Source organism: Chanodichthys erythropterus, chromosome 21, assembly GCF_024489055.1.
Source record: "Chanodichthys erythropterus isolate Z2021 chromosome 21, ASM2448905v1, whole genome shotgun sequence".
In the NCBI taxonomy this organism is placed as follows: Eukaryota; Metazoa; Chordata; class Actinopteri; order Cypriniformes; family Xenocyprididae; genus Chanodichthys; species Chanodichthys erythropterus.
Genome location: NC_090241.1, coordinates 20,963,371 through 21,251,728, shown reverse-complemented (window position 1 = coordinate 21,251,728; position 288,358 = coordinate 20,963,371). Strand labels below are relative to the sequence as shown.

At 36.4% G+C, this 288,358-nt stretch overlaps 6 protein-coding genes across 8 annotated transcripts; 5 read left to right on the top strand and 1 right to left on the bottom strand.

The window, feature by feature from the left end:
* Positions 1 to 75,754: 75,754 nt before the first annotated feature.
* foxd3 (forkhead box D3) lies at positions 75,755 to 77,479 on the top strand. Its single transcript, XM_067373871.1, has one exon. The coding sequence runs from the start codon at positions 75,977 to 75,979 to the stop codon at positions 77,090 to 77,092; it is 1,116 nt and encodes a 371-aa protein (XP_067229972.1). The 5' UTR covers positions 75,755 to 75,976; the 3' UTR covers positions 77,093 to 77,479.
* A 3,728-nt stretch (positions 77,480 to 81,207) lies between these two features.
* Positions 81,208 to 96,517, top strand: alg6 (ALG6 alpha-1,3-glucosyltransferase). The gene is made up of 14 exons (XM_067373508.1): positions 81,208 to 81,383; positions 81,598 to 81,682; positions 81,846 to 81,935; positions 82,160 to 82,248; positions 85,009 to 85,091; positions 85,199 to 85,267; positions 85,389 to 85,570; positions 87,135 to 87,270; positions 90,233 to 90,318; positions 91,837 to 91,921; positions 92,010 to 92,080; positions 93,534 to 93,602; positions 95,192 to 95,387; positions 95,939 to 96,517. The coding sequence occupies exons 1-14, from the start codon at positions 81,302 to 81,304 to the stop codon at positions 96,134 to 96,136; spliced, it is 1,521 nt and encodes a 506-aa protein (XP_067229609.1). The 5' UTR covers positions 81,208 to 81,301; the 3' UTR covers positions 96,137 to 96,517.
* A 924-nt stretch (positions 96,518 to 97,441) lies between these two features.
* itgb3bp (integrin subunit beta 3 binding protein) lies at positions 97,442 to 111,486 on the bottom strand. The gene is made up of 10 exons (XM_067373971.1): positions 111,410 to 111,486; positions 108,840 to 108,876; positions 108,553 to 108,625; positions 108,185 to 108,254; positions 106,846 to 106,924; positions 105,954 to 106,041; positions 105,723 to 105,779; positions 100,793 to 100,841; positions 99,458 to 99,564; positions 97,442 to 98,279 (listed from the first exon to the last, which is right to left on the bottom strand). The coding sequence occupies exons 1-10, from the start codon at positions 111,412 to 111,414 to the stop codon at positions 98,158 to 98,160; spliced, it is 687 nt and encodes a 228-aa protein (XP_067230072.1). The 5' UTR covers positions 111,415 to 111,486; the 3' UTR covers positions 97,442 to 98,157.
* A 291-nt stretch (positions 111,487 to 111,777) lies between these two features.
* Positions 111,778 to 125,315, top strand: efcab7 (EF-hand calcium binding domain 7). 3 transcript variants are annotated; one of them, XM_067373968.1, is made up of 13 exons: positions 111,778 to 112,008; positions 112,343 to 112,554; positions 112,704 to 112,790; positions 113,362 to 113,557; positions 115,444 to 115,565; positions 118,095 to 118,236; positions 118,362 to 118,471; positions 120,903 to 121,063; positions 121,249 to 121,382; positions 121,861 to 122,009; positions 122,843 to 123,052; positions 124,735 to 124,842; positions 125,045 to 125,315. In XM_067373968.1, the coding sequence occupies exons 1-13, from the start codon at positions 111,900 to 111,902 to the stop codon at positions 125,123 to 125,125; spliced, it is 1,821 nt and encodes a 606-aa protein (XP_067230069.1). In that variant the 5' UTR covers positions 111,778 to 111,899; the 3' UTR covers positions 125,126 to 125,315. The 3 variants fall into 3 exon arrangements, with proteins under 3 accessions (XP_067230069.1, XP_067230068.1, XP_067230070.1); XM_067373967.1 differs by having other exon boundaries at positions 113,350 to 113,557; XM_067373969.1 differs by lacking the exon at positions 111,778 to 112,008 and having other exon boundaries at positions 112,456 to 112,554; positions 112,677 to 112,790; positions 113,350 to 113,557.
* A 4,500-nt stretch (positions 125,316 to 129,815) lies between these two features.
* Positions 129,816 to 140,893, top strand: pgm1 (phosphoglucomutase 1). Its single transcript, XM_067373970.1, has 11 exons — positions 129,816 to 130,121; positions 131,462 to 131,624; positions 132,967 to 133,110; positions 133,191 to 133,316; positions 135,496 to 135,686; positions 136,248 to 136,402; positions 136,549 to 136,664; positions 137,209 to 137,344; positions 137,462 to 137,645; positions 139,935 to 140,069; positions 140,585 to 140,893. The coding sequence occupies exons 1-11, from the start codon at positions 129,876 to 129,878 to the stop codon at positions 140,672 to 140,674; spliced, it is 1,686 nt and encodes a 561-aa protein (XP_067230071.1). The 5' UTR covers positions 129,816 to 129,875; the 3' UTR covers positions 140,675 to 140,893.
* A 9,258-nt stretch (positions 140,894 to 150,151) lies between these two features.
* On the top strand, positions 150,152 to 284,720 carry ror1 (receptor tyrosine kinase-like orphan receptor 1). The gene is made up of 9 exons (XM_067374106.1): positions 150,152 to 150,374; positions 249,431 to 249,502; positions 255,807 to 256,094; positions 257,592 to 257,628; positions 277,624 to 277,751; positions 278,432 to 278,749; positions 278,833 to 279,078; positions 280,816 to 281,024; positions 283,281 to 284,720. Exons 1-9 carry the CDS (start codon positions 150,293 to 150,295, stop codon positions 284,718 to 284,720), a joined length of 2,820 nt encoding a protein of 939 aa, XP_067230207.1. The 5' UTR covers positions 150,152 to 150,292.
* Positions 284,721 to 288,358: the final 3,638 nt, after the last annotated feature.

Sequence of the window (288,358 nt, the reverse complement as noted above, 5' to 3'; positions counted from 1 at the left end):
AACAGCATCACATATTGGGATTACATATTCCCAAGCATCGTTTCCCAGCTTTCCCAACTGCAGGATCTGGCAATGCATTCTGGCAGCAGGGCCAGTGGCAGCACCTCTGGCAAAGTCAGTTTTATGTGCTGTTGGTATTAACTGCGTTACTTACCCTGTTGTGAAGCATGTCGCCGTGTGCGTGTGCGTGTTTGTCTATGCACTAGTGGGGAAGAGGTCTGAGCGTCCCATGTCTCACTAACTGTTTCCATAACCTTGGGACTGACTAAAGTCTACAATGGCCGAGAGTGAAGCCTGGCAAGCAGACTGTGATTGAAAATTGCTTTATTGCTTTATATGCGATTCCCCATTCAGTTGCCAATCCATTTTATTTATGGTGTGGCAGGCCGTGGTACACCTGCTTAGAGCTAGTGGAGATTACTTTTGGAAAAAAAGAGAGAGAGACAGCCAATCTCGAGGGGCCATTAGCCTGACAGGTTCTCTCTCTCTTTTTCTCACCCCCTCCCAACCTCACTCTCTCACCTGTCCTTTCTCTCTCTCTTTCTCGCGGCTTTTCGTCCATTTTTCCTGTCATAGGCCGCATCTCCCCAGAAGCTGAGAGCACTACTGTACTAATGTTACTCCAGGCTGAGGGTGGACATAAGCTGTGGGTCAGCTGCTTGTGACATTCTTCATCATGAGCTGGTAGCTGCTGAAAGGTGTTCTGTCTTCAGGTGCATTCTGAACGGCAGGACTTGAAGACATGACAAATGAAAGTGGTGGGAAAGAGGGTTTGGGGTTTAGGTACAGTATTGGGAGTATTTGAAGGGAGCATGGGTGAAAATAGGGACACTACATGTAGAAACACATTTCAGATGAAAAAGAAGAGAATGACTGATTTCACATTTTATCGGTTAAATCAGTACATTTAGTTTAGAACATTTTCAGCTCTAAAAAATGAAAATAACGTTTGCTTAAATACAGTGTTGGGAACTTGATGCAGTGTTACTCTTAAAACAAATGAATAATATAATATGTTACTTTCATAAGAGTAACATTCCCCAACACTGTACATGCTCTGTAGTGTTTTCTTGTATTGCATGATTGTAAAAATCAGGCAGAACAAAGTAAAACAAAGCCTAAATAAATAAAATACTTACATTGTTGTTCTGGGTAATTTCCAGAATATTTTAATATATTTTTAATTGGTAACACTTTCCAATAAGATTATACATTAACATTAATTAATGCAATAACATGAAATAATGAACAACACTTATTTTTAATTTTCTACCGATACTTTTTTAGCATTTCAGTTATAAATGAACAGTATAAAGATCAAATAAGATCAAGAAGCAAAGTCAAAATCAGGTATATATTATGAACAATTATAAATTAAAAATATTTTTCTTCATTTCTTCATTCAAACTTTTTTCCCTTTGTCAAATCAACTTAGATAATTAATGTGGTTCAGATAACATAATATTTTGATTCATTTCTGTTGATTAAACCAATCTCCTTCATTGCATTAACTCAAATTTTTAATTTCAATGAACACAAAATTTTAAGGTAACAGGTTGCTTACTTTTTTAAGTTAAACCAACAATTTAACTTAAGTTGCACAAGCAGTATATTTGTACATTAACACTAATCTAAGCTAATAAATGCTGTATAGTTGTGAATTTATTGTAATGTTAGCATTAGAATCAGGTATCATGAACAAATTGAACTTGATCATAAAGTGTTACAATTGTGTTAGCATTTAATTCACCAGTCTGTAAAAAATATGTCCCAATATACTGTGCTAAATTTTCCAGATTGTTTTTTCATATGTTTTGGTCAATTATTAATTATATTGTGTTGTATTTTAGATTTAAGGGAAAATGTCCGTAAAGTCACTGGATAATGTCCTGGCAGAAAATTACCTTTTCTTTTTTCTTTTTCTTTTTCCCCTCTTTGCTCGTATCTGATTCACTGTATAGATTTTCCTATCTTGCACTTTGCAACCAACATAAAAATATCACATACTCCTAAATGGTCCAATTTTCTATAACATGCAGTTTTCCGATATATACACAAACTCCTGCCTGATCCCTGTGTTCAGATATCTCTGACCTCACACCTCTGCTTCATCTCCATGGCTCTTTTTCCTTCTACACACTGCTCTTCTTCGCACACACACACAAACAGGAATATCTGCCTCTCATACATATTTGTTTCCTTTTTAGAGATTCACAATGGGTGTTCTCTAATAACAAATCATTTCTTTTTGTCTAGCTTTAATCTGGCCTTGCCTGACAAGCACCATCCTTTTCGGTGAAGGGTAAGACCACTTAGAGAAAGGCCAATAAGCTCTAGCACAGTGCAGCCTGACGCGGGTGATTTGTCAGACCCCCGCCGCAGCGCTGGTCACCCCAATGGATTTATCTCAAGGTAAATGGAGACACTGCAGACCAAGGACCAGGGACCTTTGATTAAGGCCCCTTTTTTGTTGTGTTGATAGATGTTGCTTGTGTTTATCTATTTGAAATGCCACTAAATCTGCGAGTCCAATGGAGAAAAAGAGTGCTTTGCAGTTGGGGCCAGAGTGATTTATGCCAAAGCTATGCAGAGCAATATAGAGACCGGGGGGCCGGCGGTCCGATAGCGTTTAGGCTTGCTGTGGAGGGGGATGAAAAGGTGAAAAAAGGGGCGAATCTCATGCATTTCTTCCACTCTTCTTCACCACCACGCCAGAAGAATAACAAACGCAGGCGAGACGGGATGAAAATGTTTCAGGGAGAGGGAGAAAAGATGTCATTGGAAAGATCTGGGATGCATGGTGAAATTTCTCTTGGGCCGCAGAGCATTGAAGGTGAGGAGCAATATCAGGGGGAGGCAATCACCTCGAGAGTGAAGCCCTCACCCTGCTCTCCTCCAGCACCTCTATTTTCTCCATCTCTACATCCCTCTTTCAATTTAGATTCCCTCCACCTGCTCCCAGTCGCACCTTTCTTGAATGTGCTTTTAACAATCATTCCATCCCTAAGCCCTTCATTCCTCTATTTGTCAATTTATGAATAATAAAATAAACTTTGAAGCCTATGTGATCAGCTCTCTCCTATGTCTCTAACAATATCATCTCAACATTTTTAACAGATTTCCCATAATCTCTAATAGTGGTGTGGTCACTGCTTAACCAGAACATCCAGGGATGGGATTTCACATCTAATGACCTCTCAGTTATTACCTGCAGTATGCAACAGATTGCAGTAAATGGCAAATGAAAACAGAACCACTGATTATGTGTAGAATTTCAAACAAAAGTGTCACGAGAGACGACGTTAAACTACCTCATGTTTCAAAACACATAACATTACAATAATAATGAACATAACTTAAAGAGCACTGACCTGTACCACCTGACTGCTGCAGATTCATTTCGGTTGCGGTGCTGGGTGAATGCTATCTGTCTAAGGGGTCATTGACACAGAATGCGTTTTTCCATTCCAATGCCCTTTTTCTATTGTTTTTCTATGTAAACACGCTAGTACGTCTTGCGTCTTTTGCAGTGTCTCGGCCATGACACGGCGTTCTAAAAATGTGGCGCTCAAGTTAAAATCAGTTCAACTTTTAAAAACTGCGTCTCGAGATCTTGCACCACCAGACCAAATGCAGTGATTGGACTAACATTTTATGGTTCTACACGTTCCACAGACGATATATATAATTATAAATACATTTAGACCACTTGACTTAGCATAACCAAAAAAAACTTGTTCTTTTGGAACAAATCACCTACCCTGCCTTTAAAGGGTTAGTACAGCTAGAAATGAAAATGCTGTCATTAATTACACACCCTCATGTTGTTCCAAACATGTAAGACCTTCGTTCATTTTCAAAACACAAATGAAGATATTTTGGATTAAATCCGAAAGGTATATGATTCATCCATAGACAGCAATTTAACCACTACTTTCAAGGTCCAGAAAGGTACTAAAGACATGTTTAAAATAGTTCACGTGACTGCAGTGGTTCAACCTTAAAGGGTTAGTTCACCCAAAAATGAAAATTATGTCATTAATGACTCACCCTCATGTCGTTCCAAACCCATAAGCCCTCCGTTCATCTTCGGAACACAGATATTTTAGATTTAGTCCGAGAGCTTTCTGTCCCTCCATTGAAAGTGTATGTACGGTATACTGTCCATGTCCAGAAAGGTAATAAAAACATAATCAAAGTAGTCCATGTGACATCAATGGGTTAGTTAGAAGTTTTTGAAGCATCGAAAATATATTTTGGTCCAAAAATAACAAAAACTACGATTTTATTCAGCATTGTCTTCTCTTCCGGGTCTGTTGTCAATCCGGGTTCACGACTCCGCAGTGACGCTGCTGACGTGTTATCCGGTGCGCCCAAGCTTCGTTTACAGTCTGAGGGAGACGCACGCTGTGTTCAAGCTATTCTACATTATTTGTATTTTGGTATTGCTATATTTTTTTTAAATGGTGCGTAAGTGTGCATGTCACGGATGTACTAATCGCCAAAAACAACGACGTAAAAGTGCATTACCAACGCCGACAGATGAAAGGATTCAAATGGAATCAATTCAATGGAATCAATTCAATGGAAAGGATTCCGGAAGACAATACAATGCTGAATAAAGTCGTAGTTTTTGTTATTTTTGGACCAAAATGTATTTTCGATGCTTCAAGAACTTCTAACTAACCCACTGATGTCACATGGACTACTTTGATGATGTTTTTATTGCCTTTCTGGACATGGACAGTATACCGTACATACACTTTCAATGGAGGGACAGAAAGCTCTCGGACTAAATCTAAAATATCTTAAACTGTGTTCCAAAGATGAACGGAGGTCTTACAGGTTTGGAAAGACAGGGTGAGGGTGAGTCATTAGTGACATAATTTTAATTTTTGGGTGAACTAACCCTTTAATATTATGAAGCGACGAGAATACTTTTTTGTGTGCAAAAACAAAACAAAAATAACGACTTTATTCAACAATATTCTTTCTTCTGTGTCATTCTCTTACTCTGTTTACGTTCAGCGCTTCCAGGTTCTACATCAGAACGGCGGCTCAGTATTGGCCAACACTGTTCACATGAGCAGCAATACATATGCTTGTGATGCTGAGGCAGGACTCAATAATGAGTTGGCATTCTGACTATTTTAACGATGTATTTAGTACCTTTCTGAACCTTGAATGTGGTGGTTAAATTGCTGTCTACGGACGAGTCAGACACCTCTCGGATTTCATCAAAAATATCTTAATTTGTGTTCTGAAGATTAACAAAGGTCTTACAGGTGTGGAACTACATGAGGGTGAGTAATTAATGACAGAAATTTCATTTTGGGGTCAACTAACCGTTTAATAAAGGGACTCACAAAAAGAAAAATTACAACATATGCATAATGTAGATTTAGAATCATTATATACTAATTAACTCCACCATTTTTATGAAAACACTTTACAATAAGGTTACGTTTATTTACATTAAATAATATACATTAAGTATAATCAAATTTCCCTATGGGACAAGAAAGTATACCTTACCTTATAAACTAACAATTTTTACAGCATTTATTAAGTTTAGAAAAATTAACTATTCTACACTTAATTTATAAAGCTTAAAATGTTAAACATAATGCTGTTCATTGTTAATTCATGATACCTAATGCATTACCATTAATGAATTAAAACGTATAATTACACTTTGAAGAATTTTAAAGAGATTCTGTATGTCATCGAGAAGACTTTATGTATGACAGCCATTTCAGAAGCAGAAAATAATAAATAATCAATCCTTTATTTTAAAGGAAATGTAAAAATCTGCTGCAAGTCAAAATAACACAGCAAAGTTTAAGATTTAGCCATTTCTCACAAATAATCATGCCAGTGAGCATGTTTGTATTTAATCCCACGCATACATAACATTAGCATAACACCGGAATGTCCCCTTGCCCTTTCCCCCTTCCCCACACTTAAACTAAACCAAACTTGAATCTCATCACCCCCAGTGTCAGGCCTTGGCCCCGCCTGAAGGTAAGAGAACCCTGGTAAGCAAAGAACTGAGGGATTATACATCAGGAAAATACTGTGGGGCATATATCAATGCCAGCCGGACACACCCACTGAAATGAATTGGGTCAAATGAGAGCAGTGCGTTAGGGCCGGGCCCACTGACAGTTACTAATGCGCTGACCATCGTGGGTAATAGGAGTGTACAAATGGCGAGAGGTTTGTAAACTTTGCCTGCTTTTCCAGGCCCGGGGTGTCTAGCTGGCTGCAAACGCTGACTAAATCAACGTGTTCCAATGCATACAGACACAAGTCTAGGAATCCATAGTGACTGTGAAAGAGCGCCTTCTAGAAGCTTCAGCAGTGAAAAAGACGGCAGCGGAATGGACAAAAGTGGGTGGACTAAGAAGAGAGCGAGTTAACAGCTTCCCACACTTACCGTGAGCTCAACTTTTTTTTACGAGCACGAACACGGGGGAAAGTGTTTTAACAAGCATCAAGGCTGACTGTGCACACATTCACACTAAAACCCATAAACACGTTGCACACTCCCACAGCGAACGTTAATAAACTCATGCAGTCTTAAAGGGTTGCATTTCAATCCCAGGAATATTTATAAATGTCTCACTGACACAAAGGAATATTTTCACACAAATATGAATATTCTGCAATAATTTACTCATTCTCAAGTCAGTTCAAACCAATGCGTCTTACCTTCTTCTGTGAAACACATAAAGAGGACTTTGAGAGATTGTACTGGTACCGCTATTTTCCATGCAGTTACAATGAACATGAACTGAAGCTTTCAAGCTTCAAAAAGCATCATAATAGTGTCCGTCCAACTCATGAGCAGTGTTCCAAGTGAGGAAAAGACTGAAATTTAAGTTGATATTCAAAATTTGTGATCTTTCCAGTGAGCTATTCGAAATGAATTGAACTCAAGAACCAGTCCAATTCATAAATGAATCATTCAGATTGGTTTGATGAACTGGATCAAACAATTTATTGAAAAGGTTCAAATTATAAGAATGATTCATTCACGAATCACATGTTTCTTCTATTATGAATTCTAACGAACACAGCAATTCATAAATTAACCATTCAGATTGGTTTTATGAACTTGTTCAAACAATTAATTGAAAAGATTCAAATTAAAAGAATGATTCATTCACGAATCACATGTTTCTTCTATTATGAATTCTAACGAACACATCAATTCATAAATGAATCATTCAGATTGGATTTATAAACTTGTTCAAACAATTAATTGAAAAGATTCAAATTAAAAGAATGATTCATTCACAAATCACATGTTTCTTCTCTTATGAGTTCTAACGAACACATCAATTCATAAATGAATCATTCAGATTGGATTTATAAACTTGTTCAAACAATTAATTGAAAAGATTCAAATTAAAAGAATGATTCATTCACAAATCAAATGCTTCTTCTCTTATGAATTCTAACGAACTAAGCAATTCATAAATGAATCATTCAGATTCATTTTATGAACCAATTCAAACAATTAACTGAAAATATTCAAATTAAAAGAATGATTCATTTACGAATCACACATCTCTAGTTCTCTTATGAATTCTAATGAAAAGCAATGAGAGTCAGTCTAGATATCAACATGTTACATTTTGATCTGTTCCTCACACAAAACTTGTATGGTTCAGAAGACTTGGAATATAGTGCAAGAGTTATATGGACCACTTTTATGGTGCTTTTTTTAAGCTTGAATGTTCTAATTTTTTGTAAGTGCATGGGAAACGACATGAAAAATATGACAACTGAAACATGAGGATTGATTTAGAACATGAAGGTAAGAGAATAATGAACTAATACTTTCTTTTCTAGACAAAAGACAAAATCAGGGTCAGGGTGCTCACATATTTCAATACCAGACTGTAACAGCTTTGAAACAGCACCTCAGTTTGTGAAATAACTGTTAATATGTTCTTATGTGGCACGAGTTCGCTAAAGGACACTAACAAGTTATATGTGTCTTATGGCACCCTCCTTTCAAGATATCAACCAGAAAACATTAACACCATCCCGCCTGTAGTTGCTGCGCTCAAGGTTAGCACAGCCTCACACCTGTGTGACGCAGTTTACACTCTACACTCAGCCAGGCACAATAGACTAGCTGTGTCGGTGAACTTGTGCAGCAGGAAGCAGTCCTCCTCCGGCACTCAGCTATGTGCCAGTGTGGTGTGAGCTGAACTGCGGCTTGGCACAAAACGCAAAGCCCTAAAATGCAAAGCACAGCTCTAAAAGCACACAACACCTGCATCCCTTGGATTTCACACACATGGCCACACACGAAAACACATGCACATTCAGTCACTCCACCCCCTGCTAGTCCAGTGCTAGATTATGACACGTTATTAATTGCCACCATTATCCACAGCATCTTGGTTGTTAGCTGGGCTGCTCTCTAGGGGTGGGAGAGGAAGGCCTGGGGTAGTTGAGAGAGAGAGATGAAGGTGTAATGCGCCGTGCTGCCACAGATGCAACGCTCTGCCTGAAAGGTATTGTGAGATGGTGAATAATTGATCAGAAAACATTTTTCTTGGTCCTTTCCACCAAGCCACAAATCCTCCCTAAGCTCTCTTTAGAGAGGCTGGAGCACATAATCTACTCTAGTACACCAGCTAAACAGACTGAGAGGGGCTGAAAGAGATTCTATAGGATGGTATTGGGTAGGACTAGAAAGTAACAGAGGCACATTGTAATATAATACAATACAATACAATACAATACAATACAATACAATACAATACAATACAATACAATACAATACAATATAATATAATATAATATAATATAATATAATATAATATAATATAATATAATATAAATATAATATAATATAATATAATAATTATATTATATTATATTATATTATATTATATTATATATTATATTATATTATATATTTTATTATATATTATATTATATTATATTATATTATATTATTTGGAAGTTTCTTGCTCACCAAGGCTGCATTTATTTGATAAAAAAAATTGAAATAGAATTTGAATTGAATTTGATCCCAAACTTTTGAACAGTAGTGTAAATAGAAACATCTTATGTCATTTACATCTACTGTGCAGATTTAGTACATGCATGTTTCTTTGCAGATTTATTTTATTTTATTTTATTTTATTTTATTTTATTTTATTTTATTTTATTTTATTTTATTTTATTTTATTTTATTTTATTTTATTTTATTTTATTTTAATTTTTATTTTATACAGTCCAAAAGTTTGGAACCACTAAGATTTTTAATGTTTTTAAAAGAAGTTTCGTCTGCTCACCAAGGCTACATTTATTTCATTAAAAATACAGTAAAAACAGTAATATTGTGAAATATTATTACAATTTAAAATAACTGTTTTCTATTTGAAAATATTTCACAAAGTAATTTATTCCTGTGATGGCAAAGCTGAATTTTCAGCATCGTTACTCCAGTCTTCAGTGTCACATGATCCTTCAGAAATCATTCTAATATGCTGATCTGCTGCTCAAGAAACATTTAATGTGTACAATTGTACAAAATATTTGTGTACAATATTTTTTCAGGATTATTTGATTAATAGAAAGTTCAAAAGAACAGTGTTTATCAGTGACTTTTGTAACATTATAAATGTATTTACTGCCACTTTTGATTGATTTAATGCATCCTTGCTGAATAAAAGTATTCATTTCTTTAATTTCTTTATTTTAAAAAAATTAAAATTAAAATTCTTACTGACCCCAAACTTTTGAACAGTAGTGTATAATGCTACAGAAAATACATGCTTTGTATTTCAGATAAATGCTGTTCTTTCGAACTTTATATTCATCAAGGAATCCTGAAAAAAAAAGTACACAACTGTTTTCAACATTGAAAATAATCATAAATGTTTCTTGAGCAGCAAATCAGCATATTAGAATGATTTCTGAAGGATCATGTGACACTGAAGACTGGAGTAACGATGCTGAAAATTCAGCTTTGCATCACAGGAATAAATTACTTTGTCAAATATATTTAAATATTACACAGCTATTTTAAATTGTAATAATATTTCAGAATATTACTGTTTTTACTGTATTTTTAATTAAATAAATGTAGCCTTGGTGAGCAGACAAAACTTCTTTTAAAAACATTAAAAATCTTAGTGGTTCCAAACTATTGGACTGAACTGTATATTATATTATATTATATTATATTATATTATATTATATTATATTATATTATATTATATTATATTATATTATATTATATTATATTATATTATATTATATTATATTATATTATATTATATTATATTATATTATATTATATTATATTATATATACAGCAGTTGGGTTTGTCCATATTTGACCCAAACATGAGTTGAAACAACCCAGCATTTTTTAGAGTGAAGGTATTGATGACTCATCCTGCACTACACAGATTTTGGCCCAATCAAATGCTCTCTAGAAGTATTTCAAATCTATTTATGGTAATGATGTAAATAAAGCCTTTTGGGATGAGTCCTTCAAAATGTCTGTCCTAACGTAGTTTTAATAGAAAACATGTAAACAGGGGGGAAATTTGTTGAGCGATTTCAATGGGTCCTTGAAGTGATAGTTCACCCAAAAATGAAAATTATCGCATAATTTTGTTTTGTTTTGATCCATCCTCTGCGCGTCCGCATCCGTCATTATGCTGTGCGTCAGGTCAACTCTTCCGCGGCAAATCGACTTATGCATTCTGCGTACGGTCGTCCACTGGAAGCTAGTTATTTGAATTTATAAAGTTTTAAATATGGGTATTTTCTTACAAAAACACATCGCTTCGCTTCAGAGGACATTTATTAACCCCCTGGGGTCATATGGATTACTTTTTTTATGGATGGATGCATTATTTCTTACTTCAAAAGGCGCATTATAAACCTATGCAATTTTTGAGTGAGATATCCCTTTAACTAAACCCTTGATATTGTTTTTGTACTCCCCTTGGTAACAAATCTTTATTAGCCAATATCTTACATGCAGTGCATTGACGAATCATAAACAATCTCTATATAAGAGTAAGTGCAGCCATGTTGCCTGTTCATCTGACAACTAAAACTGTCTGAATAATATTTTAAGACAATATCCATGGTGTCACGCACACACATTCATAACATCTTAATTGTCGTGGTTGTGTCGATGCCCCCCTCACATCACAGATGGAGAGAGGGGGAGAGGAGAGAAACAGGGGAGGGAGAGGGGAAAGAGGGGAGGAGGGAAAAAAATTGATTGCAGCAGATTCGTTGAGAATCCAATTGTCAACAGCATCCTTCAAGCAACTCCCCCAACCCATTCATCTGAAACTGATAGAAAAATAGTTACCTGAACTGTCACACCAAACTCTACTGTTAATTTAAGGTAATTAGTGTCAGAGTGAATCTCAATACATCATGAGCGGGTTGGCAGACTCCATGATACCTCACCGGCAATCTGTTTCTCTTTACATCGGTCGGGTCGCATGTATGTTGCCGTGCTCTGCGTTTTAAGAAGATCTGCGCCTTCCCTCAGTCTCAGGATGGCATTGGCAGAGCTGCGTTAAATTTTAAAGTTATTTTGTTTTGTTTTGTAAACAGCTGTAGTATACAACACTGAGAAAACATTTCCCAGATGATAAGGAAACATTTTTTATCCAACAGCTCTTCAGATTTTTGAGTCAACTGTAATGCGCATGTATCCAAACATTAAGGCTCTTACAGCAACAAATAATGGCATTCAGGCTCAGAGACTCGTTTAAACACCCAGATGGACACGTTCAAAGGCTTTGAGTGCACACTGTGGCATCTTCAGTACACATGCAAGATGTGTTTGTTTCTTCAGGAATGAAAGGGAGGTCTGTTAGACGGTGTTTTAGCACCTATTCTCTCCTCTCTCCGAACTGCCTGTGATCTCCCTTCAGAGGATACCGCTCTCGTACACATAACACACACACACACACACACAATGTTGTTCATAACCACAAAGTGTCTGGCACAGCAGTAAACAATGTCAGTGATTATATTCTGGTCTTACATGCTGTACTTTTACGCATTAAAAATAAGCTACATTAAAATGCACTACACCTACATTATCATCATGTTCGTGGCAGTAATGGCCCACTGAGGTGTTGTATGCCAGCTGTTTAGGGCTGTGTCTGCTGCAGTGGAGAGTAAAGCCTGGCATTATGCCCTACTGAGCTGTTCAATCACCGCAATGCATTGGCAAGAGCTACATGCAGGGAAGCGATTGGCTGGTTAGTCATTGAGCCTACTGCAGTACAGCTGCCATGATGGGTTTTTCTTTAGAACATTTGTACAAAATAAATAAATAAAATAAAAAAAATTGCAATTTGTAGGAGATAACAGGACAGGTTGTCATGCAGGGCAATATATTAATATGGTTTCATATCAAATGTCCAATTGGCCAAATGTATTTTTTCTCCAACAGTGGTTTGCTGGTAGGTAAAAATGTCTTTGTTTTGCTTAACACAAAGGAAGATATTTGGAAGAATGTTTGTAACCAAGCAGATCTTGCCCCCCATTGACTACTATAGTAGGGGAAAAAAATACTATGGAAGTCCAAATATCTTATATTCCTTATATTCTTCCAAATATCTTCCTTTGTGTACAGCAGAACGTATACACACACATATATATACAGGGTTAAAGCAACTTGAGGGTGAGTAAATGACAGAATTTTCATTTTTGGGTGGACTATCTCTTTAAATTAGAATCATTTACATGTTTTGTACTCTACACTGAGATCCCAATCATCATATTTTTGATACATCTGTTGTATAACAAGTAAAACTCTAGCATATATTCAGGCAATGATCAATTATATTCTGAAGCTATATGTTAAGCTAGCGTCGCTTCACAAAATTGAGGTTAAACCACTAGAGGCTCACAGGGGGCCTCAGGTAACTTAAAAGTATTTAAATTAAAATGATTAATAATATACTAAAAATAATCTAACTCTAAATTAAAATGTTAAAAAGCACAATTAAGATGTGAAATGTGGGCCTTTGAGTCAAAACAGTTGAGAATCACTGCTACCCTTAAATTGAGTTTCAAAAATAAACTTACCCTCAGAAAAAGTCACTAAAGAAAAGAGTTTGTTAATAAGGCCTGGTTTCTCCCATATTTAATATGTTAAAAGGTACACGTGTGCATGGCAAAGGTGGCAGTAGAACAGGGCACAGAATGCCTGGCACCAGGCAAGAGAACGCCCTCTGCTGCCACTCAATGAACTGCTGTCAGTTTGTCCCCACACATAGCCCTGGGGACTCTTTAGTTTGTCTGCCTCTGGTTTCTGAATCCCATGACTGCAAATGGATTTGAGGCCCTGGGATAATTATGTTAACAAAAAAAAAAAAAAAACATTCACACACAGATCAGGGAATCATGTATGTATATGTTTGTGTGTCCTTATAAACACAGAATGTTGGAAAAACAATAAGTCTTATATAAGTAGTGGTAAACAACAGTAATCCACTTTCTTGTATCCATCATTGGAAATTCCTGGTACACCAAAATCACTACATGAGTGGACTCCACCAAATAATCACCCTTTATGTCAAACAAAGACTTTCAAAGGTCTTTGATTAGATGTGAAGGTTTTTTTAGCTGTACCGCCCCTGTAGTGTCCCTTCAAATAAAGTAGATCTTGTGGTACAACTATTTTCAGTACTATAACCTTAGTAAATATGTGGGGTAAGGCACAAAAGAGTGAAAGATATAACCTCTGTTTCGAAACATAGTGAGCTGCCTCACTGCCTACATAGTAAGCTGCCTTCTAAGTCATAGAACTTAACAAGTTATTGATTTAGAACAGTCCATATATGCAAAAACTCAAGTGCTGCAAAAATCATTTTGGAGACTTGTTTTGCAATTGATAAGGTTAGCATGTAAGCTAACAGCACAATACACTAATAAGCATAAAAATACACATCACCAACACATATTGGGAAACACAAAATTTTTAAATCACACAGAATGTTTGTATGGATGCTTTTTCAGTACTAAATTAAATATTTGTATTATAAATATTAATATATATTTAGTTTATATATAATCAACATTATCTTTCTTCGTCCACCATCTTGGATTTGTTAGTTTTTTCCGCACTGAGCTCATCACAGTGCATTCTGGGAAAGAATTTACTGCAATGCTGCCACAGAATGTATCTTAGCAAAATACTCTTGTGAGAAAAGGTGTACATTTTAGCATACTTCTAAAATAGATACTTACTACGAAAGTAAAAACTGAATGTAATGTATTTGTTATTTCTTAATTCTATTGTCTCTGAAATATGGTTAAAGTGTACTGCTAAATGTATTGACAAGGATATATATTTTAATTTCTACTGAAACTTGTATGCCATTCATTTCAATATATTTGTAATTACACATTTGTAGTGATGAAGTTGCAATTTAGTACATTTAAAATAAATTAACTGTAACCAATCAAATAACATACTCAACATCCCATCAAAATAAGTGTACTTCTTTAAAGCATGACAAAAGATTATTAAAACAATGATTCAAAATAAAGTAAAACCTTTAATTTGACATTATTACAAAAGTGCACTTTTTAAAAGTGTACTTAAGTGTATAAAGAAACAGTCATGAAAGTCGGGTCTACACTACAGTGCACCTATGACACCTTACAATTCAATGCTACCTCTGTAGGCAGCTCACTAAGTTTTAGAACAGAGCAAAAAGAGTGTTTTCATTATTACACATCACCATATCCTTTCTTCTTCAAAGTGGGTGTGTGAGAGATCGGCAATAACAGCTAAGAAAGAGTGAAAGCGCAAAAAAAAAAAAAAAATGAACAAGAATAAGTTAAAAGAGAAAAAGTAGAGTTGGAGGGAAGAGGATACTGTGAGAGGGAGGCTCAGGTAAAGGGTTGCTTAGGAACCGCTCCTTCTGAGACTCTCAGACTATCCGTCTCCAGCATCCTCCCTAGCGACCAGCGCCATGACAAAGCAGCCACGTGCAGCTATGGGCATTTATCACAGGCTGTGTGTGTAATGAGTACTCAGCAGTGGGGAAATTGGGCTGACCTCTGGGCCAAAGCTGTTAGCAGGGACTGGTAGTAAGGCCAGCAGGGTCATGGCATCCTTGTCCCACCCACTTAGTGGGCAGTTATCACAGAAGCATTTAGTTTACCATTGGACCCATATATCCTCAAGCCTTCTATCCAGAACTGCAATGTTTGTACCACTTTAGGTTGCCAAGAAAAATGTAATAACTTTGCTTGTACACTTGCTAGCAGAGGCATAAAAACAGAAATAAAAAGACACGGTCCTTATTGGGGATTGACTGAGATCTGCTCAATTTTCATGTATTTTCACATTAAACCAGCATCTGTTCACATATAAAATATGCCACTTGATATTTGGTTAGGCCTATCTAATTCAATGACATTCATGTGTTTTTAAATGTGTCCAAATACTTTCTAAGGGGGGCTTGAGTGGGATTAACTACTGTTATATACATTCAGACTAACCTATAGACCTTACGTGCCACAGAAACAAGTGGGCAGTCATCTTTAGAATATGTTTGAAGAGGATTTACTTATTGCAGAGTTAACTTAAGTTCTCTCATGAGCATTGTAATGTTTGAAGCGGATGTCATAACAAATGTCAGTAGTCTGGGAAGATTTTAAAACGATAAATCCATAAGATCTTACCCTCATGCTGTGGAAATACAAACCGGAAGACAGAACACAACGAGCACAGTGGTGAAAAGGGGCAGGGCTACATAAGGTGTATAGGGCTAAGGATATAATTACCATTATTTAACTCATCTAAATCTTCAACTAGTGTCTCTCCCGCTCTTCACAGTACAGAAAGAAAAAGAGACAATCAATACATAGGCAGATGGAGCACAGAAAAAAAGAGGCCATTTTCAGCCTAGGCTGGTCCCCAGAAAGTCATGAAATCAAAATTTGAACTTTAAAATTGATAAGGATTGATTTTACTGACAGCGGGATCATAACGTACGCCTCTTTAGAGACCATGGCAAAGGGCTAAAGATGCCGGCCATATAAAACACTGAACAGTAAATTAGACCATGGCCCGACAATTAGGTTTTTACTGTTTTAGGATATGGGAAATCTTTAGTGCTTCATCAGACAGGATTAGACATCATTAGACCTGGGGGGATCTGAAAAAGACGAATGCAAAAATAAACTTGTTTGGACAGATGGATTGGATGGAATTCTCAATAACCTTTACCATTTTTTTTTCCTTCTCTGCAAAAGCAAACGCCAAGCCATATTAAATGCCACCCAGAACATAAAATAAGAGGTAAAAATCACTGTATTGTACAGCTTCTGTTCCTTAAATAATAATTATTAGTATTATTTAATATATATTTATATATAATTAATTCTATTCTAAATAATTTCTTATAAATATTTCTAAATAATAATAAATTATTTAGAAATATACACAGAATACAAATTTCATATAAAATATGAATGTAAAAAATATAAAAATACAGATTTATTTTATTATTTGTTACTTAATGCATTAGCTAACGTGAACTAACAATAAGCCATTTATTTTATAGCATTTATTAATGTTTGTTCATATATACCTGTATAACTTTTGGTTTTGAAAAAAATTTATCAGTAACTGTTCAAATTAACACTAAGACTAATAAATACTATAGTATTGTATGCGTTGTTAGCTCATGTTAACTAATGAAACCTTGGTGTAAAGTGTGACCCATTTTTATCTTATTACATTTGGTGAAATACAATGTTGGATAATTAGACTATATTTTCTCATATGCTATGTGACAAAAAAAAAATATTCCCTGGCATATTTCAGAAGCATCAATGTTTACAATAAAATTATTAAGTTCCACCCTCTGCTACAAATATTAGCCCAAATTATAAACAACTTTGTCTTTGAAAAATTACTTCATCTTCTATGACAATGATGCATAGCTTTGAGAAAACCAGAAATAATAACTACTTCTATAATGACCAAAATATGATAATTCAGGTTGTTTTTAATTACAAAATAATGTTGTATCCAGGAGGGGATTATTCATAGACATCTAGGAGAGAATTAATGGTACTTTAATCCCATTGAGGAAAGAAGTTGAAAACATTATTGGGCGGACTGAACCAAGAGCTAATTCTTGTTAGGAAAAGTGATTAGTGAGTTTGAATGGGGAGGTCTTTACTAGAGCTAACATTGGAAGTACACATTGAGCTGCATGCTGGAGAACAGATGGCGTGTCATAAATTTTCACCCCGTTTTCTGACATGTATTAGCATTCGGCTAACAGCCACAGCTTGCCAGCCATTTAGGTAATGTTTCTATTTGAGTGCTTTGGAAAGAGTGATAAAGTGTGTTTGGCGCTCCTTTAACAATTCTGGTTCAAGTATGCAATCAGTAGAAACTGTGATTATGCAAATATTCAAAAGCTATTGGTGTCAAATTCGGAGAAATTAGAAAATAAAAAATACTTCCAAGCTGTATTTGCAATGATATGTTTTATTCTTTTTTGTTAAACTAGAAAAAAAAAGAAAAGAAAAAAAAACATTGTAAGTTTCACAGCATGTGATTTCAGAATGGCAGATGTGTGGGATTTATAAATGTTTAGGCTTGATGCTGCGCTAATTACTGAGATCATTAAAAACCAGTGACAGATGATTTTTAACATTTTCTTTCTCTTATATTTACTTTCATTCTTTAAAGTCCCCCTGAATTCAAAATTTTAGTTTTTTAGCTTTTAGTATGAATATGTTAGCCGTGATGTTATGAATAAGCTGGTGTGTTCCAAAACAATGTCAAACTTTGCATTTAGGATATAAGCATTCAAAACTTACAGTATCTCACTTCCGCTAAAATGGATCGTGGATTTGACATCACATCACACTTCAGCTTCTCATCAAATCTTCTGTCCAATCAAATGCTCTCTAGAATCTAAAGTCCCGCCCCCTCCTACACTATCAACAGACTCTGAAGATGTGGCTGAATTTGGTCTTTTATTCACACGTTTGCTAGTTTCTACATAGTGAATGGCACATAGTACACTATATAGAGAATAGGGAATGATTCAGACAGTGTAAATATGCTTTCCACGTTAGCATAACGTGAACCGCTGCAGCGCGAGCACTGTCTGCTCTGGCCCAGGAAAACGAGAGCACAGAGTGGATCATATCCGCGAGTCGGCTCAGATCACGAAAGGTGTCGGACACATTTAAATTCTGCACAGAATGCTATATTTTAAAGTGATAAAGAGGAGATTAGGAGGATAAACGGTTAGATATTAAAAGGAAACAGAGGTTTTACTGAGTTTAATGGTTCTGGCTGAGCTGTGATATAAACGAAACGCTATTGGCTATTTTAAAAAAGGGGAGGGCTGTTCGATATATCACCTTCCTGTTTCAGTTAAAATTACGTAAACACATTGAATAATGCTGCATGTTCCAAGACACTTCAGCGGGCCTTTAAATAAGTCTGAATTCTATCTGATGACTTTAACAGATTATACCAGTGGTTGCTTCTGGTTAATAATTGCAGGTTACATTAAGTACAAACAACAGTTGCCAGTTTTTAGCTGTTAATATTTTATAAGCACTTAAGCAGTGGTGCACTGTAACATTCAAAGCTCTCTGCTCAATCTGAAAAAATCCTAAATTCACTCAGGGGAGCAGAGAACGGTGTATAGCACAGTAAGGTATCCTCTCCGTGGAGGGAGGGAATGAGCAATACATGAAGACCAAAGCTTTTTTTAATGTCAGGGGAAGACGCTGCTTAGATTGATCTGATAGTACACCTTGTCTCAGAGTTAAATTTTCACCACCACCAATTTTCTCATTTCTTTGAAAGAGCAACTCCTATCCCCCTTTCCCATCACACTCTTTTCTTATCACGATATGTGAATGTTTTTAATAGTGGTCAAAGAAAGAGATCACACGTTCTAATGTGGGATGTAAGGGAAAGAAATAAGGAATACGGAAAACACAAATATTATACATAATATAATATTGTACACATGCAATCCTGTACACATGTACATCCTGTATAGTTATACAGGATGTACATGTGTACAAATATAGTTATAAATCTGAATAGATTTTCAGATTTACATCTATTCAGGTTGCACATTGATAAATTCAGAATTACATAATACATACATACACTACTGCTCAAAAGCTTGGGATCAGTAAGATTTTTAATGTTTTTAAAAAAAGTTTCGTCTGCTCACCAAGGGTGCATTTACTTAATTAAAAATACAGTAAAAACAGTAATATTGTGAAATATTATTACAATTTAACATGACTGTTTTCTATTTGAAAATATTTTAAAATGTAATTTATTCTTGTGTTGGCAAAGCTGAATTTTCAGCACCGTTAATCCAGTCTTCACTGTCACATGATCCTTCAGAAATCATTCTAATATGTCAGTTTTATTTGTGTACGATATTTTTTTTTTTCAGGATTATTTGATGAATAGAAAGTTCAAAAGAACAGTGTTTTTTCTGAAATCTAATCTTTTGTAACATTATAAATGTCTTTACTGTCACTTTTGATTGATTTAATGCATCCTTGCTGAATAAAAGTATTAATTTCTTTAATTTCTTTTCAAAAAAATAACAATTCTTACTGACCCCAAACTTTTGAACGGTAGTGTAAAATGTTACAAAAGCTTTGTATTTCAGATAAATGCTGTTCTTTTGAACTTTCTATTCATCAAGGAATCCTGAAAAGAAAAAAAGTACACAACTGTTTTCAACATTGAAAATAATCATAAATGTTTATTGAGCAGCAAATCAGCATATTAGAATGATTTCTGAAGGATCATGTGACACTGAAGACTGGAGTAATGATGCTGAAAATTCAGCTTTGCTAACACGAGAATAAATTACTTTGTAAAATTTATTCAAATAGAAAACAGTTATTTTAAATTGTAATAATTTTTCACAGTATTACGGTTTTTACTGTATTTTTAAATAAATAAATTAAGCCTTGGTGAGCAGACAAAACTTCTTTTAAAAACATTAAAAATCTTACCGATCCCAAACTTTTGAGCGGTAGTGTACATATTACATATTCATATTTAATGAATACGATTTTTGATAATATATTCACATTTGTATCCATATATTTAGACTAAACATATATAATATATAAACACACACACACACTTCCTAGTCATAATAAATAATAATGTGATTAAAAAGCACGCTAAAAATAATTAGGCTGTATTCAGGTAAATTGGGACAGTTTTTGCAATTGAGATGATTGGAAAAAAGGTCCAAGATATCGTGAATTAAATGTGAATTATTTGATGAAAAAAAACACAATTTTCATGTGACTTTTTCATAGTAAATTATCAACAAAGGCTTTATTTTTGTGTTTTAGTGATTTAAAATAAACAGTATACGCACACATAAACTGAAACTGTGCACACCTCACACTCACACTGATGCCACACACAGATTAGGTTGCCATGCAGGAGTGCTAGAGAAAGGGCAGCAGAAGCAGAATAGAGATGGTTTAATTACAGCTGATGTGAAGGGAACAGCTGAGGAAGCTCCTCTCAGCTCATATATGGCCGAGGGAGACAGGCATCTGCCAGCGCGGACTCTTTTACGACCACCAGTGAGTATGAGTATGTGCGTTAGAGAAAGGGAGAAAGTAGCTGACAGGTCAAATCTTCAGCTGTGCATGTGTATGCGTGTGTGTGGGCATGAGAGAGAGCGATTGAGAGGAACAAGAGAAGAGAGGTCTCTGCAACCCTGACCCTGGTTTCAGCACAACAGGAAAGGCTCTAATCTGGCTCACCTGCTTTCCCGAGTCTTTAGTTGTGGTCAGGGGCAGGCGAGCTGAGGTGTGAGGTGTGGAATACCCTACACCAGCACTTGCAAAAACACACATTAGTCCTGGCATGCCATGTTCACTAGCTTTTAAGCCTTCACTATGCAAACAGCTCACACTGAGAAGCTTAAATGGACACAAGTTCTACCCTTCTGTATAAACATATAGAGACTATATGAACTCACATAGACACAAAAGTGACAGCATCTATAGCTTTTCTTTTACATATTTGGCAGACACTACCTTCCAAAAACTAGTTTATTAAAGATATTAATATCATGCATTCCCTTGGAACTGAATCCACGACCTTAGTTTTACTAGTGTTATTCTTTGAATAATACTAATACTACAATGTAAAACTTAAGCTTGTCAGACTGTACGAGCATGACCCTCATGTCACACTGTGGGATCTCAGCCATCATTTATGTCAGACTGTACGACGGTCAAGACATGTTAAAAACCGACGTGCACGTGAGTTTTACATCATCAACCCACATAAGCTGCATTACACACGGGACTGAAATGGTGGCTAACAAAGATCACGGCTTGTCCTGAAAAACGAAGACAATTTCACGTTTGTCGTCGTAGAAGTCACACTCTAAAAAATGCTGGGTTAAAAACATCCAAAGTTGGGTTGAAAATGGACAAACCCAGCGATTGGGTTGTTTTAACCCAGCAGTTGGGTTAAATGTTTGCCCAACCTGCTGGGTAGTTTTACTTAACTCAACTATTGTTTAAAAATTACAGTATTGCTTACTTAAAATGAACCCAAAATATCTTGAAAATTAACATTTATTAATATGTTTAATAAATGAACATTTTAATTTCATTTTAGATTCATTTTAAGTTAGCCATATAGTCATTTTCAAACAATAGTTGGGTTAAATAAAACTACCCAGCAGGTTGGGCAAACATTTAACCCAACAGTTGGGTTAAAACAATCCAATCGCTGGGTTTGTCCATTTTCAACCCAACTTGGGTTGTTTTTAACCCAGCATTTTTTTAGAGTGTGCGCCGAATCTTCTGACACTGCCAGAATTTCGTCGGAGGTCAAATTTGATCGCGGCGGTCATTAATCAGCTGTCGGTGACTACAGATTTTAGCCTAGGATTACAGGAATCTTTTAGGATTCTCAAAATTTGTCTCAGATGACAAAACCATGGCCAAAATCGCACAGTGTGCACCCAGCTTTAGATAATTCATGTGGTTCAGATAACATACTATTTTGAGTTTATTTTGATCAAACCAATCGCAATCATTGTATTAACTCAAATTTTTAATTTCAATTAACTCAAAATTAAGGCAACCAGGTAACTTACTTTAAGTTAAACCAACACTACTATAATAACAACAACAACAATAATACTATTACAGCATTTATAATTCTAGGTTAATGTTCATTTCCACATCTACTAATATGAACTAAGCTATGCTAAAAATTAATACATTTATTCAGTAGAGACAGATTGCACTAATCAAAAGTAACAGTAAATACATTTATAATGTTACAAAAAATTATTTTACAAATAAATGCTGTTGTTAACTTCCTAAATATCCTGGGGGGGGGGGGCATCTTGGTTTCCACAAAAATATTAAGCAGCACAACTGTTTGAAAATTGATATTAAATGTTTCTTGAGCTGCAAATCAGCATATTAGAATGATTTCTGAAAGATCATGTGACACTGAAAACTGCTGAAAATGCAGCTTTGTCATCACAGGAATAAATTACATTTTAAAATATGTTAAAGCAGAAAAGGGCATTTTAAATTATCATATTTCTTAATATTACTGTTTTCACTGTTTTTTTGATAAAAAATAAGAGCCTTGTTGAGCATTAAAAAAATCTTACCTAAACTTTTGAACAGTAGTGCAAATGCTGTAAAAATCTTATTAATCTTATCTTATTGTGTTGACTGTTATCTTATGTTCCCAAAATATAATAAAAAATAATAACAGCAAAAACGGCGTACAGAAGAACTCAGAAGAATTTTCTATTGCTGCTGATTCATAAACAGCTAATTTATACCCTATAAAGGCACAACTAACATGACAAAAATAATGTGTGAAAGAAAATACTGCTGATGAATAAATGAGAAAAGAAATCAATAAATGTTCAATGTGACAATATCTTTTGGCAATAAGCCCCAGTGTGCAAAGCTCAGGGGACCCATGTCATACTGCAGCTATGAGCACTATGCGGATATGGAATATCTGACTAAACATGTGTGGATATCGATACTTTGGTATCTTTAGTAACGTCCCAGAGAGTACTCACATAACACTTAACCAATCATTAAGCTGACCCCAGTCATGTTTCATTTCTGTACGGCCCCATTGATGCCATGTCAAGACTGAGCTCAATATGTAAATATAAAAAATTACTACCTCTAGCTGTATATTATGTTTGATGATTTTATGGAATGATGTCATTGTCCCTTTATTGGATGCCCTCTCACATACACTAAACTTGTGTGTGCATCAAGTAACTGTTGAGTAGATTTACATCTCTTCTGACATGGCTCAAGGTGTAGGCCAAAAACAGGTTTAGTACAGGAATCCAGGACACAGCAATCTCCCATGTTCAGGCACTTTGATGCATCTGGGGTTACAGGGCAGCTGAATGTGGGGGAGTGTCAGATGAGCCAATGCGGCTGTTCTAATAGGATAAGTGGTCTAATACTACCTTGGGAGCTTTGCAAATTGTCTTAATCTGTTGTGTTCAACTACAATAAGAATAGCCTACCATCGCTCAGGTGGTCATTCTAAACCCCGGAGACTGAGAGCATCAGTTGACGATAGAAAAATACAGCAACTAATAAATCTAGCATAACAGCCTCAGCAACTCGAGCTGTGATATATGGGAGTTATTCATTTTGCAATTGCCATTTAGGAACTCCAGTGGGTCATTTGTACAACTTACTTTTAAACTTTAATACTACTAGAAGCACAAATGGAGGGAGAAAGGAGCTTTGGTCTTTGTCGAGATGAAACCAACACAGAGATCATTTATCTTTTCGGCAAGCTCTTATTTCTCCTCTCCAAAGATTGTCTCAAATAATCAATGCCACAAACTCTGTTGTGCTGTTTATATTTAACAGCCAACACACCCACCAGTTGCTGGGAAAATGTCAAACGTCTATCACTCGACTGAACTTGGAGTAGTAATTTGCCGTTAGGTTTTTTTTCTTCTAAGGTTTAAATATTCAGGGTTCTTTTATGTCCTGGATGGTAACAGATTAGATATGGCTGTGGCTCTTTAAAAATAACATCCCTGCACACTGAATGAAAAAAAACAAGTCTTGTTTGGCTTCAGAAAAATGCTACGGCCTTAAACAAATTCTCAAATTGAGTGTACAGAACCTCAAAACTACCTGTAGGGTGCTTATAGGCTACAAGGGCTTATAGGCTCATCTGTATTTACGTATGACATTCACCTAAAAATGTCAAAATAATTAGGCTCTTTTAACAAAACTTCATAAACCTACTAGTGTGTAGTCAAATTTAGCAAACAGTACCCAATCCCACCTGTAGGGTGCTTAAGCATTTAGCCACTTAGCTGTGTTTACTTATGACTCTGACCTAAAAGTGTTTAAAAAAAAAAGTTATAGACTTCAAAATAATTTCACAATTAGGGTATAAATTAATAGTTAATGTTAAATTTAGCCTCAAATCCACCTGAAGTGTGCTTGGCTAGCAGGCTAAGTGCTCAGAAGCTAGCTCTGTGATTATTTATGATATTGACCTAAAATGTAAAACAAAAACAAAAAATATGTTATGACCTTCTAAATGGCATCACAAACTTAGGGTATAAATTAATAGTTAGTGTTAAATTTAGCCTCAAAACCACCTGAAGTGTGCTTGGCTAGCAGGCTAAGTGCTCAAACGCTTCTTAGCTGTGTTTTATTAATGACATTGACCTAAAATGTAAAACAAAAACAAAAAAAAATGTTATGACCTTCTAAATAGCATCACAAACTTAGTGTATAAATGAATAGTTAGTGTTAAATAGTCAAGAATACATCAAAATCATCTGTAAAGAGTACTTAGCTAACAGGTTAGCGGTGTTTACTTATTACATTGACCTGTGGCTTCCAGTGAACCTTTAAGTGGGCAACTGAAACATAAATGTTATTCATCACATAAAGTATCCTAGAATTAACACTTTATAGACCATGTCTGCTATTCTCATTTACACTAGCTGCACTTCAACAGCAGGAGCAAAACAGACTGACAGTCAGACAGACAGATGGAGGCAACAGACGTGAGCTCCTGTCTAGAACCAAAGCGGCGCTGAAACCAGAGCCCTCGGCTTCTACTGCCTCGTCGGCCCGCTACCCATAAACTACAGCCTTTCGCATTTCAGGTTGCTGCCACTCATTTTCCCCACCGTCTCACTTAAGCAAGGGGAATATAATCTTCTAAAATGCAGTGGCTAGAATAATCAAGAAGACATATGCTGAAAATAAAGTGTGTATTTCGGGGCGTGGGAGGGGTAGGCATGTGTTTGGAGTCGCAGATGCCTGAGGACTTTACGGCCAGCTTGACTTGTTAGGAAAACTGGGTATATGCTTACACTTCCGTTGACATGACTGCGGTATCAGCGCACTGGCTTAAGTGTTGGACACCCTCTGAATGACCCTGTCAGGGTGTGCATGTTTACAGAGATGATCTGACAAACATTTGCCCAGTGCAACCCGACTGAGCGGATGGTAGTACAGTGTGTTTACAGCCACCACCATTCCGATGCCCTGACAAACCAAATTTAAAATCAAGGGAGTTATTAGATGGATACAGACAGGTCTGAAAAGGGAAACTGAAATTAGCAACATGCTTATATTACATGTCTGTGTTTACAAATATAGAGAATCTAGTTTGTGGTTCTTGCTAAGCTAAGCATAATAACTATTGCATATAGTAGCATTAGTTATTTGAATAAACACATGAAATCCAAAGATCTGATATTATTTTTCTTTTTTGGGGGGGCACATTTCAAATGGAAAACAAGCCACCCATTGTTATTATTGTTTACAAAAACTAAATGAAAGAAAAACATAACTGGGAAAAACTAAATAAAAAAGAACAGAGTATCTATTTACAATTTGTAAGTGCAAATAGCATCCTTTGTTGGCAAACGCTATTTACACTAGCTCCACCCACCAATGAAATTCAGCATCTTCAGTGGTGCAACAGTAGTGAGTAAGGCTCGCAGACCTGGCTTTTAATGCGATCACGCGGGTTCAAATTCGCCTTTTGCCGAGCTCGCATTCATTTTCAATAAAAATTAAAATAATGTCCTAAAAGTAGAAATAAAATGCGAATGAGTGTTAAATAATACAAACCCGATTCCAAAAAAGTTAGGACACTGTACAAATTGTGAATAAAAAAGGAATGCAATAATTTACAAATCTCATAAACTTATATTTTATTCACAATAGAATATAGATAACATATCAAATGTTGAAAGTGAGACATTTTGAAATGTCATGCCAAATATTGGCTCATTTTGGATTTCATGAGAGCTACACATTCCAAAAAAGTTGGGACAGGTAGCAATAAGAGGCCGGAAAAGTTAAATGTACATATAAAGAACAGCTGGAGGATCAATTTGCAACTTATTAGGTCAATTGGCAACATGATTGGGTATAAAAAGAGCCTCTCAGAGTGGTAGTGTCTCTCAGAAGTCAAGATGGGCAGAAGATCACCAATTCCCCCAATGCTGCAGCGAAAAATAGTGGAGCAATATCAGAAAGGAGTTTCTCAGAGAAAAATTGCAAAGAGTTTGAAGTTATCATCATCTACAGTGCATAATATCATCCAAAGATTCAGAGAATCTGGAGCAATCTCTGTGCGTAAGGGTCAAGGCCGGAAAACCATACTGGATGCCTGTGATCTTCGGGCCCTTAGACGGCACTGCATCACATACAGGACTGCTACTGTAATGGAAATAACAACATGGGCTCAGGAATACTTCCAGAAAACATTGACGTCGTCTCTTTCAGGGAAGACCTTGCATTTTCCAACATGACAATGCCAGACCACATACTGCATCAATTACAACATCATGGCTGCGTAGAAGAAGGATCCGGGTACTGAAATGGCCAGCCTGCAGTCCAGATCTTTCATCCAAAGAAAACATTTGGCGCATCATAAAGAGGAAGATGCGACAAAGAAGACCTAAGACAGTTGAGCAACTAGAAGCCTGTATTACACAAGAATGGGACAACATTCCTGTTCCTAAACTTGAGCAACTTGTCTCCTCAGTCCCCAGACGTTTGCAGACTGTTATAAAAAGAAGAGGGGATGCCACACAGTGGTAAACATGGCCTTGTCCCAACTTTTTTGAGATGTGTTGATGCCATGAAATTTAAATCAACTTATTTTCCCCATAAAATGATACATTTTCTCAGTTTAAACATTTGATATGTCATCTATGTTGTATTCTGAATAAAATATTGAAATTTGAAACTTCCACATCATTGCATTGTTTTTTATTCACAATTTGTACAGTGTCCCAACTTTTTTGAATTGGGTTTGTATTAAAAGTATTTATTAGGTAGGGTTAGGGGAAGCTGTATGGATGGTTATTATTCTCCCAATAAGGCAGCATCCATTTAATAATTTTAATAAATATAATCATTTATATTCTATGATATTTTTGCATCCTGTAAATGTACAAAAATACTGAGGTGCAAATAGTATCTGCCAATATAATGTATAGATAGCATCTAATTACTATTTACTCTTATTGCAAAGAACTGAAACTTTTACATGGTGTAAATATAATCTATCGCTATTTTCTTATTATATATAATATAATATAATATAATATAATATAATATAATATAATATAATATAGGCCACATATTAATCTTAGTTTTTGATATATGGCAATGTATAAATAGAAAACACATTGAAAATATTTTTATTATTTTTTTATTAATTTTATTTTTTTTTTTAAATTATTATTATTTAAGTTATTTTATTTACTTTATTTATTTTTATTCACTTGTGACAGAATCAGCATGATTCAATTCTCTCTTCTGCCGAAGGTTAAGAGATTGAAGAATATGAAGTATATAATGCATTTACACAGAAAGTAAAGAAAATATCTTACTATATTAGTGCAAGTGAAAGTTATTAAGTTAATTTATATAGTTGATATATCTAGGTATACAGAAATTTGAACATGTAAGCTCACATGTAGTCATTTTTTAAGCTTTATCTATTGATTCTAAAGTGTATTTATATTATTATCTGTATTTATATTTAATATATATACAGATAATAATTTAATAATAACTGTTAAACTAAAATTGCTCATGTGTAATGGATTTAGGGTATTATAGTTATATAAATATATAATATAAATCATATAAAATATTTATAATAAATAATCATCTCTACAAGCCAGACGATTTTGTGTATAAAAATCTGTTACTGTGTAGTGACTTTTAATTTGGAGCAAGAGAAACTGGGGGAGTGACTTTGTTGTGCCAGAGGTGTGTCACTTTGCTCACAGCTAATTGGTCCAATTTCAGTTTGCGATCTCTTAAACAGAACATAACCTCAGATGATGTTAGCCGTGGAGCGTAAGTCACTATGCCGATGAACAACGCTAAAAAACCAAACAACTTTCATGGTGCCTGAAACATACCTAGCTATCCACCTAAACTGGCTTCATGGTATATGCCCCAGTTTAAGCATTTTTTTTCCAGCAGAGATAGGATCACTTTTGAATAAGGCCTGATCACCCAGCAAACAACTTAGAACACCCTCGCAGCCCACCTAGCAACCTTACTGAACATACTAGCAACCGTATACGCTTAAATCATTCTGAACATCTAACAACTGCATAGCAACAGCCGGGCAACCAACCACAACACCACAGTATCATTGCGTCGAATTTTGCATGATCAAGAACCATGTGGTGATATAAATGTCTCTTATCTTAATCCTATTTGAATATGTTTTAAAATACATTTGAGCAAATAAACAGCTAAAACACTGCACGCTGCTATGAGTACCGCTATCGCCAATACACACACCACAGGTACTGTGCACACACACATATTTCTAAATGTCAAAACAAGAAAGTGTGAAGGACAAGATGAAGAAGATTAGTGTCTTTAAGGGCCTGAGGTTATCCTAATGATGTCATACATCAACCTTTGGAAAGGAACATAGAGTCAAAGTTGTCAATGCATGAATGCCACACCATTATCATCTCCCAGTTTTAATCATTGTTCCTGTCATGTAAGTAATCAACACCATAACTTGTACCCAGAGAGATCATTCACAGTTACTTGAGAGTAATACGTACACTTGCGCAAAGACCCTCATCTGGCTTTGTAGTGCGTGTGTGCCTTTTCAGTAGCACTGCTTTAAATGTTGTTGTGACAATGCTAAATGGCGCTTTTTATGAATGTGCTAAAACAACTTCCCCCAGTGTGGGCCGTGGCACCAAAGGCAATGATGGGTGAGAACTAACACTCCAGGACCACAAACAGTGTCAGAGGTCTTGTGATTTCCTGTGATCACCTCCCATCTGCCCCCGCCTGTTCCTCAGAGCAGGTCTCTCCACATGGAGCTGCGAGTTTCACCAGCTTCCCTAATTCTCTTCAATCTGGGGCACCAACCCCCTTTTCCAGGTCTCACCAGGCTAATAAGGTGATGATGCCCCCAGAACATCAGGGATGAGAGAAGAAGGGCAGTTCTCACCTTTGAAGGCATCACCTCTGCTCTTGTTATGCCTATGAGCAGCCAGTCTTATGGTTTCCTCCCTGAGTCTTGGTGAAGGTGGCAAGGTTGAGCTGTATATATGTAAAATACAGGAATAAATTACATTTTTAAATATATTAAAATAGAAAACAGTTATTTTAAATTGTAATAATATTGCACAATATTATTGTTTTTACTGTATTTTTGATGTATCGGTGGTGAGAATAAGATACTTCTTTCGCAAATTAAAATATACTGACCCCAAGCTTTTGAATGGTAGCATACTCAGTTCCTTTGTTTACGTTAATATTATATGATTGTGAGATGACAGCAAAAGTAAATTCACCACTTTGGAATTCTAAGGTTCTGCAGTCCCAGAGTGTACATAACATAAAACAAAACATCACATAATGTAAATAAGTTGTCAGAGTAAGAATATGTGAATAATTCCACATAAAGCCAGAGCTTTCCCTATCCACCTTTTTTTTTCCTCATTCTAAAAAAAAAAATCTGTAAACACAACATCATCTCAAGAAATATCTGCATACACACGAAACCACTGAAAATGACTCAAAACGATGTAGTATACATGCCAGACCAGTATGTGGTGCTGTAATTCTGCCACAGAGATACACTAAAAACAGAGAAGAAGAAGACTTGGAGCATGCGCATAAACCTTGCTCGTTGTATACAAACTTTAGTAAAGCTTAGAAATAAAGCTTTACTTTAGTAAAGCTAATAGGGTGATGACATTATCGTTTCACAAAATATACGGGTTGGCCGTACACACTCGTTTTCAGATTTATCTACTCTGGGACCCAGTTTAAAAAAAAAAATAGCGGTTTCAGGCTCCCAAAACGCTGTCTGGGCGAAATGCCGATACGATACAAAATTTTTATACAGCTAAATGTGTCTCCTTGTTGACAAGCTCTTAACTTTCCCTTTAATGACACAGACAACAGCAAGAATATTAGGCTGCTGTCACTTTAAGAAGGAAAGCACGGACCGAATAACTGACACACATCCGGTTTCTTTCTAAACTGTTCACTTATGACATAACCGAGAACACTTGCCGAGACAGATATTTTGACATAATTTTGTGTGTATGTGTCCGTTAAGGCGCAAGTAAACACGAAAGAGGAATTAACGTTAATTCTGTGTTCGAGCGTTGTCTGACACTCTCTCGCTCTCTCTGCGTGCTTTCGGGGGTGTGAGGCTGTGCGCACAGTTAAAAGCTCGCGAGTCCCCACTTTCGCCTCTTCTTCCGCTTTTAGAATCGTTTGAATGTGTTAACTGGCGAGACAACACACATCCAAATGATAAACTTTCACTCTATGTTTGTTAAATTTAGCAATTAATCCGTGAATCACATGCGTGCCGAACCGTTGGACCTTATCCGTACAGATCACGGATTAACTGCGATCCGTTGCACAGCTAATTATTAAAGGACACACTTCTCATCATGATTGCTATCTTACCAGAGATGGAGAAAAATCCTACTCTACTAAGTAAACGTGTCCCTCCCTGCGTTCCAATGTCCATACTACCCATCCTAAATAGTATGTGAGATTAAAATAAGTGTGTCCCAAAGCATAGTATGTTGAAAAGAGTATGCCAAAAGTCCCCGGATGGTCTACTATTTCCGGTAGATTTTCGAAGTGTGGATCCGTGCACACTATAAAGGCTAATATTGCCCACAACCCATTGCGCATTGGACGAGGATTCAGTTCAGAACTACAAACACGAGTAAAAAGTGTTAAAAAACTACAAAACATGGCGGATACGCGCGATCGACGCTGAGAGATTTGAGTGACTAATAATCATTTTAACCTGATAGAAAATATATATTTAATGTTACCCGTGTTATTTTTCATCTGCAAATACCAATGTGGACTTTTATAAAGATCCGAATGGCCATTAACTTTTAAATGCATCATTATGCATAAATATGAGGACAGTTCTCCACATGAAAGACCCGCGACTGCAGATCAACGTGCTGCATTTCTCTCCGATACGGCAGGAAATTAACTAAATGAAATGTGGAGGATGTAAGATGATTGACAGGCCAGTTTACGGTGACAGGATGCGACAGAGAGAATTTACGCGATTGTATGACGTGTTAGTATGTCCCAAAGCTTGTCTACTCTTTTGCTACACACTCAAAAGTAAGTACTTTTTGTTCACAGAAAGAGTACATACTTTTAGGGCGTAGTATAAGTAGGCGAATTGGAACGCAGCAATTGTGAACCGGTCCTCAAAAGCGCTTCCCTCCATGTTTTTATTTTTACCACGCATGCGCACCTGCGTACCACTTATGTGCACCCCTGCAAACGTCAAAACAGACATCAGTTTTTCATATTATACATAATCAGTCTTGTGAAGCTTAAACTCACTTTTAGCATTTAAAATATAATAATATTGGCCATTTAACAATTATAAGTCATAACATGCAAACAACTCAATATAGTATTGTTCCACCACTGTGGAGCCATTTACGTAACAGTTCTGGAAAGAGATTTTTTGCATTTTTATACATGGCTTTGGATAAAAGCATCTGCTAAATTAATAAATGTAAATGAGAACATGTGGCTTAAAAGTAAGTGTAGGAGGGTGCCTTGAAACCAATGTAGGTAGCCAAACTACAGGCAACCAGTGCACATCAGACTGTAGTAACAGCTCAGTGTCCTTGCTCCTGAAAATATATTCAGGTAAGTCCAATTTATGTCCATGTTCTTGTAACAACATGATCAAATGTGGCTTCATTAGGGATCTCATATTATTTTTGGATGTATGTCATAGATCCCGTTTATACATGGAATTAACATCTGCCTTTCGCGATTTGATCACAAGTTGTCAGCCAAGACACATGGTGGTATTAATATTCTGTGCCACTAAATAGGCCTACTGAGAATATTCTATGAAGTCTGTATATTTAGTTCGGTGGTTGATTGGCAGGTGGTCCTTTAATGCACAAAAAAGCTTTAGGTCTTATTAGATTAGACTACGATTACACTACAAATGCAAAGCAGTATTTCGACTACATGTGGTTTGAGTGACCGGATCACAAACATGTTGGATGTGTTGGGTGCCTGTTAATACCTGGTTTTACCAGGCCATATACAAGCCCAGCATATCTCAAAGTGTTTAGAATGTCAGATGACCTCTGCCCAAAGAACATACAGTCCTCAAACCCAACAACTCATCACACCTCACATTAAAAAGCTCCTTAAAATAAAACCTAACTGAAAAAGGACACTGAGTTATAGGCACAGCTGTAGGGAGACAAGAAGAAGAAAAACATGCAGCATTTCTAACAATAACACCACTATCTTAACATGACTGAGAAGACATTCACACCTAATGGATGCGGTTTCAGGTGTGGTGAAGAGTCGGACGTGATGAGGTCTAGGGTACTCCTGTGCTGTTTGGGTAACATGAGGGATAGACAGAGTCAGGTTGCACACTGTTAGCATTCCGAAGAAACGTCAAACACTGTGGACTAGCGGCTCATGCCTCCTCCTGTGAATCTATACATGTCCCACTGAAGTCAAGAATGGAGGGAAAAGGCATGCAAGTGTTTTTCCTGGGAGCTTGTATCAGCTCTTGGAAATGTAACCAAAGTATTTACACTCCTTGCAGGCTCCTCAATCTGTCCAGAGACACCATAGATCCTCAAGAGGACAAATGACTATCATCATACATTTACATGCAGTTATAATTGAGCTACAGCAGCTCAGACCAAGTTTACATGACACAATGCGTAATCTAATATTTAAAGGATTAATTAAAAGATACAAGTACCTCCTTTGTCTTTCACAGCATGTACACAATGGCGATGCCAAATGTGATCCGATTAACTTGCAAACAAGCTGGGCAAAGCCGAGCAATGTTGCTTTATTTAAAAAGCAGTGGCTGTGCATATTTCAGCACAGTGATCTCTTTGCTGATCACGTTAGTTGGCAGGTGTGCTTGTGCTATTGCTAAGCAGTTAACTAAAAGATTTGAGTTCATTTAAAGATTCTGATTTCAATGGTTTAATGCAATTTAATTAAGTTTCACCTACACAAAGTATTAAAGTGGAATTAGTTCAATTTAATATTATGTGACTCAAATGGAATAAGTTCACAGAACTCACAAATATTAGTTTTTAAACTTAAATGGTTTGAGTTACACTAAAGGGTTAGTGAAAATAATGTAATTTATTAGTCACCCTCAAGTCGTTCTTCAGCCATAAGACCTTTGTTCATCTTCGGAACACAAATTAAGATATTGTTGATGAAATCCGATGGCTCAGTGAGGCCTCTATTGAGAGCAAAGCCATTTAAACCCTCAAGTTCCATAAACGTACTAAAGACATATTTAAAACAGTTCATGTGAGTTCAGAAGTTCTATCTTAGTATTATAAAGCAACAAGAATACTTTCTGGTGCGCCAAAAAAAAAAAAAAGACTTTCAACAATATCTATGGGCTGATTTCAAAACACTGTTTCAGAGCTTTACGAATTGAATCAGTGAATTGGAGTGCCAAAGTCACGTGATTTCAGCAGTTTAGCCATTTGATAGGAGATCCGAATCACTAATTTGAAACAAAATATTCATAAAGCTCAGAAGCTTCATGAAGAAGTGTTTTGAAATCAGCCCATATAGATATTGTTGAAAAGTCGTTTTTTGTTTGTTTTTTTTTGGCGCACAAAAAGTATTCTTGTTGCTTTATAGAGGCCTCACTGAGCCATCGGATTTAATCAAAAATATCTTAATTTGTGTTCGGAAGATCAACGATGGTCTTATGGGTGAAGAACGACATGAGGGTGAGTAAGAAATGACATTATTTTCATTTTTGGGTGAACTAACCCTTTAACTCTTTGGGTTTTATAGTTATGAATTATTACTCTAGTCCAAATGAAATTGAACTTTTAAAGTGCATAATAACATACCTAGCGTTGAAGCAGTGAAATATTATATCATTTAGCACAGATTCCCAATCAGGTGAAGGGCATAATTTCTGCATAATTTCTGCACCCATAAGGCACCAATACTGGACCAAGAACAGAAATAAACTGAGGGCCTGAATACAAAGGAGATTGAGAGGAAGGGAAGGTGAACATAATCGGTAACCAAATGACTGAAACATAGGAAACAAAGGAAACAGGAACAAAAACACAGAAAACAAGGAAAAGCAAACTAAAAATCCCTGAATACAAATGTAAATCTAACAGCTGTTAGACATAACTAAATTAATTGATGTATTACATAAGGAATCCAATTATTTAAACACAAAGAGTTCACTTAAACACTATTTTTACAACTCGTCATGTCGACTAATTATTCCAGTGAAGTGAGGTTGTCTCTCAAATACAGAAAGGTAATGCCAAGACACCCCTCATTGCTACGTCTACAGCTGCGAGAAAATGGATTGAGGTACCAGTAACTAAAATGGATTGAAAAATATATCTGCTCTCAGTATAATGACTTTGTAGTCTCCACTGCTCTATTAGGACTCATCTGGGAGTAAGAATGATGGGGTGGCTGCTGAAGTTGCCAGCCTGTTAAGTCACTATAAAATTGTTGCGTCAGCACCTTGTGCATGTCTTTGCACTCTCAAACCCATTGGCAGTGCTATGATATGGATAGCTTCAGCTTCAAGTGTCGTGCTATGTCTCAGACTATCTTCTATAATCTCTTTAATTAGCTGTTAGCATTAGCATTACACTACACTCCTTTTTATATTCTGTATATCTACCAACACAGCTGTCTTAAACTGAATCCATAAGGGGTGGACCCATCAGATGGACAAAATTGGATGAAATATTGCAGGGTGAATGTAGCATGGGGGGATTGTGTTTAATTACAGTGTAGTGTTCTCTGCATACTGATGACCTGAGGAATGGCCTGAGCGTTTTTCACACACTAGTCTCCACTAATACTGTGCTGCACACATTATAGCTGTGAATATGATTATTAATCTAAAATATGTGCTTTCACAGCCACGAAATAGAATTGTTTGAGGGAGGAAATGTACATATTTCATTTATGAAGCAATGGAAAGTTTTCATCTTTTTACATTACTCTAACAACTGTCACAAAGTTCAATGTGTTGAACTGCAAATGAACAGTGAAACCGTTTTTCTTTTTTCAATCTTTTTCAGTCTTTAACCACAATATTCGTTGCAGGAAAGAAGACAGAAATTAATTTTAAAAAGAGGAAAAGGCCTCGAGAAGTAATTTTGATCATTTTAATGGCATGAATGAAAAGTAACATTTAGTCATTAATGTCAGGGGAGATATATATGAGACCTACATATATAATATATATATATTAGTATTAAAGAAGCCTATTAGTAATGAATCTCATCTTTCGGGGTCAGTGCCGATATAAGTAATAATCTTATGCTAATATATTCTGTGACAAAATCGTCTGATTCAAGCTTTCTGTTGAGTCGTTTTAATCTGCAGTCTATTTATAGACCTTCAGATCAGACATTTGGAACACATTCATTAAAATTCTGTTTAAAACTTAAGTACTTAACTTAACTTGGACTTCGCTGCAAAGCCAAAAGACAAAGTTGTGATGTCTATTTTAAAGAGTCGTGTATAGGTCATTATTCTGCAAAGTTTTAGGGTTTAATAAACATTTTGTTCGTTGTGTGGAGATTTGTTTTACTAAAGAGACCACATGAGGAGGTTTATTAATGAAATTTAATGGAAGAAAACGTCACATTCAATATGGCAGCTGGAAGGCATTATAAAGTCCTGCCTTTTGGTTAAGAGCCCATTTTTTTGTTTTACTAAGCATTATCCAGATTAGCCAAGTTAACTAAGTTCGACTATGGATAAACATTCTTTGTTTGAGGACATGTTTGTACTGATTAATGTGCTTAGTATGAGTTGGCTTCCAAGGCAACAAGGTCCACCTAAATGTACAGATAATTCTACTATAAAGTGCAATTCTAAATCAAATGGCAACAATAAACTCCAATAAACATTTACTCAATGTCTCTCTTCAAACTTTCTTCCAGCATGGAGAGGGAAACTCTGGAAGCAATGAGGACGGACACAAAGACATCACAAGGAACAGAGGGAGGGTGTCCTGGGTTAAAACAATGGTGACACCCACCTTAACAAACATGTGCCGTACCACAAACCGGCCTCCTCCACTCAAACAGTGTGCTTGCGAGCCCACTCGACAAATGACTGCCTCATAGGCCCTTTTGTTTTGCTAACTGGTAACTGTGGATGTGGAAAAAAGGAAAACTTGAGTAAACAAGCAGTGCTTACCATCTCAATAGAGCTGCATGGGTGTTCTTCATCACAACAGTCTGGGCCACAAGGCAAACTATGAGAATAGCATGGCCCGAACTCAACAGCAAACAGGCTTCAATTGTGTCTCTAAAACAGCCCACTGCATTTTGATTTCTGCTCTTTGTTTACGCACAGCAATAAAAAGGATTTGTCTCTGAGAATTTGAATCCATCTACAGCCACTGCTTCTGGTTTTCTTATCATTTTTTTGCTGTTTTTAAAGCTTTGCTTTGTTGTTATGTGAATTATTGTGAAGTATGGCAGCCCCACAAAGTACACTTGAACCACTTTTTTTATTTAAAAAAAAAAAAAAGCATAATTGTCACTGCACTAAAAATCAAAACAAGTGGCAATCATTGTACACAAAAAGCAAAAAATACAATACTTAAAGCTAAAATCTTTTCATAAAAGTTTGCTTGATAAATATTCTATAAATAATAATAAAAAAAATATTATTTATTTAATATAAAATATATATAGTTTGTTTGCAGCTACCACAAAATGTATATATTTTAAGCTTGGAGGGATAGTCTACACAAACATAAAAAATCTGTCAACATTTATTCAGAATGATTTAGTTCCAAACCTGTATTAATTTCTTTCTTCTGTGGAACATCAAACAACATTGCATCACAAGAACTTACACACACACACACACACACACACTGGGTGTTTCCATGTTTAATGGGGAAAGATATAATGATGTTTATACTGTGCAAACTATATATATTCTATCCTCTAACCTTTTTGTGCATTTTTACATTGAAAAAAACATCACTTAGTATGATTTATAAACTGTTTTCCTCATGAAGACCAAAACATGTCCCCACAAGGGCGAGGATTTTGGATTTTGTCATCTTTGTGGGGACATTTTGTCCACATAATGTAGGGTTTACCAGGACCACACACACACACAAAACACAAAGACATTTTTCAAAATGCATGCAGGTTTGATGGTGAGTAAATAGTGACAGAATTTTCACTTCAGTGAGCATAAGCATTTAATACAATTTAATCACTTTATCAAAATCATTGGCCATAAAGCTCATCAAATGGTGACTTCACCTCTAAAAGGTTGTGAAAATGTATCCATGCCCTTCCCATTCAGTTTCTGCAATATTTGATGGCACACTGGCCATTGTCTTGTCAGGCTGAGAACATTCTTTCTTTTATTAGTGTCTAGTTTTGTAACACTGCCAAATAACACTTGATTGCTCTTTAATTAAATATTAATGGCCGTCATTACATCTTCATTTATAATTAATGGCCGTTAACGACTGATATTGCACATTAATGTAATTAAACATTAGTAAAGCAGTAATGTAATTTCGCTTTCTCTAACGACTGGAGACTGGATGACTTTATACAGCAGAAGTGGCCAAAATAGTGGCTGCAGTGAGATGACTGAGGGTGGTATTAAAACCGCACTGGCTTCACAAAGGTCTGCTGGACATTAAGGCCTGATTTAAGAAGTTGTTTTAACCGCTTATTAAAATCGATATGTACAGTTTTGATTGTACTCATTACGTGAATTAATTGAGTTCAGAATGCACAGTCTATGAACATCCTACGTATTCATGTATCCAGACAAGTGATTCACAAAGCAGTTAAATGCAGTCCAACCTGCCCCTTCACCCCCAGATGTGTAGTTGAGACTATTTTGCACAGAGATGCTTTTGTGTGCTAGTGTGGGACCAAGAGACTGAACCCTAGGGCATCAGAGGAGAACTGGCATCAATAACTCTCTTTTTTCACCCTGAGGTGGCATCAACTTTAACCCTACATCTAAGGGTGTCAGTCTAGCATTAATCCGGCTGACTAAATTGTGGTTGTGCTAGTCAGCTCATTCCTTTCCTGCAGCTTTACCCTTTCGGGAATCATTCATTTTGAACAGTCTACATATTCTACATATTCTATAATCATAGCAGTGTTATGTAGTCCAAGGCTTTTGGTTTACCCTGAGAGATCAAAGCTGAGAAAGAACAAAACAGGAAAGCAATGAGCAAATATTTTCCGCAAGGTAATAAAAATGAAGTTTGCGCTAGAGCATTGGTAAGCACAGCACAGGCCCCGACCATTAAAACTCGATCACTTCTCTCTAGCACTGTGAAAACAAATATACACGATGAGCCTACAGGGCTGCTATCCTCTGATGGCACTATGACTTTCCCTAATTAAAGGATTCTAAAGCACACCAGGACACAAACAAAGGATGCTTTTTAAAAATCTCTCATCATGTTGTATCAACTGTTTGTGGGAAAAGGAGGGTAGATATAGAGGGATCTCAGACTATTTTCCTGCTCTTTGATTGAGACAGGATGAAGGTAGGAACGGTAAATCAAGACCGCACAGCTGCCATTGTTTGGTGAATTTTTAACTAGAAAATTAGATCCTTAAGGGCTCCCTTAGGTTTAGAGAAGGCCACAGCAGTGAAGCAGAGACTAAAACTATAGTATATTTTGCATGGTTCTTTTATCCTGCACAACCAAAATTCTCACATTCTGCCCTCAGTTTTGGAGGATTCCAATCATACGTTTGGCAAACTTAAAATGGGGAAAAAAACACAAAGCTACAATGATGTTTTACTTTCTTTTTTTTATACACTAAGAAAAGACCCAATGTACTGTGTTAATTTGAATGAAATGTCCCCATGGATTTTTCACAGGTGTTTTACCCAGATTTTATTTTAGGGTTTAAGGAAATTTCCATAAACTCAACAGATATTGTCCTTACCAGTACATTTTCAGTTTATATATGTTTGTGTGTGTATGTATAATATTATAATGTATCATATATTTTAACCCCCTAACATTCCACAACAAAACAAAAAGTAAAACTGACAACACTTCTATGGTTATTTTTATGTTGACAGTAAAAATCAGTTTTATTACAAAGCATTATAAACAAAGCAGCGCAGACATTTTCAATGGGAAATTTTTTTTTGTGTTTTGCAGAATATTACAAAGATTTTGAACGACATTTTGGGATGCAGGATAAAAGTCACTAGAGTGACCTTTCCAGAGATTGTTCCCACCTATTTAAAGGGTTAGTTCACCCAAAAATGAAAATTCTGTCATTTATTACTCACCCTCATGCCGTTCCACATCTGTAAGATCTTCGTTAATCTGCGGAACACAAATGAAGATATTTTTGTTGAAATCCGATGGCTCAGTGTGGCCTCCATAGTGAGCAATGACACTTCCTCTCACAAGATCCATTAATGTACTAAAAACATATTTAAATCAGTTCATGTGAGTACAGTTGTTCAATATTAATATTATAAAGCAACAAGAATATTTTTGGTGTGCCAAAAGAACAAAATAACAACTTATATAGAGATGGCCGATTTCTAAACACTGCTTCAGGAAGCTTCGGAGCGTTATGAATCAGCGTATCGAATCATGATTCGGATCGCGAGTCAAACCGCCAAACTACTGAAATCACGTGACTTTGGCGCTCCGAACCGCTGATTCGACACTCTGAACTAATCCTTTAAGGCCATAAAAGCATGTCACAATACCAAAACTTATCATATACCTGTTTCATTAAAGGGTTAGTTCACCCAAAAATGAAAATAATGTCATTTATTACTCACCCTCATGTCGTTGCTCACCTGAAAAACCTTCATTCATCTTTGGAACACAAATTAAGATTAAAAAAACCTCTCAGATTTCATCAAAAATATCTTTATTTGTTTTTTCAAAGATGAACAAAGGTCTTACGGGTTTGGAACAACATGAGGGTGAGTAATTAATGACATTATTTTCATTTTTGGGTAAATTTACCCTTTAATCTTTCTTATTCAGATTAAACAAAGTTTGATCTTCATAAGTCTGATTAACAATCCAACAAATTTTTGCATCATGTCAACAGACTTGTTTCCCCAAACATGTAATTAGTTTAGGTATGATGCCCACCTGTTTTGAAACAACTTTACGTTAGATCTGTGTGCTCTCTGATCGCATTAGCATAATACAGTAATGTTTCAACAAAAGTCCTTCTGTAAAGCCTACCTTGTGTACCACCACAGCTGCATCATTGTGACACATGTACTGAACTGTTTAATCTCTCTTTCAAAAGAACATTGTTTCTCTTAGTGCTTTTTTGATACACAGACTGAAATAATTAGATTTGAGCATTTATAAATTGAAATCACACTTTCAGTGTGACCAGTAATAAAAGCAATCGCCAATACATAATATTTTACTTTCATTAGATATTTACACTACCGCTCAAAAGTTCTGGATCGGTACGATTTTTAATGTTTTTAAAAGAAGTTTCGTCTGCTCACCAAGGGTACATTTAAACTTAATTAAAAAATACAGTAAAAACAGTAATATTGTGAAATATTATTACAATTTAAAATGACTGTTTTCTATTTCAGCATCATTAATCCAGTCTTCAGTGTCACATGATCCTTCAGAAATCATTCTAATATGTCAATTTGCTGCTCAAGAAACATTTATTGTTTACAATTGTACAAAATATTTGTGTACAATATTTTTTTCAGGACTCTTTGATGAATAGAAAGTTCAAAAGAACAGTGTTTATTTGAAATCTAATATTTTGTAACATTATAAATGTCTTTACTGTCACTTTTGGTTGATGAATAAAAGTATTAATTTCTTTAATTTCTTTTCAAAAAAATAAAATGATGCTGAAAATTCAGTGTAACGAGGTTAGTAGATATGGGAAGAAGGAGGCGGGAACCGGCGAACGTTCAAACAAACTTTAATGTAAAATAAACAAAGAACAAAACGAAAGTAATGCCGGCAGACCCTCACGGACGTCTGCCGGCCACACAAACATAATAAAACATAAAATAAAGTCCAGGCCTGGTCCTCTCTCGTCTTTCATTGTAGTCGCTCCTCCTTTTATGCCTCCGGAGCTCCTCCGTGAGAGACTCGAGGCCGGCACGCCTCGCGCCGTTCCCTCACGGCTCTCGCCCGCCCTGCTCGTCACATTCAGCTTTGCCAACACGAGAATAAATTACTTTGTAAAATATATTCATATAGAAAACAGCTATTTTAAATTGTAATAATTTTTCACAATATTACTGTTTTTACTAGCCTGGATGCCAGCCGAACTTAGCCCCGCCCACAACATTTTGAGGTCGGGGAGTTCAGTCTGGACTTGATCCGTAGAGGAGTAATTATGCCCGAACAGAAACTGTTCAGACCAATCACATTGTCAGGGCGATGATTGACAGATTATCACCAGAAACGTAATCAGTCACGTCACCAAAGAGCGCTTGGGGAGTTTGATTGACAAGCGATCTAACCAATCAGAACGCTGCATCCGCTATTTTGTCTGACAAAGCAGTCAGGAGTTAGAAGATTAACATCGGTGGAGTAAAACTTGAAAAATTGTGCATATTGACACAACATTGAAACAACATTCATTCATGTTTATTTGATGCTATCAATGGACTAGTAGGAAGAGATGATCGGTTAACGAGCCGCTTGAGCTGAGGCGCTACAGCAATCTGTCACGATCATGGTCACAACATATTAAAGAGCCACAAAACGGTGGTTTCGCTAAGAAGAGTTCTGTTGACAACTATGCATCGCTCAACATACGTCACTTACTCTGTAGCTCTGATTGGTTGTAGGTCTATCCAATTGAGGTCTTGATGATGAGGTTGAAATACGCCCCCATAATCAAAGCCCAATGGAGCAGTATCAGACTCATATTCTGACTAGAATTGAGTATGACCACGTCAGGCTATGTTTTTACTGTATTTTTAATTAAATAAATTAAGCCTTGGTGAGCAGACAAAACTTCTTTTAAAAACATTAAAAATCTTACCGATCCCAGACTTTTGAGCGGTAGTATATATAAAAAAACTCAGTTCATCAATGTTTTGCATACAGTTAATATTTGCGCAGAGACTGTATTCACAAATACTCATTAGCATGATTAACTAATTTCATAGAGCTGACCTTAAGTCATTAATATGCTGTGATCACAGGCCCTCTCAGCACTCGCACAACACTTAAAAATGTCTATACCTAGATGTCTAGACATGAGCGGAGCAATGCGACAAAAGAATTGAACCCATTAAAGTCAACGATGTTGTCTACACTGGATGCGGCATGGCAAGACGCGACATGACAAATTCCCAACAGTAAATTGCTGCCCCGTTTTGACATACTCCAAGCGATATCGCTGCTTCTGATATAAAGGACAAATGGATTTGCAATGGCTGCTTTACAGCCTCAAATTGTTGTGGCACAATGTGATGTGTGTTATATACTCAACAGTATAACCATAGCTCCACTAATTTGAGCAGCAATCAAAAATTGCTGATTTTTAGTACAACAGCACAGAAAATTGGGATTGCTCAAAGCAGGGTTACTCTCACCTAGGAGTATGGAGTAAGAGAAAGAAAATGTAAAAACAAGGTACAGAACACTTTGAGCAGGGAGGGGAAACTGCTTTTCCAGTCTATGCATTGCTTGGTCACATGCAACAGTCCTACTCCGGACTCGAAGTGGCATCTCCGGCATGGGAGGCAGGCACGCTAACAAGGAAACTAAAGATTGCAGTCACAAGCGTCTGTCGCTCTTAAGATCAGGGGAGTGATGTTTACCCGCACAGTTCTGACTAGCTGGCTTCCGATACACTCACTACCCTAAAACTCACTTCGGGTCACGGCACCAACATAACCCCTCTGGTTCTACTCGCCCCGCTCTGAGCAGGATTCAAAACCGGAATCTCCAGCATGTGAGGTGGGCACGCTAACAAGGATGCTAAAGACTACAGTCACTAGTGTGCCTCTTGAGATCAGGGGAGTGATGTTTACCTGCACAGCTCTTACTAGCTTGTCTCCGTTACACTCACCACCCTAAACCTTAGTCACATCTGGGTCACAGCACCAGTGTAACCACTCCAGTTCTACTCAACCCGGCCCAAGCAGGATTCGAACTGGCTACTCCGGCATGTGAGGTGGCTGTGCTAACAAGGATGCTAAAGACTGTCGTCACTACCGTCAGTCGCTAGTATGCCTCTTGAGACCAACTACTAGCTGGTCTCTCTTACACAAAGTTAATGTTTGGCTTCTTTTGGAACTAAAGCAAATTGACAGAAAAATAAATAAATACAAAATAAATAAATTAAATATAATATAAATAAATAAATATAATAGCTCTTTTTTAACCTTAAAAAAACCTGCCTAAAATGTCCGGGTTTTGGCTTTGATTTCCTTTTGACTTGCTTAGTACCGTACGTGTATTTGGATTGCCATGACTATTCTAGATTCTGACTTCACAAATTGGTAGAAATACTTTTGGTAACACTTTACAATATGTTTTATTAGTTAAACATTAATTAATGTATTAACTAACATGAACCAACCATGAGCAAAACATTTGTTACTGTATTTACTAATCTTCGTTAACATTATGAAAATACAGTTGTTCATTGTTTGTTCATTGTTTGTTCATGTTAGTCCAAAGTGTACCAAAGGGTTAGTTCAACCAAAAAATGAAAATTCTGTCATTTATTACGTACGCTCACGCCATTCCACACCCGTAAGACCTTCGTTAATCTTCAGAACACAAATTAAGATATTTTAGTTGAAATCCGATAGCTCCGTGAGGCCCCCATAGGGAGCAATGGACACTTCCTCTCTCAAGATCAATTAATGTACTAAAAACATATTTAAATCAGTTCATGTGACTACAGTGGTTCAATATTAATATTATAAAGCGCCAAGAATATTTTTGGAGCGCCAAAAATATAACGACTTATTTAGTGATTGCCGATTTCAAAACAAATGCTTCAGGAAGCATCAGAGCACAGATGAATCATTGTGTCGAATCTGCTGTTCGGAGCGCCAAAATCACATGATTTCAGCCGTTGGCAGTTTGACACGCGATCTGAATCATGATTCGATACACTGATTCATTTATGCTCCGATGCTTCATGAAGCAGTGTTTTGAAATCGGCCATCACTAAATAAGTCGTTATTTTGTTTTTTTGGCACACCAAAAATATTCTCGTCGCTTTATAATATTAATATTGAACCACTGTACTCACAAGAACTGATTTAAATATGTTTTTAGTACCTTTATGGATCTTGAGAGAGGAAGTGTCCATTGCTCCCTATGGAGGCCTCATGGAGACATCGGATTTCAACTAAAATATCTTAATTTGTGTTCTGAAGATTAACAAAGTTCTTACGGTTGTTTTCATTTTTGGGTGAACTATCCCTTTAAATAATGTTAACAAGATTTTAATAATGTATTAGTAAATCTTGAAATTAACATGAACAAAGATTAATAAATGCTGTATAAGTGCAGTTCATTATTAGTTCATGTTATCTAATGTTAACTAATGAACCTTATTGTACCTTCAGCAATGTACTTGTATTAAAGGGTTAGTTCACCCAAAAATGAAATTTCTGTCATTAAGTAGGCCTACTCACCTGCATGTCGTTCCAAACCCATCTTCAGAACACAAATTAAGATATTTTTGATGAAATCCAAGGCATTTTTTAAATTCCTCATAGAAAGCAACGTCCAGAAAGTAGTAAAGACATTGTTAATATAGTCAGCGTGACTGCAGAGGTTCAACCTCAATGTAATGAAGCGATGAGAATACTTTTTGTGCGCAAAAACAAAATAAAAATAACTTTATTCAACAAATTCATCTCTCCCCTGTATGTCACTCTCATTCGCTGTTTACATTCAGTGCTTCTATGTCAGAACGCCAACTTATTATTGGCCGGCTCCTGCGTCAGCATCACACTTATGTGCTCACATGAACACCAATACTGAGTCGGCGTTCTGACATAGAACCTGGAAGCTCTGAACATAAACAATGTATGAGAATGGCAGGGGAGAGATCATATTATCGTCGCTTCATAACATTAAGGTTGAACCACTGTAGTCACGTCGACTATTTTAACAGTGTCTTTACTACTTTTCTGGACCACGAATGACGGTAATCACATTGCTTTTCTTAAAATAACACTTAACTCTATTTCTGTTTTTTACCATTAAAAATAGGCCCCCCTACCTCACAGTCTTGTAGAAAACACCTGAGCACTGCTAAATTGAGTTTCACATTTAACTTTAAAACAGGCTTGTTTTGTTTCATATTTCAAGCAGCTGCTAACAGCCAATTAGAAACGAGACAAGGATGCCATTTGATAATTGGCAAGACAATTTATACAACATGCCATGCTAAAAAAAGATCATATTTACTAGTGGAGAACACTACATTTTAGGAGTCAGGAATTCATACTTGTGACACAAACAATTATCGTTGTTTATTTCCAAGAAGTGAATACATGTAATAAGTGTTTTTGTTATTATTATGTTGACTTAAAGGGAATATAATAAGACAGTAAATACATAATATATTGTTAGAGGAACAATACAATTAAGGTAGGGGAATGCAAAAATTTTTCTTAGTAGGTTATGGTCATTTATTATTATATTTATTTCATTACAGAGATGGTTACGGAAAAAATTCTAAACTTCTAAACAAAAGTTAACTTCCCAAAACTTCTAAAATTACATCAAACTTTTACTACCTATAGAAAAGATGAAAATAGCCTGTTTTACTTTTTGGGGAGTTTGTAGCTTTGTATTAAAAGTACTGCTCTTCATCAAAACAGGTTTTGGGGGGAAATTAAACCATTTTTCAGTCAAATACCACAAGGTGATACTTTTGGACTGAAAGACCAGTTGCATATATGTAGTCATATGAGCAGTTAATCAAATTGCTTGCCTATTTTCATAATCAATCCAAGCAAGCATCTATGTGAATCCTCATATGACCAATTCAATACTAATTTAGCAGAAATATTATTCACAGATGTATGGTGCATGTGACACTGTAAGGTTCTTTCCTCTGGAATGTAATTATTTTAAATGTGACCACAAACTTTGCCTTTTTGAAGACGACATGGCCAAGAGTACATGCGGTGCGTATGGCAGACAGTATAAGTAACATTTTTCACAACTTGATGGAGAGTGATTGAGGCTTCACACTTATGTGTTCAAGTATTTGTTTTATTCAATCAGAGGGTTGTTACTCTTGCTCTCTCTCACTCTCTCTCATTACATTGCATTTCAACTAATAAACTGCCAGCCAAGCAGCACAGCTATTTTTTCCAAAAAAAGCAAAGGCCTGGTGCATTTCTTCAGTGGTTGAATAAAGTCCTTACCCTCCATGGATTTGAGAGAGAAACAAACAAATAAGGGGGGGTTAAAGGGGGATTAAAGGGGGTTTAAAATGACTAAATGACTAGATATCTTTTCCAAATACAGTTCAGTCTGAAATTACTAAGACATAATGTAAGCAGCTGGAATTTGAGGTAATTGTAAATGCTTTGAGTGCTGAATTGGCATGAAGCAAATTTCGTTTCCTCTCTTTCTTAATTTTGAGTTACCAAAGATATGGGAAAAGACAAGAAACATTTACTCAAAACTTTAACAAAAAAAATCTTAGTTGAGCAGATGAGGAGGAATGCATTGTAAAAATATATATATTTATATTGAGTCACCAATATGTCTCAATACAAGTAATCACAACTAATTGCATATAAAATAAAAGTTTGTGTTTACATAATATATGTGTATATTTACTATGTATGTATATATATATATATATATATATATATATATATATATATATATATATATATATAAATACACACATATATTTAGAAAAAAAAATGTTATATTGATATTTTTATTTATATATATATATAATGTAAATTATATACATACAGGATATCAGGATATACATGTAAATATTTCTTAAATATCATTTAAATATCACATATATTCATTTATGTGGGTGAGGATAGCAAAATAAAGTAAACTGTGACATATTATACCCAAAAATTCTTCATACAATGGACCACCAGTAAAACAATTTGGAACCAAAAATTATTCAGACACTTTGACCTGACTAATTGAATTGTTATCTGACATAATTAAGATTTTTTCTGACAGAGTTTAACTCTGAGATCTTGTCATATTTTATTACCATTTTTTACTATAGAGAATATATGTATTTATATGTATTAATGAATGAAATGTTCAAGGTGTCTGAATAATTGCGTGCGTGCATGTGTGTGTGTGTGTGTGTGTGTGTGTGTGTGTGTGTGTGTGTGTGTGTGTGGGTGTGTGTTAACCAAATAAAATAATCTTGGATTAAGATGCACACAAGTTAATGCATTTAAACTCAATATCTCAAATTAAATGTGCAATTGCATTAGTGTCCGAACAAAAATACTTCCACAAAATAAAATCAAGGCAAAGAGTGCATCAATTATCCCTGTGGAAGTTAAAGCTGTGCATACAGAGATTCTCAATAAACCAGCATTCACCTTTCTGATCTGTCAGGACAAAGTCTCGATTTGCATCCCACTGATTAAACCATTAGTGGGCTGCAGATTTGCAATAACTCTGCTAATCTATTCAAACTTTCTTTAGCCTGTTGCAACTCCAAATGTCTGACAGCCCGTGCAAAGGCGTATGGTAAAACATACTTCATGAAACTCCACAAAGAATAAATTCTCCTCCGTAGCCTACAAAGCATTCCTAGTTACTCCGTTCAAGCCCAGCTGCTGAGAATAGAAAACACTGGATCTTTTGTGAGGTGACTCAAAGTGCGTGGGTACAAATATATCAGTCCTCAACGACAGAATTATCCCACTTTTCCCTCCTTTTTAAGGTACAATCTTGCCATCTTATTTGTTAGAACATCCTTTCCCGAGTTGCCATAACAAGAGCATAATGGGTATCATTGTCACATGAATTATGCTTGGACCTGTGAGTGGGTGGGTTGAACTCATAGAGGACAACACCATCGTGGTGTTTTTCTGTCCGTGACAAAGAGCTTCTTAATTGTGACCGAGTACGTTTCAGAACTGAGTCATGCCATTTTGTCTGCACTGTGCACCACAGACCTTTTGCCATTGTGTTTGTCCATTTTAATCAAATTCTAGGCGCGCTTATGGTTGCAACCGATGTGAATGATAAAAGAGTCCAAGCCAGAGATGAGGATGTGTCGTGAAGTCATGTTTTCCAGCACATAGAAGGCTGCTGTCTGATTTAGACCATCCTTTTGTCCACCCTTATTCAAATGGGGTTTAGTTTTAAAACGCGAGCCCATTCTGCATAAAAGACCGATAGAAATCTAAAAGGACAGAATATGTGACCAGAAAGGCTGGTCAATAAATGTCTTGTCCTAAAACCCAGGCAAGAATGTGGGAAATGGCCCAAGAGGCAAAAGTCTGCCAGACATATAGATACAGTTCAAATGTCTGAGGAAATGGAGATTATATTACATTCAACACATTTTTCTAAAGGCAAAATAGCCTGCAATGAATGTCTTTATGTATTATCTCTCTGTCCTTTAATCTTGCTGATCTTTTCAGACACTGAAGTCGAAATTAAGCATTTTCACAGCTTTACCTTGCACGGCACACATGCGGTCACATCATTACACACACACACAGCTCCACTACCTTATTAACACTGACATCTGATGCCACGACTGGGCAAACGAAGCTCAACAATTGATGTCAGAGCCTTACAAATTAAATAAATGGGGAAACGCTATGGTGTATTACACACACTAAGTCTCCTTAATGAACAGTCACACGTTGGTGCACAAAGCGTCCTGTGCCAGACAAATCAAACATGTTCTGGCTAGAAAACAGCCACGGAGCTGTGTGAGAGTCAGATCAATGAATAGATTACCTCTTATAGATTAAGCACAAATTGAAAAAGTGACAATTAAATAAAAATGCCAAATCTCAAGAACAAGCTAGATAAAAATTATTTCTACATTGGGATTATTTTAATAAAATATTAAATAAAGTTATATATTAAATGCATGCCAATTTTTGCTTCCCAATAAGGTTCAGTGGGTTAAGATAATAATAATTAAAAGTTTAGTTCTCCCAAAAATTAAAATTCTGTCATTAATTACTCACCCTTATCGTTCCACACCCGTACGACCTTCGTTCATCTTTACAATAGCAGTTCAGCTTGTTAATATTATTTAATGCATTACATATCATGAACTAACAATTAACAATACTTTTATTAATCTAGGTTATTGTTAATTTCTTTATACTAACACTTTGATTCATCTTAAAGTATTATGAGCAAACATTAAAGGGTTAGTTCACCCTAAAATGAAAATTCTGTTGTTTATTACTCACCCTCATGTTGTTCCACACCCGTAAGCCTCGTTTACTGAAATCACATGATTTTGACGCTCTGAACCACTGATTCGAAACAAAAGATTCGTAAAGCTTTGAAGCTTCATGAAGCAGTGTTTTGAAATCGCCCATCACAAGATATTGTTGAATAAAGTCATTATTTCGTTTTTTTAATTAGCGCACAAAAAGTATTCTAGTCACTTTATAATTTTAAGGTAACCACTGTAGTCACATGAACTCTTTTAAATATGTTTTTAGTACCTTTCTGGGCACTGAAAAAGGAAATGATCTTGCTGGCAATGCAGGCCTCAATGAGCCATCGGATTTTATCAAAAATATCTTAATTTGTGTTCTGAAGATGAACGAAGGTCTTACGGGTGTGGAACGACATGAGGGTGAGTAATTATTAATGACAGAATTTTCATTTTAGGGTGAACTAACCCTATAATGTTTGCTCATAATACATTAAGATTAATCAAAGTGTTAGCATATAAAGAAATTAACAATAACCTAGATTAATAAAATGTATTGTGAATTGTTAGTTCATGATACGTAATGCATTAAATAATGTTAACAAGCTGAAATGCTACTGTAAACCGTTGCAAATGCAAAGACACAGATGAATGTCATTTCCTGTTTAAGGTGTTTGTACATAGACAGCTTCCTCCTAAATTCATTTAGATATAATACAATACACTCGGATGCCATTTTTCTTTTCACTTCCTGCAGCCCTTTGGTCCATCGCCCAGCACCTTCAAGGTGTTCGGAATGAGGGGACATTATTTTCAGATCACTTTACAATCACTTATTTTGCTGTCGGAAAACGTGGCATAATAGGTGTGGATACTACGGGTTGGTTGAATGCATAACTGTAGCCAGACATCTCTTATTCTCCAAGGTGGGCTGAGCTCGGCTTTGAAAGACAGGAGAGGAGAGAGATGGAATATCTAAAAGGGGTTAAGTGCCGAGGTTACCCATCCACGGAGCATAAAATGAAGGCTCTCACTTTGATGGACACCAGAACCCGGATCCCTGATGTCCCAAAATATTAGGTTTCTCTTCTAATAATGTTGGAAATATTGCCTACTGTCATGATTAATCTGGCCGGGTGCTGGCGCTGATTGCAGGTGACACGGTCACAGCGCAGTGCCCGTGTTAGTTTCCACACACCGTCAGCTTCACTCCCAGTTCTGGACGAGCCAGCCTGCACAGTGATAGCAGCTCTCTGCTGGCTCTAATAGATTGTGACAGCCAAGAAGGAAACCTTTATTTTAATTCAAACAACAAAAGCCAAATAGCAAAACTTATGTACGTGCCTAACTTTTTCTTCCGCGCCTTTTCTTATCTTCCCCCAGACCGATTTCTCAAATGCTTTTTCTTATTTGGGTGAGAAAATCTCAGAGCCACATTATTCTCAGCATTAGCAGACACAAAATGCGGAGGTATTTGCAGATGTGGAGGACGGCGCAAAAACATTTGTTGAATCAAAGGCTTGAATTATTGCACAAAGTTCAGCAAGTTTCACATGGCACTTAGAAACACCATTGTCCCAGCCAGGAACAAGGAAGCCCATTCTTCAGAGGGGGTGAAAGACAACCTTGGCCATTCTCATAATCGAATCTGCAAGTCCCAGTGGACCATCGGGAATTCTTTGCATTGGCCATGGTCAGAATGCACTGTTTGGCCTAACAATGGCAACATTGATTTTAATGCTCAGAGAATTTTGGTTGAGCTGAGCAAACTGAGCGGGACCGAGGGGGAATACCGCTCCCTGTCATTCCCATGAGGGGCGAAGAGGGTCATATCTGTCTCTGCCGCACCCACACACCCCTTCTCTGTCCATCCGGCTATGATCTCATGCTGAAAGCTGTTCTCTCAAACAAACAAATGCAAATGCCCAGAAAATAGCGCCACTTCCTCCTTTTGCCCATTGCCCTCTTGCTATACCGCTATCGGGCCTGATATTATTTGCACAATCGTTCCTTGTTGACAGTGTATCGAGACTGAAACGGGAGTGTTTTGAGAACTGATGTTACATTGATGTCCGGTTGCCATGGGGCCACGGTTGCGGCATGAAGTCATGACCTTCCTGTTTGGCCACATAGTAACTTATTGAGTCGATACAAATTACCCTGATTCTTTATCTACCAATTTAGCTGCTGGTAGTGGGCAGGGGTCACATAGCCCCATTCATGGGACGGCTTTTGAAGTTACTGCTACCACTGTGAGACTTTAACGCTTACCCCCATGCGGTGGGATGGGAGGTGGGAGGTGGGGGAGATGTTCCCAGACAATGAACACCATTGCTTCCCGCCTTCAAAACACTTACTTCAAAAGGACCTCCCTCTGCCGATCCTGAGTTTGCTCTGGTCGCCGGCACTGGACGTGCTTTTCCCCGTGGATATAAATGTTTTATTAGAGGTGACACCTCAGGCTGCTCTTTCCGTGCTTCTGTGCGAACCCTCAGCCGGAGATGTGACAGGACTGAAGGGAGAACAGTCATGCAAAAAATATCAATTAGAAAAACACCAAACCGTTCATTGACACACTGTGAATCTGTCGCTCCTTGAATGAGCAACAAATATGTGAGGCAAGAGCATCTGGATGCCTAATTAAATCAGACCTCACATCAACACGACTCCGCAGCAACGACAAAAATTTTATCGGAGTATCCGCTCCAAATGTCAGTCCCAAGCTTTGGGATTTCATCTTTTGCCAAACTATAACTTGATTCATGTGGTATGTAATATTCAAGCGCACAGTCAGCAGAGAAAAATGTAATGATTTACAATAGGTATACATAATTGATTGCCAATCATTCTCCTAATCAGCCTTCAATGAGACCACTGTGCTGCCCCAAGAAGATGGATGTTAAAAGAAGCTTTTGAAAAACAGATGGTGGATCCCTAACAATAAGGTTTTTGCTTCCTTTTGAAAATGATCAACTTCCTGTGCAACACTGACAGATCATTATCAAACCTTAATGAAATGATGCTCTCTAATGAAATAACTAGTGACATACTAATGTATTAAAGTATAACAAGACATTTCCTTCCTTTTCAGTATGTCAAAAAAGAAATAAAACAACAACAGCAACATTTAAATAATATAAAAAAAACACAATTTATTGTTTATTCTCTTCAATAACAGGGACATTGTTTATTTTTCCCACTATTTCATTACCATTATTACCTTAATTTCTGTCCAACAAAACCAAATTTGTTGCAACTACAGTGTCCATACTATAATGAAGAGAAAATTAAATTACTCAATTCACATGATTGTTGTTGGTGTGGAACACCAGCATTGAAAGCGCTAATGAAATTTATATTGCGTAGTAGCAGATAAAAAGGAACAGTCCTAATGATTCATGGGCGCTTTCTCAAAAGATGAATGTGTTTCCTTACATTTGCCAACCTTAACTGCACAGATTTAATTTGTTGACAATTGATACTGATCACCTTCAAATGGCTTTTAATTGATATCGGTGCGGAAGCAGTGAACTTTAAATAGACGTTTCTAATTATTGGATTTAAAAAGTGGGGGCTTTTCGGGAAATGTTATGGCATTTGGAAAAGGATTCATGAGGCAATAAGGAGATGGCCACCCTGCAGCTAAATGACATTAAAGCCTGTTACTGCTTATACCTGAAGGGAGCAATGCCACCAGTCTCGGGAGGCGAGAGTGGGGTCCCACCTCAGGGCTGGTACTTATCTGGAGAATACATTACTTTATCCTGATAGCCAGATATTTCTGTGTCACTCATCTTGCAATTGAAATGTAGCTCATGTCTTTGCAGGAGTCAAAAGGAGGTTGAGCTGCTGCCGAAGACAAATGGCATCTGAATGAAAGGATTTACTGATAGGCATGTATGCCAATGTTTGCCATTTGCTCTTGTGCACCTGAGAGATGCCATTGAAAGGGATGAAACAATTAAGCAGCACCTGCAGTACTCAACTTTTATACATAACTTTAACCCCATATAGCCCACTTTTTTACATTTTAACACCATATAACCAGCTATATTATATTCACTGTTGTTTAGTCTAACCAAAGCCCCTACTGTATGCTGCCAAGCAACATGTAGACTAGCAACCTGCCTGGAACGCCATACAAACAGTAAAACATTCCAGTTGTGTTGTAATAAATATCAACCATCTCTGAACTGCTCGTCCAATCAAATTAGGAAGGCCTGATTGAACTTTTTTCCTATTTGACTAAAGACTTTTAGTCCATGCACAAGATGTAGTTTTTATGCATGTCCAAAAACTATGATGGAATGAGATTTATGACTAAATTACATTGGTTAGTTACTGTCATCATTAACTTCTGCTTAGTGTAAGCCAGACATTGCTCTCCAAGCCCTCCCACGCCAATGATCTCCCATTAGAGAGCTTAAATCTCATTACCTCATTCATCCAAGCACCAACATGCCTGCAGGGAGCTAGCAAACAGCCGTGACAGTGCTCAGACAGGTCCAGACGGTGTCCCACAAGGCTCTATCCTTGGTCCTGTGGCATTTTCAGCATGGAGCCCTGTAGGAGAAGAGCCAGACTGAATGGAAGGGACATGGGTGGTTATGTATGGTTAAAAGGGTTGGAAGAAGTTGGGGGCACTCCTGGGGTCTGGCAGACACGGTGTGAGAAGGGTCATAGTAGGCGATAATCTCAGAGGTCCAAACACTGAGACTACTGTGTCTTTGGTCTTGTTCCCTCAGGTGAGGTTAGGGGCTCTATATTTTGCTGGAGCAGCACTGGACTAAGGCTCCATGGAGAATGACTGGAGGAATGAACCTGGAGAGTTCAGAAGAGTGATAGGCACCCATGGGGATAGCAGTTCTCTAATCTTGTCAGATCTGATGAGACTTAAAGCATCACCCACAGAGACTTTTGAAGAGTATGTGTTCAACTACTAACATATTTATACTCCAAAATCATGTTTTCACATGAAATTTAAATAATAAAAAATAATTAAATGTTCACGTTATTAATTTTTCTTTAACTTAAAAAACATAATCCAGTACTGCCTTATTTTTTACCTTAGACAATAGTGAGTGTAAAGTCTGTCCAGCATGCTTCATTGGCTTATAATGGAGGATCAGTGTCAAAGCAGCCAACAAGATGATTACATGCCACCGAGGCACAGCCATTCTTTAGTATCGATCCACTTCAGCTGGGAAGACAGAGGATGTAAAAATTGAGCCAGGTGCAAGCTAGAGCCAGTGTGAAAAAGGAGTGATCCCATATGTGTTAATTTCGATATGCTCCAATACATATTGGGTATGAAACTTAACTCTGGCCTCCTTGCTGAAACAAAACATGCCTTTAAGATAACTCAAAGATAAAGGAATCCATTTATTTTTATATTGAAAAGGATGAATATAGTAAATCACTGGACAAATTACAAAGCGAATTCATCTTGGAGTTACACTTGGCACTTTCATCAGATCAGCTATACGATCAGTAAAAGTACATGAAGTGATCGAGATTAAATATCAGCATTATTACAATGAAGTATGAAGTCTTAAACCGATTTTGACATTCGTAAATTATTTCTTTAGTAGCAAGATTCCATTCACCAATATTAGTCAATAGCAACTGTGTGACATCAAGTCAATATGGGAAATGATCTGATTGATTTACTGTCTGAGTACTAGTACTTCCTCGCTGTAAACAACTGGAGCATAGACAGTGTGTATTAACCAGAACCAGCCTTTGCAAAGGGCCAATGCAAATATACTGCATGTTTCCCATGTTAATTGCAATCCCGCCAGCATAAACATTATTATACACTGTTGAATTGTACCATGTCTCAGAACAAAAAGTTTAGTGTCCATGTGAACCGACTCACTAGCTTTCACTGTTTATCATAAATCAATTATTTATGCCTATAGAGCTTCAAAATATTTATCTTTGTGTAGTTGAACCCTAGAGGAAAATAAATGATGTTTTTATCAAAGGCAACAAATGTTTAAACTGAGGTTTTGAAAGATGGGCTTCACTTTCCTGGGAGGTGTTGGTAGGCCTGTCACTGATTACTGTATGAATCATCAAACACAGACAGTCACACACTAATGTCTTACAGATACAGCTGAAAGGAAAACAAAGTTTGCACAAACCATCTTTGAATAAGGTCAACTAAGGGAAATTTTCATTTACAGACTGGAATAAACGCCTTAAGTGTTTGTTTGCAATGTTCTGCTAACTTTATGGTTGCTTGTGAGGAAAATATAAAAATCGCAAAAACTGCCAATGGTTAAATGTTTTCGTTTAGGTTGCATTGTTGCAGAACAATGACATAAATGGGATGTCTTCAGAAGTGAGTAGGCATTCATTCTACTGTCAAGGATGTGTCAATATGGACCTCTTTTGAAATAAAGCACATAAGCACTACTGATCATTATCATTATCTGCCGAGCCTTGAGCATTAAGTCCTCAAGAGGTGTTGTGTTATCCTCATCTGTTCAAGAGTGCAAGTTGGGCAAAAGAAATTAGACTCGGAAGGCCTCTCAAAAGCAGTTGTCATGATAATGAAGTGCTTGAGATTTTGCCATCAATCGAAATCCAGCACCAGGGATCACACACAGCATGTTAACACAAAGAAAAAAGAAATGGCAAAATGTCAACTGAAGAGAAAAATGTTTTAAGGAATAAAAAATTGTGTGTGTGTGTGTGTTTGTGTTTGTGTGTACACGTTATACTCATACACTGAGTTAATTATGTAAATGATACTACATTATTTTAATAAACGAATACAAAAATTCTCAAGTTGCAAAGTGAAAAGGTGCAAAGTACAGAATTTATTAAGACATTAAAAGACAAACGCAAATTGAATGGTTTTTACTATCCAAATGTAGTGTATAAAGAGCATTCATTTGCATTTTGCAACGCTATTAAAAAACATTAGGGAAACAAAACAGATTCAAACAAATGAATCAGCTTAGAAAAGCAATGGAAAATTGATCTAAGCAATGGAAGATTCGATTATGGGGGGGAAGCATATCCCAGTACATCTGTGTAAGTCAGTACGTGTGTATATATGTGTGTATGACCACCCCATGGCTCTGTTGTCCCAATGCTTAAATGAGCATGTCTCCTCTTTTTCCCCAGGATTTCAACTGTCCCTCCCCGACACAGTGTCTCGCCGGCTGACTGTTGCTCTATGTGACACATGTCCTTATGCTGGTTCACATGTCGACCATTAATAAACAAATGAGGGCTCGCCCAGGAGGTCGAGAAGCTCAGCTGGCCCATTTGTGACAGGACCAGGGGACAAGAGGACGAACCTGGGGAGGGGAGATGGGGGACGGCAGCATGTCTGTCATTCTCTCCTAACCTTGTCTTTGTCAGAAGCGGGAGAATCAGAACACGTGCACACATGCTCTCATCCCTCACTCCAAACCCTCAGCGGCTGATTAGTGTGAGTGACAAAGTGGAGCAGCGAGTCCACTCAGCTCTTCATAATAAATCTATCAGCAGGGTAATAGAATTCCATCAATCCCCCCTTCCACTCCTCCGCCCCGCGGGGTCAGTCCCTCGAGCACAGCAAAGGCCTCTCCCTTGGGACTATACAACTGTTATTATTCAATTACACTCTTTTCTTCCCAGTTAAAAGACCATGATATCATTATCACTTAATGAATATATATAATTGGATCTAGGGACGCTTGCCTTTCCAACTGATGAATAATGTTCACGATTCATTTTGGCCTGCTATGAGCCTCCTCTGAGCATCTATTACTCGACTTCTCGCTAAAAATGATGATGACAACGGGAATTTGGAATTAGCTTCAGTGTTCATTCAATGCTTAGTTAAACACAAAGGATAATAAAAATGGAATCTGAGGGTGAAAGCTCCGGGCTCACTGCCATCTCACAGGTTCACTGAAATGGTGTGACAGTGATGTCATTAAAAATTGAAAATGGAAGGACGCAGCATATATGGTTTTAGGCACATGCTATGCTAAATCTCTTTGTATTTTTATGCTGTTAAATTTTTTGTTTGCTGAGAAGCAAATGCAAAAAACACACACTTTTTCAAATGATTTTTGTCTTGTTTTCCAGTAAAAAAATATCTAAACATCCTAAAAACAATATATAAAGCAAATCTGTGAAGAAAAGATGTTTTTAGAAATTATTTTTCTTCTCAGTAGTTTTTCTCTTGTTTTAAGAAGCCACCTCTAAACTGTTTGATTTGGTTAAAAATAAAAACATTAATAATAATGTTTAAATAATATTAATAAAAATAATGGCAATTATATATATAATATAATTTATATATATAAATTTATCTGAAGATATTTTACTTATACAAAATTATGAAATAAATTTGTTTTAATCATTTATAAATTTTATTATAAATTAATATAAATATAAATAATATAAATATAAATATAAATTATTAAATAAATAGATTATTAAGATAATCTATTTATTTAATAATTTATATTTATTTATAAAAATGTATTTATATCATTTATAATATATGTGTGTGTGTGTGTGTGTGTGTGTGTGTGTGTGTGTGTGTGTGTGTGTGTGTGTGTGTGTGTGTGTGTGTGTGTGTGTGTGTGTGTGTGTGTGTGTGTGTGTGTGTGTGTGTGTGTGTGTGTGTGTGTGTGTGTGTGTGTGTGTGTGTGTGTGTGTGTGTGCGTGTGTGTGTGTGCGTGTGTTTGTGTGTAAGTGTAATTTATCTGAAGATGTTTTACTTACACAAAATAATGAAATACATTTGTTTTAATTTATAAATCGTATTATAAGTTATTATAAATAAATCTTAATAAATAAAATATTAAGTACATATAAGTACATATAAAAATAATTAATCTATTTAATCATTTATATTTATTTCTATTTATAACAAATTGTATGTATATATATATATATATATATATATATATATAGATTTATATTTATATAGATTTATCTGAATTATGAAATGTGTTATAATAATTTATTAATTATATTATAAATTATTATAAATTATTATTACAAATAAATATAAATTATGAAATAAATAGATTAATTCTTTTTAAATACTATTTATTTATTTTTTTGTTGTTGTATTGGTGTATGTGACATTAAAACAGTTGAATAGATTTCATTCATATTTCAGTCAGTGTAACAAATGAGTGTACATCAATGAGATTGTAGAATCTTTTTATCTGAATCAATTAAATACAAACAATTTAGACCATCGGAGTTCACTGAATATAACAGAGGCCTGTAAAAGGAATAATAATGATGGTAATAAGCATTACTGAAACATTGACTTAGCATTCACTCAGTTCATTTGTGAAGAAAAGGAGGAGGAAAAGTGACAGAGGAGAGACGAGGGACCTGGGAACAGAATAAAAGGGAGCGATTTGCCTCATAGCAGTAAAACGTTGCCCTCCCATTGGTAACCAAATGCAACAGTCCCTCCCCTCCACATTGTGCGGGGTAAACGTTGCGTAGAGAGGGTTTGTGCGGATTAGCAAGCTGACCAACATTATCAATCCTGGTTAAGGAGGTTCTGTTGACAGGGCAGGGAAACAAGGATCCAGCTGCTCCCAAAAGAGTCCATTGGGCCTCACTGAACCTTTACTTCACACGTACACACGCACGCCCATCCATACTGGCGCGACAAGGCCATCTCGTAGCCCCCCTCCCCCCATACATCACTCCAAATTAAATTTACATTAGGCCCTCCTCAATCAGGGGCCCGGCGGAAAAACCTGACATCATTAGACAGAGCGCGTGGCCGCCATCCATTACACCCCTATTATACACATGTCTTTGGATTTTAGCAAAGTTCATGCATACCTAAGTGCAAGTTTGTGTTAAAAATTAAAGACTCTTTTAGGAGGACAAAGGAGTTTCTGAACTGTTGACTTTGAGAGAGTCTTCATTACCCCACAGCCGACGGGTCAGCACCAAAGACCCGGTCTCATTCTCCTTTTTTTCTCCTTTCTTCCTTTCTTATTTTTCACTATCTAAGAAGGAGTCTGTGAATCTCTTTTTCACTCCTAATGCAGTGTGGAGCGAGAAGGTGAAAAGTGGCTCCCTAATAGACACATTTGTTTCCCCTAATTTCTCCATTAAACCATAACTGTGAAGCAGGATCTGATATCAGGTGGTGAGAAGACAGTGGGACAGGCACCTGAGTGAAGCGTTTTACTCTTTAATTGCTTCATTAGCATCAACACTATAATCCCCCTCTAATTTCCACTCTCATTTCTCACACTCATTTATTCCAGCTCCCTCTTCATCTCTGCAAGCCCCCCCCCCCATCCCACCCCCCCTAATCGCACAGCACCTATTTGCTTTCCAAGGTAATGATAACAATTCACCACTCAGTAATGTTTATTTCATAAGCTCTATTCCCCAGATAAACAAGAAGATGCCAAAAAACAGGCAAGCATACTAAAGCTCATTGCGTCAGACTCTAATTTTTCTCCCTAATTATGGTTTAATTACAGTTGTGTATGCTAATACGCTAAACATTTGTACAAAACATGCCCAGCTTCCACCTTTTCTTTTCAAGGTGCTGTGTGCAATAACGTTTCACTCCTGAGTTTGCATGATTTTGTTTCAGAGGTTAAGCATCACAACACAACACATTATTATTATTTTTATTATTATATAAATACTATTACTACTACTATTACTAATGTAATGTAATAATTATTATTAACCCATTTTTTTTTTTTTAAGTATAAAAGTACATAAGTATATCTCTGGTAATTTAAATTTAAATTTAAACTATACAGGGAGCCCTTACTTGCATATCACAATAATATTAAAGGTTACAATTAACAAACTATTAAATTCAGTTGTAAATTGCACATAAAGCAGTTTTTGCATTAACTTCTATATCTAATTATAAAATTATGTTTCTCTAATTCGTTTTTAAAATATAATAATTTACACAGTGGCTTTTCATAACTTGTTTCCATGACGGATTTATTTAAACATACATAAAATAATCAAGAAATCACTTAGTTGAACAAGCTGTGAACACTGAATGGCTTTTCTGAGGAAAATATAATGCTACATGACATTATTTACAAGCTGTTTATTGATCTTTCTGCGGTTGAAACTCCAATTGATCAATTACATGAGATATGATACCTTTCAGTAAGTTGCACTGTATCTTTCAACATACCTTCAGATGTTCATGTTCATTCTGTAACTTGTAAAGAGGAAGGGATGATTACATTCACCCACGCTCTGAGTTGCCGCTTGAACTGAGGCGCCTATAGAGCGATCTCATCAAAAATCATCGAAACGGCATTTTCTTGTTTGAATTTCATGATAAAATGGACAGAATTTGAAAGGTGACACTTTTTTCTTGTTGAAAGTAACAAAACACAGAGCTTATTGGTGGTTATTGCTGGTTAAAAGTGGTTAGGCTACAATGCATTACCATGAGTGCCCCCTTCTGGATTGGAGTGTAGATTGCCTGTGAACTAACGGTATTCGTTATATGACTGTATATGCACCGAACCGCGACGTCCATACCATGACTATTCAGGATGTATTCAAGTACCGTTACACCCCATATTATATATATATATATATATATATATATATATATATATATATATATATATATATATATATACATATGTACACACACACACACACACACACATATAAATGTATTAGGCAGGGTTTTTTTTACTGGAAACAAAACAATCATAATTAGGAAATTTGCAGTGAAGAGTTTTTGCCAGCTGTTTACTAGCAGGCAAATTGTCTTTTTACTCTTTTATATGGCAACTGTTTTCTTCAATGAAGAACACAGCGCAACACAAAGGAAGTCATTCGAATCACAATATTCTACTAACTATTTCCTGATAACTATAACTTACAAGAGTTAACAGCAGCTCTGTAGAGAGGTGACAGATATCTCTATAGGTCTTTGTGAGATCACACACCCACGCTGCACTTACTCACTCTCCTGCGGTCAATGACCCAGTGTGATGGTTCGAACCAAGATGCTCATCCACACATCCATGAACTGCATGCCACTGAACCATTAACATACAAATGGCCTCAACTTAACACGTGATTAAGATTCCAAATGCCATCAAATGTGAAAGAACTACCAACTAAAGAATAAATAACCTTAATGGGGACCTATAACATGCTGTCTGTAATTTCCTTCCTGAACCGCCTTGGTTGAAATGTCCAGAATTTTAATTTCTCATCACGCAACATATCTTCTCAAGAGGGCTGGGCAGGACTGAAAGATCTTTCCATTAAATACAACCCATTAATACTGCCATGTCCCATACAGTAAGGTAAAAGTGCAAAAAGTATAGTTTTATATTTAAAATTATATGAAAAAGTAATGAAACGTACTATATGGATAAGTATTTAAACTTATTTAGAACTTAAACGCAAAATAGACCTATAGTAGCTAATTAAAGGCAGTGTTTTAAATAACGTGCTATTAATAATAAGGAAGCAGCAGCTTATTCTCACCTGACCTAGTGTTTAGAAGCAGGAAGATATGGATTTCCCAATGCACATTACAAAAAGTAAACAATATTAACCCTTCTCACATAGCCATTACTGGGTCAAAATGACCCTAGTCACATCTCAGGAGTCAACGGGTACGTTTACACGACAACAATGTACTAAAGTCAGAAAAGTTTTTTCTTTGCATTTTTCGTGTACAGACGACAATGTTGTCAAAACAATCCCTGTTCACATGGATCCACAAAAATGACTAAAAATGCTGTATTATGCATGCCAGGCCAGTAGTTGGCGATGTCACTTTGTAAAGAAAAACGATAGACTGAACATGTAATACACATACGCACAAAGTCACCATTTTCACAGATTCGCTTTTTTTTAGTTTATACCGAGAGGATAACTGTATAGTTTTCAAAATCTTGCACTTTGAAAACTCAAAAGTTAGTGTTTTCAGGCCGTTGTTGTGTAAATGAATGTTTACAAGAAAATTTTTTTAGTTGAAAACGGTGTCATGTAAATGGCCCCGAAGTTTGCTGTTTACAGCAAGCTCCATATAATGACAAACGGTTGTCATATAGGCATGGGATAGATGATATAACTGGTCTCTTTTCATTTAGACTTGATAAACACCAGCTCAGAGTCACAAGAATTGTCTGTTTATGTGAATAAGCGATGACTGTTGTGTGGTGGATGGCTAATGACCACAAGTACAGACAGAACATGTACTGATTCATCTTCTGGGAAATAAATCTGAAGTAAGTAAAAAGGCTGTATATATTTGATTAAAAACACAGTCAAACAGTAGTATTATGAAAAACATAACTTTTTTAAATACAATTTTTATGTGATGATAAAGCTTCATTACTCCAGTCTTCAGTGTCACATGGCCTTTCAGAAATCTTTCTAACATGCCGATCTGGTGCTCAAGAAATCTCTCTTATTATCACAGATGAAAGTTGTTGTGTCTTCCTAATAAAGTGTGTAAACTGTGACATGTTTTAATGAGCCGAAAGTTAGAAGGAACAGTATCGAAATAGAAATATTTTGTATAATTGTCTTTATTTTTAATCAATTTAATGTGTCCTTACTGAATAAAATACATTTTCTTAATAATAATAATAATAATAAAACCACATACTAAAGTGTATATGGGTTAAAAATCAATCAAATATTACATATACAACATCACTGTTTCTTTGATTACATGCTTTATTTCCTACTCTTTTAATTAATCATTCCCGCCTTCTCTTTAGGCCTTAGGCTGGCTACAAGGGTCAAGTCAAGACAGGGTAAGAGAAAAGATCACCCTTACCATCATTTATTTTTATCTTTCTCAGATGTCACACACAACAGCTTCTCGAGAAGTAGCTACATGGATCAATATCTATTTAGTGACCTAACCCCTGTGTATGTGTATGTCAAAGCAGGCAATCTAAAGCTGTTTGAAGTATTTCATCTGGAACAGTCCTGCCCCCTGACCTGTCCAAAACACGGACCTCTCCGTCCTAAAGGCATGCTGCTGTCCAGCAATAAACAAGGCTGGGAAGTTGTTGCACACTTGTCACAATGTTGGTGGCAACTGCACCACCTCTGAATTGTCTGTCTCTTTTTCTACCAGGCTCTCACTCTCTCTCCATCTCTGCTTTCCAGAAAGCAACAGTAGCACAGGGGCATAAATACAAATAAAATTGGTCCAGTGGCCCAACTTGCCCCACATTAAGGGTAAGTTGAGCCATGTCAACTTGATATTTACATGAAGTAAAAACATAATAAATTATCATTATTATGGAAAATAAGACTTAAAGGTGATAGAGAGGATTTTTTCGTCGACTGAGAATCCAAAGACTGTTAGTGAGTTTTTGAAATGAGCGCATGCGTAAGAACAACCCCCCCACAGCTCATTTCAAAGGAATGCCTCCCAAAACTCATGCACAAGTATTGGAACACGAGTGTTTACCACCGGCATTCGCTGTATCGTGTTAGTGGATTCATTATGTCGGACTAAACGCAGGTGACTCATAATCTGCAGTTGTTACTCCTGTCTCCGGACAAAAACATTGCATGCGGCGCCTGTGGAGTGTAGAAAGTTACTGGAGCGCGCAGCCGGGCTCGTCTCTCACAAGGAACGTCATGGCAGTGATTGACAAGCCAGAGGGCCAATCGTTTACGCGTTGATCGCGCAAACGATTGGCTGATGTTTTTAAGGCCCTACCTCGTGCACAGATGATGTATATTATTATTATTCCTTTCAGTGCACCTAATAAATAGTCTTTTATCAGTTAGTAAAGACAGTTTCAAGTAATATTGCAAAAATGTATAAAACAAAACATCCTATTTAGCACATTTACAACTAGGCCTACATATTCAGTTTCAAATATTTTTTTTTTTTTTTGATATAGACCTATATTCTTATTTTCTTAAAGACCAAAAAAAAAATAAAAAATACAATAGGGGTCTACCTTCAACAAAAATAAGTTGATAAAACTATGAAAATGGTCTGCCTCAGTAAACTTAGCAGATGTCAGACCAAGTTGTTCTTTGTACATAGTTTTTACATCCATCCATCCATCCAAATAAATTTACTGGTGGGAAATGCTGAGATACAAAAACAAAGGAAAAAACATAACGACAAATACGTAATACCTCCACTGGCTTTATTGCTCTGACAGGAAAAGGTCTGAAAGAGTAAATAAGCAGACATCTACGCCAATCTTTCATTCAGCCGGCAGTCATCCATCCAGTGTGCACCTCTTAATCTGGTCCTGCTAGCACTGGGGAAACAAAGACCTTCACCAGATAAAACAAATGATCCCACTAGGAATGGGAAACAACTCACAGTCAACAGTTCCACTCTCAACACAAGTCAGTGCTTTACCATCTTTGTGTGATTGAGCCATGTGTGTCCATACAAAAATCACACATTGCACCACAAAACAAAGATAAACAGAGCTGGGGATAATAGCTCTGATTTAGAGATAAATAGTTCTGATTTTGCAGGACCCGAATGTAGTACGCAATTTGTGACCAAAGAAGAGTTGTAAATGCCATTAATTACTGTGGAGTCGCAAGAAATTTTGTCTGAAAGACTGATGCCAGCACAGGAAAAAAAGAACTTTTAACTATCCTCCTCCAAAAAGTAGGCACTGATAAAACAAAGACTAAACTATCATGCAATTTTAGCAACGTATACATGATTGTCAAGATGGGTGACACGTAGAGGTGTACTTGCAACATCTTGCAATAGCAACATTTTCTAGATACCAATTCTACTGGTGTAAAAAATAAAAAAAATAATCATCATTAGCAGTTTGCAATGACTAATATATCCCCAAGAGTAAAAGTGTTGCGTTGCGAACATAAAGTGAGTATATTTGGTTATTCATGTGGCTGGCCTGTTTTTTGTGCTCTGCATTATGCGCAAAAAAAAAAAAAAAGAAAGAAAAGAAAAATGCCCCCAGTTACTGAGATGCTGTGTTTTGGATATTTGTTGCCCAGAAGCTTGGCTAGTCATTTGTGGTAGTGACCTCTGTAACTTGTTCCCCTGATCTCATCCTAAATTTAATGTGAAACTAGAGCTCTATGTCAGCCCCATGTGAGGGTGAGTAAGGGGCCTGGAAATATCAAGCAAAGGGGTGCGGTCGCCTTCCATAGCAGAACACAAACATCGCTGACAGACCTGATATTTCTGTAATTAATATATTCAAAGTGTAAAACAGAGAGTATTCCAACTATATTCTCAGGTCAGATGAAGGAACGTGCCAATCAAAAGTCACAACACCAGTTTCCAAGAAAACATATAAACAAGATTGCTTTATAATTTAAAGAGCTCATTTGATCAGATTAGAATCACCAGTTCAGTTCAGCACTGTCTTCAGTTTCACATTTACACCTTTTTTTATCTGAGCAGTGGACGGAACTACTTCAGAACAGAAGCTAGGATACATTCTTGCATATCTAAATGAAAAATAAATGCTCAACCCATGAATAATGTGAGGTACAAGTAAACTGCGAAACCTCTCAGTGTAAAATCCAACTGATTATAAGGTTCATTGAGAGACAATGACACCTCTGTTGTTGTTTTTCACCCTGTTCGCACTCTTCTAATGACCTTGTGACTCTGTAATCCGTACAATAAACAAGTGTGCAATATTGCCTTCCTTTATTCACAGTTAAATGTTTTTCTAACAAATTTTTGGTAAATTATTCAATGGCATGTGAAGTCACCGAGTTTTGTTAATGTTAAATTATTATTATTTTAATAAATAGAAAATAATTACAAGATGTTGAACAGATAGTCTAAGGACTTTATGAGGTCACCAGAAATATGCATCAAGTGGCAAAAAAGTGGCACATATATCAAGAGAAGGCCATTTAACGATAATCCTAATAACTGCTTCCATTCTACACTTAAGTATGACAACATAGCACAACTATACCACCACTTTTTCTATAAGTCACTAAATTAAGTGGAACAAAACAGCATGACACAGCCAACAAAGCTCGAAATGTATGTAACTTCCTCAATATTATGCTTCACTAGCTTTCTTTGTGTGAGATATGCGTCCATATATGTATATGGATGAATGGCCCAGTGAGGAATTTAGCTGAGCGCTAAATGAAGTGACTTATGCCAGGCAAATTTAATATGTGGTTTTCACAGACTAAAGTGGCAGTAGAAGGGGGGTGCTACATTGTTGCCCTAAGGCAGGGTGATAAAGAAGAGCAACAGTGGGGAAAGAATGAAAGCTTTGTGTAGCTAAAATTAAAAAGCCTAAAAAGTGTAGCCTTAAAGAAAATTGCTAAACATCTTTTAGTTGACAGATATATATACACATAACACACCTGCTATACAGCATCATGACATATAGGAGAGACGGAGAAGCCGAAGATGAAATCACCTAAAAGATTTTGAAACTCCATTATGGGACACAAACTGTGATTAGTTTCAGTGGTGAACTCTTCTTGTACATCCCAAGCAACTTACCTGTGGGTGATACAGAAAAGTTGTGCTACAAAAAAATAAGCAGAGAATATGCACATACAAGAAGCTACTGTGCAAATAAATATGGCAATTTTTCCTTAAGGCCTAGATTTATCCATCCACACATGTATTGATTCGTCTTTTTGGGCCTTTCATAAAGATCAAGGCATCCAGGCGGTGAATCCTGGGTGCTGACGCCGGCACACAATTACTGCAGGCCTCACTGATTGCATTTACCAGATTAAGCACTTTGTAAACATTTGATAACATTCAAAGAAGGGGATCGGTTGTCCCAAATAGAATTACTGGCAGATGCAAGTCATCTGACAGGAATAGTTCTAATTTCTAGTATAGATTGTTTTCATGCAGAATTCTAACATGATAATTAAATCTGCTGTTCTAAGCCCCTTCTCAAGTCAAGTCACATGGTCCCATTAGTCATTTAGCAAGTCCTTTGCTGGGCTATTGAGAGCCGCAGGATTCCAGGGCAAGGTTCCTGACTGCCAAATGACAATTTGCCACCGCGCTTTGATGATTTTATTATGTGTTTAAATAATACAAATAGCCTGATTCCCTACAAGTTCCTGCACTTAATAGAAGACTGCTCAACTGGGAACAACATGAAGAACACCCAGCACATGGCCATTAGCAGCCATTCACAAAGTTACACCATAAAGTTTTTTCATACCAAGGCTTGAGAGTGGAACAAAGTTAGCTTTGAGAAACGATGCAGGATAATATAGAATCATGCACCCCGGAAATTCTTGTGAACATTTCTTTATTTATTTGTTTATGGTAACACTTTATTTTAGGGGTTTTTAACTAGTTGCTTATTAACATGCATATTAATAGAATATTGGCTATGTATTAGTATTTATTAAGCACATATTAATGCCTTATACTGCACAACCTTATTCTACATTCTTAATCCTACCCAATACCTAAACTTAACAACTAACTTACTATTAATAAGCAGTAATTTAGGAGTTTATTGAGGGAAAAGTCGTAGTTAGTTTATATGTGTTCCCTATACTAAAGTGTTACCTTATTTATTTTTCTGTTAAACTAGAACTAAAGACCTATACATTTACACTTCATTCTAAGGTTTCTACATTTTACATTTTATTTCCCATTTTGGCCAACAGATGGCACATAATAGTAAATCAGTCATGATCTGTGAGTGTGGTATTGCATGCAACATTAGTGAGCTGTTTCCATTCACCTAACAAAAAAATAAAACAAAACAGAAGTTTTAAAGTTTTTTTTTTTTTTTTTCTCAGGGATGCAGTTCTACAAAGAACAAAAGGTGGACAGTTTTCCTCAGGTTAGCAATGTATACAATGAGTTTTTCCTTTGGACTCCAATTCAATATTGACAGGGCTGAGAAAGATCCTCATGGATGACATCATCTGTTGGCTGAAAATCCATCTTATGATTTTGGACTTGTTGTTAATCGGGTGTGACATAGGCAATTAAAATTCCAAACAATGCAATTAACTTACAGGATTTATGTGTAAAGTTTAAAATACATGTTGTCATAGAAATATTATCCAGACCTCATTGCCAATTTTAGGGCTCATATAATGCACCTTATTAATAATTGTCTAAATTCAATGCATTATACATTATTCAGCAAATAACAGATCAATAGTTGTCAGCAAAAATGTGTTATATTGTACATCCTGTACACAGAAATATGTAGTACCACATTGGTGGTTCTTTGTTTATATTTACATTATACACTTCTAAATGGATGAATGGTTTAAAAAGTATATATAAAAAAGTAATATATCCACAAGATCATTAGCAGGTGCACTGTCTTGTGGATGACAGTTTCTCTGTAAAGGCAAAGTCGATCAACAGCTCTTGTACAGCACTCTATGAACATAATGTGATTGATTGACTGGAGAGCAAAATACAAACCTTTACATAGTTGAACCAAATATTTCTACGACACCAATTGAATATTCTATAAGTATTTATAGAAACATTCTAGCATGACGAATACTAAGATAATTACGTGAATGAATTACACAGCATGACACGTTGAGAAAATGTCGTCACGTCTTCAGACATTACGTTCAATATTTAGATATAAATGTCTAAAAACCGTTCAAATATACAGCATTAATTTCAGGGGTAATAAATAAATGAACAATATATGACAAACTTAAAGAACATCAGACCCTACGTCTTCTTTTGAAGGCAGACCCTTTGCAAAGCAGTCATAATTACATTCGCGGGGGACTTGTGATCTTTTTAATTATTCTGCTCTTCATTTCTGTCCCACCATTCAAAATGCTCGAAACCCCATCTTTATAACCCCAGAAGGCTATAAATTATCCAACTTTGAGATGAGGGCGACAAGCAGATCTCTTTCATTTGCTGGCAAGAGATGTGCAGGGGATAATTGAATGGACCGTTCTCTGGCGAGAAAAAAGAAAGTACACTTGTTATCTTGTGAACTCTCAACATATAAGATAGGAATCTAGTGAATGTCAGCATGAAAGATGGAATTAACAAGAGATCTTTTTATTGTTCTGGAAGGTCATTAGGCAGCCAATTGGGTAATTATGGAAATGCTCTGAATGTTTTCCCCCTTCCGTTACAGGATCTGAGACCCTTCAATCAGCCAATCTCGTGGGAAAGTTCAGCCATAACTGCAAGTGTACCAGCAAAATCAAATTAGCCAAAGATATTTCATTAGTATTTATAGCCGGAGGCATTTGTTGAAGAGAGAAGTTGTGAGACTCAAATGGAAGAATTATTATCTAATGACAAGGGTCATAGCCCACCTATAAGACATACACTTGAGTAGACTTAATGAATTGAAGCCATTGATTGCATCGACTCTGGACGTTTATTCGTGTTGGAAATACAGAGTTCAGTGAACAACATCATAATACACAACAACGCTGTGGTTTGCAGCAACTAATTTTAATAGCCCATCAGTCTGGATAGTAGCCTACAATTCACGATGTCATGCAGTATATGGAATTACTTTTTTTTTTTTTTTTTTTTTTGAGGAACATCAGGATGGAAACATTTGGCGTATAGTTCTTCAATAATATCTCCATACAGCCTATGGATATTAGGCCTTTTTTTATTTAGGCCCTGTTTATCTAATTTGTCAGCTGCATTTAAAAAAAAATAAACTAATGGAAATCTTAAGTTTTATTGCTACAATAAATTAAGTAAAATCAGTTATAATGCAGTTATAAGTTCGTTGCACATTTTAGACTAGGCTACTTGAATGCCAAAGAAAACAGACCCGACACTGAACAATGTGCCTAAACTATGACGTAAGAATGATTAATTTGACTAAAACTAGACTATAAATGGGAATAGGAAATAATTACAGTGAAACTTCAAAAAATATACAATTATAGCGAATTACTCACGCAAGACTGTAGAACTAGGGAGCTCCCAAGTTATCATTGTGAAACCACACTCCATAACTCAGTCATTTCACGTGGTGGCGGTGATTTTCTCAACTGGAGATTCTGACTGAATAACAAGCATTAAGGTAATTAGCTCTAAAGCAGCGATGGGTAAAGTGAGTTAAGCATCGCTACTAACTGATTGAGATCAGGGGTCACAAAGATAACACTTAGCCTATCCGACAACAAATTGATTTAATGTGTAGAGCAAGTTCACATTTATAGGCTACTGATTAAAAACTTAAGACCCCTCTAACAGTAAGATTATTTTTTGTTGCTTTTGAAATATTGACTAATTAACAAATAATAACATTTAAGCCGCCTGGCCTTATACCCTTAAAGAACACACCAGCTTCCATATTGGTATGCCGTTTATCTTCAAAATTTGTTGTCAATATGAAAAGATACAAGTAGGCTTAAATCGGATGGTGGTTTGGAAATATTTAGGGCTATACCTCGCGGTGAGAGCAGAACATGGTTTTCAGAAAGAAAGGACACAGCGAGATGTGAAAAAGAGGGATGTTGGACGAACTTGGGTTACGCAGGAAGTTCGTGGTATTAAAACAAAACCCAAATAACACCCTCTCGTCGTGCTAATGTGCTACTTCAGTCGTCATCTAAATAACAATGAAACGTACAAACCGAGTAACATCACACATGCTTAACTGCTTGCATTGGCATGTTAATCTGGCTGAAGGCGTCATTTTTGCACCTATCCTCGATATCATGGACCAAAACCACATCACACATAGCCTACAGCAATATTAAAATATAATTTTGTAAAATTAACTAAAGAATGTCATTCGTTTGTAAATGTTTAGTAAAAATTATAATGCATACATAATGCATTCTTTAAATGAAGCCTATAGGCTACTAATCTAAAACCATGCAAGTAGGTAAGGATGCAGTTTTATTCCAGTGATTCACCGTACTGATAAACAACTGGCTGTATTGTGTTTTTAACAGCAATTAATACCAGAATTCATTGTTTAGGTTTGAGGAAATGAGTTAAAAAAAATTGTCACGGTTATTTACGTGCAGCCAGATTAATTCTGCTTTCAGTTGGAGAAAGAGAAAAATAACACAAATTAATAAAAAAATAAAATAATAGAAAACAAAAATAATAGCTTCAGGACATTAGCGCAAACAAGCATTATTTATTACACATTTGAATTAAGATATTTGATAAAACTGTGTTTTGTATGGAAAACAATTTGTTGTTCAGAAAAATGCCTATTTAAATAAAGTAAATATTTTACATCACAAAAATAAAGCAATTTTTACACAGAAATGTCAACATTAATAATTCCATGTTCATTTTCAAATGCATAGCCGTGGTGAGAAATTGTTTTTCTGATGAATTCATTCAGCAATGAAAATGTATTTCTCATTTGTCCATTCGCTTTCATTGTTTTTAAAGTAGTGTTTTGACATGCCGTTGTCATACTGTTTTGTATACCTAAGGAATTATGTTATGTTCAACTGAATTTGCGAAAAACTGGTTTGGCTGTAATGGTGAGAGCCTGCAGTATGATACCACAAAGGAGACTGTTAAAAATGAGCTGGATCATATTGTTTGACAGAAAGTTGCAGGTTGATAGAGTGGATTCTTCAAGAGGGTGAAAATGGTGAATTCAGAGAGAAAAACGGAGATCCTGCCTTCTGGTGGGTATAGCCTTGGGGAATCACGGTGTCGACCGTAGAAAATCCAATTAAGGATTGCATTTAAATGAAAAGTCATTTTTTAACCAGAGTATGACGTGGACACTTCCCTTTCTAGATGAGAGGAGCAGTTTTCCTGCAAATGGCTCCTTTTTATTAAATCTGACATGCTGATAATGCGGAGTTGATGTAAAATAATTGGCACAATAACCGTAATTAAAAGCGCGCTAACAAAGCCATTAATTTATTACAGTTGTACAAGCTTGCCCCCAACTGTGCTTACATAATAAAATTAGCCTACTACTACTACTACTACTACTACTACCAGTTTTGTAAAAGATGAGCCACTCACAAAATACATTCGATTACAACGAGGTACAAAGTCTTTATTTGATTTAGTTTATTATTATTATTATTATTAGCCAATTATTAAAAATATACATTACACATGATCAAACAATGTATATTTGTGTGCATATACAGGCAACATCAAATCAAGTTTGTCAATTTACGAGTCATGATAAAATGCAAATAAAAGACAGTTTACAAAAATCATTTTGGTATTAAAAACATTATTGCCAAGAATTATTCTCTATTTTATTTAGTAAGATCTTGACATTCAATATATGTGTACAGATAAGTCCGTGCAGCATTAATAGGCCTATACCCTTCAAATATATAGCACTAATGCGAGGCATCCTCATAGTTCAAGTTCAGTTTTCATCTGGGTTACATCCTTTTCTGCACATCCCCTCTTCCCTGAATGGACACATTTCCCATTACGCCCTTCAATTTTCCCTTCTATCTCTTTTATTTCAGCGATTTAATTAGGCATAAATTCGATCCTGCTTTGCTATTTGTGAGCTATTTGTTTCTGACCTTGCTGGGTAATCACATTCAGCCACTGTATCCGCACCGTCACCTGCTATGCCTGCGTCTCCTAATAGGTTCATGCTGGAAAGAGTTAGCTTATTATTCTAAAAGGTTTTGTCGGGTTAAGCCGTGCATGTGTGCTTAAATGTACATTTCATTAACAAACTGCGAAGGTATAAAGCCGGATTTATGGAGCTTCAAAAGATCACAGAGAGGACGAATTTCATCTCCTTTTGGGCGATATCATCCACGATGTCTTTCAGTGCGCACTGACTCGAGATATATGGTCTTTTACATTTTAAGCCGCTGACAAAACACTTCATCATTCTGCAAAATACAGCGCTTAAAAAAAAAAAAAAAAAAAAAAAAAAAAAAAAAACTCAAGCGAACAACCGGCCAAAACATGCATTTATATAAGCCTAAACAATAGCCTAATCACAATTAACCTTGATCTACAGCAAGTGGGCTCCTACAATATTATTTAAAATATATACGAAACTAACATATGAAAAAACTATTAATCAATTGCGTAATGAGCAGAAGAACAATTTTCCAAAGAAAATATTGGCTTTAGGCAGCGTAAGATGGTGCCTTGACTTCATCCTCTAAGTAGCCCGTATTGATAAACGGGACATCACACGGGCCACTGTCTGTTTGCCTGAGCACTTCAATACCATTAATACCAACATGATTCAATTAATCTCATTCATTCACCATGCAAAAACAGCTTCAAAGATGTAGCACAAGCATGCGTTCCTCGGAGAATTGAAAGGATGGTAAGCAGGCTAAAGGTAAAGGTCGAGGTGAAAGGTGGTGGCCTATTTGCAGATTAAATGTCATCCAACAAAAACAAGCATACTGAAAAATATATAATAGCCACTATTTAATGAGCTCCCTAATGAATTTTATACAAATAAAAGGTTTTCTAAAAAATAATAACAATAATATTTATTTATTATTATTAATTATAATAATCATAATGATTGTTATGAACATAATTTTGAGAGCTATTAACAAATTAGGCTATTTTGAGAGCAGCGCTGCAAAACCTGCACCAAAAAACAGAGATAAGCGATTCGCTGAAGAAATATCGAGCTTTACTATTTATATTCTAACAGTTTCGTAGTTCTGACCATTAAGAAAAAAAAATGATACAGCCTTTTTTTGTAAGCTCTAATAGAATGGTTGTGAGAATAATTGATTCGAGCGTCAATTACATCAGGCTTTATTTTCATTACAGCAGGGGCAGATATTCCAAGCTGTAGATCGATAAGACGTTATATTACTTGTGGTTAAATAAGTGATGAATCTAACCAGAGAACATTTTTTCTGTGCATCGACAAAAAAAAAAAAAAAAAAAAGGTACAATCACATCAATGTTTAATCTCTCAAATATTAGGTTATAAGAAACAAGAGCATTCAAGTACAAACCACAGATAAGTAGCCTATAATTAAACCTCGCAGCTCCCGTGAAGCACAAGGACACTGAGAAACATTTTCTCACACGATCCAGGAAATGTTAAAAGAGTTTACATATTCCCTCTCCGCTTTCTTTTTCTTGGGAATATCCCACATGCGTCGCTCACCTGTGCGCGTGTGAATGGCTCCTATGCATTTACCCGCGCGCTCATTTCCTACTTAATTCATATGTTAACACGAGCAATGATGAGGGTCGTTAGCACCTCTACAACGATCTTTATTTAGAGATTTCCATTGTTTTTGTACTTATTTCACACGTAACAAAAATCAGTGGTGCCGTCTACAGAAACACTCAAGCGAAGATTATATTTAATTCTCCAATGACTACAAAATAGCCTAATTTTATTATAAAAGTACAATATTTTAAACTGTTCGTTTAACCATGCAGTATTCGAGCACACAAATAAATGACAAGAGATTCAATTAACTTAGCTGTAGACGTTTTCGTTCAGCAGCTTTCAATATAGGCTAATTGGCCTAAGAAAAGTTAAGTTTGCGTTTAGCGCGGGCGAGTGAATGCACGTCAGCTCTGGAGATGATTTCAATCATGCAGGCCGATTTTCTCCCCTCCGCCACCGCTAAATGGTCTATGACGGACGAACAGAGGCGATGTTACTGTTGTTCCCTTTGTTGACAAATCCATGAAACAACTTCGGCTCAGCGGTATAACAGCGCGACCTCTGACGTCGGCGGGTCACGTGACGCGGCTGATAGTATATCTTTAAGTGAAAAGTAATCTATCAGACAGTCTTTAAAGCCTGCTTTTCAAAGCGTGTGTCATCTTGACTCCTTGGTCCAAAACCACGCTTAAGTTTCCAGGACATACAGTGGAAAGGAGAGGAGGTGTAGCCTACAGAAAGAAGCCTTTGGACTGGAGAAATATTTTCTAAAGTTGAAGTTTTCCTGGCAGGCCGGGACTGACCTGCATTTATAGCCACTGGTCGTCATCTGATCTGACCGCTGCTCTTACCTTGGGTTGCTCCAGCAGTAAAGTGAGCGGTGATGACCCTGTCTGGAGGCACCAGTGCCAGCAACATGTCCGGTCAGACCGTACTCACAGCTGACGATGTGGATATCGACGTGGTCGGGGAGGGCGACGAGGGGATGGAGCGGGACAGTGACTGCGAGAGCCAATGCATGCAGGACCGGGGAGATGAGGTGGAGGAAATCGAGGTGAAGGAGCGTAGCGACAGCCCATGCGAGAGCGGCGGCGAAGGAGAGTCCAAGGGGGATGCTCAGGAGAGCTCCTCCGGTACCATGCAAAGCAAGCCCAAGAGCAGTCTGGTGAAGCCGCCCTACTCGTACATCGCCCTCATCACCATGGCCATCCTCCAGAGCCCGCAGAAGAAGTTGACGCTCAGTGGGATCTGCGAGTTTATTAGCAACCGCTTCCCTTACTACCGGGAGAAGTTCCCGGCCTGGCAAAACTCCATTCGCCATAACTTGTCCCTCAACGACTGCTTCGTCAAGATCCCACGGGAACCGGGCAACCCGGGCAAAGGCAACTACTGGACCCTCGACCCCCAGTCGGAAGATATGTTCGACAACGGCAGCTTTCTGAGGAGGAGAAAACGCTTCAAGAGACACCAGCCGGACATTCTCAGGGACCAGACCGCCCTCATGATGCAGAGTTTTGGGGCATATAGCATTGGGAATCCTTACGGACGCCACTATGGAATTCACCCGGCCGCCTACTCGCACCCTGCAGCCGCTCTGCAGTACCCGTACATTCCCCCGGTGGGTCCGATGCTCCCTCCGGCGGTGCCTCTCTTGCCCTCCGCAGAACTGAACAGAAAAGCTTTTAACTCTCAACTAAGTCCAAGTCTCCAGTTACAACTGAACAGCCTGAGCACCGCGTCAATTATCAAATCGGAGCCGTCCAGTCGACCATCGTTCAGCATAGAAAACATTATCGGGGTCTCCAGCAGCTCTACGAGCGCACAGACTTTCCTGCGGCCGCCCGTGACAGTGCAGTCCGCCTTACTGAGCGCACAGTCCCTGTCCTTAACCCGGACATCAGCCATCGCGCCAATTCTCAGCGTCCCGTCAAATATCATCTCTGGACAGTTTTTACCGACAGCGTCCACAGCAGCGGTATCTAAATGGCCTTCTCAATGATAATCAGACAATTTTTTTTAGACATATATTTTAAAGACGATACAGCACGAACTATAGGCAGCACTGGACAATTCGTCCGCCCCAATGTAGCCATGTAAAGACTTTTGAGAAAAAAGAAAATTCATAATCAAAAAGGAATGCTTTCAGTACAGGTAATGTTTGTAAATATTTGTACAAAGAAATTAATTTACATGTTTTTCTTTCCTATTTCATTTCGTTGTTTAAACTTGAGTGAGCCTTATTTTTTCCATATTTTGTTTTCATCCTGAAAGAAGTGATTTCAAGAATAATGTTTTTCCCTTTGTTTTCCAGTATGAAATATTAAACTGTTCTTATTGAAAGACTGAAAAAGTATGTTTATAAAATTTAAATATATGTAATCTATGTAGCAATATTGTGTTGTAAATCAACTTCATTTGTTAATAAATATGAAAACAATCCAACGCATCTCAGACACAATTGATTTTATTAAATCAAACAGATTTTTTTCTAAAATTACAGGAATGCAACGATGACACGTGCAAACAAGCAGCCTACAGAAACAAATGCAAACGTAGGCTATTATGGTTTTAATTTACATTAACAAGCAGTTTCGTCTTAAACTATAAGAAATATTAAAACAATAAATAATTCATTAATCATGAGTGTTTAGCCTCATATTAAGATAAATGAGCTTATTTTGAGAGTTAATTTGTGAATAACACATTTTGAAAGAGTCAATTCAGCAGTTCTTTTTAAAATTTAATAATAGGATATTTTCATTCAAAATGATAAAACCCCAGTACGAACATTTAATTTTATCTAACGGTGATATTGTGAATACAACAAACCAATAATTTCAAAAGAACAGCTTCTCAGTTTCTGGTTGCAAAAACCATTTCAAAAACCATTTCAAACGCTTTTCAGTTATAGCCGTCTAAACTTACTAAGATAATCTACATAAATAATATATTAACAGCTAGTAAAACCAGATTAATATTTACAAATTAAACTTAGCACACTTAATTTTACAATTTTGACCATGTAGGTAACAAAAATAGCAACATTCTTTCCAAATAAAAAGGTCAATAGCTGTCGAGAAACTGCCGTATCCGTTTACAAGTGAAAATGAAGGCGCCTAAAAATGTTTAGGAAGACGTTCCTATTAAAGCAACACTCTTTCACAGTTGTGTCTAGCTAATCAGTTCTACTCAAACAGCAAATGGTAGATGGTGTGTGGCGCACAAGAGTTAGGGCTATATTTAAGTGATACCCATGGGAAACGAAAAAGAGTCCTCTTCTTGAATTCACTTTCAGACCAAAGACGCTGCTGAGACTGACCCTCTGAAAGGCACTAACGGGGGGCCTATTCCACAACTGTCTCCTTATTCCTTAAAATGGGATAAATATTTGTAAGCACATTGTTCTGATGCCTTCCTGTCACAGTGGACTTTGACAGCACATTCCTACAGTAATTTATAGCTGGATTTAGTTGGTAAAATACATTCATATTAGGTCGTCGCTATATGTTTTCGTTCTCTTCTCTCAGGAACGGTTATGATATTTACTAGCTTATATTCAAAAGCTAACAGCTGTCTCAGCTAATTCAGCTAAACTTTATTAAAGAATTTATCAAAGTTCATATCGAAACCAAAAATTGGACATTAAAAATTACACATGCAAATTATATAGTATTTAAAAACATCCGAAACGACGTTTAGAAAAAAAAAATACACTGACAAGATCATTCAGGTCACTCTGGCCTATATGAAATAACTTAAACGATAGAAATTCTCCATAATTATAGCACATTAGATGATGATGATGAGGGTTATGTCTTTCGTGTAGCCTAGACAGCGTCTACAAGAATAAATTACATCAAATAAACGACTGGTCTGCTAATGGGAGCAAATATCTCGATGCATCCTCAGTAACCGTGGTGGTCATACCTCAAAATAGGCTACTTGTTTCTTTGCATCTGTTGCGGGGATAATGATCGCACACGTGGATCAGTTAGATGTTATTTGTTTTGGACTAGAGATACTGTGAAATTGTTCAGATTCAACGGGTTTTAATGAGGGATCTATTTCGAGGACGGCTGGTGGGAAAGAGTTGACTCTTTAACGAGTGCAAGGTTAACACATCCCGCTTTATGCAAAGAGTCGCGAGACATAGGCCTATTTTGTAATAGGCTATAAAAAATAAATGAATAAAAATATTCTGGATACAAAAAGGAGACGTTACGCTACATATTTATAAATTATGTATGCAAAATTATGCAAGGTTTTCAGCAATACTGGCTACCTTCAGACTTTTGCTTGCCCTACATTATTCATTTACGTTCGGTCACGTAACATTTTGTTAACAGACTTCAGACGTTTAAGAGCAACTGTTTTAAAACTTGCTATTTTTCTTGGCGTGTGAAACTCAAAGGAAAACCCCTTGCTGAGCATTTTGAAAGTGACAAGTGGTCGGACGCATTTCTGGGTAAACTAAACAACGCTTTGACCTTTGTGGATCCACCTGCTCTTCGCGCGACACAGGTGTAGAGTTCCCGTGTTCCCACCGCACTATCGGCCGTTCCATGTCTTATGTCATGTTCATGCTTTTATATTAGATGTTACACTTAGAATTATTTCTCTAACATATGCCTAATTCTCTATGAAAACATATTAAATCATCCAATTTGTATTGGTTGCGCATCGAAAAGCAGAACAGCTTCTTTCGCACGTTGTTTTGAGATGAACATTTTTTTCTATCCTTTGACAATAAGCATATAGATGTTTAAACATTTTAAGAAGAAAACGAATGATTAGGCTAAATGTAAAAAAAAGAAAGAAAGTCAGCAAGCAAAAAACAACATCCAGAATCACTATACAAAAGCCGCATGCAGGGCATTGCTTATAGGGGACACTGACAAGCCCAGGTATCTCCTGGAGCACATCGCCAACAGTAAATGTGGATACAGTGGTTACTAAATATTTAAAGGGTGCAGAGACGAAGCAGTAAATGACAAAGATGGCAAACAGCGACATTAACATGTCATTGAGTGGTATGTGACTAATAGGCTCCTTATACTGTAATGAAAGTGTCATTGCAAATCAGCACTTGTCCATGGTTATTATTTATAAATATTTGATGTCCCTACAAAGAAGCTGTCATATCCAGCAGCTCTAAAAGTGGATGAAATGCTAATGATTACACCACTGCTCAGATAAGAGTTGAGGAACTCAAGGGCCAATTATTGTAAAAAGAGAGAGCAACAGCCACAATTCAGAATTGACTTATTATTGACAACGTTGCAAATGCTCTCTGACCTAAATTCAAATGACATCTAGAGGTCCAGGTAGGTCTACCGACGCTAACGTTAAGCAACATGAAACGTTTGATGGGTCCAAGGAAACTAATAAGCAAATTGCTTTCCATTTTTATGAAGTTATATTGGCTCTGATTGTCTAAACTAACTTTATTTTTTGTAACGATATTAAAATGTTTAGTTACCAAGGAAACAAAGACAAGCAATGCTACATGGCGAGCATATTTTGAAATATATATATATATAAAAAAAACTATTTCAAACAACTGTTTGTTTCTTAAAGCGTTCTACATAAACGGAATAAATGTTTTAATAAACGTATAATAATAGTGTTTATTAATACATTTCGAATTGTTGTCATTTGTAAATGAAAAGCTTGTTAAGCCATAGATAGCTATTTAGCACACTGCCCTGTTATCTTGCCCAGTATTTGGGACATAGTTAAACAAACAGGGTTTTATTTTCTTTCTTAATTTCTTCATAATTTGATTCATAGTGTTCCTAAATAGGCACAGGGGAGTTCATTCAGCGTCTTTACCTGATGATGTTCCATAGTAAGTCAATTTGATCACCGTCTTTTTATTTAGGACATCTAAGGTAAGGCAGCTAAGTTAACATCTTTACTTACCGCACTTTACTACTGTTTTTGAGACAGAATGACGTATTACCACCAACATTTTCAGGATTTAATCAGTCCTTGGTTCAAATTTGCAAACCAGACATTAGGATACAGACCCGTTTAATCAATTCAACCTACGTGCTAATGTATGATGTCATCACGAGGCGCCACTCTGCTGATGTAATGTTTCAGGAAGTGAATCTCAGCCTATTCGAGAATTCGGCTCTGCAGGAAAGCATGAGCGATGTTACAGATTTATGATTTTTTAAATCAAACGTCCTGAAGGCTACCAGACATGGAGAACTGGAGCCTTATTTCTCTGTGCGTGTTGCTTGGTTTAACGTCGAGATGGGCGGTGTCTTTTCATTCATACTCAGGTTGGTTTTCAGTGAAGCACCGGTTTCTTTAGGATTGACACGTCAGTCAGTGTGTTCGGAACAGTTCATTCATCTCTAAATGAGCAAGATCAGCTTATGTAAAGTGACAATAAACATTGTTCATGAAGTAATGTTATATATGATGATGATAATTATACGTCATACATCTACGTTTTTGTTAATAAACCATACTATTCTGCATTTAATGCAACAGGTGCAGGTAAACCGCCAATGTTCGGGGACTATGAAGCACAGAGACACTGGCAAGAAGTGACTTACAATCTGCCTGTTCATGAATGGTTAGTCTTTCATTCCTCCTCCATGGCCAAGTATACCAACATTGGTGAAGCTCCCTCTATTTTTTTTTTATTTTTTGTAAAAGTTGAATGCCATAGTATTCCATTTATAAAGACAATGCCTTATGAGTGTGAGCTAATAGTTTTTATTTCTTTTCCAAACAAGGTACTTCAATACTACAAATAATGATTTGAACTACTGGGGGCTTGATTACCCTCCCCTGACAGCCTATCATAGTCTAGTGTGTGCATATGTGTAAGTGTTGTTTTACATGGTACATCATCCATAAAAAGATTTCTTTAACTTATCAGAGGTGTGTTTCCCGAAAGCATCTTTAGCCAACTATGGTCTTAAGTCCCATTGAACTCTATTGGTAACGATGGAACTTGCGACCATAGTTCCCTTTGGGAAACGCACCCAGATCAGTTGAACATGGCTTCATGATGGTGATTTTGATTTTTCTTTGTGTATTTTGATAGAGCAAAGCTGCTTAATCCTGAATGGGTGGAGTTGAATGCATCTAGAGGCTATGAAAGCCACACTCATAAGTTGTTCATGAGAGCCACAGGTAGGTATTGACATATATATATTTTAATTTAAATATTTTAAGTGGCAGTGACATTTTTATGTCTTAACTGAACTGAATTTGGTGCATAAAACCACGCATAAACAATATTTATATATATTGTTTTAAATTGTTTTTTTTTTTTTTCTGTTAAGCTGCTTAATAAAAAAATGGACAAAAGTATTGGGACACAACCAGGGTCGTCACCAGAACTTATAGACCCATTTGCAATATGCCAATTCTATTTCTAAACTTGAGTCACAAAAGCTTTTCAGTTCCACCAACAACAGAAGTGTACCAAAGACTTTGAGTGTACTCATCATTAAAATAGTCAGTGGGTCTCCGAGTGATAGTCATTCATAAATATAATTGTGTTTTAAGTTCTGTTTTTGTGTAATAATGCGATAAATATGAATTTCTTCATAGGCGGAGGGTGAAAAACTATTTAAAAACACATTTAAATAGATTCCTTAAAATAGTTTCAAGTTACGTGTCACTGCACAACACATCCCAGCATAAACGCTTCTGATACTGGCAAATCACTATTAATTTTAACTGAAAAGCAAACATACTGGATGCGGGGTTTGGCATGGCAGTTAGAGTTGGTTCACCCTCCACCTATTAAGAAATTCATATTTATCACATTATTACAGCTAAACAATAACAATATTTTCTTTTAGAGCTGCTGCCAAAACTACAGCCAAAACAAACTTTGTTGCATAATTTTACTGATATCACTGTAAAGCTGCTTTGAAACAATCTGTATTGTATAAGTGCTATATAAATAAAGGTGACTTGACTTAGTTCATCGCAATCTTACAAAGTTCTGTTATAATCACTGAAGCTGACTGTACAATGAATCTCTTATTTACATACTTGTTTGTACCTTGCAGAACTCATAATCCACTCGCTACTCAAAACGCCAACGTTTTTGTTCAGTGCTAACTTAAACACCTTTGATTGGCCAGAGCGCAAACACAGATACGCATTGAATCGTTTGCCAATATGCTATTATGGAGAAAACTGATCCAAGACCAGCCTTTATGGGCTGCTTTTCTCTCTTAAAGGGGTCCTTAGGGGTGATTATTTAACCTTGATTATGATTTAACTTTAGTTAGTGTGTAATGCTGATGTTAGAGCATAAACAATGTCTGCAAAGCTGCGATGCTCAGAGTTCAATGCAAAGGGAGATATTTTCTTTTACAGAAATCGCTTTTTAAGGACTAAAACACACAGCAAGCTTTAAACCTGGGTTGGTGACATCACAAACCCCAACATTTACATAAATCCTGCCCCCGAGAACATGCAACAAAGGAGGCAAGGCCATGTTGGGCTGCTTTAGAGAACAGGAAGAGTTGTTGTATTAGAGAGTTGTTGCCTTGCCGTCATTTTAAGCCGGACTGTTTCACAAACGAGGGTCAATTCAACGCTGGATTTGTAAAAAAGATTATCATGACGGCACATGCTAGTCGATGAGTTGAATCAACTCCACAGAAATTACATAAATTTATCTGCTAATCTTTCAGAAACATCCAGATGCATTCTAAAAATTGTAACGTCTTCCTGAGTCTCTCCGTCAGTGTCAGACTGCGATTTGAACAATGTAAGGCTGAGCACTGTTACTGACAATCGTCATTTTGGCTGTGTGAGATTCTCCAGCTTTGTTGTTGTTGAGCAACCAAAGTGTGAGCTGTCAAAGCTCCGCCCTCTTCTGGAAATTGGGCCGTGAGCAGCAGCTCATGTGATATTCCACGGTCAATTGTAAGTGGTATTATTATTTGAAAGTGGAAACATTTAGGAACGGCAACAACTCAGCCACGAAACGGAAGACCATTTAAAGTCACGGAGTGCTGAGGCGCATGGTGCGTAAATGTCGCCAACACTCTGCTGATTCCATAGCTGATGAGTTCCAAACTTCCACTGGTATTTATATTAGTGCAAAAAAACTGTGTGGCGGGAGCTTCATGGACTGGGTTTCCATGGCTGAGCAGCTGCATGCATGCCTCACATCACCAAGTACATTGTCAAGCATCGGATGGAGTGGTGTAAAGCACACTTCCACTGGACTCTGGAGTAGTGGAAACATTTTCTTTTGGAGTGACGAATCACGCTTCTCTGTTTGACAGTCTAATGGTCGAGTTTGGGTTTGGCGGATGCCAGGAGAACGCTACCTGTATGACTGCAGTGTGCCAACTGTAAAGTTTAATGGAGAAGGGATAATGGTATGGGGCTATTTTTAAGGGGTTGGGCTAGGCGCCTTCCAGTGAAGGGAAATCTTAATGCTTCAACACACGTAGACATTTTTGACAATGCAATGCTTCCAACTTTGTGGGAAAAGTTTGGGGAAAGCCCTTTTCTCTTCCAGCATGACTGTGCCAGAGTGCACAAAGCAAGGTCCATAAAGACATGGTTGGCTGAGATTGGTGTGTAAGAACTTGACTGGCCTGCACAAAGCCCAGAAAACATTCCAAAATCTGGTAAAAAGCCTTCCCAGAAAGAGTGAAAGCTGTTATAGCTATAAAGGGGGGACCAATTCCATATTAATGTCTATGTATTTAGAATGCAATGTCATTACAGTCCCTGTTGGTGTAATGGTCAGGTGTCCCAATACTTTGTCTGTATGTATATATATATCGCCATTCAAAGAGGATGGGGTTATTATTGCTTCTAACCTGCATTTGAATCTTGAATGTTAAAAAGCATGTTAATGATTACGGGGCATTGATCATGGCTTTGTATATTAACCTTCCTCATCTCCTGTAGTTCTTTTTGCAGATATTTTGATCTACATTCCAGCAGTTTTGGTTTATTGCTTCTACTTTTGTGATGGGTCCTCTAAACAAAAGGTAACTTAATTAATTCCCTTGAATTTGCAAATTGTTCAAAAATTTTGTAATTATTGAGATTAAATTATTGCTTTGATTTGGCCAAACTGTATCTTTTGTTCTCATAGGTTGCCACAGCTCTCTGCATCCTTCTATATCCAGGACTTGTACTGATTGACTATGGCCATTTTCAATATCCTTGCCCTAATTCTGCTATGGTATTTAATATTTATCTAATTTAATTTAATCTATTCACAAACATGTCAAGAATCCAGCAAAAACAGCACATGCATAGTCTTTAACTGCATATTCAGATATAACTGTGTGAGCCTGGGTCTGGCTCTATGGGGGATTCTGGGACTTGGTTTTGGCTGGGACCTGTTTGGTTCTTTGGCCTTCACCTTGGCTCTCAATTACAAGCAAATGGAATTATACCACTCACTGCCTTTCTTCTGCTACCTCCTGGGGAAGTGCATCAAACAGGGCTTGACTGGGCGAGGGTGAGTCTCTTGGATTGTTGCATAAACGCTGCAGTTTGTTGGTTAAATGTTGATCTCAATTATATGTTAAAATTGAGTATTTGTTTTTTAAGCAGACCTCAAAAGATTTCAAAAGGTACGAAACCTCAGTGTTAGGGCTGTCAAACGAGCAATCGCGATTAATCGCATACAAAATAAAAGTTTGAGTTTGTATAATATATGTGTGAGTAATGTGTCTAATTAATATGTATATATAAATACACACAAATGAATGTATATATTTAAGAGAAATATGTTATTTATATACAAAAATGTATTTATATATAATAGAAATTATATAAAAATATAAATAAATACATATACTTGTAAATATTTCTCAAATATGTACATGGATGTGTTTGTATTTATATATACATAATAATTACACACAGTAGACCCACATATATTAGGCAAACTTTTATTTTGTATGCGATTAATCGTGATTAATCGTTTGACAGCCCTACTCAGTGTAGTAAAAGTAGGCCTGTTAAGTTTTTTTTTTTTTTTTTTATCACAGTTGTATCTATGCCTATGTTCAATAGACACACAACAAAGTAAGATGTGTATATATATGTATCTATGTATGTGTGTGTGTATAATCAAAATAGGACCTAAATTAAAATTAAAGTCATTGGTTATCAAATACCAAGTTTTATAGCTGAACCCAAATCACTAAATCTCAGCAAGGATGAATTATTACTTACAAGTGAAAAGTTCCGTTAATGGAAAATTGCTCTCCATTAATTAATGAATCTGTTGACATTCCTATAATTACAAGTTTAGCTGTACAATCCAGCTGTAAGTGTCATAGCCCGACTGCCTGATTTATGCCAGCTAATAACAAATGCTTAATGTTCGTCATCTGGCACTTTCCCACTACAGGTGTAATTTTAAAATGATCTTTTATTATTCAATTTTACTTTTTAAGTATGCAGGTTACATGCATTTTTACATCAGTCCTCATCAGTCTCAGTGCACGTGCTCTGCTCTTTGCTGTCTTGCATTTGTTGATTTAGTAACAATGTACCAAGGGCATTTTGGAGGCAAATGCATTGGTGGATTAGTTTGCTTGGGAAAAGACATGTCCAGATGACTCTCTGGCCATGCCTGACCCTCCCTGCTATGTCTGTGCGTGCAACTGTATATCTACAGCTGAGAGGTGTCAGTGGTTACAGTATACAGCAAACTGAAAAACTGAGGGAATATTGTCTCTGCTCAAGTAGTCGAGAAACCTGATTTATGACTGATTTATGGTTTAATTATAGAAATTAGAAAAAAACTTATGTAATTAATGGCTAGTATTTTATTTTCACTTACAAATATTAAATTAATAGTATTCTTTGACAAGTATGTAAAAATCAAAAGTCCCAAGATTGGTTGTATTGGTCAGCAAATTGAGTTGATTTGTTAGAACAGACAATGTCATCCCTCGATAAAACAAAATGGCTTAATATTTTAATTTTTTTAAATTTATTTTAATTTTTTTTTTGTCTTTGGGACAAAAATATATTGTTGGGTTTTTACAGTGTATTTTGTGTGTACCCAGATTGTTTCTGTTGGCCAAGATTTCATTGACTGTGTTGGTGACCTTTGCCCTCTGCTGGATGCCCTTTTTGTCCGACCCCAAACAACCTCTACAAGTTCTTAATCGACTTTTTCCTGTTGATCGGGGTCTGTTTGAGGTAATTCACCTGCATCATCACAAAACATCAATCGTCAAACTCCGTCAAGTTCACCTAAATAGTTTCCTTTAAATTGATTTGATTCTCTTGAACCCGTGCTTGCATAACTGAATTACCTTTCTATTGGTGACATACATTGAAAAATAAATGTTTACTATTTGCTTACAATCACAGCAGTATTTACACAATTTGGTGTCAGGCTTTGAGCTTTACTTTAGGAAAACACAGTGGTAAAATGCATGTAAATCAGTCATATTTACTGCTTAAGGAGTGGGTTTTTCAACACATCATTACAGCATGATGCTTGTAATGCTTATTCGCTGTGTGCTAGCCTGTGTTAAAATTTCCAGTGCAGGGTTTGCTTGGAAATGCCCTTGAAATCCTTATCCACATGCATTACATTTTTCTCTGTATGCATGCATGAATGCATAAATACTCTATTGCCAGAATTCTATGTAGATACATACAGTAAACAGTCTTCAATCCTGGTTCTGTGATACTAATGCAAATGGAAGACTGACTTAATGTACATCTTGCCATTCAGATCTTTCTATATTCATAGATTACCCCAATAAGACCCCTTGTGTCTAGAGCAGGATTTATCCTTTAGATCTAATTAGTAAACAAGGGTCTCACATTGAGTTTATTGGAAAACCAGAGCTGTCTCCTGTTCGTTGTCTAAAGCCTGGTCTGATTCCTTTTGTAAGTCAATACTGAAATACATGATGTACACGTACTGCGGCTTGCTTTTGAAATGTTCCCAAAAACCCTGTTGTCAGAGTAGCTGTGTTGTGAGAAGTAATTGAAAATTCTACAGGGCTCAGGGCCCGGAATATATCATGCATTTGCCTGACATGAGGCTAACATAATACACAAGGTGTGAGTAATTCTAACCTAGAGCCTTGAGCATTTGTGACGGAGGAAGCGCTAAGCGAGTCTTGGCTGCTGCTATCATGTACTGTATACATTAGAGTACGGTAAAGCCAGGTGATGTTTAGTCGATAGCTAAATCGGTGCTGTTTGTCTGTAAGAAATGTACAATTGAAAAAGATTGAAATTGTTGTTTATCTAACCTTATGTTGTTCTAAACCTGCATCACTTTCTTTCTTCTGTGAAACACAATTTTTTTTTTGTCCATACAGTGAAAGTCAGTTTAGGACCCCATTGACTTTCATTGTATGGTCAAAAAACACATTCCAACCCTGTTTCACTTTTTTTCTTCTGTGAAACACAAAAGAAAATATTTAGAAAATTGTCTTCTTTTGTCGATACAATGAAAGTCAGTGGGGACCAAAACATTGGACCCAACTGACTTTCATTGTATGGACAAAGAAAATAAATACTGAGACATATTTCAAAGTGGCTCTCATTGGTTGGTCTCATCTTCAGCTGTAGTATCCACTCGTCTCCACACAGCTGTGAAAGACAGCAGCTGTGTTTTCGAGGACTGAGCATTATGGAGAGTTTCTCAGAAGCAGGGCTGCAACTTTCATAACATTTACTAACTCTGATTTTGCACAACTGCTAAAAGGCCACCAGTCTTTGAGGAATCACATGTCGGTACCCCAGCAGAAAGGTCAATGGGCACTCGTAACGGATCAGTTTCCTAAAGGGTGCAATCTGGTCTTCTGTGTGTGGCAAAACCGCAGTCTTAGCAGCCTGGGTGATGTTATTAATGTCCTTGGTATGCACCAACCCTGCGTCTATAAGTTTACAAATAAGTGCATAGCTTTTTTTGACATCACGGTTACTTGACGGGAAAATTAATGGGAGTGTAATACTTCACCCTTGCCCTTTGTACCAATGCCCCCCAAGAATGCCCACAGGAATTTTTATTGCGCTTTCAGTTGGGAAATGATTACGCTGAGTAATGCCACTTATGTGCTTTCTTTTCAAAAGCCACATACCATTTAAAGATACTTGCCTTATATGTCAGTGCTAATTTTGTAAGCATGATCATAAATTTGCAGTTATTTCAGAAGTTTATTTTCTTGAGCTACAACAATATAAAAAATGAACAAGAACAAAATTTTACATTTTAACCACTGATTTTATTACCTGAGTAAATTCATACACTGTATTTATGAAATCTCAGAACTGTCAAAGAAATTACTTATTATAGGTTTAATAGAGTTGTTATTGTTTAATATAACTAAAACTAAAAACTATTACAAATTATTTTCGGTAATTAAATATATAAATATTAGATGAACAATGATAATTAGAAACTTTTGCCATTGCAACTAACTGGAAAAAAAAAAAAAAGAAATAAATATATATTTTTTTTTCTTTTTTTTTTCTTTTTTATATATATATATATATATATATATATATATATATATATATATATATATATATATATATATATATATATATATATAATATCACATAATAAAATGACTGAAACTTAAACAAATTTTTATATTTTCAAACAATTTTTTTATATTTTAAATAAGTTAATTCAACAAAATAATATAAAAGTATATAAATAATACGCATAATATAGCTTGGGATATTTTTAAAAAAAAGCTCTAGTGCCCATTTATCTTATTGCTGCAGTATATTCATAATATTGTATTTTTAGCCACAGCAAGGTGCTAACAGTAAGTTAATAAAATACTGACTTTTTTTTAAATATAGATTTTAGGCGGCGTATTCAAATTTCAAAAGCAGTGATGTTTCTTTATATTGTCTATATTGTTGTGATTAATATTACCTAAATTTTAACTCAATATTTTACCCCAGTATTAGTTATTAACGCATAAAGTTAAATGTGAAATTTAGTTCAGTCCGGCCCTCGACTTAAATTGAGCTGGCGTCCTTGAATTCACACTAGTTTAAACAACTGTTCATAAAGAACTTGAAAACTGACCTAGCAGTCAGTGTATCATTCGTTCTCATTGTGTCATTCTCTCCGGAGAGCATTAGTTTAGTGACTTTGACAGCATGTGTTTGTTGACAGGATAAAGTGGCTAACACATGGTGCAGCTTGAATGTGCTGATAAAGATCAAGACCCTGCTGTCCAGAGAGACTCAGCTGTTCCTCAGGTAATCCTTCACCATCCATTTACACACAACCCTTTCTCCTTTTCCTTTGTCTCTTTATGTATCCTCCTAAAAATCTCTCTCAGTATATTCCCTCTTACCAAGTTTGTGAAACACATCTAATTATAATGGAGGGCACAGAAGGATTATGGGTAGTTAATGATATCAGAGAGATTTTGTGACACTGATATGTGGACACTAATCTGCAGGTGCAAGGGCTTGGTTAAGATTATTTCTTTGACTCTTTGCTTCAGAACCTTTAATGATTTGTTTGTCTCTTTGTTCAGTCTATATTTGTAGGGTCGGTAATTCATTTTCTCATGGGTTTGTTTTAAAGGGACAGTTCACGCAAAAATTAAAATTCTGTCATTTACTCACCCTCAAGTTGTTCCAAACCTGAATTAATTTCTTCTGATGAACACAAAAGAAGTTATTTTGAAGAATGTCGGTATCCCAACCAGTTGATGGAAACCCGTTGACTTCCATAGTTTCCTGTATCAACTGTTTGGTTACCCATATTCCTCAAAAGATCTTCTTTTGTGTTCAGCAGAAGAAAGAAATTCATGAGGTTTGGAACCACTTGAGGGTGAGTAAATGGTGACAGAATTTTCATTTTTGGTGAGCTATCCCTTTAAGCGCTTCATTAAAGGTACACTCAGGCATGTTTTCCTCATTAAAATTTGTTTTAGCTTAAATATGTTTAAAATCATGTACATTCATGTGAGATAAAGACTCCAGTTATACAAGTAGCCTAATAAAACCTGTTTTATTTTACACTGAGCTGGTCCGCTCATGGGGGCAGCCATTTTGAAATGACAGAACTAGCCAAATACTGTACACTTCATCTTGGCTATCCCACTATTATTGTGCACTTTTGTTTGAAAAATAAATGAATAATTACTGACTGGGATTAATGCTTTACTAGCAGGTGTAATGTTTGCAAGATGCTACATCCACACCACTAGGTGTCAGTATATAACAATTACTACATTGGCGAATGCTACACTGGTCAGCTCCGAGTTCACATTTAACAGGGCTGTGACATTCATATAGTTTTATAAGCAATTGTATGTAATTTTTTAAAACACGTCATAAGGAAACAAATTGCTAAGGTTAAACAAATGACAGTTGAGTAAGATAAACTTGCATTCCCTGTAAAGTTTATCTCACCTGTTACATATGCATCAGTGTGATGGACCAGATTCTTGTCCCACAAGGGTCATTCACCTCTAATAGGGTCATTTTCCTCCAAGAGAGTGATGATTGAGGGGTTAAAGTAATTCTGTGAGTGCTCGGCAGGCCATTTCTGAATCTCATGCATTTCCTGCATGCTGGGATCTTTCTTGTTGACTGTGAGGATGTATAAAAAGATCAGGCAGCCGCGTTCTCTAGTTCCATGGGATAGATTACGGGCTTTGGCAACAGGGGCTCTTGATCATATTTCTCCGCTCTGTTTGTGTGTATAGTAAATCTGTCATTAATTCATGGATGCATTCAATTATATATATTTTTTTCTTACAGTTTTGCTCTTACTCTGTTGTTCATCCTGCCTTCATCATTAAAATTGTTGTCCAAACCCACTCTATGGCAGTTCAAGCTTGCCTTGGTAAGTGGTGTCATCATTATGTTTGTCTTTGACCGTTCAACAACTTGTATTTTTGACCACTGACTCTCCTGGTCTACTTATACTATAGGTGAACTCCTCCCTGGCTTTTTTCCTCTTCTCCTTCCAAGTCCACGAGAAGTCCATCCTGCTAGCAGCCTTGTAAGCAGTGGGATATAATTCATACTACTTAATCCAGTTGCTGTGAACAGTACTTTTGCTCGACCCACTGTTATTAATAGACACACATGTTATGACAAAGCGAACACACAAAACAGTATCTAAAACTAACAATATGTTTAAAGGTGAAGTGGTCAGTTTCATAACTTTTAACTTTTAACAATAACTTTTTTTTTTTTTCTCGCTTTTGGTCTCAACAAAAGTTGCATGAGTTCCTGTAGGGGCCGGACTACTGTTTTTGTTAAGGGATACGGAAACGTTTGAAAACAATGATTATTGCAAATATTTTTGGTGGTTACTAGAAACTACTTGAGATACACTTTTCATCTTCCTACCTGATAAATGCCACTGTTTGGTAGTCTCTAAAGAAAAGCAGCCAATGGCAGTTTTCATGGGTAAAGTAACTCATTAAAAAAATGTGTAGATTTAATAAAATAGCCAAAACAGCCAAAATAAAGATAAAAATACATTTGCGATCATTTAAAAAACAACTTTGTAATAGGCATAGTCCAAAAAAGAGATAAAAAACATTTGCGACCATTTAGGAAACAACTTTGCATTTATATAATGACATAATAATTCATACAGCAATTTATTGCTGTCTAGGGGCCGTTAACAAATAACACATTTTTCTATTCCATCTTTTGCAGCACCTCGACATGAGCGCTGCGTTTTTATGACGCTGTGTCAAGTTAAAAGAATTTCAACTTTTATACACAGCACCGCTCAATGTCAGTTCCAAAACAGTTGACCAATCAGAAGAACTCAGAGGCGGGGCAAGCATTGTGAGGTTCTGTTTGCAGTAAAAAGTTGGCAGTTTTATTTGATGGCAACATGGCGGAGGAGGCCATAGCCAGTGAAATGTATTTTTTCCCTGTGTCAAAATTAGTATCTATCTATCTGTTTTCCCATTTCTATTATTTGCATTATTGCATCACGTCTCAAAAGTGCATCTCGAGAGAGCTTTTTAAAAAAAAAAAAAAAAAAAAAAAAAAAACATTCCTGAGCGTTTATAGACGGCCAATTCCTAGAAATTATAAACTTCACCTTCAAATTAGTGATTGTTTAGTTGTTTAGCAGTAGTTCCCCTTAGTATTCTGCAGTTTATTCTTGTATGTCATAAATCTAATATATTATGATATACAACATACTATATGTACATACACAGAAAGAGCAGCTTCAAGCAACACATTTTTTAGTTATGTAATATCTTGCATGTGTTAGTCAATCAGTAAGGCATGTTTTTGGATTAAGGGTCTCTATTGGGTGTTAGAAGATTGCTGACAGAGGAAGTGTAGTGCCTGGATCAGTGGGGAGAGATGATACTGATACTTAGTCCTTGCCCTCTCAACTATATAATTATAGCAATGCTATCATATAAACATATCAGTTATGTAGTAAATATAGTCTTAAAATTCAAATATGTGTTTTACAGGCCAGTTTGCCTTGTCGTCAACGAAATACCTCTGATTGCCATTTGGTTTCTGCTAACGTCAACTTTCAGGTAAGATACCGTGCAATATATGTTACTAAATTCAAGTCACTGTACTATAAATAAATTAATCCTCATGGTTAAGATGGAAACAAAATCAGCAAATGACTGTATAGTGCGAGGAAGAGTAGTAGCCGATAGGGGAGTCCCAGCTGTCCACACTAATTGTTGTGTGCGTGGTTTAGTGTAAGGATATCACTGGATTACATGACATAGCCCACATACCATTAAACTAAGACCCCTTTGTGTAAACACAACCCACCATTCTCTGGAATCACACTGCCCGCTTCCACAAAATGTTTTAATGCTGCATATTTCTGTTTTTTAGCAGAAGACATGATACTCTTTGTTATGGAAGATAATTAGATTATATTCTATGATAGAGTAATTGTTGCACTATTAGGGGAAATATCCACAAGAGCATACAGAGACAACACATTGCCACAGTTTTCTATACCCCAAACACACACCATTAATTTGCACACTTTCTACTCATTATGGCGAAATGTTGCGGCATCAAAATTCACAGCTTCTATTGTTTTTTTTTTTGCGTCATGACCTGTTCTGCTAACACAAAGATTGTTTTATTTTGTCAACATTTTCTCAATGCGAGTATTATTCATGATAAGATTGGTGAACAAGTTATTGTTTTTTAGCCAAATGCCTATGGAAACTGCTAAGATAGCTATAAGTTTACTTCCATGTCTAATATGCTCATAAAATGTTCGTTAACAAGTTTTTTCAGCTATAAGGAAGACCTGCCGAAAAATTTGCACAAGTTGATAATTAAACCATTTTAATTAAAACATACTGTTAACGAAAATGTTAAGAAAAATCTGGTTTTCCCAAAAGTTTTTTTTTGTGTGTATATATTTTATTTATTATTATTTATTATTCATCAGCTAAAATATTATTTTCCTCTTAAAATTAATTATTGGATATGCTATTATTGGACACTTTATATGTACTATTATTTGACACTTTTGTGGAATAAATTAATCATGGCTGACTGTGAATAATGCATTTCTACCAGTTTCTGGAAAGCCACTGTCCTGTAGAGTTTAGCTCCAAACCCAATTAGACACACCTGAACCAGTTAATCAAGGTCTTTAGACTCACTAGAAACTTCTAGGCAAGTGTGTTGGAGCTCAAATCTGCAGGATGTTGGCCCTCCAGGAGCAGGATTGGACAAATATTTGCCTGATTCTACATCCACACCACTAGGTGTCAGTATATGTACGAGTCGATTGCTACATCAGTCAGCTCAGAGTTCACCTTTAATGAGGTTTTAATAAACTAAAAAAAAAAACTGTAAAGATGCCACTTTAGTCAGAGTAAAATTGATTAAAATTAATGAATAATGCATGACAAAATATTGACCAAATTTAAAGTTTTTTTTAACACGGAGTGGGTCTCCTCATGGGGGCTGCCATTTTGAAATGACAGGACCAGCCAAATACAGTACACTTATCTTGATCAAAATAAAACTTAAATCCTGTAAAAATGAACACCAGCTGTATCATAAAAATACAGAGGGATAAATAATCCATTATTGTACACATTCTGAATTCCGTATGTTTTTAACTTTGTTTTCTCTCTAGCATGCTCCCCCTGCTGGTGAAGGACGGTTTGCTGTTGCCTTACGTGGTGACCTCATTGGCATTCCTCTTTCTGAGTTTGTATCTGCTCTCTGCTTTAGAGAGAAGTACAGATGAAGAGCTCAGGCTGGGCCTCTATCACAAACTCACTCAGCACTGTCTGCCTAAACTCAACCTCAGCCGGATCATTAAATGGAAAGTAAGTTAACGCTGACGTCACGGCCCGTTACCCCACACCACTGATGTTAATGAAATCGACGCTTATGAAGAAGTCAGTTAAGCGCACTAGGCCACTTGAACGGGCCATAACTTTCACATTAGCTTGACCCCATGCTCTTCTTAGTGCTTTTGAAGACTGAACGTTTCAACAGCTACTTGCGTGAATGTTCAAACCAGAAGGTGTGCTATTTGTGTAGCGTGAGTCATTAACACAGGTTTGCCTAGATATATTTATTTACACAAGAGACATAAATAAGGGGCTCTACGATGAAGGTAGAGTTTCATTGGGGGGTCGTGTTGCTCACACCAGCACTTCCACTGATCCTTCACTCCATCTGTCGTAAATAGACATGTTAATGTTTATACCTCGACTCGCCGTCCCAAAACGGGGTGGAAAATAAACATCAAGTTACAAGGATCTGTGTACTGCTGTTGTAGCATTTGACTAGGAGGACTAATGAACCTTTGTCATGATATATTGTTATAGGAAAGGAAATACTGTGTAAGTGTTGTTCACTTTGTCTTTTACAGTTCTGGTTTTCACTGGTGGCCATGGCTGCGTTGAGCTTTACGAGCGTGTGGTTGGAGCCTCCGGCTAAGTTGCCCGATCTGTTTCCGGTTCTGGTCTCCGTACTCTCCTTTCTGCACTTTCTGGGTTTCATCATATATTTCAACCTAGTCCAGTTGATGGAACCACAGAGGAAAAAGAGCCAGAAGAAAACCAACTGAAACACGTCTTCAAAGACATTGGTTGTCAAAAGAACTACGGCCAGAATGTTGGTGGAAAGAGAGGACAATCCCTATGGTTAGAATAGAACAGGATGGGAATAGTTTGGAAAAATTCAATTTCCTCCTAATGAAGTTTAGGGATCTTGCTTGAGAAGAGTAAATCAAATGAAAGGAGATACAGTTCTGCCAGACTTTCTCTCACTTGTATGATTTAGAGACAAATTCAGTTAGCGGGATATTGGTATTGTGTAAATGACCAGGCCATAATGTATCGTTTGTGCTGACATTATTTTTATTAGCATTTTTGATACATCATTAAATGTTTTGTACCAAATGAAATGAATGTCTCCAGAATTTTCAAATGACCCCAAAAAATATATTTTTAAAACTGCAGGTTTGTTGTACTTGTTTGTAGGGCTGCACAATTTGGCCTACATATTTGTGATTATATCGAAATATAACAAAAATTATTAATAATAATTATTATAAGTATTGTTGTTATTATTATTATTAAACATAAATCTATTCATCTGTAAAAATAAGAGTATTTAAGAAAAATAATTAATTTATTATTATATACAGTACTATTGTAAAATTACAATATTTATGAAACAAAGCACACATATTAAGTCACAGCTTTTCCGATTTGATAATCACACTAAGCCATATTAAAATTTCAGATTTATTTTAATTGACAAAAATGTTTATCATTCAATGAGTATGACTGATTAAAATATAATAATAATGAAAAATGTGCATAATTCTATAATTAAACCATTTTAATTAAAACATACCATTAGTGAAAACGTTAAGAAAAATCTGATGTGTATATGTGTATATGTGTATATGTTTATATATATATATATATATATATATATATATATATATATATATATATATATATATATATATATATATATATATATATATATATATATATATATATAACATATATATATATATATATAAAACATATACAATTATTTATTTATATATATATATATATATATACATACATACATACATACATGTGTGTGTATATAAAGCACATTTTCATCAGCTAAAATATTTTCTTCTAAAAATTAATAATTGTTATAATTATTAAATATAACTATAAAATAAATTATTTAAATCAATATTAATTTTATTTTTCAGTACAATTTCAAAAGTACAATATTAATATTTATGAAACAAAGCCAATTTATTAAATTAAGTCACAGCTTCTGATTAGATAATCATACTAAGCCATATCATATCAAAAATCATATATTCTGATTAATCATGCAGCCCTAAACAAAAGTTTGCATCAAATAAACAAACTTAAGAAAAAAAAGTATGAATTTTATTTATTTTTCAAGTAGTAAATATTTAAAGAAAATATCTTAATATTTTAAGAAAAATATTTATTAACAGTGGAATCATCTTGGCAGTGACTAAAGACGTGAGGCTAGTACTAAAGCTATGCATTAAAATGCTTCAACTTCATGAGCTGTAAAACAAAAATGATGGAAGCAGACATATCAGAACATAATGCTGTAAAGCTGAAATACCAAGGGGAAAAAAGTACAAGCAATCTTTTTCACCCCTCTTTGTTCGAGTTAATGACGGCCATTAAAAAAATCCATTACAACTATAAATGTTATCAGGTCACAAAGGGGCTAGTGTGTTACAGCCTGAGCAAGGTCTGGAGACACACATGCACACACACACACACACACACATAGAATGAGGAAAGAATGAACAGGTTTTGTTTTTACTGTCTTACACGATATACTGTAAAACAAACAGCAAGTCCCAATGCCAGGGTGCATGATACAATTTTAATAGACAGCGCTAATATTAAATAACCATATCTTGCTGTCGGCCATGCCGTGCTTGGTTACAGATCTTGAAACTCTTTTGAACTCAGTGACTTTAACAGCCCATGGCGAACAGACCAAATTGCTGAATTCTGAGATGCCATTCTTGTTCTTCTCAACCGTAGCAATGCAAAGTGTGTGACAAGTGTGTGTTTTGTTAGGTCAGCTTAAGCTTTTGTCCTTCAGACAGCCTCTAGAAGCGATAAAGAGAGAGTTACGTGATCCACCTTGAACGGTTACCAGCTGCCGCCCATGTCCTACATCGAGAAATGATCCCTCAGCGGCTGCCAAAATAAAGAGACAGATCAACAATGAATACTCTTACTTCCTGTATATCTGTGCGTGTGTGGTTTTTCAACACCTTTGTTGCTTTCTCAAATATATGTGTATGCATACATTTCTCTCCGCATCAGTCCTAATGGGACTGTATGCCAGCAGTAAGAACACTATTTTCACACAGACGCAGCACACCGTGTATTGTAGAATCAACATTTTGTCAGATTCACGGTGAAAGGGGGTGGGGGGGAGCCTTTCAGAGAATGGATTCAATGTAAATGTGTCTGAGATGGGATGGCAAGGTGTCGGCGGCGCTGTCTCATTTTGACTACGCCGGAAAGACTGACAGCCTCCTCAGACATCTCGGCGCTTTCAGACTGACAGGACATTCAGTGTACATCAAACACGCTGACAGTAAGCTGCAGCTCTGCCAAAGCGAGAACCGTTCCATTTGCAACTGCGCATAGTATTACATGGGGAAAAAAAGCATATTGTGTGTAAAAGTCTTTGTAAATCTCTGGCATATTAAATGAATATTTAAGACTAAGATTAAATAGATTGATAGAATTACACTACCGCTGTTTGGGGTCTGTAAGATTTTTTAGATGTTTTTGAAAGAAGTCTCTTATGTTCACTGAGGCTGCATTTATTTGATCGAAAATACAGAAAAAACTGTTATAATGTGAAATATTCAAGTTTAAAGTAACTTTTCTATTTTTAAATATTTTACATATTTCAGTATCCATTACTAGTGTCACCAGGCCCGGATTAACACAGTGTAGTGCCCTAGGGTGACCACATTTGAAGTCGCAATGCGACCACAAACTAAAGGGCACTTTCATTTTTGTGATTAAAGGTGCTAAAGAGGATGTTTTGTTTTATACATTTTTGCAATATTACTTGAAACTGTCTTTACTAACTGATAAAAGACTATTTATTAGGTGCACTGAAAGGAATAATATTAATATACATCATCTGTGCATGAGGTAGGGCCTTAAAAACATCAGCCAATCTTTGCGCGATCATCGCGTAAACGATTGGCTCTCTGGCTTGTCAATCACTGCCGTGACGTTCCTTGTGAGAGACGTGCGCAGCTGCGCGCTCCAGTAACTTTCCACACTCCACAGGCGCCACATGCAATGTTTTTGTCAGGAGACAGGAGTAACAACTGCAGATTATGAGTTACCTGCGGTGAGTCCGACATAATGAATCCACTCACACGACATGCCGGTGGTAAACACTCGTGTTCCAATACTCGTGCACAACTTTTGGGAGGCGTTCCCTTGAAATGAGCTGTGAAGGAGGGGGTTGTTGTTACGTATGCGCTCATTTCAAAAACTCAGTAACAGTCTTTGGTTTTATTATCTTAATCACTCGGTGCCCCCCTATTGGCTGGTGCCCCAGGGCACTCGTCCAATCCTGTCTATGGATAATCCGGCCCTGAGTGTCACAAGATCCCTCAGAAATTATTCTAATATGCTCATTTGGTGCTCAAGTAACATTTCTTACTATGACCAATGTTAAAAATAGTTGTGCTGCTTAATATTTTGGTGGAACATGTGGTACTTTTTTTCAGGATTACTTGAACACATTTTGAACGGTAGTGTGATTCATTTGAAATGAAAGCTGGAAATTTAAATAAAAATAGAAAAATAAATGTATTTTTATTAGTGCTGACAAATCAAATTGTCGTGATATATATATATATATATATATATAGATATCACAAGAGTAGCAGTGCGATGTGGCTGTATATCAGCATGGCTCTGATTCGGCTATAGTTGAATTATATCTCATGATTAACCACTATAAGACAAAGCAGCAAATCCATGAAGTGCTGGCCAAGATGAAGCTGTTCTCGGCGGGTACACGAGCACTGAGCGGCTGTTGACGGTCTGGAACTCGCATCTCCAAAAACGTCTAAACTAATTGTAAAATAGGCGCTATGATTAAATATGAGTCACATAGTTTAGGTCTAAACAACTACATTCCCGCCTAAAAAACTACAGTTCGTGGTACAAGTGTAGTATTTGTAAAAAATACAGTGGATTTGCTCAGCCGCCATGACAGTCACTTCAAGTGGATTGATACAAATGGTGAAAAGAGGTTGGAGTGCTGTTATCACACACACACATATTTATATATATATATATATATATATATATATATATATATATATATATATATATATATATATATATATATATATATATATATATATATATATATATATATACACACACACAAACTTTTGTTAGATGCGATTAATCAACACTAATTGTGGTTGCTAAAGTGTTCTGAGTGATTGTGAGCATGTTGCTAGGGGGTTTTGGGTAGTTGCTAGAGTGTTCAGGGTGGTTGCTAGGTTGGGTCAAGTCAAAACAGCCAACCCTACTCTATAAAAACACCACTTATTACCGTATAATTGTAGGATTACTCAGAATCTATGTAATATGACGAGTTTCAGAGAGTACAATGATAACCCAGGTTGGAAGAAAAAAAAAGAAAGAAAAAAACATACCTTAAGATTTTCTTGAGAAATTCATAAGAGCTGCCAGTCTGTTTCAACCCTGTAAAAGCAACATAGATTAATACACACTTTATCTAGCTTAAGAGACTAGATCATTTTGCGAATACATGAATGAATGTAACTTATCAGGCAAATCATACCATCAGTCCTAGATTTTGTAGACTGCTGCGGCTGTCACAGCCAGATGATCTAAATGCAAATGATCTGAAATGCCTTTGAAAGCAGGATGTGTGTGAACATAACTGGCATTCGTATTAGAGACCAAAACACAAGCTGAGAGTTGCTCAACTTCACCCTCCCCACCCAAAGCCCTCTAATATACAGCAGCCCTTTAATTGTGCTGGTGTTTTCCATCAAAAAGACTAAAATGTTCCCCAAACAGACCCCATTTATCCTTCAGCAGCCCAGGATTGATGTGGCATTAGCAGGGTCTGTGACCCCGTCCCAGCCAAGAACCAAAAACCTATTTGTTTTATTACATTTTAAGGAATTTTTAATACAGTCTATTAAGGCTGTCTTACAAATCTCCCACAGCTCGACCCCATCTGCGGCCTGATCAATTTTTATACTGCTGATCTGTCCCCTTCCTTCTCATTTTGTCATTGCAAAATTCATATTATATAGGATTTTCTTATGGAAAACTTGCCATAAAAATCCGTTACTATATCTGCTGATGTGTACGGAGGCCACCGCTTGAAGACGGAGAGGGCTTTGGTGAAGATAAAATTTGTTTCAGCGGTAAGCAGAACTGTTTAAATGTTATTTATTTTCATGCTCCAAAGAAAATATATTGTGAAGTGCAACATTGATTTAGAACATAACAATGTCTCTGTATGGGCGTAGAAAAGGTGGAGGCAGGGGCCGATTTATGAATCCTTTGCTCAGCTCCTTTAATTGAATTTTCCAAATCTCTCGCCACACAGAAATAATCAATACCCTCGGTCCAGGCGACAAACTTGCCTCAGAATTATTGCGCTCTCTCTTTTTCCATTTTGCGCTCATCAGCAACATGTAACGTGAGGCTCCGGACTTGGTAATGCCTGAATAAGCCAGAAAATTTATAGATGGTCTGATTGTTTAGGAGGGATGGCCACTCTAGAATGCTTGGGAAAAACTTTTGTCAGTTTTGCCATAAACATCTTGCTCGCGATTTGCCCTTTCACCCAAGGTTATGTTTTGGGAAGCCATTAGATGATTTCCGGGGGTTGGAAAGGGCTTCCGTTAGGGACATGGATTCAGTGGTTTGCCTGTCAAAGTTAAAATATCCTTGTGGATTTTCTCAGCTGTCTTGGCGGTATCACGCTGCCTGGTGCTCAGCTTGCTTTTACACGAGTAGTGTCATATCCTTGCCATCATATGTCATCCGCACCAGCTCCTGTATGGCTCAAGTGACACTGAGTGTTTGAGAACTCTAATAGCAATGATGTGTCTCTATGAAATCCAGGGTATTAATGATCTGGGCCAGGCTCTAATGGTGTCCCAAGAGAGTTTTCAAGAGTTTGAACTATCTTCAACTGCTTGCATAAAGTACAATGCATTTATTTACTGTAATTATCATTTAAGTATCATTTATTTAAAGCGTAATAATGTTGCTGCAAAAAATAGTTCTTCTGGCAAAAAACACAATTTAGGGAACTTCAATGAGGTCATTTCAAACTTTCAAATTTAAAACATTTCAAAATCCTACTAAAATGCAATGAGAAAAGAAAAACTTCACTGGAACGAAACATACTCTGATGTTCAGTTTGATAACTGAAACTGCTTACTGACACAGTCCCTATTTAGCAGTGTTTCAGTGAAAAAAATTGTTTCCATGAACAATCACAATCTTTTCCTGGAGACAAGTAATTAGATTTTGTCACACCAATCTAATTCACAAGTTTACAATTCCAACACAGATGAAGCCAGAAAAAGGCATTTCATAACACAAATGACAGGAAAATCATTGCCAAATTAAAATATGAATATAATATTATTATACTTTTATTAAACTGCCCCAATTATGGCATTTGAAAGGTTCCTATTTTTGTTTTGGGAGTCCCCAACGACAGGTTTACAAGCATGCAAGGTCAAAAAACTCTTCCATTGTCTTATAATATGCATTTATTTTACCTTATTTTCTCAACGACTCTCAAACGATTCAGTTAACGATTCATTTTTCCAAACCTTTCTTTTGCGTAACGCTAATCTGTGGTGATGGGTGTACATGGAGTACAGTATACAGTGCTTGCATCACTTACATTGTATTATAAAACTACTGACCCGTCCTTCACTAACAACCGGCTTACGAATCCCTCGTTGAACACATTTAGGTTGAAGAGGCAGTCGTCAGTAAAATGACGGGAACACCGCACAAGGGTCGGGCTATACTGCTGTGGTATCGTTGTAAAGATGAACTTTAACCACTGATTCTTCACGTATTGGCAGTGTTTGAGGGGTTTCAAGTTTTCCCTGGTGTCTGCATGTGCAATAAGTGGGCGGGCAATATGCTAATGTTTTGTTTTGACGTCACAACGAAACGGCTAAGGATTCGTTTTTACTAACAACTCGTTTAATTGACTCAGAGTTGACTCATTCTTTTGAGAGACAATAACTTTATATACGGTGCACTTTCAGATGAAAAAATTTGCAGGATGTTTTCATTCGTTTAGAGCTATGTTACACACTACATGAAAGGTAATTTTCAAAAATCCATATTAGGGCACTTTAATAATATAATATAATATAATATAATATAATATAATATAATATAATATAATATAATATAATATAATATAATATAATATAATATAATATAATATAATATAATATAATATAATATAATAATAGTGTTGGAAAAGCTTTTTTCAGCATCATTACTCCAGTCTTTAATGTCACATGATCCTTATGAAATCATTCTGATATGCTGATTTGGTGATTTCTTATTATCAATCTTGAAAACAGTTGTGCTGCTTAATAGTTTTGCGGAAACCGAGATGTTTTTAAGGATTCTTTGATGAATACAAAGTTCAAAACAACAGCATTTATTTATGTCTTTACTGTCACTTTTGAACAGTTTACTGCTTCCTTTCTGAAGAAATGTACTAATAAAAAAATAAAATCAGTCACACTTTAGATTAGGTCCCAATTCTCACTATTAACTAACTATTTACTACAACTTGTGCCTCACTAAATCCCTAATTAAAGGTGCCCTAGAATGTTTTTTCACAATATGTAATATAAGTCTAAGGTGTCCCCTGAATGTGTCTGTGAAGTTTCAGCTCAAAATACCCCAAAGATTTTTTTTAATTAATTTTTTTAACTGCCTATTTTGGGGCATCATTAACTATGCGCCGATTTAGGCTGCGGCCCCTTTAAAATCCTTGCGCACCCTGCCCCCGAGCTCGCGACTATAAAACAGTGCATAAACAAAGTTCACACAGCTAATATAACCCTCAAATGAATCTTTACAAAATGTTCGTCATGCATGTTATGTTGAGATTCGCCTGTTCTTCGGAGGTCTTTTAAACAAATGAGATTTACATAAGAAGGAGGAAACAATGGTGTTTGAGACTCACTGTATGTCATTTCCATGTACTGAACTCTTGTTATTCAACTATGCCAAGGTAAATTCAATTTACAATTATAGGGCACCTTTAATGCTTATTAATAGTTAGAAAGGTAGTTGTTAAGTTTAGGTATTGGGTAGGATTAAGGGATGCAGAATATGGTCATGCAGAATAAGGCATTAATATGTGATTTATAAATGCTAATAAACAGTCGATATCCAAGTAATATGCATGCTAATAAGCAACTAGTTAATAATGAGAATTGGACCCTAAACTAAAGTGTTACCAAAAAAAAAAAAATAATTTTACTAATAATGCCCCCAAACTTTTGAACATATATATGAATATAATATAATATAATATAATATAATATAATATAATATAATATAATATAATATAATATAATATAATATAATATAATATAATATAATATAATAATATGCACACAATCGAATGTTACACTCCTATGCAGCCTTAAATAACTCTTTGTTTATCGTCAGTATATGTTTTAATGTCTTATTTCAACAAATCTCTGTCTAGGGATGTAAATGTGAAAACACTCTTGTGCTGTTGTTGTTGTTGTTGTTGTCTACATTGATAAATTTCATGCTCCACCATGTGATCAAGATTGTGACATTCCTTTGGTGTCGAGCTACAAGCAACATATACGCAAGGGTCCTTGAGTGTGACTAATTAAAACAATTTCAGCCGACCTTATCTTAAAAACATGCTGAACTTCATCACAATCCAACCATTGAGTTGCAACAAATCACCATTGTGCGATTGAATCACAAGTGCAGCTTTGCTGGGGGCTGAATGTGTGCTTGAAATAATCTAATTAATTCTGTCCCATGAAGAGGAGTTCTGGCTTGTTTGTGTTAGGAAAATGAAATATTTTTCTTAGAAAAAGAGAACCTTTTATTTGTGCAGAGATCGAGACAAATGTCTATGAGCACGCCACATTGACAAACCAAATCTCATAAATGGCTATTCAAAGGTCCCATGTGACCAAGATCCAGAATTTCAGTGCTTGAAATCAATCATGACTCACATATAAGTGGAACACAAAATGTTTTCTTTCTCTTGCTCTTTTAGGCAAAGCAATGAAGTCACAATCATCATACAGTAATTTGAATCAATTCAATACGGGACGTAACTTATCCTTGTGTCAGAGTCTAACAAAGACTGTGCTGTGATGGGGAAACATTCAAGATTTGAAACATAACTAATTGTGTACTGGCTGCTATCTGATCAGACAGAATTACTAAGTTTGGATATCCACTTAAGATAAGTGTTATCGTTCATGCTTTTAAATGATAAATAAACTTTTGAATTCAATTCTAAACTTTCATTTGTTTCCCAAATTCACTCACCTTGAAAATGACCCTTGTTTGTGTCTGCTCCATGGGCACAAGATGCAATTTTAGCAGCTGGAAAGCAAAAAAAATCAGTTTAATGTTTCACATGAAGCAAGAATTTGTCACATAAAGCCTTAATAGCAAATAATCTGTTTAAGCAGCGTCTATAAAGTGACCTTGAGATGTGAGACATTTGCATTATGTGGTTTATGCATATACAGCAGAAAACTCAAAGAAAGGACTCACACAGATTCTCATGTCTTTTGAGTTCAGTTTGTAGATCAGCAGGACTGATCAGCAAGAGACTCCTCAGCTCACTACTGCCCTCTACTGGCTAAAGACAAACACATTAGTACAGCTTTCCTGTTAAAGGGTTAGTTCACCCAAAAATGAAATTTCTGTCATCAAGTACTCACATTTATGTTGTTCCAAGACCTTTGTTCATCTTCAGAACACAAATTCAGATATTTTTGATGATAGAAGTTTTTTTATCCCCCATAGAAAGCAACGTAATTATTAGTCATTTAAGGTCCAGAAAAGTAGTAAAGGTCCATGTGACTACAGTGGTTCAACCTTAATGTTATGAAGCGATGAGAACAACAAAACAAAAATAACGACTTTATTCAACAATCAGTTGAATAAAGTAATGACGGTAATCACGTTGCTGTCTATGGGGGTCAAAAAACCTCTTGGATTTCATCAAAAATATCTTAATTTGTGTTCCGAAGAGGAAAGAAGGTCTTACGGGTTTGGAACAACATGAGGGTGAGAAATTTCTTTTTTTGGTGAACTAACCCTTTAAAAAAAAGTGCAACCTCAATAAGATGCCTTATATGTAGTTGGCTACACACATCAAAATAAGCTTAATCTAGTCTAACTCTGTACCACATATTCAGGATTGAAGGACCAAATGCAATAATTTAGATAAAAATGCACATGGGTCGACCACTAATTTAAATATTGGCAGGTATGAAGCTCCTTAATGGTGGTTCAGACACCAATTTAGTCGTAGTTTAGTACTAGTAGTTTAGTCTAGTCTAGTCTAGTTTAGTCTAATTGGCCAGTCTATAAACAATCCTTCAGTGCATACACCACTACATGATACACTGTGGTCTTCTACTATATTCGATTTACATACCAATAATGTTTCCAGCTGTTGCCTGTATTTCATGAGATCTTTGAGAGACTTTTTCACCTTAGACCTGAGGAACAAAATTCTGGGGGAGGGGGGAAACAACAACAACAACAAAAAAAGTAAACAATTTAGTAACATTTTACAATAAGGATCAATATGTTAAAATTAGTTAACTACAGTTGTTAACTAACAATAAAAAATATTAATTTAAAAGCATATATTATATTATTTAATGGACCAGAGCTAACGAGTTAACTAACATTAACAAAGATTAATAAACACTATAACAAATGTTATGTATTGCTTGTTGTTAGTTAATGTCAGTTAATGCATTAACTAACGTTAACTAATGGGACCTTATTGTAAAGTGTAACCATTAATTTTTAATCCATTATTTATTAATCAGATTTTTTTTTTATTATTCTTGAATTGCTAATTAGGCATGGCAAAATTTTATATTAAATATATTACATTACATTATTAGATTCTTGCAGAATATGCTTGATAAGGACATAGGATATCATATTCATATTCCTTACTAAGTCTTTGAGACAAGCTGACTAAGAATAAGATATTCATATATTTTTAATACACATTTAAAAATATTAGGAGACATATTAAAGAGTTGGCAAAATCTTATACAAGGATCTTCGCCCAATCACTCTCAAGATCTCTTCTACATTTTGCACGAGAAGTTCTCTTGGGTTTGACTCACCAAATGAATACTTTCTTAAATGAATCATAAGCCCGCTCTCTTTATTGATGTTTTTATATATATTTAACTAGCTTCCTCTTAAATGACTGCACTATAAAATTCAAAACTAATGCTTGTCTTGATGGATCACACGGAGCTCTGTGTTAGTATGCGTTGGAGAGGAAATAGGTCTTTTCTTAAACTCTCCTTATCCAACTATTTTTAGTGCTATGTAAATCAACGAGGCTTTTGGCTGGTGATGAAACTCCCTCCATGTCCTGTCATTAAATTCTGATCAGTCATAATGGCTATCAGCCAACTGGGACAAAGGAAATATCCAGTAATGAGGAGAAATTTCTGTCTGTTCCACTGCTCCAGTTATACCAATGTTAGTAGCTTCATAAAAATAGACTTTGATGGCAATCTGGTTTTTGTCGAACATAACCAAATAAAAAGTTGAACACAGTAACTCGACAACAGCATTAAAACATTAACATTTTAAAGCATGGGCCATTATTTAAACATTATAAGTGTGTTTTTATTTTTACATTTTCCTTTTTTATTGTACTTTGTATTTAAATCTTTAATATTATTACTAAAATGATAGAAATCATCAACTTGTTTAAAAAGACATTTCTTCATCCTTACCTCTCAGCGTCTGTCATGGGCTCTTTTGTTTGAGGGGGATTCGTTTTCTTCCCACCTGCTCTGGAATTACCTGCTGATGAAGCACTAAATGTCAGCAATTTATCAAATCGGCATGAGCAAAGATATTATTAATGGCTACGCAGACAGCTAATCTAAATGCAATATCACTGGATTACAAGAGACCCCTACTGTACAGGATTTTGGAAACAACATGACACGAGCAGGGGATTGTTTATGGTGATGATTATCAAAAGCACATACATCTTACTCTGTTCCCAATAAAAATTAAAAACTAAAACTCCTGGGGAGCAAAATGTGATTTTTAAAGGACTAGGAGGACACAGTTGATGGACTGTGGGTTCTAGTACCTGCAGGTTTTGTCAATTGGGTTCCAGTCAAAGGCGAATAGTTCCTGTTTGGTGCATGCCTCTTAGCGGGGCTCTAAAATAAAAAGCATTTACATACTTCAAAAACGTCTGGGTATTTTTTTTATTGCACTTTTAAGAAATAAAATCTTATTCCTTTTCTTTTATAACTTATGATTAAGTCATAATGGGTTGAACTAATACACATCAAAATAATATGAAAAAGCCATTTCTGATCTGAAGTCAGTGGTAGAGAAGCTTGCTGATGTGTGCATGATAAAAGAACTCACGTTTTCTTTGTCTTCTAACTGAAGGGCTCTCTTCACACTGTATGGAAAATTAGTTACATTACTTAATGTTTTGTTCTTGCAGACAGTGGTTTTTACTAAGTATCTTGAATGAATCATGATTTTCTCTAGAACTGTAAAAACTCAAATCTATTTAAACTGATATTTTTATCCTATATATATATTATATATTATATATTTATATACACACATATATAGACACACAAATATATATATATATATATATATATATATATATATATATATATGGGCAATTCCACGCAAAGGTCATCTTTACTATGAAAAAAAAAAGTTTTAACCAAAAGAACAAAACCCTTTTTAAATTGTCCATTTAGGTCTGTAATATACTGTATTAATGTGCTCTAACAGAAATTTTAAGAAAATTGCCTTGTTTATCCACAATATATGTGGTAAGTAACAATGCTTAAATTAAATTTTCAACCAACCATATTTCATGCTTTCAAAAAAGGGATCAAAGACCCCATTTTTTAAACTTTAATTTTAGCAGTAAGCATTGTGTAGAAAGATGGATACATGCCTGAGAAATAAATACACTCATTTAGTCATAACAGCACTGCCTGATGAATTTATAAGGGCTAGAATAAAGAGGTCAGGACGCTTCAGTGCTCTGTCACGTCCGTAACGTTTTAATGATTAAGTTTATGTCATATAACAATTATAAATGCAAATAACTTGAAACTTTATATGCAAAGCTAAATTATGTTTATGCTTATTAGGATCAACAATTCATTTCACTACGTTGCTGTGAACAACCATAATAAGCGTTACGGACGTGACCGTTACGGACGCTTCATATTAAATCCTATGAGTTTGCTTCTTTATATTGCTATCATCTGTTTCAGGCTTACCATATCAGAACATACCCAATAATCGCAATACTCTTTGTGCTTTGTTAGTTTTAATATGAAAAAGGTTTAACTTTCAAATTCAGTCGATTTTATTATTTTTTTTTTTCAAAAATTAAACAATAGATGTCGCTCTTTAATAGCCTACGGCGTGTGACAGATTAGCTTCTGCAGCGCCTGTAAGCGGCGGATCAGGCGCACATGAATCGATCTTCTCTTCCTCTTGCCAGAGAACGAAATATGAACATCAAAAGGTAGGCCTATATGATACAGTACAACTTATAGAAGAGCATTGTGTCTCATAGGACACTTCCCTCGGGAATTGGGATGTCGCGTTACCTGTTGGTTAAAAATGAATAGCCTAGCCTATAATGATCACAATCCGCGCGATCAAACAAAATGAAAATAATACGATTGCAATAATTTTGACTTGAAATAAAGTTTGATCATTTTGACTCAAGACTCCGCTTTAAACTCTGAAAACTAGACGAAAAAAACCGTGTGGTCATTCATACACAAAACATAAAACTGACATGATTGCGATTGGCAATAGTGTCAATCGGTTCACCTGACTGTGGGGAAAACATGCGATTTTAAACTGCTTTATGATAAACATTAATATTTGTCAATGTATTTTAGCATGCAGTTCTGTAAGAAGGAAAATCATGGTCTCTAAATTGATTCTTGAACAACGCACATGCTTGTCAACATGAGAAATAGGTCTAATCTATAACCTTTTGCACTACAGAGTATAACGTTACATTTGTATAAAGTTTAGTAAAAAGTTGATCAATTGTGGAGTCTTACCATACTGGTATCCCAGATTTCAATATTTGGTGGTGTACATGCTTGCTTGAGGTCTCTGTGAAAGTTTTAAAGCAGTTTTAAACCAGTCTTCTGTGCCGCTTTCAGACCGGTCACATCCGTAACGGAAAACTGTCACATCCGTAACGTTGTTTTTTCCTCATTAATGCGAACACGAAAAATGAAATAAAATTATTATTTTATGCTCTGTGGAGAGCCAACCCTTCTTTATTCGGTGGGCAGTATTACTTTTGGTTTGCGCAATGTAATTCACAGAATTCTTAAAAAATATGTTGTCACCCAAAACTTAGTGACTTTTTTTGTCACGTCCGTAACGCTGTATATTTCCCTCATCTAAAAAATAAAACAGTTGAGTAGACTGACATTTTTCTAATGTCTGGACTCCTTTAGTAAGGGATTATGAATATATAAATAGACGGTTCAATATGTTGCTATTAAATGCATTCTTTGAGCATTTATATTTCAAGTTTTGACTCCAAATGTCACGTCCATAACGCTGGAATTGCCCATATATATATATATATATATATATATACATGTAAAAAATATATATATTTCTCAGTGTTTATCTTACGTGGAGACCAAAAAGTACCTCAAAACTACTACTATAGTTTCATGGACTGGTAAATGTTAGCTATATAGTAGTCTTAAAAGTATTACTACAAATCATGAATATGGTAATCATTTAATATTATTTTGGCAAGCATCCATGACAGCAAAATACCATGGTATTACCATCTTATATTATCACTGTACTTTTTCGTTAAGGTAGCATGAACACAATGCCACTGCAGTTAACATTATATAAACAGTGGTAATAATTCTGAAAAAAACGTGAGCCAAATTAATGGATAAACTTACGGCATTTTAAATATATAGTTCTTGAAGTCGATATCTCTTTCATGAAGTTATAAAACAGAATGGCGCTTATATTTGTAGTTTGGCGCGGTGCGGCAGTAATTTAGTTCCCCGGAAACACTCATCTGTGCTTGTTAAACTATTGGAGAGTGTTTAGATCTATTTTCCAGAGAATTCACACAGAATGACATGAGTTATAATATTGTTAGAGTAACGATAGGTTTCCCTGCCAAATGTATATCACAAATACTACTATAAAATGTCTAATTAATAAATATTGAATGAGAAGCATTGAAAGCAGTTGTTTCCCGTTATCTTTTTAAAACTGCGCACCGTTGAGAGGGTTTGTTTACACACGGCAGCCATGGCAATCAGACTCGATAGTGAACAACATCACCAACCATAAAATAGCCTACAGACTCACCTCTCTAGCTCACTGCTATTATTACAGTATGCTTTGATATTTCGGTTGCATACTGACAGTATTTTCAAAATGCAGCACTCAGAGGAAGAGAGGTTTTATATGACGTGCAGGGCTGCTTATCTCTCTGTGTTCAGATCCAGCCTGGTTAATATGACTTCAAAAGATCAGCTGTGCACAGGTGAGCATAATGCATCTCAACACCTTTATACCTGCACGATGATCTTTAATACAAAGGCTAAATATTATTGATAAGACCGATAAGTGGGTTACACCTTATAATTACTTCCTAATTCATTACTTAATTTATAATTCAAGAACAAACATTATATAATGTTGTAGATAATGTACATTTAAATAATATCATATAATATGTAATATAAAAATTAACACACTAGTAAAATATAAATATATTTTCTAATGACTTAGATCTAATGTCAGTACTAAATATTATCACTAGGTTAAAAGTCAGTGTACACAGTATAATGATGTCCATCTTTGCTGTTTTATCTCAGTTCTTCAGCAAGCAGGTAGAAATCCATCACAGAAAGCTTTAGACAAATATTGGCCCCCAGGAACCAAGAATCTGAATTTTGATGATTTTTGTGAGATACTTAAGAAGGAAAAACCAGCAGAACCAGATGAGCTTATGAGAATTTTCAAGAAATTTGATGTAAATTGTGATGGATATATATCACATGAAGAGCTCAGCAGGATCCTTACTTCAGTAAGTTTTAAATCAATTCTCTCTTCATAAACATTAGCTGTGTCCCAATTCAGAGGCTGCATCCTTCAAAGGATGAATTGGGACACCGCTTTATTGTGTGTTTGCTGTTGTAATCATTTTAGGTTTGTGTTTTGATTCGTTTGTTTTAGTCTGGTGAAAAAATGTCACCTAAGGAAGTGGACGAAATCTTTTCCTTAGCAGATGTCAACAAAGATGGAAAGTTAGACTACGCAGAGGTATGATCTCCAAGCATTGCACAGCAGTACACTTTTTATAAATAGACAAATTATAGTATAGTTGAGTTGAATTAGACAGGCTGGTCCAACTTTATATTAAATGTCTTTAACTACTATGTACTAACATTTGAATTAATCATTTGATACAATGCACTTGTTGTGTGCACATACATGTTTTTACCTTGTACTTATGTGTATATATATATATATATATATATAGAGAGAGAGAGAGAGAGAGAGAGAGAGAGAGAGAGAGAGAGAGACATTCTGCATGTAATTACATCTGTAATTGAAGGGTTAGTTCACCCAAAAATGAAATTTCCCGTAAGATTGTCTTTCATCTTCGGACGCAAATTAAGATATATTCAATGAAATGTGAGAGGTCTTTTGTTCTCACATAGAGAGCAACGAAATTACCACATTAAACCCATATTTAACCTCAACAGCAGCAAGTGTTTTGCAATACAACAAAAACACAATAAGCACATTGTACCTAACAGTTATTTTATATGTAAGTACATAGTAGTTAAAGACACCTAATATAAAGTGTGACCGCCAGACTGCTGTCCAGTTTTGCAGGCTTCTTGGGTCTACAGCAGAACAGTGTCAGACCGCAGCATTGGAGAAGCTCGAGACTGATGCCAAACTGAAGAGGCAGAACTTTGGAAACCAGTTGGAAAACTCTCCACAGAGCTTAGAGTCCCAACCTGAGCTTCCAGCTGCACAGACACAGTCTAGAACAGAGCTGGAAACAACACAGAGGAAAGGTATGATACAGGATCTACACAAAAGCACAAAATATAAAAACACTTGGTATATCAGGTTGGGATGGTTCGGCTCTTATTTACTGGTCAGACTGCACATGTGCATGCACACAAAAGCAAACAACAATTCTGTTTTCATTTTTCACAGTTAAGTCTATTATATAGTAACTAATGGTTAAGCTATTGATTTCCCTTCATGTGTGATGAGAAATGGATCCATTTGGATTTGTGCCATACATCATAATGTGAACTCAATAGAGGGTTTGCGTGGGGGAGGAACTTTTAAAGCCTTTTGATTAAGGCAATCATTTGTCATTATTACGAGTAAGTGCAGGACAAGTGAAGATTCAGCAGAGGATTTGCTTTTGCTTTGTGGTGTTCAACTTTAAAGTCACCATGAAATCAAAATTGACCATTTTTTGTTTTAATGATAGAATATTGCAGTATTATAAATGATTTAATTTATGTGCCCTTATAATCTTTAATCAAAATAACTTCCTCTCCCACTCTCAGTGACATCTCTTCTCTGATGATGTGTTTTTTGGCATGAGGGCGGGACAACATGTCTCTCACATGAGATCACAGCTATAGCAATCGACAACCATCCAATCAATTCCTGATGGGCAAAATCAAGTCCCTGCCTACATTTTTTTTCTTGTTTGAGGAGCCGTTTCAATTGGATATACAGGGGTTGATCAATGAGAGTTAAAAACTGGCAAATATAGTGTTGGAGGATTCACGGCTATATTTGCACTGCCTGGTGGCCAATCTTCACTGATTTTACATTCCATCAGTTAGAGCAGAGTGTGAAGGATGAATTAGCACAGTTGTACATAAAATATTGCAATCCACACAACATAATTGGAGACATATCAGAGTTCAAAAGAGGACAAATTGTTGGTGTGCGTCTTGCTGGCTCATCTGTGACCAGGACAGCAAGTGTTTGTGGTGTATTGAGAGCTATGGTATCCAGGGTAATGTAGGCATACCACCACGTAGGACGAGCCACATCCAACAAGAGTAATTGTTGATGCAAGAGGAAGCTGTATGAAAAGGAATTATGTGTACTAACCCGGATTATGTCCAAAAAACATAGAACCACAGCTGCCTAACTCACTGCAGAATTAAATGCACACTTTGACTCTCCAAAACTGTTAGTCAAGAGCTCCACAGAGTCAATATATATGGTTGGGTTGCTATAGCCAAACCTTTGGTCACTCGTACCAATGCCATATGTCAGTTTCATTGGTGCCAACAGTGGAAATCTTGGGCTGTGGACAATGAGAAACATGTATTGTTCTCTGATGAGTCCCACTTCACTGTCTTTCCCACATTTGTGGGAGTTATGGTGTGGAGAAGCCCCAAAGAGGCTTAACACCCGGACTGTTGTGTGCCCAGAGTGAAGCATGGGGTGGATCAGTGATGGTTTGGGCTGCGATATCATGGCATTCCCTACTGTGCTTGATGGACACGTCACTGACAAGCACTGCCAAACCATTCTGGAGGACCATGTGCACCTAATGGTTCAAACATTTGAGCCACTTTGGGGTATTTTGGAGGAGCAAATCAGAAAACATTTTCCTCCACCAGAATCTCATAGTGACCTGGCCACTGTTCTGGAAGAGGAATGGCTCAAATCCCCCTGGCCACTGTAAGGGACTTGTTTCTCTAGTTCACAAGATGAATTGATGGTGTATTGGCCCTACACCACACCATTATTGTGGTCTAAAACAAGGTGTTTCAGTTTCATTGTCCAACCCCTGTACATCACAAAAAGAAAGAAAAGACTATCGCAACTTCCATTTCATGCCAACTTTAATGTGATACAAATCATTGATTTAAAATGTGCAATTTTTAGGTTAATTTTTAGTTATGTTTGCATATGACAGACAGTCGCTCCTCATCCAGACCATCATCAGCTCGCAGTCGTCGGTCATCTTTATCCACGGCCATCACTATGGGCACTGGCAGCACTAAGAGTGGCAGACTGGCAGAGCCCAAATCTCTACAGGTACCAGCTGCATTTTGGGAATGTCACTTTCTTTTGGACTTCTTCCTTAAAGGGTTAGTTCACCCAAAAATGAAAATTCTGTCATTTATTACTTACCCTCATGCCGTTCCACACCCGTAAGTTAATCTTCGAAACACAAATTAAGATATTTTAGTTGAAATCCGATGGCTCCATGAGGCATCCACGGCCAGCAATGACATTTCCTCTCTAAAGATCCATAAAGGTACTAAAAACACATATAAATCAGTTCATGTGAGTACAGTGGTTGAATATTAATATTATAAAGTGACGAGAATATTTTTGGTGTGCCAAAAAAAAAAAAAAAAAACTTAAAACACTGCTTTTAAAACCGATTTTAAAACATTGCTTCAGGAAGCTTCAGAGCACAATGGATCAGCGTGTCGAGTCAGCTGTTCGGAGCGCCAAAGTCGCGTGATTTCAGCAGTTTGGCGGTTTGACACGCAATCCGAATCATGATTCGATACGCTGATTCATAACGCTCCGAAGCTTCATGAAACAGTGTTTTAAAATCGTCCATCACTATATAAGTCGTTATTTTGGGGTTTTTTTTGGCGCACAAAAAATATTCTCGTCACTTTATAATATTAATATTCAACCACTGTACAATGTTTTTAGTACCTTTATGGATCTTGAGAGAGGAAGTGTCCATTGCTCCCTATGCAGGCCTCAAGGAGCCATCGGATTAAACTAAAATATCTTAATTTGTGTTCCGAAGATTAACGAAGGTCTTACGGGTGTGGAATGGCATGAGGGTGAGTAATAAATGATTTAAGAATTTTAATTTTTAAAATCTCTCACAGTAGAAAAGAGGTAAAGTTTGGGATAAGGTTACACAATTTAAAATATTATTAAAATGTTTAATTATTAAACAACAGCTGTAAATAAGTGGGAGTGGCTGGCCTAAACTAATTAGTTTTAGTCAAGTAGTATCCCATTGGCTTAGCTTTCAGAAAGACTGAAATAGTATTTTTTTTTTTTTTTAAATGTACTCCAAAAGTATTTATTTACAATTTTGAAAAGTCATTTTTACGGTGTATATTAAACTGCTGAATAAAAAATGTTAAAATAAAAGAAACTTTTTTTTATTAATAAAATTAATGAAAAACTTTAAAATAGTTCATTAAAAAGACAACTTAATTTTAATAAAACAAGTATACTATTTTAAAATCAAATCAAATATACATTTTAGAATAAAATACAAAATAAAATAATTTTAAAATAAAATAATACAAATATTAATTAAAAAAAAGCTGACTAATAATGGAATGAGCAAATTTAAGAATAAATTGTTATATACACGTTATCCTGTTTTAGTCTATCATCAGCTTTAATTTTGCTTACAACCTAAACTTTGAGTAAACTCGAGTGCCTTACAGGCAGCTATACATTTGCTGTGTTTTTGTTGTATCGAAGCCTTTTGGTAGCAAATTTTCACCTGGTCGATATGAGCGCAGCTCTGCTATTGATCTCCTTCCCTTTGTTTGCACTCTTTTTGACTTTAACCTCAGCTGGTTTGCTTTACCACGAAAAAATAATGACCAAACTCATCAAAGCAAAGAGATTGGAAAAAACTAGATGCTCTTGGGTGAAGAAAGTTCTATCGCCTCAGTTCCAGCCTGTTGTATTACCTGAGCCAGGAGCTTGATAATTGGGTGTAGGGATTGGAAGGGGTCGGGTTGTGTATTTTTATGGTGGCTCGCGGTCTGTGTGCGAGACTTTAAATTACAGAGGTTTCTGGGAGGTGACAGGGCAGTGTATTAGTCCAGCCGAGTGACCCATCTCCTTGGGACACTACATCAGGGCCTTTTAAAGTAGACACTTGCCTCGGGCGCTTTTCTTCATTTTGATTCGGGGTGGACAAACCACCCAAGTGTTATGATTTGATCCTTAACACGTTTCACAACCCAGCATAAATTCTGAGAGGAAATTGCTTTTGTTGAAGAAGTGTCATTTCAGAACCATGTTTTTAGCACTCGGAAAAGAAGCATAAACCAATTCTAAACATTAAAAGGCCTCTGTGGCACCTGAGGACAAGGTTTATTTCCTAAAACTACTCTCTGATGGGTCCGAAAAGAGGCGGTTTGACTCCGATTTTTGATTACTTGATGATTTAGAGTATATTTGCTGTAACATTTTAGCTGGACCTAAACAACAGCATTTAAAAGAGCAAAAAGACTTGCTTTATACAAGGATTTATGTTTGGTTTTTTTAATTACATTATTAGTGCATATAATATGAATTTTGATGGTCTGCATTGAAATTGATCTTTCCGCACTATAGTAAAAAATCTTGGACTTTGTTTTGTTCCACCCAGGTCTTTGATTTGATGCCTTTGTTTTAGCAAAGATGTTACAATAGCGTCACCATGTGGTTGTATCTTCAACTTCATCCCAGAACATTTCTTGCTGGAATTGTGATTCTACAGTTGTTTAATGTTTGCTGTTTTTCTAATGATTTTTTTTTTTAATGCAGCATGGATTTTTACTGTGTTAACACTTATTCCACCAGGATTGGCATCATACTCTTATGAGAGGCTGTTTTTATCTGGAGGAAGATGGAACGATTGTTTCTCTCCAGTATCGCTTGCATGTCCCTGAGGCTACCGGTGTCTACCTGACCATACGGCCCCTCAATCTTAGCCCGATTCCTGGTAAATATATTGTAAATATATAGTGTTGAAGACCAAAGTTACTGAAGTTACAGATTCTGAGTTATTAAAAATACCTATAGTAAATAAGCAGATTTGTGGTTTTTGACTGTGTGTGTGTGTCACAGAGAAGCCTTCCCCGTGGATGTGTGTGGACACAGCTCTCTATGTGGTGACGGGGAACAAGACCAAAGAAGATTCAACTTTGGTTTGCTTTACTGAGTTAAGGGATAAGGAGGTCAGTAAATGCACTTTCCTATCTAAATATGATAGTATTGTATTATCACACTATAATATCTGCTTGTATTTAAAGTATTTTGACATATTATCAGCTGTAATATAAGAAGGTAATTCTATGACATGAGTGCCTCTTACAGTTTTATATTGTGGATTTTAATATTTTAAACACTCTATCAGACAAATAATGTGTGTAAGTGTTAATAAATTGTCCCATCTCAAGCTAAACTAATAAATATTAATGGATGTTCAGGTATAATTATGCCTTCTGAAAAGTAAGGGTTGAATTTAATGCTGTTATTTCTTGCAAATAATACTTTTTTTCAATGATCAGTTATTTAAAATCATGGTCACAGTATTGATATTTAATATTGTTCCTTTGACAAACATAACAAAAGAGCACTTAAACATGCCCAGCGTTCACTTTCTAAATGCATGGTGATGTTATTATGAGTTATGGCAACATTTGAAAAGGGAAAAAACATATTACATTGTCAGGGTTGACACATTACTAAAAGTTCATTATATCAGCTAACATCTGAAAATAAATGTAAAGAGAACAAACACAAAAGGCTAGATTTTATTTTCATATTATGTGAATATTTGTTAATACAGTTATATTTTAATATTGTTAATACCTCATAAATAAAGCAAAAAAATAGTTACTGGCTTTTTGTTGATTGTTTACAAAAATTCTATAAATTAACTATATTATATGTATGGACACAAATGTCATTTCATAGAATAACTGAAAAGTTATATATAGGACAATTATTATCTAATTTACAAAGAAATATATTAAAATTTTATATATATATATATATATATATATATATATATATATATATATATATATATATATATATATGAAGAGTTCAGATGCAAAAGCCTCTAAGTGCCATCTGAAAATTTCTTCTAGAATGATCATTTTTATCAAGCTTGTATGTTTATGTTCAGTTAATTCACTTTAATGGCTTTGAAAATTACCTATTTATTGACATTAAAGTGAAATTACTGAACCTAAGAAGAAAATTTCAGATGGCACTTAGAGGCTTTTGCATCTGAACTCTTCATATATATATATATATATATATACATATATATATATATATATATATATATATATATATATATATATATATATATATATATAAATATATATATATATATATATATATATATATATATATATATATATATATATATATATATATATATATATATATATATATATATATATATATATATATATATTTACAGTACAGTCCAAAAGTTTGGAACCACTAAGATTTTTAATGTTTTTAAAAGAAGTTTCGTCTGCTCACCAAGGCTACATTTATTTAATTAAAAATACAGTGAAAAAACAGTAATATTGTGAAATATTATTACAATTTAAAATAACGGTGTACTATTTAAATATATTTGACAAAGTAATTTATTCCTGTGATGCAAAGCTGAATTTTCAGCATCGTTACTCCAGTCTTCAGTGTCACATGATCCTTCAGAAATCATTCTAATATGCTGATTTGCTGCTCAAGAAACATTTATGATTATTTTCAATGTTGAAAACAGTTGTGTACTTTTTTTCAGGATTCCTTGATGAATAGAAAGTTCAAAAGAACAGCATTTATCTGAAATACAAAGCTTCTGTAGCATTATACACTACCGTTCAAAAGTTTGGGGTCAGTAAGAATTTTTATTTTTATTTTTTTGAAAAGAAATTAAAGAAATGAATACTTTTATTCAGCAAGGATGCATTAAATCAATCAAAAGTGGCAGTAAAGACATTTATAATGTTACAAAAGATTAGATTTCAGATAAACACTGTTCTTTTGAACTTTCTATTCATCAAATAATCCTGAAAAAAAATATTGTACACAAATATTTTGTACAATTGTACACATTAAATGTATCTTGAGCAGCAAATCAGCATATTAGAATGATTTTTTGAAGGATCATGTGACACTGAAGACTGGAGTAATGATGCTGAAAATTCAGCTTTGCCATCACAGGAATAAATTACTTTGTGAAATATATTCAAGTAGAAAACAGTTATTTTAAATTGTAATAATATTTCACAATATTACTGTTTTTACTGTATTTTTAATTAAATAAATGTAGCCTTTGTAAGCAGACGAAACTTCTTTTAAAAACATTAAAAATCTTAGTGGTTCCAAACTTTTGGACTGTACTGTATATATATATATATATAATATATATATATATATATATATATAATATATATATATATATAATATATATATATATATATATATATATATATATTATATAATATAATATATTGAATCAAAATACTACATTAAGAACTGCTTCAATATAAAGGTTGATATAAGATGCTGCCTCATTGGAATTGGAGTTATAACTTTGCACAACAGTAGGTAAGATGTATGTTGTGTGTGATTGATGAACAGAGGTTTGTGTGGAGGGGAGAGCTCAATGCCGGCTCATATCTGCTCATGCCCTTCACCACTGGCTGTAGATTGACGAAAAGTGCAAAGAAGACCACTACTAAAACTGCTCAGCTAGTCAACCGCACCCAGTCTGGAGAGCTGGAGCTAACCAAAGAGTTCAAGTTAGTCAATTCTTATTTTAAAAATTAACATATTTACAGTGAGTTTTAGATAGGGAACCCAATAAAAGTCTATTAAGTTTGTGTTTAATGCTAAATGTTGAATTACTGAATTTAGGTTATTGTATGTATCTGTGAGAATAATGTACAGTATGTGTGCAAAGATGCTATACTGTTTTGATCCACAGGGCGGCGTTGTCTGACATCTTTGAAGTGATCGATTTAGATGGCAGCGGCCTGCTGAGCCTAGAGGAGTACAACTTCTTTGAACAGAGAACCAGTGGAGAGAAATGTGATGAGGATGCCTGGGCCATCTGCAAAGGTTCTTAAAACACTTTAAAATGTAACCGTGAAATCAAAATTGACCATTCTTTTTTTTTTTTTTGGAATATTGCAGTATTTATTATAAATTATTTATCCATTCACATAATTTTTATTATATTATAAATCATGTGCCTGCGTAATCTTTAATCAGATAACTTTCTCTTGCAACGTCTTCTCTTCTCTGATGACATGTTTTTTGGTGCAAGGGCAGGACAACTTGTCAATCATATGCGATCACAGCAATAGCAAACCACAATGACAAAATCAAGTCCCACCCTACATTTTCCTGTTTCACTTGAATATGTCACAATAGGGAAGAAAAGACTGTCACAACTTCTGAATCATGCTACTTTTAATGTGATTTACATCATCCGCACTCAAATTGGTTGATGCAATTGAATCTTTATTGGCAAGTACATTTTTTTTTGGCTTCAAAATGTACAATCCAATAATATGCATTATTTGCTCTCCTATAGAGAACTTTGACACACAGAAAAATGAGTTAACTAGACAAGGATTCCTAGAGCTCAACCTGATGGAAGCGAATGATCGGGAGGGGGACCCCAGGGATTTGTGGCTTACCTTGGAGGCCATGGGCTACAACCGATGCTTTGAGATGGTGGAGGTACAAAGGTCTTTGAGCTTTACTCATAAGCAGTGGAAAGTTACTTTTAAAAGTAATGTTACAATATTGCATTACTCCCTAAAAAAGTAACTAATTGTGTTACTTAGTTACTTTTTATGGAAAGTAATGTGTAGTAAGTACGTTACTTTTGCCTTACTTTCTTTCACCTGGGCTGAGCTTGAATAAGTATGCATTTCACTGTTTTTATAAATTTTGAGGGATACTGAATCTGTTTTTGTGCATTGAGATGAGAACTAGAACTACAATCTGGAGATGAGAATCTAGAACTACAATAACCATCATGTTTACACACAACGCCTCTGCACATCTCAATTTCTCTCCACATGGGGACAGGAAAGCTGTCCTTCAATAAATGGGAAAACAAAGTGACTTGTATTACTTATTTGAAAAAGTAACTCAGATGTTTTGTTGTAAATTTAAAAGTAATCGATTACTAGTTACTTGAAAAAAGTAATCTGATTACATAACTCACATTTCTTGTAATGCATTACCAGAGATCGTAGTGAGATGAGAGGGTCTGTATCTCTTACCATTGGAGAGGGCGTAATGGCTAACTTAATCACGTGCGGCACCTCTCAGCCTATCGTGTCGCGTTCAAAACTCCTCCCTGCGTACTGTTAGCATTAGCCATTATGGTTATTTGGCTAAAGGTTGCAGGCTTGCCTTTCAGTGGCTTTGGTATTACCCCCAACACTGCTCATGAGAAAGTCTTGTAATTTCAAATAGTAAAAACTGCAAGGGTATAGAGAACATGTCCTGTGTAATTTACTCATAGCCACTTTACATTTTTATGTTTTTCTTTATCCCATCAGGCCTGTCCATTTGTTATTGAAGTCTACTGTGAGGATGTCAAGGCAACTCTTCAGGCAGTTCATTTGAATTCTGGGATCAAGATGTTGAATTCTGCTGTACAGAGGTCTGTCACATCAAAAGCAGAGGCTAGATCTCTGAAGGGTCACGAGAATGTCTTGGTTTATACGTACAAAGGAGAGAGCCGAATTTCATCAGTCATTGCCAACAAGGTAGGTTGATTATTGTTTTATGTCACTTGTGTTTTGTAGCCAAAGAAGTCTTTGGATTATTGAAAATCAATTCATGGCATCCATCTATCATTTAAAAAAGTCCTTTAAAAATGTCTGTGAAGGCCTCACATTTGTACATCTTGTACTTAACATTCACTGAGAATAGCACAAAGTAACTTTTGTTTGGAATACTTATAGAAAGGAGCACTGGCCATGAGTAGAATTTCAATGTCCTGATCTGCCATTATATAGACAAAGTCAGCTGAAAGACACTTTTAAAGACAGACCTTCACCAGGGAGAAGGGAATTAGATCTGCAAAAAAAACTTGAGATTTTGCCAGTTAGTGGAACTAATTATCTGAAATATACACTATCATTAAAAAGATTTTAATGCTAGTAATTTTTTAATGCTTTTAAAAGATGCTCACCAAGACTGCATTTATTTAAAGGTGCCCTAGATTCAAAAATTGAATTTACCTCAGCATAGTTAAATAACAAGAGTTCAGTACATGGAAATGACATACAGTGAGTCTCTAACACCATGGTTTCCTCCTTCTTATATAAATCTCATTTGTTTAAAAGACCTCCGAAGAACAGGCGAATCTCAACATAACACAAACTGTTACGAAACAGCCGGGATCATTAATATGTACGCCCCCAATATTTGCATATGCCAGCCCATGATCAAGGCATTACACAAGGGCAGCCAGTATTAACGTCTGGATGTGCACAGCTGAATCAACAGACTAGGTAAGCAAGCGAGAACAACAGTGAAAAATGGCAGATGGAGCAATAATAACTGACATGATTCATGATAACATGATATTTTTAGTGATATTTGTAAATTGTCTTTCTAAATGTTTCGTTAGCATGTTGCTAATGTACTGCTAAATGTGGTTAAAGTTACCATCGTTTATTACTGTATTCACGGAGACAAGAGCCGTCGCTATTTTCATTTTTAAACACTTGCAGTCTGTATAATTCATAAACACAACTTCATTCTTTATAAATCTCTCCAGCAGTGTAGCATTAGCTGTTAGCCACGGAGCACAGCCTTAAATTCATTCAGAATCAATGTAAACATCAAAATAAATACCATACTTATGTGATTAGATATGCTGCATGACGAACACTTTGTAAAGATCCATTTTGAGGGTTATATTAGCTGTTTGAACTTTTTTTATGTTTAAGGCAAGCGCGAGCTCTTGGGGCGTGGAGCACGAGAATTAAAGGGCCACACACCCTGAATCGGCTCATTTCTAATTATGCCCCAAAATAGGCAGTTAAAAAAATTAATTAAAAAATTTTTTTGAGCTGAAACTTCACAGACACATTCAGGGGACACCTTAGACTTATATTACATCTTTTTTAAAAAAAAGTTCTAGGGCACCTTTAATAAAAAACTGTAAAAACAAATATATTGTGTGAAATAATATTACAGTTGAAATTAACTTTCTATTTTAATGTATTTTAAAAAACAATTTATTCCTGTGATGCAAAGCTGAATTTTCAGTAGCCAATACTCCAGTCTTCAGTGTCACATAATCAATTTAATGCAACCCTGCTGAAAGAAAGTTCTAATTTCTTTCAAACACTAAATATTTACTGTCACCAAACCTTTGAATGTTAATGAATGATTTTGCCTGTTGTATTCTTGGTTTCCATCACTCTCGTTCCCATAGTCCAATCAGAAGGTGACGGTGCACATCAACAATGAACAAAGCAAGAACTGTGTGAGCAGTAGGGGCTTGAGTATGTTTGCTGTGGAGGTTCCTGCTAGGACTAAAATGGTGAGACACACAATTTCCACTCACAAATATAGGCCAGTTTCTTTTGTAGGTGCAGGATGGGGTGCATTTTATGCTCTATTTCCCATTCTCAATTAGAACTAATAAAAGAACCCCAACATGATTGAGGCTAGTTACAGTTGACAGACACTCAGATGTTCAGTTCTGCAGAAAACATTTGTGCTCTGTTTTGGTCTCTGTTCAGGTGTGTCAGCATGTCATGGCTTCAAATGATCAACAGGAGTGGACTTATAACTGCATTGAGAGCATCATACCAAGTTTGTAAATGCTGCAGTAACATTAGGAATTTATTATGAGATAGCAAATCATGTAGTGCTTGTAAAATAAATAACATAATTATGTTTGCTTGGTACAATTACCATTATAAGCATGTTTTATTATAGTTTCAAAAGTTATGTTTGTTTGTTTACTGTTTCAAATTATTATGTTTGTTTATGTTTGCATTATTAGTGTAGTCGGTGAGTTACATTCATGATGTTCATATTTTTTGTAAATAAAGCTAATTTATTTTACACACAATGATTTATTCTATTGTATAGACAGTTTTTTTGGATGGATTGATTTTTGAATTTTTTTTAAGTGAATTATGGTTTTTAAAGAAAACATTCTAGGATTTTTCTCCGTATAGTGGACTTCAATGTCTATGGTTTTGAAGTCCAAAGGTCAAAATTGCAGTTTACAAAGGGCTCTACACGATCCCAGATGAGGAATAAGGGTCTTATTCATTTGGTCATTTTCTTAAAAAAAAAAAAAAAAAAAAAAAATTATATACTCTTTAACCACAAATACTCATCTTGCACTAGCCCTGCGATACGCCACACATTACGTAATCACATTGGAAAGGTCGAGCGTGATGTGGGCAGAAGAGCTAGTGCAAGATGAGCATTTGTGGTTAAAAATTTATTTTTTTTAGAAAATGACCGATCGTTTCGCTAGACAAGACCCTTATTCCTCGGCTAGTATAGTTTAAAGCCCTTTGAAGCCACACTGAAACTGCAATTTGGACCTTCAACCCTTTAGTAGCCGTTGAAGTCCACTATATAGAGAAAAATCCTGGAATGTTTTCCTCAAAAACTTTAATTTCTTTTCAACTGAAGAAAGAAAGACATAAACATCTTGGAAGACATGGGGGTGAGTAAATTATCAGGAAATTTGAATTCTGATGTGAACTAATCCTTTAATTATATGATTCTATTTATTTATTTATTTTGTTTTGTTGCATATTTACCCCAGGCCTCATAATGGAAGGTAACATACCTCACTAATAGCATTACATATCATATCAGTTTGGGTTTCTTAAAAAAAAAAATTGGCAATTTAACAAATTAAGCAAAATAAATACACTAATTCAGTTTTTAAGCATTATCATGGCAGTTAAGCCAGTGGGCATAGTCCAGTTCTAGCAGTCTAACATACAATCCAAATTCCAGAGTGTTATACACACAAGTCTAAATTTTATCCGCCCTTGACCTTTAACACCACGTGTAGGTTTAAGCATCTATTTATAACTTTCAGTCAATTATTTTGCCCTTTGACTTTCACTACTGTAACTGTAGAACAAGACACTAAAGGTCACATGACGTGAGGAGTATTTAAACTGCATTCCTTTTCTCTCCATCTCCATCACCAACAAAGTACACTTCTCTTCAAACTTTGTATTCAGGGAGTATATATTATTTAGTATTGTTAGAGCTCAGAGATTTTTGTTTAAAAATCTTTTATATAAAAAGTGACAGCCACATCTGTTTCTGTTGCATCCAAGACACTAAAGTCAACTGTTTCAGCTTGACTTTTAACCTTTCTTTTTTTTTTTTTTTTTTAAGAAACATGCAATATCATGATAACTTGCAAACATTGCATCATTGCAAACTTTGTTCTGCTTTGAATGGATTCTGGGCGAAACTTGATGCAATAGACAAACAAAACTCTGACCTAGAGCTCCAGCTTTCCCAACATGCTCTTCATAGGGCCTCTACATTTTCTCCAACAAGACCATTTGGTACATAAGTGTATAAATAAAAGCATTTATAAAACGGTTAGTTCCTGTCTTTGATTCTGATTCTGTGTATCACTATTAGCAACCACTCTTAGCAACGTAAACTGTTTTCTTACTGTATTATGTAGAAGAATATTGTGAGAAACAGATAGATTGAACAAGCTTATTACCTGCATTCAGATTTAGCATTTTCCTTCAAGTCAAAACTATGTTCATAATAAAAAATCTGTTAAAATGTCTGCTGCAATATCTTGTCCTTTTAACAGTTAAGGTGTTTTCCGTGACTAACAGCGCTAGTCAAAGCATTTGTCAGTTGCGTCAGCCTCAGACGCCATGCCCATGGACCGTTGTCTGAACATCTGATGCATATGGCACACTTATCTGGAAACACTTAAGAAGTATCGAAGTCGTCATCTGGCTGGTTGAATTCTACAGGATGTCCAGGAGACGTGTGTGTTGCGTTCTTTAATGGTCCGCTTGGAAACCTATGCCGTGACGCCAAACCCCCTCGTAGAAGAAGAATGCCGTCATGTTTACAACTGTTACAACAAGTGCTTATCAGGATCAAATGAACGCTGAATTTTCAAAAGTATGTGAAGTTTGCACCTCTGTTGTTGCAGTAAACTTGCACAACATTCTTGAATTAATAATTTATAGATGCACGCCGGTCTGTAATTGTAGGGACATCGACTTTCATTTTCACACCCCTAAACATGAAGTAGAACAAAACAAACGGATTGGTTGCTTTACATGTGAGTCAAACATCTTCTTGGGCGGTCCTTAGTCAATGAAAGCTGCGATTGAGTCCAGACCTTCTGCCGTCCGTCTGGCTACGCGAGACTAGTTGCGTCTTGTTCCATGTTCACAACAATTCAGTCTTTTCAATTTAAAGTATTCGCTACTGAGTGACTCACTCATAAAGACAGTCTTTGCCGCCATCTAATGGCATAAAAATGTAACTTCTGCTGCTGTTTACAGTCATGGACTATTTTTTCCCGGTGAAAGGAAGGCTTTTAGTGATTTTACTTCATGAAAGTTGCATTGCTACATATTTTTTGGCTTTAATATTTGTATTGTGTGGTAACCGTTTTATAAAAGCAATAAGGTACGCGAGGCTAGTGCTGTATCATGAATAAGTCACGGCTTGTTAGGCACGGCTTTGCGCCGTATATACAGGTGCTGGTCATATAATTAGAATATCATCAAAAAGTTGATTTATTTCACTAATTCCATTCAAAAAGTGAAACTTGTATATTATATTCATTCATTACACACAGAGTGATATATTTCAAATGTTTATTTCTTTTAATTTTGATGATTATAACTGACAACTAAGCAAAATCCCAAATTCAGTATCTCAGAAAATTTGAATATTGTGAAAAAGTTCAATATTGAAGACACCTGGTGCCACACTCTAATCAGCTAATGGGGAAGACTGCTGAATTGACAGTTGTCCAAAAGACGACCATTGACACCTTGCACAAGGAGGGCAAGACACAAAAGGTCATTGCAAAAGAGGCTGGCTGTTCACAGAGCTCTGTGTCCAAGCACATTAATAGAGAGGCGAAGGGAAGGAAAAGATGTGGTAGAAAAAAGTGTACAAGCAATAGGGATAACCGCACCCTGGAGAGGATTGTGAAACAAAACCCATTCAAAAATGTGGGGGAGATTCACAAAGAGTGGACCGCAATTGGAGTCAGTGCTTCAAAAACCACTACGCACAGACGTATGCAAGACATGGGTTTCAGCTGTCGCATTCCTTGTGTCAAGCCACTCTTGAACAACAGACAGCATCAGAAGCGTCTCACCTGGGCTAAAGACAAAAAGGACTGGACTGTTGCTGAGTGGTCCAAAGTTATGTTCTCTGATGAATGTAAATTTTGCATTTCCTTTGGAAATCAGGGTCCCAGAGTCTGGAGGAAGAGAGGAGAGGCACACAATCCACGTTGCTTGAGGTCCAGTGTAAAGTTTCCACAGTTCCACAGGTTTGGGGTGCCATGTCATCTGCTGGTGTTGGTCCACTGTGTTTTCTGAGGTCCAAGGCCAACACAGCCGTATACCAGGAAGTTTTAGAACACTTCATGCTTCCTGCTGCTGACCAACTTTATGGAGATGCAGATTTCGTTTTCCAACAGGACTGTGTCACCTGCACACAGTGCCAAAGCTACCAGTACCTGGTTTAAGGACCAAGGTATCCCTGTTCTTAATTGGCCAGCAAACTCGCCTGACCTTAACCCCATAGAAAATCTATGGGGTATTATGAAGAGGAAGATGCGATATGCCAGACCCAACAATGCAGAAGAACTGATGGCCTCTATCAGAGCTACCTGGGCTCTCATAACACCTGAGCAGTGCCACAGACTGATCGACTCCATGCCACGCAGCATTGCTGCAGTCATTCAGGCAAAAGGATCCACAACTAAGTATTGAGTGCTGTACATGCTCATACTTTTCATGTTCATACTTTTCAGTTGGCCAAGATTTCTAAAAATCCTTTCTTTGTATTGGTCTTAAGTAATATTCTAATTTTCTGAGATACTGAATTTGGGATTTTCCTTAGTTGTCAGTTATAATCATCAAAATTAAAAGAAATAAACATTTGAAATATATCACTCTGTGTGTAATGAATGAATATAATATACAAGTTTCACTTTTAGAATGGAATTAGTGAAATAAATCAACTTTTTGATGGTATTCTAATTATATGCAGGCACCTGTATTGTGCTGACTTATAGTGCAGATCTAATAAAATGCTCAAATGTCTGATGAATCACCTAGCCTACATCCACTCTTTTTTCATATGATACAAGATTAATTTAGAGCATAAAACTGCATAATTTTATTACTGACATTCTGTACACCCAAGAATTATAGACATTATAAATTGTTAACTGTCCCTTTAAATGTGGGCGTGTCCGTCTGAGCGGTGAAAGGCCAATGTGTGAGTAGAGAGGCTACGTGGTGAACACACATCCCGCTGAGCACTCGGATAGTGATAGACACTGACCGCTGCTGCAACATGGTGAAAATTACGGTTATTAAGACCAAACCGTACACTGATCAAAAACCCGGAACTAGCGGTTTAAGAAAGAGGGTGACTGTATTCCAGCAGAATCAGCATTATGCGGAAAATTTTATCCAGAGTATCATTTCCACCATTGACCCTGCTCAGAGGCAGGAGGGCACCCTGGTAGTGGGAGGAGATGGACGATTCTTCATGAAAGACGCTATTCAGCTGATCATCCAGATTGCTGCAGCTAATGGGGTTAGTAATGGCCGAATTTGACGTGCAATTATAATGCAAAAGAAACGTGAAAACAAAGCCATTTCCTTAAATAGCAAGGGATGGCTTTGTCTAGTCATGACACGAGTTCATTGCAAACAAGGTAAGTTAACGTTAGTTCAATTTCAATTGTGCTATGCAATGCATGCCTTAAAAATTAGTTTACTGCATGGAATAAACGGTATGGTCACATTTTTGTGCATACTTAATCATAGTGTTTCCAAATAACATTGCATGCACATTTATAAAGGTTACATAAATAATACTTAAGGGAAATAATCTTAATTCTCCACACTGCGACGTTCAATTCGTGAACGACTCATTCATATGACTCGGATCTTTTTAATGTATCGGTAGAACCGTTTCACAAAGCCTTTCTGGGCCATTCATTGACAAATCGAACTGGGTTGCGTTTCTCAAAAGCATCGTAAGCCAAAGTAGATCGTAAAACCATTGGCACCAATGTTCTCTACGATCAGTTTAGCTGACGATGCTTTTGAGATTCGCAACCCTGAGCGATTCGTACACTAACTGAATCGGTGCGAGCGTTCCTCAAGAAAGAAACCCGTTCAACATTGTCATTCGTAATGAACCTTGACCGATTAACAGCCGTGTTAATTAAACATAATCGACAAAAACTTAATAATTTGCCTTGTGACTTCGGTTGTTTTATGCCAGGGACTACTGGAATACGTGTCTGACAAAAATATTCAAATTTTTTCCGGTTCTTTGAAACGAGCTGTTCAAAAGAACCGATTCAGACTTAATGTAACCGAACTCGTTGTTCTTTCAAGCTGGGGCTGTTTTGAGACACCTTTGACATTTCACGTACTGCCAAAAGCAGGAGCCGTTGCGTGGTGACGTCAAAATATCCTCTCTCATCATGTTGCAGAGCGAATTTAATTTAGAAAGTATAAAACTTGCAGCAGGATTTTGTAAGGTTGTGAGGATTTCTTTAACCTCAAGAGTTTTGCAGCAACGACCATGATGTGGAGGAGGCGTGCCTGCGGTCACGTCTCGAGTCTGCACACTTTCTGTTAGTGCTGTGTTGAGTAAAATATGTGCTGTATGACAGAACACAGTCATTACTTACATTTCTTTAAGTAGTATATCTTCATTCTTTATGCACTAGCCATGTTCTATTGGTTGCAATGCACTAGTGTTGTGTAACAGTCCTTAGCATATGTGCATCCTATGAGTCATAAGGTCACATCAATAAGTTTGCTGTGATGTAAACAACATTGTACTAGATGGCAAAGTCAGAGTGGTTCTTTAATATGGTTCAGAGTTCATGAAGTGCGTCTCTCATCCATGATTTGCAGATTGGCAGACTGGTCATTGGTCAGAATGGGATTATGTCAACACCTGCTGTTTCCTGTGTGATTCGTAAAATCAAAGCTGTCGGTGGGATCATCCTGACAGCCAGTCACAACCCTGGCGGCCCCAATGGAGACTTCGGCATAAAGTTCAACATATCTAGCGGAGGTTAGAGAGATTTTGATGGACGATGCCGTTCTCTTATACAGGCTGACCGATGGCCTATATACAGTAAAGACATATCATAATATGGATATCGCACTATTTAGTTATAAAGATATTAAAAACACATCCATAACAGTTGCTGAAATGAAAAATAAACAGATTTATACTTTAGATAGCAACTTCTTTCTATCTTGACCCCCAAAACAAAATTAGATAAGTTTTTAAATATATACAAATATATAAGGCTTGGTGACATATGTCAACCACTATTAAAGACTGCATTAAATCACTTAAATGTGCAATATGTAATATTTTTGCAGTAAAATATCCAAAAACCACTAGGCCAGTGTTATATATTTTGTTCACTTGAGTACTTACATTATCCCAAATGTTTCCAACTATTTGTAAATCGTGAGAAAATTGCAATTTTAACCAAGGCTCCGGAACATGTGAGGAGTCGCCTGTCAATTGCGTCATACCCGCGTTAACCTCGGTCTGCCTCCGTCTCTGGTTTTATTTTGTAGAAACCATGGAAACACCAAAGACACTTTAATATATTACACGTTTTAATAGACAAGGGAACAACTGTTTTGATATATTTATAGACAGAAAACTAATTGTTTTTGTTATATAGCTCAACACGTTTAGTCTTATTGTTTAAATCAATTTTCTTGATTTTTACCATGCTTTACCATGCCTCAGAGAAAAACACTATTTTGTCAAGTAGCTAACATAGCATAATCAGATGCAACTTTATTTTTAGAAACAGTAATACAGAATTTTCTTCATCATACAATACGTTTTAAAATGAAATGCATGCCATTGATCAACACAAGCCATCCAGCATTAAATATGATATTCTAAAATCTCACCGCAGCCGCCGAGCGAACACACAGAGTAATGTTATAACATCATATAACACTCTCAAATGTATCTAATATGATAAACAGAGCTGTGTTACCTCATACTCATGACCAGAAAAAGTGGAAGTGGCGCTGGCGACTGTGGCATAATAAAAGTTCCGCTGCTCGTGAGGTGTGTGTTGCGCAATTGCTCCAGCGGCCTCGTTCAGCTCCCACAACACTCGGTCCTGCTCTGCTTCATACTACAATAACATTAATAATCGCATCCATGAACATGATTTGCTCCCGATTCCTATCCGTATTTTTTTGCACCATCCGTTGAGATGGAGACCACATGTCCCAAGATTCCCCTCTCAAACTTGGGGTCATCAAGCTACGCCTTTGTTTTGAATAGGCTTCTAGCGACCTCTAGCGGACAAAATTATTACTTATTGTACCTTTAAACTTGCATTTAGTTGGTCTGTTGTTTTTTTTCCCTTCAGGTCCTGCACCAGAGGGCATCACAGATAAAATCTTTCAGATCAGCAAGAGCCTCCAGGAGTATCACATCTGCCCTGAGCTTAAGGTGGACCTCTCCAAAATCGGGAAGCAAACCTTTGAGGTTGACACGTTCAAGCCCTTTACTGGTACCATTTTAGAGTCTAACCTAATTTGTATAAAATTATTTTTCTGTTCATATTTGTTAATAATTGTGTATCTTTTGCAGTGGAAATTGTGGACTCAGTAGAATCCTATGCAGAGATGCTAAGAGATATCTTTGATTTTGCTGCTCTGAAGGAATTACTCTCAGGACCCAACCACATCAACATACGGCTCGATGCAATGCATGGAGGTAAGAATTATATTCCCCAGACAAAAATAAGGTTCATTTGGTGTTTTAGTAAACCATAACAAGTCCTCTGAAATGGTCCTCTGAAACTACAAAAATTATGTAATATATTAGTATTAGCAGTAAGCTAGTTTTCATTTGGGTATCTGAGACCAGTGCTTTCATATCTCTTGTATCACAACGTTGACGTGTTCTCTCTCGTTTCATTCAAATGCAGCTGGTCAGTTTCATTGCCAGAACAATTGTTTTGTATGAATTGTTTTACAATGCCACTGAAAAAACAAAGTGACACATTCCAGAGGAAAAAAAAAGGTAAAATTAAAAATAAAAAGGTGGAGGGAATCATGAATAGCCCCAGTACCAGTCAATTTTAGCATAGAACCATCTGGTGTTTCCTATACAGATGAAAATTAAGAAGAGAATGGCTTCATTCAAGAAAGATGAATGTTTTGGAATGGCCCAGACCTGAGCCCTTTTAAAATCTGTGAGAGATGCACAATAGATGTCTTCACAATTTAACTGATCTAGAACATTTTTGCAAAGAAGTGTGGGAAAATATTCCCAAGTCAAGATATGCCAAACTGATCCAAACAGACTGAGTGCTTTAATAAAGTCAAAGGGTGCTTCAATTAAAGGGATAGTTCACCTAAAAATGAAATTTCTTAGTTAGTCTAAGTTAGTCTGGCTGAAACTAATAACAAACGTGTAACCAATCAGCATTAGGGGGCGTATGATGGTCAAGGAGAGAGAACAAGCAAGAGGGAGATTTGAAAATAATCTGCATCATCTGCGTTTTATTTTTTGTGAAGCATTTTGTTGTGCGTCAGCTGTTATAAACAGGCATCCACTAGCATTGTTTGTGTAACAGTGGCCAGATAGTGAGAGTTTTGCAGTTAAACTATTACACACTGACACCCGCTAGAGAATGAGGTGTTTAGCGTCATTGGTAGTGCATTTTCCTCGCATGCCAGCAGCGATCAGGCCGGGGTTCGAGGCCGACTCGGAGCAAGGTGGTTAGTATTGGAGTGTGAGTTTTGGAGGCAGAGCAATGAAGAGAGGGGTAGGTTTGTTTGAGTTGATTTCAAATATCAACAATGTTCAACCATGAATTTCAGAAATCACATACAGCATCTTTAAGTACTCATCCTCATGTCATCCCAAATCCCTTAAGACCTTTGTTCATCTTCAGAACACAAATTAAGATATTTTTGATGAAATCCGAGGGTTTCTAAACCACACATAGGCAGCAACGACATTGCATCTTTTGAGGTCTAGAAAGGTAGTAAAGGCATCGTTAAAATAGTCAACATGACTGCAGTGGTTCAACCACAGTGTTATGACGCGACAAGAATACATTTTGTGCGCAAAAATAACTACTTTATTTAACAATTTGAGCTGTTGTCATATCCAGTTGACGTAGTAAACACAGTTCAGCGCTTCCAGGTTCTACATCCTAACGGCGACTCATTTTTGGCTGGCTCCTGCATCAGCATCCCATGCATGCATCATGCTGCTTACGTGTACAGTGTTGGCCAATACTGAGCCGGTGTTTGGACGTAAACACGGAAGCCTGCACTGAGTTCACTATGTCAAATGCATATGACAACAGTTCAAATTGTTAAATAAAGTTGTTGTTTTTGTGCGCAAAAAGTATTCTCATCACTTCATAACATTAAGATTGAACCACTGTAGTCGCATGGATTATTTTAACAATGTCTTTAATACCTTTTTGGACCTCAAAAGATGCAATGACGTTGCTGCCTATGTGTGGTTCAGATACCCTTGGATTTCATCAAAAATATCTTAATTTGTGTTCTGAAGATGAATGAAGATGACATGAGGGTGACTAAATAATGACAGAAAGCTGAAGCTTAGAGGTTTTTTTTTTTTTTTTTTTGAAATGTATCACTTTGGTTTTCAGTGGCATTTGTGGTTGTAATCTGATATGATTTATCTTATTTTTTTACATCACAGAAACTAACCGTTTTAACAGGAGTTTATATATATTTATATATATTAAATTTATATATATTTATCCTGATGTTTTATTTACAAGTTTTCATCTTCATTAGAATTTTGCTGATGGGCCATATTTTGGATTATAGTTCATATTTCATGCTCAAAGTCCCTGGAATGTTGTCCATAAACTGAAGACTGCCTCTCTATGTATTTTGTACACTAGTGGTGGGTCCTTATATAAAGAAGATAGTGTGTGAAGAGCTTGGTTCCCCAGCTAACTCTGCTGTTAACTGTGTCCCTTCTGAGGACTTTGGGGGACACCATCCTGACCCTAATTTAACATATGCTGCTGACCTTGTCGAAGCTATGAAGGGAGGTGAATATGACTTTGGAGCAGCGTTTGATGGTGATGGTGTAAGTTTATAACTAACATACCATATAAACTACCGTGCAAAAGTTTGGGGTCGGTAAGATTTTATAATGTTTTTAAAAGTCTCTTATCCTCACTAGGGCTGCATTTATTGATCAAAAATACAGTCATTTCAGTAATATTGTGAAATATTATTACAATTTAAAATAGCTGTTTTTTTTGTTGTTTTTTTAATTTTATTTATTACTGTGATGGCAAAGCTGAATTTTTAGCCTCCATTACTCCAGTCTTCGGTGTCACATGATCATTAGAAATCATTCTAATATGCTGATGCTCAAGAAACATTTACTTATTATTATCAATGCTGAAAACAGTTGTGCTGCTTAATATTCTTTTATACTTTGATGAATAGAAAGTAAAAAATCTAATTAAATCAAAAGAATAGTATTTGAAATGTAAATCTTTTGTAACATTATAAGTGTCTGTCAATTTTGATCAATTAAATGCATCCAAAGGTGTACATTTAATTACGCAGTTGAAATCAACTAGTAACTATTCTCAATTAAAACCTTGTCATATTTCCTCTCTTGCTGTTCTGTTTGCAGGATCGTAACATGGTTCTGGGTAAGCATGGATTCTTTGTAAACCCCTCAGACTCTGTGGCAGTCATCGGTGCCAACATTACTTCCATCCCTTATTTCCAGAAGACAGGCGTGAAGGGTCTGGCTCGCAGTATGCCCACCAGTGGGGCTTTAGACAAGTATAATCACATTTACATTTTGTTATTTAGCCTTATATTTCACCATCTCAGTTGGTGTATAACTTTTAACCCTTTAATCCTGCACAACACACTTCACAGTATTTCATAAACTTTGGAGAAATGTATTCTTTGGTTTTAACATACAGGGTGGCCAAAGCTTTGAAGATGCCACTTTATGAGAGCCCCACAGGCTGGAAATATTTTGGAAACTTGATGGATGCTGGCAAGTTATCCCTCTGTGGTGAAGAAAGCTTTGGTACTGGTAAGTAGCTATGAAACCATGCTGTTATCCAGTATAATAGAAGATTTTAACTAGCTAAGCTATATATATATATATTAAAAGTGTTTGCTAGTGTTATATAATTGTTTTTAAATTGTTAAAAAATTATACATTTTTATGAATTCTTAAAATTAATTTTATTAATGTTTTTCTTTTTCTTTTTTTACCCACTTAGGTCCACTTATAATGTTAACAAACTTCATATATTGTATATTTTTATATTTTTTTATATTGTATTATTTTAATTTATTATTGTAATCATAAACACACTGGTTTGTTGTGCAAATAGTTTTAACATTTACTGCACTTGTTACTCTTCTAATGTTTAACCTATAGCAGCTAAGGAATCAGATGTCTTGCACATTTACAGAAAATAACTTGTTTCTGCATCACAAAATAAGCTTGATTAAGTCATAATTTAATTTTTTATGACCACTTACAGTATGTTTTCATAGTAAATCAAGATCTTTTCTCTCAAAATATGAAAGAAAGCTTGATATCTTGATTTCTCTTGTTTATTTGGTAGGTTCTGATCATATCCGGGAGAAAGATGGTCTGTGGGCAGTGCTCTCATGGCTCTCAATCCTGGCCACTCGCAAACAGAGTGTAGAGGATATCATGAAAGAACACTGGCAGAGGTTTGGACGGAACTTCTTCACAAGGTAACTGCAAAAAAGTGACACTTGCATATGGACAATAGTTGAAATGTTGATCTCTGTAGCTTGACTGCCCTCTTCTGGTAGACTTGTTGTTTGATTTGTCCCAAATCTCTGTTTCAGGTACGACTATGAAGAGGTGGACTCTGATGCTGCGAATAAGATGATTGATCACTTGCAGACAACAATGTTCGATAAAGCCTTTGTAGGGCAGAAGTTCTCCTCGGGGGATAAAACATATGAAGTGGAGAAGGCTGATAACTTTGAGTACACAGACCCTGTTGATGGCAGTGTTTCAAAAGGACAGGTGAGTCAAGTGTACAAGAGACTCCAAAAATAATGATAAGAGCTGAAATGATTCATCTTATTGGATGTGACTACTGGTACTGAAGGCATAAATGATTAAAGGCACAATATGTAAGATTTTTGGATTAAAATATCCAAAAAACACTAGAACAATGTTATATATTTTGTTGACTTGTGTCCTTACATTATCCCAGATGTTTCCAAGAATGTTTAAATCCAGAGAAATAAGCAGTTTTAACCAGGACATGGACCGTGTCCATGCATCGCCTATCAGTGACATATCCACATTACCCTCGATTTCTGGTTTTATGTTGTAGAAACCATGGAAACACCAAAGATGTTTTAATATATTATGTGTTTTATTATACAGGTGAGCAAATGTTTAGATGGATACATTTATAGACAGAAAACTAATCATGTTATGTAGCTCAACACATTTAGTCTTATTGTTTAAATCTCATTTTCTTGCTTTACAGCGAGTACCATGTTTTACCACGTCTAATATCGATCTAGCTTACTGCATTGTGCATTAAGTGTCTCATAGCAGCCGACGAGCAAACAGACTGAGTAGAATTATAACAACTTTCAACACACAAATGCAACTAATATGATAAAACAGCTCTGCTTTACCCCACATACACATGACCGGAAGAAGCGCAAGCCGTGTGTCGCGCTTGTCTCTCATCATACAACAGCAATGTTAATACATTAGCTTATCCAAGAATATGATTTCTGCCCGAGCCCTGTCAAATTCTTCTCCGCTGGCTGTGAGGTGAAGACAACATCTCCCATGATTCCGCACTCAATCTCGGCGTCATAAAGCTACACCTTTGTTTTGAATAGGCGACCTCTAGTGGCGAAAAATTACATATTGTGCCATTTAAGTGATCACATGTTCAGTCCATCGCACAATAAGTTTTGTAATTAGCTCTCCTGCAGATTTCAGGTCAGCTTGATATTCTGATGTCTATAGAGTACCTCAGGGATGACGTGTTTTTGTATGCAAAACCCGGAAGTGAGTTAGCATTTTAGAACTTATGGTTCCATGACCCTAAAATCAATGGGTTTTTTGAATGGGTTTTTGCTAAATCGCCTGAAATAAGGTCTATGGTTAACAAAGCCTCTAAATATTTTCACGTTTTGATCTATGACATAAAACACACCAGTTATAAGCTGCTTGTGATTTTTTTTTTTAAACCTTTACTGTGTCTTAAAAATGGTGGTTGCTAACAAATTGCTAAAAGGAACTACTTCCTTTGGTGGTCATCATGACAAACAGGACATTTGAACAGGATTTCTCATGAAAAAGTAGATAAGTATTCATACACAGTGCAGATCATAATCAGCGAGCATGTTTTCTAAATAAAGTTTGAGGAAGCTTGGTGGTGGTGACGTTGATCTGCCACATGGTGTGCTGTAGTCTGTTTATAGCCTGCTGTTAGCCTTTATATCTGACGACTTTATTTAGGCTTCAAAATGTATAAATGTTGTGTTAACTTGTAAAGATTATCTTGACAGACAAAACGTGTAAGTGTCATAACCCTTTGTTAAACACGGAGCTTATTTTTTGCAATTTTCCAAAAGTCTATGGGAAAAATGCATATGCAATTCTTATTATGATCAATATTTATTATTTGAGAGCCATGCGAACACTGTTCACAGATCATCTTTCTCCCGGATATGATCAGAAACTACCAAAAAAAAAAGACAAGACTTTAAAGGGTTCACATGAGAAATCAAGCTTTCTTTCATATTTTGAAAGAAAAGAGTTTGATTTACTATGAAACCATACTGTAACTCTTCTAATATTTCTTTATTATAATCAATTGATTATTGATTGTTAATGATTGTTCAAAAGAACAGCGTTTATCTGAAACAGAAATATAAATATAAGTTTTTGAACAGTCAAGTTAGAAATTCACTACCCTTATTTGGAAACCAGCTGCTTTTCTACTTTCATATTAAAATATTTAATATATTTATATAATAAAAGTTTCTTTTATTTACCCCTTTATTGCAATTATGAATGCCTTATTGTACAATATAAATGTCAAATATTGAAATGGCATATTGATATTCTTGATTTCTCTGATTAAATTACTGATGATGACAGAATAGCCTCATCATGACCTTCATTTTGTTTGAAATATCTCATACATATACAGATCAAAAGAACAGTCTTGGAAATGTTTTGTCTAAACACCTTTCTCAATTTCATGGAATTTTTGCATACTTTCCAAAACACAGTATGCTGGCCATCATCCCCGTTTCCTGTCTTCATGATTTTTAGGGTTTGAGGATCATCTTCACTGATGGTTCGCGTATCATCTTCCGTCTCAGCGGGACAGGCAGTGCTGGGGCAACCATCAGGCTTTACATTGACAGCTATGAGAACGAATCCCAGAAAATCTATGAGGACCCACAGGTAAACTGATTGGTCAAAACTAAGTTGCCTTTTTTCCACACAATATTTGCTCTCTCAGCACAAATTACTTTCACACACAACGTTTTTTTTTTAATTAATTTTTATTTTCAAATTATTTGTACTTTTGATGACTTAAATCCATTGTAGCTTTAGCGTTAATGTAGTTTGACATGCTTATCCCAGCACATATGGTTGAAGATTCAATTCACTCAATTGTATCTGATCAAACTGGATCACAGGACTATTAGTCTGTCTTAAAGAATCAACCTCAGACATGCTTAGAATGGAGCTGAGATGACTTTTTAGTTCCAGCAGTCCTTTTCATCTTGAGTTTTGAGGCTTGAGTTACTGTAGAAGAATAGGACGTTCATATTTAATACAAACAAGGAAGCGCTAGATTCGCACCATCCGTTTTCATTTAGTATAATTCAAAGTACCTATTGTATTTCTCTCATTCTGTGGTTCCCTAATAGTGCACTTATAACATTTCCATCCCTCTTGACTGTTGTGAATAGGTCATGCTGGCTCCTCTGGTGGACATTGCCTTGAGGATCTCTCAGCTTCAGGAAAAGACGGGCCGCACTGCTCCCACTGTGATCACATAAATACCCTAAAGCCCATATTCACCTGATCCAGCCCAAAACTAGCCCTCACTGTTCTCAGCAATGCCTTACTTTATAATTATTGCCATCAGTTTCATACCACAGTCATTATGCATTCAGTGTGTCCTCTAGAAAGTGTCACATTTCCACATGTGCAATCAAAGATCTATATCCATTATAAATAGAGAGAGAGAGAGAGAGTATAAAATTAAGTCTATGAAATGAATGGCTTCTTGTGATTTTGTTCTTAAGGAAGTCATGCTTCTTTTTACACTTTGGTTTGTCTAAGGGAGTAAAGCGCTTAACTTTGTTCTGTGTCTGCTAGATCAATCATATTTAAATTCTAAAAACAACAGCTATATTTTATTCATATACACAGTTTGTCTTTCATTTGTGGCTGAAAGTAGTAACTGTTACACCCCAGTGTGTTATTAGTGGAAATAGAATCCTAAAGACGGGGAAACCTGCATCAAATATATCTCCATTTAAATTAGCACCACAAATAGCACAAGTGTCTTTCATCAGGGTTTGACATTCTAAATCTTCTGTAGAAGAGTCTTCTGTATAACCTAAATCTTTAGGGTTAATGGGATATTTCCAAACTAAAGACTTTCAAGGGATAGTTCTCCCAAAACTGAAAAATTTGTCATCAATTTTGTCCCTCAAGTTCTTTCAAACCTGTATGAATTTCTTTCTTCTGTTGAACACAAAAGAAGATATTTTGAAGAATGTCTGTAACCAAACAGTTGAAGGACCCCGTTGACTTCCATAGTATGGAGAAGAAAAAAAACGATGGTATTCAATGGGGTCCATCAACTGTTTGGTTACAGAAAGAGACCAGAATAATTAAAGGTTACATTTTCTTACTTCCATTGAAGCACATAAGTCTCTTTAGAACGTGGAAATCATACACATACACATTATATCTGAATATTACGGAGCCTCTAAAGGGACATGCCGAGAAAAAATATGTTAATGCTTTTGGGTTGTCTCAAATGTTTTCGGTTCACTCACAAAATGTTTGCGTTCCCCTGTGAAACTTTGCTTTCGCTGGCAAAACTTTTGAGCTCCTATTTTCTAGTGGGAATGCCAAAGCATTTTTTTTCTCCCATCCCATAATTGTTCCAGCACCATATCCTTTTAGGGGCTCTGTAGTATATAATTTAAGGGTGCCATCAAAAGTTTTTTAACAAGATGTAATATAAGTCTAAGGTGTCCCCTGAACGTGTCTGTGAAGTTGCAGCTCAAAATACCCCATAGATTTTTTTTAAATAAATTTTTTTAACTGCCTATTTTGAGGCATAATTAGAAATGCACCGATTCAGGCTGCACGGCCCCCTCCCGAGCTCTCAACTCTATCATTGCATAAAGTTCACACAGCTAATATAACCCTCAAAATGGATCTTTACAAAGTGTTCGTCATGCAGCATGTTTAATCACGTAAGTATGGTATTTATTTGGATGTTTCCATTTGACTCTGAATGAATTTGAGGCTGTGATCCGTGGCTAACAGCTAATGCTACACTGTTGGAGAGATTTATAAAGAATGAAGTTGTGTTTATGCATTATACAGACTGCAAGTGTTTAAAAATGAAAATAGCGACGGCTCTTGTCTCCGTGAATACAGTAAGAAACAATGGTAACTTTAACCACATTTAACAGTACATTAGCAACATGCTAACGAAACATTTAGAAAGACAATTAACAAATATCACTAAAAATATGATATCATGGATCATGTCAGTTATTATTGCTCCAGCTGCCATTTTTCGCTATTGTCCTTGCTTGCTTACCTAGTCTGATGATTCAGCTGTGCACATCCAGACATTAATACTGGCTGCCCTTGTGTAATGCCTCGATCATGAGCTGGCATATGCAAATATTGGGGGCATACACCCCGACTGTTTTACATAACAGTCGGTCTTATGTTGAGATTCACCTGTTCTTCGGAGGTCTTTTAAACAAATGAGATTTCTATAAGGAGGAAACAATGGAGTTTGAGAATCACTGTATGTCATTTCCATGTACTGAACTCTTGTTATTCAACTATGCCGAGGTAAATTCAATTTTCAATTCGATGGCACCTTTAAGTAGTAAAGTAAAAGGAAAAAAACAAATATAAATGTATAAAAAAAGGAGGGGAAAAAACAAGCAATTTCATTAGTGGTCTCAAATGTTTGGACCACTGTATATGCCTTCATGAACTGATATGCTGTCATCATAACTCCCAGTCAGTCTATTTGGTTTGAAATTTCCTTCAATTTAGGTAATATGGGACCTGGAAAATCAGGTGCACATACCTGAGAACAGAAACCTCTTTATTTTGAGAAATATATTTAAAAAAAAAAAAAATTGCTGCCAATTTGAAACCACAAACCTGCATACACACATACACCTATGATCAAAACATTTCTTCAGTCTTTGTCAGAAATTACCTCAACTTTATTACAACCCATTTATTAGTAGCTGTCAGGACGCCCATCAAACACCTGCTCTCAAATAGTTTTCCACTTGTGCTCTGGATGAATAAATGGGTGGGACGTTTTATTCAGAACAGGTTTCCACATTGTAGAAGCCCCCCGATGTTGACATAGCGAGATACAAAGAACGTCCTGCTCGGAAAGTAATGGTTTGCAGGTTTTATTTTCATTGGATGTCATTACATGAGGTAATGGCTGTAACAGTGTGTATTTAGCTGTCAGGTTATTATATTTTGAAGTTCTCTTTTAATCTCTTTATATTTCTACCTACAGCATCTTTATTTAATCTAGATCTAAAGCCCTAGAGAAGATCACTCGCAAAAATAATTTAACCATACATTTTAAAATGATTACTAAAGAGATCTTGTCAAATAAAAATTGCAACCAGTGCATACACCTTTTAAACTCCATGTAGTGAATTATTAAAGTATTCTGGAAATGTTAAAAGTTATTTTACTCCTATTAACATCTGTTTTGCTTTTATCTTTTCTATGGTAAATTATATAATATTTAAGATACTTTAAAGCTTACTTAAGTAATTGTACTTCACATTTTTAGAGATGTGGAACTAATAAATACCATTCAAAGGTTTGGTGTTGGTGAGACTTCTTTTGTTGTTTTCAAAAGAAGTCTCATATGCTCAGCAGGGCTGGATTTATTTAATCAAAAATAGAGTAAAAACAGCAATATGGTGAAATATTATTACAATTTAATATAACTGTTTTCTTGTTTAATATATTTTAAAATGTAATTCTGAATTTGCAGAATTTTCAGCATCATTACTCCAATCTTCAGTGTCATAGGATCCTTCAGAAATCATTATTTATTATTATCAATTTATCAAAAATTACAGAAAATGTAACTTTTTTTTGCTTCATCGGAATGGGATGACTTTTCATCGGACGCTTGGTGACTTTTGTCGCATTAGCTATTTTTTGTGAACACAAAAAAATCATGGACATGATTCGGACATGTTAAAGGGTCAAAGACACACACATATATATGAAATATAAACAATAATTCAGCCAAAAGCAGAAAAAAAATGAGCAGCAAGGAAGAGGTTACACAAGAGTACAAAACAGATACACACAATACACTATTATACACACAAATTAACTGGTGTGGCTGTAACAATATATTAAAACTGAGCCAAAATATTCAAATAAGCGGTTGAAATCAGGTCATACCCAGAAAAAGCATACCTGTTCATTTTTGTTACTTTTTTATTACATTTTGATGTTATGTGTAACAAAATGTCCTCTTCTGTGTTCAGGTTTGACTAGTAAAATCAATGCAAAAACTGACACTTCAAATCAAAATTAAAAAAAAAAAAAAAAATCTTACAAAACCCTAAATTTTGCACGTCAGTGAATATGTTCAGAAGAAGGATTTTTTTTAAACTGCATTTTTGTTTGTTTATTTGCATTTGTATATTTATTTGTAGCATATAACCTCATGTAACAGTTTTGCTTGCATCAAGTCTGGAGTAGCATATTTCCGTTGCTTGTTTTTCAACATGGGGGTCAGAAACAGTGAAACAGCAACTGGAAACCTGCAGAGAAAGAATCTGTTTGTTTTCAAAAGTTCACACAGTTCCCCATGCACAGTTTGCTCAATGAAAATAAACCTACATCAAGTTTTCATTCCAGTTATTTACTGGACAATACATGACAGATTAACCCAAGGAAACTTAAATATTCCAAAATATTAGTTCACACATTTTATCTCAGTTTGGCATGTCTGTCTTTTCTGCATTCTTTTCCTCTCTGTCATCCAGTGTGTGCTGCTGCTATGCTATGATATCAATTACCATGTAAATCTAATAACACAGAAGACAGAGAGCGAGAGATGACCTCTTGACCTAACAACAACAATGTATTGCTCCATATTGTATATTTTTTTGGGCCCAGGATAAAGCCTTATGGAATGTGTTGAGATGCAATCATTGTCAGCAGGTCATGTGGGCAAAGATCAGCATGATCGAGTCTAAGTAATCACTCCTAAAGCCAGGCAAAATAAATACAGCAACAGGGTCATGCTGGTACTCTCTTCGCATTTTTCAGTTTCCTTGTTGAACCACCTCACCCTACCCTTTCCCGAAACACACACACACACACACACACACACACACACACACACACACACACACACACACACACACACACACACACACACACACACACACACACACACACACACACACACACATGTTTGAATTACATATATGTCACTTGCTGTCTAATTCTTGCTGACCCTACTTCCATATGATCAAACATGAACCCTACAAAATAACTGCTATCAAAGACTGGAAAAACCTTAATGAGCGACCACCCACCCAAAGACTTCAAATGATCCTCTCTGTGCTCTATTGCTGTCATACTAAATGAGTTTTGTGAATATCACCTTGCCTTGCTGATCTTTGTGCCTTAGCGTGCTAGTAACACAAATCTAGTTGATGTCATTGGATGTTGGTATGCACATTGATTCTGTCATTTGATGGCTTATTTTGATCTAAATGTAAATGATCTAATAGACGTCATTTACAGACCTTCATGAGAATGAGGTCAATATCACAGCACATCTTGAACTCCACTCAAAAATGTCTCACCAGACAAACATCTGTTACCAGAAATGAAGTCACCAACAATGCCCTTATTTGGGTGGAATAAATGCATGACAATAAATGCATAATCTCTTTGAAAGTCTGTTTTTTTTTAAGTCTACAGATATTAATTTTGTAGGTGGATTAATGTCCTCAATAAAGAAAAAGACAATTAATATAGTTTTGAAAAAATTATACCAGTGGATCGTACAGAAGAGGATTAGGGCCAAGCAATAATAAAAAATTAAAACCATCTCGAGATTAAAGTTGTTAAATTTCGAGAAAAAAGTTGAGATAAAATGTTGAGAATAAACTCGTTAAATTACGAGAAAAAAACTAGTTAAATTTCGAGAAAAAAGTCATTAAATTACGAGAACAAATTCGTTAAATTATGAGAAAAAACTCGTTAAATTTCGAGAAAAAAGTCAAGATAAAATGTTGAGAATAAAGTCATAATTTGAGTTTATTCCCAACATTTCGACTTTTTCCTCAAAATTTAGTGAGTTTTTTTCTCGTAATTTAACGAGTTTATTCAACATTTTATCTCGACTTTTTTCTCAAAATTTAACGCCATTTTTCTCACAATTTAACGAATTTTTTCTCGAAATTTAATGAGTTTTTTTCTCGTAATTTAACAAGTTTATTCTCAACATTTTATCTCGACTTTTTTTCTCGAAATTTAACGAGTTTTTTTCTCGTAATTTAACGAGTTTATTCTCAACATTTTATTTCGACATTTTTCTCAAAATTTAACGAGTTTTTTCTCGAAATTTAACAACTTTAATCTTGAGATTGTTTTATTTTTTTATTATAGCTTGGCCCTAATCCTCTTCCGTAGGATCGTGTACACATCTCAATTACTATTTTTAAATTTTAAGGTAAAAGGGTAAAAAAAAAATAATTCATAAATATTAAGTTTTGGGGAGTCTCAAAGCATGACATTTTACAGCTAAAACTAACTAAACTTGCTTTGTCATAAAAATGATCTATTATTTTAATAGACTTATGAACACTGACAGTCATGAGGGACTGCTCTTCTCTATATGATATCCTTTTTTTCTCCTGCATATTTCTGCACCACATGACTTTAATTTGACAAAGTTTGAGATATTAAAAAGCATTGAAGCAGTTTGGGATTTTTTTTTTTAATGAATAACAAAAGATTATACCAAACTATCTATACCCATATCCATAAAAGGTTTTTTTCACAGCAATGCAATAAAAGAAACATTTTTGGTTCCCCAAAGAACCATATTTTTAGTATAGGACATTGATGGAACTATCAATGTCAGTTTATTTTAAGAGTGTACTAATTCTTTTCAAGAATTTCATTCTTTTTATGATGATTTTTGCACATTATGATATCAGGACAGTTGTATCACCCTGATTTTTTGGGGTTTATCCCCTCAGATAATATCAAAATTAATTTTAATTCAGAAATGAAAAACATACCCATTATAGAAGAGCTGTGTTAAAGCCATTGGATGCATGAATTGCATTTTTAAAATGTTTTTTTTAAATTAATTAATTAATAGATATAACAAATATATGAGCATCATGAATTTGAACCAGGTAATCCTAGGAAAAAAGAATATTACAAAGGGAAGACCACAAGTAACTTTAAATCAGTTTTTTGAGGGGGTAGTTCAGTAGGTAGCTCAGTAATGCTCATTTGTAATTCAAGTGGTTTTATTCCCATTAGCTACAAACCCTAGTAACTCAAGAGATTACTCCATTTAAGGTTCAGAACAGAAGGTCCATTCTAAAGAGATCCGCTGTGTGTGTGGAGAACGGCCAAGGGGATGGACCTTCAAAGTGGGCCGCATAACCCTCAATCCCCCTGCTCATTACAATTAGATGAGTTTCGATGTGCATGGTTGCAATTTTAATAATCTTATTTTACTTTGGGAAAATAAAACAGATAGACATCGGAAAGAAAAACAGCCCCATGTCAAAAATATTTCAGCTGCTTTGCTGCTCAGCAGATAATGGTTTCCAAATGTTTAATATTAGATGCAATCACACAGAAGAAAAGGTACCGATTTTCTTTTCTTTGAAAACTGAGCTCAGAGCTGAGCTGCTTGACTGTAGAGAAGAACAACAAAAAAAGCAAAATTTTTATGTTGCTTTATGAATCTTCACAGCTTATGCAATCACATGCTCATAGTAATGTGTTCAATTCTTAACATTAGTTTCCATTCCTTCATAATTCATTCCGCCAAAAACCTCTCATGAAAGCAGCAGGACACCCCTCCCTCCTCCATCCCCACCAATCAGGATCTCCTCCCAGCATGTGAGCTCATATTAGAGTCTGCAGGAGTGCAGTTTCTAACTGGGCTTTGATCGCAGCCTGCCGTTTGTGTGTGTCAGAGAGCTGACGTCACTGGAGGAAATGAGGGATGAACTCTGGGTCTGGAGAGTCAACCCAGCCCATCACTTCAAAAGGAGAAAGTCTTTCTCTTCTTGTCATCCACTGATATAACATAAATGAACAGAAACGGGTCAGGATGCAAGACCCTTGGCTTGTAAAATTGCTACCATTCGCTGTCTAGTCTCCACAGACCTGAAACAGCAGCACGTTGAGTCTGGATATTGGAGAGACAGGACTTTCAATCAAAGGTGATCAACTGACAGTTATGGACCTTAAAAAGTAAAAAGATAAGCCTACTGTAAACTGATATGAGCAATCATGTACCACAAAGCAAAATCCCCAGAGTTAAATCAACTTAGAGTACATATGGTTCCTCTCTAAATAGTGTTAGAGTAACACTGAAACAGAGTTAAATTCAGTTGTAGTTTTTGTGTTTCACTTTTCTTAAGTGATTCTGCTTGTTAACAGCAGGTGTTCATCACTAATGCTCAATCATCACTTAATTAATCGCTTAATTACCTCATTAACTTTAACTCTGCTTCAGTAGTGTTACTTTAACACTACATAGAGAGGGGCCATATATACTCTGCGCAGAGTTGATTTAACTCTGGGGATTTTGCTGTGCATACCTTATTTGACCGTTAAAAATTACCTTTGTTGAAAATGAAATTTGAGTCAGTCATATACTATGAATTCAACTTTTTATGATATGAACAACATGTTAAAAAGATATAATACCTTAGTTAATAATTTGATTTAAAACAGCCACTGCCAATGGAACAAATTATCTTTATTATAAGTTTTAGTTAAGTGTATACGCAGTCTGCGGCCCGAAGGGAGGGCATCAAAGCAGGAATGGAGGGGATGAGTCTGGTCTGAATATACTGCAGTTGCCCTTTTTTTCCATGAAATGTGAAAACAAATCCTGCAGTGTATTCTGTTTTTGGCCAGCTTCTTAATTACTTGTGTTAATTTATTTTTCTATTTCATTGTTAGTAATATTAGACCCAGATAATATTAATAAATTATTAAAATGTTATATTAAAAAGTATAAATATAAAATATGAATATGCTTAAATTTTATTTGTATTATTAGGAATTAATTTCATTACTAATTTATATATTTTTATTTATACAGCATTATAAAATATACTTCATTATAAGACCTGGAGTGCAGTTCCTTTGTTGGCCTTTGAATTGGTAAAGTATGTAGCTATCTTGTGGCTTTATTTATTTATTTTTATTAATTATTATAAGGGATTGTTGTCTGTTGCACACATGAGCAAATGCAACACAATTCTTAAACATTTTGCCACAACATGATTTAATTGTGCTCAAACCACTTAAAATTGTAAAATATAACTTAATTTGTTTATTTTGGACTGCAGAAATAAAACATCATGCTTTTCAAGGTACTAGAATGAGTAAATGCAGAAATTAAGTTATTTTATGTGCTTTCTGAAGATGAAAAGAGTAGTTGTTATTGTCCACTGTCATGAATGATTGCGAGTTTATTTTATACTTCAGTTTTGGGGGGGTTACTACAGAGACCAAGAATGAGACTAATGGTGTTTATGCTGAATATGCATTAAATTAGCTGCAAATATTGAAATAGTTTTCTTAAATAAGATTTTGTTGGCGCTGTTTTTCACAAATTAATTTTTAAAAAGTTACACCATGCTAACGTGCTGTTGCTAGCTGACTAGTTAGGCTAACTGAATGAGTTAATTCGGCACGGCAATTTTTTTAAATCAATTTTGTAAGCTTTCCACAGCAAAATAAAGGTCACTGTTAAATTTAATGTTAGGAAACTTAATTTCCAACAACAGTGTCCACGAAATGAGTTAAATTTATACCTAATGTTACTTTTTTTTTTAACAGTCCTACTTAAACAACAGGTGGCGCCAAACACACTGTTGTGTTGAGCAGCACATGTCCTCAGACTGACTGGAAAGTGGAAACTTCTTGAGAGGACTGAAGAAATTTCAAACTCCAAACAGGAGCGAGAGAAGGAGAGAGCAGAGCAGAGGACCATCCGCCTACAACATTACACCTCTGCGGACATCTGAGGCTCAGTAAAGTCCAGAAGAGCTCTGTCTTCTCCAGACACAACACTGACCTGTGAGAAGAACTTGCGGTGGATGTAAGAGCGCTCATAGGCAGAAGAAATGAGCAGAGGAACAGCGAAAGAGCCGCACGGATGCCAGCGCAACTTCACACTGATAATCGTGTTGCTCGTAGTCAACTGCGGTAGGCTATCAAACTCATACATTTAGCTACATTACTGTGTTCATAATCGACTTAAATAACATTTTAGTTAATTACATAGACACATCTGTAGAGTTTACAGTAAATAGCACTGAGCTGTCGAAAATATTTATGTTATTATTAGAAATCACTTCAGGAAACAGTGTCTCAAATTACAGTACGATGCCCATGTTAAAGTAAATTGTTTACAAGTAGGCCTACATGTTTATTTGTACTTGCATATGTACAGCAAATTGTGCTCTGTTATGTAAAATTACATTTTTATTGATATTTAAATGTTATTCATATGTCATTTTAGTCAAACTTCATGTAGGCCAACTAGTTAAGAGGTGTCATTTCATTCAGTAGTCTTCAGGGTGTTTTTGTTTACCTATTGACTTATGTTGCCAAAGGGCTATCTAAACAGTTTTTATGCCATTGGAATGACAACAGAGCTCTTCATGTGCACTGATTGAGAGAGTGACAAGTGTCTTAAGCTCTCAGCTGGAGTCTCTTTGTACAGCCTGAGCTGCTTCATTTGCCTTAGAATAGCACTTAGACATAAGATAGCATCCAATTATACTGAGCAAAGGACTTAAAAAAAGTTACATTAACTTCTATGAACTTTTCATTATTGTTGATACTTTTGAGTAATAATACCAAAGACTGTCTTGGATGTAGTTGTACATTTTTGCGTAACTCCTTATTTTTGAGTGTTTTGTGTCTGTGTTACATATATTGGATGCTTGACTGATTACTACAGTAGTCAAAACAATAACGGTATATAACAGCTACACAAAATGATATGTAGTTCATAAGCATACCCATAAATACGGCAACATGGATACTGTAAAATAAACTGACCTGATTTTGTTTAAGGTCATATTATAATAAAAACGACATTGTTGTTAATATTAATGAGTGTTAGATTTGCGAAAGCAGTATATTAAATAGTATTTTGAAGCTTAGTGATATGCATTAGTTTATCGGTACTATTTATTTACTATTATTACATAGATAATACAGTGACCATATTTTATAGATATACTGTTCAGGATTAATCCAAGGAAGGAAAAAAAAGAAAGAAAAAAATTAATTACAATGTGTCCACTATTTACGAACTGCTTCAAATTTACGTTAAATCTGTAGCTTATTCGAAGCACTAATCAGATGATGATGATTTAAAGCACGAATTACTGTACAACTAAGGTAATTTCAATTGAATTTATCAGCATGTATGACAAATTTTACTAACAAAACAACAACCTGCGAGTGAATCTAATAATATGTCTCGGTTACTTACCTTATTGTTATAGCGTGTCTTTAGTCGGTGACGTGCAAAGCTTTCTGTATTGAGTTGTCAGTAGGGAATCTTAACAGTTGCTCCTTATTTATAACTTAAAGCAGTGAGTGTTGTGGCTTGGACAGATTTTTTTTTTCTTCCAGATTCCTGCTTTGTTCGTTGTGTGCCATGATGTCTGTACTTTAGGATGGGTTCCATTTTATGTTTTGGCATACATTTAGTTTGACCTTTTAGCTGATGGATGAGATTTTTGTCAATATGTGGCTTACTTCACTTTGTCTATATAAATTCAGTAGTGTTTTCCCATCTGTTCTAGATAGTATCCATGAATATTTTGTCACAAAATGTAAACTTTTTCAGATGGAGTTTTATAGACACTATGCTACATATATCCAACTATGTCATATTTTTTTAGAGCGGTGGGCAAAATGGAAACAGACGGCTTCCGTGATCCAGTCTTTGGTTTTAATAATAGTTGGTCGATTATAAATCACTGGGGTGGAACAGACTGAATGTTGACACGAAAGCCATTTTACCTTCAAGAAAAGCCTACGAGGGAGGATTTGTGTTGTCGTAGTGAAACGCATTGGTTTAATCTGGTCTTCAAGTGTACAGTACAGTTACTCAAGCATCAAGGCTTCCGTCTTTAAAAAACCCTTCGTAGATGTTGAAGGAATGCCCGTCCGACCACATGTTCTAACTTTGTAAAACTGACGCAACCCTCGTGAACCATCCGTTTTTTGTTGGAAGGACTTTATAAATCTCTGTGTTGCTTGTGTATATTATATCACAGGTTGTAAACTTCTCTCTGCTCTTTCTGCAGAGTTATAAATCTTTATATCTGAGGTGTCAAACACAAGAAGTTACTGTGCATTTCATCTTTTATTACTAAATTCTGAATGTTGGCTGGATTAAAAAACTTGGCCTCTTGTATAATAAACAGAACGTGGGGAGAATTATATGGCCTACCAGCAGTTTTAACACTGATTAATTGCTCTCTGTTACCCTATGCTTTGTGCAAGTCTTCTGTCAGAGCTGGATGTTTAGGTTTTGGATGTGAGCTCGGACAAAGATCTGTGTATTTTCACTTGTCTTTTGTGATGGTGTGATACAAGCTCTTAGTCCGTGTCGCTCTGTTTGGGTTGTGGTAGAGCAGCTGGCAGAGTTTATAGCTGTTCAATTTCATTATTCAGCTTCACTGACATCAGAGTAATGTAGAACATCATTATAAACTGGCAATAGAAGTGTTTTTGCAGCCTGCTTTGTGAAACGTTGCATTGTTTTTTAACCTGTAATGTTGTAAAAATATCCTTCAAGCATGACCTGCTTTTAACTTCTAAAAATATTTTATTCATTTAAATTTCATTTTTTCAAATCTCGCTATCTTGATCAGAGTAATGTAGAATATCATTATAAACTAATTGGCAGGTTGCTATACTTCACTGTATGGTAATGGAAACATTTTCAACCTATTTTTTTTCAATTAAACATTTTCAATTATATTTATCTATAATGTTGGAAAAATAATGGCTTGTTCATTTATTTATAATTTTCATGGTGTTTACATGGCATGTTTTAAACATCTAAAAAATCTTATTTTATTATTTTTAATCATCTAAAATGGATGCCAACATCTGGCAACAATATCATATTTATTTTTGTCAGTATGTACATTGTAAAAAAGGTTTGTTGGTGTAATTATTAATTATCAATTAATTGTCATTTATCACTCACCCTCATGTCATTCTACACCAGTAAGACCTTTGTTCATCTTCGGAACACAAATTAAGATATTGTTGATGAAATCCGACGGCTCAGTGAGGCCTCTATAGCCAGATAATTAACACTTTCAGATGCCCAGAAAGCTACTAAAAACATATTTAAAACAGTTCATGTGAGTACAGTGGTTCAACCTTAATATTATAAAGTGACAAAAATACTTTTTGTGCACTAAAAAAACAACAAAATAACGACTTTTCAGCAATATCGATTTCAAAACACTGCTTCATGAAGCCTCGAAGCTTTACAAATCTTTTGTTTCGAATCAGTGGCTCGGATCACGTATCAAACTGCCAAAGTCACGTGAACTATTGAAATTTTGAAAACGCTTAATGTAACAAAGCCTTGTTTACTGAAATCACGTGACTTTGGCGCTCCAAACCACTGATTCGAAATAAAAGATTCGTAAAGCTTCGAAGCAGTGTTTGGAAATCGGCCATCAGGTATTGTTGAAAAGTCATTATTTTGTTTTGTTTTTGGCGCACAAAAAGTATTCTTTTCGCTTTATTATATTAAGGTTGAACCACTGTTGTCACACTGTTTTAAATATGTTTTTAGTACCTTTCTGGGCATCAATTATCTTGCTGGCAATAGAGTCCTCACTGAGCCATCGGGTTTCATCAAAAATATCTTAATTTGTGTTCCGAAGATGAACAAAGGTCTTACGAGTGTGGAACGACATGAGGGTGAGTAATAAATGACATAATTTTCATTTTTGGATGAACTAACCCTTTAAAAAATTAAGTTACCTGGTTGCCTTAATTTTGAGTTCATTGAAATTAAAAATTTGAGTTAATACTATTAAGGCGATTGGTTTAATCAACAAAAACTCAAAATATTATGTTATCTGAACCACATTAATTATCTAAGTTGATTTGACAAAAGAAAAAAAATGTGATAAATCATGAAAATAATTTTTTACAGTGTAGTAATATTTATCTTTATATAGACCTTATGTAGCCCCGCCCCTTTTCAGCGCTGTGCTCGTTGTCTTTTGACTTCCGGCTTGTATTTCCACAGCGATCTTATGTATTTATGAATGAACTGCTCATTTTAAAATCTTCCCGGTCTACTGACATTTGTTAAGACATCTGCTTTAAATATATCAATCCTCATGATAACTTTCATTAACTCTACAACACGTAAATCCACTTCACCAGCTAATTATTCTTCAACAGCGATGCCATAGAAATATACAGGGCTACCGCAAAAACGGAAGTTTAAAGACAATATTCTAAAGATGGCAGCGCACATGTTTCTCTGGAAAATAAGGTCTATAGCTTGTGGCAGCATATTGCATTTTGATAAGCCTTACCCTCCTTTCTCTTCATCTTTCTGGTCCATGGCCTGAAAAATGCTAATGGTAATATAAATCACAGGCCAAAAGGTCTGCAATGAATATAATAGGAAATGAGCTGCCACGATTATCTAAGAGATCAGACGTCTGCCAACACTTATCAAATAATTACTTTCCCTTGCCTGCCCAATGTAATGTGCCAGGATATGCTACATTTCACTTTTTAGAGGGCATGATGAAACATGGCTTTTTAATTTTAGCTGTAAATGTGTCGGAAAGTAAAGCTCTAAAGCCTGTTTACGTTGTATTAAGGACTCAACTAACCCTCAATGCATAAAGACTGGCAAATTTCTTGCCGCCCACAGTTGGGCCTTTGTACCTGCCATGCTCCCAGTGAGCTCATAAATACCTAACCTTTACTGCCTGTTCAGTCGAAGATTGATATTTGCTTTAAAAATGAAAATATATGTGCAAAGTATCAGTCATCTGGGAGATTTCTCTCTTTTCCTTCACACAGTGCTGGTCTTGACAGCGTCAGGTTTCTATCTCTGAGGAGAGCTTTGTACATTCATAATTCGGTCTTGCTGTCAGTCTTGGAACATTTTTTTTCACCTAAATAATGTGGCCTGGTAGTAAAAATCTGGCTCTGAAATTGCAGTAGTACACTGAGTGATGGAAGTGGGTGTTACTAAGCTTGGCTTGTTTTGAAAAGCATCTTTTAGGTGTTGAAAATGCTGCTATACTCATGTGCCCACATATTCAAGCCATTTGTAAAGGATTTTTTGGCATTGGCTTCACTATGGGGTTCCAGTCTAATCAAGCTTTTGTTGGATTTATTATTTATTTATTTATTTTTTGCTTGTCCCTAGCTGCACTGTACCTAGCACTGCTTTGACTTGAACGCTGAGATCCAAATGGCAGTTTTCACATAGCATGATAGACAGCTCAGACCTGGCAAGAGTTCTGATGTTCACCCATGCTGTTCTAAATGGAACGAGAAAGGCGTAATCAAATTAAAGTTTGACACTTTTTGGCATTCAAAATGTCCTACTTTTGCCTCACCCTCACATCACAGTATGAAATATTTCATTGCGGTTTTGTTCAGTTTTTTTTAATTTAATTTTATTTCAATTTTGATTAAACATTTCATTTTAAATCTGACTGGGTTCCTTTTTAAATCAATGATCTTTTCGAAGAGAACACCACCTGCATGGCCATCGGGTCTTCTTAGAGCAGAGGCGATCATTATGATCTGTAGAACCCGGAAATATTTAATCTGTATATGCAGAAATTATTTTACACAAGTGTTTTGTCCGACCTGAACAGACTGTGGTTTTTTGACTTTGCTGAAATGATTGAATGCTCCTTGCACTGTTTGTGGCCCAAGTGGGAGAAGAGTCAGGCTAACTACGTTTAAGTTCATGTGCAAATGCGAATGTCTGTGTTTATGTGTGTATGCACTCACTGGGAGTGTTAAAACTGTGCAATCCAGATATCAGGAAATTAAATTTTATGGGTTTTAGACACTGCACAATGTTAACATAACATTTCTCCATTGCTGCATTCAGTTCATAGGCCAAATGTTAATTTTGAATTTAATTAAATTATTCAAACATTCACCATCTATTTTTTTTTTTTTTTAATCCTGCTCTTTAGGAGATCAAATAAGCACTTTAAGTATGTTTTGATTCTTTGTTATTTAGTAATTATTGTAAGTAGCTAGAAAGGTAGATCCTGTAGGTAAGAAATGCTCAAGACTGTGATGATTAGCCCTGTTGAAGTGATTTAGGTTTTACAAGCAGACTTCAGCCGCAGTAATGCTCCACATGCTAAATAAAAAGAATTGGAAAGATCCTCATTCTCTTGTTTTGTAAGTCCCACTCTTTTCATAAACCTCCTATTTATTAAAAATTGTGTTAAAATAATATTATCTGCTGTCAGCAACTCTTGAGCATTTTAAATTGAGTCGTGTATGGATATACATAGTAAGGCCTCTCGCCTTTTACAGACCTTGCAGTCAAACAAAGAGATTTTAAACAACTGTTTGTTTGTTTAGGCTGTTTTTTGTATGCTTGTTGTCACTGCCAGTGGGTCAAAATTAAACACAAGTCACTGTTTGCTCTGTTGCTTCAGGACATAAGCCAAAAGACCATTAAATGTTGGTAGGCTTTGTTAGAGACCAGCAGAGAAAATCTGAGATGTTGAAATGAAGGATAGTTAACTCCATGATGTACACTGTATATTTACTAAAAGCAGATTAATATGGAAGAAAAGAAAAAAAAAAAAAAAACTACTTGAGAGGTTATGAAATGCATGATTTTTTAAATTACATTTTAATTATTATTATGTTTTTTAAAATAAATGGTGAATCATCTGTTGGTGAATCATGTAGTTATTTGGAGTAAGTATGTACTTCAATGTTATTTATTGCTATAACGTAATGTATTTGCATTATATACACAGACAGTGTTGAGGATATACACATTATTGCGTTAATACACAATACACAGTTTTGCATAATATATACAGTATTGCAAATAATAATAAAAAAGTTTTATTTTTGGCAGCATAGAAAAGTCTATTTTTTGCAGGAGAAGAAAGTTCAACACTAAAATAAAAAAGAAAGAAACACAAATGTGATGTTTAACTAAAGTAATTAAATACATAGGCCTAGATTTTGACCTAGATCAGGTTTGTGTAATATTCTAGGTTTGCTATTCACTGTTTCATTCATTCATTTTCATGAATACTGACTCTGTTTTTGTGCACTAAGATGAGTAAATGCATGCTCACATTTAGTCTAGAACAACAAAAATCATCATGTTGTTTACACACAACACCTTCGCACTTACTCCCGATTTCTCTCAACATGGGCAGAGGAGAGGTGTCAATCAATAAATGGGAAAACAAAGTAACTTGCGTTACTTATTTGAAAAACTGACTTGGATATTTTGTTGTAAATTTAAAAGTAATGTGTTAATTTACTAGATACTTAGTAATCTGATTATGTAATCTGCATTACTTGTAATGCATTACGCCAAAACTAGTTGCCTTCATGTTTACATAAATGCATACTATGTAGCACCAAAATATTCAATAAAAAGTCATATAAATCAATTGAAAACAGAAAAAAAAAATGCATTTTCTTTAAGGGAGACTGTTAGTCCTATGTTGGCTTTGTGAATTCGTTCATTCACTCCACATCTCTTTTTCCTTCGGTTCAGTTGTTGTCTCTTTCCTTCTTACTCATTTATGTAGGCAGCTAAGAGTCATTTAGCTCTCTTACTCTGTGGCAAAGCAGAAATGACTTACTCGACCACACCGACCATGGAATCCTGAAATAAAAAGCTTCATTTCCCTAATGCTTTGTGATTGGAAGCCAAACAGGCCACATAAGCCTATGAGACCTCTGCCCAGCTATGTGCACATAGAGGAAACACTACGGTATGTCTGCCTGTGCTGTCTTAACTGCTCTTAAAGATTGACCCCATAGATCTGTGTATCACCCTGAGCCAGTCTACTGGTACTGGTACTGGTACACACAAAAATCTTGATACTACACTAAAAAAGGCTGAAGAGATTATCCATCACCTCTGACTATTATTGTTTCCTATGTCATTTCCTCAACAATGACAAGCACTGACCAGTCTCCCACAAACTACAGGGCACTGTAGCTTACATATATTTTTCATGTTTATGAAATACAGCACCGCTCATGTGGCTCCACTGTTTGTTTGCCTGTGGCAGAGAGGAATCTCATCAAGGCTTACTTGGATGGAAATTTTATTCAGCAGGAATGTCTTCTCCGGTCCCAGTGGAATCGGCGGATCAAAATCTTAAATAGCATTGAGGGGAAAATTGAGTTTACCTGTTTGAACTAGCTCTTTCAGATTTCCAGGTTAACAGTTATTTCATTTCCTTTTGGATGTTATTCAACTACAGCACTACTTTAAAGCCTTTTTTCTATATTTAGGGGCAGAGCCCTGATGTCATGTTTCTCTGAGACATGCACATCATTCAGGCTAGGAGCTATATGCAACTTTATGCAAATGAAAATATATTATATTATATTATATTATATTATATTATATACAACAGTTCGTTCTGGTTCTCTAATCTGATCGGCTGAGAGGTCTTTCCAGCCATGCAGTATTTTACTAGTATCGCCACAGGAACCGTTTCACCGTTTGAATCACTCTGCTTTCAGCGTTCTCATAGCGAGTGTCATGGTGGACGAGCAAACCCACCATATTTTTATAGATACTACTGTTATTTTGTACCGGAATATAGTTTTAGGAGTTTTTACGTGAGAATGTAGTTTTTTAGACATCAGATATGTGATTTATATGTAAACATATAGCGCTTATTTGAAAATTTGTTTAGAGGCTTTCAGCCGTCACTGACCATTCAGCGCTCATGTACCCACAGAGAACAGCTTCATCTCAGCCAGGCCTTTTCATAGCTTTATTTACATTGAAGTTAAGTCCTGTACTTACTAGAGCGCTGCTTTTGATTGAACTGTTTGCTTGTGTTTATTTCCTATTTCCTATTTATTTACATGCATGCTGCTCTGTTGTGTAATTAAATGTGTAAAACGTCAGGAGGATCTGTGGCCTGGCATGAAATTTGGCTCCACTTTATGGGGTGAATGGGCCTATTACCAACATTTTGAGTTATTATTTCTGACATGCACCACTGGCCTGCCGATTTCAAATGAGAGGCACATTTATGTTTGACTGAACTGTTTGCTTGTGTTTTTCCTATTTTACTTCTAATGGCTGTTGTTGTTCCTTTAAATATTATTGTTCAATAAAAAATATTTTATATAAATAACATGCCATATTTTTTGGTATTGAGAAAGTCCGTTAGTGATTTCGACTTCATTTAAAGTTACATTAATACGCCATCAGATGGCGGCAAAAACTGTCTTTTATGAGTGAGTGAATCAGTCGCAAAGACTTTTATATTGAAATGGACAGAAACAAGGAAAAAAGGACGTTGTATTTACTTTAAACAACATCTTACCAGACACAACTGATAAAAGCATTGACTAGCGCTGTCATGGGAAATCCTCGTAAATGTTAAAAGGACAAGTACAAAGATTTCCTTAGTGGACATTCAAACTGATTTTGTGATTATGAATATAAGATTGACCTGATGAATATCAGCTAGATGGAGGTAATGTGCGCGCTTAGTCAATCTCTTTCTCATAATACTCTACATATTACAATGAGCTTCAATGAAGTGACTCAGCCTTCCTTCGTTGCAAGTTAGTGATGTTTTAGAATTAGTAATGAAGGCTTGGTCTCAACTGTTAAACTGTCAACGGATTTTAATCCGTTGCAGAAGGAAGTAGTTCCTCACAAAAGAGTTTTTTTTTATGTTTCTTCTAGTGGTGGGCCGTTAACGGCGTTAACGTGCTGCGTTAACGCGAGACTCTTATCGGGCGATAAAAAAAATATCGCCGTTAATCTCTTCTCAAAATTGGGTTGGGAGCTGGGTCTATTCTACGCAAGTTATGATGACTTTCACCTTGATATTTTAGCGCGGATGTATACCTAGCCGAACTGACCCTTCTCAAGACCCATCCGCCCCCCCTAGTTACTGTTGCTTTGGTCGACAAGCCGTGGTGCTGTCAGGCCCGTCACGTCACACAGTGATAAATGCATCACGGAGCAGAGGACACTGACAAGACAAAGCAGGTAACTTATGATATTTAACAAAGTCCCAGCTTTAAAACTGTGTAGTTTTTTTAAGAAATTCAAACAATAAAACCTGTTTTCTTTAATGTGTCGTGATCATGGTCGTGACAGATTGCTGTAGCGCCTCAGCTCAAGAGGCTCGTAAACTGATCATCTCTTACTACGAATCCATTTATAGCATCAAATAACCATGAATGAACCTGAGAATCAGTGTTGTTTCAAACGCGGAAAGATGTCAATATACAAAATATAATATACAAAAGTTTAACTCCACTGAGGTTAATCTTCTAACTCCTATCTGCTTTGTCGGACAAAATGGTGGATTACTTTTAGTCACTTGCTGTGTCCCAATTCGCCTACTTATAGTACGCCCTAAAATATGTACTCTTTCTGTGAACAAAAAGTACTTTTGAGTGTGTAGCAAGAGAGTAGACAAGCTTTGGGACATACTATCACGTCATACAATCGCGTCTTTGCTCTCTTTCGCATCCAGTCACCGTAAACTTCCCTGTCAATCATCTTACATCCTCCACATTTCATTTAGCTAATTTCCTACCGTATCGGAGAGAAATGCAGCACGTCGATCTGCAGTCGCGAGTCTTTCATGTGGAGAACTCTCCTCATATTAATGCATAAAGATGCATTTAAAACTTAATGGCCAATCAGATCTTTATAAAAGTCCACATTGGTATTTGATGATGAAAAATAACACGTATAACATTAAATAAATATTTTCTATCAGTTTGAACGGATTATTAGTCACTCAAACAACCTCTCAGCGTTGATCGTGCATATTCGTCATGTTTTGTAGTTTTTAACACGTTTTACTCGTGTTTGTAGTTCTGAACTGAATCCTCGTACAACGTGCAGTGGGTTGTGGGCAATATTAGCCTTTATAGTGTGCACGGATCCACACTTCGAAAATCTACCGGAAATAGTAGACCATCCGGGGACTTTTGGCATACTCTTTTCAACATACTATGCTTTGGCACACACTTATTTTAATCTCACATACTATTTAGGATGGATAGTATGGACATTGGGACGCAGGGACAATTTGGGTATCTCACATATTCTGAATGTCTTCGGCAGAATTCAAATGAGCCATTTTAATCTAGATTAATCTAGATTAATTTTGGAATTAATCTAGATTAATCTAGATTAAAAAAATTAATCTATGCCCACCTCTAGTTTCTTCTTTATTTACACACTTGTGCCATCAAACTGTTGTATAAACACAATATCACACTCATAGCCTTGCAATATGGTTGTATATCAGCACGATTACCTATGGCTGAATCGAAGCCGTGCTGATATAGAGCCATAACGCACAGCTACGAGTGTGATATTGCTTATATATTATATTATTCATAGTAATTTGTTAGTTATTAGTTTTATTGGGCTCCAACATCCCCACAACATTTAATCGGATAAGCAGTTTAGAGAACTGCTGGATTTTTTTTTTTTTTTTTTAATTATATGAATTCCTTTTATTTTATTTTATTTTATTTTTTTAATGGACGATGACAATATCTAGAGTGCAGAGTGGCTAATGACCATGTATAATAGTAAACCATGTATATTATTATATTACTGATAGTACCATGTATAATAATGTATAATAGAACTTGATAGCAAATTGGCAATCTAGCAAATATAGTAAAAACAAAATTAAAATAAAAATGTATTTTACATATTATATTTACATATTAAATTTACATATTATATTTATTATGTATTTACCCGTTAAATGTCGCTTATTAATGTTAGAAAAAAAAATTCATTATCCATTACTAAAATTACAAAAAATAATAATTCCACAGTGTTCGCTGTTTATCTCAAAATGGTCAAAATATGGTCTGATTAATTGGCCTGACTGACGTATCCGTGTCTAACTAATGCAGACTCTTACTTCAGCAAGTGAAGAAGGCAAAGTGGCAGGGTCAAAGACATGCAGAGAGAGGAAGCAGGAGTAAATGTGAGGACTTAATACCCTCATTGCTTTAGATATACAGCCCACTTGACTTCACAACAAAAGAGATTTACTGGACTAGGAAACTGGCAGATGAGTTATTCAACCAAACAGAGGAATGAGGTCAAGTAAAGGGGGCAGCGGTGTAAAGCAGAAGCTAGTAAAGAGTAGGCTTTCATTATTCCACTGATTTCACACCCGTACAAGTCAGTTCATGTTATTTGATTTAATCAAACATGTTTACTATTCTCAGTGCTTCTCCTTCCATATCCTTCCTACTTTTATTTTTATGGTACTGTATGAACACAAAATTAACTGTAATGAAAAGTTAGCACATAAAGTTCTACTGTAAGTATTTGTCAAAATCAACCTGTCTATGTGGAATATTGTGAGGTGTCGGATCATTCCACCAAGACTCAACACCCATGCAAACACTCCCGGGTATTTTGCACAAATATTCCATATTAAATGGACCTTAAGCTATTTATTGAAATTGCTGATAGCTATTAATTTACATGCATGCTGCTCTGTTGTGTAATTAAATGTGTAAAACTTCAGCAGGATCTGTGGCCTGGCATGAAATTTGGCTCCACTTTATGGGGTGAATGGGCCTATTACCGACATTTTGAGTTATTATTTCTGACATGCACCACTGGACTGCCGATTTCAAATGGGAGGCACATTTAGTTTGATTCATTACTGTTTTATAGCATGTCCAAACACTGAAGCTCGTAAGACAAGTCTATTGTTATTATTTGCCTTCAAAATGCCAGTCGGGAACATTTTTCCCCTGCTATTAATTGTATATCTTTTGATTTACAGTTTCTTCAACTGCAATTATGTATTGTATTGAAATAGGCTTCATTTGAGATTTTGTAGCTTTTTATGTATTTAAGAACACTTTGAATATAGCACACAAGTCATATAGACCACGTTTATGGGACTTTTTGTTTTGTCTGTAGTAGCGTGTGATGATACACTTAGCTCACAAGACGTGCTGATACACAATATTGGGTTCACGAGACAATATTTTAACACTATTTTTAAGAAGTCTTCAATGATGAAATATGTGAGTAAATGGACGATTATTTTGACTGTTAATCGAGTAATCAGATTTTTTTTTTGTGGTAATAAAAATAGACCCAACTGAACAGCCCTTAAAATTATTTTTTTATGTACTTATATAATAACAATGAGACAATAATAATTGGTTCAAATAAAGTATCAAAAGCAAGTAATCATGATTTTATTGAACAGCACTGTTAAAATATATAATGTAATATACATAATATAAACATAATCAACATATGTATGTTATGTATTATAACAAATGCCTGCAGAGGGTGATTGTTGTTGTTACACTTTACAGCATGATCAAATACTTGTTTAATTTTGACTAAACAACATTTAATACAAATGTCTACTTAAAGATTAAGATTTGGCCACTTCTTTACGATAGAAATGCCACAGCCACTGTAATGTTTTTGAACAAGAACATGTGGACATTAAAACATGCAAACTCAAAGCAAGGGTTTAAAATTTGATTTTGAAATCACGACAAACAACAATTTGTATATTTAGAAAAATATTGATGTATTCTCCTTTGTTAGCGTAGGTTTAAAAATGATTGTTACAAATCTTGTGAAATGGCGCATGTTGCGTTCCCGTTATAACAGTGCAACACTTCACTATGAAACACAAAGCACTTCACACTTTATATGCACATTATTGGAACAACAAACAAACAGCACTTTCAGAGACTGAGTTCCTGTGGAGCATTTGCTATGAACGGAGCTGCTGAATTATCATAGGCAGTAAAAGACAGAACAATGTAACGCAAGCACTGTAAGAGGTTTTGCTACTAACTCAACTGCAACATGCTGATATTGTAAGACATTTCACCTAAATGAGAAACATCGTCACGTTTAAATATTGTGACATATTGTGTCTTGTCATATTGTGTCTTGTCACTATGAACTGTCATTGTAAGGAAAAGATCAGCATGCCCACTTTTTAAGATTTCTTCTTTTGTTTTCCATAGAAATAGCTAAAATGTTCCTTTAATACCCTGGAACAATCATCATCTAATTTGTTATGGTAATGGATTATGAAGGTTTGCTGCCAACCTTATGTTCAGGTCACAGACTGAATTGAGTCATAGCACTTCAAGTGTTGCAATGAATCATTTTGCTGTAGAAGCTTTTGGATTGCTACTATTTTTGGGGCAAACATGTAAGAGTAAGAGCATATAAGAAGCAAGGAAGTTAGAAATCTTTTTTTCTCTTCCACCTATTGACTGAAAATATCTAGACAGAAGCTCCCTCAGGTTTGTGGAGAAATGAAAACACTATGCTCCAGTAGTGTATATTACACTTGAAGCAGGTCACTGAATCTTTCACCAAGATTATGACATTAATCCATCCTCAGAAGGCAATAAAATACCCTCTCAATTTTTACTGCTGTCAACACTTTGTGTCTGAGTCTATTATTTTATTTCCCTAAAAAAAAAAAAGCTCTAACCACGAATATGCTTGTAGTTTCTCTTTCTCTCCATTTTCTCTCCTCAAAGTGGAAGTTGCATGCACAACTCACACTGTTTCTCATCTTGAAGGTGGTCTTGGACGGACCCCAAGATCGCCTGGATGCTTAGTAATATGAAAGCAATTAGCAGCGGTTTCATGGTGTGCTGAGATGCGTGCAATAACAAAGTGACTATGAGTTGCTAGTGTCCAAGTTGGTGCGTGTAGTCAAGTTTTACCATCATTTAGGTGTGGGTAAACACCTTCGTCTACCACTAGGGATGAATTGCATATAATGTTTGGGGTCAGTAAGATTTTTTTAAAATACTTTTATTCAGCATAGATGCATTAAATTGATCAAAAGTGCCAGTAAAGAAATGTGTTATATAAAAGATTTTTATTTCAAATAAATGCTGTTCTTTTGAACATTCTATTCATCAAAGAATCTTGAAAATTGTATCACCGTTTCCATATAAAACTTTCATTTGAAAATTTTCAACTGAAGTCTAATCAGAAATGTTTCTTAAGCAGCAAATCAGCATATCAGAATGATTTCTGGAGGATCATGTGACACTGAAGACTGAAATAATGGTTGAAAAATATATTTACATGAAATATTTAAAGGCACAATATGTAAGATTTTTGGATTAAAATATCCAAAAACTGTTACAACAATGTTATATATTTTGTTGACTTGTGTACTTATATTATCCCAAATGTTTCTAAGAATGTTTAAATCCAGAGAAATAAGCTATTTTTAACCAGAACACGGATCGTGTCCGTGCGTCGCCTATCAATTAAATCATACCCACGTTACCCTCAGTTTCCAGTTTTATTTTGTAGAAACCATGGAAACACCAAAGACGCTTTAATGTATTATGTGTTTTATTAGACAGGTGAGCAACTGTTTGGATGGATACATTCATCAACAAAAAAATAATCATGTTATATAGCTCAACACAGCAAGTCTTATTGTTTAAATCTCGTTTTCTTGATTTACAGCAGTTACCATGTTTTACCATATCTAATATTGATCTAGCTTACTGCAGTGTGCAACAAGTGTCTCATAGTAGCCGCTGAGCGAACGTAGCACTATAACAACTTTCAACACACAAATGTATCTAATATGATAAAACAGTGCTGCTTTGCCCCAAATACGCTTGACCCAATAAAGCAGAATCAGCGACTGCAGCATAATAAAAGTTCCGCTGCTCTCGAGACGTGTCGTGCTCATCTCTCATTAGCAATCGCTCCTGCTCTACTTCATACTACATTAATGTTAATAATCTCATCCATGAACATGATTTCTGCCATCCTGATTCTTTTCCACTGGCTGTAGACATGAAGTCAACAACACATCCCATGATTCCACAAAATCAAGGCGTCATCAAGCCACGGCTTTGTTTTAAATAAGCGGCCTCTAGCTGCAAAAATTTACATATTGTGACTTTAAAGGTGTCATCGAATGAAAAATTGAATTTATCTTGGCATAGTCAAATAACAAGAGTTCAGTACATGGAAATGACATACAGTGAGTCTCAAACACCATTGTTTCCTCCTTATATAAATCTCATTTGTTTAAAAGACCTCTGGAAAACAGGCGAATCTCAACATAACACAAACTGTTACGCAACAGTCGGGATCATTAATATGTAAGCCCCCAATATTTGCATAAGCCAGCTCATGTTCAAGCCATTAGACAAGGGAAGGACGTCTGGATGTGCACAGCTGAATCATCAGACTAGGTAAGCAAGCAAGAACAATAGTGAAAAATGGCAGATGGAGCAATAATAACTGACATGATCCATGATAACATGATATTTTTAGTGATATTTGTAAATTGTCTTTCTAAATGTTTTGTTAGCATGTTGCTAATGTACTGTTAAATGTGGTTAAAGTTACCATCATTTATTACTGTATTCATGGAGACAAGAGCCGTCGCTATTTTCATTTTTAAACACTTGCAGTCTGTATAATTCATAAACACAACTTCATTCTTTATAAATCTCTCCAACAGTGTAGCATTAGCCCGTTAGCCACGGAGCACAGCCTTAAATTCATTCAGAATCAAATGAAAACATCCAAATAAATACTATACTGATAGGAATTGATGTATGCATGATGAACACTTTGTAAAGATCCATTTTGAGGGTTATATTAGCTGTGTGAACTTTGCATTTGCTGTTTAAGGCAGTTGAGAACTCGCGGGGGCGGGGGAGCGGGAGATTTAAAGGGGCCGCACTCTTAATCGATGCATACCGTATGTAATAATGGCTCAAAATAGGCAGTTAAAATAATTAATTTAAAAAAAAATCTATGGGGTATTTTGAGCGGAAACTTCACAGACACGTTCAGGGGACACCTTAGACTTATATTACATCTTTTGAAAAGGGGTTCTAGGGCACCTTTAATTATTATAACATTATTTTATTATGTAAGAAGAAAATACGAAAGACATGAAACCAGCACAGTGTAGAAGACAAATATACAGTAGAGTGCTCATTAAACACAAATATTTGACTACAGATTACTATGATTGACCAATTACAATAAAGCATTCTAGAAATGTACCTTCCTTTTCCACAAGAAAAAAATGTCAAAGCATTCTCTTCTGGTCTTTGAGTGCCTCAAACAGTCTGGAAAAAAATTAGGAAAATATTCCCAGATGTAATGTCACAAGGGCTTTACACCGGCCACTGCTGCCCCACAATTCCCTCCTAATTGATTGTCCATTTTCCTTTCCAGAGACCAGGCCAAAGGGGTTCTGTAAGCAAGTAAAAGTGTGTGGCACTCTGCCAGAGCTTGTCCACTCAGCTTTAACATCTGCATTTGGAAGTGTGGGTTTGAATACTGTTTTCCGCATCACTCAGCCCTCAGTCTCTGAGTGATACGAACATTAAGCATGATGCCGACAGTGCTTGGCATTTCTCAGCGTGTGTGATGTTGTTTTTCAGTTTAGATTTACACCTATATTGAAGCATTTTCCAAAACTAACAGGATGTAATAACACAGAAACAGAGACTAAGATAACAAGGCTGAAATTTCTGGCAAACGCAGCATGAGATGAGATATTTCTCAGAAGGTAAAGCCATTTTCACCTCTTCTTGAAGAAGCTAGGCCAAAAATAATCTATGTGAAGCATATATCACAGCTCTTTTGAGCCTTGAAGAAAGTATAAAAAAACTTGGAGAAAGCATAGAAAAAGTTTTGTTAGTTTTAAACTATCTGCTATCAGTTTGACTGAACTTGCTACACATGTCTGGAGAAGAAAAATGGAGTTGAAGGGGGAAATGTATCATCTGAAGGTCTTTTTAAAGCATTTGTTAAGCTTAAAGCTTTGATGTTATAAGCAAAGCATAACTAATAGAGCATGACAAATGTGTTCTTATCAGCATACTGATAACTTCATCTCTATCTTTTAATCTCGGTGCATATTTTTTAAAGAGAAGAAATATGATGAAATACAGATGTAGACATCAATTGCAAACTTGGAATGGAAACCAAAAGAACTGTTTTAGTGCTGTGGTCCTGTAATAGCAATAATCTTGATTAATTGGTGTTTGTTCCATAAGTGGTTGGAAATTAGTGACTACAGTGCAGTATTTTACAAAATGGTGCTCAAAAAATTCTGTAATCTTATTGGCTGATCGGAATGCTTCTGTTTCTTGGCTATGTTTCTTTTTTTACTTTTGGTGTGTTTGTCTCTCTCGGGCTCAGACAGCTTTTCACACATACACTTTTCCTTCTTTGTCTATTTCTGGACAGGAAATATGCACCTTATTTAATAAGTTTTGGAATATTCTTCTATCAAAGCAGAGATTACAGAGGAGATTTTAAAGGATTTAAAAATGGATTTAAATATCCATATTTAACAAGTTATAAAGTAAAATATCTAGCTTCCGCCAGACCGCCTTTCATATTCACTAGGGGTGTGACGAGATCTTGTCTCACGAGATCTCGCGAGACTAAAATGTGACGAGATTTCTCGTCAAGGCGAAAAGTAGTCTTGTGATATTGCCATGACAGAGTGGTTAGGATGATTGGGAAAGAATATGCCACCGCTACCTTTACATTATGCCTCTCCTGTCGTTTTTCTTTGTGCTTAAATAAAAAAACATTTAATTCAGTTGGATAACGGTCGCCAGCGCTCCATATTCACAGAGTATGCGCGATCGCTGAAAGTGAAAGTAAATAGGAGCGGGCTTTCAAACGCGATTTCAATACCCCACATTTTGAAAGCGGCTCCCTGATGAATGCAAATATCTCACAATATGTAAGCTATTTTAGGCTTGTTAGTGTAGTTGTAACCATCTCTTAGCTCTGTATCAAAGAAAAATTTTGGCTTATTTGCACTTTGAATATTGAGAGAAGTGCAACCATAATCACACTATTGTAAAGTGTTGCCATAAAAATGAATAACAGTTTTCTCTTAATCTTATTAAGCACAAACAGTAAGGTTTAATTTGTTAACATTAGTTAATGCACTTTGAACTATCATGAACTAACAATGGATGACTATTTTTATTAACTAACATAAACAAAGATTAATAAATACTGTAGCAAAGATATTGCTCATTGTTAGTTGATGTTGGTTAATACATTAATGTTAATAAATGAGACCTTATTGCAAAGTGCTAACATTTTTATTTATACTGTTTTTATTTCTATGATCAGTTTGTGGAAAGGAGTTCAGTTAGGAGGTCAAAAGTTGTAGAAGCTCATAAATCATGTACAGTAAGATCTGAAGAGACTGAAATCATACAGAAGAGAAGTCAGTCAGTTGAGTTTGTTGCAAAACCTTTTACAGTACTTGAGTATTGTTGTCTTTTACTGCATATGATAATTCATACTCAGAAAGTAGAACTGAAATTACATTTATTACAAGATGATTAGTTAAAACATTTCAAATACACCTGCAGAATATTTTTTCTAGTCATGTATTTCGCCATTGAGGATTTCTTAAAATAGTGTGTAAAAATCTTCTCGTCTCGTGAACTCAATCTCGAATCTCGCCCCTAGTCATCACACCCCTAGTATTCACCTTACGAAGGTGTAAAACGCCTTTCGCAGTTCAAAACGCTTACACTATATGTCTTCCGTATTTAAATTACAAAAAAAGCTTAATTGAAGTGATGTTAGTTATGTTTTTTTCATAAGTTGAATACGGCATAAGCGTTTCTGGATGCGTTAGGATATTTATTAATATAACTCCGATTGTGTTCATCAGAAAGAAGAAAGTCATATACATCTAGAACGGCTTTAGGGTGAGTAAAGCTTGGGGTAATTTTCATTTTAAGAACTTTTTGTTTTGCCCTCAGTCTGCAGTTGGCAGGATTGTACTTTTTCACACCAGCAGCACCATTTTACTCCAAATAATGAAATGGCCAGATGTTAGTACCACTCTTTTTGACTCCTGGTAGGTAGTTCAGTAGATTGAGAACTACCTACCTTTCACTGTTGTAAAAGAAATTTTCAATCACTTTGAGGCCATTTACACAGAACATGTTTTTGTGGTTAAAGACGCAAATCACAGTCTCAATGTCTAGTTTTTTTAAAGTTTAGGTTCTTTTGATTTGTGCATCATGTTTTTAGAACGGCGTGAGATGCTGCAAACAACAAAAGCAGCGTGGTCAAACACATACTTCTAACTCATGTTTGCATAGAAAAGCAATGAAAAAGCAGCACAATGGAATGGAAAAAATGGCCCTTTACTCACTCTCATATTGTGCAGTCCTGTATTATTTTCTTTCTTCAGTGAAACGCAAAAGGAGAAGTTTAGCAGAATAACTAAGCTGCTCTTTTCCATGTAAGGAAAGTAGATGGCAGTTTATACAGCTCATGTGTCATTCCAAATCTTCTGAAATTAATGAGTTTTGCGTGATAAATAGTCGAAATTTAAGTTCTTTTTTACATTTTACTTTTTTGTTGTTCTTCGAAGTATAAATCACTTTCATTGGGTTTTCATTTAGTTTAATGGGAGACAGACAATATGAGGTTGGAACGACAAAATGTACTTTTTCATTTTTAATTTCATTTTGTAAAATCTCAACAATTGAATTGAGATTTTTGGGTGATTAAAATAACTGTGAATAGTAATAGTTTTTAGCAGCTGTAACTAGAGGTCTGCATTCCTGTGAGACCCGATAAGATTTCTTGCTGTGCGGGATTAAATTTTGAATGAAAGGTGGATTGCGGTCGGTAACTATAGAGTGCATCAGGTGGGAGCGGGCAGTCTGACAATAACCCGGTCCCTCCCGAGATGCTTTGACATCCTTGCATCTGTGCTTGAATTTGAAGTGAACAAATCTTTCTGCAGTGGTGGTGTTCACACAGTCATCAGTTCCCTGTCCTGAGAAACCTGGCAAGATATGTTCTTTGCATTAGTGGTCTGCGCGAGTGCACCTTCAGAGAACATTCAACCTTTGTGATCGGATTTTGGAGGAGAGACGTTCTGAAACGGTCGTCAGTCAGCGTCATTCTGTTCTTGCGTGGATGGTGTTGACAGCATTATAGACAAATAACAAATCTTGTATATATGCAACATTTTATATTTGTTATCCCCAATCACTGTCTTTCTTTAGGGGAAGTTTAAACGCGAGATTCTGGAAGCGATCTTTAGTGGGACCTGTCGGGACAGGAAGAAAATCACTATATGCGGATAGCAGGTGAACACAGAGTGAATTTTAGGTGGGAGCAGGTTCGTGCGGAATAGAACCATTGCGGGAGCGGGACGAAAAAAACAGTCCCGTGCAGACCTCTAGCTGTAACCAGAGTTGGTTAATTTTATTTGGATTAAACAATCACTTGATAAACATGTAAGGCCTATTTTTAGACTATCAGTGTCCATAAAAAGTGGCAGCGGGGCCATGCTTCATTAGAGAAGTTCTGACTGCTGTTTCCTCTCAGTCAGAGGTTTGCTTCACACCTCACATGACAAGTATTTGAAAGGAAGCCACTTGATATTAGTACCAGATCGACATATTAAACGGCACACTGTACTAACTGCAGCGTTATGAATCCCTCTGGCTTCAGCCGTGGGATTCAATTATTCCACCGCTTCCATGTTTTCAAGGAAAGCAAACAGGGAGATTCGCAGAACATTGAAGGCAGCTGCAGCTCTCGAGTGAAAAAGGGCACAAAAGACCTGAGGGGGTGCTTCTGAAGGAAATGGAGGGAAAAAACAGGGTGATGGGGAACAAAACTACAGGAGGAGGTGGAAGATGTTTTATTAATGGTCATACATTAGAAAGGTAATAGAAATTATAAATTGCAGCAGTCCGTTGAAACCAAACCCTCTGCTTCAGGCTTGTACATTGCAAAATCCACTGGGTGCACTGCCTCGAAAGAGTATACTGCTTCAAGACAAGTAGCCACAACTAGAAATTAGTGTTTCCTGTGTAGACAAGAAGTTATAAAATGGAGAAAGGACAAGACATGAACTCGAATTCTTTATTGAAAGCAAGAAATGAATAAAAAGGAGGGCTGAGGCTGTCCTGCCCCCCCCCTGATCAGCCAGTGGTAAGTTTTGAAAAGAGGCATCCTGTTTTTCCATTTGCTAACATGAGAATAACTCTGAACTCTGCTGTGCTGCTTGATTGGCATGACGTGAATCTGCAGACCGTTCAAGAAAGGGTTTTTATGAGGGGGTGCTCTTCAAAGGATTCGTTCCCCCCATGTTGGTGGGACTTGAAGTCAAAGGCCCCCAGAGACAGCAGGGTGTCTGAAACCTCAAGGGAAAAAAGGGAAATACGATAGGCCTTTTCTGACACCTGTCTATCTCTTTGCGTACCTTAACTGTCATAAACGACTGATTTAAATGTTTTTTAGACTTATAAGTAAGTTCTTTGTGGGTTGGCTTCAAGCTTTTGCATTGTAGAAACACCATCTGTGTTTCCGCTTTAGTCGGGTAGACCCTTAAGTGTCGTTTTTTAGCAGATGAGGGATTTTTTTTTTCCCCCTGTTTGCTTTCTTGTTTTCCCATCCTTGAAATTAAGAGAAATCACTCACAAACAGAGCGTCAGACGAGAGATGGATATGCCTGCATGCAAGCTCAAGCTAAAAGTAAACTGAGTATGAAGAAAAGTTTGTCAAGAAAAAATATGAATGTTTGGTTGGCAAAAGCTTGTTTGAAAGTCTCTTGCTTTGATTTCAGATTCTAATTCAACTTCTGTTGGGGCGTGGCCAATTCAAATCAAATCCGCAAATTCTTCAGTTCTGAATTTTGCACAAACCTGTTTCTCAAAGGTATTTTGTATATGCAAACACATTTAGTCTAAACAATTTATTGTACACTACTGTTCAGTGGTTTGAGATCAGTAATTTTTTTTTAGAAGGAAATAAAAGGATTAGTTCACTTACGGAAAAAAAAACGGAATTGGCACAGCGTTCGTTCCGTAAGTTGAATAGGGAAGGCGTAGGACATATAGCGTTAGCTTTTTGAAGAATACGGAATGTTTTTTTTTTAAATGACCAATCGTTTCGTTAGATAAGACCCTTATTCCTCGTCTGGTATCGTTTAAAGCCCTTTGAAGCTGCACCGAAACTGTAATTTTGACCTTCAACCGTCTGGAGGCCATTGAAGTCCACTTCAATGAGAATAATCCTGGAATGTTTTCATCAAAAACCTTAATTGCTTTACGACTGAAGAAAGAAAGACATGAACATCTTGGATGACATGGGGGTGAGTAAATTATCAGGAAAATTTTATTTGAAAGTGAACTAATCCTTTAATACTTTTATTCAGCAAGGGCGCATTAAATTGATACAATTTGACAGTAAAGACTAGAGTTATCAAAAGTACCTACCTTACCGACTGAAATTTTAAAAATGTGGCACTTTGAGCGCTGTTGAGCGGATTTGTAAACGCCTCTGATTGGCCAGTATGTTCACTGGCTCATCTGATATGTTTGTGATTGGCTACAATGATCAATGCCCGGGAGGGTTTGAAAGCACACGGAAGTGATATTTGAAGCTAGCAAAATGTAGGCTGTATAACTAATGGTAATGAGTATGACACTAGAGATTGAGCTAGCCGCTGTAGCATTAGGGGCGGCGCTATGGTCTGTGGCTCTAGTGCGTCAACGACAGTTATATAGTGTTAGGGGCGGGGCCATGCTCGTGGGCTCCAGTGTGTCATCAAACCCCCGTTTTAGCTCCGCCCAAAAAATCCTGAACACAGAATTGGTGAAAAACTCTTTAACGCTCTAACTTCACAATTCAGTACTGGTTCACAGTTTTTGTAATGTGTTTCAGCAATACATTTGTAACATTTAGAATGTGTTTAGAAACAATTCTCAGAATTGACTTTATAGGGACTTTGACACATTTTAAACTCTTATCATTTTAGGGTTACTATTAAACATAAAAACCCTTATACAACACTTATAGGAATACTGAGATAAAAGAGAAAAAAATAAAACATACAAATACAACCATCTTTTGTTTTGTTGTGTTGATTAGCATGTTTTATTGCAGTGAACCATTTCAGTCGTCTATAGGGATCCATAGGAATATGATAAAATGATTTTCCCTTTGCTTTCCTCTGCCTGTTCTGGCATTCTGGTGCACAGCAGCTGTCCACCATGTTGAAATAGTAAGTTTAGTAAGGTCTAAACATGTCTGGTTTTAAACTATTGTTTGACCACTATCGATACCAATGCAACAGCCGTGCTAGCATTCTCCTGATGGCCTGCCAAAATGGCTGAGTTTAGATTGCATGACGTCAACCTCCGGAGCTCTATACCCCAAACTTTTTAATGGTATTGTTTTTCCTAATACAAATAGTGGAGTTTCCATTATAATGTAGTCGCCACAAGAAATATGTCATGGAGGAATGGCCGCACTGATAGGATCACTTGCCAGTCCTTGTCTCGTCTCTTGAATAGCGGAAAGAACTTGTCCCTGCAAAGGTGTGAGATAGGGGAGACTGCACTGACACTTAGCATACTTGACAAATGTAGTCCACAACATGCCGTACAAGTGCTCACGCAATCCTCAGCTCATCTGGCAGACGAGAGAAGATAGAAAAAACCTTTTCCAAAATAGAAACTTCTTGGGTTAGAATAGATGAACTGTGTTGAGAGAATTATGATTTGTAATATTTGGAAGCAAGGCAAGAAAATCACATTATTTTGTACTGGGTTACTCTTAGTTTTTTTTACATTAGACATACATTTTATACTAGTAAGCAATTATAAATCTTATATCGGCTGATTAAATATCAAGTATACGCCCATAGCAATAAATAATAAATCATTATACTGGCTTTTCACGTAATATTGTGAATCTCTTGACAACAGAATGTAGGTGGTTTCGGAGGAAGTAAGTGAATGAGAGAGAAATGATCATTACTCATAGTCCTGGCATGTTGACCATGTCATCAGAACATAGGTAACATTGGACTAAGAAAACAGAATGGAAAGACTAACCAGATCCTAGCAAACACAACCCAGACTCAAACGTCTGCAGCACTGTCTGTGTGTGTATGTGTGTATATGTGTGCACATTCATTTGCCTTTGTGTGTGGTCACATGCATGTGTATTTGTGTGTGTGTGCTTGAGTGAGAGACAACAGTGGTTCGTTGTCATTCATCTGTCAAACCAACAGGTTTTCACTCGAAAAACAGAAGCCTTAAAATCATTTTATCTATTGTTCTATGTATCCTATCATTCTATCTAATCTGCCACAGACTGAATGAATAAAATATTACTAATTTAATTTGACCATTAAGCTTTTTAAAACCCCTTTTAAACATTAAACTTTTAAACATCAACACACTCAAATGCTTGAATGAATTTAGCTTGAATGTTGATAAAGTGCCACGTGTGTCACGTGAATGGCCAATGGTAATATTATGTGCGAACCTGGATTAGGAGGATTTAGACTGTGTGTTGGATTGAGGTTTGCTCTGTTTAAATGACTTTTCCATTACAAGTACTTAAGCCAAGAATATCCTCTGTTTATGCTCCTTGGGAGGCTGGGTTTAAAAATTAAGTTGGCTGGCATTTACCTGGTGAAAATGACCTTTTTATGTAAACTATGAACTCATAAGACCGAACAAAGCCTTGTTCTTAAGCCACATACACACAGTGCTCAATTTATTAAGCAGTGAACATGGCCAAATGCTATAATACTCACCAATGACTCAAAAATGACTCCCCAAACCCCTCATTCTCAGACTCTGGGATTTTGTGCTCAAAAAGCCACTTTTCTACACCATGCATGGTAATATTGATATATTGTTGTTCCTTCTCTGGTAAATTGGAGTTAAAATGTATCTTCTGTCTCATGTAACATGGGCTTCTCATGCAGTCACAGTCTGTATCCCGCCTCAGTAAATCACGCCTGACGTGTGGCGTTCGGGTTCTGCTGGTTCACCCCGGCAAAGTCTGTACCCGCACATCCTGCGGGTCAACCTTCAGCTCACGTTGTAAATTCAGCTCGCCTCTTTCAAGAATAAAGCTCTGTGAAGCCTGGAGACATTTAGCTTGGCCATGAATACCGGCGTGCCGTGCACTGGAGAAGAAAGCCTGTGTTGAAACAGAGGGGCTAAATGCAACTGTAGACATGTGTTGAGGCAAAGACACTCGAGACAGAGGTGAGAAAAAGTGCATTACGCATGACTGAGTAACATTTGTTTTAAAAACTGTTTTTATTTGACACAAATATCTCCTGTGTCATCTGTGCGCTGTATTCAGGCTTTATTTGATTTTATTGGACCAGGTTCTGCATACAAAGTGCGTGCCTCTCGTGCTTGGAGCATCTCTGCTTCTTATACGGACCTTTTTACTATAATAGGCTTGAGCTAAGAGAACAGAAACACTGCTTACTATATGTTTGTGTATGTGTGTCTATTGTAATCAGATTTTGAGTTAAAATGACTGTGAGTTGAGTGGCTCTTTTCAAGTATAGGTGTTATAGATACCAAGAAAGTTGTTCCTCATGGTGGAGTTGTGCTGATTTTACAACAACCAAGTAAATTTTTTACACCTTTTTTTTTTTTGTAAGTTCATCATTCAAAGGGCAAAGGGCAGTGTGGGCAACCTGCGTGCCTACAGAATGTATTCAGTGATCAAGAAGTAGGTTCTTCATTGAATTAAGTACTTACAGCAGGAATTCAGATGTAGTTTTATGAACGTACTACTCTAAGGATGAAATTGCTGAAAAATGTGCCTACATTTTAGCTAAATCTTACAAAATATTTAATTTGCGTTCATGTGCACGCCACTGCACTGGAAAGAAATATCTTGAATGAGATCTCAGTCTCAGTAGTTTCTTCAAAATACCAATGAGAGAAAATGGAGATCAAAAGGAAATTTATCACATATGTCTAGTCTTTAGTATCTAACGGTATAATTCCACAAACTTTGCTCAACAAGATCTGCATATACAGCTATGGAAAAAATTAAGAGACCACTCCAAGTTCAGAAATCAATGTTAAGTGGTCTCTTAATTTTTTCCATAGCTGTATTTCTTCAAAAATATGAAATTGTGCCAAGTTATCCATATTAATTTTATAGCTATACTCAGTATACATTCACAGTACTTCTCCTAAGGAACTTTATGCATAAACTTTATACATAATATACCTGATTAACTCCATTAAGTCGCCTGAGATATAAAAGAGTAACATCTGAATATTACCGTTTCCCTCTATACAGTTTTCCTCATCTGCTCCTCTAGCTGTCAATGCATTCTAAACAGATTTTCAAAGTATCAGCTCTTATTTTTCATAAGTCTCGGGCCCCTTTGAAAAATATTTAGCTTTCCTGTCAACAATCGGCTTTGAAGGAGTCAGAGAAAAGGGCCTGCTGGAGTGGTTGATATTGTCAGCAAAGAAGCAGATTTAGTTTCTGTTAACACTGTCTAATTGTCTGCATACCCCTTACCCAGATTCCTCCGAGGACGGCCCAAGCACCATTGTCTCTTGTTGCCTTTGGGATCTCCTGATTTGAAACAAATCAAGCACATGAATGGAGGTTCTTGTTGTGGGTATAAGTGTGTAATGAGGAAAAAAATATGAGTTGACAGAGAAAATTTAGTAGGTGTCAGAACGTTATTTATATGCTGTATAGATGTGTGAATACACATTCTTTTTTCATTGTACAAAATCTTGAGACTAAATTCATCTGTACAGTCTCCAGGGCTGCTTTGTCTTCGTTTTGGCCTGTTCTGCGGCACCCTACCTGTGCTTGCCTTGTTACGTGGCTCCCCTCCTGTGAATGTCGATCTTGGAGCTTGAAGAGGGACAAAAGGAGTCTTTGGTTGGGTGGCTGGTGGGCAGGCTGGAGGTGGTGCCAGCTGTCTGTCAAAAGCCAGCGTGATGAATGCAGGTGGTGCCGATTCATAGATCAGACATTGGAGGGGGGTTGAAGGAGGACAGGAATAGTGATTGTTATCACTGGCCCTCATCTCCACCTTTTGTGTGATCTTCTCATGGCTGGTTATGTTTACTGAGAACCATGGCAGAGGGTGAATAAAGCTTAACATATGTTGGAAAGACTCAAAGTCTGATTCTCTCTCTCAGAATGAAAATTATTTACTCACCCTCTTGATTTTCAAAACCATATGACTTTTTGTCTTCCATGAGACATAAAAGGAAAGATTGTTGCTTTTTCCATGCAGTTGCAATGAATGGGAATTGAAGCTTTCAACCTTTTTAAAGAGACGAAAATAAAGTATCATAAAGTTGTCCAGACTTTTGTGCATCTTGTTGCTATTTACTGAAAATGTCTCCTATAACTTCTCTCCTAAATCTTTTCAATAAATGAGTTGACCTGTAGTTCATAACATGGGACTGAATAATTAGTTCATAAATTAGACTGATTTCTGCTCGTTAATTCCAATGAAGCTTATCAGTGAATAATGATTTGTTTTTCACTCAAAGCTGCCATATGACTTCTGAAGAAGTTGGAGTAGAAGTATGAAGTATGGACTACCTTTATGATACCTTTCATCCATTTTGAAGCTTTAGTCCCCATTCATTGTAATTGCATGGAAAAGATCAACAAGCACAATTGTCAGAATTTCATATTTTGTGTATTTATATTTCCAAGGGAGAACGAAAGTCTCACAGGTTTGGAACAACATTATAGACATGATTACAGAATTTTCATTTTTGGGTGAACTGTTCTTTGAAACCTTTCCTCATTCACTTTCAACAGAGTATTATATCAAAAGCCCTGACATTTCCCAACTCATCTTGGCCAGGATAAACAGAACCGCTGCAAACAGTTCTTCTCAGAGGGTTAGATCTACGGGTTTGGATTGTTAATATGAGATGGAATTCATTGTAGTCCATCAGATCCCAGCATTCTCTGAACGTTTCCTCTACTCAGATGTACGGACGAATAGAGACGAGGCCACAGGGTCATTTGTGTTTTTTCAGAATCTCATAAGTTTCTTGTCATTCAAAAAGAAGACTACAAGGAAATAGCAGTTGAGTAAATTTTCTTGCACTGGGTTCAGTGATACAGCCAGTGTTATTCATCACTGACCTCCAGTCTTACACCAGAGCATGCGCCTGCTGGCAGCTGTTGAGAGGAGATGGATGCGGTATGTTATTGATGGTGACGTTGGAGTTTTTCTTGCAGACGGAACCCCCTGCTCATGTCCATGTGTTTGCCCACTTCAGAGACACACCTTTGGGACCCAGACATGTGCCTGGATCTTTTAGGGTAACACCCAAAGCTTTGCGTTTTCTACACAAGCCACTGTGGCTAATGTTAACCTTCACCATGCCTAATAACATCATGCCGAGTGTCGTAAGGCTTTTAATAGAGACTCAGATGCAGAAAGGGGTGATTTGGATTACTGGAGAGAGGAGCATTGAGAACTGAATCCAGGTTAACATCTGCTTTCTAGAAAATGATTAATTATTCATTAGTGAACCCCAAACATTTTACAGGACTGTTACTCATTTGTTTAGTTAAAACGGTCATGGGGCCAGCTCCAAAACGTAGGCATTCTTAAGGGTGTGTTCAAACTTGTCATGTTTGGTTCGATTAAAACGAACCCTGGTGTGATTGCTCGGTTAGTGCGGTTCATTTGAACATATGTGAACGCTGCCATCCTAACCCTGGTGCGCACCAAACAAGTGGACCGAGACCGCTGAAAAGATAGGAACTCTGGTGCGGTTCGAATGATATATGAATGCAACACGGACCAAAGACATGTAACCGAACCAAAAACAGGAAGACAACCCTAAAATGGACAGAATCCTCACGCATGTCGGTTTCTCTCATCATAGACGCGAGTTTGCTCATCACAGGCATCAGACGTGCTTCTCCACGCAGCAGATCATTTGTGTGTATGACGGATGGATTCCCGCCGCTGTTTTGACTACTTTGCACATTTTATAAGCTCAAGAGTTTCCAGCAGGCCAAAATACCATCACATGCAGGCCACGCTCACACAACAAGCACATTTACCTCAGAAAACAGCATTGTTTTGGATGTTCGGTAAGTTCCGTCTCAAAATAGGCAATACGTCATAAAATCCGACCAATCATGTTGTGAATGTATCCCTATGCCTGAAGGTTCGGTATCTTTTGGTTTGTTGATAAAATTGCCAATCTGAACGCTAATCGGACCAGGACTAAATGTTTTTTTTCTTCTTTGGACCAAATGAACCAAATGAACCGAACTACAAGTGTGAACGCACCCTAAATCTTTCCTCTTTAGCGCTGTTTATCCCAATTCAGTCAAAAATGTAGGGATGCAAACAATGAAGACAACCGGTTATTACCAAAAAGCTAATTATTGTTATATATTGTTATAAATAACCAATAAATAACTGACATTGTAGATACTATTTTGTCTAAAAAAAAGAACAAATATAATATTAGAAAAATACCATAAACGGATGTTTCAAATAAAATGTATTATTTTTTTTAAAGTCATAGTTATAACCAGTGGATTTTAATGATAAATTTGGTATTATACCATATATATTGTGTATGGTCTCACACTGAATTATATAAATATTTTAGTTTACATGTGCTTTAACTATGGAAAAGTTTTGAAGGGTTAGTTCACCCAAAAATGAAAATTCTGTCATTAATTACTTATCATGTCATTCCACAACCATAAGACTTTCGTTCATCTTCAGAACACAAGTTATTTAATTTTTTTTTGAATGAAATTTTAGCGATTTCTGACTCTTCATTGACAGCTATGCAACTACTACTTTGACGCTTCAAAAAGTTCATAAAGAGATCAAAACTAATCCATATGAATTGAGCGGTTTAGTCCAAATTTTCTGAAGAGACTTGATCTCTTTATATGATAAACAGATTGAATTTAGGGTTTTATTCACATATAATCATTCATCAACTCACACATCAGTTGTCGTAAATGGAAGCTCAAGTATGTTTGCTTGACATGCAAGAACCAATGAGGTTCATGTGAACCAACCAATGAACAAAGTGGTAGTTGCATAGCTGTCACTGGAGGGACAGAAAGCTCTCAGATTTAATCAAAAAGATCTTTGTTTGTGTAAAACGAAAGATGAACGAAAGTCTTAGGGGTTTGGAATGACGTGGGTGTGTAATTGATGACAGAATTTTCGTTTCTGGGTGAACTAACCCTTTAACTTGTCTTGAATGAGCAGAAACAAGATCCTACAGTTAAATATTCAACATTGCCTGCTAAATATCCAGTACTGACTGATCAGTAATGTCATCCAAAAACAGATGTCATCACAATATATCGTGCATCTCTAGTAAAATGACTTGGGAAGTCTTTAAACTTGTCATTTGGGAAGTGTTAATTCCAAATCCCTCAGTTGAATTTGGAATGGCATTTATTATTAAGTGATTACACAGATGAAAAGATCATGTGCGTTCGGAGTATTAGAATAAATTCAAGACAAGCTAGCAAAGCACTGTTTTCACTCTCTTGCAAACACAAAGCTGTTGAGCGATTCTGTGCCATGTGAGAGACATTTCAGATGTTTATATAAGCAGTGAACAGGCCCAGCTGGTCACATCTGGATCTGTGGTGATGCTCAGTTAGAAAGAGAGAAGAAACAGCTCTGTTCTTCTGCACATCTTAAGCAGTACTCCCACAATAAACAGATCAATTGAAGAGAATAGCTCTTACACCTACAGGGAATTCACCCGTATCAGTGGTTCTTCCTCAAGGTTTCTGGTTCTCTGGCACTACAATTTGCCATGCATACAAGAGAAATTCTCTAACAAAACAAAGAAATTGAACATATGACACATTCTTTATTCTAGTGTGTGGCCTTCAAACCACTAACCCCAAATGTATGTTTCCATCTTAATTTATTTTTTTTTTTCTTTCACAAATCCATCCTTAGCTATACCAAAAGTTGGTCTACTTATCCAGTGCCCTTCTTTTTTCTCCCATGGTTCCACAGATTTTCCAGCTACTGACATGCTGCCAAGGCAGCCGCAGAAGACCATGCACACTCTAATGTCTTTCAGGCTCAGTAACATGATGCATCATCTACAACAAAACAAAACAGCCCTTCAGAAACGGAGGGGGTCACCTCCAGCTATGGCTGTATTGTTTTGGATGGATGAGATAGTGCCAAAGGCAAACATTTGAATCCTCAGTGTCCTCCTGAGAGCCGTTATGAGTTTCTCTGGTGCAATTTCTAAAAGCTTCAGTTTTGCATTGATTTCAGTGTCCAAATTATTTACATTTTATTTGACGTGATGCAGTATGTTTCAGCTCTGCACCTGGCATATGGTTTGCCAGCGAGGGGATGACATTGGCATTGTCTTTCGAAGGCAACAACTCTTTGGACTTCTTGAATTGTACGTATTTACAACAAGTATGTTTTTGATTATTGAGGAAAGTGTGTAATGTAAGCAATGATTTTCATTCACGTTCCTTCCAGTTATCTCCGGGTCTTCCTTTGTTCTTTCAGAATATTGTGGCGCGGTTTCAAAAAGTGCTTATGGTCTGATTGTCTGGACATGTAAGGAGCCACAGGATACATGTGGGCAACACATGAGCAAATGATGCGATGGTTCTATGAAATCAGGTCATATTAAATGACCGGGCTGCTTCGATCATCTGTGAAACTTTTACGGCTCTATATTAACCGTTCAAGCTGCTTGAGATTGTTTTTCAAAACAAGTATAATTGCCATCACAGCTTAATCGAATGCAGGCCAGATCAGAGGCTGAAACTGTAGGAGTGCACCTACTCTTCAGTGTGTGTGTGTGTGTGTGTGTGTGCGGCAGTAAGAGTAAAGCACAACCAGAACACTCTGAAACAACAAGTTCTAAGACACCATGAACCATTTCCCACCAGCGTTACAATTAAAAGCAGAGCTCATCAATGGAATCATCATGGTGAACTACTTTGCTGACTGAAGAAATGTGTTTTTATATCTGTGCTGGCTGTCAGGGCACAATGATTTGCCATGTTGAACAAGTTGTTAATGAAAGTGTTTTTTAAATAAAAATGTCACTCTGCAAAAAGAGACAATGCAAATAATGATAATAATAATAATTTTCCATTAGTTTTTTTCCAGTGAAAAAAAAAAAGTTAACCAAACAGTTGATGGGCCCCATTGACTTCAATAGCATTTTTCCCCCCATACTATGGAAGTCAATGGGGAAGTCAATCATCAACTGTGGAACAACCTGAAGGTGACAGAATTTTCATTTTTGGGTAGACTATCCTTTTAACACAATAAGACCAATTTGCCAATGCAGTAGGAAAATAATATTGTTTTAAGGATGTTTAGATCATTTTACTGGAAAAATACAAAAATTCTGATCATAAATAATACTTTTTTGCAGTGGATATTTTAAATATATCTGGAGAGTTCCACTTCAAAAACCACTAACAATCTGAAATCTTTTCTTTTAATTGAGCATTTTTTTACTAGGCTCCTATGTTTAGGTTTAGTAACTTTAATGGCAATGAAAAAGTTATTAGTCAGTTATTGAAATGACTTATTTTCATAAATGTCACTTTAGTCAATTCATTGGTATTTAACAAATTTGACTGTCGTTTGGTTAAAACTAGCTATGTCCATATGAGTTTTTTTGCGAAAACCTCTATGTCCACCTCTTTGGACAGCAAGACATAGTCAAACGTGCGTTTCTGTCAGTTTTTATAGGAACAAAAGTAACACTGTTTACTTGCTATTCACGAAATCCTGTCATTGCCACTGTAATGATGGACGAAACATAATAAAAAACTTGTTGCTCGGCAATTGAAAGCCGGCTCATACGCACACTGTCATTCATCTTGAAATCATACGATTCAATTTGCGTCTTCCGATTGGTTATTCTGAGGACTTTTTGCTGAGAAAGGGAAGTGGCGTTTAGCAGTTTCTGCAAACAAACCGGTATTTCTGAATGGGCTGATGCTGGGATTTAGCGGATTTGAAGCAAAATATTTGATGAATGTATACTATGTGCAGAGAGTGTTTGCTCTCGGGTTTAGCAGCTTTTGCATCTGAACTCTTCATCTTTTCTCATTTATTTTTTTTTTCTTGAATGTCTGAAGCCACTTTCTTCTTTCTCACTTTCTGATTTATCCATTAATTTGGCAAAAACTATCAAAGTGCAAGTACTTTAGTGTTGATATAGTATGAAATATATCTGGTCTGAGCTGCATTATCCATGAAAAGAAATTGTTAGCTCAGCCTGCTTCTAATGAAGAATAACTATTATCTGTCAATTTCAAGGCTTTTCCTGCATGTTATTTTAGAAAAAAACGAATGTCTGGACCAGATACACAGCAAACTGTGCTAAACAGCTTGACACAGAAGTGTTGAGAGGAAACAGATGCCTGACTTTAGCATGAAAAAGAAAAGAAAAAGCATGCTATTGTCAGTGAATAAGTCTTTGGGTGAATAAGTTGAGTGTATTAGGAAGTTTTGCAGTTGATTATAGGTAACTAGTCCCTTTCTTCAAGTTTATTTTACCAAATGGATTTAGCTATCCATGGCTGCCCAACCGTTCAGGGCTTGCACAACTACTAATTTTTCACTAGTCAGCTAGTCATGTATTAAAATAATTGACTAGTTGGTAAGTCAGGGTTTACCACTGGGAGTCATAACCCACCTTTCTGGCCAGCTCAGGAATATGTTGCATGCAGCTGAAGTGTTGGAAAATAAAACTTTGGAAATCTCTTTTGCCGGACACATGCTGCTTTTGTTGTCATGAATGGTTCAAATGTTCCATTATTTTATAGTTTATGTCAGCTGCTAGCCAAGGTTCTTTTGATTTATGTATGTTAGAGTGGTTCACAAGAATTTTGGATTGTATGTGAACACTCAAAGAAATCCAGACAGTCTTAGTTAGAAGTGTTTGTGGACACAACATCCTCCAGTTTGGCTGTTGACATTGTAATCCCAAATATATTTTGCCATTGCAGGATACCATTCTAAATTATGTTACACAAATACACTGGATGGAGGTTGTGTGGAGGGTTTGCGGACTGCTAGCCATATAGAGTAAACTGGCGTTTTTTTATGCCTTTCCCTCGCTAACTTAACTCAGTCTTATTGACTTGGATGTACGTCATTGATTACGTTGTATGAGTGCCCACTACTGGTGGAACTTTTGCAATGGCTGAATTGGAACGTCCTCGGCCCTTGATCACTTGTAAGCTGCTATGGAGTTGATTTATCATTTTCATTTTTTTTCCTTACAAAACGGTTTAATGCAGCATTCTATATGTATATAGGTGTGTTTGGGTTGTATTAGATATTTAAAAAAAATATATATATATATATATGTATATAAAGAGTTGTTTATGGTGGGGTAAATTAAACGCGATATGCAATGACGTCACAGTCGTGTTGCATTGTGGTATGTGGAGCTGCCTGAAGTGTACATATGAAGTAGACTCGCTCCCTCAGTCAAAATCAAGGGAGCAGGGGTCTGTCCATATAAACTTCCCTCGTCCACTTAACAAAGTGGAACACACTTCAAAATGGTGGCAGGGATTCCCCCGAGGGGAAGTGCTTAGGGAAGTTCGCGAGTGTGTGTCTAAAAGTGGAGTGAAACACAGCCACTGAAGTCATGTGATCCACTTGCCAACACAGACTCAAAGCATCAACTAGTGTAAAACCAGCATGTATCTGACTTGAGAAGAAAAGCTACACAATATGCAGTGATATGACTGGATTTCAGAGAGCATAACTTGAATATTTTTAACCAATGATGATATTTTGTTGTTGTAGTTTTTCAGTTCAATATTCCATTCTTTAAAACCAAGGTTTTTGTTAAAGTCCAATCTAAATGCTGCTGCCAAAGTTTCATCAGCTACCACGATTGTTCAAAAATTGCATCATTTATTTGAAAGAAAGAGGTTGATTTGAACCTGCCACAGTTGTTTAATAATCAGTAATGTTTTATTGTGTTTATTTTGTTTGTTGACATGATGTCCATCAGAGGCATTCATTGCTACTTTTCAATTCTTCTTAGACTTTGAAAACTTCTTTGACTTTTTCTGACGGCATTTTCTTGTCAGATTTTACTCAATGTTTTTACTCCAAAGAAAAAAAAATTACAAGAAAGGAATACTTTTCCAAACCAATTCTCAACAGACCATCGTAAGAGGGGGCGGAGCCTCATTCTTTTGACTGACGGCCTGAGCAAACAAATGAGAAACCAGAATGTTTGTATGGTCATTTGTGGGTTTAGCCCTCTATTTGCATGCCATTACCTGCTTCTGTCAACCCACAAAGTGTTCATTCATACTTTCACTCCTACATTGCATATGGGTGAAGAACACACACATGCACATAAGCACACATGCAAGTTTAGCGTGTAGATTGGAAACTAAACACACATTCAAGTTTAGCGTGTAGATTGGAAACTAAACACACATTCAAACGCATAAATAATCACTCACCATGATCTGTCTCAACATAAATAGAAAGACAGCTGCCAGGGGTGGTTAGAATTACCTCTGGAAATGACAGTTGTCAGGATGGTACTCTTGTTAGTAAATGTCGCAGTGTGCTGAAAGGAAGTTTCGGTTGATAAGTTGCTCTTGACACACGGACGTTTGCGTTCAGGAAGCCTTGTGGATTGACATTGTGGCAGAGAGAAAAAGTTAATGTACAGAAACACTTTTATATTTGTGTTTTATGAATCACTTGCCTCTGCTGAGTTGTAATATCAGCACTTAGCCAAGTATTGACGGTCCCATTGCTAATTAGCTAGCGTCAATGTGTTACATGACCACTAAAGAGACATTCATCAAACAGGGTGTGCAGATTTTCCAACAAGTTGATTTCTTGTGGAAAAAAATCCCTCTCCTGCACACTGTCATCGGTCCATCCATCAAACGGACAGTGTTGAAAAGCTCTGAAATGGTATTTTGTTTTGCAGCAGTTAAGCAAGACTGGACAGAGTGAAGGAACAGTATAATGTTGTATTGTGCTTGTGTGTTGAGTGAGTAGAGGAAGCCTTGTATATGATGAAAGAATGGAGTAGGAGATTTTCGGGAGTCCTTAGTGAGGATTGAAACAAGTTATTGCTACTGAGGATGAACTGCGTCTCACTGATAACATTGTTTATTTGCACATGCTGTCTGTGTCGTTTTAGCACCTGATTCACTGACGTTAGCGATTAACAGACAGTGATCCAGATATTGACCCCAGATTGGTTCCTTTTCGACTGCAAATAATTATAAACCAAACTATACAACAAACAAAAGACTTGAGATGCGTTCAGTGCTTACTTCCCTACTAAATAATATGCTAAAAATAGCACTGCCAAAAGGGAATTATGTTCAAATACTCAGTAGAGAAAGTCAGTCACCAATTGTTAAAGTCATTGCGCCACTGCAGCTACCTTTAGAAGCTCCGGTTGCTGTAGAAGACGAGATCTAAGACGAGCGCTTAGGACTGCACATGCGCATTCACTGGTCCAGCCTGAAACATTTATTTTTTTTTGTCATGATTTGAGCATTTCGAAACAATTTATGAGACAGTTGTTGTCAAATCTAATTGAATCTATTAAATCTAAATGTATTCTTACGTATACTACTCTAAACAATGTCTGAAACTTCTATTGTTAGCCCTTGTGTCTATTTGCCTTTTCACAATGAATCTTGTAAGTCTCACTTGTAAGTCGCTTTGGATAAAAGAGTCTGCATAATGAATAAATATAAATATAAATGTTTCAATATTTATACCACTTCTATTATTGATTGCTATCAGGATGTTAAGAGAGTTTTTACCAATATAACAAAAGTGTTTATGAAACAAATTGCCTACCCTACCTTTACAGGGACTACTGACACTATAGGTCATATGACAAAGCCAGCATGAACATTAAATTCATACTACACACATTCATACTATATAGAAAATACTTTTTTTAATGGTCACAAAGTAAGTTCTTCCTCAAATGTAGTTCCTTGTCAGAAAGTATGCGATTTTGGATGCAAAATAGAGGTTCGCTCATTGTGATGACAGCGAAAACTAACAGTGTGTGATTTTTAGAGTTAAAAGTTATAACCGTTAACTAAAGCTAAAATCATTACAAAAAATTTTGTTAACTTAAATAAAATAAAATATATTAAAAAATTATTTTATTTCAGCTAGTTGCCAAGAAAACATTTTTAATTTTTGTTTAGTTTAAGTTGAAGTAATAAATAACTAATACTATACACTAAAACTTAAAATAAACATATTTAAAAAACTAAACTTATTAAATGAAACAGAATAAAATTAATAAAAACTTTTACTTAAATTAAAAGGAAAACAGTAAAAAAATTAACAAAAACTATAAAAGTATTTCAATAATACTAAAATAACTGCAAAATATGCAGCAAACATTGTATGTAAAATCGCCCATATATTGTAAAACTTGATACTATATTGACTATTTAGGATTTTATTTTATCTTTTACAAAATGAAATTGCTGCCAGCATGGAAATTACAATAAGTATACCTAAAATGTACATGATTTAATTTCATACCTATGCAAGACGTGGTAGTGAAGGAGTAAAATGCGGGTTTTTGTACTGAAATATACCAAACAAACTGTTGGATGAATTTACCCCTTTAAAGTGTGAGTTTGTCTTTCTTATAAGATGCAGATCTGTATGGAAGGATGAGCTAATGGAACATAGGGCAGGGTTGAGCAACAGTTCCTTTGTGGTTTTTGTTCTTTCATGTGAGAATCCGAGACCCAATTAAACACTAATTATGTAAGTCAGGCTCTCAACCATGAAGTAATTCAGAAATGAAGACAGTCGCACCAGCATTCTGAGTTGCAATACAAGAAAGATGAAGACGAGACAAGGCAGATCGGGAGAAATGTGAAAAGGCAGAGGAAACAGATGGGTCATCTGATGGGTGTGTGAGTGCTGGGATGTTTAACAGTGGCTTTTTGTGGTCAATCTGAAATTCTCTGTGACCCTCTGGTGACCTGTCCTCCCCCTTTGTGTCACAGGTCACTTGAGGTGCGGGTTAATGAGTTGCTTCACAGTTCCCACAGTCCGACACCAGCATACCTTTCTCATTTCTATGAACTGCGTCTATCTAATCTCAGATAGAGACGTTAACATCCATCTCCAGTGATCCGATCACAGTTGGTTAGCCAAGATAGATTGCCATGTACACCTGGTAGTAGTATACATGTCAAATGCATCTACTTTGACAGCTAGAGATCAGATTTCAATAAGTGGAGAGTCTTATTTCAGGTCGACATACACTATCGTTCAGAAGTTTAGGGTCATTAAGATTTGTTTGAAATAAATTAATACTTTTATTCAACAATGATTCAATAAAACTGTTTTAAACACTAATAATAATAAGAAATGTGTGAGCCCTGAATCAGCATATTAGAATGATTTCTGAAAGATCTAAACACTGTAATGGCTGCTGAAAATTCAGCTTTGCCATCACAGATATAATTATAAATTATATAAAATATATTAAAATAGATAAGTTGTTTTAAATTGTAAGATTTCACAATACCGCTGTTTTTACTGTATTTTTGATCAAATAAATGTAGGCTTGGTGCACCTAAGAGACTTCTTTCAAAAACATAAAAAACTACACTTACTACATCAGAGTGTTGTTGCATTTTATAAAGCATGAAAAAGTAAAATGTATTAATTTTGGAAGCAATAGCGTGAAAACATTTTTATTTTAAATTCATCACAAACATGATGTTTCAAGCACAATTCACATTTTTATTTTGGTCAAGAACCTGAGCATCTGATGTGAACATTTTGGGCCCTGTTTGCAGCAGTGTTTACTTAGTAATTATTTAATGATTGGATCACTGAAAACAGATGTAAACAAGGTGTAAACATAGCTTTGGATTGGCCACAACAAGCACTCAAAATGTCTGTTGAAATATTATTTGCTTGCGAGACTGAGTGTAAACAGAGTTCTTCACTGTTAATCTGTCAATCACTCTGTTCTTGAATTTTGCCAGGGGCAGCACAATGATTAGCTCTGATTAGTCTTTGAGGAGGAGAAAAATGCATTTACACGGCAGGTCTATTTAAGAGCTGCAGATGTGATGGTAAGCTAATGCTCTGAGCTCTGCTTGTTTTGCAGAGGTCACTCTGGCATCAGTGTCAGGGGCTAAAATTGCCCCTCATGAATCCATTTGAGTGTCATTTACTTGATTATATCACTGGTTATTTGCACTTCACCAGACTCTACTTATACATGCATATGACCAAATAAAATGTTTGTGGTAAGGTTAAAATTTTCTTTTTGGAGGCAACAGTTTTTTGAACATGCAGAAACACACTGACATAACTGATCTACAATATATAGAAATCAGAGTCCTTCCTCTCAATGAAATCTGATCATAAGTGGTCACTGGAGACGCATCTGCTTTTGGCTGACCACTTATGATCAGATCGCCAAAGACTAATGTCAATACCAGGTTTGCACATGTCTGCTCATCACCTCAGCCAAGATTTGAACCCATTACTATTGGATTGTCAGTCCAGATGTTACATCAGTATCGCTTACAGCAAGCATCTAGTCTTCGGACATGATGTTATGCTGCTGCAGGCATCCTTTACGGATACATTTACATAGCACTGACTAGTTCTTCAGCCAAGCTAGAGCCAAGATACAAGATGAGGAGCAAATAAAAGTGTCTCATGTGAATTAGGAGAAGACGAATCTCTCTTGTCTTGATCAAACAGCTCAGATCTTCCTCTTCTGTTAATGTCTGCAGATAATTTCTTTGAAATATTTTTATAAGCTTTCATGTAAGCCGGAGATATCTCTGAGATATCCTTCATTTTTGTACTTCTGAATAACAAATCTCTGTCTCTTTCACACACTCTTTTCACGACATCTCTTATGAATACACTCCTCTTCAACTCCCACACACTCGCTCCCCTCTTTGCTTCACTTGAATGTTGAAGTTGTCAGAGACAAGTGGCTTATTCCTTTTAAAAAATATGCTTGTGTTGTATTTTAAGGGAGTATTATCATAAATGTGTAATCCAGACTTGCTCTGGTGAAGCTCACGCACTTAAACTTTATTAATCTTTATTTACACAATGGCAAGAAAATGTACAGGATGGAGACTAACAGGATGGAAATGTGGTGCTAAAGACATCTAGCATTAGTTTACTTTTCTTTTTTCTTTTTTTTTTTTAAATATTCACTATCTTTTGAATTTATTTTGAATGTTTTAAAGTGAGGGAAAAACAGCTAATACCGCAAAACATCACATAATTCTGGATTTTGTTAGTTAAATAGATATTATGAAAGTCTAACAGAATGAAAGAATGAAACAGAATGAAAAATAATACAAAATCAAGCCAAAGTAGTAAAATTATTTTAGATTCTTTCCCTAATATTCACTGAATTAGAAATTACTTTCTTTTATATTATATCTTTAAAATGTTTTATTACAATATATACTATAGAAACATAAAAATGTACTGCATAGTAGTTTGGACACACTGAATGAGAATTTGAGGGAGGAAAGAAAGGAGGGAGTGAGGGAAGGTGAGAGGTTGTGTAGCGGTAATGGAAGACCAGCATTTATCAGTCACTGAATCCCTGTTTTGGGAGGGCATGCCGCAGGACGGTTGGATAAACAGAGCAAGGCGAAGGCCAAAGTTCGATGAAACTGTGCATACACTGGAATAGAAGGGAGTGGGATGATGTGGGCATGTATTTTCTTCCTCACACCCTCGTCTTTCATTGTTTTCTCAGTCTGTCACTCTTCACTGTTCCTCCCAATTTCAGTCACTTCAGCCTTGGAATCCCTCATTCTGCTGTCTGTCCGGTTTGCCTTTTGGGTCGCACCCCATGCTGATTTGTCCTGCTATTTCTGTCTTTTTTAGTCTTCTAGTCAATCCAGGTCTAAAAGTGAGTATTTAAATCTATAGTTCACCCATAAATAAAGATTTGACGATTATTAATTCATGTTGTTCCAAATCCATGTTTTTTTTTTTTTTTCTGTTTTTTTTTTCTACACAACACAAAAGTAGACATTTTTAAGAATTGTGCTTGTTGCTCTTTGCCATGCAATTGCAATGAATGGGGACTGAGGCTTTTAAGCTTCAAAAAGAATGCAAAAGCACCAGGTAGTCTTCTAAAGTCATACAAAAGTGTTGTTTGAGGAAGAGATCTTAATATAAATTATTAGTCACTGATAATCTTACCTCCAGTGAGCTGTTTAGCATTTAGGTCATTGATTTGGTGAGATTCAGGCTGGTTTTGTGAATTGACATAAAAGAATGATTGATTAAGAAATCACACAATTTCTAATTCTGCATTATTTTTGAGGCTTAAAAGCATGAAAAAGAGCTAAAAACTAATTTTCACAATCCTCCTTTTGTGTTCCTCAGAAGAAACTTAAGTCATACAGGTTGGAAACAACATGAGGATGAGTAAATGATGACAGAATTTTCATTTTTAGGTGAAATATTTCCCTATGCCAAAATGTACTTTTTTTTTTTTTTTTTTTTTTTTTGCTGTGTATTTTCTTGTCTCATTTGTACATTTCCATAAAGGATTAAGACTAACAATCCAAATCCGCTTTAAATCATGTAGGAGTGAAGTAATAAGGCCGCACTTAAAAGAATATCGCGCATTGGCCTTTTTCAGGTTGAGTTGGCCATGTCTAATACAGCTTGTCTGTCCGCCCAGAGTAAAATTGGAAAGTCATACACGAATCAAAGCAAAGCATGTGGCTCTGTCATTGTGTAGATAATTGACATGGCTAAATGCTTGAAAACTATGCCAAATCGTAACAAAAACCTCTATAGAGAACTTTCACCATAAAGAAGGTTGTAACAAGCACAATTGCTTATATGCCGTGCCTGCCTTTAGATAGTCATCAGCTCTTTGAAAAAGTCGATTATTTTTGTGACACGTAGTCCATTTTAAGGTAATACAGTCCAGACTGAGTCGAGGCCATATGGCTGTGTCTGTGTGTGTTTGGAGAGAACTGCTCATTTATCACAACCATTTATCAGAGTCTGTTGAGTATTCCCTCGGAACGTTTTTACGCCATGGCCCCAATTTAAGGCCGCTTGGCTCTGCGTATTTGAATATGTGTTTGTGCATGTGTACGTGTGTGAGTGTGTAGAAGTAGTCAGGAGTGAAAGGTCTCCATGCTCTTTAGAGTTCATCACATTAGCCAGATTTCACTCGCACTTTTACTTGATTTTGTGGCAGGAGACTTGCACAATAATGTCAGTATATATGTGCTGGTTACATTAAAAAAATTACGTATTTCTTAAAATTAACCGGAAATCCCAGCTCTGTCTCCGACGTCATATGGTGGTGAATTGAGTTAGGCTTTCAAAATCATGTATTCCAGGTTGTGAGCATTGAGGAAAGTGGCATTGAATAGGAGATGGGGGGAATTTGTTTTGCAGACTGTAAAAAGTAGTTTAAGTTGATTTGGTTGACCAATCCAAAGTGCACAACCAGAAAATCTCACCATATTCTAGTATGTTTTTATTCTTGTGTTATAGTTAATATTATTCAGCTCACATGAATAAAGCCCAAGCCAACCAAGTCCTTTGAGAAGTCGTAAGAACTTCGAGATGACGATGCCAAAAAAAACTGTTCGACCCAAACCTATACATAACCACACCATAAAAATACATTTGTTCAGTTTACTTAATTCAATTGTGCAAACTCGTTGCCTTGTATTAAGTTAATCTTACTTAAAAATGAAAATTCTCTCATTTATTACTTACCCTCATGCTATTCCACACCCGTAAGACCTTCATTAATCTTCGGAACACAAATTAAGATATTTTAGTTGAAATCCGATGGCTCCGTGAGGCCTTCATAGACAGCAATGACACTTCCTCTCTCAAGATCCATAAAGGTACTAAAAACATATTTAAATCGGTTCATGTGAGTACAGTGGTTCAATATTAATATTATAAAGCGACGAGAATATTTTTGGTGCGCCAAAAAAAAAAAAAAGACTTATAAAGTGATGGCTGATTTCAAAACAATGCTTCAGGAAGCTTCAGAGCGTTATGAATCAGTGTATTGAATCTGCTGTTCTGAGTGGCAAAGTCACGTGATTTCAGCCGTTTGACACGCGATCTGAATCATGATTCGATACACTGATTAATAACACTCCAAAGTTTCCTGAAGCAGTGTTTTGAAATCGGCCATCACTAAATAAGTCGTTTTTTTTTGTTTTTTTTTGCCGCTCCAAAAATATTCTCGTCACTTTATAACATTATAAAGTTAAATGATTAAGGCTTCAAAAGCTTTTTAAATAGTCATCAATGATGCTCTTCACTGAGCGCTTGCATAGATACATTTACGAATCCGCTCAGTAGCGTTCAAAGCCTCACATTTTTAAAATTTCAGTATCGATTGGTACCAAAGTCAGTACTTTTGACAACTCTAGTAGGGAAGGATCATGATGGACAATTAGTCATCAAACAACAAACTAGCTGAATAGAAGGTTCTTAGGTATAGTAGGTATTGGATTGGGTTTTTAATGTTAGTTTACATTTAAACATTTGAAAATGCATTGTGTCCCATATGGTTGTGCTCTGTCTAGCTTTTTTGGACATAAGAATGTGAACATCCTCTAAGATACAGGGTTTGTGAACCTGAAACCAGCCTAATAAGTTAGAGGTTTCTTTCGAATGATCATTCAAGCGACCCATAAACTAGTAGATTCTAAAAATGGGTATTTTGCACATCGCTTATCAGTAGTGACAAAACTAACAAAGCCAAACCTGAGAGTGCAAAGAGAGACTGAAAGTAAGAACTTTCAGATCCGTCCTTTCCCATGCTAACTTCCTGCAGACTGTCCCAAGAGATGGATTGGTTTCCTGTGGAACCTTTCCCTCACTATTTGTCCCACCTGGGTCATGGTTTTGGGGTGGACTGGGGCAGGATTTTAGGTAAAGCCCCATTTGACAGCACTTGAGCAGCACAGCCTCCCTCTGTGGAAACTGCATCTCGCAGTCTCTTGTTCTTCCACTCACTCGCTTTTTGCACTGATCCATGAACTGCTCCTGACCCCGGTGTGCTTGTGATTAATGTCCCCGGCACAGTGTTTCATCCCCCCTCCGAAAGAAAACATGTGAGTTAGAGAGCCAAATGATGTTGGGACTTTTCGCGAGTTATAATGCTGAGAGAAAGTAATAGAGAAAGAGAAATTGAGGAATGTTTTCTTTTTAATCGTTCTGTGGGGCCTCAGACCTTCATTGGTGGCCATATTGATGTGGCATAACATGATGATGATGATGGGTCAGTTCATCTCGTCCATGCATGTCCTCAAACCATTTCTTAAACTATGTGGTCTTTGGTTCAGTAAAGCGAGACGGTTGCTCCAATCACAGTTGTGGTTCACCTCAGTAGCTTCCTATGAATTTCTCCAATCAAAGAAAATACTGTGACAAAGCACTGGTCAACCAATGGTTTTACTCTGAAAATTAGCATGGAGGTCAAGTAGCTGTGTTTACCCTGCTGAGTTAGGGTTTCTTGTAAGTCTTGCTGTTCTAAACAGTGGACATAGTGTGTTGCAAGCATTTGTTTTTCTTTTTTTGAAGCAATAAATCATGCAATTTTGTTATGGCATTTGTTACAACAGTTTAACTTAAATGCACAGAAGTACATATGGAGATTCAAACATGTGATACACAGCTTTCCTTGTTTGTATTTTTTTAGCCAAAGCTCTAATAGATAATGCTAATTTTATAGTGTAATTTCACAACAGAAATTCTGTGGAGTAGATCTGCACAAAGATTTTCAAACTGGGGTCCGGATATTCCTATTGCAAGGGATTGTCTGTAAAAAATAAATAAATAATAAAAAATGAGGGGGGGAAAAACAATTTATAAAATGTATTTTTAGGCTTTTAGGGTTCAAGTTAACACATGCTCTTAAAATATTAATGAATATTGGGTTTTTATACATTAAATATATATCTGCCTTTATATTTTAGGAAGAGGGTCCCTTCCAAAGGGGATGGTTTATATTATATTTGGGGTCCTAAAAAAACCCTTGACTTATACATGGTAAAAGGTGTTTATCGGAGCTGATGGTATTAAACTTTAATTGATAGTTGAAAGCTTGATCAAATACGTCTGATTATTAATAAACAAATATGGCGGAGCTTTCCAATTAGAACTCTACAGAATCTTCTGCAGATTTCCTGTGACCGCAGATTCCCATACGCCTGCTTATCAGTGGTGGATAAATGTATCAGAGCTTGAGTCATGGCTTGTGGCATATGTCTTTACATTGCAGATTCATAATGGAAGCTATATGCTGTTTGTCTTCCACATGAAAGCACTGTGAGACAGAGGCTGGACGTTGTTTGAAGAGGCCAGTGGGTGACCCGCCTCTTGACCTCTTCCGACCTCTTGACCTGCATGACCAGTGTCGGACTTCATAGGGACAGAACTTAGTAACCTGCTGAGGTGCCAGAGCAACTGGCCACAAGCCTTTGCTTTCTTGCAACCATTTGACCTTTGTTTGTGATTTTCCAGGCCTTTATGATGCTCAGAGATTGTCTTACACAGGCATGGATACACACACGCACACACACACAAATTCAGAGCCACATGAAAAATCTAAAGAAGGACCCACAGTGACACAGAATGAGAGGTACAAACTTCAAAGTGTGCTTGTTCATACACATGACAGGGTTCCCACGGTCCTGAAAGACCTAAAAATAACAGGGAATGTTAAAATTGTGATATCCTGGCCTGGAAAAGTCTTGGAATTTAATGGAATCTTTAAAGTCTTGGGAAAGTTAAGGAGATTAATGCAATGTTAAAAGTTTTAGAAAACCCATGAACATTATAAATGTACATTTTACTACAGCATTTGTGCTCTGCTTTAAAATATTTTATCAGTTAGATTCAAAAGTGTGAGCAAATAGTCCACTGAGCCACATTCATAAACTCAGGTCTTTTGGAAACATTTGTAGACTAATTCTACATTCACTTTAAAAGATTTCAATAACAAACAATATTATGCTTAGGTAATAATCTTAATATTACATGTAAATCTAACATGGAAATAAAACATAAATCTAACCTGGATGCTCAGTGCATGGCTAAAGCTTACTTAGGATGATTTTTAACCTGCACATAATCTTAGTTATCAGTATGCTTTTGTCAATATGGGAATCAGTTTGAGAGCATTCATAGTGTCCTATTTCAGTTTCACAGACTATAGCACAGATGGACTTTCTCAGCGTCTCATCCAAGTTTTATAGCTGCATGAACCAAATGCACATTGCTCTGTTAAACATTGCATTGTTAAACATTACAAAACACAATCATTAATTTAAAGACACAGGTAGTTCACCTAAATTATTTTTATTATTCATTCAACCTCACTTATTTCCAATCCTATATTTTTTTCCATTTTTCTCAATGAAAAACAACAGTTGATGTTAGGCAGAATGTCAAAGCTGCTCTTGATGTTAAGAAAAAGTAGATGGTGATTTATACATAACTAGGGGTGTGACGAGACACTTAGCTCACGAGACGAGATACGAGATTGGGTTCACTAGAACGAGACGAAATGAAATTTTTGCACAGTATTTTTAAGAAATCCTCAGTGACAAAATTCATGCCCGGAAAAATATACTACATTTTGAAATGTTTTAACTAATAATCTTATAATGAATATCATTTCATTTCAGTTCTACTTTCTGAGTATGAATTATCATATGCAGTAAAAGCTGTGTGTGACCTCCTAATTATACTCCTTTCCATAAATTGAACATAGAAATAAAACAGTATAAATAATAAAAATAAATAACACAGATTTTCTTAGTCTTATTAAGTGCAAACAATAAGTTCAAACATAATCAAAGTACTCTATCAATATTCAAAGTGCAAACAGAGACCAAAACAAAGGCCAGAGCTAAGAGGTGGTTACAACTACACAGCCCAGCCTAAGATAGGTTTGATATTGGGGAAAAAGGCTATTGTATGTAGCCTAATTCGCGTGCATTTGCGTTTTCAAATTCGCAATCGCACATACTCTGTGTATAGGGAGCGGCGGTGCTGATTGTGCATTCTACAAGATAAGATATTTATCAGATGCTTAGGCTCTGTTGCGCAATGAATCCTCCGCCATGGTCTTGTCAGTCATTTTGCTACACTCTCGTCATGTGATCAGTGAACTGTGATTCCTACTGCACTGTGTGCGACTCTGCAGCTCATGCTGGATGAGCAGAGCTGACATTTACAATAGTTTACAATTAAAGCGACAATTTTCTATTTACGGTATTTTTTTGTACTCGTGTTTCATCCTAGTATTATGTTGCTCACTTTCTGTATATAATATTATCTGGTGTATAATCAAATAAACAGCATGTGTTTTTCATGCTGCTGTGTGTGAAACATCTATAAAGAAGTTCAGGAACACTTGCTTGTTTTAATTGTGTACCCTGTAAAGAATATAGCATGCTGTGTGTTGCTCCATGCTGTTGTAAATTCTATTAATCAAAATTAATAATAGTAATTTTAAGAAAAATAACACACAATTATGATTTCTGCAGTCTTAGTGTGTGTTTTGTTGCGAACCTCTCTGATGTCTGCTGCAAAGACACATACTCAGCGTTCACCTGTCCCCATTGGCAGGAGGTGTTGCTGGGTGTTTATGATGTCTGCTTGATTAGAGGATAGGTTTACATTACCCGCACTGACATCCTGCTCAGGCCTGATAATGGAGCCAGTGTGCTGGAATCCCTGGCATGTTTTCAGTGCTGTGAAGAGAAAGGGCATCCTTTTATATCCAAACCCCCTCTCTGATCCATTCTTCTCTGTCCTGATGAGGTGATAAGAGCCAGAAGGGATATAAGGAACCTCTGTCAGAGCAGACAAGGGAGTGAGGAGGGTCTCTGTTCAGCTAGACAAGCTTACTTGACAGCAACTATCCCGGGGCAAGGCTATACACACATGTAGACAGATACACACGTGCATTCCAGTCTGACACTCTGTACTTATTGTCAGACCTTTTGACCTGCTTGTCAGACAATGGTGTCTTCCTTTAAAAAACGGTCATAATTCACACAATTAATCTCCTCTAAGGGTTGTGGTTCGACTTGATGTAGCCCTCCAAGCTGACGGAGTCCCCCAGAGGAGCACCTCTGGTTTTTATCTGCGGCAGGAAAGCCAACCGGAGCCTTTATTTCTTTTTCCCTGCAATGATCTCAACTCAACTATCCCTGATCTGTCCTCCATTTTACCTTTTTGTTTCGCAGAGGCCGTTTGAACATAAGCGAAGCGATGTGGGCATGTCTAACGATGCGTTTAAATGTATGCAAATCAGCAGCAATGCCATGTGCAGATGATTCTGCATTAAATTAAACTGAATTACATTTTGTTTTGTTTAATTTTGTTTTGTTTTGCCCTCCCTTTTACCGTTTTCTTCACAGAGGAGCTCAATGGTAATTCAGAGAACATTCTGAGTAAATTAGATAAAACCTGCTTTTATGGATTTGGATGACTTTTTTTTTTTTTTTTTTTGAGGGGACCAAGTTTCGTTTTTGTTGAATGAATTTACATCTGACTCGTAACAGCCTTCCTCAAACCACCATGACGTCAGCTGCTGTTTTTTTCTTTTAAGTCGATCAACATTCCCAGGCTGTTAAAGTTAGTTAGCGTGAAATTTGCTATTAACATCCCTACTGATACAGACAGGTCTAGAAATTGTTTGCTTATTTTATGCCTGATGTGTGCTGAAGGTATGTCTATCCTTTATCTGAACCTCACAGATTAGTTTGCAAGCCTTTATCTGCGGTGCTGTCATGTCCAATCCTCAGCATAGTCATGCTGCTCTTAGATTTTGTCTCGCTACATGCAACAACCTAATGTTTAAAATCAAGAACATCCAGGTAAACAAAACACCTAAAAACTAGGGATAAATGATTAGTTATTTTTGTTATTTTATCTTTGTTATTAAAAAAATAAGAACTACAAACAATAGGACAAATACAATAGGACAAATTCTTACTTGAAATAGCATTCAAGTAAGAAACAATACAGAAACTGAATGATCAAATGTAAATCTAAAACACTGCATAGTCTTCACATGAATTAAATATACATTGATTCATAATAAAGCTACAGAAGTTATTTGTTCAAGAGCAGTGAGGGAATTTCTCTTTATCTTTTGTTTCGCAGACAGCAGCTGGTTTACTGTATTAGCTGCTGTCCCTTTAAGACAGCGGTCTCAAACTCAATTCCTGGAGGGCCACAGCTCTGCAGAGTTTAGCTCCAACCAGCTCCAACTCACACCTGTTTGGAAGTTTCTAGTAATCCTGAAGACCTTGATTAGCTGGATCAGGTGTGTTTGATTAGGGTTGGAGCAAAACTGTGCAGAGCTGTGGCCCTCCAGGAATTGAGTAGGATCAAAGACCTAAGCTGCGTTCCATTCGACAGGGTCCCTACGCAGTGTTCACTGCTCCCTACTCCCTGAGCACGGTATATCAGTTGAAGTGGACTTCGCTGACAATAATCGTTCATTTGGAACGCCCTGCAAACGTCATCAAAGAAAGTCGACAGTGTCGCGGAGATTGATGACATAAATAAATAAATAGATATTTTAATTTACTTTCTAATTTAAAATCGACTCTTAACTGTAAGAGCTCTTAGCTGTAACTGTCATGCCATATGAAAATAAATTCTCATTTGGTTAACTGTATAAATGTATTCTTAATCCATGGTCTCATGCGCTTTCTTTTCCACGCACAGCCGCATAAACACTCCTGAGGTAACAAAATAAAATAAAATAAAATAAATGATAGAGCCTTAGCTGCTTTTCAACACTTTTACTTTGTCATGCCTATTCATACAATAAAATATACAAATGTAACACTCATCGCCATAACCATTCATACTTTCGTTCATATAAAATGTATAAATACTCAAAACCAGAGAGCCGTTAAACTCTTTCAACGGCTCTGCTTCGTCGTAGTTCTGAATGGTGACGTGGTGCGCAATGACAGTTGGGTAATTTTACCTCTCTACTTCCTGTGAAGTGATGTATCGATGTTCCCTTATTCCCTATACCGTTCGCAGTGCCCTTCGAATGGAACATGTTCGCTCCCTTCGGAATGGAATCTCACTTAAGATGGCGAAATACCGTGTGAAGTCCACTTCGCAGTCCACTTACGGTTGAATGGAACGCACCTCTATAGAACAACACAAAACGTGTCACTCGTATTGTTTTGAATGGGAGAAAGTGTAACGCGCAATATGGCGGAATAAGTCCCGCCTTCAAAATAAGAGCCAATGGCCGACTGGTAAAGTCATCGCGTAACTGCAGCGGCCGTCAGAAGCACTGGTTTCCTTAGAAACAGTCAGACGCGTGCCTCCGAAATGAGGCACAAGAGATGCGCATTTAGGTCTGCGCATGCGCATTAGCTTGATCCAGCCTAAAAAATAGTTTTTTTTGTCATGATTCGAGCGTTTGGAAAAAAAATTATGAGACAGTTGTTGTCAGATTTCATTGGTGATTTCAAATATGAAATTTAATCAGAAGCTTGGCAAACAGCTTTGGAGAATTTGATGTTTGCCCATTCAAAGAGATAGGAGCTGCATGGATGCCCAGGATGCCTGAGAGGCGTTTCAAAGATGGCCGCCGAGTGAAATGACTTGTCTTAAAGGGACTTTGGTAGGATCCACTGATCCTACTGAAATGCATCCGATTTCTTTCCCAACTGATAACGTTAACTTATGTCATAACCGACTGTGTTTACTCACATGAATACTCACCAAGACAGACATTATGACATAACAGTGTGTGTATTTGACCGTTCGAGTACAATAAAGCACGAAAGAACTGAAGGGATTGCACGCTGTCAGAGAGGCGGCTTGTGTACGCGCTTTGGTTGTGTGTCAGACAGCAGACGGTGCAAGACCACAAAGAGTTGTTTTCCGCAGTTAATAACTCTTTTAATGTCAATCAAATCATGTAAGTAACAGTCACGTGCCCAGTCTATTCACTACTAGATGCGTTGACCTAAATCGTTGACCTTTCACATCGTTTTGTAGTAGCCTATTAAAATCATTCATATATCGCATGCCATTGGGATATGCATATCGCGATATGTACATTTGCGATATTTCGATATTTTCGATATATTGTGCAGCCCTAATCCATATGATTTTCTTTCTTCTGCTCATTTCAATACAATGGAAGTATAGTGCCAGCCAAGCACAAAAACAGCCTTCTAAAATCATGCAATACATTTTTTTTAGAAGAATGGACCAAAATGTATTTTGTTATTTGCTGAGACTATTCCCTACAACATAAATCTCACTCATTATTGCATTGTACATGATATTTCCATTGATTTCCTTTTGTTTATATGAATGACAGTGTGAAGACCGTTTTAAGATGAATCACATCTATTCAGTGATGTTAAGTTTTTAATCGTTTGGACTACAGCAATGTTGGTCTGTTTAGGCAGTCTCATTGAAAATAGAAGTAAGTGGTAACACTCTGTTTGGGTAAATGAAGTGCCTCCTAGTAACAACCAAAGCATGTAAGTAAATAAAAGCTGATGGCCTAAAGCTACAGGCTGCCTTAAAACAACACGAGTTGTAATTGCAGCATGCTGCGAGCTCCACTGGTGCTTTTTGGTCTGATTCTGAGAGGAAGGAGGGTTTTCATACGGAAATTAGAGGGCTTAGCAGTGGCTGTTTGGTTTGTTTGAGTAAACCATTGCTTTTATTTCGAATGTTCTGTGGAGAATGAGTTTTATGTGGCCTACATGTAGAGTAGTCCTCAAAAGGAGCTACAGTCAAACTTGTGCCTTCTGTGGGAGGAAACAGGACTTGTCAAGCTATGGTTTGGGATATATTTCAGGAGAACGGAGAGAAGCAGCTAGCCTACCTGTTTCTGGAAGCACTGCTGAAACTTGCAGCAAATTGTCTTTTGTCTGAGTTCAGATAACACAAACACACACATAAACACTGATACACTGAATTTACAGTAAAGTAAAAAGTGCATTTACAGCAAAAACCTAGCAGCTGAAGAAATTCACAGTAAAAGTATGGTAACAATGTTTTCGCAATTATGGGATGTCAATTTAGTGACTATATATTTATATTTATGTATAGATTTAATGATAATATTCCAACTTATTTATAATATACTGTTTATTTCAGTGTGATGACAGATACTTCTGGGAACATCCTTTTTACATTGTTTTTTTTTTTTAAATAAAAAATAATTTAACAAAATTTGAATATAAAAATTAATACATATATTGCCTTATAATATACAATATATATCATTTAGACTTTTTAAAAATATAAATTACCTGTTTATATCACTTTAAATCTATTTTTGTTTTCACAATAATGTATACATTTATATTTTTAACTTTATAAATTAAATTATTAGTTAAATTTAACAAGGGATCTTTATGATTAAGGTTTTAAGATTTTAAATATGATGCAGAAAAATGAATAGCAAGTTTTGCATTGGAAAGGTATTATTTGAGGTAACAGAAACTCAGTGATTGGCTGGTTGCTCTCTGTGGCTCATCTCTGTATGTGACGCCATAATATCTGTCCTCGGTCCCTGGCTGATGAACTCATAGGTCTCTCTTCTATTAAATTAAATGAAGCGCTTTAGTTGTTTTTCTTTCGTCAAGAATTGGCGTGTGCAGAGGCAGCGGAACAAAGCCTCCGCTTTCCTATAGCGAACGTGGAGCCAGATCTACGCCATCCAAACTTGGCATAGAAACTTGGAGCCAATCTGTAAGCAATTTAGTGTAGCTCTGTGGAAGCAGTTTGCGAGAGACAGCGCGCGAGAGAGGGAGTTTTCTTATAAATAGTAATAGTGTGCGGCAGTCAGTAAGTACCGAATGGGTGTGCTTCAAATGAAAATGTGTTGAAAAAATCCTTAAAGGCAATCAAAAGCGAATACCAACAAAAGATTGAGTTAAATATTACAGTAATCATTTCCGGCAAGGTCTTTCTTTTCCAAATCAAATAAGAAAGGGGGGACTTGAGTTGCCTGTAAGTGTGCACACATGTCTATGTGTGGCTGAATGTGTTTTGTTAGTGTGTGTAAATGATTGCTCGCGTGACTGTCATGATTATGTCACCCTTATGCTCTCCAAATCTGTCAGTTCACCTCTGAGTTGTAAGTATTGACCTGCATGGACCAGACGGTGGGATCATATAACTGATATCATGTGACTGATTTTACGAGGCAGGTGGTGCTGGGTCGTGCTCTCTGTCTTTATTAGACCAAAGCAAACTCAAAGAGCCTTTTGTGCTGTGCCATCTCTTGACTGCAGTGGACCATGATAAAAATGTAAGAGACGTTTCCACCTTATGGATCTACAGTATTATTTTTTTATTTTTAGAAAAATAGACATTTTTGGTTCCGATGAGCAAAACGGCTTGTAAAATCCTACTGAGTAATGTTTTTTGAAAATGTGAAAATGCAGAACGTTTTTTGTGATGGGTAGGTTTAGGGGTAGGGGTAGAGTTAGGGGATAGAATATTCAGTTAATATGTCTATGGAATGTCCCCATAAAACATGAAAACTTAACTTGTGTGTGCGTGCATGCACGTTTTTTTTTTTTTCCGTTGACCTGCAGTTTTGTATAAGTTGTAATTGGATTGCATATTTATGCTATCGGTCTCCCCCAAGTAAGAATTTCATTGTACCTGGTACATTGTACTTTGTACATATGATAAATGCTTGAAATTGAACTTTATTTATTGATTTACAAGAAGAGGTAGTTAAAGTCTTGGTAATTTTGAACAAGCTCAAAAAGGAATTGCTAGAATTCATTTAATTGAATTTAATTCATTTAATCATTCATGGCAGATATAACATTTTAACACGTTAAATGTTTATCAGAGGAAAAAAATATAATAAAAGAGACACATTAAAAAGTTTAAAGCTATTATAAACTATCCTTTAAAACTGTAATGATTTCTATAAAAAAAATTTTTAAACAAAAACAAATAAAACATCTTATTGGATAGGAAACAGATAGTTAAGTTGTTCAATGTGGAAAAAATACCCCTATACATTTAGCATAAACTATCCTAGAGATGTTGCTTTACAGAATACATAATATATGACAGTTAATAAATGTTTTTAATATCTTTCTTTCTCTCTCTCCATCTTTGTCCCCCCTCTCTCCGCCTCATATTCCTGGATGGATGATTACCTTTTCAACCCTGTAGGTGAGTGTATATCTGCATTGCCTTCACAGTTATTATACAGCAGATGTTTCTTTTGGTCATTGCAGAAGTCTTTGCCTTTTTATAGACACTTAATTATGAGCAGATTGTAATAAGAATGCTCCGTAGAAAAAAAAAAGAAAAAAAGACTTGATGCAGTCCGCCTCTTTATACCTTTGAACTGTTGTACTGGGGTTGAAGTACACATGCATCAAACATAATGGATTATCTGGACCAAATGTACAATGTTTAAATCAGATCATCATTCACAAACTGTATTTTTGTACAGTAGATGTGAACAGCTACACTGTGTTACTAGTGGCATGCAGAGAGATTTAAATCAAGAGTGCAAGATGTTCTTTGTTTCTTGGATAAAAATAGGTCATGAAAATATTCTTATTAAAATTGCAGTTCGTAACAAGTACATAACCAGCCAGTGTTCAAAACTATCTCCTTACCTTAGCCCGATTCACAACGGTAAGCATGTAATAATGTTTTCTAATAAAATTGTTACTGGTGGGTTTTGGCAGGAGCCAAATGTAGAGCATGGAGCCATTCGTCTTTGCGTCATTACGTCATATCTGTTTACATAAAGAAGGAGTGCTAGTTAGTATGACAATATATGGCATATGAGGATGCTGCTGGTAGCGGGTCATATATAGCCTTTTCTCACAGCAACTGGAATAATTGAATTTATCATTTTGATGGCGGATTGTAATCCAGAAAGGTCCAAACAACAATCATCAGTGACAACTGTAGATTCACCCATAAACTTCAGACTTCAGACTGCAGACTGGCTACAGAAATTGAAATCTACAGGTAATGCTAATAGACAATAAATACACAGTCATGCAATGCTGATGTTGTTAACATTAACAATTTGAGAACAAAGTATAACAGTAATAATAATTTGCACGTTTTTTGTCGTGATTCGCGCTAAGCGATCTTTAGATTTAATCACCATTGGCAGAGCGATTTGTTGTAATGCTTTTTTTCTCAGTTGGTCAGAACAAAAGTGGCAGACATGTTACTTACTTGTTCAGATGACATTTTCCGGTGAACATTCTAATTTTGGTCATATTTCCATAGAATCTGTGATTCCGAAGTACAGTATCCACACCAGCAAACATTATATTCATCAGCGCTGAGGAGCCATGCCAATGCACAACCCATGTAATAATGATAATTCCGCAAATAACTGCAATTGCAGGTTTTAAACAGAGATGGCGACAAAGAGGCAAAACTTATGGACTGTAGCTTTAAATTGTTTTTTTCTTTCATTTTTTAACAAATGAAATCTTAATGCTTAGCCAATCACAAAGTGTCAATTGTCAAACTAAAGTCAGAAAGTCAAAGTAAATATCATGCTTATATGTTTGTTTCCTATTCATTTTATATGAGGTTTGCCATTTTTGCACCCATGTCACCAAAATTTGGGACTTTAGAAGTATAAGTACTGTTTTGTTTTGCTTTCTGTTCTGTTTTGTTTTGGCACCCTATCTGTAAAACATTTCTAATATTAATGGTGGCTTATTCTCAGGCAGAACTATCAGATGAGACCAAACAGATAATGATTCAAACTTGCAGTGAAAACCACTGACTCTCTTAAGTGTATTGTTCAGGAAGCTGGGCTGATTTCCAAAGGATGTGGTTAGATGATCTCTTGATTTTAAGCTTAACCTCTTGTGATGGCTATTGACAAAGAGGTGGGTGAGGTTTGGAGTGGAGATTGACTTTTGTATTTCCTCAAGGCACTGATGCATCATATAAATACAGATTATTGCACTAAATATCACTGTATAAGCAGAGTTCTGCATGAACTCCAAGCATTGGAATAAAGATCCCTCTTATGACTTGTTACTCTTTTAGATTGTCTGCTGAGAGTCTACCGCTGACTCACGGTTCGGTGCAGAGCCGCTTCACCTCTGATGTGAGATACAGCGTGCTGCATTTTCCATAGAGACATCCCCGAAGGGCAAAATCAAAAGCTTCCATTAGTAGTTAGAGTTCCCTGCTGTTCCCGTTTAAGGCCAACTCCAAAACCGGAGAGGAGAAATGACTGTCTAAATTCGCTTTGTGTTGGAAATCTGTACATCAAGAGCAGATAGTTTTCTTAAGGTTATTCATCCCTCATGTTCGACTCTTCCTCCCCTTTTGTAATCACTTCTTCAGATGTAATCAAAGTTTTTCCATCTGCTTCGCATCTAGGAAGCTTTTCTTAAAGCCTTGAAGAAGTGCTCATTAGCAAAGGCACTCATGATAATGTTTCTTACTGGGAGCCACCGAGTGTGTGAACACCTTTAAGTTTGAATAATGTAAATCTTTGGGGTTTTGCAGTGTTGTGTGTTGAACGTCTGTCCATTCAAAGATGAGATTGTACATGAATGGGGAATGTGAGGAACCGACAGGAAGCGTTTCTTTCTTTCTTACACCGTCTCACTATCACACTCATTTTTCTCACTTTCAAAACCTCAGATATATCAAATGACTAACACGTTGAAGCTGTGTGTTTAGCACAGTCCTCTGTCATGTCACCTCATGTTTGACTAATTGTGCTGCTACTTGCGTTACAGGACCTCCTTATCCTGTCACCTTGGCTGACATTGTTATTACGTCTCACTCTAATCCCCCTCACACACAGAGTGAGGTAATTTACTTTCAAATAAACCATTAGCTTCAAAGAAAAAGGATTTAATAATACATGAGTGTGGTCTTCTAAAATCTCTTTTATGTTCATACACATTTTGTAATATTTCAAGAGATTTAATAAAAATGAAAAAGAAACTTAAAAACAAGGTTTAAATGTAAGGTTAGTAAAACAAACCCTGGCTAAGGAAAGTGTCACTATTATTATTTCTCATTATTTGGGATTTAAACAAATTCTTAAAGGGATACCTTAGTTAACATTTAAAAAAAAATAAAAAATCTATAGTATACTTCAAATCTATTAAATCCATATATTTATTGACATACCACTTAAGACTTACTGATTTCTTAATATTACGCCTAAATGTGTTTTAATATCCCTATTAATAAGGATCGTATGATCTCTGTATAATATCAGTGTTTAAATGCAAGATATTCAAAGTGTACCTAAAGTATACTTGTAATAGTTCCGCTTCACCACAGTCAAATATACTTAGAAAGTAAATCTTTAGATGGACCTCAGCAATACTTCTGCACAATTAAAGTGCATTAAGTACAAAGTTGTTCCAATTCAGCTGACTTTACGTATACCAGTTTAGTATAACAAAAGTACAAAAGTACAGTATATATATATAGCTAACTCAAACATTAAAATTCTGTCATAATTTACTAAACCTCATGTCATCCCAAGCCTTTATGACTTTCTTTGTCATAATTTTTTTTTTGTCATAATATATATATTACTTTTTTTTTTTTTTTTGTGGTCTTCTTTTGTGTTCCACAAGAATAATTCATACAGGTTTGGAATGACATGAGGATGGGTAAATGATGACAGAATTTTCATTTTAGAATGAACTATCCCTTTAATTCTTAATAATGCACTGGATAATAACACACTAATTCTGCATTGTTTGCACTATTAATATGAATAATACCATAAACCACATAGTTTGTTGAAGAGAGATATGAGGTTGCATTTTTAATCAATATGTTTTGAATACATTTTGAACTATAATTGTAATTACCACTTTAGATTAGGTAACACATTCACTGTTATAATAATATTAGCATGCATATTACTAGCATATTGGCTGTTTATTAATACATACAAATCACATTAATGCATTATTCTGCACGACCATATTCTACATGCCTTAACCATATCCATACCTAAACATAACCACTGCAACAACAACCTTACTATCAGTAAGCAGTAAGCAGTAAGTGTAATTTTGTCATGACAACTCTCAGGATATTTGTATGATAATTGAGATTGGCATAATAGTGGATATGGCAATGTAAATGTATTCGGTCTCTGCTACGCTGCTGCTGCAGGGCAAGTACCGAGACTTGCTACTGCCAATACATTAATAGACATTGCTGTGAGCAGGTAAGACATGCTGCTGCTGCTGCTGCACATGTAACATACATGAATTAACCCCCGTAGCAGATCTATACAGGTGGAGCTGGGGAAGGAGGAGAGTTCTGAAAGTGCGCTACAGATTGCTAACAGCAAACAATACCAAGTATTTGAATGTTTGAGCAGCAAGCTTATTGGCCGCTGATGCAACAGCAACCAATCAGCTGTGCTGTGTAGATAATGATGAGATCGCTACCAAATGAGTTAAAGACCTATCAGCCTGCATCATCAGAGTTTCAAGACAGAACTAGGTAATTATGTGTCATAGTGCAATGGGATGTACTGTCAGACCCAATGATTAGTTGTGTACAGATGGACATGAGGTAATATTGTTATTGTCCTGGAATCAAGTGTCCGGTCCAGTCACAATGATTGCAAAGTTCTGTCTTCAGGGAACAAACTTATTGTATTCACCCATAATAAATGGTCTTTTCCTCCACATATTTTTGAAAAACTGCAGTCGCCTGTTGATTTCGAGGGCCATCATTTATGCCCTTGACGTATTTAATGTGTGCAAGCTGCAAACAACATCTAGGAGCAATTAATAATTGTAAGATTTTTTGTGAAAAGTGTGACAGGGCTGTAAAACATTATGTTTTGCATTGTATTTTGAGATTAAGTGGTACAGGTTTATTTTTGTTGCAGTACAGCCATGTAATTAAACGTTAGGGGAATCAGTTGTAAAACAAGTAAAAATTTGTTGAGTCTTGTGAAGTCGACTTGTGAGGGATCAAGGTAATGAGAGAGAAAAGAGCTGCCCTCAGGAGACAGGGACGAGGAAAGGCATGTGTGTGTGTGTGTGTGTGTGCGCGCGCACACAAGAAAAAGTTGGATGCTATTGTACAACACTCATACACTAGGAGACTGAAGAAAGATAAAAAAGCAGAACCTTCCAGTTGAAAGGAAAAACAAATGAAAGATAGAGAAGATAATGCAGGAATTCCACAAATCCCCAGTGATGAGTCAGGGAATGATATGTCTCAGCGGAGGCCCCAATAAATTCCTCCCTTGATTGGGAGCACAATGTGAGGCTTAGGTTGTGATGGCTGCCTGCAGGAATCTTGTCTTGCCTCATCCAACTCTCTCAGGACATTCCAGTTGATTGCGGAGTCAAGCTATGTCAGTTGTCACTCACTTGGATCTCTTCAGTAATCACAGTAGAGTTTGATTGGAATAATTGGACTGAATGGGCCTTGATTGGAAACATCTTGGGTGCTCTCAATTAAAGAGGCATTTTGAGTGTCCTTTTTGAAATTAGGATCCATCCCACACCTGAGGTGAAGCTTATAGCCAAAGCATACAGTTATGATGAGTTCCAGCATTTAATGATGATTTCTGTGTATTCTTTTTTTCAGTGTCAGTACATGTTCTCATGTCATCACCGAAGTTCTGTACATACTCTACAGGCTTTATGTAATTTCAGCTGTAGGCATGTTGTTTGAGGTTCCCACAGTCATGGAAAAACTTCCAGGTCTGACAAAATTATGTATACTAATGAAATCTAAGAAGTCAGGGAAATTTCTGTTGTGAATATACACTACTATATACACCCAAAAGTATATTTAATATTAAGCAGCACAGCTGATTTCAATACTGATAATAAGAATGTTTCTTGAGCACAAAATCAGCATTTTAGAATGATTTCTGAAAGATCATGTGACACTGAAGACTGGCCTAATGACTGCTGAAAATTCAGCCTTGCCTTCATGGGAACATTTTAAAATATATTACAATAGAAAACAGTTGTTCTTAATTGTAATAATATTTCACATTACTGTTTTTGCTATATTTAAGATCAGTGTTTCTCAACTGGTGGGTAGTGTAGTAAAAGAAACAACAAAAAGTGTCATTCTAAATGTTTTTTTGATGTGAGACTTTTATTTTGAAAGAAATGCATGAAAGCGCTTCTGTCAGATGTGGTTTAAGTAAGCGTGTCTGAGAAAAGCGTGTCGTCCTGATTCAGACTCCGCTGTCATATGAGATGTTGCCAGGCTATATGTCAGTGCCATTATTCTAACATTATTTTCATAACTTGTTAGACTCACCTCAACTCAAAAACGAACTTTCCTGTCCTGTCAGACGTTATACTCTGCTTGTAGCGCACACTGTTCAAATCCAGATGTGCGCACTGTATATCATTCACTACATATAAAGTCATGAATGTAAGTCATGAATTTAGCTGGGAAGGATTTGCATGCAGGTATGATGTTCATTGTATTCATCAGCATCAGTGTCCATATGTTTCATAACTGTTCATGTTAGTATTGTTTATGTACCATGGTAACCGTAGTTTCCATAACCTTAACCTAAAATACCACTTTATTTTCACTTTGTGCTATTTTCTATATTTTTGATGATTGTGTGGCTCATACTAACTTACTAATTTTACTGTAGGCTTTTATGAAAAATTAGTATGAATGGGGGTATACATTGTTTAAAGGGGACCTATAATGCCCCTTTTACAAGATGTGATATAAGTCTCTGGTGTCCCCAGAGTGTGTCTGTGCAGTTTCAGCTAAAAATACCCCACTGATCACTTATTATAGCTTGTCAAATTTGCTCCTATTTGGGTGAGAAGAACACGCCGTTTTTGTGTGTGTCCCTTTAAATGCATATGAGCTGCTGCTCCCAGCCTGCTTTCCAAAAGAGGGCGGAGCTTTAACAGCTTGCACTTCGGTTGCTCAACAACAAAGCTGGAGAATCTCACACAGACATTTATTGTAGTCCTTAAACAGTGAATTCTTTAAAAGAAAATGTTTCCCTTTGCATTGAACTTTGTGCGTCGTAACTTTGCAAATGTTGTTTAGTTAGTGTGTAATGTTGCTGTTAGAGAATAAAGTTAAAAAAGCAAAATCATAATCAACCACCCCTTTAAGTTTTGTTAGTAACATTCTTAAAATGTATGTGTATTTTAAGTAAAGTGTGATGGTACTTTGTCAACCTTTTTGAGAAATAAATTTGCTTGGTTCAAATTCCTAAAAATCCGTGTCGTGGCTTCATGACCATGCTAAAATGTGGGTCCCATGGCAAAACCAGTTGAGAACCACTGTTTTAAATCACATAAATGCTGCCTTGGTGAGCATAAGAGACTTTTTCTTTGAAAAACATTAAAAAATGTTACATACCCCAAACTTTTGAAAAATATGTGATATATATTGCTCTTTTGTAGAGCTTGTATAGAGTAAAATATGTTTGCAAGCCATAATGTTTTGAGAGCAACGTTTTGTTTTTTGTAAACATTTTTTGTTTTTTGAGAAATGGAAGATTAAAATCTGAAAATTGCTTATAACCCACAGTGATGACATCACTGTAATATTTGCAGACTAATTTGTGAATGGCCATGTCTTCCTTGTATAGCCCAAAACCTAAGCTTATTTTAAACTCTAACCCCATTTTTTTGCAGCCTTGCAAGCACTGGTATTTCCTTCAGGAAATGCGAATCTTGATTTCCGATTAAAGCACTTGGTTGAAGTACTTTGGCAAGATTTTTGAATCTGGGTGGCAGTCTCACCTATGTAACCTCTGGTTAGGCAGAGCTGTCAAAATAGACTCCACATGTACTGGTGGCAGATACGTATATGTGCAGAACACAAATTAGTCAGATGCCAATCAGTGCAACTGCCCCACAGGGCGGCACTATCTACAGCTGTTAACATATCATGTTTGACATTCAGCCACTACTCCACGCCCCTGGCCACCACACCCTCATGAGCAGACTGAGATTTATGGGAGCTTTGAGGCCCATGGACTGCAGTTTAGCTCTGATTCTGTACTCGTCATGCAAGAGGTTGTGATTACAGGCCAAGCTGGAACGGGTAGGCCTGAGTCAGCGCCATCTCGCCAGGAATCTATGCAAACCCACATGAACGTACATACGTACGCAGATGCATACTCCGATGTAAAAACCATCTTTCCAAACATGCACATAGATAAAGAAAGTCACTGTGACCTTAACCCTCTCTGTAAACACCCATTACGTTGTCAGATATACATGCAAAACCGTACAGTGAGGACCATACTCATATCAACCCCACACCCATAATTCATTCCTCAGAATTAGACACACACATACACACTCACTCACACCCATATCCTCACAGCCTGCTTTTGGCATGATCACTCTTTCCTTTCATGGATGCCAGCTAATCACAAAAGCGTGCCATAGAGGTGGAGAAAGTGTGCATGTGTGAGGGAGAAATGAAAGGGTTTCACCACATTTTTTTTTTTTTACAGTTATTTGTCTTGGTTTTTAGTAAAAATATCTAAACATGCTTATTACAAAATACATTTACTTGTTGTGCAAGCAAAATTCTTTAAGATAAAACTTGTTTTCAGAGAATCTTTATAGAATTACATTTATTATTCTTACACCACTGGCAAATAGTTTTATTTATTTAGTTTTCTTATTTTTAGTTTTTAATAGCTTGTTTTAAGTGTTTTCGAGAGGTTGTTTTGCTTGTTTTAAGTATACATCTAATATAATTTAGTTTAGCTTATAACAATAAAAAAAAATTTCCAATGGGTTAAGAAAAATATTTATATTAGTGTGTATATATATATATATACAGTTCAGTCCAAAAGTTTGGAATCACTAAGATTTTTAATGTTTTTAAAAGAAGTTTCGTCTGCTCACCAAGGCTACATTTATTGAATTAAAAAATACAGTAAAAAACAGTAATATTGTGAAATATTATTACAATTTTAAATAACTGTGTACTATTTAAATATATTTGACAAAGTAATTTATTCCTGTGATGCAAAGCTGAATTTTCAGCATCGTTACTCCAGTCTTCAGTGTCACATGATCCTTCAGAAATCATTCTAATATGCTGATTTGCTGCATTTTGAAAAGAAATTAAAGAAATGAATACTTTTATTCAGCAAGGATGCATTAAATCATTCAAAAGTGGCAGTAAAGACATTTATAATGTTACAAAAGATTAGATTTCAGATAAACACTGTTCTTTTGAACTTTCTATTCATCAAATAATCCTGAAAAAAAATATTGTACACAAATATTTTGTACAATTGTACACATTAAATGTTTCTTGATCAGCAGATCAGCATATTAGAATGATTTCTGAAGGATCATGTGACACTGAAGACTGGAGTAATGATTACTTTGTGAAATATATTCAAATAGAAAACAGTTATTTTCAATTGTAATAATATTTCACAATATTACTGTTTTTACTGTATTTTTAATTAAATAAATGTAATGAAAAATAATTACATTTCTGAAGGATCATGTGACACTGAAGACTGGAGTAACGATGCTGAAAATTCAGCTTTGCATCACAGGAATAAATTACTTTGTCAAATATATTTAAATAGTACACAGTTATTTAAAATTGTAATAATATTTCACAATATTACTGTTTTTTACTGTATTTTTAATTCAATAAATGTAGCCTTGGTGAGCAGACGAAACTTCTTTTAAAAACATTAAAAATCTTAGTGGTTCCAACCTTTGGACTGAACTGTATGTATGTATGTATGTATATATATATAATATATATATATATATATATATATATATGTATGTATGTATATATATATATATATATTAGTTTTTTAAGTTTTGGTTTAGCTTTTTTTTAAACCTTTTCTCGCCAACATTTATATATATATATATATAAGTTGCCAGTCAGCATCTACATATTAAACAGTACAACCCCCTACCATTAAAACAGTGAAAACATGGCTTGCCGGATAATGACATCAATGGCAGGGAAAGAGTTAAAGGGATAGTTCATCCAAAAATGAAAATTTGATGTTTATCTGCTTACCCACAGCGCATCCAAGATGTAGGTGACTTTGTTTCTTCAGTAGAACACAAATGATGATTTTTAACTCCAACCGCTGTGATGTCTCGCGCTTATACTTCAATGAGAGCGAGGCATCACTGCCGTTGTCAGAGCGCGATCAGACCTTACTAACCGAGTGCTGAATGCTGTTGGACATAGTGGTGTATTAGAGGTAAAAAATTATATAAATACTTTTCATTTTCTCGCACAAACCGATCGTTTCGTGTCTTAGGACATCAATGTGTCGTCACGAGCCGCAGGGTTTAATTTTGATTTGTCTATGCAAGTTTTATTTACTCTTATAGATGAAGTTCCCATTCACTAGCATTATTTGACTGACAGACAACAACGGGTGGAGTTAAAAAAATCATAATTTGTGTCCTACTGAAGAAACAAAGTCACCTACATCTTGGATGCGCTGGGGGTAAGGAGATAAACATCAAATTTTCATTTTTGGGTGAACTATCCCTTTAAGAATTGCCATTGGCCTAAGGTAGCAATACTTTTTTTGCTGAATGCTTATTTTCCTACAGCCAAATGCTTTTTGTCATTGCAAATACTCTACTCTGTTCAGTAAATGATAGAGATGCAGGATAAATCTGTACCATATTGGTTATTGGCCTATATTTGAGATTTTTTTTAATTACTATTATTATTTATTGGTAGTTCTTGGATATTTAATTGTGCATTCTCATTTTGTCTATACAATAATAAGTTAATAACACTGTTAAATGTCATTTTAATTAAATCTTGAAATAAATATACATTTTTTTATACTGGAAATTATAATGCTGTTGGATTGTGTTCTTATAATTTATGGCAGAACATGCAAGAAATGAAACGCATGAAGCCAAAAAAAAAAAAAAACCTTGTATACCTCAAGTGCCTGATTCTGCTTAAGATGTCAAATTAAGACAAAGAAATTCTCATCTACATAATCTTATCCTCAGACGTACAGTATGTACTCGCACTCATCGAATTAGAGCTATGCTTGACCAGCCAACCAAACTCAGTCGTTCTGAACAGAACTGGACCTAGATTGGTTGATAATAGATATGTTTCAAAGGCATGTCTATTATCAACCAAACTCAGTCGTACTGAACAGAAGTGGACTTAGATCGGTTGATAATAGATATGTCTCATAAGCATCTTTTTCTTCAGGTGGTGCAGAGCTTTGTGTGTGGGCTTGTGTTGCATTTTCAAGACCACCTTGCAGTGTTCAACCCGCGTAGCTTGTGTTTGGATGACTTCCTGCTTCATCAAGCCGTTTGCTGAGACAAGCCAGGCCTGGTTAGAATCAAAACGTACATGCGCACACACTCGCCTCCTCACTGGCCCTCAAGCTCTCGCATTACACACTGAAGCTAATGTCACTTTTCTTTATCCAACACCTTTCTCTGCGTCCACATGATTAATGAAGCCTCCACCTGCATTAATCACTCAAACACTCAGGGTTTGTCTGTGAGTAAAGGCAGTGGACCTGAGGCAACACAGAGCCATGAAGTTTCTGTTGTTTTGAGAGAATTACAATTATTTAGACCCATGATTTCATAGTCTACACACAGCCAGTTGAAAGATTTCAGGGTCCATGCTAATTTCGTATATTGAGAGATGTTGATATTAGCTTCATGCTAGGTTTAGTGCATACTAGAGTTAATTTCAAAAGCCCATAAAATCACAATTGTAGCTTTTATTCCACATATTTTAGCTTCTATAAGTTAATATACTGTTAAAAGTTATCAAAAATATCCTGTAACTGACATTTTATGTTGCATCCCAAATGATGCACTACACACTACACTATGTACTATGATTTTTTTTTAAGTTTTAGTGTCACCTGAAAAAATGACTAAAATAGAAAAATTAAAGGAAAAGTCCACTCAAATATGAATATTTTGTCATCTTTTACTCACCCCCATGTTGTTCCAAACCCATAAATCTTCAAAAGACAAATTAAGATTTTAATGAAATATAAGATTAGATTTTTTTAATGAAACCTCAGAGGTTTCTCTCTCTCTTTTGAAAGTCAACCAAAACTTAGAACATCCAAAAATGTCATAAAAGCACCATATGGATTCATTTTATGACCTCTGGATATTCTAAGTTTTGGTTATGTGGACTTCATGGAGGGACCTCTCATGTTTCATTAAAATATCTTAATTTGTGTTTTGAAAATTAACCAAAGGCTTATAGGTTTGGAACTGCATGAAGGTGAATAAATGATTACAGAATTTTATTTTTTGGGTGATCTAACCCTTTAACACTGTCCTAACCAGCAACAAGTTTGTCTGTGCACACCAGATGCGACAAGGCTAAAAGGACGCAACAAATTCAACCTTAAATCCCAGCCAATCAGAAGAGCATGTGGACTCTCTCTCACGCGTACTGCTTGTCCCACAACGAAATGGTTACTAATCAAATTAATTAAAAAATGTAACCAATTTAACACTTAAAAATACAATCTCAGTGGCGGATCTTTTGTCATGTTTGTTCACATAGAGTTCATGTTCTTGTTTCCTTTCAAGATTTTAGAGAAATTATCCTTTGTTGCTTTCATTATGGCTATTCAAGTCTGGCAAAAAAAAAAAAAAATGTAACTCAAACCATTTTAAAAACAAAACACCTAAGTAGCTGAGATAATCATTGAGCTGTCAGCTGTGACATTGCAGAATTAGAAACCATTCCAAAAATAGAATCCCCTGTTGATTGTCGAATATCGTTATCGTGACTGGTTATGACGAAAACAGCTTTTTATGGACATAGTTTAACAGTCTTTTACTATGCTGAAACATGTGTTGCTTTTAGCTTTGAACATGCATGAACGTTGCCATCCGAACCCTGGTGCGTACCGAACAAGTGGACCGAGACCGCTGAAACGATGGGTCTTGGTCTGCTTCCAAACAAACTCAGGTGCAGTTCGAATGATATATGAGCGTAACACGGACCAAAAACATGTAAACGAACCAAAAACAGGAAGATGAGACCCTAAAAACGACAGAATCCTCACGCATATCGGTTTTTCTCGTCATAGTTGCAAGTTTGCCCTTCACAGGCATCAGACGTGCGTCTTCTCACAGCAGATCGTTTGTGTGTGTGACTGAAGGATTCCTGCCACTGTTTTGACTCATTTACACATTTTATAAGCTCTTCATGGGTTCCCAGCTGGCCAAAATACCATCACATGCAGGCTACGCCCCGCTACGCACACACAACAAGCGCATTTACCTCAACACACAGCATTATTTTAGATGTTCGTTAAGTTCTGTCTCAAAATAGGCAATACATCATAAAATCCGACCAATCAGATTGTGAATGTATCCCTATGCCTTTAGGTTCGGTAATAAAATTGCCAATCTGAACCCTAATCAGACCAGGACTATTTTTTTTTTTTTTTTTTGGTCTGGACCAAACGAACCAAACTACAAGTGTGAACGCACCCTAAAAATCGTGTCGAAAAATTCAAACATTTGTGAAATGGGACACACCTACATTCTTTCTCTTCTTGCTAAACAGAACAAAAATACTGATGACTCAACCTGTACCAGACATATTTTTGTCCAATCGGAGACTTTCTACAATGAGAATGCCCCAAAACAACTTTCTACTAGTTTTTTAAGCGCTCATGGCTGTGATTTAATGAAAACCTATTCACTATTTTAAAAACACAGATTAACGGCTGTTACAAATGTCCAATTTCATGGGTTTTTTAAAGATGTGTCTTTTTAGTGTTTTACAAGTCATTTTCAGAGACAACTATGAAGCCGTTATTTTTGCAGTTTAGCTCTGTAACATTTTTGACACAGAAATTATCATCTCACCTTTAGGAGAAAGTTATTTGCTAGGTGAGATGGTTTAGGTAGCTTCTGTCTTGTATTTTTATTGTGCCAGTCTGCACATACACACACAAACCCACACACGTTGTGTCACCACAGGCTTTGCTTGTAAAGTCAGAGCAAGTGTGAAACTAAAGAGGTGGTTTAGGGTTTTATGAGGACCGGTATTATGGCAGTGGCAGAGTGTGAGAGGAGAACTTCACCTCTCTCAGAGTTAGCTCATGTGGCACTTGGCTGTTCGCACCATTTACTGGAAGCCAAAAAAGTCTCAATCAGTTGTGCTACATTTGCAGGGCACAGTTTTCAAAGCACTGGAGCATTTTGCCTCAGTGTTGTGATGTCATTCTGAATGTAATGCCTGTCATTGGGGGTGGAAGGAGTAAATGATGTATGGTGGAAAAAAAGGATTGGTGGATTAGAATAAAAGAGCTTAACCTTCAGTGAGTTTGAAGGGAAGCGCGGGTGATTTGATATCTCTGATTCTTGCACACACCTCAAGCATCACTTCAGTTGCATCAGCTTCACATAAATCACAGCAGAGAGACTGGACTAGACTCAGTTCTAACCTGAGTGTATGTATTTTAAGTTGAAATGAGTTAAAGTTAAAATTAATTGAGACAAATAAGTTATGTTAACAGTTTTTTAAAGTGAATAATGGGTGGGGCTTAAATTAAAAGGGCAAGTAGCCTATTCATTTTCATTTAATCATTTAGCAGTTAACCTTTATGTAAAAAAAAGCTAAAAAAGATTATAAAAAGGGTCATGTGTCCCCAGTATGAATGGATGTGCCACAGCAGAGTCAGAATGTGTTTATGGTGCCATGTCCCCTCTGGTGCATCAGGGCTCTAAGAGCACCAGGGGATAATGTTAGCTTGTAAAACTTTAGGAGCTTTCAGCCACAGCCAGCCATTATATGCAAGGACAGAGCTGCACTGTGGGGACATTCCTGCGATGCTGGTACTTTTTCATTATGGAAAGCCTGGAGAGCGCACTGAACTGGTTGGACTTTTTTGTGAGGCAGAATTGGACGGCTGCACGGTGCACACTTTGATAAGGCGCTTTCCTCTTTCTCATCTGTTTTTGTCTTTGTCTTTCACTGAATAACTTGCTTATAGCATTTCACCTTTCTATGGAAGTTTCTGCTTTAGATTAAAAAAAATATATATTTTTATGTATTGTAACTTTATTTCTTGTAATTATGACTTCATATCACATACTTTCAAGTTGCAACTTAATTTTTCATTATTGTGATATTTAAGTATAGCTTTATTTGTCATATCTATGACTTTACAGCAAAATCACAACTAATTATCTCCTAATTGCAACTTTATTTCATGTAATTGTTTATTTATTTTTTTTAATATAATTTTGACTTTTCATAACTGTGACTTTATACAGTATCTCATTTCTCACAGTTTTGACCTTTATTTCTTTCTTAGAATTACCATGATTTTTCTTGTCATTTTGACTTCCACTGAGACTTTACATCTCACTCCTATTTGAAACATTTTCTCACAATTACCTGGTGTAATATTTTACTCTTGAGGAAGAAGGCTTTTTGAGTCTTATTATAAATCAATTATGAGTTAAATTTGGTGGTCACAAAATGTGCAGTAGTGGTATAATGGTACTGTGATAGTATCAGTTATAGCAAGGTACTTATATATATAATATACACCATGGTACTAAATTATTACCATTTTCATATTCCATGGTATTATAATCCCCCAAGGCATGTCAATGGTAATATCATGGTACTTTTTGTGAGACATATAAACAGTATACATTTCATATACACTGTTGCTCTTGATACACACACCCCCTTGTTTTCTCTCTGTGTCTTCTTCTCTTTCTACATTTCTAGTGGTTTGGCACTAAAAGTAGCACTGAAGTGGGAATATCGTGTACTTAACATAGTTCCACAGAAATGCTAAACTAAACAAGAATTTGTCTTTTGTTTGTGTCTTTAGTAGTTGGACGGGCTTTTTGCGCTCCGGTGCTCTCCACCAATTTACTGTAAATGTTCCATTCATTAATCCATCTGTTCTGTGTAATTGTACCATAGGTTGTGCAGGAATGTTGGCAGCCATCTTGGCTTATTTTTGTCATATTGCTGCGCTTGCTAAATGCGTAGCCTTACTTCTGATAGTCTGGGAGACAAAATAAACTTTCTCGCTCAGCCGTACTAAATTGAATTAGGGTTTTAGCAATTAATTTGGCATCCATTTCTAAGGCAGGTCAACCGTCCTGTGGAAACATGGTGCTCAGATGTTGTTGGCAGGACTTCAGGAAGGTTCATGGCTCTGTGGACTTGTAATTGCACTCTGTGAAGGCAATCTCTTGATGAGCTCTAATGGACCCAGTGCGGCTCTGCAGTGCTGTTCAGTGTCCTACAGGAAGACTTTGAGCTTTCCGAGTGCACACAGACACACACACACACACACACACTCTCAGAGTCTTTGTTCACTAGGGTATTTATTCAACACAGAGCGTAGAGGTGGTACTTCCCGAAACATTTACCCCCATATTCCACCAGCAGACTTCTTTTGGGCCACAGCTAAGCAAACAAACACTTTTTAGAGGTAGACAGTTAGTCCATTAGGTAAAAACTACAACTATTCAAAGCTGATATAGTCTGTCTGGATACCGGGGCATGCCTAAGCGGGCTTTGAGTCTGCCGCACGATTGCATAAAAAGATGCTATATGGCCTCTGTTTTACTGACTAATAAACAAACAACAGCTTAATTACACTTGTGGAAGGAAACCTCAGGTCAGATACAGCTAAGAACGGACATATTTTGATGAAAAATGAGACCGTATGCTGTGAAAAACAGGAAACGAACTATCCACGGTCATTCGCTATGGCCGATCATAGTGTTTAGATACAGTTCCAGAAATAGCACGTTAAGTACTGCATCATACCGCCATGCAGATGTACAACAGAAGGACCATGAACTTTTGTTTTATTTTTAGCCGTTTTAATTAATTCTGTCTTTTTCAGACACAGATTTTGAACATCTTACAACAGTTATTCTTAAACAGAAGTATGTGTATGGGAATTTGAGCAGGTTAAAAGGGGGATCTACATGGGGTAAATTTTAATATTTCATATTTTAATGGTAAACTTTTTAAGGTTTTTGATAGAAGTCACTCATGCTCACCAAGGCTGCATTCATTTGATCACAAATACAGTAAAAACAGTAATACTGTAAAATATCACTACTATTTAAATATATTTAAAAATTATTTTATTCATTTGATGGCAAAGGTGAATTTTCAGCAGCCATTTCTCCAGTCTTCAGTATTGATATTAGTGTTACATTGCTTTAATATTTGATAACCTTAATACATTTCTTTCTGGATTCTTTGATGAATAGAATTTTCAACATTTATTTAAAACAGACATTTTTTTGTAACAAAGTCATTTTTGATCGATTTAATGTGTCCTTGCGGAGTAAAAGTATTAATTTCTTAAAAAAAAAAGGCTCACTGACCCCAAACTTTTTGTAGTGGTAATGTATATTAAAAGATAGTTTGAAATTAGTTTAAAAATATTTTAACATTTTATTATTAATGAAAGAAAAGAAAATAATGTACATAATGTTTCCAAAAGTTTTGTATAAGTATGTTGATGCTCATAGTACAATAATATGGTGAGTTTCATTGTTATTCAAAGTTTTGATTTAATTTGAACCAGACTTTTTTAATGTTATTAATATTAATGGCATTGCAACATGATATCTATCTAGTAAATGAGAAACACATTGTGGTATAATGCTGATGACGGTGTACTTTAGCCTTACTGATGGGGCTCCAGGGGTACAAAGTTGGAAAACACTGTCCTACAAAATCAAGTCAATCATGTAGTTTTAATAACAACTGCACATTTAGACAAAAGCCCCCGCTGAGCTGATGATTCCGCTGACTGAGTGAACAGGGGAAAGATAAAGGACATAAAGGTAAAATATGTGTAGCACAAGGTCCGCTGTAAGATGTGTTTCAGAGTAGGATTTATGACCAACCAGGTTGAAAGCAAAATGAGGGATTTTTATTGGGTTAAATCTACTGCTTAATTCCCAAGAGCTGGGTCAGTCTAGCCAAGAATCATGAGTTTTAGGTATGATGGAGCTCTTTTTCTGCCATTCTTCCTGCAGCTGTTAGGCATGCCATGCATGGGTTCACGCAAAACTGTGTAAAAAGTGACTGCTGTGTGTATTATGTTGGATTTATGGCTTTAGCAACTTTATATAGGTATATATCAAGGTATTTATCTTTTAGCTAATAAATGTTTCAGTTCAAAAAGCAATGTAGCATATCGTGCAATGTTGGTATAAATTGGTACTGAATGATTACCAGTTTTTCCTAAAACTTTAATTCAAATTAGAATTAATGGCTACAATTTATTTTGATGGTCCATTTTAGACATTCTAGACTAAGACACTTTAACTACATGTCAACTAGCATTCATTGGAGTATTAGTAGACTGTTAGTTTAGGGTTAGGTGTTAGGGTTCGGATTAGTATAATAAGTTCAGACTGCCTTCCGTATTCAACTTAAGAAAGTGTACCTCCTCTCACAGTTCAAAACACTTATGCTACGTCCTACGCCAACTTATGAAACAAGCGTAACTGACACAACGAAATTGAATATGGAAGGGGGTCTGGCGGAAGCTAGATATTTACTTTATAACATGTTAAATATGGATATTTGTCTTACACAAACGCATTGCTTCGATTCATAAGACCTTTATTAACCCCCCGGAGCTGTACTTTTTTTGAATTTCAAACGGGTGGTTTCCGTGCACTGCCATTATAAAGCTTAGGAGCATCAGGGTGACTATTAATATAACTCCGATTGTATTCGTCTGAAAGAATAAAGTCATATGCACCTAGGATGGCTTGAGGGTAAGTAAATCATGGGGTAATTTTAAAGTGAACTAATCCTTTAACTCACCAGTTGTAACACTACTAAAAAAAATAAGTAGTCGAGATACCGTAGCAATATAGAACACTGCTCCAACAGTGTTACTGATCTGATGAGTACTTTTGGGGATTGTTAGGTTGAATTATGTAAAAACATACATAAAAAGGAGAAACAAGTGAATTGTGTTCTCTCTTCCTCTCTTTCTCTGGTCATATGTGACTGATTAGATGATGGGACAGGGAGAGAAGCACAGGCTTTGTTTTCCCTTTCTTGGCCTTCTTGGAATTCCAACGGATTTACGGTGCACTCACCCCTCTGATCCTCCTGATCAATGAGACCCTGGAGATGGACAGATGGAGACCCCCTCCTCTCCTTCTTTAACTCTTCTCTTTCAACACCAATTCTCTCTTTCTCTTGTTCCCTCCCTGTCTCTCTTTTTTCTCTGACTTTTGTCTGTTTCTCTGTGGAGGGAAGACGCAAGAGCCCCAGCTGTGGAGTGACTGGACATTTGCTGATTTTGGCAGTGACTTTGTCTTTTTTGTAGTGGCTCTGATCCATTAGAAGTGATTGGGAAAGAGATAGGATTCACAATGGAATGGCCTCTTCAGCAGCATTTGTGTATATGTGTCTTTGTGTTTGTGTGCTGGAGAAACAGATACAGATTTCACAGCAATAGTGCATCTCCCTGGCCCTGGTGTGACTTCATGATGTTTTGGTGTTTAAATAGGACTGTCTCTATGGAAACTGCCCACCAAACCCCTGTATTCATCTGTTTCATGTAACACACTGTATGACCTCATTTCCATGATTGTAACCCAATCTTCAGCTTATTCAGTGTGATGATTAGGCAGTAGTTGTCAGAACTTGTACGTACACCTTTAAAGCTATCGAACATTTTTTTGCAAGATTGAATATAAGTCTAAGGTGTCCCCTGAATGAGTTTCAGCTCAAAATACCCCATAGATTTTTATTTTTATTTTGGGGCATCATTAATTATGAGCCGATTTATGCTGCTGCCCCTTTAATTCTCGTGCACTCCGCCCACAGAGCTCGCGCTTGCCTTAAACAGTGCATAAACAAAGTTTACACAGCTAATATAACCCTCAAATGGATCTTTACAAAGTGTTCGTCATGCATGCGGCATGTATGCGTTAGGGCTGGGCGATATATCGAATGCTTTTGTCACGTGCAATCGCGTTCAATATCGACGGCGATTCATATCGATATTGAACGCGTTATTGCGTGGCTTATCAGTGAACTACGGCTCTGTCTATTAAATGCCGCTCCATTTGAAAGCAGGTGATGGCGATTTAGCGGCAATCAGGGAACCGGCTTTACTGACGAAATGCGCGTGACAAAAGCATTCGATATATCGCCCAGCCCTAGTATGCGTCGGATTATGTGAGTATTGTATACTGTTGTATTGTTTACATTTGATTCTGAATGAATTTGAGGCTGTGATCCGTGGCTAACGGCTAATGCTACACTGTTGGAGAGATTTATAAAGAAAGAAGTTGTGTTTATGAATTATACAGACTGCAAGTGTTTAATAATGAAAATAGCGACGGCTCCGTGAATACAGTAAGAAACGATGGTAACTTTAACCACATTTAACAGTACATTAGCAACATGCTAACGAAACATTTAGAAAGACAATTTACAAATATTACTAAAAATATAATGATATCATGGATCATGTCAGTTATTATTGCTCCATCTGCCATTTTTCGTTATTGTTCTTGCTTGCTTAACTAGTCTGATGATTCAGCTGTGCACATCCAGACGTCCTGCCCTTGTCTAATGCCTTTCATAATGTTGGGAACATGAGCTGGCATATGCAAATATTGGGGGCGTACATCCCGGCTGTTACGTAACAGTCAGTTTTATGTTGAGATTCGCCTGTTCTTCGGAGGTCTTTTAAACAAATTAGATTTACATAAGAAGGAGGAAACAATGGAGTTTGAGACTCACTGTATGTCATTTCCATGTACTGAACTCTTATTTAAGTATGCCAAGATAAATTCAATTTTTAATTCGAGGGCACCTTTAAATAATTTGACACAAAATATTGATATTGAGTCGAAATATTTTATTAGCTCTTTAAAAGCAAAGCTTCCACTGAGAAAGCAGTTGCTAGCGCAGCAAGTGCAAACTAGACGGACATTTAAGAGATACACAATGTCCACGTGATTGGAACAGATGAATAGAATTAGGATAGAATGTTTATTAAAATGAGAATGCCTCTCTCTCTCAAATTACATCTAAAATCAGTGTCTTGGAAAAAAATAAGTAAATTATTTTCAGATTTCAATTAGGTGGTTTGAGGCTTTTCTCAAAGCACATGTGGAAGTATTATTACCGTTTTATTTCAAATAACCTACTCTTTATGCTTCAACAGAGCTTTAATATACCCATGAAACTGAGAGAATAGGTCTGCAGTATTTGACATTTTGTCTCATTAAGACAACATGAAATTCCAATAAACAAGGGCATTTTCATGGTCATGATCTTTTAACTTACTCTTTTGATGTGATACCACATTTTTCTGTAATAACTGAAAAGCGTCTTACTGCAGCAGTTTATAATGTAATTGGCCAGCGTATGGTGAGTTGTGTGTGTTAATTCTCCTCTCTCAAATGGGCTTATCGTCATATCAAAGACTGGGCTCAGGAGTTTGTTTATAGTGAGATCATGCAGAATGAATGCAATGAGATTCACAGAGCGCTGACAGTTCATTGGCACAGCAGCCCTCTGTAACCTCTCAGTACATTAGGACTAGACCACACAGTTCAAACATGATGTACGTACTTCCACACATCAAATTCTGCAAAATATTTACTAAATTTTATAATTTTGTTAATATGCACTGAACAGAATTATAAACGCAACACTTTTGTTTTTGCCCCCATTTTTCATGAGCTGAACTCAAAGATCTGAGACTTTTTCTATGTACACAAAAGGCCTATTTCTCTCAAATATTGTTCACAAATCTGCCTAAATCTGTGTTAGTGAGCACTTCTCCTTGCTATGCCACACCTCACAGGTGTGGCATATCAAGATGCTGATTAGACACCATGATTATTGCACAGGTGTGCAATAATCATCATGGCCTCCTAATCATCCGCATATATTGTATATATTGATTGGCTTCATCACTGGTGTGTGGTGTGCGTTCTGGCACGATATGGCTACCCTTCTGTATGTAAAGCGCTTTGAGTGCAGAGAAAAGCCCTATATAAATGTAACAAATTATTATTATTACATTTTATTATTATTATTCTCCCAGGTTCAGGAAGCTGTGTCCTCTGTAAATGTGCTTGTGCACAAGCCAACTTTTGGGTTTTACTGCTTAAGAACAGCTTTATAAATAAATCTTAACCTCTGATTAAACTCTGAAAGCAAAAATGTTTTTGCTTTGGCATCCAAACACACAGTGTCTGACGACATCAATTCACTGAAACCTGACTTTCTTTCTTTGCATATGCCGGGTATAATGCGGATACATTATGACGTGGACGTTTGAGGAAGTAATATCTGGACTTTGATCAAGGTCTGGATCAGTGTTCTCTTTTAGATAGAGTAAATCGCTTTGTGGGAAACTTTGAGCTTTGTAACTCTGCATATCGTATACATGCACAAACAGATACATTACGCACTAAAGGAAAAGGAAAACATTAAAAAGCATCATATGACCCCTTTAATATATTTAAAATGCAGTTTATTCCTGTGATGGTGAAGCTGAATTTTAAGCAGCCATTTCTCCAGTCTTCAGTGTCAAATGATCGTTATCAAATCATTATGATATGCTGATTCAGTGCCCAAGAAACATCCCTTATTATCAATGCTGAAAAAAGTTGCTGATGCCTAATATCTTTGTTTAAACAGTGATATATTTTTTCAAGAATGTCTGATGAATATAAATTTCTAAAAGAGCAGCTTTTATTTGAAATAGAAATCTTTTGTAAGATTATAAATGTCTTTACTTTCACTTTTGATCAATTTAATGAATCTTTGCTGAATCAAAAAAAAAAAAAAAAAAAATGGTAGTATATATTGTTCCTTCTTTCAAACAAATGAGCAAAACTGCTCTAAAAAGCTTTGTAGACTTGCTGTAAAACTCATTAGCGTGTCTGCTCCTCCTCAGATCCCCCCACCACCAAGCAGGAGTCATCAGGGGGGTCACCAGACATCCTTTGCCTGCTTTGACCTGTCTGTCTCTCAGGAGAAGAAAGGTCAAGGCAACCATTTTAGGGTTCAAGGAGTGATGAATGACTAGTGTTCCTGCTCTGTCATAAAATAGTGTTTAGATTGAACTCATTTACAATGGCTTTGTTTCCTTTTTTGTGTGAGGTAAGGCTATGCTATGTTAGATTAGTTTTAAGTAAAACATTTGTAATCCCATATTTTGTAAATGCTCCGGGAATATTAACCCAACTCCACCGCATAGTTAGTCTTTGAGCTGACAGCTGTAGTGCACTTTTGGGGCTACAATTACAGCGGAATGTATCCTCCTTTTGTGGCTGATTATTTAGCATCAATGAGCGCATGATATAAAACCCATTATAAATGCCATCAGGTTGAAATATTTAGCAGTTCTGCCAAGCAGACCTCCATCGAAACCGCAGTATACTTTATTCCTATTTCATCTTCCTGCAACTATTTGGCTATTTCAGAATGATAAAGAAAGACTGAAAATATGTGAAAGAGAAAGGAAAAGTGGTGGATGAATCAAAGAAGATGAGAGACCACAGGCCAGTGATGGTTTCAGCAGGGCCGAGCTTCTTGAGGCAAGAGGCTGGCAGACGTACACATTCCACCAGGCTAATTTACAAGCTCCTGTGAGCTGACTAATCCACCCTGCTGTATCATGGTCGAGAACAGACTGATTGCATAACAGACCACCATCCACCATTTACCTCAGCTGCCTTTGTGCTCTCTTCTCAATTTCTTTATTTATGTCACTCATCTTAATCCCACGTCTGGTGTCGGTCCATTTATTTTCATTTGTTAATTAGTGGTGCTTGCTAAGACTGTTACTATGGCTCAGATTCAGAGAGTTTTAAACTTTTTGAACTTCAGCATGGTAATGAAGTGATAAGGCTTGCAATTTTTGCCTTGTGGATGATTAAACAGGCTGTAAATCCAATGGCCTCTGAAGACGACGGCCTCGGTAACCAGTAAGAAACCTTCCAGAACACCCTAGCAACTGCACAGCACCACTAATTACCTTGATGATAATCTATGGACCCTATCATACACTCAGTGCCAGGCTCAACGCAAGTGCTTTTTGCTAGTTTCAGCCCAACGCAGTTATCATTTTCACGTCCTGCGACATGTTGTTTAAAGGTGCCGTAGAACGTCTTTTTAAAAGATGTAATATAAGTCTAAGGTGTCCCCTGAATGTGTCTGTGAATTTTCAGCTCAAAATAACCCATAGATTTTTTTTTTAGTTCATTTTTTTAACTGCCTATTTTGGGGCATCATTAAATATGAGCCGATTTAGGCTGCGGCCCCTTTAAATGTTCACGCTCCCTGCCCACGGAGCTTGCGCTTGCCTTTAGAAGTTCACACAGCTAATATAACCCTGAAAATTGTTCTTTACAAAGTGTTCGTCATGCAGCATGTTTTATTTGGATGTTTACATTTGATTCTGAATGAGTTTGATAGTATGCTCCGTGGCTAACGGCTAACGCTACACTGTTGGAGAGATTTATAAAGAATGAAGTTATGTTTATGAATTATACAGACTGCAAGTGTTTAAAAAATGAAAATAACGAGAGTCTTGTCTCCATGAATACAGTAAGAAACGATGGTAACTTTAACCATATGTAACAGTACATTAGCAACAAATATCACTAAAAATATCATGATATCATGGATATCAGTTATTATTGCTCCATCTGCCATTTTTCGCTGTTGTTCTTGCTTGCTTACCTAGTCTGATGATTCAGATGTTCTGATATGCAAATATAGGGGGCGTACACCCTGACTGTTACGTAACAGTCGGTGTTATGTTGAGATTCACCTGTTCTCCGGAGGTCTTTTAAACAAATGAGATTTATATAAGAAGGAGGAAACAACGGTGTTTGAGACTCACTGTATGTCATTCCCATGTGCTGAACTCTTGTTATTTAACAATGCCAAGATAAATTCAATTTTTAATTCTAGGGCACCTTTAAACTGTAAATGCTTTTGCGCCCATTTGTGCACCCAAGGGCATTCTGGTCTGAAAACGAGGTGTGTTCAGGTGCATTGTTGGCGCATTGCTATTTTGAGGCAACTAAAATAGACTGTGCCATTGGCCAACTAAAACCTGGTCTAAAGTCAATCCTGTATTATTATTATTATTTTTTTTTTTGCTTATTTAAAGAGCATGTTAGTAATATGCGCCTATAGGCAGGTGCACAATGTGCATACACTCTGCTTATTACACGCAGCAGCACACAAACGTCAAATATTAAAAAATACAAGGATGACAGTGTAAAAGATTATTATTGTGTGAAAAAAGATAGAAATGCTTTGGTGGAATCCGGCTTGTCCCGTAGATGGTCTGCTCGCTTTAACCTCCTGCGTGAGCAGATCTGTTTTCTCGCTAAAGAAGCATTCAGTTTTTCCGCTTGCAAGTTCTGCCATGTAAATAATTAATCTGCAATGGCGCAAGCGCAACTGGCTTTTAAAGGGAATGGGAGGTGAGACTCTTATTGGTTTATTGCACTTTAACGCCCAAAACACACCCATTTCTCATTAAGAGAATAGGGACAACCCTTTTAGACCATTTTTCCCGTCGTTAAACTTAGCAAAAGTGGATTTGAACGTGCCCTAAGTCTTGTTTGCTTGTCTTTTACTGGAAACTGACTCATTTTTGCCACCTCATATTGAATACTGCGCGCACAGCAGGTAGTATTTTTAGTAAACTGAAACTAAGTAACTTTTCCATGGGAGTGATGAGCAGAAAGTATAATTAGGGGTATAATGATACACAAAAAAGATGTACCTCAGTTTTGAAGTCATGGTCTGTTATGTATATCAATAACAGCAGTGGGAAAAAGGCATAACATAAAATTTCTGTTGGTTTGTGCCAGCACTCCTTCAGTGAAGTCTATGGAGTTTAACAGAACTTTTTTTATGCAAAATGGAAATACTTGCATGACTTTCTTATATTTAGAGATAAGGATATATCCATAAAATGTAAGTTATGTTTTGAGGAAAACAGGTCTCAAAGGTAGCACACCATCTGAAAGGACGGCAAGCCACTTTAAAAAGCATGTCTTATGTTTAGAACCGGTTTAGACTTTGTGTACTTTTCCCGCAGCATCTCTGTGTTCTCCATTATTTTTCAGATCCGTTCACAACATCAAAGTATATCAATATAAACTGTGTTGTCATCTTAGGGGGGAAACTCAAGAGTTTTGAATTACGTTCTGTACACACAGAAGTTCACATGGTTCACATGCATGCTGAACCAAAAAATCTGTGTTCTGTTAATATAATAAATATAAACATGAAAGTATATTTAAATAAATAGTACTATTTTATTCTGCTTTCTGGAGACTTGGCTGAAATTGAGATAATTAATTGCAAATTATTTTATTCTATTATACAGCATTAGTAATAGTATGGAAAAAATACAAATAGTTTTGTGGGGGGAAATTATTCATCTCAGATTCGCTGTTAACTAAAAAATTAAATATTTAGTATTTATAAGATAATATTTTAACAATTTCTTATGTACAATGACAACAGAAATTATTTAATTTTATTTTAATTTTGGAAGCAATTTGATTCTGTTGTCTTCATAGTATCACTTAATATTTTACTCACATAAAATGTATACATAAAATTGGGTCTATATACAATGAAAATATACAGTTTTCCCTGCAAGTTGATCAAATTTGTGGGTCCTTGGCAAGAAAATCTAGTCTCTCTTTGTTGTTCACCCACACATGCACGCACAACCCCCCCCCCCACTAAAAATGAAAACTTTTATTACCGCCTGCATGATACTTGATAAAACAGTCTTCCAGAAGGAAAAGGGTGAGGGGGTTGCAGTCAGGGGAGCAGTGGCCTCTGTAGACTGTCAGCGGTGGCTGCTCATTTCAAAGAGTGTATGTGGACAGCCTTAAACCACTGAGCAGCTTTTCCAGATGTGTGGAATCAAAGGCACTGCTGCACATCGGTCTACAGACCAATGGGCCAAAACTCCCCCAGAGAACTGAAACGCGAGGTACCTTGAACGGGTTAAATTATTGCTCATCATATCACTGAAAGGGCACTTTGGTTCAATTTACTTAAAATACTAACTGTTCGACATGAGGCTGCTAAAATTTATCAGTCTCCAGTTAAAGACAAGCCAACTTAAGACACATATACTGTGAACCCTTGCTAAAATGTGAGGCAATTATCTCAACACAGGTTTCGTCCATATGAGCCTTTTAAGTTATCTTAACGTGATCTCAAGGGTAATCATTTTGAAGGTACTTAAGCGATCGTTCTGATATCTTTTGGGCATTTAAACAGCCGTGAGAACAGTTGAGTATGACCTGAATGCACCAGTAAGTGGTTGGATATTTTGCTAATAAAATGATAATGCCAAAAGAATAGGGTGAGAATATCTCAGTATCATCACTTTTACGCATGCATTTAAGCATTTTCAAATGTTTCAGTGTGGACTAGCAACTTTTCGGAAACAATTACAAAATGCTATTGTGGATGGAGAGCGTTTTGAAATGAAAACGGCATTTTTAAATATATCCGGATGGACTTAGGCTAAGATAATCAGAACGTTGTTGCCGGTGGCTGAGTGATTATTTCGATATCCATAATTTAAAGTGAGAGACTTAATGCTGTTTCAAAGGGACCGCAGTTTGCAACAACATCTCTAAACTATTATGTCCGTTGCCCATACATTAGCTGTGCTGGGTTATTCTGTCTGGTTATGATCCCGTAGATATGCTTTTGTTTAAAATCCCATGGATGCGCTAGAAGTATGTCACTGTAATTGAAGTCATACTTTAAAAGCAGTCCAAAAATGCTTTGTTGTATCTCCAAAATACTTGCGCTCATTCCACAAGACTTATTTTGCTTCAAAGACAGAACGCCCTAGTAGACAATATGTGTCTATGCATAAGTTGACCCCCATCTAATCTATTTCCATGAAAATCTGTCCCTAGTTCTAGAGCCGCTCTCTCGGGAACATATGATCCACTAAATGAAGGCATGTGATAACATCAGAACAGCAATATTAGTGTAAACATCTTCCATATGCTATCAGATGCTGGCTTCATCTATGGCCTAGGCTGCTTATTTCACCCTGCGTTGCTGCTTTATTGAGGGACAAACCCAATGGAACTGGAAGAGGTAGCATTTGATCATATCGAGGCCTTTGTCAAGACCTGAAGAAGGGGGTAGAGCTGTCAGGAGGGGGCAGATTTAGTACATGTGAACCTGCATGTGTCCCCAATTACGCAGATGTAAATGGATGGTTCCAGACCTTGAGCGAGGTGGAGGTGCTGAGGGGGAATGAAATCTCTAATGAAGCCCAGACTCCCTCTCTCTCCGGATCTGTCTGCGCTGGACCAAGCCTCCCCTGGTTACCTACAGATTATTAACAATTTAAAACAATGCCACAAAGAATTGTTTCAGTCATATTGGTGGAGGGGCAGTAATAGGAGCAATCTGTTATGGGTTTTGCAGAATGCATTAGGATTTTATCTCAGAAAAATGGGATGTTTCACAACTAGTTGTGAAAGGAAATAAGGTAATACAAAATAGATCTTCCTTACTGGTGCCATATCCTTATACATCATCATTGTCTAATGTGTTGTCTTTTTCTCTTGGTCACCTTGATTCAGACCTACACTACCATTCAAATGTTTGGGGTGAGTAAGATTTTTAAAAATGTTTTCGAAAGAAGTTCTCTTATGCTCACCAGGGCAGTATTAATCAACAATACAGTAAATTTACAGAAAATTACAGTTTAAAATAACTGTTTTCCATTTTAATGTTTTAAAATGTAATTTAATCCAGTGATTTTCAGCCTCATTACTGCAGTCTTCATGATCCTTCATAAATCATTTTAATATGCAGTTTTTTTGCTCAAACAACATTATTTAATACTGTTAGAGTTGCATACAGTAGTGCTGATTAATCATTTTGTAGACACTGTGAGATTTTCTTTGTTCTTTGAAGAATAGTAAGTTCAAAAGAATGTTTTATGAACTAAATGCATCATTGCTGAATAAAAGTATACATTTCTTTAAAAAAAAAAAAATCAATAAAAAAACTCGTACTGACCCCAAACATTTGAACGGTATGTAGAGTATTTAGCCATTTGGCAGCCAGGCTGTGTCGGTTATCTTTTCAGTATTTTTTTATCAATATTTTTATAAGCAACATATTTCTAAAATGTAATGAAATATTTAAAATGTATATGTTTTGCCAGTGACCATTTTTTTGGGTGCTCTTTAAAAAGTGTAAAATGTACTTAAAAAAAAAAATAAAAATCTGTGTGCTGCCTTTCACATCACATTCACTAGGATTTGGTCTGTGTGCGTCCTTGTGGTACAGCCAATCATCATTTACATTTATGGCTCATGTGATTTTACTCAAAATCTTCAATGACCTGAGTGCCATTGAGCAAAGATGGTACAGAGCAGGTCGCATGCTTCCAGGGTTAATGTCCCATTGGATTTCCTTCCACCTGGATTTCTTTCCTGCTGTTCAGTCTCTGTACTCTTCTTGTTCTGCAACTATATTATTTTCGCTTGAAGTCAAGTCCTCTAGAGAATCTGCTTAGTTAATGCTACATTAATCATCTACTCTTCACTTGCTGGTAGGCCTCAGAGTTCAGTCATGCGGTCTATTCTCTTCACTGCTAGTTCATATTACTATATATTGATTTTTTTGTTTTTGTTTTTTTTACTATTTAGTCTAAGGTTTGTGGTGTGATATAATATTATTTCTCTGTTCACATTGATATACACAAGATATATGTGTGTGTGTGTATGTATATATATATATATATACACACACACACACACACACACACACACACACACAGTATAGTCACGTCACACATAAAGCATGCATGAAGAAAATCTGATGAAAACATTATAAAAGTTGAAATGACAGGAATGATTGTGTTAAAGTAAATGGATAGGGAGAAAAAGAGATTATATACAAAATGATGAAAACATTTTTAGAGTGTGCATAAGCTCATACACACACCCATGACTCATCGCTCATCACTCCGGCTGTTTACAACCCAGTGACTAACCAGATCCAGGCTTCACTCACATCATCACTCATTGTTCTTCTTTCAATGTTCACCCTATGAAAACACATGCAAAGTTATGTTCAACGTCTATAAAGTATACATACGCTGTATATGACAAATAGCTACATACAGACATGAATGTAAGAGTCACTATCAAGGCAGGAACACACCAAGCCGACGGTCGGCCATCGGAGAGTTTTTGTTCGTCGGCTGACTAAGTTTTCTCAGCGTGTTCCGCACCATCTGCTGAAGTTGGTCCTCGTCAGCTTTTTTCGGCCGATTCGAAATGTTGAATCGGAGTCGGAGCTCGTCGGTCCGTCGGGCCATCTGATCATTCTGATTGGATGTTCAGCTACTGCCACCTGCTGGTTCGGAAAGGCATTTCATCTCACGCAGGCGCAGAACCGACGTGCTACTTAGCGGTCGGTTGTCTAGCGTTGGTTTGGTGTGTCAGGGCAACTTTGGATACAGATGCTGCCGACGTGAGCCAACCCCACGGTCTGCTTTCATCGCCACTAGTTCGTCGGCGTCAGCTTGGTGTGTTCTGGCCATCAGAATCTTGACAAATATTAAGTACGAGGAAGTTGTTTTTTTAGAGTAATTAAGTCACACTGATTTAATTTAAAAAGTGACAGTTTGATTAAATTACATTCTTGTTTACTTATGTGATTATAAGCTGTTTTGATGTCCAATGTGAAATTTGAGTCAAGAAACACTGCTCCACATTATTTCATCCTCTCACGTTGCCCTCACTCACATTAAGCCTACTTTCTTAAATTGTGGATGAGAGTTTGTTTTTTATAGACATAATCAAATTTTCACTATATGATACTTTCCTGATGATTATTCTCTGTTGAAAACCACGAAAGAGAAGACTGGATGTGACTGTCAGCGAATCTCCATCTGGCAATATACTTTTCTTCAAATAACCAGAGATGTGATTTTCATTAAGACTGGAATTCTACTGACAAATCCTCTGCATTAGGAGGCATGTGGAATGAGGAAGAGTCTGCTCCTTAAATGATAGTCTCTTTCTGACTCTGATTTCTGATGAAATATGTGTTCGCCTGTAGAATGCCAACTGTACTCTCTCTTGGATGCAAATGAGATCAAGAGATTCTACAAAAAGAAAAAAGTTAAAGTTAATTTTGAACAAATTAAAGGTGTGAATTGTAGATATATTGGTAGAATTCAAAATGATTTCACCCAAAAATTGAAATTGTCATCATTTACTCACTCTCGTGACATTGCAAACCTGTATAACAGGTTTATATATAATATCTTTCTTCTGTGGAACACAAAAGGTACTTTTAATACAATAAATTATATACAATAAACTATTTAATACAATAAAAGTCAACAAGCTTCAGTGTTGTTTGGACCTCAACGATCTTCAAAATATCTAATTTTGTGTTCTGCAGAAGAACAAACATCATATAGGTTTAGATTGACATGAGGGTGAGTAAATGATGATGTAAAAATTGACCATTGCAGGATTCTGCAGGATTCTAAAAATGCGTGGTTCAAGTTTTAAAAATTTCAACTTTTAAATAATTTTAAAACCCATAAATTTTTTCCATCCTGCTGCCTTCCGTTTCACGTTTTTAAATGCAAAAACACATTCTGTGTGAAAGACTTTTTGCATTGAAATACTGCACACATTGTACCCCAACTGTTTAGTGAATTTCTATATTTTTTCCTTATTGAAAGTATAAACTTTCCTCTAGAGATTCATCCACCAGTTTTACAATTGTACAGCTTATTTCATCAACTTCTCTTCAATTCCTTTACTTGACAGTTTATGCATGCTTCTCCCCGTGTTGTCCTCTTATGAAAGTCTTTGTGGTTTTCCAAAGGAATAATACTCAGCTGGACGTCGCATATAACAGCAGAAATAATGTTATTCTTTAATATAGTGAATCAATCAAAGTCTTTTTAAAACTTCCCCGGAAGACTCCCTTGTTTTTGTTTTTTTTTTTTGTTTTTTATTTTGCTTGCACCAGATGGAATATCCTTAGGTTTTTGGCAAATGTTTGTCCAATTGACCTCAATTCTCTCTATCTGTCTTTGTCACCATCCCTTCTTCCCTTTCACTTGCTTTTCCTCACTCATTCCGTCTCTTTCGCGTATACTGTCTTCCTCATTATGTCAGCTGAAGGTTCTTAGGAATTCTGCAGCTTATTTCTCTAACCTTTGAGGGAAGCGGTATCAAGAGACCATCTGTATGATTGACAGAAGAGAAAGCTGGAGGCAGCCAAAGCTGTAGACATCCCTCTGGCACTTTCTCCAGAGCTGGCAAAGCAACAAGTGGAAGACTGGGCTGGAAGAAAAGAGAAATAATAAATGGTTGTAAGTTTTACTGGAAACATAGATGGTTCTGGCTCGTAATCTGGTTCATCTTGCCGTGACTGTCACACCATTGGGTCAGGTGACAAAGACATAGTATGTGAGTGAGGCTCTTAAGCCCACAGATGTTTTCCATTCCATCTGGGTAGACTTGTGAATAGTGCCGTGCGTCCATGAATGGATCACGTTTAAAGACAAACGGCTTGTATTGATCAATGTCAGAGTGTTTTATGTGATTAGTTTCCCAGTAGTGTTTTTATGGATAAGTATCAATGCAGCGGTTCTGGGAACTAACAGCTTCTGCATACACAGTCATCCGTTTCCACACGAATAGTGTCTGGTGCTGATAGCGTAACACATCGTCCATGACTTATCTGTCCTACTTGTCTCCTATTTCCCAGCTGCAAGATTTACCATAAATCAGGGAGATTAACTTTTGCATAAAGGCAAGGAAGTAACCCTTTGGAAAAGTTACAAGAACACGGAAACACCTGTGTGCTGAAGAAATGGTCCAAATGATTGATTTTTATTCGATTATGGTTTTGTTTGGCCAAGTAAATGGATTATCTCATCTATAATTCTCATATCAGAGGTTTTACACCTCTTTTGAGGTCAGCTTTGTGGTCTTGATTGCAGTTTTGTGGCTTTTAACCCATATCGATTAGCTTTGAAGCCATCTATGTGCTATTTTACTTTCAAGTTTGTTTTTTAAAGCAGACACACACATTTAAAATGTATGGTCTTTCTCTTTTAGCTGAGACAGCGTGCCTAATTAGAGATGTTAGAAAATCGTTTTGTATTTATTATTAATCATGAAAATATTAATTTGTGTGTTTTTTTTTATTTTTATTATTATTCATATACATTTTCCCTGTGTTTATTTCATTTATCAAACGAACATCTTAAGCGTACTACTTTAGCATAGCACTAACTGGTTAAGAAAAACAAAAAAGAATGATTTGTGTGGCAAAATCCTGATGGCTAAAATTTTGCCTATTGATGTCCATTCAAAAACAGATGTTTATTTTGACTAAATTAATTGTTTTTGGAAGCTATATATAAATTGCAAATATCCCACCATATGAAAGAAGATATTTTGAATATGAATGCTAACAGAGAGTGCTGTATGGATATTGTAAACCTTTTTGATATAACAGCAAGTAGTCAATCATAGTTAATATATATTAACATATTTTGTTGATCCTGGAACAACATTCTGGTCCGAAAATTTAGTCCTAACCATATCCCTACCCTACCCCTAAACCCAACCCTACCCATAAGTTATACCTAAAATCAGAGGGAAATGATAGGTGAAGAACGCTGATGTAGAAGCACCTAACCCTGGTTGTAAGTCTACACTTGACAAAAACTATAAACTTGTCCCTCAGATCTGATTGGAATGTTGTTTCAGGATCAACAAAGATCCAAGAACATGTTGCACTTGGACACAGGTTCTGCTTCATGGCTATGATATAAACTAGAGCCTGTTGGCTTAGAAAATGCCACCTTTATGAATTTATAGGCAATATGCTTGAGGGAAAACAACATGCTTGTCAAGTCTTTGATAGAAATTCTCATCAGTAAGCAGTTCAAGGGTCTAGAGTTTAGTATAGAGTAGCACCAAGTGCAGCTTGGATGTTGGGTCCTGGATGTGAAGATCTTGGATGATGAAAAGCTCTAAAGCATCAATGGTAGTCCTCAAACACTTGTCAGTGTCATTTTCAGCAATCATCCCTTAGGCAGGAGACAATCACTGCTTTTTAAACGGTTTAAGATGCTCCACGACTCTCGTCCAACTTGGCATCCTTTATTCATTACACGTCTCCCTATTATTTCTATCAAGCTTAGGGAAATACTGAGGAAAGCGTTTGGAAATTCTGATCATGAGGATTTGGATCAAACCCTGGGCCTTCTGTGATGTTTAACTGCTATGACATTTTAATTTGTCTCACAATAACCAGGGCATCTCCAGTTCTTATCCGTCTCAAATGCTCCCTGTACCGAGGTTGCCTTGTTGTGAGTTGCTTTAGTGAGTTTGTGTGAGTTGCATATGGGATCTTTTGTAATGCTGACATTCTCTCGCAGTGCTGTTACCGATCACATGGTGCATGCCTTTCTCCCTTCACCTGAGACCTGTCCAGATTCTCATCATGCGAGAGGAGCCTGTTCCACCCCAGTGGAGGATTTCAACATGTTGTCAATCTGGCATCAGGAGATCGGTTTCTCCTGCCTGTCAGCAGAAAACAAATGACTTCTACAGTAGGTGGTAACCAGCAGAGCACATTCCGAAATGCTCCTGCGAGATCTCAGGGTGACCCGATATGCCCAGAGATTGCGTTGTGTGAGTACACGGGTCATTAAATGGTAAAGCAATATCATGTTTGTGACGTGTTGCACATCTGACCAAATATCACTCCGGGCCCCTGAAATTAGACCGTATGTAAACAATGCACCGGCTTTGAAGTAGTTTGGGTACTTTCAGGAATATGCTAATCTCCCCCTTGATCTTGATTGCATGGGATGTCCCGATATACTACCCATCAGCCCGTGTGCTGCACTGCTGTTTCAGCAACACATTAGTCTGCGCTGAGGAAACTGCTTTGAAATTGTAGCTTGCCAGGCTATAAGCTAATCATAATTTAAAGTAGTTCAGTTACAGCCAAGGTACTCTCTGAAAAAGTACTTGGCTACACTACATGCTACTAATAAAAATATATATATTTTTTTTAATTAATAAATGCTGTCCTTTTGAACTTTGTTCATCAAAGAATTTTGATTTTTTTAATATATATATATATATATATATATATATATATATATATATATATATTGATGTGTATATATATGTATATATATGTGTATGTATATAATATACTTTATAATTTAATAGCCATATTTTATGATCAGTTTTTGTTTTACTCTAAATACTAAAAAAACAACAACTTTAATACAGCTTAATATATGTAACTTAGTTAAAAACTTTTATTACAATTAAATATTCCACTTAAAAAAGATTATGAAAAATGTTGCCTAGGGACTCAGATTGGTTTGATTTTATTTTTGTTTTGTTTCGTTTTCTATATTTTTCAGGCTGGATCAAGCTAATGCGCGTGCGCAGACCTAAATGCGTGTCTCTTCGGAGGCGCGCGTCTGACTGTTTCTATAGAAACCGGTGATTCTAACGGCCGCTGAAGTGACGCGATGACTTTACCAGTGTTTATCTTTTTACTAACTTTGCCAGAAATCTCTTATAAGTGATTTTTCACAAAAATGCTGCTTAAAGCAGTTTAGGGCTGATGTCCATTATTTATCGCTAAGTACTTTCACTCTGGGGCTAATGCTAGTACATTCCCTTAGCTCCCAGAAGGGGTGTCCAGCGGTGTGCCTGACTGTTGTCTTGCTAAGGAGGGCTAACTGGAGGAGAGGACTACCCTTCAGCTGCATCAGAGGCTTTGTTCTGCTCTGGTGTTTGTTGTGCTAATGGGATAGGTCCTTGTATTACAGCGTCCATGGCCAGCGCTCACCCTGGTTCATTGCCCAGTCTCCAGCCTGTCTACGCCTAGTCTATACAAGGCCATCTGGGTCCCTGGAGCCTGAACAGGGTTATCACATTACAGCTCGGTTTCCTGAGACAGGACGGTAGGGTAGGTGGTGGAGGATTTGGGGGTGGCTTGGTTCCTGTTCCCTGTAGTGCATTCAGATGGAGTCTTGCTGATCCTTTTATATGGATCAGGTGACACCTGAGAAGGTGAAACGACCATGTTCCTCTACCATGGATCTTCTCCATCTCACTCTCTCTCACTCAGATTAATTCTCCTGTCTGTTTGCTCTAGGGTTGTGAAAATAGAGGAAACATCTAGCCAAGTCAAACTTCAGCATTTGGGCTGGGCTCAGTGCCCACCTCCAAACACAAGAGTTTATGGAGGGAATCATCAGCCTGGGCTTTTCCCTCACATTCTCCCTATCATTAAAAAGCTTTATTGTCTCTGACCCAGCTAGCTTCACATTTTCCCTTCACATCCAAGTACGTAATTATACCAATAATTCATTAAGGTCGACAGGCAGTGTTCGAACCCAGGAAGATCAGTTATATAGTTATATAGTGACAAAGTAATTATGACTTCATTATGTATTAGAGTTGAAGACTTTGTTCTTTTTTTTTTACTTTCTGACATCAATAGTGCCTTTGTGTCACTTTAGTTAGAAAATATCTGCAAAGAACATCTATCTATCTATCTATCTATCTATCTATCTATCTATCTATCTATCTATCTATCTATCTATCTATCTATCTATCTATCTATCTATCTATCTATCTATCTATCTATCTGTCTGTCTGTCTGTCTGTCTGTCTGTCTGTCTGTCTGTCTGTCTGTCTGTCTGTCTGTCTGTCTGTCTGTCTGTCTGTCTGTCTGTCTGTCTAACATGGCTTCAAATACAGGAACCACATAAAAAGCCATAATTTCAGGTTTGGGACACAAATCATACAATCATATTTGATTGCATGGTTGTATACTTCAGTTTGCATAAATTCGATTGTAGTCATCTTTCCCATATGCACAAAACCAGATCATTGGCACCTGTCCGAGGTCAGGTCTCCCCTTGAATAAGGAGAAATTTTAGTTTTCTCTCTGTACTTGCTGAGTGATCTTGTATTCATATTTTTGCCTTTTATTTAATATCTATTATTTAATATATTTTCCATATTGTCTTATCTATTCTATGTAAAATAGGGAAGAATTTTGAGACTCAGCATCTGTATTTATCTTCGAAATCGTATGCAATAATTGGAGAGAAAGAATATAAGCCAGAAACTGGACTGAAACCTGCAAACATAATGTGCTTTCATATACATACACTTATTGTATAATGTACCAGAGGCTTTCCTGTTCCTCCTTGCTTGATTTTTCAGGTGTACTGCTTTCCTTGAAGGTCATAATTAACAAATGTTCCCAATTAAAGTTGCCTTTGATGTTTGGCAACATTAGAAAGGTAATCTCCAAATTACACTGCAATTTGCCTAATATTTCAGGGTTAGCTAATGATGGGTAGCTTGCAGATGTGGACTGCAGTAAAACTGCATTTCATCCATTTTGTTATATTCTGCTGACCAGTGTCGCACCAGATGAAATGTATTATAAATGGGGCTGTCATTTGAAAAAAAGATTCAAATTAATTGTATGGACATACTGATTAGACCCCAGATTTAAAAAATTGCAATACGTTATTGTGGCAGATGAGTAATTAGTTGAACAGACATTACAAGTGGTTTTAGGAGTGTGTTTGTGTGTGTGTTTGGTGAAATAGTGTTTGTCATGTTAAAAATTATAATTATACCACTGAAATATGACACTTGTAAAATATATTTAGATGATCCTAATTTGAGGCTGCACTTGGATCACTCATAGATGAAAGTGACAAGTCATGCCATAATGAGTAATGGTCAGAATGTAATGAGCAGATGAAGTGACCTGTCATAGATACATCACTAATGAGTGTAATTTGCAGTTGTAGTCAGTGTCATCATGGAGGGGCATTAAACCACCTGCCTCTGCAGCTGCTGGTTTCTACTCAAGCAACGTTAGCATGTGGTGGTTTGTGTGTGTGTGTGTGTGTGCGTACCGTGTCACACAGGACAGTTCATTGGCACTGACAGGTGTGTGTGTATATCAGCAGCTCATTAAAATGGCATGCTTTCTAACACCAGGCATATTTAACATTAAATTAACACCCAGTTAATGTAATAACACCTCTGTGTTCACACTTTGACACTTGTCTTTCTCTTTCTCCACCCTTTCACTCTCTAGCTTTGAGATTTGTGTATTTATTTCACACCACCACTAGAGCTCTGTTACAAAAAAGAAAAAGAAAAACCTAGGGAACTTCCCCTCTGCCTACAAGTGTGGCTGCCTTCTAAGACGGCATCCTATCCATCATGGAACCTCATAAGTGACTGATTTGGAACACTCTACATAGGCAGCAAGTTTAGCAGACAGAGACTGATGATACCATGTTGTTAAGATTCAGATTCGAGTGGATTGTTTGGCATGGTAAAAAGTCTTTACATTGCCAAAGCATTTGGTATATTAAATAACTAATTAAATTTGTAAAATTAACTAGCTATTAAATAATCATGTGTTTAATTATGCTGAAAATATTTTTTAATTATGCTTTTTATCAATGTGATTTGGTATTAAAATAAGTATATGTTTATTTATAGTTTGTTAGTTAATGTAATTGAATTCAGTTTAATTTAAATTCATTTAAAATTTCATTTATTTATTTTTTTCACTGAGCTTGTCACTGTGCATTCTGGGATTGCCTTCTCTGAGACATGTCTGCATTTTGGAACAGGCATCGTCAATAGACCCATGGTGCCATAAAATGCTGCTTACATAGGTAGTTCACTCAAAACAGAGTAGTATAGTATATATTTTTAATTGTGTAATGTTTTTGAACGATCATTCCTGAATGGAAGCACACCTTTCCGTTTCTGCCGTTAAAGGTAGGATAGGCAATTTTGGAGCGACTAACAATAGCAAGATAGGTTTAAAAGCATGAGATCCCACCCTCCCTTCAGAGTGCTCTCCAAAGCCACACCTCTTTCAAAACACATGAACGCGCACAGCAGAATTTGCAAAGCCTCACGAGGTGAGAGACGGCGGTTAAATTACCTAATGTCTCAAAGCACGTAACATTACTATGAAAGTAAACAACTTACAAAGCCCTTGCTTGTAACATCTGACTGCTGCAGATTAATTTCGGTGTTGACAGTGTTGACACAAAAACACATAAATCCGAGTCTTAGGAGAGGAACAGCTCCTGATAGAATGTCACAGGTTGCTATCTCGTAATTACGGTTACGTCATGGCTTGAACACAGCATAATCTTGTTGTTTTGGTTCAGGAGGAACTGTAAAAGATGATTGCTGTTTGTTTGTGGTGCCCAGTGACTGTGTCTACAACTTGCTGATGACGTGTGGTGTCTGCACGAGCAGGGTGCGCGGAGGTATGGAAATATATATATTGAAGGACCGAATGCAAGATTGGATGAACATTTTTTAGTCCTGAGACTTCCACAGAAGATTTATGAATGTTTTAATATTTAGACCACTTCTATGATTGATTGCTATCAGGATGTGAATAGTGTTTCAACCAGTATAACAAAAAGTGTTTATAAAACAAATTGCCTACCCTACCTTTAATAGAACTAGTTGGAATGTGATGTCCACAAAAAGTGGCCCCCCTCCCTCACTGTAGTTCCAGCAGAGCTCCGAGCCTGTCAGCACACTGGAGATTTATCCTCCAATGTGAGCCCAGTCAGTAGTGAGTCTGTGTGATCCATTACCACAGCTCTACTTTACATAGGGATGCACTCATGTGCAGTCACAAATGCACACAGTGTGAGCATGTGTTTGCTTTGGTAGTCATTGTTGACCGAAGTCTTTGTCTTCAAGGTTGTATGCACTGTTCATGTGCACTGTTTTAGAGTTTTCTTAAGCTTATGCTGTCAGTCATTCCAAACTGCTTTTTAAAGCAAGCAAGTCAGTCAGTTTACTCAGCAGCCATCTTGGAAAATGATTTTCTGGTCAAGTACAGCTTTTATCTACATGAATAGATAGTAATTTCCTCTCACAATTGTCTCCATGGTTGCAAGGCACGCTCCCTGTGCAAACGGGGTCACAGTCGCTGCGTAATATCATTGCACCTGCTGCACCTATGGTACGGCAGCAAAGTTCCTTGATTATTACACCAGAATGAGAGTATAGTTCCTTGCCATATCGGCCTAGAAAATCGCAACTTTTCATTTTCCGTCGGTCTTTGTACATGATGTAACTACAGAAGAGTCAAGCTTTAACACTCTCGGGTCGGCGGTCACGCCGGCGTGACCACCGCATTTTTTTTCTAACCAGTGTGAAAGAGACTCAAAATACTCTGTCAATGTTGCACATACAATTAAGAGCTATACAACATTTTAATCTGTGTAATGTCTTCTTTTATTTGTGTACACTCAGAGTAAAAACTAAATGTTGTGCTTTTCGCAAAATTAAAAAAACTAACTTGATGCGTGATCTCTCGTCTCCCTCTGAACGAAGTCCAATCTGATAGTTCTCAGAAAATGAACTGTAACTTGGTGAATACTAATCACAAAAAATGAGACTTCTGTCTAAAAAAATGTTGAAATGTCAGGTTTTAAATCGTGTAAGTCAAATCGAAAACAAAAATTCTGTGTTTATGTAATCTGTATGAAAAGAGAGCCATGTCAGAAGTCAGTGATTCAGCTCATTATCCACTAATGCGGTCACGCCCACGGAGCCAGCGCTATTCAGACACAAATTCTGAGGCAATGCATGCATTCATCGTCTCAATCGTGTATTTATTGTCTTGAAAGTGTTTATCTGGATGTTAAAGCCATGGTTCGTGAGCTCTAGAAGACATTCAGTTAGTTCCTGGTTCTTTTTCTTCTTTATATGGATTTGTGGATTAATGGTGTACAGAGCGCCCTCCGGCTGCAAGTATGAATTGAAAACAGTATCCAGCATTCATAGTGAAGACAATAAATATTGAATAAATATTATTCCTCTGTATAGAAAATTGACAAACATATGAGAATCCATCAATATTTCTCCAAATATGCAATGCTTTTAAGCTAAAAGCCTATATGAAATGCCATAGATGTAACATAACTGTTCAGACACTTTGCATCACAGAAATGCATTACATTTTAAAGAATATAATAGAATACCATTATTTTAAATTGTAATAATATTTCACAGTATTGCAGTTTTTTCTGTATGTTTGATTTACACCATGATGAGCTGAGACATGATTTTTTTCACAGCCTACCTGTCTGAAAGAGCTCATTATTTATGCAGGTAATTAGAGCTCTTTATTCGATTCTTTTGTCTTCTCAGGTGAGAATCACCCATTATTCATGAGGATTCACGCCTCCACGCATACTGTGTTTCTTTACCCAAGATGTTTTAGAAAATTTAAATCTCTATTGTTTTATATGAATAAGCAGGCAGCATAATTTTTACCTCGTTTTGAAGCAAAAACTCTAGTTTACAACCTCCAATACCCAGAAGTATTGTGAACACAAATTTAATATATATTTTTTGGCTTTATTTCAGTGACTTTTTTTTTTCAATAACCACGCATAAACGTTATTCCTTCAAAAATACAAACATGTACAGACATGTTCCTCACATATTATTGTAGCCTAGTTTGTGCTGAATACAGTGTAATGACACTTTTTCCATTAATATGTTTATGAACAACTGAAAAAAGCACAAATGTCAGGGCATGTCAAACCTTCTCCAGGGCACCAAAAAACCTCAGACCCCTGAGGGTTAAATAGGAAAAATATAGAAACTCCTTGGTCATTTTTGAGCGAGATGCAATTGGTCTCATCAGATTCAATGAACTAGTTTTAACTCTAGGGGAGTTGGAAAATGAGCCTATTTTCAAAAAAAGTGGAGAGTTCCTTTAAGAAAATGTTTCAGTTTTGTTCATTAGCTTGAACTTTGCAAGCTTGACCATTGTCATGAAAGCCGAGTTCAGACTGCACTATTTTAGCCCCGATTTTGGCTCGCCGACAGGTTTTGAGAAATCGCCGACAAATGCCGATTGCTGGCCAAGATATTCTTGCAGTGTGAAAAGAACGGTGACCCGACTACTTTGAAAATCGTGCAGTCTGAACTCGGCTTTAGTTAGGATTATTGTGAAGACGTAGCGATGGCTTTACTGGGTAAGATTATTGGCGATTTTAACAAAAAAGTTGGATCACCTTGTTTATTAGTCATTTCATTTGGCAGCCATTTTAGTAATGCCCCAAGGCAGTTATTGTATACCCTTGTGAAAAAGAAGTGCACATAATGTGCACTTGTAGTGTATTGCAAACCTATCTATATCTATATCTATATATATATCTATATCTATCTATCAATATATATATATATATATACACACACACACACACACATATATATATATATATATATAATATATAAACTGAAATTGCAGATAATATAATATTAATGAAATAAAAGGCCACCTTAAGTGCACATAAAGAGAGTACACTTTGATGGCTGTTTTTTTACACACTTTGGTAACACTTTATTTCCATACTCCACTTTAGACTTTCTATTTACTATAAGTAAATTTGGAGCTACATGTCAACTACCAGTCATTGGAGTATTAGTAGACTTATTCTATTACTATATTAGTATTAACTTATTCTACTAACCCTAATAGTCTAATAATACTGTAATGAGAATAAGGATTAGATCAGCGATGCCTTCAACAATAAACTGATGCTTTTTTTAATAGAAAGGTATTTTCCTGCAGCGACCATGTTGAGTGATTTGATTTCTCCCATTCAGTTTTTTTAACCATTTATTTAGACTTTTTATACTGTCTCTGATCAAGCACACACACAGAAGGGAGAGAAATGAACTAATGCCATACATTCCTGGAGCACCTTGCACCTCTGTTCGGACTCATGTACTGCCCCAGTCCATTGTTTATTGTGTTCTGTAGTAAAATGATGAAAATATCCCTAGTCTGACTCAAAGGGGGCCATTGTAAGATGAGCATTACTAACTCTGAACCTGTCAACACTTGCCCATATTGTGCTTCTACACTATAATAAAATGTCCTTTGTACAGTAACAAGTCTGTAATCTTCATATATTAGAGGCAGGTTTACCTGCACGCTCCTGAACACACACAGAGAACTAATAGCAACATGACCGTCTCTTTAATTTCACATTCTTGTATGTTTTATCATTCGTCTCACAAAACTGAATACTGAACTGAAACTGGATTTATTTTAAAAAAAAAAAAATGGCTAGCGACATTTAGAATTGTTTAAAATGTTTTGTTAGTTAACCTAAAAACTGTGCTTTATGTCTTAAAATCTAAATTAAATAAGAGATAATGTACATTTGAACAAAATAAACCCACAGAGTGAACGCAAAGCAGAGGGGTCTTGACTTATAATATCCTGAAGAGGTTTATTTTGCAATAATGACTGGCTTAAAGTACATTATCCAGTTTATTACATAACTACTTGCTAAATAAATAAACACATGGACAAGAAATATTGATTTAAAATGGGAGAAGAAAAAACTTTCTATGTAGGAACATTTTGCTGATGGTGTCATTTACAGTTTAACAGCCATAAAATAAAAATATCAGTGCCACAATTGATCAATAACTGGTTGAACCATGAGCCATGCAACAACTAGTTATAATCCAATCAGTGTAATTTAATATGACTGAATAAACCTGACTGAGTTGTACAGATGGTTATGTATTTATTTAATCATATTAGTGTGTGTATATGTTTCCAGTTATTAGTTTTATCAGTATACTTACATATGTACTTTATAGTAGATGTATATTATATGAGCCAGACACTGGACCTATTCAACTGACCATGGTATTACAATATTATTTATTTTAAATATGCATCCATTTGAATACCATAGTACATGAATACAGTATCCAAGTAACTTTTATAAAGCCCCAAAGTACCTTTACTGTACCATGATACCACCACAATCTGAAATGTGCCTCTCCTTGACTTTCTCTCATGGCTTTGTATCTACAGGGGCAGAGATTCCTTCAGACCCAAACGTGGTGGCCGCCTCCAGTTGGAACATGTCCAGAGGAGCTGAAAGAGGTGAGTTTTAGCCCAGCTCTTCTAGGCCACTCAGGGACACCATTAGGTCTACAGTAATGTGACAGATCTGCAGAGATTTCTGGATGTTTTGTCTGGAGATGAATGTTAGTTTTGATTGCCAAAGCAGACAGCATTACTAGCAGGAACATGTGAGCTCTAGTATGGCAACATTTTGAAAGAAGCCTGTTATGTGTCTTAAGTCATCCTAATTCTTCAGTCTGGTACAGTGCACACTAATTTGGGGGATTCCGTGCTCATGGTAAACCTAGATCTGTTGTGTCTGTGCTATTGTTTTAGGTGCAAGTTGGAACAAAAGTCAGAAGAATTCAAGTGAGAACGTATTTTCTATAAGATCGCTAAATTTCAGTGCCATCATACAACTTCATTTAGCTTCTCTTTCTCTCCTTTTTTTTCTCTCTCTAGTAAATACAAATACTTACCGACACATAATTATAGCCCTCCGCCTCAATTCTTCCATTTCAAGACCCTTTTCTGTCGATCTTTTATTTGTCATATAGTTTAAGTGTTTTTCCTGTCTTGAACCAAACTCAGTAGTAATTAAACTAATAAGAGAATTGGAGTCATTATGTCCGCTATGTGATTTCTCCAAATGGTCCTAATTGCTTTGGGATTAATATTTTATTCTCAGTCGAATTTGTTGCCTGGCGTTTGAATACAGCTGTCAACACAAGAACTTTCTTTTGACCAGCAGCTGACTTATGCTTTAGGTCAGAAAACAGAAAGGTTTTAAAGAAACAAAAGATCTTATAGTAATTCCTGTCTGCAAGATATATGAGGTATCTTTTTTGCATATGGGTATTTGTTCAACTATGAAGTAAACACACTTTTCACATTCTTACTAGGATATTTAATTTGTCTACTAAAATGCACATATACAGTGGGTACGGAAAGTATTCAGACCCCCTTAAATTTTTCACTCTTTGTTATATTGCAGCCATTTGCTAAAATCATTTAAGTTCATTTTTTTTCCTCATTAATGTACTGTACACACAGCACCCCATATTGACAGAAAAACACAGAATTGTTGACATTTTTGCAGATTTATTAAAAAAGAAAAACTGAAATATCACATGGTCCTAAGTATTCAGACCCTTTGCTGTGACACTCATATATTTAACTCAGGTGCTGTCCATTTCTTCTGATCATCCTTGAGATGGTTCTACACCTTCATTTGAGTCTAGCTGTGTTTGATTATACTGATTGGACTTGATTAGGAAAGCCACACACCTGTCTATATAAGACCTTACAGCTCACAGTGCATGTCAGAGCAAATGAGAATCATGAGGTCAAAGGAACTGCCTGAAGAGCTCAGAGACAGAATTGTGGCAAGGCACAGATCTGGCGAAGGTTACAAAAAAATTTCTGCTGCACTTAAGGTTCCTAAGAGCACAGTGGCCTCCATAATCCTTTAATGGAAGACTTTTGGGACAACTAGAACCCTTCCTAGAGCTGGCCGTCCGGCCAAACTGAGCTATCGGGGGAGAAGAGCCTTGGTGAGAGAGGTAAAGAAGAACCCAAAGATCACTGTGGCTGAGCTCCAGAGATGCAGTCGGGAGATGGGAGAAAATTGTAGAAAGTCAACCATCACTGCAGCCCTCCACCAGTCGGGGCTTTATGGCAGAGTGGCCCAACGGAAGCCTCTCCTCAGTGCAAGACACATGAAAGCCCTCATGGAGTTTGTTAAAAAAACACCAAGATGGTGAGAAATAAGATTCTCTGGTCTGATGAGACCAAGATAGAACTTTTTGGCCTTAATTCTAAGCGGTATGTGTGGAGAAAACCAGGCACTGCTCATCACCTGTCCAATACAGTCCCAACAGTGAAGCATGGTGGTGGCAGCATCATGCTGTGGGGGTGTTTTTCAGCTGCAGGGACAGGACGACTTGTTGCAATCGAGGGAAAGATGAATGCGGCCAAGTACAGGGATATCCTGGACGAAAACCTTCTTCAGAGTGCTCAGGTTTACCTTCCAACAAGACAATGACCCTAAGCACACAGCTAAAATAACGAAGGAGTGGCTTCACAACAACTGTTCTTGAATGGCCCAGCCAGAGCCCTGACTTAAACCCAATTGAGCATCCCTGGAGAGACCTAAAAATGGCTGTCCACCAACGTTTACCATCCAACCTGACAGAACTGGAGAAGATCTGCAAGGAGGAATGGCAGAGGATCCCCAAATCCAGGTGTGAAAAACTTGTTGCATCTTTCCCTGTATTAGATCAAAAGGGTGCTTCTACTAAATACTGAGCAAAGGGTCTGAATACTTAGGACCATGTGATATTTCAGTTTTTCTTTTTTAATAAATCTGCAAAAATGTCAACAATTCTGTGTTTTTCTGTCAATATGGGGTGCTGTGTGTACATTAATGAGGAAAAAAAAAATTAACTTAAATGATTTTAGCAAATGGCTGCAATATAACAAAGAGTAAAAAATTTAAGGGGGTCTGAATACTTTCCATACCCACTGTATAGTCATAATTATTGCCACCCTTGGTAAATATGATCAAAGATGGCTGTACAAGTAAATCTGCATTGTTTATCCTTTTGATCTTTGATTCAAAAAATCACAAAAATCTAACCTTTCATTGATGTAAAACTTTTGAAAGTGGGGGAAAACTTTTTTATTGGTATAAATATTTCAAAGCGCATAACGCATAATTTTTATTTTTTTATTTTTTTTTTTTAATTCCTTTCAGATTTTATCTAAACGTTCAATACACTTCCATTTTCCATTTTTATTTTTTCTGACTATTTTATATGTAAGACATCCATTTCCCACACACTCCCCTCCAATAACTATCAGCACAGTAAAAAATAAAGCCTACTGTCCACACACACCCACGCTGCCAATAAAAGATGCCATTGTCTTGATTCTGCTTGATTACTCAAATCAGTTTTGATAAATAAACAACTGAATTATATGTGCATGTGGGTCTGTGTGCGGTTGGCTGAAATTCATAACCAGTCACCGCATGCTTACATCATTAGGAGGAAGTGGAAGTGTCCAAAAGATTAGGCTTGTCAGTCAGATGCATTATGGGTCAGAACTGATCCCCCTGTGGTTGTATTTTTCATTCGAATCCATTTTTGGAGAACCATATTTGTATATTGTTTTAAGAGAGCTGATATTTGGATGGAGGAAATTAAGATGAAGGGATAAAGAAGAGATCCTCCAGGGGAAGGAAGGTTACTTTCCCTCCAGCCAGCCTCAGACCAGACATGTCTGGAACGAGAGCAAGAGGGCGGTAAAAAGAGAGTAGGGAAAAGAGAAGTGAGGAGGTGTGAATGGACAAGAGGAAGGATAAAAAAGAAGAGAAAAGGTTGTGGGGTAATGTATATTAGTCACTTCACTTGTCCTCCAGACCTCAGGTATCTCACTGTGGTTTCATATAGAGAAATTGTGATCATGAGAAATGACTAAGGCCTCAAAAATCTGCATGATTAATATATTTTGTGGTGTGAATTTGCAGTGACTTGCCTTTCCAAAGCTCTCTAATGTCTTTTGAGCTTTTTGTTCCTAGAGACCCCCAAATGTGCTGAAGTTCTACTAAAAAGCAATGTATTTTCAGTCCCATTTATACAAAACATATACAAAAATAATAATAAGCGTAATATTCTAAAGGCAAAATGAACATAATTGGCTTTTATATTAATAATGTTGTAAACATTATTGCAAAATTGATTATGAAATTAAAATATGAATTATTATTGTAAATGATTGCAAAATGGGCATAAAACTTATATTATTCTTGTTATAAAACCAAAAGATTTGTTGCTGTAAAAACTAGGGTTGTCAATGTCAATATAATAAAACGATAAGTTAATAAATAATAATATTCAGTAACATTTAATCTCATGATCATGACACTGTTTTTAGAAAGCAATATACCTGTTCACCTGAAATATATGTATTTAGATGTATTTTAAATGAGGTTGAGTATAGGGTCACTTTAATGTTTTCAAAAGAATTTCAAAAAACAATATTCACCTAACAATAATTCACCAGTTCCTGAAAAAGCCAGCTTCTCCCAGGTCCATTCCTCATATTCCTGTTAATGTTGTGGTCAACAAAGTCCTGCTCAAAAATTGCTGGTAACCCTAGATGCAGTTTTCTGCTGTCAGGTATAGTTCAGACAGTGCTGGGGTTTCTGAAAGGTGAATGGTAGTCAGTGGAATTCATCCCCCACCACAGCAGGACTAATATTGTGGATGTACCTGCACAGCTGTGGGCCCTGCGGCTGCTTACCCTGCCTGTAACCCTGGGGAGCCACACTCATGGCTCCTACTCAATATACTTTTATTAATTTTCTCGTCAAAGTCACATTCCTTGCATTGCACCATAGTCTGACCTCCTGTGAGAAGATGCTACTGAATTCGAAGAGAAAGAGAAGGGGTAATTGTTACTATTACAACCGCTATAAATTCAGACTTTAGTGAACTAATGTGGCATGACATCTCAACCAAAAGTTTTCTATTTTACAGTTTGACCATTAAGATTTGTCAGATCACACATCATAGATTCACAGACAATTTTCACTGCTTCACAGGTTTGTAGTGTATAACTGAATAACGTTTTAGGTGGTTTAGATGGTAGTAATGAGTTATATGCCTTGAACCGAAACTGCACTAATATTAATATCAACAATTTAGCATTACAACATTTGAATTTTAGCAAAATATGAAATATGAAAACTATTGACTATGGATATTCATTGACCAAAATTTAATATTATACCTTTCTTGAAATATTTATATATTATCACCTAAAATAGATTTCTCTATGGAAAAAGTAGTGGGATTTTTTTTCTTCTGGAACCCCACTGTAGTTAGTTAGCAGTAATTAATTTCACTCCACAATGCCCTAGTGTAGAAGTGACTCTCTTTAAGTATTGACAGATTGTTGGACTCTTTGTATGATATGCTCATAGTAAATCCGTGCTGAGTGAGAGGAAAAGTTTACTTTCACTCTTTGCTTCTTGGCTACACAAGTAGGGCTTGTCAGGATGCCATCAAGAGCCTGTCGGAGCTTGTCTGCCAAACTGATCATATGACTCCACAGGAAGTCCTAGGGAACAGAGGTTAAAATTATTTGTATGGAACAACTTTGACTGTGTGTTTTACGCCAAAATGATCTCATTAGTATTCATTGCCATATGTATGCCAAGTATATAATTTTTATTTTAACAATATCAATGTATTATCAGCATCTAAAACTTAAACCATTTTGTGGTTACTATTATAGACGGTACAGTACAACCTCAGCATGTATAAAATATAATTGTAATATTGTTGTTATATGATGTTCCTTTGGTGTTTTATTAATTTACTGGTTTGTGTATGTGAATGCTATCATAATTTTTCAGTCCAGTCTTTAGAATTCACACAACAAAATGAAACATTATAATGCTAAATTAGTATGTGACATGTTTATGGCGTTAAATGAATGTGATAACCAAATTAAAAATCTCAGATATTTTAAATACAATAAAAGAAAAGTTGTTCATGCATAAAAGCGTTTATACTGTACATTTCAACATCTATCGAAATGTACAAAAATGGATTTGTGCTTAAACCACACATTACTAATACTAATAAGATCACATTGTTTTCACAAGCATCTACATGTACCATTGCATATCCATTATAACCCCAATTCTGGTTTAGGTCCTTTACCACAAAGTGTTTCAACACTCCGTCTGTTAAATTTTCCCATAGATTTGAAGTGTTACTACATAAGTTCCCCTCTATGGCCTTACTGAGACCAGAATGGATCAGATCTGCTGAGCTCACTACAAGTGCTTTTATTTCCCTCCCAGCACCCATGAAATATTAGGGGTTGTCATGTTTTTGCTGGCCCCTTATCAAAGTTAGCTGTAGGCCTGGCAAGACAAATTTTCTGGAGACAGAAGTTTCCAGAAGCTTCAAGAGGTTCTTCTGTCCCCTCTGGCGCTATATCCACCCCAATGAGACAAACTAATGATTTACCACCTAGTGGCAACCGCTAAATATCATGTAAAGAATTCCTAATCGGCAGCTTAGAGGTTTGTTGAACATTGAATGTGCGTATATAGTTGCAAAATACCCACAAACACTAAGAAAAGCCTCTTGGAAAAACTTTTGATTTACTACACATCAAATAATGACCGTTTAAAGGATTATTTCTGTCGTTATCACTAACCATCATGTTGTACCAAACCCGTATAACTTTTTTCAACACTATTCCCTTTGGGTAATTTGAGTAAGTTAGCTACATTTTCAATAACTTTTCTGTCTTGTCCATTCAGATCACTTCCTAAGGCTGGATGCTCCGATGAATAATATCACTACCTCCCTCGGACAGACAGCTGAGTTAAATTGCCACGTTTCAGGGAATCCACCACCCACAATCCGCTGGTTTAAAAACGATGCCCCTGTGGTCCAGGAGCCGCGGCGTGTCTCTTACAGGCCCACTCAGTATGGCTCCCGCCTAAGAATCCGAAACCTGGACACCACAGACACCGGTTACTTTCAGTGTGTGGCTACCAGCACCTATGGCACAGTCTCTACCACAGGAATCCTGTTTGTCAAGTTTGGTGAGTGTTTTTGGAATTTAGCGATATTGCGATGATTTCATAATTGCGTGACTGATGACGCATTGCAGAAAAACTTCAGGTTTGCATATTTAAACACATCACATCTAAGCGGGACATCTATGATAGCAAATACGACATTAGAAGGTTCTCAGTTATGTTTTTTTTTAATTTAAATTTAAATTTAAACAAATGAAGCAAACACCAAATTTGTGTTAATCTTATTGGAAAATGAACTATTTTATGAGGTGGCAAATTCATACGAATACATGATTTTTTTTTTTTTTAAATAAAGCGAGAAGGTTAACCCCTTTTTTGTGTTAAAAGGAAAAAAAATTCAGTCCCTGTATCTGATTATGCCTATTTAGTAGGCAAAAAGTAGTAGTAAAAAGTAGGCAGTAGAAAAATGGTAGGTGAAAAGTACTCGGATGACCATTTAAACTATATAGAAAATATGTTTTTTAACAGTTGCAAAATTAATTCCTCATTAAATGTAGTACCTACTCACTATTTGATTTCGAACACACCTTGTGTTTTTGTTGTATATTGTACCCCATTAACTTTCATTGTATGAACAAAAACAGTTGATACAGTATTACAGTCTTTCTCAAGATAAAAATCTAATGAGCATTAGAATTCAGCAAAAGTGAAGTAATGCCACTGCTATCTAGGAGAAACAATTGAGATATTAAAGAGTTCTTCAAGTAGACCACTCATATAAATTTGGACCCGTTGCAAAGTAGTGGTCCCTCCATTTGGAATGAAGACCATTGTAAATGTCCTGAAGTCCTGTGCTGTAAATGTGTTTTTAATGCATCTTCTTAAGGGGATAGTTCACCCAAAAATGAAAATTTGATGTTTATCTGCTTACCCCCAACTGCGTTCAGCATTTGCTTATTGAGGTCTGATCGCGCTCTGACAACGGCATATACTTCAATGAGTACTAGACATTACTTCCGTTGTCAGAGTGCGATCATACCTCACTAAGCAAATGCTGAAAGCAGTTGGACATATTGGTTTATTAGAGGTAAAAAATTATATAAATACTGTCTGGTTTCTCGCACAAACAGATTGTTTCGTGCCTTAGGACATCAATGTGTCATCTCAAGCCACAGGGTTTAATTTGGATTTGTCTATGCATGTTTTTTCGACTCTTATTGATTGTATTCCCATTCACTCGCGTTATAAGACGGACAGACAAATCATAATTTGTGTTCTACTGAAGAAACAAAGTCACCTACATCTTGGATGCGCTGGGGGTAAGCAGATAAACATCAAATTTTCATTTTTGGGTGAACTATCCCTTTAAGTGTAGCACTTTACCGTCCTCAGACCTTTACAGTAAAAATCTTGAGAAACTATGTAGGTCTGATGAGATCACTGTAGTTATTCTCTACTCCATGATGCCAAGGAGCCATATTGGCCACATGTGTTATGCTTCTTTGTGGGCGATTTGTTCCTAGCATGTTGTTAAAAATCCCCACTCTTTCTTTCTTCCAGATCCTGCTCCCACCACTCTGCCTGGAAGGCCTTCACCGTAAGTCCATTTTGCTTTCCTCTGTGCTGTACCCCATCTAAAATTCTCCATTATCTTTCATTAAATATACAAGAGCAAAAGGGGGAAAAAGAAACATTTGATAGGCAAATTATTTAATTGCTCCTTCAAGAGTTGTCTGGGTAAAGCATTTCCATTTTATGTGTGAGCGAGTGGATGATATATACCTACACAGAAAGGAATGCATACTCTTGTCTGTAAAGTTTTATATGTTAGACTAAGCATAGCAATTCCAACCTATATTTGATATATATATCATGACAACTCTTCGAAGATTTTTAGCATAGTAATGGATATGACAGTGTTAATGTATTTGGTCTTGGCAGAATAGATCTGCTACGCTGCTAGATCTGATGTTGATCATTGCTGCTACTTCTGCAGAGCAAGTACAGGAACTTGCTACTGCCAATACACATGCCGATATGCTGCTGCGAGTAAGACATAGTGCTGCTGCACAAATAGCATTTATCAAAACCACATAGCAGATCTATACAAGTGGAGCTGGGGAAGGTGAAGGGTTTTAGAGGAACACTGAAGCACGCTACAAACTGCCATAGTGAATGTAACCAGCCATTTAAACATGTTGAGCAGCAAGCTCATTGGCTGCAGATGCAGCATGGACCAATCAGCTTGTGTCAAAGTTAAAGGGGTGATTCAATGTTTTTTTTCTAGGCTTGAATGTGTTTTGGGGACGCAGTTTAACATGTCTTAATACTTCATTTTTTTAAAAAGCCATATTTTTCATATATATTACCTTTATTCTACACCTCTGTATCTATTGTTATATGAATGGTTCGTTTGACTTCCTGCTTCTATAAAGCCACTACCTGCAAAATACGCAATGTGCTCAGATTGGTTAGCTGACCCAGTGTATACAGAGCAATCGAGATTCGCTGAAGCGTCCGGAAACGCCACGCCCCCTTACCATTTTAGTTGTTACCGGTTACGTGGGCTTCGGTGAAAATGTAAACAATGGCATCTATATTGCTGTATTAAATTGAGCCGAATCAGACCCAGATGAAGAGGGCAAAGCAGAACCTCTACAATTGCGTTTATGAATGGTATTTCATTTATTATTTGTGTCAGAGTGATTAGATATGCTGTCACTGCTGTTTGTTAGCTTTCAGTATACACTTTTATCCTGATTAAAGCTTTACTGTAGCCGAAAACATGACTGAGTAGTCACATTTTTGTAAAGGTATCATTTAATTTATAGCATCAACAACTGTTTGTCTATGAACATAGATGTTTGTTGGTGTTTGTAGAATTTAGCTAACTGAATAACAAAGCAAAAATGCGTTGGTCTTTGTTTAAATCCTTGTTGCAACCAAAAAATAGCAACAGAACTAACGTTAAATGTTTAAAGGACATGTACAAACAATAAAACGTACTTACAGTTTGAAGCCAATAAACAGCAGCTTCACTTTTAAAGTGGGAACTGCTTTCAGTAATAGCCTTTGTGCAAATTCAGTATTGAACTCGTGTAGATTCTGGAAGCTGTCTTCAGCGCCGCATCCAGTGTAGAAAATATCACAGATTATAATCTATTATCTTTTGTACACAACCGGTGTACACAACTCATCCGCTTTCATTATGCTGCGCCACATGGCCCACTTTGTTGCGTGTTCCCGGGGGCGTGTTTTGCAGGGTTTATGGTGTCACCAACCCAGGAAGAAGTTTGTTGTAGTCCAAACCGGTCATTTTTGTAGGCATTAAACTGCCATAACTTTAAAAGACAATCGCTGTGTCCGAAAACTGGAAAATGCTGCCTTCTGAGGACACATTTCAAGGTAGTAAGGCATCAAGGCACGTCCGAATCCAATATTAGCTTCACTTCCTCTCTCATGAGATACCTTCCTCAGATCGATTTTTGAAGGAAGCATAGATGTATCCTTAGCTGCCTTTGATATACCACAATCCTGTGCTTTCCATTCTGTGACAGTTGAGCTAGAAAATAAAAAATGGCGTCCGAAAGTTGCGTTTGCTGCTCAGTTTGTGTATAAATGTACGATTTTGATCAACATATTTCAATTTTGATATCATTTCTATCGAGAAATTACTACTGTAGTAATTAAATATTTGTTTAGTTCTCACCAAAGCTCGCGCTATATTGCTGTAGATCATTAAACTGTCTGCTGCCTCAGAAGTCTGCCTGAAATCAATTTCATGAGGTAGCTTCATGCACAAATGCTGACTTTTATAAGTCATTCTCTTATAAGATAGCGAGGCAGCAAGACAGCTACCTAGGTTTTCGGACGCAGCCAATATCTCCGTTCGCATTGAACTTTCAGTGCTGTAAATTTGCAGATACTGTTTATGCTCAAGCAGCAACATTACACACTAACTAAAGTTAAAAAAGTGAAATCATCAGCTTGCATTAGAACCCGCACCATCTAGAGTTTCATTCATGACAGAACTAATATATATATATATATATATATATATATATATATATATATATATATATATATATATATATATATATATATATATATATATAAAAATTAAATTCATATTTTGCAATTTATTTTGTCTCAAATTAGTTTTTTATTGAAAAACTACAATGAAAGCTACATTGCAATTCTAATAGTTCATTGCAGATTCATTACATCAGGAATAACTCTGAGGTAAGATAATTAAAGAGTGTTCTGTCAATTTATAATTTATAGTTATACAGTAAAAGAGAGAGGTCCGGAGACTTCAGCAGGTCAATTCTAGGTTAGCAAAGACAAATTAAGATATTGTCCATGTTCCTTTACATGAATCTTGTTTAAGGTTGTAGGAACTTTAGCATTGTATGTCTAACTTGATTAAAATCAGCCAGCACCTGTTTGTGCTGAAATGTACAACCAGGCTCACCACATGTTTCTGTTTCAGCCCACTCAGATTTCAGACAGTACATTAATACACTGCCTTCATGTTTCTCTTTTAATCTTACCATATTTCCATGCTGCAGGCTTCAACACCTACTGTAGCCATTTAGCATTGGAGCACAGATATTTATTCTATAGATTTATGATAGCATGTGTTTTTTTAGATCCCTGTAATACTTTCAATTTAGTGCTATGGAAATTTAGTAAGTTGTTTTTGCCCTCACTAGCATCTTCTCATATTATGTAGCACTGTTAGAAGTAAACAGTCACGTGTTTTTTATTTACAGTGCTGATGAGAATCTCAAAGTGCTGTAGATTTCATTTCTCAGCACTGTGGATAGTCTTGGTCCAAATCAAAGTATGAACCCCTGACCGTTTGACGTGCCTGGCCGCGCTCCAAATCACATTAATATTGATTAAAGTCCACAAACCCGCCTGTGTGCCTCTAAGCCTCATACAGGCGGCAGCACGGCTAGTTTTGGGCTTGCTGCCGTCATTGCACTGCCTGCATTGAGGAGCACAGAGATCTCTTTGAGCCATATGTTGGCCTGTTGGTAATCATTAGTGTCATCATCAAAGAAAGTCATCTTGTCAGCTTCCATCAAGAGGAAAAGGGTCAGTACGCTGTCTGTCTTCTTTGCTCTCTTTCTCCTTTATGTACCTCCTTTTTTTTCCAGAGAAGTATCAAAGTGTCAGTCTCGTCTTGGTGAGAGGTACCTGGTAAAGAGGGTGTGGGGTGAGAGTGTCCCTGGTGACATGTTGTGGCTGGGACTCTAATGAAACTCTTCCTTTAATGAACTCCAGAGCAGAGGTGCGTTTGGAGGTCTGGTGTCAATGCATAGACTGAAAGCTGAACTAGCCACAGCTGGTCTTGAGCTGGCCTTGTAGTGGGAAAGAGAGGAAATATGAGAGAAAGTGGGGAGAGGTATTGATGTCTAAAGGGCAAAAGGTCAATGAATAGACAGGGAAAAAGGGATTCACGTTCAGTTCACATTTATTTGTATAGCGATCTTCCAATACAGATTGTTTCAAAGCAGCTTTACAGAAAACTAGTGGTTTAGTGGTGAGAAAACAAGTAAAGATTTTTGAAAAATCTGTTCAAAAAGTCTCAGTCTCATTTTCATTGTGTAAAACTTATTCTGATGTCCTTATTTTATTCCAAACTTTTATCACTTTCAATATCTTCTTTTATGAAACACAAAAGAAGATATTTTTTTTTAAAATGTCTCCGTGCTTTATTGTCCATACAATGAAAGTCAAAGGTGTCCAGTGTTGTTTTGGGCCACGCTGACTGATATTGTAATTGCAGCTTGATATCTAATAATTGTGACTTAATTTTTTCATAATTGTGACTTCATAAATTACATTGTGATTTTTCTCTCATATTTGCTACTTAATATCTCACAAACATGCCTAAATATCTCAGAAATTAGACTTTATGTCAGGTAAATGTGTCTTAATACCTTACAGTTGTGACTTTATTTCTCACATATGTGACTTCATATCTCACAATTGTGACTTTAAATCTAACAAATGTGACTATTTCTGCTATATTTACCTTAATATCTTACAATTGTGACTTTATTTCTCAAAATCGTGACTTTGTCTCACAACTGCAGCTTAAAACATTTTTCAAAATATCTTTTATGTTCCACAGAAGAAAGAAAGTCATACAGGTCTTGAATGACATAAGGGTGAGTAAATGATGATAGATTTTCATCTTTGGCTGAACTAACCTTTTAAGAGTTTGACCATAATGGAGTCCCCTGAGCCCTTTATGGCAGAGGAGGTTGTTGGGTGGTTGTTTGTTTGATGAGGGCGGATTTGGCTTTGATTCAGTTATGTGAGGTTCATTCTACTTTATCTTTTGCAAACGGAAGTGCTTGAATAAGGTAAGCTGGTCTTGAAACAGCAGGTAGGGGCAGCGTCTACATACAGTCCTCTGTTGTGTCTTGCACGTCTCAGATGCTCACCACAGCTGCACGTCATGATTACTCACACTGAAGACCTTATTCATAGACTTTTTAATAAATGCAATATGTTTTCTTCCCCCTTTTCACTGCCCCTCACTTTTAACTTTGCCTTTTTTATGGGGACCACCTGGAAAGGAGGTAATCGAACACCATGGATGAGGAATGGGCCTGAACCTTGAAAGGAGAAACAATGGCCACTGTTGTTCTGGCCCAAATGTCAACCATCCTGTAGGAGAGAGGTCACAGCATCACTCGCTCGTGATGCTGTTGATGCTGGGATGTTGTCGAGAAGCACAGTAGGAAAAATTTAATAGACGAGAACAAAGTTTTAAGGGAGATAAATAACTCAACAACCAACATTTCCTGTGCTTCCTTGAAGCATTTTGAAGCAATTTGATTGACCACTGGTTGCTCTTTAAAGGGATGGTTCACCCAAAAAGTAAAATTCTGTCATCATTTACCCCACCTCATGTTGTTCCAAACCTGTATAAATTTCTTTGTTCTGCTGAACACAAACGAAGATATTTGACAGAATGTTTGTAACCCTGCATTGACTACTATAGTATTTTTTTCCCACTATGGTAGTCAATGATGGGCGAGATCTGCTTGGTTACAAACATTCTTCAAAATATCTTCCTTTGTGTACAGCAGAACAAAGAAATTTATACAGGTTTGGAACAACTTGAGGGTGAGTAAATGATGACAGAATTTTCATTTTTTGGTGAACTATCCCTTTAATAGCTCAGAATTTACTGGTGTTCTCAGGTTTGTTTCTCAAAATTCAAACAATTGCAGTTTTATTTCCCACAACTGTGACTTTATACCTCACAATTGTCACTTTATTTCTGATTTTAAACTTTATCGCTCAAATACTTGTTGTTTTATTTATTTTTTTAGTATCTCACAACTGTGACTTCATTTCATTCAGGCTTCCATTCACTGTAGCTTAAAGGTGAAGTATGTAAGATTTTTGTTGAAATACTTTCTCTTAAAGGTGCCCTAGAATGAAAAATTGAATTTATCTTGGCATAGTTAAATAACAAGAGTTCAGTACATGGAAATGACATACAGTGAGTCTGAAACACCATTGTTTTCTACTTCTTATATAAATCTCATTTGTTTAAAGACCTCCGAAGAACAGGCGAATCTCAACATAACACCGACTGTTACACAACAGTCGGGATCACAAATATCCCCAATATTTGCATATGCCAGCTCATGTTTAAGGCATTACACAAGGGCAGCCAGTATTAACTTCTGGATCTGTGCACAGCTGAATCAACAGACTAGGTAAGCAAGCAAGAACAATAGCAAAAAATGGCAGATGGAGCAATAATAACTGACATGATCCATGACATGATATTTTTAGTGATATTTGTTAATTGTCTTTCTAAATGTTTCATTAGCATGTTGTTAATGCACTGTTAAATGTGGTTAAAGTTACCATCGTTTCTTACTGTATTCACGGAGACAAGACTGTCGTTATTTTCATTTTTTAAACACCCAAAATAGGCAGTTAGAAAAATGAATTAAACAAAAATCTATGGGGTATTTTGAGCTGAAACTTCACAGACACATTCAGGGGACACCTTAGACTTATATTACATCTTTTGAAAAGACGTTTTACGGCATTTTTAAAGGTGCAATGTGTACATTTTAGTGGCATCTAACGATGAGTTTGCGAACTGCAACCAATGGCGCTCACCCCTTTCAGAGTAGCTACGGTGGCTGTCTGGCCGACACAAGACATAGAAGACGTCATCTGAAACAGCAGCGAGTAGCCAGTGAAACAATGAGGTTTATTCTTATTTCTAACAAAGAATGGCCTTTGCTTCTAATAAACCAAATGACTACTACTACTACTACTACTAGTTCTTGTGCATTCAATGTAGTGATGATGCAAGGTCTTTATACACCACTGAAAACAGTCATATATATTATATTGCTTTTCTGTCAATAGATACTCCCAATTTTACACATTGCACCTTTAAACTGTTCATTGACTACTACTAATGTCCCATTCATAGGTTTATCTACACCAAAAGTATAAACATTGAATTACTAAGGCACCATCAGAACTTTGGGAGCGGCCTGCTCAGATCCGTCAGTCTCTTTCCAGCTATATATGGCTACTGTAGCAGACTAAGCCATAGGGTGTTTATCCAGTGCGGGACTATGGCTGATGCGTTACATGAGAAAAGAAATTTAGCTTTAGGTTTACAGTAGTGCAAGCCAAAATTCGCTGCATTTAGACTTTCAGAGAATATACAAGTCATAAACATGTCAAAGTGGTTGGAGCACTGCGATGCTACACGCCATAATGGATGCTTCAATAACAGACAGCATCATGATGCACCCATTCAGAAAAACAAATGTTTAATATGATATGTCCAGTCTCAAACAGTCGATACATTGGATGGGTTTATTATAAGCGAGATGTGTTCGCTCTAGTCAATTGCTTACTCAGTTGCTTACTCGTGACACATAGCAACACAGCTAAACATATTCCTAATATGTTGGACCTTTCATTGAAAGTAGTACCTTGTGAACTTGAGACATGCCTGTTGGCGAAGGCATTTGCAAGGTTGTTTGAGAATATGCTTTGTTTTTGTAATTCCGCTAGGTGCCACTAGTGTACCACTTCACCTTTAACTGTTATTGCATAGTGCTTGCAATGATAAGGTCATATGTTTGATTCTTAAGGAATACATGTAATGAATCAAATGTGTAGTTTGAATGTTCTGTAATTTGTTCAATTACAGGCCTTGGAAATGACAACCCCCTACAGTTTATACCATTTCTGATTCTTGTCTTCAGTTATATGTCATTCTGTCATCACTAGTCTCTCTGAGAATGAGCTGCTTTCAGTTAAAGTGGTGCACATTAATCATGCTGGACGAGCTGCTAAGGTTATCCTTATCAAAATATCATTACTGTACTGTAAATAGACATGAGTTCTGTACTGTGATTTTTTTTTTCTTTCTTTTTTTTTTTTGCAGTTTAATGTAACACAATGCAGTTGCGCTACTGATTTCCCATGAAACGTCAGTGGAATTCTTTAATAGTAGGCGTTTGAACTGTACTTTTCTTCAAGGTTGTTTATAGCATCCACTTTTTTCTTCTTTGAAAAGATTAATATTATCATCACGGCCTTGTAATGCCTGTTTAACTTTCTCCCAGCTGTCCATAGTTTTTCTCAAAAAAAAAAAAAAAAAAATGAAATTTTAAAATTAGATGCTCAGCTTTTTTACAATTTCTGTTTTAACTGGCCTGCTGGTGGATCAAACTGATCTTAACAAAGTCCAGACCATTGTTCGCTCAAGGCTTGGCTGTTGGCGTATGGGTTCTGGAGACATCCCAGAAGCCTCAGCATTTTCTGAAGGAGCACATCCTAATGGGGGCCCCGTCCTTCTTTTGAGTAACGACTACCATAATACTTCTGAAAGCTATTCAAGTGTTTCAGTTTTAGAAAGCTCTCCATTTCAGCAAGGATTTAACAAAGGGCTCTCATAAATTCTGATCTGTAGTCTTCAATTGATGTTCTTCTGTTCAGTCTTGATGTGATATATTTGATTCTTTTTGAAGACCATGTCACTGTGGTGTGTTGTTATGGATATTAATTTAATTGTAAAGTTATGAAAGTAACTAGCAGATATTTGTATAGCGCTCTAAGTTGGCACACTGAGTTACGGAACTTGTAAAAGCAGCTCAGATTTACGGCAAGTTCATAGTCCTTAATGTTTTCTTTTTTTTTCCTTACAGACATTTTTAATCTAATGGGACACATTACCCTTAGAACTGGTCACTATATATCTATGGAAGGCAGTTTTCCACTTCAGAGTAAACAATAAAGGAACTGTAACTTTCATAATTGCAGCTTTATTTCTTTTGATAGCAACTATACATTATATGATTGTGATTTTATATCTAACCATTGTAATTTTATATCTCACAATGTGACATTATAACCTATTTTAGCTTTTAATTACCAATTTTATTTTGTATTCTGATGCTGAGACTTCCATGTGTATATTAATACAGCCCGGTAACTATTACTAGGCTGTCATAATCAGCATTTTAATTTAGTTTGTGTTAATGCCTATTTTCACAGCATTTTTATTCAACATTTATTCCACTGTATTCAAAATTATCTGCTGACCTGACCAAATAAGAACTTATTTTAGCTCGAAAACAACTTCAGAAAACTACTCACCATGTGAGCATATATAGGCTCAGTCGAGATCTAAATCTCTAGCTTGTTATGGAGCTCTTTTAACTAAGTGTTGATTGACTGAAGATTGGAGCTTTAATATGAGTCTCTTGGTATATGACCTTTAACCTGGCATACTCTGTGGCGGAGGAGCAGTCTGAAACTTGAGCCTGACCTTTCGTCAGAACTTCTTTTCCAGTCTGAGGGCAAGCAGTGTGGGTCAGCATACCTCCCCAGCACCCCATATGACGGCATATTAACCTCTACCACTCAATTACATCAGCAGACCACACCGTCCTGCCAGTGGACAGCCTGTTTATCTTTATTTTAATGGACCGTTAATATATGCCAGCTGATATTAGGTCATCACAGACAAAAATATTTGCATTTCAGTTAACCACAGCAAGGATGCGTGAAGGTTTGTTCTAAACATTTTTTTGACTATAAAACACAACTACACAACTATGAAAGTGTCATCTGAACATTTTGGAATAAAACTACCAAGAAAATATGTTGTGGGCTGTGAAATATATTCATAATAAACAAATACAGACACCTTGAACATTTCATTCATTAAAACAGTTTATTCACTATAGTTTAAATTAATCTTAATTATGTCAGATAACACTTAAGCAAATGTTCAGGCCAAAGTGTCTGAATAATTTTTGGTCCCAAATTTTTATCAATTTTACAATTTCACTGTATGAAGAATTTTTGGGTATAATATGTCACAGTTTACTTTATTTTGCTATCCTCACAATTCAAAGTACAATTTTATATTATTTTATACTTTTTATAGTTTATATTATGTATTCAGAGTACCCTCAGTCTCTCCCTCTTGCTATCTTCTACCATTTCCTTTTCTATCGACTTTCTGCCCTGCACCCTCTCTTCAAGATTTTCCATGAACAAAGTCTGGCAGCCAAAGCCTTTTGATTTTTTTTCCATGTGAGCTACAGCGGGCGCACTTTTAGATACACAACTGTAAATATGAATGAAAGCTCAGAAACGCTTTCTTTCTCTCTTCTTTTCACTGAGGGAATAAGTTATGTCTTATTCCCATTACTTTTAGAGGGACATGGGGCCTGTAAATTTGTTTTTATTGGGAGAGCATGAACTTTATTCCCAGGGCCCCTCTCAAATGGATAACCCCTTACCTGCAGCCCAAGTTCCTTTTCTGTTTTTAATGCATTTTACAGCCCTGGATATGCTAAAGTTATGAAATAATGTCTTAGTGAAGATAGTTTAATGATATATATAACATATAATGATTTGTTCTGTTGATATGGACAGAGATAAATAGGTCATGCATAAGGAAAGCAGAGACAGTTGTGTACAGTACGCTTATTTATTGATATTCCCCATCTTACATGGAGTCCCTGTGTTTTCCTACACCTGGAAGTTAGCCGTGAGTAAGGCATAATTACTCAAGGTTCCCCACTCTCTATAAAAACACACCGGCTGTGTTAAACATGCATGTTCTTGTCATTTAAACAGCAGTGTTTGCATTATGATCTATAGGCTTTGTCTTTGTAAATCACAAGGTGTGACAAATCGCAAGCACATATCAAAACATGGTGGAGAAGCTTTCTTGGATAAAGGTTGTTCTTTACTCTGCTTAGTGATTATATGAGTCATGTTGTCAGTTTAGTGGTGCTTTGCCAATTCTTTGAGCCAACACTGATTATAGCATGAACTTCAGTCGCTTTTTTGGCAGACAAATGTAGATTCACACAGAGAGCAATAACATATGAAGTAAATAACAGCGGTGTCAGGATTCAATTTTAAAAAAATTTCGCACAAGCAGATGCATTCACACCCAAATCTATTGAAACGCGCACACACTGAGTGCAAAATCAGAGTTCCACTTTAGTATTCAGCACAAAAACCTTTTATTCACTAATCACAGCAGTTTAACCAGGCACCATAAGCACTGAAATAGTACAGTCATTTAAATTAATTTAAAAAGTATTTATTTTATTTATTTTACTATCACCCATGAAACCCATGAAATCAGGTGGTAAACAGAATGTAATTTAAGAGAGAACTTTGCAACTTTTATTAATCATAAGAGAAGTAATTCATTAAAGTTGTAGTGTGTAAATTTTAGGAGCATCTAGCCTTGAGGTTGCGAATTGTTCAGTCCACCACTCACCCCTCCCTTTCGAAGCACACAGAGAAGCTATGGTGGCCGACACAGGACAAAGATGTGGTCATCTGAGACAGCAGAGAGTAGCCAGTCAAGCAATGCGGTTATTTCTTACTTCTAACAAAGAACGGTCTCTGCTTCTAATAAACCAGATGACTACTACTACTACTACTACTACTTCTTTGTGCATATTCAACATAGTGACTATGAAAGCTTCCTCTAAAAACAACAACAACATAGTGATGAAATGCTCTCTGTAGAGCAGTTTGTCCATTTAGGGCTACTGTAGAAACATGCCAGCGCAAAATGGTGACTTAAAGGGTTAGTTCACCCAAAAATGAAATTTCTGTCACTAAGTACTTACCCTCATGTCGTCCCAAACCTGTAAGACCTTAGTTTGTCTTCGGAATACAAATTAAGATATTTTTCAAAGAAATCCGAGGGTATCTGATCCACACATAGGCAGCAACGACATTACACCTTTTGACGTCCAGAAAAGACATTGTTAAAACGGGTGATGTGACTACAGTGGTTCAACCTTACTATTATGAAGCGATGAGAATACTTTTTATGCGTAAAAACAAAACAAAAATAACTTTATTTAACACATCCGTCTGTCCCTTGTCATACTGCTATGCTATTTTCGTTGCAGAGCTTCAATGCTTGCGTCAAAACGGTGGCTGAGTATTGGCCAATACTGAGCCCGCGTTCAGACATAAACACTGAAGTTCTGCAATGAAAATAGCGTGCATTCTCATCACTTCATAATATTAAGGTTGAACCACTGTAGTCATTGTCGCCGGTTTCAGATACCCTCCGATTTCATCAAAAATATCTTAATTTGTTTTCCGAAGACAAACGAAGGTCTTACAGGTTTGGGACGACATGAGGGTGAGTACTTAGTGACAGAAATGTAATTTTTGAGCGAACTAACCCTTTAACCTGTAAGGGGAACCCGCAGTGTATGTAGATAGAAAAGGCACATTCTAAAGTAATAAAAACATAACGGTTCATTATGTAAGGTCTTTATATACCACCGAAAACATATATATTATACTGCATTTCTGTCAATAGATCCTCCTAAAATGTACACACTGCACCTTTAAATGACTGAAAACAACATTCATTTTCATAAATATTGTGGTAGCCTGCTGTATCCACAATCAAGTACTCAGAACTGGTCTACATGGGGAATTGTGCCATGTAAATTGTCATTAGCACTAATTTTGTGGGTGTGTTTGCGCTGATACCTAGTTGGCATAAATCCTTTAGTGTATCAGATGCTGAAACAATGCAGACGACATGTGCAAATAAACAACACTATCAGCTGATGCAATTCAATCTTTGTTTACTCCCCCTAATCACTTGTTGTCACACCTCGTCTAGTCAGCTCTATTTGTTATTGAATGATCAGAACACATTGTGGCTCAGTGAATAGAAAAACAAACATGGACTATTTTGCACCATGTACATTGTCACCTCCTGCCCTAATGGGCTCCTAACAGCTTGACCTTTCTGCCCTCTTTTGTTTAGAAAATCACTCAACTGCACATTGTATAAGCAAATCATCTGTGGGGGTGATAATACACCCGTACAGACAATCTCCAGATTATTTGTTTCAACAACAGCAGTCACACCCAGTGGACATGGACCTTTAAATTTAGAAATTGGAACCCGAGCCTCGGCGTTACTCTCAGGGGATGTGACAGGGTCAGTGTAGAGTGAAGAGATGGGGCAGATAATCTTCTGGGTTCCTGTAGGATAAAGCACAGATCAGATCATAGATTTAATTGCTCAGCTAATCGGGCTTCTGTCAGATGTTGATGGATGTCTGGATACCACCATTTTAATAGTCAAAACCAGTGACATTTTATGATGCTTAATGGAAATTTTGAAAAAACAGAAAAAATTAAGATTGAAGATTCATTGATTTGTGTCATTTATGTACACATACTGTTTAACAGCCTGAGTGAGCTGTACACAGTCCATCTCCTTGCCAGAGCATTTAACAGCAGCATTCAAGTAAGAAATGTATTCTTATTAAAGCTACTAAAGTTATTCACTTAAAGGTGCCATCGAACGTTTTTTTTACAAGATGTAATTTAAGTCTAAGGTGTCCCCTGAATGTGTCTGTGAAGTTTCAGCTCAAAATACCCCATAGATTTTTTTTAATTCATTTTTTTAGCTGCCTATTTTGGGGCATAATTAGAAATGCGCCGATTCAGGTTGCGGCCCCTTTAAATGCTCACGCTGCCCGCCCACGGAGCTTGTGCTTGCCTTAAACAGTGCATAAACAAAGTTTACACTGCTAATATAACCCTCAAAATGGATCTTTACAAAGTGTTCGTCATGCATACTGCATGCATGCGTCGGATTATGTGAGTATTGCATTTATTTGGATGTTTACATTTGATTCTGAATGAATTTGAGGCTGTGCTCCGTGGCTAACGGCTAATGCTACACTGTTGGAGAGATTTATAAAGAATGAAGTTGTGTTTATGAATTATACAGACTGCAAGTGTTTAATAATGAAAATAACGACGGCTCTTGTCTCTGTGAATACAGTAATAAATGATGTTAACTTTAACCACATTTAACAGTACATTAGCAACATGCTAACGAAACATTTAGAAAGACAGTTTACAAATACCACTAAAAATATCATGTTATCATGGATCATGTCAGTTATTATTGCTCCATCTGCAGTGAGTGATTTTCTGTTTTTCTTTTGTTGCTTGGTTCATATTAGCATATATAGCAGTAGGTACTGTATATTATGCAGCTTTCACTTTATTACACAGATCTAATATACTGTACACATGCGATTTCTTTCCCTGCTGTTTACGTTCACAGACATAACTGACTGTTTGTGAACTTTGGGTTTTTGACATAACCTTGTGTGTATTTGACAGTTTAAGTGCAATAAGATGTGAAAGAGAAAACAGTTTAATCCTCACAGGACGCACCATATGACAGGCAGCTTTCTGTGCGCGTGCTTCAGATGTGTGCGCTCAGAAAACCGTATGTCAGAAGTTTAAACTGTTACGGCTTTAAAACACATGCAAATAATAACTTTTATGAAGAGGAAGAACTGCAATGCCATGTGAACCTGACCACGATAGAGATGTTAATCAAAATCAAGCATATGTTTTGTTTTTTGCACAGTATTCAGGGCATGAGTTCTACAGGTTCCGCTCTCTTCTGGAAAGCGGGTGGGGAGCAGCAGCTCATTTGCATATAAAGATACATTCACAAAACCAGCATGTTTTTGCTTCCACTCAAAAATAAGCATTTACAACATCAAATAATACATTTTTTGTGGGGTATTTTGAGCTGAAACTTCACAGACACATTCTGGGGACACCAGAGACTTAATACGTCCCCTTTAAAAAGTGGAGAAAAAAAAATGGCATGGACCTTTCAAATTGTTTCATTATATCATTTTCAAATTGTTCAGTTATTCCTAAATAAGAACAGTGAGTGTTTCTCCCTTTTTTCTTGTTTATATTATTTATGATGATGATTGTTATTATTAGATAGTTATTGTAATTATTATTATTATTATTATTATTATTATTATCAGTATTGATGTTAATATATTTGTAATATTATTATAATGACATTTTTGTCAACATTCATTTTTTATGACTGACTGTCAGCATTTGGATTTTTTACTCTTTGCTCAGATCACGTGCCTAGACTTTGACTATAGTTTGCATGCCCTGATTCTCTCTTTCTGGGAGATCTCAGGGGTCACAGGGTTGTGTCCTTTGCTTCTGTAATAGAGGCTGCTATTGTGGTAGTGTAACATGAGGACTCTTTCCTCTTTTTCTTCGTGGCTCCTAATGAGAGTCCCTTGGTGGCTGTCTTTCCCTTCCTCCCGAGATGCAGTCACGGACCACAGGCCCCCCGTATCAGGGACAAACCAGTCCACTGTTACCCATATTCTCCCCATTGTTAAATATATTGCCACTGACCCAGGTCAAACTTTATCTGAGGAGAATACCTGACTGTCAATTGTATATTCTCTTTTCAAAACTCTTTCTCATGGCTTATTTCATGCAGAGTACAAGTCTAGTCCTTTATAATCCATTAGATTTTATGTGTCCTACACTTGGCATGCAGAACAGCCTCAAAAACCTCAAAGATTGTGTGTGTGCAGATACATAGCCAATGAAACACTCAGTTTTACAAACTCAAACACTACTCTGGAATGCCCTCATACTTACTGTAACAACAAAGTTAAGATGTTTTGGAAAGTGTTTTATCAAAACAGCATAATATGGACATTAGCATTCTGCATGAAATGGCAAGCCCACAGTCATTGAGAAGAGGAATGCAAGCACCATCATTGCTTTCATGGTACACATAGTATTTGAGATGAAAATATTCAGTATTAGGAACTCCAGAGGTGCATGTAATAACTTTAAATGAGCACATAAAGAATGAGATGAATTTGGATGAGATCTGAAACTCTTAAGTACATGCATCGCAGTGGAGCCCATAAAATATTAAAGAGAGATGATCTAACACGAGAGTGTAGGAGGGATCCTTTAGTCATGGAAAACAGTGTGAGCATGTTTAGGGACAAATCTTTGAAAAATATATTGTGCTTCACATATATAAGTAGGTAGAGAGCAGTATGTTAATTCAACTACACATGAATTTTCAACACTATTATACAAGAGTCTTAGCGTAGATTATGACTTAAAGTTGATTTTCATAGTTTTATTATAAATGTGCTTGATGGTATGAAGAGAAGTACATGGTTTTACATGATCTTTCCAGTCCTTTTGTTTAAATTTCATAAAGATGAATCCATGATTTCCATTTGTATGTCAGGAACCAAACATTGTAGTGTACAAAAGACTGATGAAAATCATGCTGACTTGTGGACCAGTTTTACTCTACCATTTAAGAATTTCCATCATGTTTCCAGAGCTGAAAATCACATGTTTTCCATGATCGTGGGAGACCTGTAAGTGAGTTTATCTACAATTAGTTTTCTTAATGTAGGCCAGTGAGTCTCTTGATCTTATAATGGACTAAGTGGAAATATCTGTTCATAAAATCAGCTTCAAAATCACATTTCTGCACAGCATGGCTTTGAGATCCCAAACAGAGTATCTCACTGTCCATCCTGATCAACTGATCAACCTCCCTGCTACTTAACTCCCTTTTAAGTAAAGCGGCATATGAAGGGCTTAACATTAACTTTTTTGCTCACCAGCCACTTAGCATTTTCTCTGGCCACAATTTTGACATCGATAACATGGGGAAAAACTGATATATACAGATATTTTTATTATCTCATAATTTGGCAGCAGGTATATTAGGCTGCTGTCACTTTAAGACCTGACAGGCAGATCCATTATAGCGTTACACATGCATTACAATATAACTGACTATGTTTACCGACTGTGTTTACGTGAATACTCGCCAAGATCACCATTTTTGACATTATTTTGTGTGTAATTGACTGTTTAAGCACTATAAGCAGCAAAAAATAACTCAATTTAGTACTGAGAGGTGGCTTTATGCTCTCGCACTTTCGGTGTGAGCTGAAAATCTGGTAAAATTATGTGCAATCCCACACCGAAATCAAGCTCTGTAACATCAACAATATTCATCCGGAGCAAATGAAAGGAGTGAGTGAGGGGAGGCGGGTTTGTATCAACTCGCTGTCGTGTATCTATTCTGTGGTAAATTATATTTTAGTATTGAGATGTATGTTTTTGACAACAATTCTCTTTGTTTATCATTTCGGATGACATTTTAAATGACTACAGCTGAAAAATTTATATTTAGGCTATATATAAATTTAACATGCCAAAGTGGATAGTAGTGGCACATGCCACTTCTGCAATCAACCCACCATTTGGCGGGTGCTAATGTCAAGCCCTGGGCATATGGCACAAGAGCAAAAAAAAGTTTAGTAAACATATTAAGGAAGTGTTTTTGACTCTTTAATGGATGCAGAAGGAGGGAGAATTGCTAAAAAAAAAAGGCTTCAAGACCAGCCAGATTGGAGGTGGTTTCCGGAGGGGAATATCTTGATACGTTTATTGGACTCCCGGGCACGTATACAATAACACTGATGACACAAATCCATTCTCCTTACCGTGTTAGTACGCAGCACTGACATCTTCATGAGCTTAGCTTCTTAACAAGGCTCAATGCTTTAAATCACACCTTTGTTTGGACCAGGATATTAATTTTAAGTCATCTCCTGTTGTTTGTCACCATAGATGCTGAAGGGCCTAAAAACCAGAGACTACCTGGGATTTTTTCCTCCATTTATCATCCTCAAATCGTGCTGATAACATTATCAGGCTTTACACTAACTTGTGGAGTTCACGTCTATGGAGCTCCACTATACCTCATGTCCTGATTTTGCAGAGTTAGACGTGTTCCTGGGTCAGCATATTTTGTTGATACTGGAACAACATTCCTGTCCGAAAAATTAATCCTAACCATATCCCTAGCCCGAAACCTAACCCCATAAGTTATCCCTAAAATCAGAGGGAAATGATAGGTCAATAACACTGATGTAGAAACACCAAACTCTAGTTGAAAGTCTAAACTTGACATAATCTGTAAACTTAAACTGATTGGTTGATTGAAATGTTGATCCAAAAGATGTTGATCCAGGAGCATGTTGAACTTGGTAAAATCAGGTTCTGCAAAAAGTAAACATTTTTAATGTCATAATTATGACTTAATATCTCATAATTTCGACTTTTCATGTCATAAATTTGACTTTTTATCTCATATTTTTTACTTTATGTATGTTTCTGTCATAATTTTGACTTCATCTCATTATTTTGACTTTTCATCTCATAATTATGACTTTGTGTCTCTTTATGTTGCGGAAATTGGCTTACAGTAAAATACAGTAAAACAAAAGGGGACATGAATAATAATAACACTCAAATTCTTGTTGAAACTTTCATTACAAATGAATAAATACAGTTTAGTACATAATTTGTAATAAATAAATGAATAATTAATACATAAATAATTTTTGTTTGTTTGTAATGAATAATTTATTAAATCGGAAAGATGCAAAATAAAAGCCTTTTCCTCTGTTTTCCAGAGTTATGAGCCCTTTTGTATAATTGTTTGCGGATGGTTTTGGCTACACACCCTCAAGAATAGCACACCCTGAAGGATTAAACATCCATCTTGGTAATGTTTAATGTGCATCTTTCACAGGTTGATTTCTCTGCTACTCAGCACACAGGGGAGCATTTTTAGACTCCTCACTCCTTCCTGTCTTGACTCAATAGGTTTAGCAGGAGAGTTTGAGAATCCTGTAGGAATTCCACCATGTGTTGGATCTGAAGAACATGTTGAAAAGCATATCATGAACTTTCTCTTGTTCTCTTGTTCTTGTTACATCACTGCCACGGGTCAGTTAACAGTTTGTGTTGCAGCTCACACTTTTCCTTTAATTATCATTCGCTTCCATTTCCCGCTGATACGTAAAGAAATGCCCTGAACTTTCTTCTGTTTATACAAACAAACCGCACACTTAGTAAGAAACACATTCACTCCGACGTGTGACAAGAGGAGTGTGTTCATGCATATGTGCGTGTGTACAACAGGAAAACAGAATGAGAGAATGTAAGCGAAAGAAACTAAAGTTATGCAAAAATAGGTTGCTATTCTCCACAACAACTGTTCCTCCATGTCATTTAACTTTCTGTGGGTGGCCACAGTATTCTCCTGTGACGCACATGCTGGAGAGCTGTGAAGCTTTTCCAGTGTCTGTCACTGTTTTTGAATTTTAGATTGAACTTAAATGATACTTGACAATACTACCGACCACAAAGATTTGAACAATAATATATAAGTTATATATAAACACAAAATTGAATTCATTTTATTTCCATTCATTCGATAGCTGAATGCTACTGCAATATGAAGTCGGGTGACAAAAATGTAATGTACTACGGTTTAAAACACTTATATAATAATATGTAAGACCATTAGAGAATGCCTCTTCTTTCACATACTATTTTTAAAGAATAGTGGGCAGTATACAGTATATAACATCCAGTGTTCAATAAATAGTAAGCTTGTATTTCATTTCAAACATAGCCAGATTGAGTGCTAATATCTGGATTGACATTTGCTCCTCAGACACTCCTTTGACTTTTGACCTCTGACCTTTCACATGCCTGCTTTTCATTAACACCACCAACCATTTTAATTGATTCCGTTTATTTGAACTGTTCATAACCTGATCATTGTTTTCTCTCATTTTATCTTACATGTTATTAAGTCAAATTGTTTTGGTTTACCACACTGCAAATCACTGGAGTCCAGCAGTGACTCAGTCTTTGCCTCCTTCTCATAGTGTATATATGGATGACATACGCTTTTGAGAGAACCACTCGTTCATATGGTTTAAATTACAGGGTATGACATGCAGACACAGAACAAAACGTCTTTTTTATTATTTATGAAATGTTGAATGGTTTAAATGATATATCCAGGTCTGTATTATATTCCATTTGAATGTATTTTTCATATGTTGGGTTTGTATTGTATAGGCTGAATAAATATGCCAAATTTGGTTCTGTGGAATTGCATTTGTGTGATCCAGTGGTGCTTATTGCCCTCTAGTGTTTGGAGTTAGAATTACAGCCTTATAGGAATCCCCGCTGCCAAAATAAATAAATAAACTACAATGCTGATTTTTTTTTAAGGCCTGGTAAACTGACTGACCATAATTAACATGAACCTTTTATTTTATTTTGTTTTTAGAGAGGATTTTGACGAGGAAGGTTTCTGCCAGCCGTACAGAGGGATCGCTTGTGCTCGCTTCATAGGAAACAGGAGTATCTTCGTAGACTCGCTGCAGATGCAGGGCGAGATTGAGACCCAAATCACAGGTAGTTCTTACACAAGTCATTTCAAAACCACTCTATTGTACAGACTTCAACTGAAACACCTATGATTAAATCAGTCTGAAGCCTTAGATAAGACAACTTTACTCAGCTAGCTTGTTTTTTTTTTTTTTTTTTTTTACATTTACTATGATACTATCATGGTATTCTTTAAATTACCATGTAAATTCCATGCTACGTAAATATAGTAATCATTCAGTACCATCTTATACATGAGCCATCCATGGAATTATATCTGATACCATTACTGTACTACAGTACCGCCCACCTTACAGTTTTAAGAGAGTTTTAGGTTGTTTTTTCCATGGCTAAATCTTGGTATCATGCACATATGGGCTGGCCTAAGCCTGGTTTCGGTTTTAAATTTGAATTGTTTTTTGTTTTCTGTGAGAAAGGTTTCAATTGTAGCCATTTTAGAAAAACCAAGCATTCACTGTGGTTACCTCTCATGAGTGAGCAGTCAATTTGTTTTTAAATCACAAAACTTCTTGCGAAACCACAACAATTCATTGAAGCTTTTGTCTCTTTGTTGTTTGTGTGTAAGATATAATTTCCCTCGAATACACTAGGCCGTTACAAAGCTTGTTGGAGACCACAATGGCTCATTCCGGTTTTAAACTCTGGAGGTAACCACTGTATAAAAGACTTATTTCTGTTTTTTCCAGCGGCGTTCACTATGATTGGCACCTCCAATCACCTGTCAGATCGCTGCTCCCAGTTCGCTATCCCCTCCCTGTGCCATTTTGCCTTCCCGACATGTGACCGCAGCTCTGGCATGGAGAAACCACGGGATTTATGCAAGGACGAGTGTGAGATTCTGGAGAACGACTTGTGTAAGACTGAGTACATCATCGCTCGCTCCAACCCTCTCATCCTCAAACGTCTCAAACTGCCCAACTGTGAAGACCTGGCCGCTTCGGACAGCCCAGAGGCTGCCAACTGCATAAGAATAGGCATTCCAATAGCTGAAACCATAAATAAAAGTAAGTCTTTTTATTAAAAATAATTATTAATTTTTTTTCTGATTTTATAGAAAATTAAATTCTCTTTGTTTCTCCTATTTTAGGCCACAAATGTTATAACAACAGTGGTTCAGACTACCGTGGCACAGTCAGCGTGACTAAATCTGGTCGACAGTGTCAACCGTGGAACTCACAGTATCCCCACAGCCACACCTTCCTGGCCATGCGTTACCCAGAGCTCAATGGGGGACATTCCTATTGTCGCAACCCCGGCAACAAGCACGACGCTCCCTGGTGCTTCACCCTAGATGAGAGTGTGCGCATGGAGCTATGTGACATTCCTCCATGTGGTGAGACGCCCTGCTCATATTGACATACTACCCTCATACTATTTCCACAGTATAGAGTATGCATGCTTTGTGCAGTATGAGTTTTTACTGAAGGTACTGCTGAATTTGATAAAATACTCTAACTCAAAATGCAATGTAGTGTTATTTTAGTATTTATAGGCCTAAATACTAAAGTTTTCACCTGTTACCTGTTAAGTTTTTAAGTTTTCTAAGGTTTATATTTCAGCTTTATTTCAGTTACCAATTTTTTTTTTTTTAAATAATTTTAGTTTTAGGGTGCTTTCACACTTGGTTCAGTTACCTGGTCCAAACCAGTGTTCACTTTATGTTATTTGGGTCCGAACTGTTGCATCATCAAAGCAGCAGCTGTTTACCCTTGTTGCTTGGTAACGATGACAGGATAAGGCGGGAAAACGCATACACTGTAAACCCGAATAAGTTGGGCTAACTCAAAAAATTTGAGGTAATCATGAGTTACAGTATGATGTTCCCAATTTTAAGTAAGCAGAACTATCAAGTTTTGAGTTTGTAGTACTCATGCATGTTAATTGCTCCTAACTTGAAGTACTGAGTTAGCTATCTCATACATTTTGATAGCAATTAACATAAAATATTTAGTTAATTAACTTTTTATTTTGAGTTTTTGCAAATCAAATGAGTTATTTGTTTCACTGTAAAAAAACATTATATAACACTTCATTTTAGCATTTATTCTCCCTTTCGAGTTCCATGGGCAAAGCATGCTTGAAAATAGAAATCACAGTCCAGTTTCAGTTAAACTTGTTATTCTAAATTAAAAGAAATGAGTTCATACAACTCAAAACACTGAAACAGTTCAGTTTACTTGAAATATGTCAGTGCTGTGAACTCAGATAAAGTTCTAAATACACATAGTAGTTAATTTAACTGAACTAATTTGTTCAATTTAATTTTGTCGTACTCAAACCAATTAAGTATTTTGAGCATTATGGTTTACAGTGTACCATTGTTTACCTCACTTTTATATTTTGGTTTTGTTTCCAAAGCATCAGCAAACAACAGCATTTGTGTCTATCTGCTGCAAATGTACTGCAAATTTTCTAAAGAAAATGGGAGTCCATTTCTTCTGAAGGCGAGCAGAAATTATATATACATTCTCTCTGCTTGCAGTGCATCAGTCACGCTTGTCAGTAAAATGAGTGGGTGATTATACATCATCAATAGCGGTTCACTGCCGTGACACCCCTACAATGGGGTTCATATATTAGCAGTGAACCGTACAGGACTTCACATGAACCGTACCCTTTTTGACTTAGGTCAACAATAACAACAATGCAATGCACTTGACTTTGCACTCCTATTTCAAGTAATGTTGTAATGAGAATAGTAAATGTGACTAGAAGTAATATGAGCTACAGTTTTTACATCTGTTTCGTGACTAATTATTTCATAATGACTGCCAAAAGTTAAAATATTCTTACACAAAATTTGGTTAAAATTCAAAATAACTCGGATATGATAACTGGGTGTCACTCACTGCATGTAATGAGATCAAAGATTACATAAAGTGTTTTACGTATTATTTTGAAAATTAGTATGCAGTGTATGGTATAGTTAGTGGTATGCTAGTATTCCGTTCTGAATATAGCCATTCTTGGGTAATCTGTGGTTTGTTTTACTCCGAAACACATATTTTTAATGTTGTCGAAACAGAATTATCATATTTAGTTCATTTTTGTGTATATTGATTGTCCTCAGATTTGCCAAAGCATGGCAGCAGCAGTATGGGGATCCTGTACATCCTGGTACCAAGCGTGGCTATACCACTGGCCATCGCCCTGCTGTTCTTCTTCATTTGTGTGTGCCGGAACAACCAGAAAGCCTCACGTCCACCAGCGCCACGTCAGCCCAAACCCGTCCGTGGCCAAAACGTCGAAATGTCCATGCTCACGGCCTACAAACCAAAGGTGAGATGTTACTGCTAATAGACCAGTGGATTTCAGCACAAAAATCCGCAACTTATTCACGCGTTAAATAATTGGCCTAATTCCTTCAGTGAATCGGGTGCTAAAACAACACATCTGCATGTGCAAATAAACAACTCTATCAGTGCTCCTATTTAAATTTGTATTCTTATATCTTTTGTCCATTGGAAGGCATTCTCATAATGTTTGAATTAGTGTGCATTCCTGGGTGATGGGGTGGGGTTAAGGGGGCTGCACAAACAGGAGGCAAAATGGTAGTAGGGATGAGCATATGGAGGCAATCTCTTCCAGGCCTGGAGAGGAATCTAAATATAATCATATTGTTATCATTACGTTTGGATCATTCAAAGCGGATACAAATGAGATTTCTGCTTGAAAATTGTTTTTCCCTGCTTTTTCATCAAACTGACATCTTAACACACAAATATTTTGAAGAGATGATGCTAGTTCGATTCAGTTCCAGTATAATCAGACCTTTTGACACCCTGAAGTGCTGTTTGTATCTATAACACATTGAGACCTCTCTTCTACAGTCTCAGCTGCAGGCCAAAGTTCAGACTAAGGTCATACAAAGGTCACCACTCACTCAAGTAATATCCAAAACAGGGATGAGACGTGTTTAGCCTCAGGCAGAGTTGACGCTAACACAAAACAGCTGCGTCTTTCAAAAAAGAAACTCCGATCTTTTATTTGACACTGTTAATTTGTAGCTGTGACCTTTTGTCAATTTTTTATTTCCTATTTCACAATCCAGAATCTTGTCCATACCAATCAGACAGCATTATGCATGTTACTTGTATCTATATCACGCATATAGGGAATAAAACAGTATAGAATCATAGTGACTATCATTTAAGTGGGTAAGACTGCATCTGCCAAGTACATAAATGTACATGACAATCAGAATATTTTAAGAGCAAACAGAGATTTTAGGCATTTCTGTGGTCAGTGGTTGAGGTTGTAACCTCTTGTTTTTCAGCAAAAGAGCAAAAGCTGTAAAAATAAGGCTACAACTGTTAAAAACAGCTGTCATGATATTATACCTTTCACTCAAATTGTTTAATATATATATATATATATATATATATATATATATATATATATATATATATATATATATATATATATACAGTCCATATACAGTCCATATACAGTCCAAAAGTTTGGAACCACTAAGATTTTTTTATGTTTTTAAAAGAAGTTTTGTCTGCTCACCAAGGCTACATTTATTTAATTAATAATACAGTAAAAACAGTAATATTGTGAAATATTATTACACTTTACAATAACTGTTTTCTATTTGAATATATTTCACAAAGTAATTTATGGCTGTGATGGCAAAGCTGAATTTTCAGCATCATTACTCCAGTCTTCAGTGTCACATGATCCTTCAGAAATAATTCTAATATGCTGATCTGCTGCTCAAGAAACATTTAATGTGTACAATTGTACAAAATATTTGTGTACAATATTTTTTTTCAGGATTATTTGATGAATAGAAAGTTCAAAAGAACAGTGTTTATCTGAAATCTAATCTTTTGTAACATTATAAATGTCTTTACTGCCACTTTTGATTGATTTAATGCATCCTTGCTGAATAAAAGTATTCATTTCTTTAATTTCTTTAAAAAAAAAAAAAAAAATTCTTACTGACCCCAAACTTTTGAACGCTAGTGTATAATGCTACAGAAGCTTTGTATTTCAGATAAATGCTGTTCTTTTGAACTTTCTATTCATCAAGGAATCCTGGAAAAAAAAGTACACAACTGTTTTCAACATTGAAAATAATCATAAATGTTTCTTGAGCAGCAAATCAGCATATTAGAATGATTTCTGAAGGATCATGTGACACTGAAGACTGGAGTAACGATGCTGAAAATTCAGCTTTGCATCACAGGAATAAATTACTTTGTCAAATATATTTAAATAGTACAAAGTTATTTTAAATTGTAATAATATTTCACAATATTACTGTTTTTTACTGTATTTTTAATTAAATAAATGTAGCCTTGGTGAGCAGACGAAACTTCTTTTAAAAACATAAAAAATCTTGGTTGTTCCAAACTTTTGGACTGAACTGTATATATATATATAATATAGTCTTGTGTATGTATATATATATATATATATATATATATATATATATATATATCTATAGTCCAGTCTTCAGTGTCACATGATATGCAATAACAAATTTGCCACCCCAGACTTACCTTTCTATTTCCTTCTGTTCTCTAGAGCAAAGCCAAAGAGCTTCCTCTGTCTGCAGTGCGCTTCATGGAGGAATTGGGCGAGAGTGCCTTTGGTAAGATCTACAAAGGTCACCTGTACCTGCCAGGCATGGAGCACGCTCAGCTGGTGGCCATAAAAACACTGAAGGACATCTCAAGTGCACAACACTGGGGGGATTTCCAGCAGGAAGCATCTGTCCTTGCAGAACTTCATCATCCCAATGTGGTTTGTCTTCTGGGTGTCGTGACCCAGGAACAGCCTGTCTGCATGCTCTTTGAGTTCCTGGCCCAAGGCGACCTCCACGAATTCCTCATCATGCGCTCTCCCCATTCGGATGTGGGCTGCAGCAGCGACGAAGATGGTACCGTCAAGTCCAGCCTCGACCATGCAGACTTTCTGCACCTGGCCATTCAGGTTGCTGCCGGGATGGAGTACCTCGCCAGCCATTTTTTCGTCCACAAAGACCTGGCAGCAAGAAACATCCTGGTCGGTGAGCAGCTTCACATCAAGATTTCCGATCTTGGCTTGTCAAGAGAAATCTACGCTTCTGATTATTACAGAGTCCAACCCAAAACGCTCCTTCCTATTCGCTGGATGCCACCAGAGGCCATCGTTTATGGGAAATACACCACAGACTCTGACATTTGGGCATTCGGTGTGGTTCTGTGGGAGATCTTCAGCTTCGGCCTGCAGCCCTATTATGGTTTCAGCAACCAGGAAGTGATAGAGATGGTGCGGAAGAGGCAGCTGCTACCCTGCCCGGAGGATTGCCCTCCTCGGATGTACGCGCTGATGACGGAGTGCTGGCAGGAGGGTCCCGCTCGCAGGCCGAGATTTAAAGACATACACAGCCGACTGCGTGCTTGGGAGGGTCTGTCCTCCCACGCCAGCTCCAGCACACCATCTGGAGGCAACGCCACCACCCAGACTACCTCTCTGAGTGCCAGCCCCGTCAGTAACCTCAGCAGCCCGCGCTACGCCGGTTACATCTACGGAGCTCCGCAGACCCTCCCGACGGGACAAATTGCAGGCTTCATGGCGGCGCCGATGTCACAGAACCAGCGTTTTATACCTGTGAACGGATACCCTATCCCACCTGGTTATGCTGCTTTCCCCGCAGCCCATTTCACCACATCTCAGGGCCCTCCGCAGGTGGTGCAGCACTGCCCTCCGCCGAAGAGCCGGTCGCCCAGCAGCGCCAGCGGCTCGACCAGCACGGGTCACGTGACCAGTGTCCCCTCCACAGGCTCCAATCATGACGCCAACACACCCTTGCTTTCTCATTGTGTCACTCTGACACCCATGACAGCAGTGCCGGGTGGCACAATGCAAGTTTTTGGACATATGGCACAGAAGGCCATGCAAATAGACCCAAGTCAGGCAGCACTGCTCGCTGACACTAACAGACTGATGTACAGTGATTCCATCATTACTGCCGATTTGTGAATACATGATGTTTTGTCCTGTATATTGATAATTATTGATATTTTAATGTTTTTTTTTCTTCCTTGTAAATATGAAATAGCCTGAACAGAATGCGAAAGTTTATATTTTAATGTTGTTTTATAAATGTGTCTTGTATATTCACATATTCTCTGTGAAGCTTCATGCCACTTTTTTCGGCTCAGTAGGACTAAACGTCGCAGAACAGCCTTAAAATGTCCTTCTTTTTTTTTTTTTAACCTGAACTTTGAAATTATGCCCTTTCAATGTTATTTTTGACAAAACTGTTGCTTTATCATCATTTTGTCTGCTTTTTCATTCATTGACGACTTGGAAACTTCACGGAAGGCTTCAGAATGTCTTGGTCTCTGTCCGTCATTGCATTTTGGATGTATTGAATGAGTTAAATTTCATTATTACTGTATTGAAATCTAACCCTATAGCAGAATTAAGGGAATAGTTTTGCAAATATGTATCACCAATGCCTCAATATGAAAAAATATGTTGCTTTAATTATAGCCACCATATGTGCCTGCATTTTATTATGAATTCAGGCATGTGTACTTGTGGGAGACAATGTGTTCTGTGAGATTCTTCTGTTACTGTGGTGTTATTCAAATGATTTCAACACATGAGACACATCAGGGCTATGTCCGAAAGCTTAGGCAGCTGACTTGTTGCCCTGTATGCCAATGACTTCTCAGGCAATGCCTGCGTTTCGAAGGTACCATCCTACAACAAAGAGAGATACAAATTTGGTGCTAACTAAGAAAATATTTAAATACCACACTATTAATTTCTCGCTAGAAATCAAGTTAAGTCAAAACTGACCGCTAACTGCAACTTTCATATGTAATTTTCATCATAAGCAGATGAGAATGAAGGTATCAAGAGAGCATGTGTCACAATCATAAGATTGGGACATGCCTTTTTTGCCTACCTATCTTTGTATGCAGCATTGTTCAGCTTTCGGATGCAATTTTTTGGTCATTGAATGTTGCCTGGAAGGCCATAATATAGCTGAAATTCAGGCAACCATAACATTCACAAGGTTTCTGTGTATACTCTATATGTGCCTTAACCAAGGCATGTTTTAAACTGCCTGAAAAGCATTTCATTCATCTAAATGAGTCATAAACTTTTGACATCACTGTTGGGCAAAGCATATGTGAAATCTTTCTTATTAATGATGCAAAACGTTTTCTAACATGAACTCCTCACTACCTATAGAATGTAATGCCTAAAAATTCCTCTAGAGGTCAGTGTCACTCTGCGACTCTGATTGAATGAAGTTCTTTATATTTGTCTCACGGTAATACTGTATGTGTCTACTATTTTTCATCTTTCATTTGATGTTTGTTAAGTTTCTAATCTCTCTGAGTTTGTAGCTTGTTTAATCTCTAAAACAGGGATTAAACAGAATTGATCATTTTAGCAAGCAGCTGTATGTCATGTTCATTCTCATTTTGGTTTGTTGCTATGCAACTGTTTATTTCAAAGACACTCTTTTCCTGTGTTGAAGACAATCAAGAATTTATCTTTTATGCAGGGTACAGTGTTTGTGAAGACACGATTGCTTGTGACCTTTAAAATGCCTTTTGGACAATCTCATGATGCGTCATGACATTTCATGAACAGACATTATGCATGAAAAACTGGTATGTAGATCAATGGTTTATTTTTATATGATTTGACACACTATTTTACATCAATATTGCAGTCTTATTATTGTACGTCTGAACATACAGTGTGTTGACATTATAAAAGCCACTTAAAGAAACAGCTTGGTTCAATGTTATTATTTTCTAGCGTTTTGGTATGATTTCATGTGAGTGTACGTCATTAACATATTTTTCTAAAGTTCTATATTAATGTTTTTATGTACACAAGTTAAGTTAACTGCATCCAAAATTGTATGTAAATTCATCTAATTTCCAAAAAATGTAAAAATGAATTTATATATTACAGTTTGGTGTCATTATTTTTGCTTGTTTTTTTAAATAATGGGCTTAAATAAAGTATTTGTCCCCTGAAATTTCAGACCTCAACATTAACATTAAATACAGGTTATTGCAGGGCTTTCAACATATGCCACCAGAAGAGGGCAGTGCAGAGTTAGTTTGATTTCAAACATCAGGATATTCTATGAAAGTGCCCACTGACTGTAAGACTTGTCTATTGAAGTCTCTGTGTGTCTTTGCATTCACGTGAATGTTTTACATTACAATACTTTTTTCCTTGGCATTGGATAAACACATTTTTAAAAAGGCTAACAAGTCCAGCATGTTTGCCAAAAGAAATGATGTGCACATGACTTTGATTACTCCCATAAAGCCTCCATCCCAACAAGGAGAAGAAAGAAAAAAAAAAAACTGACCTTGAACACAGAGCATTCAACATTCAGAGGAGACAGGTTTTGATGTTGGGAATGTTTTTGATCAGTTCTGCTCTCCGGTTTCTTATCTGGAACAGTCCCAGGAATGGCCATCCAGTGTCTGGCTCTGGAATGCAATGTGAAGGTATAAATCCACAGCACCAAGAGACAAAACTAACATATACATATGGAAGTTTTTTTTTTTTTTTACAAATTTGTGGGTCCTATTTTTTTTTTAAGTTATGGACATAGATATTTCATGGACTTTCTTTTCATGGAGAAGACCACTTTCTTAGGATGGCACATATTTAAACATATGTTAATGCACATAATTAATATTAGATATATGAATAAATGACTTCTAATACACTAGGTATCCATGTGATATGCAAATAGTAGGGCTGTGTATGAAAGACACTGGTGAACGACTGGCTTTGGATAAGACACTATAATGGCAGATGTGGTCCAGGTGTGTGGTTGACGGCGGGCCAGGGGAGGATCTGGGCATGATGAGAGCCAGTGAACCTCAGGATGAGCATCACAAGGTGTGTGTGGGGGGAAAGAATGGCAAAATAAATAAATAAAAATATGTTAGTGATTCCAGTATGGAAAGGATGTAAATGTAATAATGAAACAACACCTGGGCAAATAGATTAGTCGAATATTGTTATAGGCTATTCAAATCATAATTATTTTTAACCATCACTTGAATGTGGGTAATAAAAAAAGCTTAATTTTCAACAAAGCAAAGCAAAAAAGATAAATCAAAACCTAAAACATGCATAACGCTTTTATCGTTTGTTTCTGCTCCCTTTTTGCCTGTGTTTTGATCTGGAGAGTCTCTAATCTTTCAGAAGTAGAGTAATAGCGACCCCTTGAGTATAACAGTGAAAACACGGAAACCCGGACGGAAAATTCCATCAATTGCGGGGATTCCGGGGAAAGGCCATTTAAACAAAAGTTCTTCCTCCTTTTGCAAAGTTAGGGTTAAATACAGTATTTTAAAAACTGTATTAAAGCCTCTTGACTTTGATATAACCATCTCTGACTAACATTCACCCTCGGTGTTATGCGCGTGCTCCAAAAGACGGAGGTGATGCGTGCCTAAGTGATGCGGATGGCAAACCTGCGCTCACTGGAGTCAACTTGAGGTACAACATGTGATAGATCATACATATATTAATACTCATACCATTCCAGTTCAGAATGAACTCAAAGAATGTACATGTAATGATAGGTGATTAAACTTTACCTGTTTGCCAAGTAG

Coding starts and splice junctions, on each gene's coding strand:
- foxd3 (XM_067373871.1), top strand. CDS start 75,977: ATGACCCTGTCTGGAGGCACCAGTGCCAGCAACATGTCCGGTCAGACC.
- alg6 (XM_067373508.1), top strand. CDS start 81,302: ATGGAGAACTGGAGCCTTATTTCTCTGTGCGTGTTGCTTGGTTTAACG. Junction 85,268..85,388: donor ACTATGGCCATTTTCAATAT/CCTTGCCCTAAT, acceptor ATATTCAGATAT/AACTGTGTGAGCCTGGGTCT. Junction 95,388..95,938: donor GCCGGATCATTAAATGGAAA/GTAAGTTAACGC, acceptor TGTCTTTTACAG/TTCTGGTTTTCACTGGTGGC.
- itgb3bp (XM_067373971.1), bottom strand. Junction 100,842..105,722: donor AAACAAGGGTCATTTTCAAG/GTGAGTGAATTT, acceptor TTGCTTTTACAG/GGTTGAAACAGACTGGCAGC. Junction 98,280..99,457: donor TTATGTCGGACTCACCGCAG/GTAACTCATAAT, acceptor TTATTTTGGCAG/CCGCTGAGGGATCATTTCTC.
- efcab7 (XM_067373967.1), top strand. CDS start 111,900: ATGCAGCACTCAGAGGAAGAGAGGTTTTATATGACGTGCAGGGCTGCT. Junction 112,791..113,349: donor GAAAGTTAGACTACGCAGAG/GTATGATCTCCA, acceptor TGTGACCGCCAG/ACTGCTGTCCAGTTTTGCAG. Junction 123,053..124,734: donor CATCAGTCATTGCCAACAAG/GTAGGTTGATTA, acceptor TCGTTCCCATAG/TCCAATCAGAAGGTGACGGT.
- pgm1 (XM_067373970.1), top strand. CDS start 129,876: ATGGTGAAAATTACGGTTATTAAGACCAAACCGTACACTGATCAAAAA. Junction 136,403..136,548: donor ACCAGTGGGGCTTTAGACAA/GTATAATCACAT, acceptor TTTAACATACAG/GGTGGCCAAAGCTTTGAAGA. Junction 137,345..137,461: donor GGACGGAACTTCTTCACAAG/GTAACTGCAAAA, acceptor TCTCTGTTTCAG/GTACGACTATGAAGAGGTGG.
- ror1 (XM_067374106.1), top strand. CDS start 150,293: ATGAGCAGAGGAACAGCGAAAGAGCCGCACGGATGCCAGCGCAACTTC. Junction 278,750..278,832: donor AGCTGAAACCATAAATAAAA/GTAAGTCTTTTT, acceptor CTCCTATTTTAG/GCCACAAATGTTATAACAAC. Junction 281,025..283,280: donor TCACGGCCTACAAACCAAAG/GTGAGATGTTAC, acceptor TCTGTTCTCTAG/AGCAAAGCCAAAGAGCTTCC.